The 262,664-nt window shown below is 48.7% G+C and overlaps 6 protein-coding genes and 1 pseudogene across 12 annotated transcripts; 3 read left to right on the plus strand and 4 right to left on the minus strand.

Moving 5' to 3' along the window:
• Positions 1-252: 252 nt before the first annotated feature.
• On the minus strand, positions 253-27,698 carry EPHA2 (EPH receptor A2). Its single transcript, XM_090268661.1, has 17 exons — positions 27,481-27,698; positions 22,657-22,724; positions 20,154-20,823; positions 12,046-12,201; positions 11,608-11,940; positions 11,007-11,122; positions 10,431-10,584; positions 9,845-9,944; positions 9,336-9,391; positions 8,942-9,067; positions 8,662-8,847; positions 8,329-8,390; positions 8,034-8,243; positions 7,655-7,804; positions 6,763-6,956; positions 5,988-6,143; positions 253-1,185 (listed from the first exon to the last, which is right to left on the minus strand). The coding sequence occupies exons 1-17, from the start codon at positions 27,560-27,562 to the stop codon at positions 1,080-1,082; spliced, it is 2,925 nt and encodes a 974-aa protein (XP_090124787.1). The 5' UTR covers positions 27,563-27,698; the 3' UTR covers positions 253-1,079.
• A 33,389-nt stretch (positions 27,699-61,087) lies between these two features.
• ARHGEF19 (Rho guanine nucleotide exchange factor 19) lies at positions 61,088-84,660 on the minus strand. 5 transcript variants are annotated; one of them, XM_090268666.1, is made up of 17 exons: positions 84,515-84,660; positions 83,070-83,222; positions 69,600-70,043; positions 68,919-69,182; positions 68,644-68,752; positions 68,489-68,565; positions 67,903-68,165; positions 67,102-67,262; positions 66,858-67,010; positions 66,492-66,621; positions 66,271-66,345; positions 66,026-66,115; positions 65,690-65,850; positions 63,613-63,771; positions 63,294-63,373; positions 62,067-62,171; positions 61,088-61,651 (listed from the first exon to the last, which is right to left on the minus strand). In XM_090268666.1, exons 1-17 carry the CDS (start codon positions 84,624-84,626, stop codon positions 61,494-61,496), a joined length of 2,694 nt encoding a protein of 897 aa, XP_090124792.1. In that variant the 5' UTR covers positions 84,627-84,660; the 3' UTR covers positions 61,088-61,493. The 5 variants fall into 5 exon arrangements, with proteins under 5 accessions (XP_090124792.1, XP_090124790.1, XP_090124788.1 ...); XM_090268664.1 differs by lacking the exons at positions 83,070-83,222; positions 84,515-84,660 and adding an exon at positions 73,488-73,627; XM_090268662.1 differs by lacking the exons at positions 83,070-83,222; positions 84,515-84,660 and adding an exon at positions 73,488-73,627 and having other exon boundaries at positions 66,468-66,621.
• Positions 84,661-95,915: 11,255 nt separating this feature from the next.
• Positions 95,916-173,137, minus strand: FBXO42 (F-box protein 42). Of its 2 annotated transcripts, none has more exons than XM_090268667.1 (10): positions 172,940-173,137; positions 135,340-135,606; positions 132,621-132,737; positions 124,072-124,206; positions 101,770-101,923; positions 101,292-101,402; positions 99,803-99,899; positions 98,794-98,850; positions 97,809-97,925; positions 95,916-97,297 (listed from the first exon to the last, which is right to left on the minus strand). In XM_090268667.1, the coding sequence occupies exons 2-10, from the start codon at positions 135,587-135,589 to the stop codon at positions 96,182-96,184; spliced, it is 2,154 nt and encodes a 717-aa protein (XP_090124793.1). In that variant the 5' UTR covers positions 135,590-135,606; positions 172,940-173,137; the 3' UTR covers positions 95,916-96,181. The 2 variants fall into 2 exon arrangements, with proteins under 2 accessions (XP_090124793.1, XP_090124794.1); XM_090268668.1 differs by lacking the exon at positions 172,940-173,137 and adding an exon at positions 172,351-172,932.
• LOC150014245 (large ribosomal subunit protein P1 pseudogene) lies at positions 143,675-144,585 on the plus strand (annotated as a pseudogene).
• Positions 173,138-180,473: 7,336 nt separating the features above from the next.
• SZRD1 (SUZ RNA binding domain containing 1) lies at positions 180,474-204,033 on the plus strand. 2 transcript variants are annotated; one of them, XM_090268678.1, is made up of 4 exons: positions 180,474-180,546; positions 200,293-200,342; positions 202,280-202,534; positions 203,639-204,033. In XM_090268678.1, the coding sequence occupies exons 1-4, from the start codon at positions 180,496-180,498 to the stop codon at positions 203,739-203,741; spliced, it is 459 nt and encodes a 152-aa protein (XP_090124804.1). In that variant the 5' UTR covers positions 180,474-180,495; the 3' UTR covers positions 203,742-204,033. The 2 variants fall into 2 exon arrangements, with proteins under 2 accessions (XP_090124804.1, XP_090124805.1); XM_090268679.1 differs by having other exon boundaries at positions 202,283-202,534.
• A 3,331-nt stretch (positions 204,034-207,364) lies between these two features.
• On the minus strand, positions 207,365-227,716 carry SPATA21 (spermatogenesis associated 21). Its single transcript, XM_090268245.1, has 12 exons — positions 227,589-227,716; positions 225,977-226,196; positions 223,919-224,034; positions 223,524-223,572; positions 219,408-219,877; positions 218,911-218,993; positions 216,268-216,405; positions 214,040-214,111; positions 213,807-213,924; positions 208,991-209,166; positions 207,980-208,133; positions 207,365-207,449 (listed from the first exon to the last, which is right to left on the minus strand). The coding sequence occupies exons 1-12, from the start codon at positions 227,714-227,716 to the stop codon at positions 207,392-207,394; spliced, it is 1,782 nt and encodes a 593-aa protein (XP_090124371.1). The 3' UTR covers positions 207,365-207,391.
• A 10,927-nt stretch (positions 227,717-238,643) lies between these two features.
• NECAP2 (NECAP endocytosis associated 2) lies at positions 238,644-249,687 on the plus strand. Its single transcript, XM_090268677.1, has 8 exons — positions 238,644-238,778; positions 241,126-241,226; positions 242,877-242,981; positions 243,067-243,148; positions 244,120-244,228; positions 246,410-246,587; positions 248,638-248,722; positions 249,566-249,687. The coding sequence occupies exons 1-8, from the start codon at positions 238,687-238,689 to the stop codon at positions 249,612-249,614; spliced, it is 801 nt and encodes a 266-aa protein (XP_090124803.1). The 5' UTR covers positions 238,644-238,686; the 3' UTR covers positions 249,615-249,687.
• The last annotated feature ends 12,977 nt before the right edge of the window (positions 249,688-262,664 follow it).

Genomic DNA, 262,664 nt, shown 5'->3' on the forward strand with positions numbered 1-262,664 from the left:
GTTCCTGCCGTTCTCCTACCCCCCAGCCCTGCAGAGCCTTGAGATCAAAGGTGACAGAAGCCTGTTGGCATGGAGGCTGGGCTTGGCTGGGCCTGCCCCCTGGCTCGCTGCCCACCCCCTACCCCCACTCCCAGGGTCCCGTGACATGTGTGCCTTGCAAAAGAAGCTGTTTAAACACTCGGGGTGGAAGGGAGCCCCTTCATCCCCCACTTCCAACACATAAGCCCCTCCAAAATTCAAAACCAAGACCAGTTTGATCTATCTGCAACTTTATTCCAGAGCAGAAGTAAGTCATTTCCTAACAATAAATATAAAAAAATAATAAATTAAGGTTCGAAAAAATAGCCAACAAAACAAAATCCTTAACACTGATGGAGTAATGATGTTGTCCAAAGAGGCAGGAGATGGACGGACCAGCCCCCAGCCTGGGAATGTCTGTCACAGGCTGCCCTCTGCCCCAGGCCCTGGCCAGGCCCCCCGTCACACACACATTCTCTCCACAAAGTACAAAATATATATTTAAAAAACCTCAACACAACCAAGCATCCTGTGAGGGCCCTGGAAGGGCGAGGCTTTGGCCCGTGGGGGCTGAGGACAGGGCCTGGGGGGTCCCCAGAAGGCATTAGACGGTGGGGGAACTACCTTGGGTCTCACCCAGCTGAGTTCAATGTCTGTCCTCTTCTTGTGAGAGGGTGGGGCTTAAAGTACCCTGTTTCTGTGGCCACCTCCCAAGACAGCAAAAGGGAGGCCACTTTGGTAATGTCCTACATGTACGTCCAAAGGCCTTGGCAGGCCTCCTGCCAGCCCCAGGATGCGGGGTACACGGTGGTGCCTGCTAAGTGCTTGGCTGGCTGTCCTTTGTAGGCCAAGCAGCCCCCCCGGCCCGGGATCCCTGAGCATCTCCTCAGTCCAGGCCAAGGGTGTTGTCCAAGAGCCCCCCAGCAGAGGCCTCAGGGTGGCACCAATAAGAAACAACTAGAAATAAATAAGGTCCCTAGTGGCCAGGCACGGAGCTGGCAGGGAGGCCACCGTTTCTTCAAGTATTCTTGGCCGAGGTGGGCGCGAGGCCCTGTCGAAGCTCAGATGGGGATCCCCACTGTGTTCACCTGGTCCTTGAGTCCCAGCAGGCTGTAGGCAATACGCTTCTGGTGGCCGGGCAGCCGCACCCCAATCTTCTTGATGTCACTGTGGGTGGGAGGGAGAGAGGGAGAGTTAGGGGCTGGCGGGGGGAGAGGTAGGAAGCTGTGGGAGGGGGGCCAAGGAGGGGAGAAGAGGAGGAGGCCTTGGGGACCTTGGGGCTAGTGAGCTCCAGTTAGGTAGAGGCCTGACTACATCCTGAAAACTCGCTAACTTTGACAAACTCAAGAAAATGATAAAGCGCCAATTTTTTTTTCTTGACATCAAATCCGCAGGATTATCTGTGAAGTAGGTGCTCTTTTCACGCCCATTTAAAAAATTTTAAATGTATTTTTTCCCCATTACCATTTAGTCCACTTATACTGCCCTCCCATGCTCGTTTTGTTGATTGGAAAACGGAGACTCAGAGAGGTAAAGCGACTTGCCCAAAGTCACACAGCTAGGAGGTGAAAGAGCTGAGAATCAAACCAACTGTGAATGTTGCACTCCCTCTCCCACCTCGAGTCTGTCCCTAATGTCCCCAGCTAAGGCTTCCTCCCAGGCGGTACGGATGCCATCCACAGGGGCAAGGACCCTCTAAAGCTGTTGCTCAAAGGTCTTTCCCCAGTCCTACCCTTATCTTCCCCCTTACTCCCTCCAAGTTCCCATGGCTGCTGACCAAAGACTCAGAAAATACTTGCTGGGGGACCATCAGGGGTTAAAGCCCTGCTCGTCCCTCATGAGAGGGGCTTGCAGGTCACCTGAGGCAGGTGTTTTCTGTTTAGGACCCTCAATTTCCTCACCTGTAGAATGGGATAATAGTGCCCAACTGGAGGGTGGGAGACCCCGGAAACTGGTGTCAGAGGGGGAAGGCGGCATACGTACCAGATAGAAGGGTGTGCCCAGGAGCCCACCCCTTTCCATACCCTTCCACCCCCTAGTAAAACCACTTATGCTCCCAGAGCCCTGGAGAAGGACGGTTATTGCTCACACTGGGAGTTTTCTCCTTGGCAGTCCTCACCCATCAGCCCAAACCCATGAAAACACCCAGGTTTTTATGGGCCGTCTCCCGGCTGTAAATGGAGTTAATTATACGGTGCAAGCTCCTATTTGCAATTCCGGAGACATGACTTTCCCACCGGCTCTGGGAGCCCTCCGAGGAGTGCTGAGCAGGGAGGGTAGACCTAGGTGGATGGGGAGGGTGGCTCAGGGGCCTCCAGGAGGGGCTGGCGGCTCCCACTGCAGCAGGAAGGACAGGAGCTGGACATCTGGGAGAACTTCCTAATCTTCGCTGCAGCAGCGTTTCTAACCTCAACAGTTGGGGGTGTTACAAAAGAACTGCTCCCCGACCCTTAGAGGTCTCATAGTGGGGCTCCCAGAGGAATATTTGCACCATTGGGGAAAGAGGTAGGACCCTGTGACCACCTCAAGACTCCCTGGCCTTGAAGTTCTGAAGGTGGGGCAGGGAATGTGCATTTTATTGGCTCCTGAAAACCCTGATGGTGGTTTAAGAACCTGTGGGTTACATAAGCGATAGGGGACAATGGCTGAGACCTGGTCCCCTGGGCCCATCCCTCATCCCCACACCCTCTGAGGTCTAGGGAAGGCCTGGTGCACAGGAGGTCTCCAAGAAGTGTCTGCTGAATGAATGAAAGCATGAATACTTCAGTGGCTACTGAGCCACTGCCCAGGCCGCCTCAGGCCGCCCTCCCAGACTGGTGTGGTTCGTGTGTCAGGGTGGGACCTTAGGTTGTTTCTGAGGCCCGAGGCGTGTCTAGGAGGCCAAAGCCCTGAGCTGGGAGGCTGGAGGCCAAATTCTAGTCCAGGACTCCATCAAAGCCTCCAGCGGTCCTGTCCTGCCTTCAGGCCTCATTTTCTTTATGGGTAAAATGAGGGGCTTTGATTAGATGCTGCTGAGCCCCCTGCCCCAGTCCTATTCTCTTTCAATGCAAGGGCCCCCAGGACTCCCCGGCCTCATTTCCTAACCACAGAGACACAGCAGCTTCAGCTCCCCCAACCCCCACCGCCTCCCAGGGATCCAGGGCCATCACCCCTATCAGTTCCCATCATGCGGGGACGAGGAGACACAAGGCTGAGGCCACCTTTTTCAGGGGCACTCACGATGTCAGCCCTGACCCCAGGAAATCCAAAGGCCACACCTCCCCTGAGAGCACCTACTACGTGCCCCCTGGACACAAGGAGAGGGGAGTGAGAAATGGCCTCACATGCCGACCATCCATTCACTAAGCAGACATCCCATCAGCAGCAAGCCTATGCTGAGGACAGGCGGAGGCCAGGAGACCCATCGGCCTGTGTTCCTCCACCGCCTCACAGGCTATAGGCAGCAGCCCCAGACACTGGACGGGGCCTTTCGCGAGGCTCAACATTTTTCTGAGATGCAAAATCACTGCTTTCATTAGCTCCCCCAAACCATTTAGGCCCTGGCTGGTGTGGCTCAGTGGGTTGAGCACAGGCCTGTGAACCAAAAGGTTGCTGGTTCGATTCCCAGCCAGGGCACATGCCTGGGATGTGGACCAGATCCAGTTGGGGGCATGTGAGAGGCAGCTGATCAGTGTGTCTCTTGCACGTGGATGGTTCTCTCCCTCTCTCCCTCCTTTCCTCTCTCTCTCTCAAAACTAAATAAAATCTTTAAAAATCAAAACAAAACACTTAGAACCACTAGTCTGGCTAGAATCTCAGTGACTCCAAAATAACAACGTGGTGACTGCTCGAGCTGAGGAAGGGCGGCCACCATGGGACCACAGGGGAATGTGCAGTCAGCCCCTGGGGATGGATCTAGGAAGCAGGGAGGCCACAGGGCGGGGAAGGACCTTGGGGCCTAAATCTGGACCTGAATTTCCCTGAGACCTGCTCAGAGCTTCCCACTGGGATCCAGGGCACGTACGGACACAGCCTTCAGGTGGGAAAAGGGCTCTGAGATCCCCATTTATGTCATTTCTTTGAAATAAAGGAGGAGGCCATGATGATGTGAGTCACACAGACCCCGGCTCTGAGCACGAACGGACTGCAGGGAGGAGGAGGGAGTGTGGAATGACTTCCTGCCTTTATCCAGGCCTTTTCAAAACACAACACACACGCACACACATACAGACTCCATCCATCCGAGATAGCCCTGTCCCTGCTGCTCATGGGAAAGGAATTGGCCGAGGAGCACCCCGGGCTATTTCGGGAAGCCTTTGAGAACATGTGTTTCCTGTAAGCACTTCTCTTGCCCTCAGCTCTGTCACCCAGAAGAGAAACCACGCTGTCCTTGGTGGGAGCTCCCGGATGGGTAAAAGGAGGCTGTTCCAGGTTCCCAGGGAAAAGGCAGGGGGCCCAGGAACCGGGCATTTGCCCACAGGCTGTGGGCGGGAAGCAAGGGAGTAGAAGATTGAGCCCCTACTGTGTGCCGGACATGTTCTCTGTATTGCACCCATGCCATCCCCGTCACAGGGGAACGAAAACCAAGGCTCAAAGATGGAACCGGATTTGGCCAAGGTCACCTGCTAGGACGTGGCAAGTGTAGGACTTGAACCCAGCAAGCTTGGGGCCCTGTAGCTGGCTGGTAACCAAAGACATCCTGGGACCTGTCCCCTCTCTCCACGTCTCCACATCTCCCTCTGGTCGGCTCTGTCCTTGCCTGACTCCCATCCCCAGCCATTCCCTGGGATGGGCCATGGCCCGGTCTGAGAGGCCTTGATTCGTAGTTTGGAAGCCCAGCTGAGATGTTTTCAGAGGTCCTGGAGAATGTTCATGCACAGGTCCAAATCCCAGAACTTCTGTGACCCAGACTGTGGGAGGCTGGGGTCATCCCCTGCATGTGGTTCCCAAAACCTCTCAGCCCTAGAGCCCATTCCCACCATGACCTTGGACCCTGTTCAAGTGAGGCTACTGGGGGACATAACACTATTTTTAGAGGCACCAAAGGCTAAGAGGATAATGTCTTCCCCCTCCTGGGGTGGGAAGAGATGTCCCTGCCAAAGCCATGCTGGGAAAGGTCCCTGATGCTGGAGCTGGGAGGAGAGATGAGCTCCCACAGGACAGCCTGACAAAGGGCAGACCCCGGGCTGGACAAGGGGCAGCTGGCACTTCTTGACAGGCTGGAGCACAGGGCTACCAGTCAACCATGTGCGGAAAGGTGCCTGGGAGGGGTTGGCTTGCGCCCTTTCTCCTGGGCACCGGCCAGGGAGCCCAAGGGCTCTGGCGGTTTCTCCTCAGCATCCTGGAGATGAGCACTGCCCCTAACTGGCTGGGGGGCCTCAGGCAAGCTATGTAACCTCTGAACCCAAGACTCCCCACCTGTGAAATGGGGGCGTGATAATAGCATCTATTCAAGAGGCAAACCGGGAGCTCAACCAGCGGTGGCTGTGAAGGGACGTCGTTCCATTCCCAGATTCCCGGCTATGAACAGTGTAACCTCCGAGCCTCGGTCTCTCCTTTAAGGACCTCCGTGGTCCCTGAGCTCTGGACCCTGGCTGACCAGGGCTGGAATCCTCCTTGCCCTCAGTGGCTGCAGGACCCTGGACAGGTCACTGCACTTCTCTGCACCAGCTCCTCACCTGGCCCTCGGGAACACTGACAGGCCCGCCTGCCACTACTGTGAGGACTGATTCCAGGTGCTCACGCACGGAGCCAGCACACAGTGCGTCCTTGGTAAATGCTCCTGTTGCTAGGACAATTACTATTACTTCCCCTCTCTGGAAGAAAAGACACAGAACTGCTGGCTGCCAGCCTGGTCTGCCCTTCCTGCAAAGCCTCTGTCCTCAAAGGAGAGAAAGAGAAGGGAGGGGAGAATGGAGGGAAGAACGGATGGGCTGTGGGTGGAACCGGGGGCAGGATGCAGGGGGTGGCACGGGCAGAGCCCAACTCACTCGTTGGTCATCTGCGCCACCTTCTCGATGGCGGTGTAGCCGGCTGCCAGGAAGTGCTCTGTGTACTGCTGCATCTTGATAGACTCCAGCCACTCAGACACGGTGCGGAAGGGCACCCCCTCGGAGCCGCTGGTGCTGGGCAGTCGGATGGACACCCTGCAACACGATCCGCCCGCCCTCGGGTCAGGGGCTGCAGCACCCAGTCCCCCTGGGGCCCTGGGCCTGCAGCTCCCTAACCTGGGCAATTCACCCAGCTGCCCCGGGCCTCAGTTTCCTCATCTGGGCAACGGGAAAGCTGAGTCCGGTGGGTTCAGGGAGCCAACCTGGCATGTCGGGGGCACTCAGTGTTTGTAGCTTACGGCTGCTTCCCCCTCTACCCCTACTGACAAGACCACCACCAATAACCACAACACAGAGCAACATTAACAGAGATTCAGGTTCCTAGAGTCACAGCCCCGGCCTGGCCACTTGCCAGCACGTAAGATGCTTAATTGCCCTGTCTCAGTTCTTCATCTACAAAAGGAGGTGATTATAGGACCCACCTGTAGGTTGTTTAAATGAGTTAAAACATGTAAGGGCTGAGCGCGGTGCCCAGCACATTTATCATATGTGTTGGTGGCTTTTGTCAGTGTTACCCAAGCCAGCACCTGTCCAGTCTAAGTAAAGCCCATGCAAAACTTCTGAGCCCCTCACCCACTAGCCCTGGCTGGCCGCTGTACCAGACGGCTCAGGAGTAAAACTGGGGGCCGCCATGGGCAGAGGGCATGGGACTCACCGGGGGTCAAAGTCAGCTAGGGTCTTGAGGGAGTCGGGAGCTCGGATGAGCTTGTCCAGGATGCTGACAATGTCAGCGAACTTGGGGCGGCGGGCTCGCTCCTGCTGCCAGCACTGCATCATGAGCTGGTAGATGGCAGAGGGACAGTCCATGGGCGTGGGCAGCCGGAAGCCTTCGTTGATGGCTTTCATCACCTGGCGGGGGGAGGGGCAGGATGGTCAGGGTGCCTTCACAGCCACCAAACCCATGCAGGTCCTCTGGGGAGCACCAGTACATGAATGCAAGCAAAGAAAGTGGAGCCCCAGAAACAGAGAGGCTGGGTCTCCTTTCCTGGGCCGACACAGCCTTCAGAGCTGTACAAAAAGCAGGTGCTAAGCGCCTGTCTCCAGAGTCCCAAGGAGGAACTCCCGACCGCATGCCTCACAGGGCACCGCAGGTAGCAGCCACGCTGGGCACCGTGCAGCCAGCCTCCCTCCAGTCTCTGGACGTCTACACTACAAACTGCCTCCTTCAGCTGGAACACTCTTCGCTGCTTGTGTTCACCTGGCTACCTTACCACGTTTTGTCTCAGCCAAGACGTGACCTCCTCTAGGAAACCTTCCAGATGTCCAGGCTGGGTGAGGCACCAGGCATGTGCACACACACACCCATGTGTACACGTGTGCGTGCATGTGCGTGCACACGCAAACATGTATGAGCACGCACACATACCACTAACTAGTTCCCTTGTCCTTCCATTGATGGTAGTCAGAGACTGGATCTGGAACCCAGCACAAGGCCTGGCACATAGTAGGCCCTCAAAAAACATGTACTAGCCCTTGGGTTTTGGGAATGAGTAGAGTTTAAGTTCAGCTCCAGGGCAGGCCTGGGGAGAAGGAAGGGGTTTATTTACCTCATGGTTTGACAGCTCCCAGTAGGGCCGCTCGCCATATGTCATCACCTCCCACATGACAATGCCGTAACTCCACACGTCACTGGCCGAAGTGAACTTGCGGTAGGAAATGGCCTCTGGGGCTGTCCAGCGGATGGGGATCTTGCCACCCTGCAGGGGACCCAGGCCCAGTCACCACTGTCCCCTCTGATCAGCCTCAGGACTATTGCAGCCAGACCAGATTTTGCAGTCAGGACTCCCCCTCCATAGTCCCTACAGGTATTCTTGCCTCCTGAGGCCCACACGCAAGGTGTGCACGTGCAAGGACCCCACACAAGGCAAAGGCTGCTTCACCTTCACGCTCCCCAGCCCCGGCGGTGACAACCCCTCTGGCACTCACACTGGTGGTGTAGGTGGCCTCAGGGTCGTCCTCCAGCACACGGGACAAGCCGAAGTCAGACACCTTGCAGACCAGGTTGCTGTTGACGAGGATGTTGCGGGCGGCCAGGTCGCGGTGGACGTAGTTCATGTTGGCCAGGTACTTCATGCCGGCCGCGATGCCCCGCAGCATGCCCACCAGCTGCAGCACGGAGAACTCGCCATCCTTCTCCTGCCAGAGCACAGGCTTCAGCCACCACGACCCCAAGTCCAGCAAGGCACCCTCAAGCCTGGCCCACCCCAGCCCACATCCTTACCCGAAGGAACTTGTCCAGAGCCCCGTTCTCCATGTACTCAGTGATGATCATCATGGGCTTGTCTGCAGGGGTGGACACAGGTATAAGGGGATGGGCACAGATGAGGGGTGGGCACAGATGGGGAGTTGGCACAGATGAGGGGTAGATACAGATGGGGGGTGGGCACAGATGAGGGGTAGGCACAGATGGGGGATGGGCACAGCTGTGGGTGTGGTGGCGGGAACAGCTATGGACAGTCCTTGTTTAGTGACCCTAGTAGGTGGCTCCTCTCCACCCACTGTGGGTCAGGCCCCAGGCCCCCCCAACCCCCACAATTCTGGTGACAAGCCTCACATTTGGAGACAACGCCCTCCAGGCGGATGATGTTGTGGTGGCTGAACTGGCCCATGATGCTGGCCTCGCTGAGGAAGTCCACCCGCTGCTTCTCTGTGTAGCCGGCTTTTAGCGTCTTGATGGCCACAGGCACCTCCTTCTTCCCTGACGCCTTCAGCGCCCCCTTGTACACCTCCCCAAACTCTCCTACAGGCAGGCAAGGTGGGAAGAGCACCCCAGTCAGCCCAGACCAGGCGCTCCCAGCCTGTACCAGGCCACTCCACAGCCGCGCCAAACTCACCTGCTCCGATCACCTTCTGCCGCGTGACACAGGACGGGTGGATCTCAGTGGTGAACTTGAGTACAGCCTGGTTGGGGTCCTCATAGGTGTGGGGGTCCACGTATGTTTTCAGGGGCTTCAGTTGTTCTGGAACAGGGAGGAAGGGCGAGGTCACAGACAGGTCAGGGAAGGTCCCTGGGAAGGGTTTCCCTAAAGGAGAGAAAGGTGACTACACAACCAGGGGCCAGGAGATGGGACCAGCCACAGGACATGGGGCTTCTGGCTCAGTCCCTCTGAGCTGCCCCGGGAAGTCCTGGGAGTGCCCTGGCTGCGAGCTGCCCCCATCTCTGTCACAGAGCTAAGGAGGCCCATGGGGACAGCGGGAACAGATGGGTAAAGGGGGGTGGCAACTCACCTGACTTGGAGAAGTAAACGTCCTCCGAGGACTGGCGGGTCCGCAGGCTCTTCCTCCTGAGAACACCAGAGGGACCAAACACACAGGGCGGTCAGCAGCCTGCACTGGCCAGAGCCTCTGGACCGCGCTCTGGCCCCGAGTGGGGACTTGAGTGTGCGCAGCACCCTGCTCAGTTGGCAGAGGGCGCGGGGAAGGCTGGGGCGGGGCGGAGAGGAAGTGAGCAAATGGGCTCACTCCTGGGGAACCTGTGCCCCAAAAGGAGGGCTTTCCTCATGAGCACTCCCTGGCGCTTCCTGCCTGCGTGTCTAGAGGAAGTGTGGACACACCGTTAATAACAAACAAGAGCAGAAATAATGACCGCCCTGTCCCGAGCCCCTACAGCGTGCCAGGAGCGGTGCTGAGCGCCTCTTCACACCCCCCAGAGGCAGTGAGCAGATCACTGTTGGTCCGTTTTCCAGACAGGAGACGGAGGTTCCCGCCCCTCCGTGTCCCACCTCAGCCCGACAAACCTGCGGTAGATGAAGAAGCCGACTCCCGCCAGCGCCAGAAGCATGACAATGACGACGGCCACCGCGCCAATCACCGCCAAGTTGGCAGATCCTTCCATGGCTGTCAGGGGAGACCAACTGATGACAAGGGTGCCCCCCCACACCGACACCACACTCCCTGATGTACCCAAAGGCCACTTTAGGGACCCAAAACATGTGCTGAGTTCTTTTTCTTGTGCTGGTTCATAAGGGTCTTTGTTCCCATTTCACAGATGGGCAGTAAAAGGCCTTTCCCCTGGGAACACAGCAGGTACTCCAGGTGTGTGGGACTCTTCCCACGACGGAGGATTTGAAGTGGGTCTGCCAACGCCAGAGCCCATGTCTGCCCTTCCTACAACACTGCCCTGAACAAATGCCCCTGGGCCCCTCCCCCAGCCCTCAATTCAGCCCCTTCCCCAGGCTGTCGACACACACAGGGCTGTCCTAGAATCAGGCTGACCAGGAGGGAGGATGTCTAAGTTTTTTGATCCATTTCCTCCTCTCAGGATGTCCTAGCTGCTGCTCCATTTCAGGGCCCTGGCCTGGCTCACACCCTGAGCTGACTCACACAGTGTCTGGAACTCGTGGACCTTGCTGCCGGCACCCTGGCCCTCCTGGGTCAGCGCCTGCACTTGGACCAGGTAGGTGGTGTCTGGAGCCAGGTCGTCCAGGGTCACAGAGAAGCCCTCGGTGCGCCGCACGTTGTAGCTGTTGGCATCCCCCTGCGGGTGGCCAGCGGGTACAGAGGCAGACAGTGAGGACAGGTAAGAGCATCTGCTGAGCCCACCAGAGACCAGCCCAGCTTAGCTCACCTACGTTAGCAAACTCAATGCTCTCCTTACAGAGGAGGAAACTAAGGCTCAGAGAAGCGACAGCCAGCAAATGCATGACCCAGGACTCAAACCCAGGTCTGCCTGATCCTCCAGGCCTGGCTCCGCACCCCTCCCCCCCAATTATCTTGTCTGGGAATTCAAGAACACTGTCTCCTCTCCCGCAGATCTCTGCCGTGCCGGCCTGGGAGAGGTGACTCAGAAAGAGGCCAGACCTCAGTTTCCTCATCTGCAGAATGGAGCTTCCTCAGATGGCTGTCATGCAGTGAGCATCTAGGGGACCAGCTGGGGCCAGCCCTGACCCTCTGAGTTACCTTCTTGCGGTAGGTGACCTCGTACTTCCACACGCGGCTACGCTGTGGCAGGGGGATGGTCCAAGACACGCTCAGCGAGGTGGTGCTGCGGTCCTCCAGCTTCACCTTGGGAGGCTCTGGGCAGAACAGCGGGTGTGGGAGGGGTATGAGCGCCCCCAAACCCATCCACAGCGGCTCTTTAGACCCCCCTGCCTGGGATTCTTAACTTCCAGTTCCAGAGCACAGAGCCCCAGGCCACACCACAGTCAGTGCAGAGGGGCCCTGAGAGCATCCGTAAGTGCTCAGATAATAAAAATAAAATAATAGTCCACTCCTGCTCTGTCCTTTCTATGGACCAGGCACTGTTCTGAGAGCCTTCTGTAGAAGAATTTATTAAATCCTCTCAATAGCCCTGTGACCCCACCCCCATTTTACAGGTGAGGAAGCTGAGGCTCAGAAAGGTTAGGTAACTCGCCCACAGTCACAGAGCTCGGAAGGGACTCCAGAGACTGTGCTTCTAACTCCTTGCTGCTGCCTGTCTGAACACAGCTGAGCTCTGAGTGGCTGTCGCTCTCTGGACGCCCCACCTGGGTGACAGCCACCACCACCAGCAGGTCCTCACCTGTCTGGTTGATACTGACGCTGGCCGTGCGGAAGCTGTGGCTAGCCACCAGGTCTGAGACGCCATTGCGGGCCTCTACGGCGAAGGTGTAGTTCATGTGGGGTTCCAGGTCACTGACGGTCACGCTGGTGCGGGTCAGCATATTCGGCGACTCAGAGTAGCTCACGCTGGCCTCGCAGGGCCTGCACTCGCCGGACTCGGGCAGGCACTGTTCACAGGTGACCTTGTAGGTGATATCTTCACGGCCCCCGTTGTCCAAGGGGGGCGTCCAGCGCAGCTCCACTTTGGCCCCCATGCCCACGGCTGTGAGGTAGCTTGGGGCAGAGGGCGGGCCTACACAGAGAGCAGAGGGGAGAGGTCAAACCCAGGAAGCCTGGGCATGCCAATCACCAGACAACACCCACCTCAGTCAGCCTCCCTGACCCACTGCAAACTCACCTGTGCAGGGCATGGACAGCAGGTCCTGGGGCGCCCGGAAATAGCCTTCCTCACACTCACAGTGGGTGGCCCCCTCGGCGGACGGCACGGTGTGCAAAGGGCACTCCAAACAGGCGCTCTCGGATGTCTCGGACTTGAAGAATCCAGACGAGCAGGCTGGCGGACACAGGGAGAGACATCAGTCAGTTCAGCCAGTTCCCGCCACAAGCGACTGCTCCACTCCCGGGCCGTGGGACCCCAGGCAAGTCACTAAACCTCTATGGGCCTGTGTTCTCATGGGTAGAATGTCCCGTGATGAGAAAACGCATGGTAAGCACCTAGCTCACACTGGGCACTCAGGAAGCACCTCCTCTGCCTGTTCCAAACCTTCGCATCACTCCTCACCGGCTCTTCTAAGAAGCCGACGCCCTGAGCCCGGCATTCAAGGCTCACGCCTCAGCCTTCAGCTTCCCAAGGATCCTCTCTCACACCTGGCTCCGCACTGGACAGAGCCTGCTGTAGCTCCTTTAATCTGTGCAGACCAGCCGGACGGGTCCCCACCTGGACTTTGGGCTGCCCGAGGCGATAACTGTGTCTTCTTTGCCGTTTGCTTTTGGTGACTGTTGCCATCACCTCAGGATGCCACCCCTGCAGATGCTCCCCTCTCTCCGGGACCCGACCACCCTCCCGTTCTGGGGCTGGCCGACCAGGAAGCAGGAAAGGCCAGGCCCCCAGCATTTTCTCTGGATCTGTTTCCAGGACCAAGTCATTTCCGCTACTCACAAAGGCAGCCAGGAAGCAGCTCTTCCTCCCCCGATGGTAGGTCCTGCCCCGGCCAGGCCAGCCAGGGGCTCAGGCACCTGACTCCAGTGGCTCCTTCCTCCCACTGCCCTGTCCTGCCCCTGCCCCTGCCCCAAGCCCCTCCCTGGACCCACGGGCAGGAAGCTGCCCAGACACAAGGCCTACTGTGCAGGGCTTATCCAGGACTTGACGTGGCCAGTGGAGTGGATGACCTTAGGGACCTCTTCCAGAGCCCTACAACGACCAACATCCTCCTTCAGCTTCATCTGTGGAGAGGGTCCTGAGGCACTTCCAACCCCAGTGCCACGTACATCAGACACTCACTGACCCTCTACTCCACGCTCAGCCCTGTGCTGGGCATGGACCCCGACCTCAGGGAGCAGGAGCGCATGACAATGTCTACCATGAAGGAGTGGGCAAAGGGCTAAGGGGGCAAAAGCAACCTTGGCCAGAGGTCTGAGGAGCCATAAAGGAGGTTTTTCAGCTGGGGCTTAGCGGCTGAGTAGGAGTTCAGCAGGACAGAAATACTGGGAGTGTTGGGACGAGGAAGAGCAAGACTAACAAAAAGTATGAATGGCTTTGTGGGCACGAACTGGGGAGAGCAGCAGGCAATAAAGGCTGAGAGGTCTCCAGGAACCAGAATGAGAAAGGCCTGTAACGCTCAAAGTCCCAAGGAGCTGGCACTTTATCCCGAGGACAATGGGAGCCATTGACAGTTTGGTGTAGGGAATAGTGGCACAGTCAGAGCCACGCTGTCAAGAAAAATCTTGGACAAAGTCTCCTGTCCAGTCCCCTATTTGAACAGAGGTGGGAGGAGGACTGGGAGCCAGGGGACTGGACTCAAAGGACACCTAGTTCCTTAAGGTCTTGGACAAATGACTTCCTGTTAATGACTCTTCTTATAGGGGGGATGTAGGGACCACCCCGCAGCTCTCTCACCCCCTCTGCCCGTCCTGCCATGTTCTGCCACATCAGAACCTCAGCACAGGCACGCGCTGCAGGAAAGGGAATGGTTCAGGAGAGAGGGGGCCTGGGACCCAACTCCTGCTCTGTGCAGAGCCTGGGACCCCAATCACAAACACTGCCCGCTGATGAAATAACTGCTCTGGGCAGCTCCTGGGTCAAGCACTTGACATTCATTTCGTCCTCATAATAAGCCTATTATACTTGGGCACCATCACCACTCATTCCTCTTTAGAGGTGGAGAAACTGATGCGCAGAGAGGCAGAACTGCTTGTCCAAGGTCAGCAAGCTCCTAAGACATACAACCAAAACCTAAACTCGGGGTGCTTGACTTTGGGCCCCTCTTCTTTTGCATGAATATCTCAATTCACAGCAAAGAGGAATCCATGTTCTGGAACAAGCCCAAAGAGAGAGAGGAGACACGGCCTGACCTGCTTCAAGAGCCAGAAAATTCTAAGAGTGATTTCAGAGCAGCTAGGAAAAGTGGGCAGCCTCCTAACATAGGTCTTCTCACACTGGGCACATTTATGTCCTATGGGAAGAAAAGAGTGGAATCAAACCCAAGGGGGTTGGCTGGGGTGGCCAAAGTGGCCTCCTTCAAGCCCCAAAGGTCCTTCAAGTTTCCAGTTGCATGTAAGAGATCCATGTGTATTTTGCATTCCCCCTCATATCTCTTATAATACAATAGCGCTCTCCTCTCCCAAATCTTCAAGTAAAACTGAGACTCCAGAAAGCTGGGCCATGTTTACCCTGAGATTTCAATTCCCCCAGACACTCTGACTTGTCTGCCAGGGGCCTACACCCTGGGGAAGTGCTGGCCGCAGGGGGTCCAGTCCCAGCAGGTGTGGGTGCTCAGGGGCATGTAGTATCACAATCACACCTTCCCAGCCCAGGCTCTCAGGCTGGGGAGGGCCCACAAGCCCCCACAGCTCAGGTTTGGTTCTGCTAGAGGCTTTAGCCACCTGCAAACCCCCACGATGCCCCCACTCTACACCACGTGGCTGCTCTCCAACCCCCCAGCCCCCCAGCCCTATGCCAAGAGGAGGAAGTAGGGGAAGAGTCGGGTTCCATTCTCTGGCCCCAGAGCCTGGGGGTGGCCCGCCTGCTGCCGGCAGGAAAGAGGGAATTTGGAGAGATTTCCGTTGCGGATGTGCCAGATAATACAGTGGGGAGGCAGCGTCAACAGGGCATGTGCTTGCCTGACGAGAATGTACCGCCCCCTCCCTCAACCACAGAACTCTGAGGGGCTGTCCCCGGGGCCACGCCAGAGTGTGCCAGAACCCAGGGGCCTCGGAGTTCAAGTGTAGGACACCAGCACACTCCTGTGTCCTCATGACCTTGCCTGGTTGGATTTCTTGAAATTCTGGGCAGGCAAGTGGGGGCAGGGGTCACACACTGGGTGTCCACACACACTCAGACACAGCCGCACACACAAAATACTCACTGTCCGATAGCCAACCTGCAAACTCCTATGCACCCTTCAATACCCAGCTTGGGGATTATAGAGCTCCTCTACACGGCTCTCCCAGACCACCCTCTGTCCCATTAAGGCATCCATTACTCAATCTTATGTTTAACGAATAGAAATTGAGCACCTCCTACGTGTCTGGCAGCATGCTGGGCGCTAGGATACCATGGGGGGATAGGTAAGCACCATTTCTGCTGCAGGGGTGTTCACAGCCTGGTTTTAGTGCTCCATCTGAAGTTATTTCTGCACATATTAGGGGCCTCTATGAGCCTGGCAGCTCCTGGGGAGCAGAAATGGAGTCCGATGGCCCAGCACAGGGCCTGGCACATAGTAGTTGCTCAGCTAATGTTCGGATGGCTGAATGAATAAATGTGAGTGAATGGCAAAATCTACGATATGCACATTAAACGTGCACTCTAGGAACAGAGAAGTGAGCAGTGTTTTGGTGGCCAGGAGACCCTGCGGGGAATGTGTACCAGGACCTCCACTTGCCTGGCACAAGCACCTGGCTTTGGCACACTTGTGGAGATCTCCTCCGGCCCCACTCACCTGGCAGGCCTAGACCACTCTGAGCAGGGGAACTAGGGCACGGTGGCTGCACCCTGAGTTGCACCCCGGTTTTTCCAGTTCCCAGTGCCGGGCCCCTTGGGTGGCAGCGTGGGGTGACTCAGGAACAGACGCCCTCTGGTGTGACGAAAAGCCGGCCCCTGGCAAAGCTCCTCCCCACAGGCCCAACCAACCTCCCAGGCCAATGGTGGTGAGGTCATAAGGTCAGGAGGTCACGGTGGCAATTCACGTGGGGCCAGTCACCTCCCTAAGCCGTGTCTAGCTGGTATGTACCACCTCAGCCCAAGGATGCAGAGTGTGGACTTTGTCAATGACAACCCATAAGCTACTGACCCAGCAAATGAGGGAATCTGGTAACTCCAGGCCCTGGGAGCTTCTCACTCCACAGCAGGCCCTGTTGTCCCCACTGCAGCAGGTGTCCCCATGGCCCCCATTGCTGCCAACACCTTGCCTCTTTCACACACGCCCTGGGGAATTATCTTGGGGCACATTCCTTCACCAAGCCATGATAAGCACAGGGGCTCCCCCACCCCCAGCCTCCCAGCTTCCTGCTCTCTCCCTACCACCAGCCTTTTATCTTCTGTTTGCTTTCCCTCACCTCCTTCCTTCCGTTCTGGGGAGACCCACTCACCTCCGGTAAGGGAGGGAGGGGCCTCCCCAAGGAGCTGCCAGCCCCTGAATTTGCCCCCGTGTGAGCTGAGGGTGGGGCAGACAAAGCAGGAAGGGGGGAAAACTGCCACCCACAGCTCCCCATTCCTGCAGACCAGAGGTAATTCCACAGAGTAGAGGCCTGGTGGTACTCCCCAGGGAGGGGACAAGCCCAAGAGCACTCAGAGCCCTGAGCCATGTCCTGACAAAGCAGGGCCCCTGACACGGTCCAGGGCCACCCTGCCTAAGAACCACCTCAACCAGAGCCATCCCCTGGCCAGGGGATGTCTCCCCCTCCAGCTGTGGACCCTGGGCTAGGCTTGGGCCACTCGGGATGCCAGTGCAAGGACTCCGCTCCTTGCCACATGTGGTGAGGTCACAGAGTCAAGAGTCTGCCAGAGCAATCTAGCTTCTCAGACTGAGCCCCAGCGGAGTCCCAGGAGGCAGACTGTGATCCCTGTGGCCCAAGGAGACTCACCAAGGTCACTCACCAAGGTCGCACTATTGTGGGTAGAAAGACACACGCCAGGTGCACATGGAGACAGTGTACTGCCCTACTCATGCCAGGTCCCAGCTCTTTGGGTCACTGGTCACTGTTTCTATTCTCTGGGCCTCAGTTTCCTCATCTGCTTGTGAAATGCTCTGCATGGTACCAGGAATGGAGTGTCCCTATGAACTAGGAGTAGAGAAACTGAAGTGGAGAGGGGACATTCCCAAGGTGCTGGGTCCCTTAAGGGAGTAGGAGTCTCCAAGGAGGGAATTCCCAGACCCCTGCCACACCTGCCCCCTCCAGCTCTGGCCTCCCAGCTGCTGGGCTGAGCCTCTGGCCAAAGCCGCTGGCCACCTGCTCACCTGGCCGGCAAGCCATGGCCGAGGCGCCAGCCGGGGGGCCCACCAGCTCAACTGCCAGTGCCAACGGAGGAAGCGGAGACGGACAGGGAGACAAAGCCGCCCCAGGGGAGACGACTGTCAGCCTGAGTGACTCCACTGTCCTCCAGGCAGGGCCAGGGGACAGGGTGGGGGGGCTGGAGTGAAGCTGGCTCATTCCTGACATAGCTCACGGGAGCTCTCTGGGCAGTGTGCCCACCTGTCGGACACACAACACCTGGGAGGTACCTCCCTTCCACTGGCCATTTAACTCTTTCCTGAACTCCACACTTCCTAGGGAAAGAACCCCGAGGAGAAACGAACTCTGGGAATAACCTGGACCAGGTGCTCAACGACCTCTGTACCCACGCCTTCTCTCTGGCCACAGTTTGTCATCAATAGAAGCCCCAATGGGAAAACCCAGGTCTACAGCCCTGTAGAAAGTCTGGCGGGGGGGGGGGGGGGAGCAGACCCTGCACCTTCCTCAATTTCTGCCTCAACATGCTCAGTAACCGCCCCCCAATCACCCCATCTCCTGTACCAGGACCTGCCATCCTGGGGCTGTCCTGAGCATTCCCAAGGCCAAGAGCTGAGTCAGGGATTCCAAAGGAACTGGTCATTTCCCGCCCCGTTTCCTGACCCATCCTCTAGCCTGGACGCCAGCCTGGATTCAAATCCTGATGCAGCCACATCTTAGCTGGGCGACTCAAGGCAAGTCTCTGAGCCTCAGATGCCTGTCTGTTAAATGGAATTGATAACAGTCTCCACCTCACAGACAGGTGGTGTGAACTCAGCAAGCGCATCCAGGTAAAGCCCTTGCCTAGCCCGTGCCTGCCCTAGGAAAATACCTGTCTACGGAAGTTACTGTTATTCTCTCCCTCAGCATCATGGCAGCTGCTGGGGAAAGTCTAGAGGGACCCAGAGAAGCCAGGCTGGATGTTCCCAGGCACACAGTGGGCCCCTAAAGCACATAGAAGGGAATTTTGCTAGCAGGATCCCAAGGAGGGAAAAGCAAGGCAACAGGTGGCTGGCAGTTGAGAGGGTCCCACCCGCAAAGTCCAAGATTTGGCTCTTTGAAACCAGTCCACCCGACCCAGGTCTTGCTAGCTCTTCGCAAACAAAGCCTGCCGGAATGCTGACCCCCCACCTCCGGGGAAGCGAAGGCTGCCCCCCCTCTTCCTGGAGAGACCCCTCCACCCCGACCGTCCACTTATCTCTGCAGGGCCTGAATCACCAGCCTGTGGAAAGTTTTCAGCTGCCCCCCCCCCACCCCCGCATTCTTGGGTGAGGATGTCATGTGGGAGGAGTCTACTCAACCCACTGGGCTGCCTAAGCAGCCCCCCCCACCCCCTGCAATCCCACAGTCATTGTCTGAAACTGGGAGTGTGCACTCGAGGTCACCTAAATGGGGGGCCGCCTCACTCAGCAAAGGGGAGCTGGGAGGACCACCGGGGGGTAAGAAGGGCCAGAACAGAGACTACACCACAGGCTTATGGCTGGAAAAGCTCTGAGGGACCTTCTCATCCAAGGATTTGCAGGCTGTGTTAAGCATGGTTCTGAGGATTTGTTTTAGGAGACCTATCAGAAAGGGTTTCAGTCTCCTCCAATACTTCAACCCACTTCATCAGTGGTAGGATCCATGGCTAAAGACCAAGTATAAAGTCAGTTGTTACACTTGAACTTCGCATTTTATTGACAGGAAACCTGAGGCCAGAGGTGAAGAGATTTACCCAAGGTGACCTGGTGGGTATGTGCAACTGCAGGGACTAAACTCCCAATTTCTCAACACCCTGCTTATCTCAGCAAAGAAGCTCCCAGAAAAAGGGGATGAGCTGGCCTTCCAAAGGTCGGCCTGCATTCCACAAATGCCCTGCCCCACAGCCATTTCCAGAAAAAAATTACCCATTGAAAAAAATCCACGTTGCTGTAGAGATTTCCGCTGTCACAGGCCCTGGCTATGCCAAGCCACAGCTCCCAGTGTGAGCTCACCAATGCCCAGGCCCAGTTCCCAGAGAGAGTCTGAGTTAACCGGCCCCCTCTCTGGGCTTGATCGGTCATCAGTAGAAGCCCGTATGAGAGAGTCTGGGTCTATGGCCCTGAGGAGGGGCAGGAATGGGGAGCAGACCCAATGTCTTCCTTCCACCTTTTCCCTTGCACAGGCATTTTTCAAAAGCTCCCCAAGTGATTCCTATGTGCAGCCAGGGGATATGAATCCTGGATCCAATTCACTTCCCTCCATGTACCTAAAAGGTCACACAGTGAGTTAACAGAGATGGAACTAGCTCTTGGGACTGGACCAGGTGTCCACAGTGCTGGCCTATGTGTAGTAGATACTCAAGATGGTCTTGTGGGATGAAACACAAATAACAGCCACCCTTAAAAGCACTTACGTGTCAGACACTGACCTAATCACTTTATGAGCATTAAGTCATTTAATTATCATAACAACTCAACAAGAGGGGCACTATGTCATCTCCATTTTACAGATGAGAAAATCTAGGCACAGAGAAATTAAGGAACTGGCTTAAAGTCACACAGCTCAGTGTAGGACTGGGATTTGAAGCAGGCATTCTTGTCCTGGAGCCCTTGCTTGTAACCTCCATACTAGACTCAAATTATTCATTTCTCAATCCAGTCATAAATAAAAAACCTGAAGTCCAGGAAGGTTTTGCGATTTCCACCAAGAAAACCACTGTACGTCGGAGCACGGACGACCTTACCAAGATCCCGTAGTCTCAGAACCAAGAGCAGGGCCCGGGAACACATCCCCCACCCCTGCGCCCCCTTCCCCTGCCACCCCCGCACCATCACTCACCCTGGCAGGCGTCTTCCACCTTCTCGTACCCCGCCTGGCACAGGCACTGACCGATGGGCACCAACCACTCGCCGTCGACTGCGCAGTGCATGCGAGGCTCTTCGCCCCCAGGTGGAACCACAGCATTGTCCACACAGGTGCCAGCCACAGTGGCCAGGGAGGGTGCGTCGGAGCCCGCGATGGTCTCAGGGAAGCGGGCCAGGCCCTGCAGCTGCTCGGGGCACTTTTTGTAGTAGACTCGGACAGAGAGCAGCGCCACGCAGGCACCGATGTCCTGGAAGGCCAGGTAGAAGCCCTTGCGGGTGAGCGGCCCCACAGAGCGCTCCTCTACATTCAGCTTCACCTGGCGGGCCTCGAAGTCACTGCTGACCGTGATCTCGTCAGGCGCGATGGTGTCAATCTTGGTGAACTGGCGCTTCTGGAAGTTGGTGCCGTAGTCCACATCTGACTCAGCGTAGTAGAGGTTGAAGGTCTCCTTGCAGGAGCTGGCGCCCCCAGGGAAGCTGTTACAGTCGCGTACAGTGAACCTGAGCTCGATGAAGATGCGCTCGGCCTCGCCGCGGTACACCCAGTTGGTGCGGAGCCAGTTATCCTGGTCACCGGCCACCACGTTGCACACGGAATACATGTAGATGGGCACGTCATTCATGATATTCTGCATCAGGTCCCACTGTGTGGGGCAGACAGATTAGTGCGGGCAGGCGCCCGGGGATACCTGAGGCCCAGAGGCGATGCCCCAGAGACAGAGCTGGGCACCAGCAAGACGCATTTCAGTTCCTGCTATCTCCATTCTACAGGGAAGGAAACTGAGGCCCCGGAGGTACTACATGTCACCTCTGTGCACCAGAACTACTGAGCCAGGAGTTGCCCCCCAGTGTCTCTGACCCCAGTGTCAACGTGCTGATTAGACTGTGAGTGGGGGTGGGGACTGGGGGCTTCATGTGTCCTCAGGTGGAGCACTGAAGCTCTCCGAGCCTCAAAGTCCACATCTGCATACTGGGGACAAGATCTAGCTGACAGAATTGCTATGAGGATACACAACAGAACATCTACTAATGCTGAGCACACTGCCTGGCGGGGCAAGATGAAACAGCTGCCATACAGGCATTTGGTATCAGCATCAGCATCATCAGCATCATTATTATTACTCACTGTGTGCGTGTGTGTAGACGAATGAGGGGCAGGGGAAGCGACTAAGTCAGAAACAATGGGTGATCCCCCAGCATGTAGATTTTGGCTTTGGGACAGATGAGCACATCTTTTTCACCTTCTCAGAACATAGCTCAGCCTCCTCCAGGAAGACTTCCCAGGTTGGGTCAAGGCTGGGCCAAGTGCCCCTCTCTGGCTCCTAGTCTCATGTCCCCGTTGTCGCAACACTTGGCACCTATGTGGTAATACCTACATTTGGCTCCCACACTAGATTCTGAGCTCCTTGGGGCAGGGACTGCATCTGATTCATTTCTATATGCCCAGGGCCTACCCGGAACAGAGCAGGTACTCAGGAAAGTATTTGTTGAATGAATGATCGAATGAATGAATGAATGAAAGCAAAGGGGCCAAGGGGAGAGGCCTGGCCATGCTGTGTAACATAGGCCAAGACCTCAAATGCCATTGGGCCTCAGTTTCCCACTTTGTATAATGACTAGGTTAGATTAAATGATCTGAGATCCCTCCCAGCTGGACATTCCAGGACCCTGGCAATCCGCTCAAGCTACAGTCCAGGCCTCCTCGGAGCTAGGGTGACCAGGGACAAGCACCTCACTCACACAGATCTGGCCCACAGTGGAGATTGTCCCAACTAGCCCCCTGAAGATATACTTCTCCATGGGTAAGGGCCCCAAGAAAAACTCAGCAGGGACAAACCCATTGTACAGAGGCGGGAATTGAGGCCTAGCGAGCAGCAGTATCTTCAAGACCTGGTAGTGTTGTGCAAAGCTGGAGAAAGGACCCTAGCGCCTTGCCCTTTAGTCCTGGTCCTAACAGGCCAGGGCAGAGGGGAGAAAACTTGGATGTGGATGAGGCAAAACAAACTCAGCCCAAAGCAGAAAGGAGAAGCAACAGCTGGGGGAGCAGAGAGAGGGGCCCAGCAGAAAGGAATTTGATCCTTTTCCTGGCTGGGAGCTGGGGTCTACGGGCACCTGGGAGCCACTGTTCCCTGTCTGCCCCTCAACCCTGCCATCCTGGGCTGGGACCTGGAAGACATGGGGAGCCTTTAACCCCTTCCGTCCCAAAATGGTCCCCCTGACCATCAGCCTTCGATGGCATCTAAGGGTCCCTGCTGTGCTAGAGCCTTCAGCTGTCTCCCAGATCTTTCTACCTCTCAGGGCCCTTCCCTACCACCTTCCAATCCCCAGCCCACCCTGGCATGGCTGACTCTAAGCCTGATGTGAGAAGCAGGACACTAAGCATGAATCCTGGCTGAGGTGCATGATCTAGGCTGGCCCCGTTCTCCCTGGGTCTCAGTTCCCCATTCCCACGCCCCCGCCCGACCCTGAAGGCTTACCCCTTTGCCATACGGGTGTGTGAGCCAGCCGAGTTCCCCTTTAGCTGCAGCAAAGTCCAACAATACAACTGGAAGAGACAGAAGAGGAGGCCAATAAGCTTGGGGGTATCTCCAGGGGTCAGGCCATGGAGGAAAAGGTGAGAGTCCCCCAGGAACCCCAAGAACCCTTGCTGGCTTCCTCAGCCTTCAGAGAGACCCCACTATATAGGGTTACCATATCCAAGAGATCCATCCCTCAATAAAGAGGGAAACAGAGGCCCAGGGAAGGGATGAGACCCCAGTCAAAGTCACAGAGCAGGCTGGGTGAGGACTAGGCCTCCTGTCTCCTAGGCCACCCTCTGTCAGCCTCCAGCTGGGCACAGCAGGACAGAGCTCAGCCCAGCAGGGGGACAGCAGCTGGGCAGGGAGCTGGGGCCGTCAGGGCTAGGCTGTTAAGTGACACCATGCTGCCCTGTCTGCTTCCTGGAACAGGGTCTCTGGGCAGCACTTCACAGGCAAGTGGGCTTTGGGTGCCCTTCTGTCTACTTCTGCCCATCCCCCACCCCGAGCACGAAACACCCTCAATCCCACCTCACACAGATGTACACATGTGTCTCCTGGTTCTCCAAGGAGGGAGGGCTGTTAACAGGTGGGAACGGCTCCAAGGAGGGGAGGGGGAAGCAGTAGGGGGTGTCTGGAAACTGATCTTCCCACCACAAAAGCCACGGAGCAGGGGCGGAATAAAGCTGTGAACCCACAGGGGCCTTTAGGAAGGGCCCAAAGATACACACAGCTGGAAAGGCTCCTTCCTTGCGAAAAGTCCCTCATCCTCTGGCCACTGCTCTGCCAGGGGTGCCTGCGGGACCAGGAATAGAAACCCTTAGAGGGGACTTCCAGACCCAGAGGACCAGGTTTCAGAACAATGCTTCCCCAGAGAGGCAGCTGGAGCCTGAAGGAAGGGGCTCACTGTCGCAAGCTTCCCTAGGTCTAGCAGCTCCTGTCCGTCAGCCTGGCCCTCTGCCAGGCTCAGGGGTGGCAGCCAAGACCCAAGACCCTGGGTACTGCCCCTCCTCTATTCTCAAGTCCAGGTAGCTGCCAACAAGTGCCACCCACCCTGGAGGACAAGGAGATGCAGAAACTGAGGCATGGAACCTATGCAAGGTCCCCAGACTCAGAGGGTAAAGCCCTAAGTTGGAAAGGGAAAGGGATCAAGTAGCCCCATCCTTTGGACCCTGCAGCACAAGGAATATGGCCTGAAGAAGGAGCATGCCTCACAGCCAGGACCTGGGAGAAGGACTCTGAGGGTGGGGCTCCAGGCGGGCATGGAACAGGCCTGATTGGGAGATGGGCGTGGGGTGGATCACACGAGGGACCTGAAAGAAGTCTTAGAAATCCTCCCCTAAGGTGACACTGCCCAGCTCCCCTGGACTGACATCTGGGTGTGAGTGCCATCTGACTGCCAGCCAGGGCCAAGTCTCTCGAGGGAGCGTCCAGGAGCCCGGACAAGGGATCGGAAATCCGATGTGGCCCCTGCCCCAAGACTGTGAGGGTTGGGTAGGGGGGCTGAAGGGTGGATGGGGCAGGGATTTGTTCAGACATGCCCAGAGCCCGGGCTTGGAAAACTCACTAACGCCTCTAGCAAATGGAATGTTCCGGCTATGCAGGAAGGAATCTGGGGTTCCTGGCTCCAGCTGGGTGGGTCGGAGGACAACGGTGAATGCTCCTCACAGCCCGGCACACCCACCTCCCCAGACAGGTAGGAAGCTGCCGTCCGTGCCCAAGGGAGGGGCTCATGGTTCCCAGGTGCTGAAGGGTTAATCTGACACAGAGGGGACCCCCACTACCCCTGCCGGAGCATGGCTCCCCCTGTAGCCCCCAGGCCTGGCTCCAGCAGTATCACAGGGCTCAATCTGAGTGCACAAAAGCCTTCACACAGGAAGGAGCCCCCTCCAGGGAAATTCCCTAGAACCGATCACCAGGAACAGGAGCCCAGCCCATCTGCCCCTCCACCCTGACTCAGGTGCAGCTCTCTCCTCAGCTCTTCCAGGGACAGAGGCACCTGCTTCCCTGAAAGGGGTGGGGGCCTGGGAGCCCCTTGGCTGCCCCAGAAGGCTTCACCAAGAGGCCAGGCTGGGCAGGGCTTGTCCAGGAGCCCTGGGTCCCTCACCCCAGCCCTAGGAAAGCCTCCTTCTCTGCCTTAAATTCCATCACCACCATCACCCTTGCAGGTGCAAATGCAATATGACCACCCACTCACACGGTGTCACCTCCCTGACTCCCCCATCCCTCTTTAACCAAGACTGGCTAAAGGGGGAGGCCAGATACTCTGGGGGAGCCCTGGCCCGTATGGCTCAGTTGGTTGGAGCATCATCCCAGAAACTGAAAGGTCATGGGTTCAATTCCCAGTCAAGTGACATGCCTAGGTTGTGGGTTCGATTCCTGGTGAGGGCACATGCAAGAGGCAACCTATCATTTCTGTCTCACATCAATGTTTCTCTGCCTGTCTCCCACTCTTCTCTCTCTCTCTCTCCCTTCCCCGCTCTCTAAAAATCAATAAGCATGTCCTTGGGTGAAGATAAAAAAAGAGGGGGGAGAGAGACTCTAGGGGGGGGAATGAAAAAAAGAAAAAAAAAAAAAAGGGAAGGAGACAGGGCAAACTAGGCTCTTACAGAATCAAGAAGCCAAGACTTCCCAGGCCTCCTGAGGACTCTCTGGGCCTTTTCCCACCAGCCACCTCAAGCCAGCAACGCCTGTACCCCTGCCCAACTACCCCCGCTGCTCAGGAAAACCCACCGTGAAACCACAAGGAGAGGGGCCCTGGGCTCTGGCAGCCCAAGAAGCCAGAGACTCAGATCTGACCCTTGCTATGCAGGCGGCCTTGGCTGTTGAGGGCTCGGGCCTCCCTCAGTTTCCCCTTCTGTAAAGATTCAGTGTCTGTTGAGATTCTAACGGGCTCCATCTGAGTCTCCAAATACTGCCTCACTCCTCTACCCACAGGGAGGGGGCGAGAAAGAAGGGAACTGAGCAGCAGCCTGGGTTAAGGGTGAAAGGGATGCATGTGTGTACTCACCCCCGCAACCCACCCCTAGGCAGATCCACCACATCCAGCCTGAATCCCAAAGAGCATTAACCCGCAGCTGCCAGCGGGGCCCTCCTTCCTCACCCCACCCCCAAAGGCATACCTCTCTATGGAGCTGTTCACAAGGACTGACTCCTGGAGCCTATACATAAATGTTTCCCCATCCCAGGACTCTGCAATACACACCCCGGTCCTCCCCCAGCCCATGGAAATGGGGGGCTAGTCATCTGGGCTGGAGAGAGCTCAACATGAGAGCACAGGGACAAGGCAGCTCCAGGCTTCCAGGCTGCTGGCTGGGCTGCGGGACAACAATCACCCCGCAGTGTCAGTCCAGCCTAATCCCCCAGCCCCCACGGGCAGCCTTTGAGAAAGGCCTGTAGTGATTCCAGCTGTCTCTCCGCTTCTCTCCAACCACAGTCCCCAAGGAAGGGGGAGGACCAAAAGCTGATGGAGTGGGGGGTATTGAGGGTCACAGAAATCCCTGCCACCCATTCCTCCTGCAAGTTGGGACCAGGAGCCTTGTCTGATCCAGAAGCTGGGACAGATTGCCACCCCATACCTCTGCCCCCAAGAGGTCCAGCTCTGACTTTACCTCCCAACTTGCAAGAGCAGAACCTCCAACCTCCGTTTGGGAGGTGGAAAAAGAAGGCAAGGCTCAAGGAAACTTCTCACCGGGGCCAGGGCTTCCTCTGCACTTCCCCCCCGGTGGAGTCTGCGGAAGCCTCCTTCTGCCCCGGCCAACGGGGAGAACTTGTTCTCACTATTGGACCCTGAAGTCGGCCTCTGCTGGGTGGACAGGAAGGTCCTTGGCCACGAGCTGGAGCCCCCGTCCTCTCCTGGGCCCTAGCTGAGAGGCAACGCCCCCATCCACACACCCGCCAGCCCAGGGCAAAGTCTCCCGGCCCCTCACCCAGCGCGGGCTCAGGGAAGTTCGGGGAGCTCCGGGGCGGGGGAGAGTGATTCAGTGCCCAGCCTCAGCGGGTGTCCGGACTCCCTGGTGGCCTTAGGGTGATGGCTCCACACCTCGAGAGGCCGCGCCCCCACCTGCCGCATTTCCTCTTTCTGAGTCACCCCTTGCACAGAACGCTTGACTTTGGGACTTCCTGTCCGCACTCGCGCCGCGAACCTGCCCCCCGAACCTGGGAGTGCGGGGTGGGAAGGAGAAAAGGCTGCGCGTGGGCATACTGACCCGAAACTACCCTCGTGCTCTCTTCCTAGACTGGAGGCAAAAGGGGGCGTGGAGAAAATCTCAGGGAGCAAGGACTTCCCGCAGCGTGCTCCCTACCAGCCGAAGAGCCCCCTCCCCAAAATAAGGGGCCCCCACAGAAATGCCTTCTTCGCAAAATCAGAGCAAACTGGTTAGTGAATTCAAGTCACCAAGAGCCTGAGTCCGCGCACGGAGAGCCCTCCAGACACCCCATTCTCCAAGAGACCCACGTACCCCGCTGAGACGCGTTCCTGAAGTCGCTGCCAGGTTTGCAACCGCGCGGCCCGCGTCGCGTTCCCTTCTCTGCGGCCTCCGAGCTCCGCGCTCCCAGGCTGCTACCCCTTAGACCCCGCCGCCCCTAAAACCCTGGGTGTGTGTGGTGGGGGGGTGGGGGGCGGTGCTGAGTCCCAAACTCAGCCCGCGAGCCTGGACTAAGCGGCACCACGTCCGTTTCCAAAGCAGCGCGCGTCGAGGCGCTCGGGGCCCCGGGAGGCGCCGAGGTCCGGGAAACCGGCTGCCCAGGCTGGCTGGCTGGGACGTCCGCGGCGCACACACTCACCTTCCTTGCCCTGAGCCGCGACGGCGCCCAGCACGCAGCCCCACAGTAGGGAGAGGCAGGCACACGGCGCCCAACGCTCCATGCCGCGCTCCTCGCTCTCTGCCAGACCCGTGGCCCGCTCCCGCAATCCCGCACGCCGGCCTCCGTGTTCCGCTCCCGCCAGCTGCTCGCGCGCAACTTCTGCACCTCCTGCCCCAAATCCTTAATGGAAGTTGGGTGAGAACCGGCTCGTGTTCATTCATGCCCCACGTTGACGTCACCTAAGCCACGCCCTCAGGAATGTCTTTAAAGGGGCCGGGCTGGCACCAGGCGAGAAGGGAGGGGAAGTCCCGAGAGATTTGCGAGCACCGTGGGGCCCTCTGCACTCGCTGGCGCCCCCTTAGGCCCTTCCAAGTCTGAGTGCCTCAAAGTGCCAGTGCCCCCCGCAGGGCTAGTCTTAGGTGATTTCTGAGCCGGGATCCTCTCCCCAGGCCCCGCGATGGCAACGCTGAGACAACCCCACTCTCACCCTTTGCCCTCTGGGCCACATCTGAACATTGGCCTGGCCTGAGACCTGGGCTGAAATGGGCATGGAGTGAGGAGGGCGGGGACGCGGCCGGTAAGAAGCAGTTGCCTCCCTAGCAGCATGCATAGAAGGACGAAGGGCAAGGCACAATAGACCCAGATGCCCTTCTTCTTAGACCTCTGAAGTTGGAGAGAGCATCTCTGCCCAAGGGCCTCTAAGAATACAGTAACCTTCAGCTCCAACCTGAGTCTTGGTCTCTCGCCTTCCTCCTTGAACTACATGAGCTTCAGCACCTGCTCCAGCTTCTCCACCAACTACCAGACCCTGGGCTCCAATGCAGTCACACAGGCACTGGCCCAGCCAGCCAGCAGCACAGCCAGTGTCTATGCAGGCACCTGGGGTTCAGGTTCCCAGATCTCTGCATCCCACCCACCAGTGTCCAGGGTGGCTGGGGGGTCTGGCAGGCATAGGGGGTGTCCAGAGCAAGAAGGAGATTATGCAATGTCTGAATGACAGCCCTGCCTCCTACCTGGAGAAGGTGAGAAGTCTGGAGGCTGATCATCGGAGACAGAAACTAGAGAGCAAAATCTGACTGAGGGCGTTACTTCAAGACCAGAGACAGAAATTGAGGCTCTCAAGGCAGAGCTGCTCTTCATGAAGAACCACGAGGAGGAAGTAAATGGTCTACAAAGCCAGACTGCCAGCTCTGAGTTAACCATGGAGTTGGATGCCCCCAAATCTCGGGACCTCAGCAAGATCATAGTGGACATCTGGGTTCAGATGACAAGCAGGCTTGGAAGAACTGAAAGGAGCTAGACTAGTACTGGTCCCAGCAGATTGAAGAGAGCACCACAGTGGTCACCTCGCAGATAGCTGAGGTAGGGGCCGCTGAGATGGCACTCACGGAGCTGAGACGTAAGGTCCTGTCCTTGGAGATCAACCTGAACTTGATGAGAAATCGGAAGGCCATCTTGGAGAACAGCCTGAGGGAGATAGAGACGCGCCATGCCATGTGGATGGGACAGCTCAGTGGGATCCTGCTGCCCTGGAGTCAGCTGGCCCTGACCCCTGCCAAAGAGCAGTGTCAGGCCCAGGAGTACGAGGCCCTGCTGAACATCAAGGTCAAGCTGGAGGCTGAGATTGCCACCTACCACCACCTGCTGGAAGGAGAAGAAGGCTTCCATCTTGGTAACACCCTGGACAACAGCAACTCCACACATTCCATCCAAAAGACCACCACCTGCAGGATTGTGGATGGCAAAGTGGTGTCTGAGGTCAGACACCCAAGTTCTGAGGCATTAAGGCAGCAGAGGCAGGGCACCCCCTTTGTGGGGTGGGCAGGAGACCAATAAAAAGTTCAGAGATCATTGAACATAAATAATAATAATAATAATACAGCCCTGGCTGGTGTGGCTCAGTGGACCGAGTGCCGGCATGTGAACCGAAGGGTCACCAGTTTAATTCCAGTCAGGGCACATGCCGGGGTTTCGGGCCAGGTCCCCAACTTAGGGTGCGTGAAAGGCAACCGATTGGTGTATCTCTCACATGTTGATGTGTCTCTCCCCCCCTTCCTCCCTCCCTGCCCCTCTCTCTAAAAATAAATAAATTAAAAAAATTTTTAATATATATTTAAAAATACAGTAACCTTACAGCAGCCACCTCTAGAAATGAGTCTGACGTGCATTATCTTACTTAATTCTCATCTGCGAGGTAGGTGTTATTATCCCCATTTTATTGAAGAGGAAACAACAGGTTCTAAGGGCTTAAGCAGCATGCAAGAAGGTTGCACAGCCCAAAGGTAGAAGAGCCAGGACGTGACTCTGGGTAGTTCGCGCTTTAACCGCTGCCCCATACAGGGTAAGGGTGGGCAGAGGACCTGTCCCTTGACCCAGGCACCGACAGAATCAGTTGACTTGTCTGATACTTTGGAGGACACCTGCCTCTCACCTGCCCCTTCCAGGGGCCTCTCTGCAAAGCTTCCTCAGACATGAGCTCATCTTCCCTCTGGACGGAAGCGGCTGGCATTAGTGAAACAAACGGGAAATGTCCTCTCACCCACCTGCCTGGCCACCCACGGCTGCTGTTGCCCAATCACCTTTAAGCCAGTCCGGGAGGAGCAGCCGTCCTCAGCCTGATTTCCTGGGAAGATCCAGCCCCCTATGCCTGCCTCCTTCTCTCCAACCCCATCCTCTCCTTGACTCCCCTGGACCTGCTGGCTCAACAGCTACTCTGGGCCACTCCTGTACGCAGGTCCTCCCTGCCAGATGTGGACTTCTCGGCCTCTTGGCCTTGGCGCCTGCCCTTGGGAAGCGGGTCCAGACATCTCCCCTGGAGCGGGGAGGGTTAATTACAGGTGTTGGGGTAGTATAATTAAAGCCTTTGGCCAACATGGTTGGAGGAGAGTTGGTCTTCTGGGAGTGAGTGTGCAGGTATCTGTGAGAGTGAGTGCGTGTGAACGTGTTGGTGTGTGCGTGTATGGGTGTGTGAGTGCGTGTGGACAGGACAGGATTTGTGTATGAGTGTCAGTGCCATCCTTGGCAGTGGTCGAGAACATAGACTAAGGAGTCGGCCTACAGTTTCTGAACATTTCACTTCTTAGAGTCTCAGTTTGCTCATCTGGAAGATGGATAAACCTGCTTCAGAAATCAAATAAGGTCATGCATGTAAACCATGACTACAGAACACACTTGTTAAGTCTCAGCTACTATTACAGTTACACACGGTGCAGCCAGAGGAAGTAGCATCTGTGGCGACAAGGACACGTGGCATGCACAGAGCACCTCAGGGGCACGTGGAGTGTGTGTGTGTGCGCTACATGGTATGGATAAGTGTTTGTGTGACTAGAAGATATGCTCCAAGAGGGCAGGGAGTTCGTACAAAGCAGACAGTGTCTGACGAAGCAGGTACGCAGCAAACCTTTGCCGAATGAGTGAAAGAATGAGTGAATGACAGTGCTGGCAAGTTCTATGTTATGTGAAAGTCTCCGTGTGTGGTATTGGTTGGTCCTTCGTGTGGCTCATGTTGGTTTCCACATGTGGCTCCTCCAGGCGGAGGCCCTTGGCCTAGGGTGCAGAGCGGCCCTGCTGACTGCGCACGCTGTGTGCCTCGGGGGGTGTGCCCAGCTCGGGGCAGAGAGCACAGCACAGAGTCGGGTGTCGCTCACCTATGACATGCATGTGAGCAGAGACCTGTGAGGAGGGGTAGTGTGTGAGGTGGCAGGAGGGTGGGGGGCGGGCAGCTCCTTTGTCTTCAGTCACTCCCCTGGTGACACACTCTCCCCTCTCTTCCTGTTTCAGCCGTAGTCCTTCCCGCTCTGGGTGACTGGATGTGGAAAAGGAGAGGTCCCCGGTGAGTCGGTGAGTCGTGTGGAGCGGTACTGAATGATGGTATTTATAGTGACATAATAAGCCCTAATGGAGGTGGAATTACCCCATAAAGGCCCCAAAGAGCCCTCAGGGCCTGGGTGCCGCAAGGCTTCTGGTTCAGGCAGGGGGGGCCCCCCCGGGTGTGTTTGGGTGTGGTTGCCCGGCCTCACCTGCTCATTCCCACCAATAGTAGCCCACCGGCCTTTTCTAGGACTTGGCTGGGGGCTGGGGCAAGCAGATGACAGAGATAAATGTTCAAGTAATAGCTTCACCCACCCCACCATTGGGCTGTGCCTGCCTCTGGCCAAGAGCATCAGAAAAAGTCGTTGTAGCCAGCACTTAGGAAGTGCCCCCTCTGGGCCAGGCCCATCCCAGGCACTTTACCTATACTGACCCCTTTAGCTCTCATCGTACCCCACCCCCCGCCGTGAGGTGGACAGTCACTGCCCCCATTTTGCAGAGGAGCAAACTTGCTTGTAAAAGTTGGAGCTGGCCCTGGCCAGTGTGGCTCAGTGGGTTGGAGCTTCATCCTGCAAACCAAAAGGTCGCAGGTTCGATTCCTGGTCAGGGCACATGCCTAGGTTGCAAGTTCCATTCTCAGTCGCTGGTGGTCGGGGTGCATACAAGAGGCAACCGATTGATGTTTCTCTCTCACATCGATGTTTCTCTCCCTCTTTTTCTCCCTCCCTTCTCCTCTCTTTAAAGCAAGCATATCCTCCGGTGAGGATTAAAAATATATCTAAATAGAAGTTGGAGCTGGATTCTAGACCGCAGTCTGGATCCGGCACACACCCTCACAGGTACCTCCCTTGTCCACTTCCTCTCGAGCACTGAATCCCCCAGAACCCAGAGAACCATCCCCAAGCCTCGAACGATGTGCCCACTCTCTGCAGAGTCTTCAAGCCAGTGCAACGAGAACCTCCCAGGGATCAGCCCCTCCATACTCCAAGCCCCCTTGGACTTTGGCCTCAGCCAGCTGAACCCTTTCTTGTCCTCTGGAGCCTCTGAACTGTCTCCCCAAAGAAACCGTGAGCTCCCCAGTGCAAGGAGTGAGTTGGACACCCCTTTGCACTCCTGGCACCAGCTCACTCAGTGCTGTGTACACAGGAATCACTCAACAGATGCTCACATGTGATGGTGAGGCTCTAAGTCTGTTCCCTCAATTTATTTCAATTCACATTTCTTAAAGGCCTCCTAGGTGCCAAGCCATTTGGCCCATTGTATACTCATTTGATCCTCCCAGCAGCCCTGAAAGGAAAAGCTAATACTGTCCCCATTCTTGCAGGGGAAGAAAGTGAGGCTCAGAGAGGAGAAGCAACTTACACAGCTAGTACGTGGCAGAGGTAGAACCAAAAGGTAAGTGTGTTGCACCCCAGAGCCTGGTAACCTGCTCTTTTTTGAACACACTATGTTTTTATACCTGCACGCCTTCATCCAAGCTGTACCCTCTCCCTGGATGCCCTTTCCACCTCGGCGACTCCTACTCATTCTTCAAGACCTATCTCAGAGCAACATAGGAGAAGGGGAACACTGGAGCCCCCAAATGCAGGCGAGGGCCTGGTCTATGTTGTGTGCAAAACAGATTTGGTGAGTGAATGAATGAATGCAATGTGGGCCCAGCAGATCTGGATTCTGCCACTTAACCAACTGTGTAGCCTTGGGCACGTGCCTCATTTACCCACCCTCCAGGACCTCTGCTGGGATTAAATGAGGTTATATATGCAAAGCCCTTCGCACAGTCTGGCACACAATGAATGTGCGTTAAATCTTAGCTATTGTTATCTTCACCATCAAAAGTAACTTCTGAAAAGCTGGCTGTTCACCCTGGAACAAACCTCGGCTCTCACACTGTTATAACGACATCCTCACCGTCCCTCCCCTTTAGGCAGGGAGCTCCTTGAGGGACAGAGCCGCGGTTTTATTCCATCTTGCCATACAGTAGGCGCTCAGTAAATGTTGGTGGGTTGCACACACATGGGGGTACTAGGGCCCCGTCTTTTTTCAAAAGAACACATTCCCAAATTGCAGCCGCGAAGTGAAACTCCATGTTCAGCTTTTCAGGTGAGGTTTTGGGGGTAAACTTGCCTGAGCAGTTTGGCTGAGCTCCCCTCCCCCAATGAGGCGGTTTGAGGTCGGGGGAGCAGAAACTTAAATGTGGGCTCCTGCATTTGCGGGGGGGGGCAGTGTGGGAGGAAGCCCTCCCATAATTGCGGGGCTTCCCCCACCCCCAGAGCTGGGTTAGAGGCTGTGCTGCTTCCTTTGGGGCTTGCTGAAGCTTCCTGGGACCCTTTGAAGTGGGTTCCGCATAAATCCTGCCCGCAGGGCCTGGATGCGGGGCGGAGCCTCCGGGAGGGGCGGGGCCTCAGCCCGAGCCAGCAGCGGGGGCGCCGCCTTCCGCCCACCTCCCACCTGGATTCACAACCCCCTTCCTCTGGCCCCTGGATCCGGGCTGTCACCCCTCATTCTTCTTGTTTTCCCTTCCCCGTCTGGCCACATCCTCCTACAGTTCCTAACTCCACTCCCCAAAGCCTTCCCTGACCACGCGACCACAGGCCTTTTGTCCCTTCTCTGAGTGCCAGCCTTTAACCAGCTGTTCTAAAAATCCAAGTACAGGCAATGCCCCACTTGATGAGCCTCGATTATGAGCCAGACCCTGAGCTAAGAGCTCTGCAGCCCTACCTCATCTCATGCATACAAGCACCCTGAGAAGAAGGGACTCTACCTTCATTTTAGAGAGGAGAACTTGGAGGTTCAGAGAAGTCAGAGTCACTTGCTCAAGGTCAGAAGCCGAAGGGGCAGAAGTATCTTCAAACATCTTTCTCTGACCCCCAATCCCTTAGCCACCCTTGACCATGCACGGGGAACTAGCCTACAGCATGTCCTGTGAAGTGGAATCTTGGGAGATCAAGTCCAACCTCCAGACTTTACAAAGGAGCAAACTGGGGCCCCCCAGGAGGGAAAGGACTTGCTGGAAGTCACAGAGACAGCATGAAGAATAGAACCCTAGCTCAGAGTTCCCGCCTTCTCAGCTGATCACTTGTCTTGTCCCCAGTGCAGCACCCAAAGGCTGTCTGCTGCATGGAAGGTGCTTGTCACCACCTTTGAAATAGGTGAATTTAGAATACAGAAGCAGGGCAGCCCTGCCCCAGGCCTTCCACACTTACTGTTCCCTCTGTCCAGATCACTCCCTCCCCCCTCTATTTTCAGTGTTGGCTCCCTCACCTCCTCCAGACCCTGCTTGAAGTACAGCTCATCTGTGATACTTGCCCCAGCCACCCACCCTGGGACTCCCCATCTCCCTTCCTTGCAGTCTTTTTCTCCATTGCACAAGCTGAGCTGCCACGTTCTGCCTGTTATCGCGTGTTGTCTAGTCTATCTCCCCCTCCCCCCATTAGTGTGTATGCTCTGAGAGCGTGCGGGGGCTGCGGGCCTCGCTCCTGGTGTCCTTCCCCGAACAGTCTGGCACTGAGCTTTGTTGAATGGATGAGCAAACAGTCTGGTGGCTTCCCAGCAGAGTGGTACCGAGAACTCACCCAGTATGATCTGGGCTAGTGACTTCTCCTCTCTCCCTCCCTTTCCTCATCGGTGAATTGGAGGGTAGCAGTGGCTCCCCATCTTAGAGAGGTGTGAAGATGGCACAGGTTACTATATGCCAAGCACCGAGCTCAGCCACACCCAGAAGCCCCCTTTGAGTTCCAGGACAACAGCTAATGGGACAATGGGGGATTCCCACTGCTGCAGGAGGTGGGTTGATCTGTGCCCAGGGGCTCCAGTGGCCTTACCTGAGTTCCATGGTCCTCCGCTGAGGCCCCGGAGTGCTCTGACCTGCCAGGTGCCTTTCCTCCATTGTCTTATTTCATCCCCACAACAGGCCCTGTGAGTGGCATGCTCCCCATTTCACAGACAAGGAAACTGAGGCTTAGGCAGGTGAAGGGACTGCTCAAAGTCACCCGAGTAAGTACAGAGCCAGGATTTGAATCCAAGCCCACCAGACTATGGCGCCCAGTGCTACTCAGCTAACTGCATGACCTCCCTGTCTTTTGTCCACCCTGGTCCCCTCCTGCTCTGTGTTCTGATGGTCTAGCCTGACAAGCAGTTTCCCAGGCAGATGTGGCAAGGAGGATGGGTCTGTGGATGGCCAGCGGCTGAGGGAACACTTTGGGCTTCCCAAGGTCATCAATTACTGTGAGACCCAGGGAAGGAGCTTTACTTCTCACTCAGAGCTTCTGTTCTCTCCTCGATCAAGTGGGGATAAAAATAATGCAGTACCCACTTTGTTGGGGGGGGGTAGGAAAGTGTGAAAAACCCTTCGCACAATGCCTGGCACATGGCAAGTCCTCTGTAAATGTCAGCTGTGATTATTTTTATCTCTGACACCATATTTGGGGGCCCGGCTGGCACAGCACCTGCCAGGTGCCATCCCACTTCCTGAGTCCTGACAGTTTGGCTGCTGGCCTGGTAGAGGCTCAGGAGGAAGAAGGGGGAGAGTAGGGAGGCTGCTCTGTCTGTTTTCTGAGACCCTCCCTGTGTGTGACTCCAGCCCTGATAGCACTGACAGGCACACAGGCCCCATTCACCCAACCGGTCCAGGCCCCAGGTCCCCTTCAGGCCACGCTCCCTGGATAAACCCACCAGGACCCATCCAGCTCCCAGGGAAGGGCAGGGGCCACATACTTCTGGCTCCTATTCCCTCACCCATCACCAGGCCTATGTCCTCACAGGTCGCCACACACGCTGAGAAATGCTGAGAACAGCCCTGGCCCCAGCACTGTACATATCTGTACACACACACATGCACACACACACACTCCTTTCCTGCATGCAGATCTCAGGGGCTCTGTAGGGACCACTGCAGAACAGAAGGGGGCTCCTGTCCCACCACACCCTGTCCTGCCTTTCTGTCCTGTCTCCCTCCATGTGTCTATCCATCTCTATCAACCAATCAGTTCAATGCCGCCCTGGTCCCTCCTTCCCAGCGCCCCCTCCCCCTCCCCCCACCCATCCATCTGCGAGTGTGTCTGTCTGTCTGTAGCCAGCCCAGCAGTGAGCGATCCATCCTCACCCGGTCCTATGCATCATCTCTGCCACAGCCTCCCCAGCAAGACCCCTTCCCCTCTCTCAGCGGGGTCTCATCACTCCTCCACCGTCCCTACCCATCCATCTCCACCCCCTCATCTGTCTCCCTCATCTGTCAGTCTGTCTGTCCATCTATCCATCCTACTTCCTTCCTCCTCCCACTCCCCTGGTCCCTCTCAGCCGTCTCTGGGTCCCATCCATCACTTTCAAGACAGCCCTGCCCAGCCAGGTAGTCACCTCCTGGCAGCTCCCGGCTGTCTGTTTGTCAGTCTGTCCACCAGCCCATCCATCCATCTGTCTGCCATCCCATCCATCATGCCACAGCCACTTGTCCATACTTGCCGCCATTCACATAGTTTCTGATTGGGCCCCCTGAGGTGCCCCTCAGCCAGCCCTGGGTAGGTGTGTGTATGTGTGTGTGTGTGTGTGTGGACACATCTGTTCACATTTGTAGATATCTGTGACCTCTGACACGCATGTGTTCAATCCTGTGCTGAGCACGAGGGGACTAGGGACTTGGAGGAGTTTGTATGCGAGTGTGTGTGGGGGGGTGTAAACCGGGGAGCTTGGGGGGGGTGAGGGTAGGGGGAAGGGTTGGCTAGTTTTCTGTGTATTCTTCCTGTTTGCACTTTCCCCATGTGCATCAATGATCTATTCAAAATTAAATACATAATTTGAAAAACAAATCCAGCCTGTATTCTTATCTCCTGATTCCCTAAGAGAGGCCTCCATGGTTGGGGACCCAGGCACCCCTTGCCTTGGAAGTCCCTGCCCGAGGCCATTCAGTCCCCTCTTCCTGGTCCTGCTGCTGAGAGGCACACACGGAGGGAGGGACGGAGACAGAGAGGCAGAAGCTTCGGGGGAGCCCAGAAAAGCCCCTGGGAGAGCCGGGCCACGTGGAAAAAGCCGGGAGGAGACAGGAGGCAGGGGAAGTCGGAGCGAGACAATAGAGCAGACCGAGTTGGCGGGGTGTGGAACTCCGGGGCCCTGCGGGTCGCATCTCCTGCCCGGCAAGCGGTCCGGGTGAATTAAGGGGCCTCGGTAGGCAGCGCTTTGTGGAGGTGAGCGCGGGGGGCGGGGGGCGGCCAGGGCCCTGCCCCAGGACGACTCCCTCGCCGGCTCGCGCTCTGGCCGCCGGGGCTTCCGGCCCTGCAGGTGCTGCCTTTGAGGGTCGCCGCGTGCGGTTTACGGCCTGGCCGAGCCCCTTCCCCCGCTGCGAGGAACCGCCTCTGCGCCTCGTAAAAGGGGCGGGGGCCTGGGGAGGGGCGGCCTCCGTCTCTGTGGAAACGGGGGCAACTCCGGGACCGCGACAGGGGACCGGGCCATCCTGGTGCGGTGGGCGGGTGACACTTAGCAGACAGTTTGCTTGTTCTTCCCCTGAGGTCCCAGCCGCCTCCTTCCCAAGCCCCATTCACTCCACCCGTCCGCCCACCCTTAACTAACAATCGCCTCCTCCAGAAAGCCTTCAGCCACTGCCCCCTGACCTAGAGGCCTCAGGGGTGCCTCGCAACAGTAATAATTAATAATAATCACAGCTCCATTCTGAGCTTTATCTCCGTGCCAGGCACTGGACTGCCTGCTTCACAGCCATCATCCCATCACGGTTCCTCCTCACACCAACCCCAAAGGCCTTTAAAGCAAAGGCCTCCGAGAAAACCGATGCTGGCAGACAGTCCGCTCCCGGCCTCATGCTAGAAAACTACCACCTTCTTCCAGTCTCAGGCTCCCATTTGCAAAAAGAGGAGGTTGCACCTGAGGCTTGCCAGCTGACCAGCCCACCACCGGAGCTAGACCACAGGCTCACCTCGGTAGGCTGGACGGAGTGGAACACCCCGACTCTGAAGGTCTTCAGATGGAACACGCAGCTCCACTGTGTCCCAGAGTGTGTGTTTCACACCCACTCCCCCTATGGCGAGTCCCACGCTTGTGATCCTGAGTGGGTCTCCCCAGGCCAAGCCCCTGATGACTCAAGAGCCATCTCCAGCCCTGGCTGGTGTGGTTCAGTGGATTGGGTGCTGGCCTGTGAATCAAAGGGTTGCCGGTTCGATTCCTGGCCAGGGCACATGCCTGGGTTGCAGGCCAGGTCCACAGATGGGGGCATGTGAGAGGCAACCGATTTGTGTTTCTCTTGCACATCGATGTTTCTCTCCTTCTCTTTCTCCCTCCCTTTCCCTTTCTCTAAAAATAAATAAATATATAAAAACATTTTTTAAGGAACCATCTCCAAGGGGCCTCCTAGCTCCAACATTCTGGAGAGTCCTAGGCCATGGAGAGGCTGACTTGCTGTACTGCTGCCCCCCCACCCCTCAACTAGATGTTCCTGGGGAAGATGGGTTGTGTCTCTCCCAGTAGACTGGGCCTTTCTCAGGGTAAGTACATCTCTGACACTTCCCCAGGTCTCTGGTCACCAAAAATTCAAAGCCCTGGGGGGATGACCATGTCTGTCCATGGACAAGCACATCCTGGGCTTCCACTCCGCCCCTCGCCCTGCCCCTGAGACCTGGGGTCCATGTGACTGGGTTCCTGGGGAGGAAATGCCGGCTCTGCTGTGGAAACGGACAGCCTCATCCCAGACCCTCAGACCTTTCCCCAACACAGGCTCAGAAAGGGAGAAAGGGGCTCAGGGACCACCTCCTGGGTAGCACCCACACAGCATCATCAATGTTCAGCTTAGTGGCTATGCCCAGCACCTCCAAAATGTGGACTACAGCCTGGGGAGCTGGTTATATTCATGCCCATTTTATAGAGGGGAAACTGAGTCTCAAAGAGGGAAATTCACTTGATTAAGATCACCCCCTGATAAGTGGCCACCCCACTCTTTTCCCTGGCACCCTGCTGCCTGCCTCTGTGTGTCTCCCAGCACCCCATTCTGACTTGAAACTGGTTGGTGACTCTTCATCTCTAGTATTGAGTTAGCCTCTTGAGGGAAGGAAGGAAACAGGGTTTGGTTTTGCTCTGTTTTGTTTTAAATCTGAGGCCCTAGTGCCCAGCCCAAGGCCTGGAATACAACAGGTTTGTTGAATACACCTAATAGATAATATCTGTTATCTTCCACACCCCAGGAAAGAAGGCACTGCCTCCCAGGTCAATCCAACCATCATTTATTGAACATCTACCATGTCCTGGGCACTTTATACACATCACACTTCATATAGACCAGCTCATGGAATCGTCCCCCTGTCCTGTGACCTTTCAAGGACTATTCATGTACCCATTTTACAGGTAAGGAAACTGAGGCTCAGGGCCAGAGTTGACAGTTGAAGCCAGATCTACATGTCTTTCACACACGTTCTCCCCCTTGCCAAATTGGTATTTCCCTAGGAGAGAGGGTATGGTCCGTACCGAGCCTGCCTGGGGCCTGGCTGATTGGGGGTCCACCCCACAGAGACAGAAAGCTGCTGGTAGACAGGTGAGGGCTCTCTTTGGGGTCCTGGGAATCCTGCCACAGCCTCCCCACTTAATATACATGTGTGCATGCACTTCCATGAAGGTTTATGAGCAAGGATGTGTGGGCATGTTGCATGTGAGTGAGGGAGGATCTGAGCAGGGCTGCATGGATGTATGTGCGTGTGCAGGTGAGTGTGTAGACATATGTGCCCATGTCTCCATTCCCAGGGAAGGGATGGGGGGGAGGTGCTGGCATATGCTGATATTGTATATCCAGGTGTGCATGCTATTGTGATCCCCATAATATCCTCAGAAACTGGGGCTTAGGGAGGTGAAGGGACTTGCTCAAAATCATACAACCAGTGTGTCTGCCTGTGTGTGCACGTGTATGTATGTGTGCCTGGGTATGTGTGTGTGTTTGAGAGCCGTGGGCAGGGTGGGGTGGGGAGGGATGGGGTGAGGTAGGAGGGCTGCAGCTCCAAGCCTGTAACAGACCCTCCCTGTCTCGCCAGGCCTGGAGGAGCGGGTGGTAATAACTGTTTTGCACAGAGGATCCACCTCATGTCACAGCCTGAAATGTGCCTCTCGACCAATCTGACACAGACACCCCCCTCCCAGCCAAAGCCTGACCCCAGGCTGATCCCTGGGGGAAGGGGTGCAGGGGTGGAGGGGGACGGGGGTTTCTCTGGACTCTGCCCTGCCCCCCTCAGCTCCAAACCGGCCTGACCAGGCTCAGCAGGTGAAGGGCTGGGTTGCTAAGCAGTTCTGCCAGTAGCATCTCTGCCTGCCTGCCCGCCTCCACCCTCAGACTGTGAAGCTCACAAGGGAAGAGGGCAGTCACTCCTGCAGCAGACTGGGGACTTTTCATCAGAGTAGAGATATTCCCAGGGCAGAGGCTGGGACTGCCCCCATCAGACTGGGACCTCCCCCAGCCCATCAGCACTAAGGGGCACATTTCAGAGGAAGTAGCACAGACATTTTCTCTTTCAACCCTGATCCCCCAAATCATTGTCATCTTTTCACGTCCCCTCCCCATAAGCCCAACAGGGGAGCCAGGACAGTGGGACAGAACTGCAAAGCAGCCTGGGAATCACCCCCTGCTCTTCTCCCACCCCACCCTTGCCCAGCCGTCTCCCACGGACTTTGACCACCCTTCTTTCTCTTATCAAAAAGCCACGAGAACTAGCCACCGAAACGTCTGGCCTCCTGACCTCCACACCTGACCCTGCCTACCCTTGTCTTCCACCCTGGCACACCCATCAGTTCTGTTCCTAGGCAGACCCAGTGCGGGGATCAAAACTGGTACCACGAGACCAACATCTAAGACCCCTCCTAGCCCCCAGCCCTCCTGGCACAGTCCCCCAACCGCCAATCTTGTCTCTCCGGCAGTGCACCCCTGTGCCCTCCGGATGCCAGAGCAGGGTGGGGTGGTATGAGGGCGGTGCCCAGGGGCAGAACCCATAAAGATAAAGGAATCTGAAGGCAGGCAAGGAGATCAAAGTCTGACGGAGGGTGAGACCCATTCGGGGGAGGGGACTTGTTCCTGATCAAGAGCAAACAGCACTGAGGAGGAAGTTGTGGGGCCCCTCATCTTCCCATCCTTCTCAGGGCTTGGAGAGACCCTCAGCAGAGCACAGCAGAGTGGGGAAACTGAGGCTGGGGGAGGGGCTAGTCCAGGCTCACTCAGCCAGGCCTGGTGGGACAGGGAGTCCCGCCTGCGTGCGGTACAGTGAACATGGGCCTGAGCCACAGGCCGGTCTGCGCCCTTCACTGATGGAGGACATGGCTGCACCTCAGTTTCCCCACATGAACAGGGGAAAAACCAGTTTTATTACAGGAGATACGAGAACCGCACAAAGCAGCCAGCATGGCGCCTGGCACATAGAAGGAGCTCAGGAAAGCGCAGCAGCCTCCCGCGGGGTCTGAAGTCCTCATGCTGGGCCTGAGCTCACTGCCCATAACTTCTTCCCTGGGCCAGGGTGGGGTGGGGGAGTCTCGCCTCCCCCATGCAGACCTCCTCCCGACTTCCACTTCCCCTGCGCTCAGCCTATGTCTGCAGGTGTGAGCCCCAAGGCGTACCCCCTTCCCTTCAAGGGAAGGAGAGCTTCCTCTTCCAGTCTGCCACCTCCTTCCTGGTGCTAGGGACTTGCTGGTGGTGACAGGGCAGCCCAGCCTGCTGACTCAGCACCTGGAGCTAGGGCTTGCTTAGCAACGGCCCAGGCCCTGGGCAAACAGAGCCCCAGGCAGCCGCACCCCCACCACAGGAATGCAGCAGGATTCCTGGGGGTACAGTGGCACCTTCCTCCCGCACGGCGGAAACAGGAGGGAGGTATTCTCAAACCAGGTCTCAGGGCCCCACAACCACCCAGGCCCTCAGGTCAGCCTGGTGGGGTCTGGCCCATGGCCAGGGCTTGGCATCCTGAGGGAAGGGCGAGGCCCAGAGCGAAGCCACGAGGATCCGAAATCTTTACGCGCTGTCGGACCTTGGGGACAGCCTCTCTGAGCCTCGGCTTCCTCACCTGTCGAGTGGGGAGGAAAGAACAGCAGCCTTCTGGTGGAGCTGCAGGGAGGATGAGATGGAAGAATGCAGGGATTAGCCTCACCTACAGATTCAGTGACGGGGCCTTCAGTTATCAAGCCCACATCCCTGTGACAGAATGAGGGAGGTCTTCGGGTTCTAAAGCCCTAGAGGGAGACTGAGGCCCAGAGAGGGATTTGTACCTCCCTGAGGCCACACAGAGAGGCCAAACCCCAGGCCCATCTGTCCTTCATGCCGCTCCCACTGCCTGCGCTGGTGAGACCTGCAGTCCCTTCTCTCCTGGGCCAGTCTGAGTCCCAGGGCTGTGGGGATGCCCAGGCCCCATCCAAACACTGCCCAGGGGCAGACATGGCTGCAGGAAGCTCAGGGTGGGAACCTTGCCCTTCCTCTGCTCTGGGACCAGACCAGGCATTGCCTAGGGCGGGGCCAGCAGTACCCCTCCAACGCTCGGTCCCCTGCGTCCGGCTCAGGGGGTTGGGTGGAAGCTTCACTGGAGACCCACTCTACTCTGCGCCTGCCTCTGCCCCCTGGTGTCCCATGCCCCTCTCTCTATCTTCCTTTGTCCGTTTTCTGTCCCTGGAAGAGGCCACAGGAAAGAGTGTCCTTAAGCACAAAGGAACCGTGTTTCATGAAAAACGCCCTGACTGGAAGTTGGGTCACCTGGATTTGCACCCCGGTTCTGCCTCCAACTTGCTGTGTGACCTTGGGCAAGCCCCTTCCCGTCTCTGGCCTTCCATTTCCCATCATTCCATCAGTCCCGACAAGGACTATACAAGAGCAGGATGTGCCCAGCACATAGTAGGGAGTTCCATGTGAGTGCCCCAGCACCCCCAGCACCCCCAACCTCTCTCACTGTCTCCTTTAATCCCCCCAGATCTGCTCGCCTTTGATATTCCTGTCGGTGGCTGAGCCAGGTTCCGAATAGGAAGCTGAGCACTCCAGCCTCAGGGAAGCGGGGAAGCGGGAAGCGGCAGGGGCAGAGCCTGCCAGGCCTGCCCGAGGGAGGGGACTGTGGGCCCCTCACCATTCACCACTAAGCCTGGATCCGGACGCCTTTGTGCCAAGAACAAAACCCAGAGGATCAGCTGTTCTCAGATCTGCCTCTCTCAGCTCCAGAAGGGACGGGAGCCTGCGCCCGAAGGGTAGACTCTGCCCTCTCCATGGGCCCTGAGGTGCCAGCATGGCCCCACCACCCCGAAGCTCCCTACTACCCTGGAGTGTGTGTGGGGTCTGTGATGGGTGAGCAAACCTGGGTTCCAATCCTACATCTCATTCATTGTGAGACACGTCAGTGTATTAACTGCTCTAAGCCTCGGTTTCACAACCTGTAAAGTGGACATTATAATGGCTCGACCTCATGGAGCATGAGGATTACATGCGATGGTCTATTCCATGCTTGGCAGTGCCTGGAGCCCAGTGGGTGCTCTACAGTCTGCAGCTATTATTTGACTACCTTCATTCTTCCCTGAATACATGGCACTTAGGGCAGATCAAATATATAGTCTGAGAGCAAAATATAGGTGGTGTGTGTACATGTGCATGCACGTGTGTGTGAGTTGGGGGCTCTGAACAAGCCTGGCCAGGTGTTCTGGGAGTCAGCTCCGACCACCACCTGCCTATTCTTCCTCCCATAACACCCTCCACAATCCCCATGGCACATGGCTCACTCCCAACCAAGTACCCTGGGCCTGGGGCTGCAGGAACCTAGAATATGTCCCAAGAGAGGAGGGGTGGGGGCCTCAGAACCTCTGGAGAATGCTAGACCCCTGCTGACCAAGCCCCCAGGGAAAGCCGATTCTGAGCCTGTCCCTTCTCAGGCCCTCCTCCTGGCCTTGGTCCTATGCCTAGCCCTCAGCCCCAGGCCTCATGGTGGCTGGTTGCTGTCAGCCAAATGGCCAAAAGGCTGCGGGGGCATGTGGGAGAGGCCCCAGGGGGATCTCTCCTGGGACTCTCAGGCCCAAGCCAGCACCACGGGACAGGCTCTGTGTCAGAGGTGACCAAGAGCAGGGCCCCAGGCAGCCATCACTTGAGTTTCCCAGGCAGAGGGCCAGGAGGCCTGTGGTCACCCTCAGCCTGGGGCCTGGGCTCCGGCCAACCATCAGCAGCAGAGATTATTAGGTGGGTTTTATTTTGAACAAAAAAGGACTTTGAGTGGAAACATGTGTCTCTTGTTCTCCCCCTCTGCATCTCTCCCTCCCTTTCTCTGGCCATTTCGTTTTCAAATATTTCTCTTACTCTGTGTGCCTCTCTCTCTGTCTGTTTCCCTCTGTCTTGCTCTGTTTCTGACTCTCTCTGTCTGCTTCTCTCCATCTCTTTCTCTCCAGCTTTCAGGGGTCAGGAATGGTACCATACTCCTCGCTTGCATGTGGCCCAGGCCCCTGACATTCCTCCCTCCTCGAAGATGACATCCCCAGTGGGTGTCATGGCCTCAGGCAGTTGTTCTGCCCCATGGAAGGCTAAATGTCCCCTCCAGAACACGGGGTGTCAGAGTACCCACTGCTCCAGGACCCAACTCTTCCACGCTCCTGTCTTCCTCTTGCAAGCCCCAGCTTCCCCCAGATCCACCCCTCTTGTGTTTCTTTCTACACCAAGCATCTAGAAATAATTCTACAGCTTAAAACAAGTTTTCAACCACTGATCTGGTCCAAACCATCCATTTTGCAGCCAGGGAGACTGGTGCCAACGGGGACCATAACTTGCCCAAGACCACATGGAGTACGAGGGGAAAAGCTGGGCAGACCCAGGTCACCACTGCAGGCACCATCACCTGCACTGCAGGAAGGGGAGTGTCCCACACCCCAGGTTCACGGTCACATCACTTCTCAGTCCTGGGCCTTCTAGCAGGGTGGACTGCTTCTTGGGGAGTGACAGACTTTCCCTGAAGTGGTCACCATCATGAGAGAAGCCCCGGGGAAGTCACAGGCCTTGGCCTGTGACCCGCCCCACCCAGGACAGCCATGTTGTTGGGCCCCTACCTTCCAGCCCCTTCTGATACTCACGAGGTAGCAAAGAAAAGACGCTTGCCATCCAGGGACTGGGGCCACGTCTCAGCTCAGCTTCCGAGTCCTTCTGGTCTCAGTTTCCCCACCTTTGCTGCAGAAGGCCTTTCTTTGCCACTAGGCACCTTTCTCCCTAATATTTAATTGTGTTCTTGTGTCTAGAACCCCGGGCCAGGAATGCAGTCATCGCTCCCAACGTGAGAATGGCCCCTCTCAGCAGGACCAGCTCCCCTTAATTTCCAGGATCATTCACTGGCCCCTGGGTACAAGCGCCTTAGTTGCCACAGCCAACAGGAAAGATGCAAAATGGGGGGTGTCACTATGATCTGATACCCCTTGTCAAAGGTGAGCTCCTGGGGTGCTCAGGGTCCTGCCAGCATGCAGGTAGGGCTAGGAGAGGTAGGAATAGGAATCCGAGGGGGCCCCTGCCTGGGTGGCAGAGGGGAATTTCTCCCCTCTTCTGTGGTGCCAGGAGTTAAGCCAGGTAAATGAGGGGGATTAGCCAGACTGGGGCAGGTGAGCCTGTCTTTCCAGATTGGGGCAAACTCTGTCATCACCACTGAGCTGCTCTGCCCTCCCCCTGCCCCGCCCCCCAGCTTGGCTTCAGGAAATGGCCCAAAGGAAAGGGGAGGGGGCTGCACAGTCACCTCCACTTGGCAACCGAGGAATCCTTGGGCCAGGGGTCAAGAAGGAAAGATAAGCTGCCCAGGACCCTGGGGATGGGAAGCGGATGAGGTGCCAGTCCCCACAGACACTACAGTATTTCTCTCTGCCCCCTGAGACCCCACAACATGCCCCAGCCAGGGCCTCAAATGTGTGACCTTTCACCACACCTCTGGACAGAGACATGGAAGTGAATCATTTATCCTAACCACAGCCAAGCAGGTAGGAAACTTTAGCCCCCCCACTTCACAGAGGAGGACAATGAGGCCCGGAAAAGGGAAGGTGCTGATCTGAGTATACACAGACCCCGTGATGGGCTGGCTCGGGGAGAGCAGATTGTTACATTTTCATGAATTTGGGGGAGCCAGGTTTCATTCATGCCTTGAAATCAATGGTGAGCGGAACTATTTACACGACAGCAATCGGCCAATGAAACAAACCTGGGTGTTTTTTGTTTTCTTTCAGAGATCAGGTTGTTAAACATTTACCAGCTCACCACTGGCTGGAGGCCACAGCTTTTATAGTGTCTCAGAAAGGTCCCCAGTTTAGAAAGTTTAAGAGTTTAGCAAGACTGATCCCTTGTTTCAAGACCTGTGACAGATCTGAGCCTGTCTGACTTCAAAGCCAAAAAAATTCCTCCCTTTCCTCCTGATGCCAAGGGTTAGCTTCTCTTTCCACTCCACCACGAAAACTTCCTGTCCAGGGCAAGAAACTGTCCTGGCTGTCCCTTTGGGCAAGGATTAAAGGTACTACAGGGTTCAGAGTGCCAGGCCAGCACGCCTGGCCCTCGGACACTGTGCAGTCAATTCCGTAAATATTTACCAAACAACTCACTTAACCTCCCTGAGCCTGCTTCTTCCGCTGCAGACGAGGCTCCTCAGCCTCACAGCGTCCAGCCAGCCAGCCAGCCATCTATTCATTCGGTTAATGGCTCTCCCGTGCCAGCCAATCCCTCCTCGGAGTCCTGGCCTGCCACTGGCTTCCTGTGTTACCTCGGGCCTCAGCCTTCCCATCTGTACATTGGCATCAACTGTGAGGGTTTCTTGCAACTTGTTTCACCATTTCTGGAAGTGCTGGATCCCAGGGGAAGCTACTGGGGAAGCGATGGTCGTCAGGGCAACAAACTGAGCTGGGCACACAAAGGATCAGCATGGCTCACACTCTGGACACAAAACACACCCATGTGACTCACGCTGGCAAGGTCCCTGTTTCTGTTTACTTGGATGTAGAGTTCAAAGAGCAAAAAGGTGTGGGACACTGAGGCCAGACTTCCTGATGGGATAGCAATACAGTAATAGCTAATGTTTGATGAGCACTTATTATGCGCTAGGGCCTGTACTCAGCGCCCGCTTTATCTCATTTAATCTTTACAACAAATTCATGAGGCATAAAACCCATTGCTTTAGATAAGGAAGCTAAAGCCCTGAGCAAGAAGGGACTTGACCAAGTTACTTAGTCATTCAAAAAAATATTTATTGATAGGAAGTTGTCTCATGGGGACAAGTTTCCTTTCGGAATGATGAAAAGTTTTGTAGATAGTGGTATTGCAGGACAATATAAATGTACTTAATGCCACTGCGCTGAATACTTCAAAATGGCTAAATGGTTGCCTTGGCTGGTGTGGCTCAGTGGATTGAGCGCTGGCCTGTGAACCGAAGGGTCACTGGTTCGATTCCCAGTCAGGACACATGCCTGAGTTGCAGGTGAGGTCCCCAGTTGGGGGTGCACAAGAGACAACCACACATTGACGGTTCTTTCCCTCTCGCTCTCTCTGCCTTTCCTGCTCTTTAAAACATAAATAAATAAAATATTTTTTAAAAAATGGTTAAATGGTCAATGTTATGTGTATTCTACCACAATAAAAAATTAATTAAAAAAGTTCTTATGGATCCCCGGCTGTGTTCCAGGCACAGTGCTGGATGCCGTGGACAGCAGTGAATAAAGCAGACAATTACCCCCACCTTCTTGGGACTGACTTTCTAGAACAGTGTTGACCCAGAGAGCCTTCTGTGGATGGAATGATGGGTGGGTGTTTGATATCTGCTGTGTGCCATGTGCCAGCCATTAGCCACATGCGGTTACGGAGCACTTGAAATGTGGCTAGTATCAATGAGGAACTGACTCCAATTTTGTTTCATTTTAACCAATTTAAATTTGAAGAGTCCCCATGGCTAGTGCCCACTGAACTGGACAGGGCAGGTCGAGATCGGTCACGTGACAGGTCGGTGGTAGAGCTGGATTAGAACCCAAGCTGGTCCATCCCAGCGCGGCTTGTCCAAGCTGTTCCCCGCTGCAGTCCGGCAGCTTGGACCGCTGGCATCGGGGAGGCAAGCTAACAGGCAGGTTCCCCAGGCTCTGCTGCAGGCCACACGTGCAGAGAATGGGGCCCTGGGGTCTGTATCTTTGCCAGGGTCCCAGATGATTCTGATGCACAAGGGGTCCAGTCCGAGACTCATCACTCTGCTTGCTCAGGACTGCCAGCTGGGAAGAGCTTGAATTAGGTCTGATGGGTGCCGGGTCTCCTGGGTCTGGACCAGGCCAGCTGAAGGGACTGAGCCCGCTCAGGGCTTCCCCAACCCAGCTAACCCGGCCTTGAAGAATCCTGGCTACCAGCTTGTGATTCCTTACCACTGTTCCCCAAAGAGTAGAAAGAGATGGCCTTGTCATACCCCAGGCAGAAGGGCTGGGGCGGGCTCCTGAGTGCCCTATATCATCTCTCACCAGTCTCTGGGACTCCCCAGTTGGTCAGCTCAAGGCTCTGGCCCTAGCGGATGGGCAGCGGGAGAGAGAGGCTTGGCCTGGTGCCCCACCCTGCAGACCAGCCTGGTCAAGCAAGGGGAGGAAGGAAGCAAAGGCAGGCCAGGGGTGCAGCGCGGGCAGGGGTGGTGGTGACGAAGGCCTCAGGAATTTGAAAACAAACATTTAGCCAGCGAAGGAAGAGGCTGCTGTCGGCTGCTGAGCCAGGACAGGCCTAGTTCCCTCCCTCCCAGGGCACGCAGGAGTGAATCCCAGCCCTTCTCACCATGACCCCCGCGCCTGGGGAGTTTCCACTCCACTAAGCAGATGGAAGGCCTTTGGGGGCCGTGGGGACCCGTGGGCTCTGCTCAGACACTGGAACATCCTGGCTGGAGTGGGGAAGGAAGGCGCAGAGAGCAAGGAGGTTTGGGAGTACCCAGGAGAAGGCGCAGAAGCAACAGGGTGCCGCATCAAGCATTTATTGAGCACTAACGGTATACCAAGAATTCAGAGACAAAAGCACTTCCCAGCTGGTAAGGGAAGCAGGCACAGGGAAGATAATACTCAGGGAAGTCCAGGAACATATGGGCCCTCCGCAGAGGAAGTCAGAGAAGGCTCCGTAGAGGATATAACACCTGAACTGAGCCCTAAAGCTCAAATTCTTCCAGGGCAGCAGAGAATCTTATTGACCTTACTCAGTGAGTAGATGTGTGAGCAAGTGACTAACTGATTCATGGGAGGAAGGAAGGAAGGATCAACTGAAAAATGTGGCTGAAGTCTCAAGGTTCAGACGGAAAAATCCATCTCTTCACCCTTCAGCTACGAGCTGTCTTCACAGCCCCCGGGGTTGTGCTCCCATTTGATATCCAGAGACTCTAAAGCCAATCTGCATGGGCTCAAGCGCAGACTCACTTATCAGCTGTGTGACTTTGGGCATATTACTTAACTTCTCTGCGCTGGAGGCGGTGGGGGTGGGGGGGTCCATTCTCTGTAAAATTGAGGTAATAATACCTGATCATAAAGTTTTTGTGAAGACTGAGTGAGTTCAGATTAAGTGCTTAGAACAATGCCAGGCATGTTTATTCACTACTCACTGACTCCCTTATTCGGTCACTGATTCACTCCTTTGTTCAATCCATCACTCACACACTCCTCCCTCTTCACCAGCCATTTGTTGAACAATCCCTGTGCCCAGGTCCTCTCCTCCATGCCTTTGGAGCCCCCTTTGCCAGTCCTAGATGGTGCCTGCCTGCTGCTAATTACCAGAACAACTTCATTAATTCCTCCCAAACCCAAAACAAACCAGAAGAAGCTGTCTGAAGCAGGGGTGATGGCTAAAAACCAGGTGTGGGCACTGGGCCTCCCGCATGAGCTCCTTGGACAGGGGCTCTTACCCAGAGCTGTCTCAGAGAGGGCCGGGCCTCCCAGTCTGGGGGTCCCAGCAGAAGACCTCCACATGGCAGTCTTGCCCACTCCCCTCTCTGACAGTCTGGATTCTTCCCAGTCTCAACCTCACCCAGCAAGCAGTGGCCCCTTCAGGGCCTGCTCCCTACCCACCCCTCAGACTCCCTTAAGCAAGAACCCCAGAGCTGGTATTCAAGCCAGTTCTGCCCAAGCTAGGAGCCTGGGGCTGGCGGAGGTGAGAACACCAAAGCTCGATCCCATTTCACAAGTGCACCATCAGAGCTGTGTATTGAGCATAATGACTGCATGCTACTGAATGTTAGATGGGTAAGCCTTCTTCCCCACAAGCCCTGGGAGAACAGGTCATGCAGGTGAAGAGTCTGTAAAACCATTTCCTGAACACCTCCTGCATGCCGGGCACCCTGCTGGGCACTTTCCAGCCTTTTAACAGCATGGCAAGTGGGGGTGATAATTGAATTTCATCGATGGGGAAATCGAAGCTCAGAGAGGCCAAGGCCCCACAGCCAGTTAAGTGTGGTTCTGGAATTCACACCCAGGTCTTCTAACACCGCAGCGACAATCAAGTCTGGTATCTGGGGAATTGGAGAGGCCGGGTTTGGGCATGAGGTGATGTTTGGGCCAGAGGGGCGGGCAAGAGAGAAGGAGAGCAAGAGAGGCGGGGCCAGGTGCCTGGCAGGGACAATGGTGCAGGGCGGGTAACGGGAGCCTGGCCAGGCTCGGGGCTCCTGGGCAGGCCCTTGCTGGGCCCTGGAAGCAGCAGGCTCGTCCTGTCGCGCTGCCAGGGTGATACCAGCCTCGATCTGCCAACTCAGCGATTGCATCGGTTTTCCTGGAAAACAGCAGACGCGATGGGGCTGTCCAAGAGGGAGCCACCTGTTTGGGAAACGGCGGTGTGGGCACTCCATCCTGTCCTGCAGCTCCTCCCCCAGCCAGTCCCTGCCTACTTGCCTCCAGGGGCTTGGGCCAGCCTCCTGCTGCCTGCTCAGACCCACAAACCACTGGGTCCAGCAGCCAGAGCTGACTGGGGGGCTGAGTCCAAGGTGCCACTAGGGCCCTAGTGACCAGTGCTGCCAGCCACCACCTCAGCCGAGCAGTACAGCCTCCCAGGGCACGTCTGCACCTGCCTTCTTCGGCACCTTGTTTTGCCCCACCCTAAAGGAGGCAGGAGTAGACGGGCACTGAGGTAAGGTGGATATGACACCTTTTGGTGTCACTCTTCTTAGGAAGATGCCATGGGTCACAGCTTTAGAGACACCAAAGACCTCTATGGGGCTAGGTCTGAGGCATCTCACTGCCCTGCTGGGGACTTCACATGGGGTCAGAAGAGGGGCTGGGTCAGGAGCACCCCCAACCCACAGGTGGGAACAAGAGGCGGGGAGCCCTCAGTCACAAGCACTTGTCGTACCCCGGGAGGGATAATAGGATCATCCTCTCCCCAGGCAGGACATGACAAGGAGCGGGAAGGCAGAGGCATTAGGAGGGCCTGGCGGGGGTGCTGTGGGCACCTCCGTCCCCCTCTCTGAGCCTCAGCAGTGTGCTGGTAAATGATTAGCAACTGGCTCTGGTGCAGGGCGAGGATGCAATGCCGGGGGCTGGTGTCTGCAGTGTAAACACTCCTAACGTGGCCAATTTCTAGCACCAACTTGACATCACTGAATGCAGGGCTGGGAAGAGCTGCTTGTGAGAGGCAGTCTCCGTGTGTTCCGTTCCAAACATGGGCTCCCGGCTCCTCATCATGGTCTGCCCAGCTGGTGAGAGCCAAGGGGGCTGGGGACTCGCATGGGCTTTGTGAGCACAACTCGGGGAGGTGGTTGTTATAGCACAGGGCTTCAGAGAGCATCCCCCAGACCCCCAGTCAAGGGCCAGGGTTCGAAGAAGCTCTGCTTCTTGCTACGTGACCTCAGGCAAGTCAGTTCCCCTGGCTGAGCTTGCCTTCCCTCCTTTGTAACATTTGGATGATACAAATAGAACCTGCTGAGAGGGTTGTTACGGGGCTTAAAGGAGGCAATCAATGCTGATGAAGCAGCAGACAATGTTTAGCACCCTGGTGGTGGTGATTTTTATAGGATATGGTCTCCAGAGTCTGGGGACAAACATCTCTCGGTCTTAGGAACCCATCCTTCCCCTTCATCCCACCTTCAGGGTAGTCTCAGAAGGAAGGGGCTCTGGGTCTAGTTAGGACACCCCCCACACCTGTATTCAATCGACCTGAAGCACCCCTGAATGCCCCAGCCCATGCTAGAGCCCCCGAAAAATCAGAGCACTGCTTTCAAGGTGCCAGCTGTCCAGTGGGGACAGTGAAGGTGACATGCCCTGTGATGCTGCTACCCTGGAGGGTCAGGTGATGGGGGCAAGAAACAGGCTCCTGACCCATCTCTGGGACAGCGGGCAGATGCCTGGAGGAGGGGCTGTGGCCAGCTCCCATATTTTTTGTCAGATCTTTTCTTCTCAGAGCCCAGGTCAAGGCTGTGGATGTGATCCTGTTTCCCTGACTCTGCCCTCCCTTGTCCCAGCCCCGCCTGCTGCCCCCGGTCCCCACCCACCCGCACAGCTAAGCATCTGGAGGTCGGGAATGTGAGGAGCAGGTAGCGCTACGCCGTCAGGACCCCTGGGTCCCAGCCCTAGGTTCTGCCGTCCCCTGGTGGCAGGACTGGGAAGGATCCTGCTGTCACTGGGGAAACCAGATAATGAAGAGCAATCACCACAAAAAATAAAATGATGATGATAGTCATCACAATCAATTTGTAAAGCACCTTCTCCGTCGAGCAAAAGCTGCACGGAGTAGGCCGAAATCCAGTGGGGGGTGAAGTCCTGCTTCAGTTTCCAGCTGGTTATGTGACCTCGCGCAAGTCCTATCCCCTCTCTGAGCTTCAGTAGAATGCTCTGTAGAATGGGTGACAAAAATAGGGTTGCCCTGGCTGGGTGGCTCAATTAGTTGGAGCCTCGGCCAGTACACCAAAAGGTCGTGGGTTCGATCCCTGGTCAGGGCGTGTACGAGAGGCAACCAATCGATGCTTCTCTCTCATATAGACGTCTCTCTCGCTCTCTCTCCCTTACTCCCTCTCTTAAAAAATTTAAAATATATATATATATATATATATCCTAGGATGAGGATTTTAAAAACCAGCATTGTTTTTTAGGATTAAAAGACCCAATGCTTTGTGCATAGACTGAACAGAAGACAAGAACACCACCATTGTCATAACACCTGCTGATATCACCTCTCCTTTTGCATAATGCTTTTTTCAAAGTCCTTTCCCAAGGTGTCATATCCTTTGATCTGCATTATTGTTCCCATTTAAAGGATGAGGATACTGAGGCTCAGAAAGGGAAGTAACTTTCCCAGAGCATCGCGGCTTGTACGTGGTAAAAGGGGACTTCGGGCTGGGCCCGCCTGACTCCTGCCCCAGTGCTCACGTCCCCACACCCTGCTTTGGAAACTCTCACGCACCTGAGAATATCCCGTGTCTTTACTGCCTCATTTACATAAGCAAGCACAGCCTCTGCTCCCTTCAGTCGCCTCCTCCACCTTCTCCCACACCCACGCCACCATCTAGAATGCCAGGCCCAGCAGCTAACCCTTCTCTCCTTCCCAACCACGTCCCCAGCCCTCCGGGCAGCTCATGAACCAAGATCTTAAAAGCGGCTTCCGAGGGTCATCCTGTCCACCCCCCTGGATCCCACCCAAGCAGGTGACTGTTCATCCTGTTCATCACGTTGCTCGGGGAGGAGGTTCCCTAACTGCACTTCCTCCAGCTGCCCAGGTGTTTGTTCCGGCTCCCGTGGTCAGGAGAGTCTACCTTTTGTCTAACCAGAGTCCCTCCTGCCAAAGGTGCAGCCCATTTCCTTTTGTTCGTTCTCCCAGGAGTGTCAGAAATACAATCTGGGGAGGACACTTGAGGCCCAGAGAGAGGGACCCTGGAATGGGGAAGGGTCACCAAGGGACAGGAAGTGAGAGCTGAGCCCAAGTTCAAATCCAGGTCAGGGTGGCAAGAGTGGCCCAGCCAGTCTCCTGGTGCCCAGGGAGGTTTCAGCCCGGGTGGGGCAACCTCACCCACAGCCTGCAGGCACCCAGCCCACCCTGCCCCTGTGGCTCATACCAGGGGTGGGAGTGGGAAGCAGAGCAGGTCTGCGGGGCGTGAAGAGCTCAGGCTTGGGATTCATGTGGAACTGGGTTCGAATCCCTTCAGAACATCTCTGTATGGGGCACCGCACCGGGCACCGAGGTCACCGCCAAGGTCCCATGGACTGAGCTCCTGTTCTCACAGAGTTCATGGTCCAGTGGGGGAGGTGACAGAAAACAGATTAACAAATGAAAAAACAAGGAACCAGAGTGGTGAGCGGGAGGGTGGCGAGACGCCACACGTGAGTGTGATCGGGGAAGGTCTCCTGAGGCAGTGGCATTTGAGCCTGAGTAACAAGGAAGAGCCAGACTTCTACATCTGAAGGGAGAATGTTCCAGGGAGATGAGCAGCCAGGGCAGACACCGGAGAGTGGAATGATCCTGGAGGGTGAAGACCAGCTGGAAAGACGGCTGGGGCAGCGAGCCTGTGTGGCGCCCGCCCTAGCGTCCGGGCGATCTCCGTGTCTTGCCTCCGGTGTCAGTTTTCTCATCTATAAAAAGGGGTCTCCAATGCTGCTTCCTGTGGAGATGGACACACAGGCCTCGTCCCAGGTGGTGGTCCACAGTGGTACCCAGCGTCTTGTCATTGCTCTAATGTCATCTCCATCAGTGGCATCCTTCAGGATTTAATTTCAACACTGTCCCCCAGCTCAAAGCACCCATACCAGGCACATAGGACTGCCCAACCACTTAGTCAGGTATGGAAGGGTTTCAGGTTTCTCCAAGGGCACTGCACTTCACAGTTTATAAAGCATTTTCTCTGATCCTTCCATTGCCCTTCAAAGTTAGGACTGGCTTTGGAGTCAGTCCTGACAAAGGGTCTGGCAGTGCCTGGCCCACAGCAGGTGCTCAAAGAATGTCAAGTCTGGGTCCTGCCACACACACCCTCATGATGAACTTTTAAATTCCAAAGGCCTTTCTTATCCAACTTCCTCCATTGAAGAAAGGATCATTTTCCAGCCCCACAGATCCCTAAGCCTAGAAAATTCTGGCTCACAGCTCAGCTCTGTTGGGATCAGAAGGCAATTCCATCAAAAGCCAGAAAAATTATTGGAGCAAGAAGGGTCTTTCGGACCTCCTACATGGAAGCAGGGGAGTAGCAGGCCAAGGCCAAGGTCAGGTCAAGGAGGTAAGCCACTGACTCCTTTCTTCCTCACTTCTCCACAAGCCACTGATTCCCAGAGGACAGATCCTGGGTCTTGGCTTGGTCATGTCCCTGACCTACCACCTCCATTTCAGCTCTTGGGATGTAGCTTGGGTGGCACTGCCTCCAGGAAGCCTGCCCTGACTGACTGTGAGAGCTGGCTTCTCCCTTATTTACCTATCCACAGCTGCAGGGTTTCTCCCACCAGGATACTGAGCAAAGTTTCTGTTCAAGTTTAACTCACATGCATAAAAGTACAGACCTCAAGTGTGCAGCTCTGTGCATTATCCCAAGATGAAGAGCCTGTGTAAATAGCACACCAGTTATTACTCCTGCCTCAGGGCACCCCATCTTGACCTCAGGGCACCCTATCTTGACCTCAGGGTACCCCATCCTGACTTCTAAGCATCAATTCGTTGGCCTGCTTTTGTACTTTATGCAAAGAGAATCATCTATGTTCTCTGTCATGCCTGGCTTCTCTCCCATTATGTTTAGATCTGTCCATGTCCTCACATGTAGGTACAGATGGTTTATTCTCATCGCTGTATAGTGTCCCCCTGTGCGAAGGGACCACAGTTTATCCATTTTCTCATCAATGAGCATTTGGGTAGTTTCGAGTATTCTGACAATGAATGCATGTACTGCTAAAACATTCTAGTTTGTGTCTTTTCAGGCACGTAGGTCCACATTTCTGTTGGGTGCTGAAGCGAGCCAATATGAGCAGTTTGCATGCAGTTCTTAGCGAGAGACGCCTCAGGTGGCTCGGCCATGTCAAAAGAATGGATGCAGGCCGTATCCCCAAAGACCTCCTCTACGGCGAGCTAGCAGAAGGCAAGAGGATGACAGGGCGCCCAAAACTGCGGTTCAAAGACATCTGCAAAAAGGACATGACACAATGCTCCATCAATCTCAACACATGGGAAGTTCAAGCAGACGACCGCCTAGCCTGGAGGCTCGCGGTCAGGCAAGGTACATCACACGCAGAGGCTGCGCGCAACGAGGAGGCGGCCCAGAAAAGATCGAGGCGGAAGCAGCGTCAGCAGCAGCAACAACAGCCATCTGCCTTCACCTGTACCAAGTGCGGCAGGGATTGTCACTCCCGAATCGGACTGCACAGCCATTCTCGGCGGTGCAGATAGACTCTCAAGAAGCTACGCCATCGTCTCTCGAGATGGACGGCTGCCGCCGCCGACAATACTCAGAAAGATGTGGAATTGCTGGGTCAGAGCATAGGCATATACTCAGCTTTGGCAAGTGTAGCCACACTCTTTTCCAAAGTAGTTGTGCCAATGTACATCCTGCCAACAGTACAGGAGAGTTCCTGCTACCCCACATCCTCGCCAGCTCTCAAGACGGTCTGGGAGTCCCCCTGGGACTCAACAAAGAAACAAGTGACAATCTCCATGCTGTGAGGCTCCACATTGGTTGCCCAGAGGCAAGTGCCTGCTAGTGCTCCTGGCTCACCCTGAACCTCCATGTGCCCTGAAAATGAGCAATTGAATATAATTTCTTTAAGTTTTATTTCAGGATAAACTAAACAGGTGTGTGTGTTGGGGGGCGGGGGACAGCAGGATCCCATCAGACACTGAAGAAAAGGGGGTTGGCCCTGAGTGGGGAGGGGGTTGCCGGAAGTCATGGAGATGGACTCCTGACATTTCATGGTTTGGAGACTGGCTGAGCAGACAGCCTCAGGGGACAAACCCCCTGCCACAGATGTACCTGCCTCATCTCCTGTCCAGCCCAGTACTACCCCACCTTCCTCTCCCTGCAGCAAGGCAAGGTAGGGCCCTGGGTCCTCGGCCAAGGCCAAATACCAGGCAGAGGCAGGTACCACTGAGAGAGGGGCTCTCCCAACCTGCCTTGCTTGGATCTACCTCCTGGGCAGGTGAGGAATGAGGGAAGCGGGCCTGGAGCACCTTGCACAGCCCTGGTCTCCCTGCCTGGCAGTGTGACCTCAGAGCCAGCCGTCCACCACCCCAGCCCCCAGGAATCTAGCCCAGACACGGGTGTCAGCCAGAACCCAGACACGCCAGGGCAGGCTGAAGGCAGGAGAGCTTGATTCCTATGCTATGCCAGCATTGGCTCTCCCCGTGCAGACTCAGCGCTGGAAGCACAGAGGCCCTTTGGTCTTTGCTCAGTGTGGGGACCCCATTCCTGGACTTTCTGAGATCCTTAAATCCTCGAGAGACAGAGGCCTCGCCACCTCGCAAGGGCCCCCATGCTCTCGCTATGCAGCTCTGACACACTAAAAGCCACCATTTTTTTTGCAACTTCTTTTGGGCCAGGCTCTATGTCGAGCTTACATAGTTTATTTCACAGTGGCTTCATGAAGTAGGTAGTTATCACCACCCCCATTTTTCAGAAATAGTAACTGAGGACTAGAGCCATGGTCTTGCTTAAAATCACACACACACATACACACACACACACACTCACATTTTCTACCTCTGTCCAACAGGAGGGCCAAGAAGCAATGACACGTCCATAGCAATGAGCACCCACAACTTGGTTCCTAAACACCATTCACCAATAAAAGGAACCACATGCCTTAGAGAAATGGTAGATTCTACCACTGTGGCAGGGAAAATACAAGATGAGCTTGGAGCATCTTACAGTGCCAGAAAGTAAGGACCTGCTCAAAAACATAAATAAATAAAAGGATGGGAGGATGTCAAACAGACATAGGAGCTAATCTGAAAGAGCTCTCAACAGCCCACACTGGAACAATTTACACAAAATAAATACCTTAGGACTGAATTATAAGCCAAAGACCCCCTGGCTGGTTTGGCTCAGTGGATTGAGCGTCGGCCTGCGAGCTAAGTGTCGCTGGTTCGATCTTCCAGTCAGGGCACATCAGAGAAGGAAAACTCTGACTCCAAAAAACCTCCACTGCCTTGCGGCATACCTCTTCAGGGGAAAGGCTAAGGGAGTAAACCCCGACAGAAAATCTGGAGCCAGAGTCCCTAAGGCGGTTTGACGTTGTAGTCAACACCGGCAACTCCTGCGGCGCACCTGAAACCAAGCTGTATTGACTCCGTCTTTCCCTTGGATCCTTCAGCTGCGAAGAGAGGGGGGGTCTGCTGCATGGGCAACAGCAGACCCTCCATATCACCCTGCCCAGGCTCTGTAGCTTCAGCTTCACTGGAGAGGACACTCCAGCGTCATCGCAAGATGTCGATTCAACACGGGAGGAGACAGATACCGTGTCACTCCCGAGTTGGACTGCACAGCCATTCTCGGCGGTGCAGATAGACTCTTAAGAAGCTACACCATCGTCTCTCGAGACGGACGGCTGCCAATGACAAGCCAAAGAATAAGACAGATAAGTGCATGGGTCCGTGCTGATAGAAATAAATGATTGGTTAAATAAATGGGGGAGGGGGCACAAATCTTCCCTACAGAACAATTCCGAGTACTGTGTGTAGATACACCCTCCAGCAGGTGGAGCATATCTCCCCTCAACCTCACGCACAATTTAGTGTGGGCTCGACTGGCCTCCACAGAACAAAGCCTGGCAGGCGCCAACATAACCACGCAATCAAGGTTAATGTCCCCAGTAACAAGTCACATGCCTCCTGAGATCATGTGATGAGAAAAGCACTTGGCCTCTGCAGTATTCTTGCCCCAAACCCATAATTCCCGTCTAGTCATGAGAAAAACATCAGATAAACCCAAATGGGGGGACAGTCTAACAAAACACTGACCAGAACTCCTCAAAGTTGTCAAGGTCATGAAAAACAAGGGAAGCCTGAGAAAGTGTCGCAGACCAGAGGAGACTAAGGAGATGTGATGACTGAGGGCACTGTGGGTTCCTGAATTAGATCCTGGAACAGAAAAAGGACGTTAGTGGAAAAACCGTGAAATCCGAATACAGTCTGTAGTTCAGTTAATAGTCATATGCCCGTGTTGGTTTCTTAGTTTTGACAACTGTACCATGGTAATGTAAGATGTTGACAACAGGGAAAACTCAAAGCGGTGTATGGAACCCTCTGTACAATCTTTGCAACTTTCCTCTAACTAAAAGTTTTATTTTTAAAAAATCACATGGGTATAAACATTTGAACCAGAATTTAAATTCAGAATGTGCCGCCCCCTTAGCCTGTATGCTCCACCCCACTGCCCCATCTCATGTTAGAAAGTCATCCCCAAAGGCTTCCTCGTGGGCGTGAGCTTCTCCCCACTTGCCCACGTTTGCCCTCTGGGACCATCCCAACTCATGTTTTCTCTGCCCCATGACCTCCTTTTGAGGGCTGAAGGATGCTCCCATCCTCACAAGTTTTCTCTGTTCCCTGGTCCTACTCTCTTGGGTGAGTTGGATCCCAATGAATTAGTCTCCCTCTCATTTACCCTTCCTTTGCACCAGCCACCAGTTCCTCTTGGGGATCCATAGGGTTTCAGGGCACACAATTGCCCAGCCTGGCCTCAGGGATAGAGCACATGACTAGGCTTAAGTCTATCAGCACACACCACCCACTGGCCTTCATGATCAGCCCAGAGGTGATCCCAGCTGGTCCAATCAGAGAGCACCCCAGGACTTCAAGAATGCAGAGACAAACACAGTTCTCTTCTTCCATGTGGGATGTACATGAAGAAGCCCCTGAGAGATTTAGGCTGACATTGACACCATGAACAACAGAGTTGAGAAACATGAAGAGCTGGGTCCTCGGTGGCGGCAATGAGCCATTGGATTCAGCCTTGTCTGAAGCCCACCCTGACTCTACAATTCTCAGTCATGAGAACTTTGGTAGACTGAGAAAATCCCCCCAAATACATCTACATTCTAGTGCCTGGAACCTATGAATGTCGTCTTATATAACAAAAAATGGTGTGGGTTTTTGTAGATGGGATTTAAGTTAAGAATTAAGGCCCTGACCGGTGTGGCTCGGTGGATTGGGGGGTTACCGGTTTGATTCCCGGTCGGGGCGCATGTCTGGGTTGCGGGCCGGGTCCTGGTTGGGGGCATGTGAGGGGCAACTGATCAGCCTCTCTCTCACACACTGCTGTTTCTCTCTCTCTCTTTCTCCCTCTCTAAAATAAATAAATAACATCTAAAAAATAAAAATAAAAATAAAGGAATTAAAAATCTGGGTGGGTCCCAAATGCAATCACATGTATCCTTATAAGAGGAAAGCAAAGAAAGATTTGACACAGACGCTGTGAGATAGCAACATGACCACAGAGACTGGACAGATGCAACTGCCAGTCTGGGAATGCTGGCAGCCCCAGAAGCCAAACTAGGCAAGGGGCGATTCTCCCCTAGAGCGTATCTCTGCTATAGCATGAAGCCCGGACCTTCAGACACCTAGATTTTGGCCCAAAGATACCAATTTCAGACTTCTGGCCTCCAGAACTGTGAGAGAATAAATTTCTGTTGTTTATATCATCTCATTTGCAGTAATTTGTTACAGCAGCTATAAGAAACAAGTACAAGAACTAATAAAGTCTCTTTAATATTTAAGGCTATTTGAATTTGCTATTTTGTTCATAGCAGCTCAAAGCAGTCCCTCTCCCACCCTCCTCTGATTAAGAAGGGAACTCTACAGAAGGGCAAATCCCCAGTGGGAGGCAGCCCGAGACCCTCCCGATCTTCAGTTGGGGAAATGGGGCTGGGTGGGGGCAGTATCAGACAGTTCACACACTCCAAGCATCAGCATGACGGGAGTTTATTTACAGACAAGTCACAACCAGAGCCCAGGCAGGCTCTGGTCAGATACATATAGGCTCCAGGAACCATTAGTACCAGAGCCTTTTCAAGCCATGCCCCCAGAAAAGGGACCAAGAGTCAGGCAGGGTCAAGGACATGGAAGACAGAGGGCCCCAGACCTTGCCAGATGTCAGAGGTCACCTGTTGTGGCCCCCATGCCAGAGGAAGAAACTGCCCTTGACCCCGAAGAGTGGACACAGAAGTGTGAGGACAGCTATACTCTCGATGCCCGGCCACAGTGCAGAAGTCCCAGCAGCAGCGGCTTGGGGCCTGGAGACACTGCAGGCCCCCTCCAGACCTGCCCAGGAGCCAGACATGGAACTGGTGTCCCAGGCCATGGCTGCCCTTCACGCAGGAGGCTCCCCGAGTTTGCTGGTGGCACTTGTGATCCGCTTATTCTCCCGGAGGTTTCGGAGGCGGGCGCTGAGGCTGCTGATCTCTTCCACGTAGGCCTGCGGCACCCACCCTTTCTCGCCATCTGCCAGGCGGACCCCCTCCAGCCAGCCTGAGGGCACACAGGCCAGGGGCCGCATCAGTGGCATCCCAGGGACACCAGGGCTGGTCTCCGAGGGAAGGCCTAGGCCCTGAGACAAGCCTCATCTGCACCCCAGGGCTGAGGTGACACCATCTCAGCATCTCCCAAGTACGGGAAGGACCCTGCCTCTAGCAGTCTCAGAAAGGAACTTCTGACCTGTTTTTCCTGACATCCTCAAAGAAGGGTATTTCCCACTCTCTGTCAGTCACTCTCAATCTTACATCTTTACAAGTAGGAAGTTCCTCCTCTTGTCTAACTTCATTCTTGTATGCTGTGTCTGACTGATCAACACTTGCATAACCTTCTCCTGTGATGCCTCAGCCATCTAGCTACCACCTGCTCACGCAAGCCCCACCAGAGAGGCCTTCCCAAGGGCCCCTCTCACCATCACTGGTTCGGGTCCTCACTGCCAGAATGTCAGTCTTCTCCAAGGTCAGCTCGTCCGGCTGCAGTGCCTTGTAGGTTCTGACGCACTGAACCTGGGCGCGGTCTGAAAGCCCAGGAGAGACTCAGGGAGTCCCCAGAGCATGATGGGGTGGGCAGGGAGGGGCAGTAGGAGGAAGTAAGGGGGTAGGACAGTGGTCGCTGCAGCTGTTTTTCCTCTGCCCCTCCCTAACCCACCCTGGCCATTCCTCTCTTACCCTAAACAAAAGCCCGAGGTGAATCCAGTCCCTCCCAGCATCAGTTTCTCTCTCTGCACCCAGGGCTCTCTCCTCCCCAGCTCAATCCAACACTCGGCTCCTCACCTCCAGACCAATGCCCAACTGCCCCCAGGAACCCTCCACAGAACAGTAATGGCCCCTTCATATGCCCCCTGACGCTACTCTTGTGCTCACTCCAGGCCATCCTCCTCAACTAGGATTCAATCCACATCACTCCCCCATTTATAACCACCCAGGGCTTCCTGCTCCTCTTAGAATAAGGTCCAAAGTCTTCCTTGCAGTCTGCAAAGTCCTGCATGGTCTTGCATTGCCCCTTGCAAACCTCATCTCTTCCCCTCTTCTCCCTCTCCCCCTCGCTCATGGAAATCAGCCACACTGATGTTCCTCAAACACTCGAAGCTCCCTCCTGCCTCAGGGCCTTTGCACTGGCTGTTCCTCCTATCAGGAGCACTGTCCTCCAGATCTTTCCATGGCTGCCCCTACTCATCCTGCAGGGGCCTTCCCTGACCACTTCTTCAGAACGGGAAGCTCATCGACCAGCATAAACAGGATTCCTGGCTCAAGCCAGAGAATCTGTTCCAGTCCAGGCCCTTAGCTCTTTCTACCACACTAGGTAGGTTGATGGTATTGGGTAACTTGGACAAGTTACTTGAAGCTCTGTTTTCTAATTTGTAAAATGGGCTTCTGTGGGGATGAAATGGGAGGATATAAAAGGCTTTGTCATCTTCTGGGTGCTGCCTGTGCCTATGGGGGTTGGCCTGTCCTTTGTAAATTCTTCTTGTCCTTCAAGGTTCTGCAGAGCCACCCTGATTGCCCCAGGCCAGTGAATCCCTCCTCCTGGTAGTCCCGCTGGCCACATGGCACCCAGGATTGGAGGGGAGCAGGGAAGCAACAAGGTACCCAGCCCAGGGGATGTGGGTCTTTGGAGGGGGAGGGTGGCCAGCTGCTACCTTCCCCCTCACTGATGACCTCCTTGTCCTCCTGGGGGCTGGAGGGGCACATGGCAGAGATCCATCGCTGCTTCTCACTTCTAGGAAAGGGAGGCTGAGTTATCACAACATTCAAACTGTGTTTCCCCAGGGCCAGGGTGGTGAAACGGCTGGGAGAATGTGGTATGATGCCCATACCTGGGACCCAGGTCATATCATCCCCACCCCAGGACTCACCTCACAGCCCTGTGCCCCACCTAGCTCTGAGCAAAGTACCAGAGCAGGCCCAGAACCCCCTGGGTGCCAGCTCTGCCTATGCCCCACAGCCATGCCCACTCACTCTGTCTGGGCCCTCAGCAGGAACTGGTGCTTGGCATGCTGCCCATGGAGGAGCTGAAGGAGGAACACGTGGCCCGGGATGCCCTGGGGCTTCAGGCTCAGGTCCTTCACTTGCAGCTCGGCCATCTTGGCGTGGACAAAAACGGCAAACTTCCCTAGCCTGTAGGACCCAGGGAGGCCGGGTCAGTCGGGCCGATGCCCAGGCCCACCCTCAGGGCCAGCCAAGTTCTGATTAAAGGGAGAAGGGGTCATCTGCCCCTCTAGAACCTTCCCCAGGGAATCTTGGCCGCATGGGGCACCGCCTCCCTGGCAGCCAGCAAAGTCCACAAAAGGAATTGGGAGCTCCGTTCCCGCCGGATCACGGACAGGGGGGAGGTGAGCAGACCAGTCCCTGACTGCAGGCATGCTGCCAGCTTCTCTCGGAGCCTCTGCCCTGAGCCCGTTCTAAGAGCCAGCTGGACGGAAACTCTGATGAGACCTCTGCACTGTTTAGTGTCTGACTCACTAAGTGGTCTAGAAGCTGAACGTGGTCTCTTGTTCTGCTCTTTTTGGTCCAATAACCACTTGCAGGAAGGATGGGTGGGTTAAGGGGGCGGAATTTGTGGGTGTTCCATAGGTTCCTTCATCTCAACCCATTGAAACAGAACTCAGTGTCTCCTACTCTAAACCAGATCCCTTCACTGCTCCTCATGCCAGTGAAAGACCCCACCAAGTTCCCAAGAGGAAAGTCAGGCATCATTATTGCTTCCCCTCCCTCTCCCCTCACTCCACACCAGCAACAACGCCCTATCTATCTCCTTATTTTCCCTGGAATCCACCTATTCCCAAGCCCCCTACCACTTCTGGAGCATCTACTCTCACCTAGGCAACTACAAGAGCTTCTGGTCTCCCCCTCCGGTCCATCCTCCAAATTGGCCCAGAGTAAAATGCCACACATCTCTGCTTAATTTCCCATGTTCCCTACCGCCCTCAGAAAGTCTAACATCTCTACGCTGAATTTCAACATTCCAGCTTCCCCCTTTGCAAATCCAGACACATAGGCTTCTTCTACTTTACTGTGACTTTGCTATATCCTCCCAAACTCCTTCCCTACCTGGAAAACTCCTAGTTACCCTTCAGAACCCACCTCAAATGTCCCTTCCTCTGTGACACTTCATTGATTCTTGCCCCATACCAGGGTAACTACAATGCGAGTACACCCTTCCATCAAAACCCTGACCCAGTGGTTAATCAGGACATGTTCTCACTGGTTCGAGAGCTCCTGTGAGCAGAGAACAAGTCCCATTCATCTGTGTCCCCTGCAGCCATCAGAGGGCCCAGTACAGAACAGGGGTTCAGTTATTGAACAAAGAAATAAATCAGAACTGAACTCTTCCCATAGCAAGGGGTGTCCATTCTTCATCCCATCCAGCCTTGAGGTGTAACCTCATTCAGGAAATCTTCATCATCCCAAACTTACAATAATCACAGCTAATACTGAGTGTGTGTTCACTAGGTGCCAAGCACATACTAAGTTCTTTTCATGTATTATTATCACATGACTCCCCCTACATAGTAGCTTCTATTTTACAGATGGAAGGCAGGACAGTACAGTGGTTAGGAGCTGAGATCTGGCATCACATAGACCTGGCCTCCTCCTGACTCCTGCACTTACCAGCTCTAATATACTGAGAATAACAAGAGTGCCTACTTCCTGGGGAAATATTTAGAGGTCAAAAGGGAATAATGCACCTAGCATGCCTGGCACACAGTAGACAGAAAGTAAAGGTTGGCTGTTTTCATAATGACTCAGGGCAGAGCTGCTCTCCAGGGCTGTGCTCTTAATCCCTGCTCTAATTGACTTAAGCTCAGAGCTTCAAGTCCTCTGCACATAGTCCGGCTCTTGATTCTGGAAGAGGAACTTGCCTTCAATTCCTCCCTTTACTGCCAGAGCCTCCCTAGCTCAGGGTGCCCTGGCAACACAGTCTGGTACAGGCCAGGGCTCCCAGGCCCATTGATGGACTGGCTGTGAGCCTATTATTGGGGAAGAAGGGAGCCCAGCTCCAATCTACCTTCCCTTACACTCTGCCCTGACTCACTCCTTCCGCCGGGAGAGAAGCAAGCAGTCATTGAAGAGGTGCAGGTAGACCGCCTTGCTGGACAGCTTCAGCTTGGCCGGGGGGGCGGCGGGCAGTGGTGCCAGCTCCACCAGCTCCCCATGTCGCACCAGCCAGCGGGCCTGAGAGATCAGTGGGAAGATCTGGGAAGATGGAGGAGGCAATGTGGGGGACAGGTCAAGCCCAGGGCAGAAGGGCAGAGAGCACAGGCCAAGGATGGTCAGGGGTGAGCAGCGATGAATTGGCCTGCAGCCCTCAGAGAAGGAGGGAACAAAAGCTGCCCTTTGTGTGCCCGTCCCGCCTGCTATGGGCATGCACCTTGCCCTCAAAGTGGATCTTCTTGCTCAGGTGGATGAGCTCCTCTGTCCTCTTCATGGACTGCACACTGGCGTTGCATTCTTGCACCAGCTGGGAAGGCCGTGGATGGGTCACCTGCAGCCCCGCAACCCCGGCTCCCAGAGCCCAGCCTCAGATTCCCACCTGGGAACCAGAAGCCCTGAAGGCTGGGGCTCTTTTAGAGACTCACTGGGGCTCCAGGGAGGCCCCTGCCCTGCGGAGCTCACCTCCTTGAGTGCGTTGAAGGCCTTGGTGGCCATGTCTTCATCTTCAGAGCCCTGTGCTGTTCGCTTCAGGATGTTCTAGAGGGTGGGGTCGGTTGAATAAGGCAGGCCATGACCTCCCCCCATGACCCTGCCCACCCGTGGGTGTCCAGAAGGGGCCGTAGAGAGAGCACAGCAGCATCTCCTACATCAGCCCTCACCGCAGCCTGGTGCCCTCTAGGTACCTCCACCAGCATCTTGAGGCGCGTGATCCTCTGAAACGGCAGGATGAGGAAGGAGGTGAGGGGCAGACGCTGGCACACGGGAGACTCTTCTAGGCGAGCCAGGATGCCAGGGAACTTGGGGTTCTCCAGGCTGGGGAAAAGGGAGGGGTCTGGGATCACAGTTGGGCCTGAACTCCTGGGATTTATGACTCCACCACCCCATTGGATTTTCAGGTGCTTTCTCTGCACATCCTTCCTGCATTCTAGTCACAGAGCCCTTTTCAGGGACCCCTCCCTCTCAGGTCACCCTTCCTCACCCAGTCCTGTGCATCTACTCCCACCTGAGAGTCCCTCTATCCTCCCCCCTTTCAGAGTCCCCAGCCCTACAGCAGGCGCTGGTAGGTGCGCTCCTGGTAGGCCTGGTTGGTGACGTAGGGCAGGTAGACACGGCGGAAGGCCGGGCAGTGGTGCAACACAACGTCACACACGCTGAAGCGCAGTACGTCTGCCTCTAGTCGCTGCTCCAGGTCCTGCAGGAACCTGAGGGGTCATCACCGGGGTGAGACCCCAGACCTGGGAGCCTGGCCAATCGCAGGCTGGGTCCCCGCCCCCAGCCAGGCCAGTCCCTCACCTCTCACTGGTGCTCTTCACCTCGGGCAATTTGGAGAACAACCACTGCTTGTCCTGCGCTCCCAGACACTCACTCAGCTCAGCTGAGCCTAAGAAGTGGTCCACGGCCACCGAAAGGCTGTGGATGTATGAGGCCTCGGACGTGATCAGCTCAAACTTGGCCTGAGCAAGGGCAGATGCAGAGTTGAACCTGCCAGACGAGCCCACCCAGACGCCCTCTCCTCGCATACCCCCACCCCGTGTTCCCTACCCCATCTCTAATCTGGTGCCTGGTGGGGTTCGGGACCCATCTTCTGCCGCGTGCCAAGTTTAAACCAAAGCCACTAGCCTTGCGCCTCGAGCCCAGGCAGTCATCCGATAGCCCCGCCCTCCCACTGACCCCGCCCCTGCTCTGGGCCCCCACTTGGTCCCCCGCCCACCACGCGGTTCAGCACTGGTTGGCTCTGAAGCTTCCCAGTCCTGGATTCCCTCCTCCTCTGGCCCTGCCCTATCCCAGACCGCTTCCCCGTTGGCCCCGCCCCTTCGCCCCGCTTTTCCACAGGCCTTCGGCTCCAAGGCCCCTCCTCCTTCCCTTGCAACCAGCCGCGGGTTGTCAGGTCCTAGCAACCACCTTCGGGTCGTCCCATCGGTCCCGCCCTCCTGTGGCCCCAAGTTCCCCACGTTCTGCAGTTGCTCTCCCGCTAAATCACGGAACCGGGTACTCCGGGCCCCACGCCTTCTGCTGCCCCAGCCCCTCAGCCTCAAGGCCACCTCCCAGGACTGCCAGCACTGCCGGCCCCGCCCCGCCCAGTCTCGCCCGCACCTCCTGCAATTTGCAGTCGCGCAGGCTCAGCGTGGCCAGGACGCCGCTCCCGCGCACGTCGGGGATGTCCTGCCACAGCGAGAAGGTGGAGCCTCGAGCCGAGCGCTGCGCCCGGAAGGAGCTGCTGGGGGAGAGGTTGGCGCGCGGCGGCCCAGGCCCCTCCTCCGCGCCCTCGGCCTCGTCCCCCGGGCCCTCCTCCTCGCGCTGCTGCCTCCGCAGTTCTCGGGCGCTAGCCACGTCGCTGTATTCCTGGTAGAGGACGGCTGGGCGGGGAGACGGGCAGGGGAGGGCTGTGGGGCGCCCGCCAGCCGCGGCCCGGCGCCTCCCGGCACCCCCAAGAGCCCGCCTCACTCAACAAGTCTTTCGGAAGGTTCGGAGAGCGGGACACAGTGAAGTCATTCATTCATTCATTCACTCATCTCAAAAAACACTTCTTGAACACCAACTTTGTGCTAGCCACTGTGCTGGACACTGAGATTCAATTCTCTCCCTCTCACATGATCCCTGCCTCTCAACTCTCAGAACCCCAGTTTCCCAGTTTCCCCAAACCCCTAACCCTCTACCTCTAGGACCCTCTCCCACGTACAGTTAAGAAGGAACCGTGACTGTCGGCGCTCGCTGGTGCTTCTGGAACCCAGAGCCGGTTCTTCCTCTGATTCCAGCCTAGGAAAGAGAGAATGGCAGGGCTCTTCTTTGCCTGGACCCCCGCCTCAGACCTGATACCGGAGTGGGAGTTCATACCTGGACTCAGGCCAGCTGTTATGATCCCTGCTTGGGTCCACAGGGGCTGCCATCGCTACACTGTCCACCCTCATCTCTACACTGCGCGACTCCCTTCCAGATGCTTTCCCTGGAGAGGGCGAGAGCCGAGGGTGGGTGGCCCCAAGAGAATGGCTCTGGGTACCGAGGTGCCGCACTCCAGGGGACCAGCACCCAGTTTCAGGTGTCCAGTGAGTCTTGCTCACTCATCTGGCTCATGGGCAGCTCTAAGGCCAAGAGGAGGAGCAAGTAGGTACCTTCCCGGGCTGCTCCAGTGCCTGACCCTTGGGTCAGTGCCCTGGCTGCCGAATTCCGCCCCAGGCGCAGGGAAGAGTGCAGCCGGGTCATCAGCTCTGAGGCTGAGAAGCGCCTCCGCTCAGGCCCCTCAAGGCCCACTCGGCTGGGCCCAGACAGCTCTAGCGACCTAGGTTCCTCTGTGCTCAGGGACTGCTCTGCCACCTGACCAGGCTCAAGGAAGACAGCGTGGGCCTCTTCACGCTGGTACACCCGCATCTTGCGCCCTGCAGGTAGGATAAGGACACAGGCTGGCGTCCACTGGGGTCTCTCCCCCACCCCGTCTCTGCTGCTGCCCTGTGGCCCTGAGCATCCAGGCAACATGCCCAAATGAAAGGGCAATGTTTTTACCAAGATCCGGTGCCAGAGAAACAAATTTGACAAAAGGGGTAGAGAAAGCACAGTGTCTGAATGCAGTGGGCAAAAGGTGGACAAAGGGCCAGGGAGTCTAAGACAGCCACTCATTTGCTGTGTGGCCTCAGACAAGTCATTTGTCTTCCCTGAGCTCCAGTTCCCTATCACTAAAATCCACCACTTGGCCTGTCTGTTTGAGGAATCCTGGAGCTTAGGAGTCCTAAAAAGCCACTCAAGCTGTCCCCTATTTGCTCCACTGGGCCACCACCCCCTCACCCGGAGTGACTCACAGGCTGACTTCTTCTCTGAGCCATGGCTGGCCCGGCGCTGCGGCTGTGGGTGCTGGGGACTCCAGGGTCCCTCCAGAGCTGGGGGCTGGGCACTAGGACAGTGTGGCCAGCTGCCAGCCCTGCTGGGCCGCATCCCCCCACTGGTAGCAGTCTCGGTGTCTGGGACTCCTGGGGATGGTGGCCATAGCAGCCCTTGGAGAGGAGCAGGGGTCCCCAGAGACCAGCGGCTGCCAGGAGCCTGCAGCTCCTCTGGGGTGACAGGAAAGAGATCCAGACACACAGCGCTTGGGGGCTGCAGGGTGGGCAACTCTACAAAGGATAGACTCTCCTGCTGGCATACAGCTACTGGGTGGCGGGCAGTACCAGGTGGCCCAGCCAGGTGGGACTGGAGGGTGGCAGGTGGCCCACAGTCCATTCCTCTTTTGCTCTCCTGCTCACCTGGGCCTGCAGGGAAGAAGGTATCAAAATCAGACACAGGACAGCAGAACTGGCCAGTAAGCCACCATGTCCTAGAGACCTGGACAAACCCTTGTGTAGACATGTGTACACACATCTGTACAAGCACACTCACACACCTAATTATACAGTAATAGCTAATACTTACTTGGCATTTAATGAATGATAGGCCAAGTGCTTTATACATATTATCTCATTTAATCCTCACAACAACCCTGAGTTGATGCTATTATTATCCCCATTCTATAAGTGAGGAAAGTGAGGCGCAGAGATAATACGGTGAATGGTGGAACCAGGGTTCAAACCCAGGCAGTCTAGTTTCCAAGTCTGTGCTTTAAACCACCTTGTACACTTTCTAATTCTCACTGACATATGATCAGATGTGCAGACACATGCTGTCACACAAATCCATGTATGTTTCACATACATTCGCACACATTTTCTCCCGAGTATACGTATTGACATATACATGTTCACAGATACACGCAGACATTTCACATTTATAGGCTCACACATTCACACTACACACTGTTTTACACAACACATTTTCACACACACTGACCCATCAGTTATTTACATACCCACTCAAGCTTTCTCACACTGCTGTTCCATTCACACTCACTCACCAGAATGCAGACACAAACACACAGGCACAGAAGTCCTGGCTTTGGTGTTACCCAACCTCCCTTCCCTTGCCCAGAGTTTCAGCCTTCAGGGCTGAGTGGTGCCCACACCCATGCCAAGCTGGCTGGGAGGGTCACAGACTGGCAGGCGTGCCACCATGCAGATCCGGCGGGGCCCTCCCAGGAGAAGACAGGGAGGTGTCTCAGCCCCCCAGCTGGGGGTGAGGAGGGTCTCTTCCCTACCCCAGCTTCCAGCCCAGGGATCAGGCCAGGCTGAAGTGACTCTCACTGCGTAGGCAGTCACCCCAGGGAGGCTGTTGAAGCCTCAGGACAGGCCTAATGATCCAGGGGTCCGAGCCCCCACAGCCCTTGCCCCATGGCCCTCCACCGGCTCCCCTCCTACAGCCCCTCACCTCTCCAGCCGAGGCCCGCTGCTGATGTTCAACCGCTCCGGCAGGGGAAGCCCTCTCTCTGCCCAGCTGGCTGGGGGAGATCCCACCCAGACAAAGAGTTTGATTCATCAAACCCTGTGGTGAGGCAGGCGGTAGGGAGGGAGGGAGCAGGCAGCGGCTGGGCGGGGGCCTTACCCTAGCCTGGCCTCGCTGTGGGCAGGCGGGGCAGCAAGGACCCCCCCAAGCCCAGAGGCCCCTCAGGCCAAAAGGATAGCGCCCAGCCTGCAGGGCCAGGAAGCCTGGATGACAGAGACAGAGATGGAGACCCGGAGAAACAGAGATTTAGAAACCGAGACCCAAAATCCTGAAAACTAGAAATCACAGACACTGAGACATTCAGGGACACAGAAATGGAGACAGACAGAGACACTGAAAATTCACATAGACCAGATACTCAGAGACAGATGTGAAGCCCAGAAAAACCCAGGGAGACAGTTGGACGAACATTTCATGCCCTGCGGGGTTGCCAGTCCAGTGGGGAAGCCAAAAATGAAATGGTTACAATCTATGTTGGCAAGAGCAGAACCAGAGGAGCCATGGGAGCAGGGTGCTGGGCTCAACTCAACCTGAGTGCTCCAGGAAGGCTTCCTGGAGGAAGTAACAGCTAACCATTCTGACTGAAATACCTAGGGACCTAGTACACACAGATAGGGAGAAATTCTTGGCTTGAGAGAAACAGTAACATGTCAGTGACTGAGGGAGAGAGGGAGAGGGGAGAAGACCTCATGGGGACAGCTGCATCTGTGACAGGGCCCCCACTCTCTGTGCACAGCCCCTAAAGTCTTTCCCTGCTCTCTTCATCCTCTGTCTGGGGGTGGAGCTGCTTCTAAGGGACAGTTACTGTCCCTCACAGGAACAGCTTTAGCTTGTACATTAAACCTCTATCCATCTAAGCAAGTATCTCAGTTTCCTCATCTGGTAAGTAAGATAGTCATGCCAACCTCAAAATGCTAATATGAGAATTAAGGATAACATAGTGGGAACTTTGTCATTGATGATCATTTTTCTGAGTATTATTATTAGTCTTTCTCCAGTTGGGGAGATGGCTTGGGTTATCACACAGACAGGAAAACTGAGGGTGAGGGTGAGACACACCCTGCTTTGTAGAAGCATCTGGCAGGAGACATGGGACCACTGTCGGCCAGACAGGTCTCTTTCTCTCTAGGAACTGGAAGTCCTCAACACAGAAGTCCTACTTGCTTCTGTGGGCACACAGGTGCAAGAATACACACATGCAAGAATACATGCATGCCCCTGCTGCCTTATATTCTGGGAGATCTTCTCCACTCGGGTTCTGGAAGCCCCTGAAGGGCAGGAAGGAACCCCCCCACCCCCTGTCAGTTGCAGAGATAAACGAGCAAAACATGGAGCCCTTGGGTTAGGAGCAACCCTCCTAAAGCTTCAGGGAAGGAGGCTGGGTGACTGTCGGGAGGTGGTGGTGGAAAGCTTTCTAGGGGGAGATGGGATGGAGGCAGGTCTCTAGGGGAGAAGCCGGGGTCCAGGCCCAAGGGCAATGGAAATGACCCATCCAGCTGTGCTGCCTGCCCTGTGACCTTCCAGGGATGTGGCCCACTCAGCCTCAATGCTGGGGACCAAGGAGGGGCAGAGCTGTGTTTATATTGTGGGTAGCTCATCTCTGCTAAAAAAGAAAAACCTCAAGAAGGGATCTGGCCAAGGGAGCAGGGACATTACCTACCCAAGACATGATCACAGGATACTCTAGTGCCCACTAGGCCAGAGTCATTCTGGAACCCAGAGGGGAAAACCCCTGCCAAAGTTCAAGGCCCAGTGTGGACATGGACAAGCTGTATGGCCTTATACCCTGGCTGGTGTGGCTAGCCTTAGGCAAGTCATAGTCTGTCCCTGGGCCTCAGTGTCCCCATCTGTAAAGTAGCCCCTAAGGCCCCTCCTGGCTGCCCCTTCCAGGAAGCCTGTATCATCAAGAGTGTCTCTGCAGACTGAGAAGGATGGGCAGGGGCCAAAGGATCCCCTGCTAATCACAGGACAATGAATCCCCTTGGCAAGGCTGGCAAAGAGGGTCCCTGAACACTACCATGGTCCAGGCAAAGCACCTCTGGCCTCCTGTGCCCAGCTTTTCCCTACCCCTTCCCTGGTTCCCCTTGCCCTGTTGCCCAGAGGAGTAGGGAACCTGCTAAGGCCCCTCAGCCCCTAAAATGCCAAAGCCAAATAGAAGGTCATGGCTGGAAAGGGGATCCAGGCCAAGCAGGCTGTGGAGCCCCAGGAGGCCATAAGTGAGTGGGGACCAGGATCAGAGGCCAGTCAAGCAGCACAAAGGACTTGCTCAGGGAGACTGGCGGGAGCAGGATGGGGCTGCTGGCAGCCGTGTGGGGTCCTACCTCAGCCAGGGAGCTCCGTCCAGCCTCCAGCACGGTCCAGGGCTCCCGGCCACCCTGGGGGCTCTGGGATTGCAGCCAGGTCCTCAGGGGGCGATGTCAGCATGGCCCCTGAGCCCGGGCAGTGCAAGCTCCTGGGTATTGTGTGGGGCAGAGAAGGGGGAGGTGAAGGCGGAGGGAACCTTGCAGGCGGGCAGGCGGCTGTCTCAACGTGCCTGCTCCCCGCCCCCCTTCCTCAGAACCGGTTTGGCCAGTCTGGGGTACAAGAGGGGGGCTGGAACAATGGGAGTCCTATGCCCAGGAGAGGCTCTGAAGGACCCCAGACCGACGTCCTAAAGATGGGGAGGCACTGCTTTTCCATCAAGGAGATAGGTCACCCTCCTGTAGAGCTTCCCAAATGTGAGACATGCTCAGGAGGTTCCTTGGGGCTGGGGAGCATCATGGGAGCTTCACAGGAACCTCTCAAGCCTTGGACTCCTCAGGGACCTTGAGAGCTCCTCAGTGCACCTATCCTCTCTTAGCCTGCTACAGCATCTATGAAGTGGGAACACTCATCTGTGTGGTTGGGAGACGGAAATCAGGAAGGTAGGTGATGTGATGCATCTGGCATCAACCTGGCCAGCACTTTCAGCATCACCGTTCTTCATGAATGACCCATCTCATCATCTCTAATGGCCTCCTCCACCAGGAAGCCTTCCCAGACTCTAGTCCACAACCAATGAGCCCTCAATAAACCAACTGAAATAGCCCAAGCAGAACCAGCATCAGGTAAGGAGGGCCTACTCTGTGCCTGGCATGCAATCTTCCCAAGCCTGTTAAAGGTGCTTTCTCCCTAACACCACCTGCCATTTATTTGAGAACTTGATAATTGCCAGCACTTAGCATTAACTTGAATATGTATATAAATACTAATATTCATGTTGCTACTAACTCATTGTACACTCCCATGTGCCAGGCCCTGTTGTGGATACTGTTACAGTTCCCACTTTTCAGATAAGGACACAAGGCTTGTACAGGTTGTAATGGGCATTATCTCATTTAAATCTCTCATCAGCTCTATGAGGCGCCTGTCTCACAGATGATGAAACTGAGGTTCCAGGAATTAAATAACTTGCTCAAGATCACACAGCTAATAAGAGTCAGAAGTCATATTCAAATCCAGGTCTGTCTGACTCCACCACCAACGTATGTCCTTAATCCCTGCCCTGTACTGCCTGACGACCATATGGGACGGGGGCGTCCAGGGTCCAGACGCAAATGAACTTGCCCTACCAACTGGTGGCCATTCAGTTCAAAGTGATTAGGTCCCGCCACTCCCTCCTATTCCTCTTGGCCCCCCAGAGCATCATCACATAATGAGACACTGTACACAGGGAATGGGGACCAAGTATCCAGGGAGAGGCAGCAAGCTGGGGCACAGAGAGAGGTTTATTGTCAGCACTGCACACAGGGCAGGAGACGGGGAACAAGGAGAGACAAGGAAGGCAGGACTAGGGGTCTTCAGAGAACTCTAACCCTCTCATCCCAGCTCTGGGGCGGCCTTGAGGACGCTGGCCAAGGTACTGCCCAGACCCCTAGCTGGAAGCAGAGAACCATGATCAAAGGAGCATCCTTGGGGACGACCTAGACTCCTGGAAGGGGCAGTCCTGCCTCACTCGCTCCTGCATCCTGGGCTCCGGGGACAGAGCCTCTGCAGCAGCGAACATAAAGCAGGACTTGATCAGGTTGAGCAAGCTGGCCGCCGGAGCCAAGTAGACCCAGCCGGAATCTTGTTTAGAAGGGGGCGTGGCGTGGGTGGAGTTTGGAGAAGGGCGGGGCTAGGAGATAATTAGAGGTAATCCGGCCAATCCTCCCTCTGGACAAGGACAAACCAGAATGGGAGGGGGGAATGAAAGCTGAGCTAAAGCCTGGGGGAGGGCAGGGGGCGTGGTCAGAGGGGGTGGGGCCAGGGTCCGAAGGCCCTGTGACCGCAAACGGCGCCTCGCGGTAATCCTCTAGCTCCTGTCTAGCCAGGTAGCGGTTGCGCTTTACCTTGGAAGCCAGGACGGCTGGCACGCTGGGCACGAGCCCAGCGATGAGCGATGAGACGCAGGAAGAAGAATACCACGTGCTGGGGAGAAGGGGGACCAAAGAGAGAATGATTGCCTTAGCGATCTTAATTTATAGAGCGCTTACTAAACGCAAGGCACTATTCTGAGGGTTTTCCAGGTATTAATTCATTTAGTCCTCACAACTCTAGGAGGTAAATACAGCTACTACTCCTGTTTTACAAGTGAAGAAACCGAAGCATAAACAAGGTGTTATTTGCCCAAAGATACAGATATAATTAGAACCCCTTAACACTAGGACCCTGTAGAGGCAGGGCTAGAAAAGAGGGATCTTGAGCAAAGCTGGAGAAAACATGCTTCCTCCCTTCCTCCAAGTCTGTTGCCAAGAGCTAATGGTAGTAGTAATATTGATACTAAATCATTGAGCATTTACGATGTGCTAGGCACTGTGCAAGTGCTGGACATTGAATCCTCGTAACGATACTATGAAATCCCTCCTATTCTCTAATACATCCCCATTTACAGCCAGTCGGCGGCAGAGCCTGAACTTGAGCCCACCGCGAAAATGATGAAGCGCAGACGCACAGCCTGCAGCGCCCCGTCGGAGACTGAGGTTCCCCTGCGCGAAAGGCCTTGTACCTGGGTTGCGGAGGGCGTCAGGCCCTCCGAGGCTTTCGATTCCACTTCGGGCACTCGGGCCCCTCCCTCTAGAGCCCGGCCCTTAGCCTCCAGACCCAGCTTCCTGCCCTCCTAACTAGGCCCCGCCCCACCCTTTCCACAGGCTCAGTGCCCCTCCTCTCCCCGAAAGGTCCCGTCCCCTCTGCTCGCGTCCCCAGCTGGGTGGATAACCCACCTGCTGCGCGTGTAGCTGCTCTGGGCAAGGTAGGCTGGAGATGCAGGCCCCAGCCTTGAAGCTGACCTAGCAGCTCGGCTGACTGTGCTGTTCATTCTGGCCCAGGAGACATGGTAGTGCGAGGTGAAGGCGCTGGGAAAGCTTGCAGGGCTGGAGGCTCTCCAGGGCCCAATCTTCCAACTCACATCCACCTGGGTCCAAACCCACTCCCACAGGGGCGTTATTGCCCACATTGTACAGGAAAGAAAACTGAGGCTTAGAGAGAAGCAAAGACAGAGAGCTCACAGGAGGCAGAACTAGCTTGTGTCCCCATCTCCTGACCACCACCAGTCAGGGGGTTTCTGCTTCATTCCCGTAGAAACCCTTCCCATGGCCTGACTAGGCACAAGCCTGGGCCACTACCCCTCCTACACTCATGGCATGATGACCTCCTCCACGTTACTGACCAGCTGTTTGCCCTCCATGATGATGAAGAGATGCTAAGTGAACTCGAGGAAGCAGCTGCTGGGACCACACTGTGGCTGGCAGACCCAGGGCACCTTACTCCAGGCTTAGAGACTGTATAGGGTAGCCCCACCTCCCTATCAGAGCATGGAGCTGTCCCTTGCTCCTTGGGGGCCCCACAGGGAGATCCTGCCCCTGTCAGACCTGAGGGTGGGACAACCCCCACCATCCCTCAAGAGCCAGCCCCCTGGGAGGTTACTCATGTCCTCTGCTGAGCAGCTTGCCTTACTAACCAGGGTGTCCCACAAACCTGTGGGCAATTTGCCCTCCCGCTGTGGAGCCAGGACATAGCTAAATTCCATGCTGAGCTGACCCCTCTCCCCACTATGCTCCTGATCCTCTGGCGTCCCCCACACTGAGAGCTAATGCTGGTGACAGGGCTGCTGGGAGGCCTTGCCCCCTCCCCAGTAGCCCCAGAAGGCTATGTTCCCAAGCGCCTGTGGGACCGTGGCCCATATCTACTGCTCAACCCATGAGAAGCCAATGAGGTATTTCTGGCCCACGAAGAGGGTGTCATGCTTCTGGGGACAAGTTCTTTTGATGATTCCTACCAAATGACAAAGGCAATTACACAGTAACACCACCTCCTGGGAACCTAGCCCTTTAGGGCTCCTAACCAGTCTTCATTAAAAACTGGGAGCTCCCTGAAGAAATTAAAAGCTCTGGTTTATTTCTGTGTCCCCCGCATCCAGTCCAGGGTGCTCAGCAAAAGGTCGCCGCAGCAATGGCAATGACCCCAAACTGCAGCACTAGGAGGTGGGAGTGATAGGCCTGGGCCCCCCCCCAGGGAGGAATGAGTAAATGAATGCAGGTGTTAGAGTTTCACATTTGCCCTATGAGGTGTTGGTATGTTCCGGTTGAGAAAATTGAAGCCCAAGGAAATCAAGGTTCAGCTTCAAGGTCAACAGCAAGACCTTGGTAGAGACAAGTCCAGAGGCTCAAGGATGCTTCTGCTCTGCTGGGCCACTTCCTTGGGAGTTCAACAGCTTCAGAAGGCAGGAGGTCCTCACCTGCCTTTGCAGAATACCACATAGAAGCAAGAACAGTAGAAACTGACAAACTGGAAGGTGAAGACTTTGAATGTGAAGGCATCTCCATGGAGGATCTGGATTCTGTGCATCTCTAGTCCAAGCACAAAGCTGCTCAGAGTTCTATTAGGTGCATGGGGGCCAGCACAACCCACTGAGTGGGCCCATATGCTCTGTTCCCAACCCACCTCCCCCTAATGCCAACCATGTGTCCCTAGCCACTCTCACTTGAGAAGGGCTGAGCAGGCTAGTGACACAAAGGCAGGAGCTATAAGCTCTGAGGTGCAGGGAGCCCTTCCTCAGGACTCTTAGTTCTCAACTAATGCCAGGTCACCACTGTGACACCCCCTATCCTCACTCACCCCACCTGGTGAGCTGCTCAGCCAGCGAGGTGCAGACCTGACCCAGGAGGAGGGTCAGTAGCAGTTTGGGTACAGACTGCTGCTGTTTGCAATGTTGCCAGCCTAGGCAGAGTGACAGCCATCACCTAAGGACCCCCACATGGGACCTGGAACCTGGAACAGTGTTCCCAGCCTCTGCCTCCCCAAGGGGCACTCACTCAGGTCATGAGCATGGCTTGCCCACGTGGAACATTGCAGTGCCTACGATGTCATGGTAAATGGCAAAAATCCCCACGCAGAGCTGGGGGCCGGCAGAGCGCTCTGTCAGAGCTGGAGGGCAAGCCACCAGGATCTCAGCCACCCCTGGAGGGGACTGTCTTTCTAGAGGAAAGGCCCAAAGCCGCCTCGCCAGGATGAGAATGGCTGCAGAGCCAGTGAGTAGGCCACAAAGGCAGGTGTGGGGTGGGAAGCAGGGTTCCTTCAGGCCTGTCACTGGGTTCTGGGCCATCTGCAGGGCTAGCACAGCAAACTCTGATGTGAGCACTCCTGTTAGAGGGTAACAAACATTTATCCCAGGGCCCAAGAAGCTGGGTGCCATGCCCCTGGGGTGTGGGAAGCCTTCCACAGGGCACAGGGAGCTCTGGAAGTACGGGAATGAGGGCTGATTTATTTTTGTTTCTGTGGGCCTTTTCCTTCAGGGAACTTGTGGATGGACGGGATGGATGAGTGGATGGACAGATGGATGGATACATAGATGGATGGGCAGACAGAGAAGTTTAAAATGAATGGATGCACATGTGGGACAGACCTGGATAAACTGATGGATGGGTGAGTGAATGAGACAGGAAAACAACTGGCGAATCTCTATAAATGAGCGCACACGTGGAGGTTTATGGGAAGTCTGGTGGACGGATGGAGGATGGGTAGGTAGGGGAGCAGATGCAAGTGTGGACGATGGACATGAGGATGGATGGATGGATGGGTAAATAACACACACGTTTATTCAGTGACCACCAACTGACTGCATACTGCTCTGCAGTAGATACTGGATATGCCTTGGTGACCAAACTGGGATGGTGAGTGGCCAAGCTCCAAATCCCCGGCCCCTTTTCCTCCCTCCTTTATTCCTTCCCAAGGAGATGGCAAAAGGAATTGTTCACCCTTGATTTGGAGTGAAGGTGGGTGAGGGGCGATTCTCTGACTGGGGCAGGGCTAACCAGGATAAGACTGCCCTGCCCTGTTGTTGGGAGGACCTGGGTTATTTCTCCAGAGAAACCTTCTGGCTCTTAGCAGAGCTGATACCCAAGAAGGATTCAGAAGCTTCCTTTCTGGGGGAGTTTTAAGCCCAGAGATAACTGGTTGGGATGTGGAGTAGCTGGTACCTGTAGCTGGAGGGTCATGTTCAGGCCCAGAGGCCACCTTCACCAGGTCCCACTCCCACAGTTTGCTGCTACCTTGGTGGGGTAAGGTCAGCTGGAGCTAAAAACAGAGGGGACCAGGCTGAAGGCCAGCTGCCTGGAAGCAGAGCTGGAGGCCACAGTGGAGAGGTCTAGGATCTATAGGTTGTGCCACTGTGAGCCTCGGAGTCCTGCCCAGGGACGCTCAGCTATGAACCTAGTTGGCGGTTAAGATGATGCTGGTCAGTCCTTAGGTCCTGGAAGGGTTGACAAGTGTACAGGCAGTGTCCAAGGTAGACAGGCATGGCAAATGCCACACAGGCAATCAGTGTGCTCCAGAGAGTGGGCAGGGTGGGTATGTATGAGCCTCCTGTGTGTGCCAGGAGGGAAGCACATTTTAGGACAGTGTAGGGTGTGTGTGCACACATGATCACGTGTGGGAGTCAGCGAGTGCTCCAAGGGCCAGCTGGCTTTGGGGGTCACTATACCTAGGCCCCTGGGGCCCTGCCAACTGGACCAGATTGAGGCCAGGCCTCAGCCCAGGGGTCAGTCTGTGGAGCCAGGTATCACAAAGGACCGTCAGAAAGTATAAAGGCCCCCCTTTCATCAGCACCCACCCCCCTCACTTTAGCCTGCATTCACCAGTGTCTCTGGCTGGAGGGTGGGGCAGAGGTGAGACCCAAAAATAAGCAAGTTCACCAGCCTTCCTGCTCCTGTCCTTGCTGGCTTCCCACAGGGCAGAGCTGCCAACAGGCCAACTTGCTTCCTGGTCCAGTGATGCCTTCTGATCCCCGAGGCTGGGAAGGACCCTGCCCTAAGCCTAGCCTGACAGCTTCATGATCAAGAAAGGCAGTGCAGAGCAAGGGGCTCACCTCCTGGACACACGGGTGGACTACATTTCCCAGCCTCCCCCGCAGCTCCATGTGACCATGTGACTAGGTGTCTGCCAAAGGAATGTGGACAGAAACGAGGCACCCTGCCCTAGGCCAGGCCCACAGAAACCTCCCGGCTGACCTCTCACTTGCACACATTGGTCTGCTCACTGGATGGTGGTGCCCCAGGGCAAACTGGGGAGCCACGTGTTGAAGATCTCAGAGCCTGGGTCTCTGAATGAGTGCATGGAGCAGAGGCCCCATGGCCACCCTCACCTCACGTGAGATGAGACATAAACAAGAAGAAAACTTGTAGAGAGTGAAGCCACTGAGAATTCAGGGCTTTCCCGTACAGCAGATGGTATTACCTCAAAGGGGGGTGTGTGTGTGCAAAAGGTTTACAGTTGTGATCACGCGAAAGAGTTTATTTTTGTATTATTATTTATTAATTATTGTATTATTTTCCACAAACAACTGTAAACCTCTCCCCCCCACCCCCATCCTGTAATACGGGCTCTCAACTGAAGTTACTTGAGGTCCAGGGCCCAGCTGAGACACCTCTCTCCCCAGTCACCTCCCTGTGTGCTGCAGAAAGTGAGGGACAGCAGGTGGAGGTTGGGGGCCCTGCCCATGCAGCTCCTCAGTTCCCAGAGCCTAGGCCCCCAGGGTCGCGGAAGAAGGCAGAGGGCCTCCAACCACCGCCCCGCAAAGTGTTGTGCCCTCACCTCACTGCCATGAATCCTGCAAAGAAAGTCCCGCTGGGGCCGAGTCTTCACAGGCCACCATCCTCCCTGAACAATCCTCAGGATGAGATCAATACCCCTGTCCCAGCCCTAGGTCGTGGGTCCTGTCCCCTGCTCTGGGTCATCTGAGGCTCGAGAGTAGGGATCACACGTGCCCACTCATGTCAGCTGGGGGCGTCCTCTGGGGGGTTGGGGACCAGGCCAGCTGCCACCTGGTCCTGGTGCCACAGCTGCTCCGCCAGGCTATTGAGCACGTGGGCGATGTCAGCCAGCCCGGCCCGCCCATCCAGCGTGCGCCCATCTGCCAGCCGCCGCCCTGGCACGCTCTTCACCCGCAGGAGGGGCAGTTCCCAGGCCTGCCGGAAGGCTGTGAGGTCACGCTCAGGCACGTCCGTGTGCATGTACTGGTCAAACCTGGAGGAGGATTAAGGAGCCTCGTCGGGTGTCTCCGTTAACCACCCCATCAAACCTAGCCTCCTCCCTCCTCCCACCCAGGCTCCGGCGGAGGCCTTACTGCAGCCTTTAAGATAAAGCCTATGGGGCTGGACCCCACGGCTGGGCAGAGGCAGGTCCACATCCTGCCAAGTATGGCTTCTGATAGTCCTAGGGGCCAACCAAAGGATACTTGGAGCCAACGACCATCCTGACGACAGCAGGGGCCTCGCCTGCTACGCGGGCCAGCTGTCCAGGGAGGTCTTCGAAGGAGGCACGGTCGGTGAAGGAGAAGAGGAAGAGGAAAGCGTCTGTTTTCTCCTTGCAAGCCTGGGGATGGAGAGGCCAATTCAAGGCTGTAACCACAGGACCAAAACCCTCCCATCAGCTGCAGAGCCCACCTTTCACAGACAGGGAAACTGAGGGCCAGAGCAGTGAGTGGCTGGCCCCAGGGCAGAACTCGGACTGGGAGCCAGTCCCCCGGGACAGCTCAGAGCTCTCCCAGCTGGGGCAGCACCTTCAGCCCATTCATGCCCAATTCTGGCTCCTGCAAACCGGGCAGGCTGGGGCTGGGACACCTGGACTCAGAGGTCCACCTCAGACAACCAGCCCCTCCGGGACCCACCCAGGCCCACCTGCCTGCTCACCGGCAGCATGTGGTCGAACTTTTTGAGCGCAGACTCCCCGCAGTCCCAGAACTCAAAGCGGAACATGACGACGCGGTCACTGACCTGCAGCTTGGCCGGCCAAAACACCACGGTGGTCTGGATGCCTGGGGAGGCCAGGGTCAGTCACTTAGCATGGGAGAGGCAGAGGTGGAGAGAGGCTGGGGACCAGGGAGGAACAGGAAGAATACATCCCTGCCCTCATGGGTCCAAGTCTGACAGGGAAGGCAGAGTCTCTGACTTGGGAGAATTCTGTCTAATAAGGGAAACCGACCTATCCCGGAGGTGCCTCCAGTCTACCAGGGAGATACAGCCCTAGTTACAGCCACGTCAACAAAGTTTCACTCATATGTACAAGGGGACTCAAAGACCCAGGATACAGGAGGATGTTGTAATGTGATGGTAAATCAGCATCCAAGGGAAGGAAATGAGAAAAGAAGATTAGTATTTCTTGAGCACCTACTTTGTGTCAGCTCAGTGCTAGGCACGTTACCACCACTACCTCTAGCACCAACCTCCCAACAGCCCCATAGGATTGGTACTATCATCTCTGTTGGACAGAGGAGCCAACCTAGGCTCAGAGAGGTGAAGTGACTTTCCAAGCCTGCAAAGTGAATAGTGGGGCTGGTTCAAATCCCAGGTTATGTGGTCCAGGAAGAGTCTTCTTTCCACCCTAGGGAAGGCCTCCAAGGACGGACTCACCAATGGTCTCGTGGTGTACCACGGGCACCTCCAGGCCAGCTAGCTTGGCCACCAGTGCCGTCTTGCCCACGCCACTCTTCCCAGACACGAAGATCTTGTAGCTGGCTGTATCAATGGCCACAGCCGGGGGCAGCACTGGTCGCTCGAGCAGCCCTGGGGCAAGGAGGGAGCCATCTGGGGTCAGGCTGTCCCACCCACAGTCTTGCCTAATCAGGCCATGGGTGGGACAACCTCATCTCTAAAGGCTTTTTCAGTGCCAACCATCTGTGGCTCTCTCTACTCATCACCAAGGCCTGGGACACAAGCGGCGTCCCTGGATGAGAACTCTGCTGAGAACATTAGTGCTCTGTGAGCTGGGCCAGGGCTCACTCCAAATAACACCAAATTATTTTTATAAGTTTGATGCATGAGCTGGTTTTTATAGATATTATTTCTGCATGTTCTAATTTATTTTTTGTCATTAATGTTCTAGATTTCTCGCATGTGAAAGCAAAGGGTTTCGTAATTCTTTCCTTAGTAGAGAAATATCAGCAAAAGTATTCTCAATTATTATAAACTCCTTAGAGTTAATATATTAAGATCTTTATGAATGCTTTTATTTTAAAACTTGCCAAAGAAAAGTCTAGCCCTGGCTGGTGTGGCTCAGTGGAGTGAGCGCCGGCCTGCAAACCAAAGAGTTGCTGGTTCGATTCCCAGTCAGGGCACATGCCTGGGTTGTGGGCCAGGTCTCCAGCTGGGGGCCTGAGAGAGGCAACCACGCATTAATGTTTCTCTCCCTGTCTTTCTCCCTTCCTTCCCCTCTCTCTAAAAATAAATAAAATCTTTAAAAAAAGAAAAGTCTAAATTGTGATATGTCCATAGGCATAGGACGTCAGCATCCTAAGTTGTGGGTTGCCCTCTCACTCTGGTTTTAAGCCTTCTGGGGCTTTGTCTCTCCTGGTCAGAGCTGGACTCTCACAGCTGACACCAGGGCCTTCTGCTGGCCTGCCAGTCTGGCCCTGCCTGGGGGAGTTGGCTTCCTACTGGGGACACATCTTACCCTGAAGACAGCAGAATATGAAAGAGGCTTGTGTCTGTCTACTCACTAGTCTTAACAAGTCTGTAAGACGTGCTGTGGAGAAGGTGAAATGGGAGTCTATTATGTATAGTGCCCAGCAGAGGGCCTGGCACCCGGTGAGGACCCAGTCAACAGCCTCTCTGGTGACAGCAGTTCCTGGTAGGGTTTTGCCTGTTTCCATGTTCCTGGCTCTGATGCTGGAATTAGCTCTTAGGAAATTTCACGGTGGGGGTCCCCGCAATGGTCCAGGGGTCCCCAAGGCTGGGGAGCGTAGTGCAGCAGGCCCTCACTGTCCTGCTTCTCTGCTCCCCCAAGGGAGCAACAGGTAACACTCTTCTCCCTAAGGAACGGCAGGTGACAGGCTTGAGCGGAGGGGAGGGAGGCTTACCAAACACCTGCCGGCGGCTCTTGCGCAGGATGCAGGCCAGGTACTCCTTGCCCTCGGCGCTTTCGTGCCAGTCTGGGACAATCACCGAGCCCGGCGCTGGTGGTCTGGCCATGGCTGGACACCTGATGGGGTAGGGAGATGGCAGAATGCTGAGAGCAGGGGAAGGGAGAGGGTAACTGTCCCAAGCTGGACCTGTGAGCCCTCTTAACCTGCGGTCCTGCTCGCTCCTCGGATGGTGGAGCAGTCTGGAGCCCCACCCTTCTTATTACCCCATTACCATTTTGGGAGTCCACGCTCATTTTCACTGTCCTGGGGGGTTACTCATCCCCTTCTACCTCTTATTACCCAGAAGGTACAATTCCATAGTCTCCTCTACCCCGTATTGCTCCCTGGGGGGCAGCCATCCCATTTATTGCCCTGAGGGTATTTACCCCGCTCCTCTCTCCCTTGTCACTTCCAGGAGGAGCCAAGCGGCCCTGCTTCTCCTCTGTCTCCTCGGTACCTGCTCCCGGGGCCCCCCAGCCCTCACCATCAGCAGTAGGCCAGGGTGGAGAAGGTCCCTTTAAAAGTTCTTTGCGCGCTCCCGCCTCCTAGCCCACGGGGCAGGATTCCGCCCTGCGCTCGGCTTTAGTGCTCGCCTCCTGGACCTGCGCGCGCGCGGGCGCGGGAGGCGCATGTGCCGAGCTGTTGTCATGACGACGCCTGGGGGCGGGGCAGGGTTGCCTTGTTTGGGGCGTGGGTGGTCTCTCCTGCGTCAGCAGCTACCACCGCACAGTGACACCTTGGACAGGGCTTCCCCTCCGACCCTGGGTCCTCTTCTCCTCCATTGCTTAGTTGGAGCCCCAGTTTTTCCTCCGAAACTTAATAAATGCGTCCACTGCCTCTCTGGCCTCTGTGCCGGTTCCCTCTTCGATACCGTGGAGGTGAAATACTATTACCTCCTATGGTTCTTTACGCCCTGTCCACAGCCATGCTCAATACGTACAATTATTATTCTATCAATCCTGCCAGGCAGGATCTCAACATGAGTTAAACACCTCCGCCTTCACGGATGGGGACAAAGCAGCTCAGAGAAATCAAGGGATTTGCTCAAGGTCTTAAAAAATGAGTCAGAGGCCCACTGGATTGCACCTGCCAGACATTTGTTGATTGATTCATCCCATTCATTCAGCAAATAATTACTGAGCACCTACACTGTGCTCAGCCTGGTCTAGCTGCTGGGAATACGTTGGTGAACAGGAAGTCCCTGCCCTGCCGGAGCTGACATCTCAGCACTAAGGCTGTGAACCCGTCTGCACGTTCCAACACTGGGCACTGGGCCTCTTACCTGAAGGTGTGTGCTCAGTAAATGCCTGTTAGCAGGACAGCATGCAGGTGGGTCATTACTGAGAGGTTGCCTATTACGCTTAATTTTTACCAGGGTTCTCTTACAATGCCTTCAGGTAGGGCAAATCATTGTTATGCAAGGAATAACCTATGAATTAACCTTTACTAAGGGCCAACTAAGTGTCAGACAGTGGGGGTTGTACAGAGGTTGCCTCATTTAATTCTACAAAGAAGCTCGTGGAGGAAATATTATCTCTCTTTTCTTTTACAGATGATGCAGCTCAGAGAGAACGTGATTGTCTGAGGCCACACCACATAACTGGTCAGTGGGAAAACTAGATTCAGAACCCAGGGTTTCTGGACTCTGAAGTGTGTATCTGTTCTGCCAGATTGGGTCTTTTGTTTTTAAAGATTTTTATTTATTTTTAGAGAAAGGGGAGGGAGAAAGAAAGGGAAAGAAACATAGATCAGTTGCTTTTCGCATGCCCCAGTGTTGTACCCTGACTGGGAATCGAACCAGCAACCTTTCGGTTCACAGGCAGGTGCTCGATCCACTGAGCCACACCAGCCAGGGTGGGACCTTTGTTTTTAAAACTTTGGCCCAGCCACTAGGAGGGCAGCCAGGCTGGGAGCAGCCAGAGGACCACAATCCCACCAATCATGGGGGTCCATTATGTCCACTGGGGTGGAGGGGATGAGGATGTGTAAGGTAGGGCACTTCCCTCAACTTGTTGCCACAGCAGCTAGGCAGAGATACAACACATGAGTAGTCACTCCTACAGGATTCTGTGCTTGAAACTCGCCCACACTCCCAGGTCACTTAGTCCCCCTTCCTGCAGTCCTTGCCAGGTCTGCTCAGAATCAGGGTACTTTGCAGCTGTGGTCTCACCATGGACCAGCAGCGCCTCAGTGGCAGAGCTCAGATCTGACTCACCTCTAGGTTTCCACATTCGTGCCCAGTCCTGAGCTGGCTGGCCTCGCAGCAGACTCAAGGAGAGTGTGAGGAAATGAAGAAACTTGGCAGAATGAGCTTGTCAGTTAACCCCGAGGCCAGAGAAGATGTGAAGCGCTCCCAGGCACAGGGAGGGAGGCTGGTGGTCAGAGGAGCTGGTGGCCAGAGGGCTAGTCTCAGGAATCAGTCTTTACTGCCCTCAGGAGCTCCCACGGAGAGGACACTTTAGGGAGCATTATCAGGAGCCCATTCAAAACAGGATTCTTGGGCTCCATCCCCCAGAGATTCTGCTTCAGGGCAACAGACGGGTCTGTGAGCCTGCACCTGTAACAAGAGCACTAGGCAGTCCAGGAAGCTAAGCTCTGTATCAGTCTGCTAGGGCTGCCATAACAGATTGCCACAGACTGAGTGGTGTAAACAACACAAATGTATTTTCTCACAGTTCTGGCAGCTAGAATTCAAGATCAGGGTGTCAGCAGGGCTGGTTTCTGGTAAGGCCTTTCCTTCTGGTTTGTAGGAGGCTGCCTTCTCACTGTGTCCTCACATGGCCTTTTCTCTGTGCATGGTTTTTTAAAAGATTTCTACTTATTGATTTTAGAGAGAGGAAAGGGGGGAGAGGGAGGGAGGGACAGAGAGAGCGAGGGAGACATCGATTTTGTTGTTCCACTTATTTATGCATTTATTGGTTGATTCTTGCATGTGCCCTGACTGGGAATTGAACCCACAACCTTGGTGCACCTGCTTGCCCTCTGGGAGGCCACACAGGGGCCAAAGTGATCTTCTCACAACGTAAATCCAGTAGTATCACACCCATGATTATAGCCTTCCGATAGTCTTCACTGCACTCAGAACAGAATCCAGCCCTGGCTGGTGTGGCTCGGTGGATTGAACACCGGCCTGTAAACCGAGGGGTCGCCGGTTTGATTCCCAGTCAGGGCACAGGCCTGGGTGGTGGGCCGGGTCCCCAGTTGGGGGCATACGAGAGGCACCTCTCACATGTTGATGTTTCCCTTCCTTTCTTTCTCTCTCCCTTCCCCTCTCTAGGAATAAATAAATTTAAAAAAAAAAATTTTTTTTAAAGAATAAAACCCAAATGCCATGCCTTCAGGACCTTCTGTGACTGGCCCCTGATCTCTTGCTTTCCATTTCAGCGGCCACCCTCTTCCGCTGGCCTTTTTCTGTTCCCCTGTAGGGCCCGTGACCGGCAGTTTCCGACACCTGCAGCTCTCTGCACCACCCCAGTAGCTCACACGGACAGCTACTTCTCCCACTGAGGTCTCGGGGTGAAAGCGGCTGCACAGAGAGGTCTTCCCCTTCACCGCTCAAGGGCTTGCTCCCCCACGCCGTCCTGTTCTTGATCTTGTCATTTTAAAATGTGTCATCTGTCTCCATTAGTTTCCTAGAGCTGCAGTAACAAAGCAACACAGGCTGGGCAGCTTCAACCACAGAAATGCATGTAGTTGTGAAGGTCAGAAATGGGAGATCAAGGTGTTGGTAGGGTTATTCCTTCTGCTCCAGACCTGCCTGCCTCTCTGGCTTGTAGGTATCTTCAGGTCGCCTTTCCTCTGAATAAGTCCGTGTCCGGCTTTCCTCTTCTTATAAGGACAGCAGTCATATTGGTCTGAAGCCCATGCTAATGACCGGTTTTGACTTTCATCACCTCAGTAAAGACCCTGTCCATGAAGATGATCACATACTGAGGTACTGGGGGTTAGGACTGTAACATATGAATTTTCCTGGGGCCATAGTCCGGCCCATAATAATCCCTACCACCTAGAAATATGCCTGAGATAGCAAAAACTTAATAAAAATGTGGTGACTGACAGCTGGCTTGGATAATGGCCGGGAGAGGGTGAGCCTGGAAGGGCCAGTAAGGAAGCAGGGTGAACCTCCCAGGCATGAGTGGGCTAGGACCTGCATTTGTTGAATATTTATGAGACCCCCTGTGCCAGGCCAGACCCTGGGAGGAAAGAGTGAGAGAGATACAGACCTTGCCCTTGGGTAGTCCACACTCTGCTGGGAATAAAATCAAAGAACTAGGCAACAGCGCTTAGAAGCAGGGCAGTAGGGTAGAGAGGAGGGGCAGATTAAAAATGTCCAGATTCCATTTTTAAATATAGGATTTGGGTTTGGAGCTGCTAGATCATGCCCAGGGAGTTCTTGAAGCTGCCATGTGCCAGGCCTCGGCTCAGCAGCAAGGTTTGTGTCCTTGACCTGGACAGCTTCATGTACTCCCCCCTGCTTAAAACCCTCTGGTGGCTTTCCACTGCACCTAGAGTAACGTCTGTGTGTCTCAGTGCCCTGGGGCTCAGCACATGTGCAGGGCATGCATGTTGAGGATGAGTAATCCCCAGGGTGGTCCTGGGCTCTCCGGGTCTTCCTACTACAGGTGGGTGGCAGCCCAGGACCCTCGGCTCTGGAGAGGAAGCTTCCTCTTTCCTCCCAGACTTCTGCCTGGTAAGGCCTGGCCCTCAGCCCTCCTTCTCTTTCCTACAGGCGGTAAGCAGCGAGTTCCCTGGTGGGGGCATGGCACACTCTACCAGCCTCTCAGACATTTACTTAAAACATTAGCTTAGCTTTGTGCACGCTGACAGGGCCTGGGCCAGGAGCCCAGCCCCGTGGCGAGAGCTCTGGCTTTCCCACAGGTGGGGGCTGGGACAGAGAGGGCAGGCAGGCCAGCCTGGCAGTGGGGCTCAGAAACGCAGCGGATGCCAGAGAAGGAGTCCTACCCAGGCTTTACCAACAGAGGTCGGGGGAGAAGTGGGCATTTTCCTCCTCCAGCACATTGTTTCCTTCTCAAGGCTGCCTCTGACGGCACACCCAGGACTCAAAGCCTTTCACAGGGTGCCCCCAGGTGGTCTTTTGAGGAATCACACCCATTTCCTATATTTAACAATTATTGCTGGTTCCTGCTAAATTGCTAACCCGCGAGGCTGGCAGCAACCTTGCTATTTTACGGACAAAACTGAGCCTCAGAGGGGTGGTCAAAGTGACAGGGCCAGCTTTTGAACCAAGGTCTTTTCTGGTCCAAAGTTGATGCCTGCATCCTCTCTAGGAAGTCCTTTCAGAGTCTCAAGGGTTGAAAGGGCAGGTAGGGCTCCCTTAGTTCCATTCTTGATCTGATGCATAGAGCAGCTCTGTCATCCCAGCCCACGCAATTATTACTCTCTGCTTGAAGACTTCCAGCAATGGGGGAATCATTACCTCACAAAGAATCTGCAAGAACGCTGAACTGCTTTTGTCGGTACCTTGTAGAGAAGGGGATAGGGATAGTTACCGCCATAGGGAACAGAAGGCAGACCTCAGCTGGGGGTGCTTCCCTCTGCCTGGGGCAGGTAAACCCCAGTCACGTGCAGCAGCACTATCATCAGGCCAGCCGGCAGGATGTCGAGGTGCTGCCTCCTGTCCTGCCTGGACTTGAGGGTGCTCAAAGCTTGGTCTTTCCCAGCTCGCTGATTAGGGCGGTGTGAGGCCGAGCCTTGGGCTGAAGAGCCACTCCGGGTAGTGACACGCGCAAGGCTCGGCCTCCTGTCTGAGTCAGTGGTGCCTGCACCGCCTCCCCAAAGAACCAGCTGGAGAAGAGCTGCAAAGACCCGAGAAAGGATGGTCTGGAACTGCCTCTTCCCTAGCTGGGGGCTGTACCTCACACCTAAATGTGCACAGGCCTCTGGCCCTTTGTTCCCCGTGGGAGTACCCAGGGAGCGCTGTGCTAGGCCTACACGGGAAGGCAGTGGCTGCCAACCTCTGCAAGGCCTTGGGTGAATCATGGATCTCCTCTGAGCTGTGTTCTCAGCATTGTTTCTCCCCAAACCAGCCAGTTCCCTCCTCTCTGCTCCCGCACATCCTCTAACCTGGGGCTGATGACCTTGCTGTCATGTTCTGACCTCCCTCACAACAGGAATGTGCTCATCATGGCCTCTGGCATGGACAGAGTCAGGATGCTGTAGGAAGTCTTACAGGACTGCCCTGCCCTGAGCTTGGGCATGTGGGGTCTTCCCCAGGGACCGATGTCTGCCTTTCCAGGACCACCCATCACTGCAGGGACCCTATGCACCAAACATCCCATAACCGATGATCCAGGCAACACCTGAATTCCACCCGCTACATAGAGTAACCAAGTTCTTTCCAACGAGCCTGAAATCTCTTCCCTAGAGCTTCTAGCCCCTTGACCTTGTACAGCCCAAGCCTTCCACAAGGGTTACTGTGGAAGTATTCAAAACCATCACTCTACCCACATCACTGCCAACACAGTAGTGGTCGGCACGTGGTGTCAGGCCCTTTGCACCCAAGGCCCTTCCTCACGTCACACTCTATATAGTTTGCTGTGTGCCTTCAAATACAGTAAACAGCATGATCAGCATCAGACAACACATGGCTAGAAATCAAAGTTTTGCCCTGACCTGTGTGGCTCAGTTGGGTGAGCATCGTCCTGCAAAGCAAAAGGTCGCCAGTTTGATACCCAGTCAGGGCACGTGCCTAGGTTGCAGGCCAGGTTCCCAGTTGGGGCGCTTGCAAGAGGCAACCAATTGATGTTTCTCTCCCTCTCTCCCCTCACCTTCTAAAATTATATACTTAAAAAAGAAATCAATTTCATCAGGCAGCTTGGGACAAGAGCTGTAGGCCTACAGAAACTGAGCCTGGAACAAGGTTGGTGCGCCTTATGTACTAAATGAAAAGAATGTAACAGTGCTTGGCACAAAGACCCAGGGTATGAGAAACTGGCACATACTCAGCAAATGGCTTCAGGGCTCTTAGCCATGTGCCCTTATGGTGCCTGGCTCTGCCCAGGTCCCCACGCAGGTGGGTAGACTCATGCGATCAGCCCCCAACTGATACTTCCAGATTGAGAGCCAACTAAATGTGCTTTTGAATCCAGGCAAAGAATGTACCAGAGGCCAAACATGATTGGCAAACCAAAACATAAAGTCTAACAGGGAGATTAAATGACAGTTCTGACCTGATTTATGGCAGCAGCTGCTACTTACTGCTCTCGAGAGGCAAAAGCCTCTGAGGCTCTCATGACATCTAAGATGACCCGGAAAACTGCAGACATGTGTGAACCTTGGTATGGACAGGTTCCTAACAACTTATAATACACACTGAGCCCAGCCCACTCCTTCAAGATCCTGTACCTTCTTCAAGGGCTTAATTATAAATAAGAGCCACCATTTTTTTGGCACCTGCTATGTGCTGGGTATTGTCCGAGTGCTTTTCACATCTAACTTTAATAGGACCCTGCAAAAGAGAAACAACTGTATTCATGTACGGGGAAACCTGCACCCAAGGCTGAATCACAAGCAGGGGAAGGCAGGGAGTAGAGCCCAGGCCTGTGTTCCCAGCCACCACTTGCTATGCTGTTTCAAGATCCTGGAGCCTGGTGTCGCCATCATTGCTTAGGAGACCAGCGATGGGGTAAATGTTCACCTGGCCCCTTGGTCTCTGCTCCAAGCTCATCACCTCTCTTGGGTCTCCACTGCAGGGGGTGCTGAGGCTCTGAAACTCCAGGTCCTTCAAGCATGACGGAGAGCAGCTTTGGTATTAAATACCCTGGTCCTTAGGGAAGAGCAACTCTGCACCTCTCCCCCAAACACAACCCCCGTGAAGGAGTAACAGCTTTCCAACTACTTTGCTTTCAACTTCACCTGCTTTCCATCATAGCTTCGTTTCTTTCCTACCAATAAAACAGCTAAGACGGTTTTGTCTATTTTGTTTTATTTGTTAAATTGCTAAAAAGTCATCAGGGGAAAACAAAAAATGAAATTGACAGATTTAAATATCAGTGAAATCATATCCACTTTTCATTCCTACACAGGTATGTGCCTGAAATGATCCTCTCAGGGTAAGCCACCCGGGACCCCTGAGTTGTGCGGGAAACGTCACTCAGCACCAGCTTTGCCAGGGTACACCGGGCGTGCGCTGACAAGGACCCTGGTTGGTGGGAGGGGAGCAGAGCAAGGGGAGTACAGATGGAGGCAAAGCCTCAGGTTTTCTCTCATTTGACAATGACCATGGTGAGAAGGAGCCACTTACTGGTGAGCATGCAGAACATGCCTTCTGCAGTCTGTGGGGAGGCGGCACAGGACCCAGGCCTCCAAACTCGGCTTCCTGCCCCTGGGTGTGTTCAGATCCTCCCCCAGTGACTTGTGCGCTGGTTAGAGACCACAGAAAATGCAAAGCAGAGCACATCACCATGCCAGGATCACCACAAGGACAAGGACAGACAGACAACCCAACTAGGGATATCACTTGCAAGGGGAAGGAAAGAAGCAAAGCAGAAGGAAACCCAGAAAGATAAAGTGAAAGGGAAGGGAAGCCTCCCTTTGTTCGTCAGCTGGTGGCTTTCTGTCCTCCAAAGTCAAGATCGCTTCAGGTGGTTTTCTTTCTCCCTTTTCTTCATTTTTTATTTTAAAGAGTTCCAACACAGTTCTTAGGATAGTTCATGGTTTCAGATCTTGATATAAAAGCTCAAATATTAAAATCAAATCAATCCACAGAGGGTTGGGAGGAGAAGGAGCCCCATAGAGCCTTACAACTAAATTTAAGCTTCTTTCAACGCCTAATCTGTGCTCCCAAAATGTGGGGCGGGTGGAGGTTGTGGAGCCCACCACCCAAATGTAGAATAAGGGTGAAAATATGAACAAAAATACAGAATCCTCTCTGCTGCCCGGACTGCAAAATGAGAAAACAGGAAGCTCTGTCCAAGAGGGCAAGAAGAGACTCAAATTCTCACTTGAGGTCAACAAGGTGGCCGGGAAAGTCCGTATGACAAGGGGGCTCTCAAAGGCACACTTGCAGGAATGGGAGGGGTTAAAGCTTCAAGTAGAAACAAAATGTACTTTAAATACTTAAATACTGATAAATATTTGCTAGGTGCTCCTGAGGGTTTAAAAAAACATTTTGTCTCATTTTTCTCAGTGAGTTTTAAGACAAAATTGGCATCACGTCAAAACCGGAGTTGTGGTTACATCTGATCCGACCGAAGTATCCGAGGCGCTGAGACACCTGAAGTCCCGCCGCACGTGTGGCTTCTCAGGGCCTGAGGAGGCCATCACCCTGCCTGTGCTGCGTCGCCTTCCCGAGGCGCACGCACACAGTGCCCCGGAGCCACCGAGCCCAACACCACTGGGTAGAGACGAGGCAGATTTTTCTTAAAGAGCTGTAAACGGGCAGCCTGGTTCCGAGGGGCGCGGGAAATACCGGGGTGCCACGGAGTTCCGAGGAGCCAGGTTACTCTCTAAAGGAATCATCTCTGTTACCTGCCTACTTGGGGAAAGCAGAAGGGATCGACGAGTTAACAGCCGGCTTAGGAAGGCCACGGCACAAAGGGAAAGACTACAAATTTGGGATTCTGCACTTTCAGGCTTCCAAACCCTTTCTATTTAAACAGGGACTGAGTGTGGAGGCACCATCTCACGCACACGTGCAATGTCACAGACAAGGTCCGGCTACAGCAACAGTGCCCACGTCGTGCATCTTTCCGGCTGGCTTTCTTGGGGGAGGAAGGACCCCCCCTGGTCTAACAGTCTTTGCCAAAAAAGGGCCGGCAGCACCCCAGAGCAGGAAGTCTGGAGAGCTGAGTGTTGAGCTATGAGCAGCTGGACACCACAGCGAGTAGGCACGTGATAGTTCCCTTATCTAAGGGAGCACACAGGGCAATTTCTGGAGCACATACCCCTGCCTGGGAGCTGGCTCTTTCCTGGGCTGGGCACCAGGGGGGCTTTCCCACCAAGACCACGCTGTGAAAGCTAATGGCTAGGGGAAGGGATCCGACATGATGGAACAGGAGAAAACATGCCTCTCCGACAGCCTGCTGAGTGCTGGCGGGGAGCCAGGGCCCAGGGCCAGCTGCAGCAGGCTTGCGCTTGGGAAACGCGAACAAGAAAACGGGGAGTGTGCGGACAGAAAATGCAGCGTTTTGAAAGTTAAATCTTAAAGACAAAATAAAAATCCTCTTTTCATTGATGAGAAATCATCGAAAATCCACATTTAGGTAGATTTTTAGAGACCACGTAACTTCCTGCATCAACCAAAGAAATGCTCTAGGTGGTCACATCTTATCTCAGAAATGACATGAAAGTAAAAACCCCAAGCCTCGTCTGGGTGGCATGTGAACCAGACAGTCACAAAGAAGGAGCTGCTCCCAAGGTCAGGCCTGCATCCACAAGGTCAAGCCTCTTTGGGTGATCCTCGGCCCAATCACCTGTTAATAGCCAGGCAGGAAGATACATGTCACAACAGGGGCAAAAATAATTTCTAGGAGGAACTGTTATTGGGATTCCCTCTGTCAGGATCTACTTCTACATTTTACAAATATAGATCGGTGTCCACTGTGCTTTGGAAGTAAAAAGAAGCCCAAAAGAAAAAAGATGATGCCTCAAGGATCTCTCGTGATACTGGCGTCTTAAAATTCCGTACCGGCCCCTTAGTGACACCACAGAAAGTGTTTCAGAAATATTTCTAAGCAATCTCTCTGGGCACTTGAGCTTTATAAAAGAAACAAAAAGTGAGAGAGGTTTTAGAGCTTTAAAAAATCTGCATATGCAAAAAGAAAGAAGAAAAAGAAAGGCAGCTTCTGAAGGTCAAGTTTTCAGGGAAGGAAAAGGAGAACAAGTGTGGTTTTTGGCAACTTGTCACCAAGTACGATTGTCAGGAAATTCCACAGTCAGACACCAAAATGTTTTCTGAGACATGGAGGGAGCACTCAAAAGAACAAAAGACACTAGGCGGACGGGTGTCACTGCATACACACTGTTTCACGGTGGCCCTGGCATACAGACGTGGAACAAAATCCCTTGCTGGGTAACTTGCCCTCGGTCACCGAGGGCAGAATGGGCCAGGCACGGGGCATGGCCGCAGAGAGAGGTTTTCACAGGTCCTCTGTGGATTTAAGAAAGGTGAAGAGCAGCTTCCTACAGGCTTTTACCCTGCCAGCGCCTGCAGCGCGCACGTCTGAAACCTCCGCCGGCGCGTCTGACACAGGCCCTTTCTTTTTCTAACTCCGGGAAGGCCACATAAAGATTTCCAGGGGGCTCTTCAGTTTCTTTAGGAAAGCTGATATTAGTCTGTTCCCTAAATTCTTGGTCTAGTTATCAGCAAAGTAGAAAAAGGCAGCACAGCCTCTGCTAAAACACAGCAACAATTTTATCTAAACCAGGACAGAGATCTCTCCCTCTTTGTAAACAAGAGTTGGTTATATAATATATATTTATATATAATTTTTTTCTTAATGGAGATTTGATCCCAGCCTGGAGTGAGTGAGGTTGGGAACCGGGGTTTTGGTTTATGGGAGTAATTTTGTCCTTTTGTTTTCCTAATTCTCAGTCCAAACACTTGCAGGCTGGAAAATTCCAAATTAAAAGTCACAGAAAGGGAAAGGGGTTTACAGCATATTATCTTTTTGCTCGCACAAAGTACAAGGCGTTCGTTTTTGGATAGTACTTCACATTCTGTTTCTTGTCCATGAGTCCTCCAAATATGATGAGTTCACCCCTGCCTTGTACCACTGTGTGCAGGCTGGTTTCCGGAGGTCCGACCACAGAACTGCTATTAAATACTTTCCATTTGACCCGCCCCTTCTCCTTGGTGTCTTTAATGTCCAGCACGTACATCTGCATGGGCTTGCAGTTCATACTCTGGTACAAGGGTTTGCCGACGTTCAGGGACTGCGGAGGGTGGTGGCCCAGGCGGCGGGCGATGGGAGGTAAGGAATGTCCGTCTCCTTGGGCAGGCCCTGGCCGGGGAATGGGCACCGTCTCTCCACTGCTCAGGTTCTGACTCCCCGGGGAGCCTGGAGAAGATCCCAGGGGAGGACTTAGCACTGCAGAGGCTGAGGGGCCTTTGGATGACATCGCTTTGATGGCTTCTAGGCTCCGACGCAGGGCACCTGGGGAGATGGCCCCTGCAAGGGCACTGGCCACATGAGGTGGGGTATGCACGCCATTCGTCTGTTCGGGAAGGTGTCTCATACTTCCCCCAACTGTCCTGTTGTCCACGCCGTCCATGTGACTGCTACTGGAAGTGGGTTTCAGATCCCAGTTTAGATCTATTGATCCTAATCTTAGATCTTTCTGATCTGGCAGTGACCCTCGTCGAGGGGCCAAAGAAAGTCCCATTTTTAGGTCATATCCTTCAGTGGTAGATGGAGTGCTAGGAGATATGGCCTGCACAGGGCTGTCCAAAGAAGAGCCACCCACAGCTGCTGTTCCTGGAGATAAACTCCCACCATTGAGGACGGGAGAGCCATCTCCTCTGGCTGGGGAAAGGCTTCCTTCCCTGGAACTTGAGGGGGTCTGCCTTTGGGTTCTGGGTCTCAGTGTTCCCCAGCGGCCGTTAACACACGGAGCTTCATCCATGCTCCTCACTGGGGACTGCGAGCGGTACTCTCGGGTTTCGGGAACCAGGGCGGGAGGAGTGGCACTGATAGGTGATGGGCGAGAGTTCAAACTGGGGCTGAGTGGGGCTCTCCCACTGGGAGCCTGGCTGAAGACCACCACACACTGCCCCACCTGGAAGGCAAAAGACTTGTGCTCAGTTCTGATCATTCATTCAACTATCAAACATTTTATCATGAGCATCTGGGATACACCAGGCATTTTACAGGTACCTGAGATACAGAGATGAAAATAACACAGTCTGCTTTCTAGGTCAGAAGGGCGGATAGACATGGGAGCAATTTGTTGCTACAGTGTGGCATGTGCTATCATTAGAATTATGTCTACAGAATAAGGATAGAGTGGAGGGAGGAATCAGTTTTTGTTTGAGGGATCCTGGAGAAAATTTTATAGACAAAAAGATGCTTAAAGCTGGGACTTAAAGAATGAGTGGGGCCCATTAAGTTTTCTCTTCTAGTGATTCATAATGCGAGAAACTCCCAAGGAGCTATGGTTAATGTCTACCTATTTTGTGACATCAAGATGTTTTCATTTTCCATACAAATTTGCTTGGAAATCTGACAAGTTAACTTGGTTTTACAGGTTAGGACCCCTCCCCCTGCTGGCCTGTCAGTTCCCCACTTACCCGGCAAGCTGGATGGCACCACAGTTCTGGGGCCCCATGATCTTCATTTTCTACCTTGAGTGCCTGCCAGGCCCAGGGACCTGACTGCATGTGCAACAACCAAGCATCCTTGAACAGCTGTAAGAGAAGGACCAACAACAGGACTCAGGTGTAGTTCCTATTACAAAACATACATAGACCTGGAATCTCAAAACTCTGCCATCTGGTCTAGAGTGTACAGGCTCTTCAGAAAGAATAGCAAAATCTTTGTTATCCATTCATCTGTGCCTTCACTCATTCATATACTACCCCTGACTGGGCACAAAAAAAATTGTGCTTGTGACCCATGAATCAATTTTAAGTGGTTTTGAATTCTGCCTGTGGTTTTATGTGTGTGTATTTGGCGGTGGGGAGGGAGGGAGTTAGATAATATATCTCTGTAACTTTCTGAAGCTGCATTCTTTTTAAAAGACTTTATTTATTTTTAGCGCAAGGGGAAGCAAGGGAGAAAGAGGGGGGAGAAACATCTACCAGTTGCTGCTTGCATTCCCCCAACCGGGGACCGAACCTGTAACCCAGGCATGTGCCCTGACTGAGAATCTAACAGGTGACCTTCAGTGTGTGGGACAATGCCCAACCCACACCAATGAGAGCTGAAACTGCATTCTTAAAATAAATTCCACATAAATTCCAGCAGCTATCAACCTGCTTTTATGTCCCATTCCTCCTGGAAAAAAATGACAGTACCAAACTTTATGGCCTAAAGAGGAGGTAAGAGTAGGAAAAAATACAGATATGAATATTCAAGAGATGAATATTTCTTATGAAAAGCAACCCCCACCCCCCAAAAGGCAGAGAAAATAGCCAGAAAATACAAAGGCTATCTACCCAAAGGGAAAAGGCACTCTCTTAACGAAAATGCCGCAGCAAATCTTATGAGACAGGGAAAGCAGGATGTGAACGCTCAGCAGCATGTGCCCGGGAAGGCCACAGCAGCAGTACTCACAGCATTGGGACCGCCACACCCTCCGAGGATTAAGATAGTTGCATCATCTATGACAATCTGGGGACAGAAAGAAATTTAAAACTATAAAGACACAGGCATCTTGGGCGGAGGGGAGCAAAGGGGGAAAAATTGGAACTATTGTAACAATATAATCAATAAAATATACTGAAAAAAGAAGAAGAAGAAAAAAAAAAAAACAACACAGGCATCTGACCTCCTATGCTTCAGTCATACACGAAAATAGCCTACCCGGCTCCTAAATGCGAGTCTTACTTCCAGTTACCATAATAAGCTCTCTATTTTCCTATGTCCATTTTGATCCCTATGAATAAACTGGTGATTCACCTGAATGGATGCATTCTTTGTTGATCAAATATCAACATGAAAGTGCCAACCACATAAAATGCAGGGTTTCCCTAAGAAATGAAATAGCATCTGGGAGATATGCCGACTGCGGGGAGCGAAGCGGGAAGTTCTAAAGGGTCAAGCGAAAAGGCCCAGCGCGGGGAGACTGAAGGAGGCCAGAGAGATCCAAACCGAGGGACAGGCTGCAAAGTAACTGGCCCATGTTCTTAAAACTATGAAGGTCATAAAAGACAAAGACTGAAGAACTATTCCAGATTAAATGAATTCATGAGACATCACAACTAAACATGGCAACATGGATCCTGGACCAGAAAAAAAATTTTTTTTCTTGCTCTAAACGACATTATTGGGACGATAGGGAAATTTTCGAATAAGAAAGATCTAGATTAAAACAAAAAAAACCCCAAACAAACAAAAAAAGAAATGAAATAGCAAACTAAATTCTTTGGGGAGAGGCAAAATATAAAGCCACTAAAAATAAATATAACCATTAGAAGTTGAAAAGCAAATACCGACAAAAGTAATGACACATTCTCTTTTGGCTTATGCATGTTGGCATCTTACCTGACTCCCTCCTCCCTCTCCCATCCTAACTGAAAGATGCTACAGTGTTTGCTGAACAGTTACTTTAATTCCTGAGCACCTGAGATTGGCCACCTCGAGGATGAGGACTGGGGCCAGAGATGTTTGGCTTGGACCACGCCCACTGCTCGAGGTCAAGGACCCAGACATCATTGCTCCTGTAAGATAAGGACATAAGGATGAAGGAGGTGGGAGCTACTGGAGACACAAGAGCTGATATAAATGATGTTACATTTATAAAGATGCCCCACAAAGTGCCAGCTCATAGTTAGCACTTCAACTATTTTTTCTTCGGCTCCTTTCCCTGGAACCCATCTCAAGACCTTCGAACCTTTGCTGTCACTGACCCGTAAGGCCTTGCTTGTCTGAATCATGTCTGTCGTCACACACTAATACCTAAAGAGTTATTGATGATAGTAGGAAAATAGTTAATGGCCAAGGTATAGTCTTTCTATTTTTTAATTTATTGATTGATTTTAGAGAGAGAAAATGAGAGAAACATCAATTTGTTGTTCCACTTATACATGCACCGGTTGATTCTTGTATGTGCCCTGACTGGGGTAGGGGTGGGATCGAACCTGCAACTTTGGCATATCAGGACGACACTCTAACCAACGTAACTAACCGGCCAGGGCTAAGATATAGTTTTTCAAAAGCAAAAAACAGAAGGAGGAAAAAAATATATTCAAAAGGCAGCTCTAACACTGTCTAGGAGATAGTGATTTATCGATTCTGGCTACAAAAAGTCGTTTCACCATGGCTAATGAGAGCTGTGGTTTTATCAAGGACAAACTGGCATCTCTAACTTCCAAGGGACCAGTATGTATGGCAAGGACAGATTCCTAGATGGCAGTCTGTATGGTCCTGTCAGGTCATTTATTCACACACCGGAACACCGGAATAAGAGCTCCAATACCTTGATCCCTTAACCCCCTCACCTGGAGAAGAGCTCACACTGCCAAATCAGATAAATAATGATTCAGATGGAGTACTCTGGCTCTTGACTCTGGCCTGAACTGGCCAGTTGTGACCAGAGGTGGAGAGGAGAGTTGGTATGGAAAACAGCCTAACCTAAGTGTGTCAGGCCTGACACCATTTTCTTGCTCCTACCCACTGCCCCAGCCCATCCCATTTGGAGAGTGAACCATTTCCACCTGTCCTGTTAGTCTACCTCTCTCCTTCTCTAAAGTCACAAATGGCATGAACTGTATCATAAAGGAGAGCAAGAAAAAGTACTGTTTCTTGGAAGGTGGCCTTCTGTAGGGATAGGTAGAAGCAGATAAAGTGAAGGGCCATCAGAATTTGATCTCACCGAAGAGAACCACATACCAAACAGAAGGTGGCTACACAGCCCTGATTCTATGGAGCAAGTTTTTCAACTTTCCTGGTACGTGACTAGGGGATCAAAAACTGGAAAGTTAGCGATAACTAGTTGGATTAATCAGAGCCATGTTCAGGAATACTGACCCTGACTAGTTTCACTTTTCTGACCTGTTATTCCCAGAAGTACTTACCTTCAGGTTGACAGAGAGCAAACCAAATATACTTACATTTGCCGGGATCCTAAGGAGCCACCAAAGACAATCATTTTGTCATCTATCACACAGGAGGAATGGCCGGCCATGGGAGGCGGCCCATGGGTTGTCACAATGCAGTTCCACCTAATATAAAGACAGGAGGAAGCTGCTAAGTCAAGAATCATACGGATCCACGGCACTTCTGGGGAATGAGTCGCCAAAACTGAAGAGCTCCCTGTCCTTCAACTGGCTCATTCAGCTTTCTTGGAAGAGGAATGAATCTCTCCCACTTTTTCTCTTTGGAATAAGAGCTCTTAACTTTAGGCTTTACAGGGGGCCTGGAAACCCTCTGATACTGTAGGCAAAATCTGTGCATATGTAAATTTTTTTTTTTTTTCTGGGAAAAGAGTCTATAGTTTTCATCAGATCCTCAAGATTTCTGAACACAAAAAAGGCAAGGGATTTAGAATATTTTACTCCAGCATGAAAAGATCTTATTTTTGTGGCTTACCAGTTTTTAGAGGGTGAATAAGTATGTATTTCATCAAAGAATCTCTCTGGTTGGTGTAGGGGATAAGGGCTTGGCCGTGTCCAGCCACCAAACAGCACCAGCAGGTCCTTGTACACGACCAGAGTCGCTCCAGCTTTGGGGGAAGGATAGGACCCTGGGAGAAGTCAATAACAGCATAGTTAGGACTCAGGGTCTCCTGACAAGCCAAAGGTAGGCTGTCTATAGGTCACCTTAGCCATGGGTCTCACTAGCACGCACGGGAGCAGACTTTCAGGGCCCGACGTGAAGGTACTCCAATGCAGCTGCAGGCCTTACACCGAGAGTGGCTACTAAAGCCTCCAGGCTGGGCCTCTGAGCTCGCCACGCTGACCAAACTTGGGAACAACAGAAATTTGGCTTATGCTGGAAAACTTTAGGAATAACAAATGTCCCACAGAAGCATAATTTTTAGAGCTTTTGGTCTTTGAAACAATTGCTATTTCTCTCAGTCTCTTACTTCACACCACCTTTAGTTTGCTCAGGACCAATATCCAGGGTCAGTAAATACTGGAATATTAAAAAGAATTTGTTGTTGCTGTTATTAAAGGTGCAGAGCCCATTTTTCAAAGGCAATCTTAAGCAAAAGGACTCGCAGTAGTACAGCATGTTAACCCGAGAGCAGTGCAGGTGTGCCAATGCAGGTGGAGAGCGTGGCCTCCACTTCAGCAAGAGGTTATGGGAACATGGTTTGAAAAGCCCTGCTCAGGCTGCTTTAGTGGTGTTGAGTATAAAGTATTGAGGTTTAAAAGGTAGACCTCAGAACGGTCTTCCCTGGGATCCAGCTTAAGAGTAGTTTCACATGATTTACTGAGAAAGTACCAGCCTTCAGAATATGGAGTAAGTGTCTAAGACCATTTTGTGGCACCAGCTATTCTGAATACTTTCCTAACAGAACAGACATCAAACCCACAGGAACTCACTGCAGAAATCAATCTTCCCTAGAAACAGTGCTCAGGTCAATCAGTTCTCGCCGCCCTCGTACCCCACTAGGGGTTACTCCTGATTTGTTGTCCATAGAGTCTATGATCACTGGTTAAAAACTTTTGCTTCCTAGGAGGAAGCCCCCTAGCCCAACTAGAAAACCTCATTAAATATAATGATCTAGTTAAAATGCTAGTGTTACCCAAAGATGATTTAATTTGTGATACAGCAAATCAAGTTTCAAGTTCTTGCCCTTACCTTGGAACTTGTAAGTACTGTGAGGAAGTTGGAAAAAGCAAATAAAATATATAACAGACTTCACCACATTGGTAAAGTAACTTAAAAACCTTCCAGACTGAAATTTGGATTTGGAGTTGAGATACTGGAACTCCTGGCTTTTAAAATCAAGTGTATAATGTGAAGCAGCAGACCGGGGGTCTATAAAATAGCAAAACTACGGCAACAACAATGCAAAGCTTTAATGTAAATCGGGCAATTTGTATAAAAACATTTTAAGTGCACATGCTTTAAATCAGCAATTTCACTTCCAGGAAGTAATCTAATGAGAGTCAGGAAAGAAGTAGATACAAGTATACTCATTTGCAGTTTTTAAATAGATCAAGGAATATCCATATAATACTATGTGACAATTAAAAATTATGTGTCGATTTGTCTTAGAATAATTCCCATGCTCTATTAAGTGAAAATGAAAGTAGCAAGTGACAGAACATGGAATAGTAACAGCTAACAGGATACTACTATGCCTGGGCACGATTCCTAGTGCTTTGCACATAAGTAATTCATTTAATCCTTACAAAAACCTAGGGAGGTAGGCACCATTTTCTCTTCCAGGATTAGATAAAGAAACTGAGGCACAGATTGGTTAATTTCTCCAAGGCCACGCATCCAATTAGTATCAGAGAAGGAATCTGAATCTAGGCAAATTGAGCCCACTTAAAATAATCTATTTTCCTACATGTGTTCACTATACATAAAGAAAGTCTAGAAGGTCACCTAAGTGTCCATCAGTAGATGAGTGGATAAAACAACTATGGCACATACACACAATGGAATACTACTCAGCCATGAAAAAGAAGAAAAATTTTACCCTTCGTGACAGCGTGGATGGACCTGGAGAACATTATAGTAAGTGAAATAAGCCAGTCAGAGAAAGACAAACACCACATGGTTTCACTCATATGTGGAACAGAATGAACAAACTGAACTAAAAAGCAAAATAGAGACAGACTCACAGACAGAGAGCAGGCTGGCAGCTATAGGGGGAGGTTAGGGGCTGAAGTGATCGAGCAAAAAGGAAAAAGGACTCATGGACATAGACAACAGTGTGGTGACTGCGTGGTGGAGGGGGGTTTGAAGGGAGAGAAATAGTAATGGAAAAAAATACCCCCCCCCCAAAAAAAATTAAAAAGAAAAAGTAAAAAAAAAAAAAAAAAAAAAAAATTTAAAAAGAGAAAGTCTAGCCCTGGCTGATGTGGCTCAGTAGACTGAGTGCCAGCCTGTGAATTGAAAGGTTGCTGGTTCGATTCCCAGTCAGGGCACATGCCTGGGTTGCAGGCCAGGTCCCCAGATGGAGACTTGCGAAAGGCAGCCAATCAATATTTCTCTAGCACATTGATGTTTCTCTCCGTTTCTTCCTCCCTTTCCCTCTCTCTAAAAAAGAAAAAAGAATGTCTAGAAGGTCAATAAACAGTTGATCTCTTTGAATGGTAAGCTTACAGATAATTTTCACCTTCTTTATAAAAGCCTCTCTGTATTGGCTAAACTTTGCAAAAAGTGATACTTGCTCATTCTGCTTGGGGAAAAGCAAAGCTCTTTCAGTCATTAAAAATGAGAAATAAGAATTCAATGCAACTCTCTTTTTCTACACCTTCCCTAAACTCACTGCATTTGATGAAGGCCTCTGTGAGAAGCTATATACAGTAAATTCTCAATTGCTTATTTAAAATCCCAAATTCCTCAGTGTTCTGAAAATCTTTTTTTTTCCCCAAAAATTCATTTGGCAACAAAACTTGACCTGAAATGATGAGGCTATGGATAGTCAGTCGTTTTTTAATCTGCTCAGTGTGAGTATTCATTATGTATCACTGCAGAAGTATTAGTAAGTTTGATTATAGGGTACTGCTTCAGACTCCACTAGAGGTATTTTAAAGGCATATGCATCATATTCCCATTTTAAAACCTAAAAAATTCTGAATTCCAAAACACAATTAGCTCCGAAGGTTTAACATAAAAAATGATGGTTAAGACCACAGGTTCTGAAGCCAACCTGCCTGGGGTCAGATACCAACCCCGTCACGTAGCTGGCTGTGATACTCAGGCCAGTTAACCGATCTCTCTCTGCATTAGCTTCTGTATCTATAAAATGGAATAACTCACAGAGTGGTTGTGAGGATTAAATAAGTGAAGTCATGTAATGCCTTTAGAACAGTGCGTGGTATTGTTATTGGTATTAAAGCAAAGTCATATGAAGTTAATACCAGGTCAATTAGCCAAAGATGTCTGACAGTACCACCATTTATGATACATGGCATCGCTTCTGAGAACAGAACTGAGCCGGTGACCATATTTAACTACTAGTACACAGCTGGAGTGCTCCTGGTATAATAACTTATTTAGCTCAAGAAAGTATAATAGAAATAAAACTGTAACTGACAGTAGAGGATATGAAAGGGAAGTTATCCAAACTCCCAGGAAGGTAAATCAAATACATCAAAAGTGATTTGGAAACAAACAACAAAGAAAAACAAGGGTTAACATAAGACTAGTTTGGGCTTGTTCTTTTCATTTGTTTCCTTTAACATCTCCTAAAACAATTGATGAGGCAAAGCAAATCAATGCTGCCAGTTCTGGGTTCAAAGAAACTACAAATGTAGTATAAGGATACATACCTCTTAATGGGAAAAACTATTCAAAGAATTAAAAAGAGTGTTGGTAAAACATAACTATATATATATATATATATATATAATATATATATAAATATATATATATATAAAATATATATATATTACTTGATATACAAAACCAAACCAGTGAAAACACTACCTATATACTAGACCTGCACTGTCCAACACAGTCACCATTAGCCACATGTTGCTAGTGGCTATGGAATTAGCAAGCACAGATACAGAACGTTTCTAGCATTACAGGAAGTGCTACCGGACAGTACTACTTCAGACAAAGGATTTTAACTTTATAAACTGTGCCTGTGTTTATGGGGAATGGGGATGGTGGCAGGGATAAATGGAGTAATTTCATTAACTTTTAGAGACATTACAATTACTGCTGCTTATAACTGTTACTACTGTTACTACACTAAGGACAATGACTAATACTTAGTGAGCATTTACTATACGCCAGGCACCTTCTAGGTGCCTGGCATGTATTCACGAACTCCTTCCCCAGCTCCTAGTTTGATTTCCGTTTCACAGAAGAGAATACTGCAGCACGGCTCATTGAAGTAACTCGCCGAGGTCACAGAACTGGCCAGTGGTGGGGCCAGGATTCCAACCCATTTACTCTGGATTTAAAACTCGTTCTCTTCATCTTTATATCAGACTGCTCTTCATGCATAAAGATACATTCATTTTGAGTAGTTCCCACAAACAAGTCAGGTACCTTAAAAGGTCTGAGTGTTTCAAAGCTGAAAAAGTTCTTTCCTAAATTTTAATTGTAAGCAACAGACCTAGTGTAGACAGAGAGATAAGTAAATTGAACAGAAGGCTATTCTGGGGAACTCTTCTCCACAAGGCTCTGTCTCTCTGCTACAAGACCCACTGCTTGTTCTCCAGACTCTCCCAAGGAAAGGTAACCTGAGGCCAGTGACCATGATAAACCAATCCTTATGGGTTATCTTAGTTAAGGGCTTTTCAACACGACTTCTCAAATACCTTGGTATTTTAGAAAGCCAAACTCTCTCCCTCTACTTATCCCAAGGAGTGGGAGAACTCCCTCAACCAGCATTCTCAAGGTCTGTTTTTTGTCACAAATAGAAGCTTTAATTTCAGTATCTTACTTAAATATCTTCACAGCTAAGCAGGTTCATACTGAAAGTTAACTTAATCATGCTCTGCCTCAATATGTAAGGCATGTGGGGGAAAATGATTATACAATAACAAATGAAGCAGGGGGGAGAGAGGGCACGGAATTCAACATACAACACAGAGCTAGTTCAGAAATAAGAGGTCAAAGACATGGTGCATCAAATTTTCTATGACCCAATTATGCACAGAACATTTGCATTATTTGTTGCAAATTAGATAACTTTAAATTCTTCTTACTTTCAGAATCTATAGTATGAGGTCTATTTTCATCATTTCCAAAAATCTACATATTTTATATTTTGAACTTGTTTAAAGCAGAGGGTCTTTAACTCCCCTTCCAATATCTTAATGTTAGGTCCACAGATAAAATGAACTAAATTTATGGTGAGGTCAGAGAACTCCAGCATAAAGTTCTATATCTTTAACAGTCTCTTTAGCCAAATGGAGTTCTGGAAAGCAAACAATAGACCTTGACTAGAATTTTGAGAAAAACAAGAAAAGTCATGTTCAAATTATATAACTTTATTCATTGTTTAAAAGTTTTAAGAAATGCAAGCTATTGAAATGTCTCTTACTAATAAACTATCCTTAAAAAAGGAAACATCATCAGACAAGGGAAACAACTAACTTAGATCTGGAATGGCCCTCAACGAAATGCCAGGCCCCAAAGTGGGAAGAACTGGGTCCACTCTGACAACAGCAGACCTTCCATAGTTAAAAGGCCATCATCATCATGGTGACATACGAAATTCATACCCTCCCCCCAAGAAAACTGATAAATGAAGGTTTTACACGCATTAGGACATTTCTTGGCCTGCCTTCAAAACAATGAGGCCACTGGGCCTCTCGACAGTCTTAACTATCGCTGTATCACAAAAGTAGAGGAAGAAAGGGTGTCACTCCCATGCAGCTTCTCACCAAGCACCACAGGACAAAATGTGCCCATATCAAACTTGGACAGACATGTTACTCGAGCCTGTTTCCCCAGAGCCAATGTTATCCTCACAGGCTTCATTTCCCAAACACACCAAAGGCCGCCTAATCGCATGGCAGATATCATCAATGGAGCAAATTCAAAACAAGGCACAAGCCAAAAAGGCAGCTGTGGGAAACTGGGAGATCAGATAGGCGCCCCATACACAGAACTAGCATTCCCTAAAACTGCTAATTGGTTCAGACGTTTCCCAAGGTTCCTATGAATCAGAAGAAAGTTTCACATGTGAAAGACAGTGGTAGAATTACAAGGCATTCTTGTTTGCTTTTGCAAAGATGGTAAAGACAGTGAAGCAATTCCTAATTCTGGTTTGGTTTCTATGCCACTTTCCCACAATTGCAGTTTCCATTCACACAGAATCTAGGGCTAGAAGGGCAGCTCAGCTGTTCGATACAAGATAAAACAAGAACCTGTTTTCACTGGGGTGCCTGTATTTTATGCATGACAGAAAAATTTTATATCTCCATACTATGACGATCATTTATTATTAGTTTATTATTAAGCTGTTATAAATAATAGTTAGCATTCCCTCACAGCTATAGTTTTCTTTTGTTAGTTTATTTTTTTACTTTTTTATTGAATTTATTGGGTGGCACTGGTTAGGACAATCACACAGGTTTCAGGTGTACAATTCTACAACACACCAGCTGTACACTGCATTGTGTGTTCACCACCCTAAGTCAAGTCCCCTTTCATCACCACCCCCTCTCCCCCCTACACCCCCAGCTGTAGTTCTGGAACTTTAGCTACTTCAGAAGTAGATGGAGGTCTCACCACAACACACTGCCTGGCCCCACTTCTGAGTTTCCTATTTAGTAGGAAAGGGTGGGGGAGGAAAAGGTGCACTTCTCACAAGCTCTCAGGTGCCTGATGTTTGGGGACTAGACTTTGGAACCCTTCATTTTGATAGCAGACTAAGGACAAGGGTCCAAGGCCAGTTTTCTTTGACTAACGCTTCAATCAAAGAGGCGGTGAAAGGAACTCCTTTAACATTTTCAACATACAAACATTTCCCTGGTCGCTCTCATCCCATGTCACTGAACATGCACTCTGCAAAATGAATTCTGAAAATTGGTCCACCTACTGGCTTTCAGGCACATCATTTTAAGACTTATATACAACAACAGAAGTGACTTGCTAATAATTGTTCTCAATGACTCCAAAAATAGAAAGATCTAAAAGTAGGAATCAGGGACTTATAAGGGGTAAAGTCTGAAAACAAGAAAACTATGAGCATAAAAAATTTAACTGTGGGAGGCTTCTGGTCAAGAGGGAGGCACAGGTAAACATGCTTCGCCTCTTCACGCAACCATAGAAAGAATTACAACTAGACCTCAAAACAAGTAACACCCAGAACCATCAAAAAGTTGAACTGAATGGAAGTCCAACAACCAAGGACTTTAAAAAGCCACATTCATCCAGACGGGTAGGAGGTATGGAGCACAGAGGCAGTTAAGAGAGATGCGGAGACACAGAGAGGCGTGGAGAGGTGGCAGCGGAACGGGCAGTCCCACATTGACATGTGGTGGATAACGTTTGGGAGGGATATCCTGGGAGCGGGGGATCCTAGCCCCAGGCCAGATGGCACAACCCAGAAGATAAGTCCCCATAACTTCTGGCTGTAAAAGCCAGTGGGAATTGGGGCAGCGGAGGAAACTGCCAGATTTTCAGGAGGCTCCACTTAAAGGGCCCGCACAAAACTAGAATGTAAGCAAACCTCCCTCCTCTGGAATTCAGCACCAGAGCAACAGCTGGAAGGGTGCCAGTTGTATATGGGGAGTAATGGAAGTGACTGAAAATGGGGTGAGTGCCAGGCAAACCTCTAGAAGCAGCAGCACTATCCCTTCTCTGAGCCCTCCTCCCCTACACAGAGCCACAAAGTGGTGAAGCGGGTCGCCCTGCCATGGCCATTACCTAAGGCTCTGCCCCACACAATTTACAGATACCTTTTCTACAACAGGCCACACTACTAAGAAGGAAGCCAAAGCAGCTCTACCTAATACACAGAAACGGACACAGGAACGCTGCTAAATTGAGGAGACAAAGAAATATGGCCCAAAAGAAGGAGCAGAACAAAACCCTAGGAAAACAAAACAGATAAAACCAACCTATCAGATGAAGAGTTCAAAACACTGGTGATCAGGATGCTCAAAGAACTCATTGAGTACGGCAACAAAATAAAAAAGACCCAGGAAGAAATGCAGGTTACACTAAGTCGTCGTCGTCGGCAGCCGTCCGTCTCGAGAGACGATGGTGTAGCTTCTTAAGAGTCTATCTGCACCGCCGAGAATGGCTGTGCAGTCCGACTCGGGAGTGACACGGTATCTGTCTCCTCCCGTGTTGAATCGACATCTTGCAATGACGCTGGAGTGTCCTCTCCAGTGAAGCTGAAGCTACAGAGCCTGGGCAGGGTGATATGGAGGGTCTGCTGTTGCCCATGCAGCAGACCCCCCCTCTCTTCGCAGCTGAAGGGTCCAAGGGAAAGACGGAGTCAATACAGCTTGGCTTCAGGTGCGCCTATTACACTAAGTATAATAAAGTAAAATCTATAGCAGACCAACAGTGGAGAGGAGGAAGCCTGTATTTAAATCAATGATTTGGAACATAAGGAAGAAATAAGCATTCAACCAGAACAGCAAGAAGAAACAAGAGCCCTGGCTGGTGTGGCTCAGTACGTTGAGTGCTGGCCTGTGAACCAAAGGGTTGCCAGTTCAATTCCCAGTCAGGGCAGAGTTGCAGGTCAGGTCCCCAGCTGGCAGCTCCCTTCACCTCTGTCTAAATCAATTAATTAATTAATTAATTTTAAAAAAGGAAACAAGAATTCAAAAACACAAGGATAGCATAAGGAACCTCTGTGACATCTCCAAACGTACCAACATCCAAATCATAGGGGTACCAGAAGGAGGAGAAGAAGAGTAAGAAACTGAAAACTTATGTGAAAGAATAATGAAGGAAAACCTCTAATTTGGCAAAGGAAATGGACAACAAGTCCAGGAAGCAGAGACAGTCCCAAACAAGTTGAACCCAAAGAGGACCACACCAAGACACATCATAATTAAAATGCCAAAGGTGAAAGATAAAGAGAGAATCTTAAAAGCACCAAGAGAAAAGAAGAGAGTTACCTACAAAGGGGTGCCTGTAAGACTTTCAGCTGATTTCTCAAAAGAAACTTTGCAGGCAAGAAGGGACTGGTAAGAAGTATTTAAGGTGATGAAAAGCAAGGACCTACAGCCAAGACTACTCTATCCAGCAAAGCTATCGTGTAGAATGGAAGTGCACATGAAGTGCTTCCCAGACAAGGTAAAGCTAAAAGAGTTCATCATCACCAAGCCCTTATTATATGAAATGTCAAAGGGACTTATTTAAGAAAAAGAAGATCAAAACTATGAACACTAAAATGACAACACACTCACAACTATCAACAACTGAATCAAAAAAATAAAAACAAAATCTAGCTAAGCAAACCAGAATAGGAAAAGAATCATAGGTACGGGTATCATTTGGGGGTTACCAGCTGGGAGGGGGAAGGGGGAGAAATGGGGAAATGGTGCAGGGATTCAGAAGCATAATTGGCTGGTACAAAATAGACAGGGGGATGTTAAGAATAATATAGGAAAAGATGAAGCCAAAGAACTTACATGCACGACCCATGGACATAAACTAAGGGGTGTGGGATTGCTGAAGGGAAAAGGGGGGTACTGGGCAGAGGGGAGCAAAGGGGGGAAAAACTGGGGCAACTATAATAGCATAATCAATAAAATATATTTAAAAAAAATTTTTTTTAAATTTTAACTGTGGGACTCACTAGCATGTCAATGAATCCAGAAGAAAAGCACTAGACAAAAACATTTCTACTTCCTTCATGAAATTCCAGAATGTTTTTGTGTGTGATTTGCCTTTTAAAGGGGGCATGGACTAAACTACTCCTTAACTAGCAGTTAAAAAATTCTCCCTGAATGCTTTCAAATTATTTTATAATAACGCTATCAAAGGGGACATTAAAGAATGAATAACGGCACTGATGTTGCAGACCATACTCTCCATTTCATATTTACAACTCTTCACTTGCACTCACTTTCTCAAGGGAGGTCCAATGAAAGGCATTCATTCTGTATGTAGGTCACCAGTCCTTCCCACACAAAATTGGCCTTGAGGGCAAAACAAGACCAAATAGAGCAGATTAACCAACAACTCTAACTCACAGTTTCTTTTGTCTGGGTACTTTTCTGTGGTGGTGAGGAGTCTTGAGTTGGTGTGTGTGTATGGGAGGGAGGTGTTGGGAGGGAGAGATTTTGCTGATAGGAACCAAGCTGGGTCTTGGGAAGATGAGGAAGCCTTTGGCTAGATAGAGCTGTCATTATGGTGGTGTGTGAAGTGACTGACCTTGATAGCAAGAGTTCAGAGGTCAGGAGAAAAATAATTTGGAGAGGCATTTCCCAGAACACCACATTAGCATCTGAATCAGAAGACCTAGAGGGTCTGAGAGGACAGGTTGGCACTTACAACTTAGGAGGAAAGAGACCCTTTAGTTTTTCTTTAAACTACTGGATTTATCATTTAACTGCTTACATATCTAAACTGTTTTAATTTTATAGGTAATATTTTGTAATGGGAACAAGAAAAGCATGTTTCACAGTTTTATGATTTGAGGAATAAGGTGACAAAAGAAAAACTGAGAACACTTCATATTCATGAGTATAAAAAAGCTGTCTTGGTCTGTAAATACCTGGAAGACAATAACTATTCAGAACAGTCTGCAAAGTAGGCAGCCAGGACCACAGGAGTTCTATCTGGAACAGATCAATTTTTCTTCTTCTGATGAAAATATTTCCGTTTTAATATCAATGTGGCCAATAATTATAGTAAGTTTGCATTTAGATAGATGCCCACAGAAGATACTAATTATAATGTTTATTTTATTTTTATTTATTGATATTAGCGGGAGAGGAGGAGGAGGAGGAGAGAGATAGGAGAGACATCAATTTGTTGTTCCACTTATTCATTCATTCATTGGTCGATTCTTGCATGTGCCCTGACTGGGGATCAAACACACAAGCTTGGGGTATTGGGACAACATGCTAACCAATGGAGCTACCCAGCCAGTGATAGAATGCTTACTTTAAAGAAGGAAAGTAGGAGGTAAATATAAAGTTATTCTTTGGCAAAGTTGCTACAGAACCCCTAAACTCCTGCTTTCTAAGACTTGGTTCTAGCCAAGTGTGCTCTTTTAACTCAGTCTAAAATAGGGATTTTAAATTAGTCACCACGGACATGATACTAGAATCAAAAGGACGAAAATATTCTGCACAGGCATGGCTTTTTTCCAGATCTCTGCCAGCACCATCTCTTCCCATGCTAGAAGGAGGGGTGAACGGGGAGGGGACATCCTGTATCTACCTCAATCAACATTTAGCACACTGTGTTGCAATTCTCCAGCTAGTCTCCCAATAAGATTATATATACTATGCTAGAGCACAGGAACTTTTTCTTTTTTATTAAAGATTTTATTTATTTATATTTAGAGAGAGGGCAAAAGAGGGAGAAAGAGAGGGAGAGGAACATCAATGTGTGGTTGCCTCTCGTGCACCCCCAACTGGGGACCTGGCCTACAACCAAGGCATGTACCCTGACTGGGAATCGAACCAGCAACCGCTTGGTTCGTAGGGCGGTACTCAGTCCACTGAGCCACACCAGCCAGGGTGGAACTATTTTTTAAATGAAAAAGTTTACTGAACTGAACCAGTCCATGGAAGCCAGGTGGTTACAGATCCCTCATGAGTTGGTGTGAGAACTGGCTCCAGCAATCTCATTCACAGCCCTGGAGGAAGCAGTGGGTCTTTCAGCAGGAGAAAGACCAAATACTTCTTTAGGTGTCCCCCACCCCCACTCCTTTTATTTTTCTTATTTTATTCCTCAATTGCAACATGCCCAGAAAGTTACTGATTGATATCAAAACAACTCACTGATATTAGATGAAGCTTGTCTGGATCCCAGGCTTCAGGGCACACATTTTTATTATTAAAATTATACCCACATTTTATAAACATCACCCCTTGGGTCATTTATAGAACATCCAGAACAAGAGGAACTTTTGTAATGGGCATGAGAAACTTTTAGATCCTGTAAAACTATATAAGCCACAAGCAGAAATAAAAGAAATTCCCTACTGGCACTGTTTTCACTTCTAAACAAACCCACATGAAAGACCACTTGATAAATAGAGTAGTACTTATCAGCTAAAAATTAACACGAAAACCAGTAATAGTTCCTTGTTACCATTTCAAGTAGTCTTTTGATTGAATTTCTGGGGAAGGAGAGGAGGTCCAGAGTCTCAGTTTAATCTGATAAACTGTTAATTGCAGTTAATAGGGGTGGAGGAGCTCTTTTAAGTGGTTCTGTTTAAAAGTGAAAACAATGTTGCTAGTCATAAAGTTTCTGGCCTGGTGTCAAAACAGGAAAATCCTAGGCAGGTGGGAGAGAGCCAAACTGAAATATGGTGTAATCTTATTTATTCTCTCCCCCAGAGTATCAAAGTTTACCCGGATTTGTGCTATACAAATTTTTCCACTCCTCTCCAGGAGGAGAGAATGTGCACCCACCTTAGAAAAGCATGTGTTCTGGAAAAAATCCCAGGATCTGAACTTTATATACAAACAGGAAGGACTCTTTCCTTTCCTAGGGGAACCCACTGGCTCTGCGCTCATTCACACCTCCTGCAACCACCACAGATCCAGGCTGCTCCAGGACTGCATGGGGCTAGAGGAGACAAGGAGGAACCACCAACTCATAAAGGAGATTAACCAGGACCAGGTCCATGGATCTGGAAGAAGCCAAGACAACAAAGAACTTAGCCACTTAAGTAACATCCTGTGTCTCCTACAGAGACTAGTATAAGCAAGTGGTGTCTGGGCTCTGGGTACCTTCCTCTCAGGAAAACAAGAAAACGTAGGTGGAGATTCAAATACTTCGTAGTTATTTTAATCAAATACACCATCTTGATAAAAACCACCAGCCTTATAAATAAATTATAACAAACTATGAACAGAATCCTAATTGTTAGTTTGCTATTTTTCTCCTCATAAATCAGGTTTTCTTCAGAAACCTATCCATCCATATATCTCGTAAGTCCTGGCTCTACGCAGTTTATACCTTATTTTAAACACCCCCGTATACTCTCTTGCATGACCAGTTATTTCCTTCTTAGTCCTTCATATTTTCTTTGTATTGATTTCTTTTCGTCTGCCTTCCCCAGGACACCCTGCTTCTTGTTCACACCTGTACTGCAGTACCTAGAATAGCACTGGGCATAAACACTCAGTGAACAAAGGCACGGAAATGAATAAACAAAGGCATGAATGCAGTCACTTTTCAAGCTTTGGGAACTAGAGACTAACTTATGGCCACTGTCCACTCCTTAGCTAGCACTTCCGTTTCCACTTCTCCTCTCCATTTAAGTATTATATTGTATGTAACCTGAACAAAAAATATGAAAGGGAGGTATTATCATCTCCACCCTAAAGATGACGCAAATGAGATGTTAAGTAACTTGTGTAAGGTCACCCAGTTACTAAGCAACAGAAACCTGGATGCAAACCTGTGCTTGCCTGGCACGAAAACCATGCTCTTAATGGTATTACTTCCCTCTCACAACATATTCCTCTCATCACTTTAGGTCATGAGGTTCTTAAATAATGAGTAGCACCTTTAATTATCAGCCAAGTGGTCCTTCCTCCCCAAACCTCTATAATACTTAGTTGTAGCATCAGATCTTCCTGTTTAGAGCAGGACTAAGTGAATCGAGAAATCTCTGGGATCCTTACTATGTCTACAATATTTCTTCCAGTTGACAGGTCTTTTTTTCCCTCCATTTTTTAATTGTTGTTCTATTACAACTGTCCCATCTTCCCCCCCCCCCCCCATTGCTCTCCCCCTCCCCGCCCACCTGACTAAACGGGAAAAGCAGCAGCTAAGATTGCACACAGCAGCCATCCCCATCCTTCTTCCTTAATAACGGTTAAGGAGTCCAGTTTGGCACATTATACAGCCACTTAGTAGACTGTGGTAACAGGGTGAGGTCACAGATTGCACAATAAGAAAACAAGAAGATTTTGCAGGGGTCTAGGATTTCCAAATTTAGCTAGGTTTATAATCAACTGGGACATTTTCCCTTTCTAAAAAAACGCAGATGCACTACTCTGTCCCTAGTCCTTTGAGATCAGGTGAATGAGTCTGCTACAAGGCCAAGGAATCTTACAGGGCTGGGCAAAAGCAGGTTTACAGTTGTGAGTACAAAAAACACAGGGTTTATTCTTGTATTATTATTTATTAATTATTGTATTTTTTCCCATATGAACAACTGTAAGCCTACTTTTGCCCCACCCTGCATATTTTAAGTAAGTTTCCCACTGATTTGGATAAAGATAATCTGCTATGTTCCCCCTGGCTGGTTTGGCTCAGTGGATTGAGCGTCGGCCTGCGAGCTAAGTGTCGCTGGTTCGATCTTCCAGTCAGGGCATATCAGAGAAGGAAAACTCTGACTCCAAAAAACCTCCGCTGCCTTGCGGCATACCTCTTCAGGGGAAAGGCTAGGGGAGTAAACCCCGACAGAAAATCTGGAGCCAGAGTCCCTAAGGCGGTTTGACATTGTAGTCAACACTGGCAACTCCTGCGGCGCACCTGAAGCCAAGCTGTATTGACTCCGTCTTTCCCTTGGACCCTTCAGCTGCGAAGAGAGGGGGGGTCTGCTGCATGGACAACAGCAGACCCTCCATATCACCCTGCCCAGGCTCTGTAGCTTCAGCTTCACTGGAGAGGATACTCCAGCGTCATCGCAAGATGTCGATTCAACACGGGAGGAGACAGATACCGTGTCACTCCCGAGTCGGACTGCACAGCCATTCTCGGCGATGCAGATAGACTCTTAAGAAGCTACACCATCGTCTCTCGAGACGGACGGCTGCCGACGACGAATCTGCTATGTGGGTTTTAGAAGAGTGGTCTTATCTCTTCCTCTTCTTACAAAGAAGGAAATTGAGGCCCAGAGAATGCAGAAGTGATTAGGTTCGGAGGCAAGTAGGTCAAGAGTGACTGCAAGGTCGAGTTTAGCAAAAGCATCTAGTTTGTAAACCTCTCTCCTTGAGTGCATTTTTTCCCCTAAAACAAAGGGCCTGAATCACAAGCCATTACTTGGAACTGCATGTGTGACTGACAGAGAAGAAACTGGAAAGAAAGAAAAAAAAATCCTTGGGAAAGAAGAATCTATGGGGAGAATGTTGTGGGAAAATCAACTGTGCTCTAGGACTACTTAACTGAGATGACAGGCTGAGCTTTAAATCTTTACCTAACACTAACAGACTCTCCCCCAATATTTATAGACTAACTGAAATGGGAGTGGGCTAATAGTTAAGAAGTTTTGAAAACTTCTATTTTGATTTAAAGTTACCAAAAAAAGGCTGTGACTTATGATGATATTACATATTAAAGAGATGCCAAAATTAGCCTCAGTGTGAATAAAGGGCACTGCAGAAACAGCGGCTTAAATGCTAGTCTTCTTAAGTACCTATTCCAAGACCTGCTCACTTGCTTTGGGAATTGACTATAGGCTGAGTCAAACTAACTGATTAAGAACTAAGGTGTTACCTTTGTGTTATACCAGACGGGAAATACTCAACTTCCTAGAACCACCTGGCAAAGATTACAATGTACACAATTGTACATTCATAACCATGAGCCAGGATTTCCAACTGGTTTCTGTTCTGTCCCACCCACAATTTTTTTCTTTTTGAGTGATAAAGCAATCAGTAAGGAATTGCCACCAGCTCCCAAATTCAGCCACTCACTAGCATCAATAATTACATACTCCTTCCTTGTTCCTTTGGGTAAACGGTCAAAGCTCCTTACCCAAGGGCCATCCCCTCCACCCGTACAGTAGGTTCTGCCCTGCTCAGTCCTCGAGGACACTGCTCTAACGATTCTTCCTCTCAATCCAAATCAGCTCCTCCCTCGAGAAGATTATTCCCATCAGCACATGAATATATTATAAAATCTGCCATCTTAAGAAAACAACAACTGTCAATCCTACATCCATCTCTGCTTAGGCCCTCATTCCTCAGCTCTCCTTTATAGCAAAACTCTTAAAACATGTAGTTTATACTTACTGCCTTCATTCTCTTAAAAACATTCCAAATAGGCTTTCATCCTTACCACTCATCAAAAACATTCTATTAAATTCAAGGTCAATTTTCAGTCCTCATACGACTTGACCTCTTCACATGGCTGATTACTTCACCACTCTAGGGAACACTTTCAAGGGTGGTGACTCCCAAGATGCCACACTCCCCGGGTTTCTTCCTACCTCTCTGGTGCTCCTCTTCCAGGCCCGCTGTTTACCCCTCTTCTCCCTGATGTCCAAATGCCGGAGTCCCCCAGACTTAGCCTCTTCTTCACTCCCTCCCTTGTAACCTCAGCCAGTCTCATGGCGCTAAATCCATCTCAATGCTGATGACTCCTACCTGGCTACCCAGACAAATGTCTAACCTGCACGTCTTCCCTGAACTCCAGACACATTCATCTCCACCTGGATATCCTGATGTGCATTTTAACATGTTTCAAACCGAATTTCTCACTTCTCCTGTACTTTGCCAACCCTGACCACACACCCAGTCTTATCCATCTCAGGTAACGAGAACTTCGTTCAAATGCCCAGGCTAAAAACCCTTACAGTCGTCCCTGACTCGCCTCTTTCTCTTTCACACTCCGTCTCCAAACTGTGGGCAAATCCCAGGGGCTCTACCCAGTCCATCCAGTTTTTATCTTTCTGTTAACACCCTAGTCCAAGGCACCATCCTTTCTCATGTCTCACCTCGATTATCACCACCACTTCTTAACTGGCCGCCTCATTTCCACACTTGACCTCTTACAGTTTTCTCAGAAACCTAAATGACCAGCCACTCACTCAGAAAATATGACAAGACCTTTCTGGTATTTACAATGTCCAGAAAGGCTTACATGTGTGATACCCTCTCCTCCATTATTTGTCCAACCTCCTCTCCTAGTATATTTTCTTTTGTTCACTCTGTTCTGATCACACTGGATTCCTCATTATCCCTTGACTGTCCCGTCCCTTGACTGGACCTTCGCACTGGTTACTCTCTGTTTGGAATGTCCTCTCCTTAGCTATCCCCATGGTTCACTTCTTGTACCAATCAAATCTGTGTTGGAATGTCACCTTCCCTACGAGGCCCACCCTGATCACCCTAGGTATAACTGCCCTCTCACTCCTGACCGCCCCCTACCATGCTATAGTTCTGATTCAATAGCATTAATCATCTTCTAACATACTATATTACGTAGTTGTCATTTTTAATATTTGTCTTACCTCATTTGAATTTAATCTCCATTAGTAGTGGGATTTTTGTCTGTTTTATTAAGTTATGTATCCCTAGCATCTAAAACAGTACCAGACAATCCATAAATATTATACTTTCTGCATGAACAAATGAAGGATGAGAGAAGGATTCACTGAACAAAAGGAAAGGCTGTGCTGTCACTTACAGGGAGTGAAATCATCTGTTTTACAATAAATATCAAACTCTCATAAGAACTAACGACTTAACACCACCACTTAAAGGTTTAAAAATTTTTTAAACTAAACTTCTTCTAAATATTTATTTACTCCCCATTCCAGCAAATAGTCTCTACAAAGCTGCACAGCCCTGAACTATAAGTCAGCCTGTCTGACATCCTCACCTTCTCATACCCAACCCATCAGGAAGTCCCATCAATTTTAACATAAAAATTCAGCTCAAATTCATCCATTTCTCTCTCCGCTACTAGGACTCTAGTCCAAGCCATCAGTCTCTCTCACCTGTACTATTCTGATAGCCTCCTCATCTGTTCGCTTTACATTTTCTTACCTTCTTCAATCCACTTCCTACATAGCAGCAACAGTGTTCTTTAAAATGTAAACCGGGTCACCCTGACTGGCGTGGCTCAGTTGGTTGAGTGTCATCCAGCAAAGCGAAAGGTCATTAGTTAGATTCCCCACCAGGGCAGAGGCCTGGGTTACAGGCTCGGCCCCTCGGTTGGGGTGTGTGCAAAAGCCAACTGATTGTTGTTTTTGTTTGTTTTTTGTTTTTTTTTTTAGATTTTATTTATTTATTTTAGAGAGAGGGGAAGGGAAGGAAAAAGAGAGGGAGAGAAATATCAATTGGTTGCCTCTCACACACCCCCACTGGGGACCTGGCCCACAACCCAGGCAGGTGCCCTGACTGGGACTCGAACTGGCTGGCGCTCAGTCCACTCAGCCGCACTAGCCAGGTGATCAATGTTTCTCTCGCACATCGATGTTTCTCTCCCTCTCTTTCTCCTTCCCTCTAGAAATAAATTAGCAAAATCTTTTAAAAATGTATAATAAATAAATAAAACAAATGTAATTTGGGTCATAATACTCCTCTGCTTAAAATCTCAAGTTGTCACAGAACGTGGTCTGAGTGAGCTGGCTCCGCCTACATCTCAGCTTTGTCCCTGCCGCTCCGCTCCTTGCTCATTGTGCTACATGCACAAAGGTCTGCTTTCAGGTCCTCCATCATGTCCTATTCTTTGCTGTCCCAGGGTCTTTGCACATGCTGTTCTCACTGTGCAGAGACCTCCACTCTTCATCCTTTGGATCTCAGTAAAAAAAATGTTCCTCCTGTTTAAAGGAGCCCTCCCCCTCTTACTCTGTATCTCATTTCTTGTTTCATTCATAATTTCTAATACTTCGCTTACTTGTTTTTTCGTTCCTTCCCCACTACAATATAAGCTCCGTGAGGGTAGGGACCACATCACAAGTATAAAGGGGGGAGGAGGAGGAGGAGGAGGAGGAGGAGGAGGAAGAGGTGCCTCTTTGGAAATGTCTGCGAGTACTAGCTGTAGGTCTCTCTCAGCTCTAAGACCTGTCACTTCAGCACTTATCGCCACCAAGCTCCCTCCAGATGGAGCACCTTTATGATTTCAAAAGGAACTAAAGACAAGGTTCCATTGGCAAACTGCATTAATTCCAACTGCTATGAATCAAACTGTATCTCCCCAAAATTCATATGTGGAAGCCCTAACCACAATGTGATGGCACCTGGAGACGGGATCCTTGGGAAATAATTCGGTTTAGATGAAGTCATGAGGGTGGGGTTCTTATGATGGGATTAGCACTCCTACCAAAAAAAAATTTAAAAAAGAACACCAGAACTCTCTCTCTGCCGTGTGAGAGCAGAGCAAGGAGGCAGCCCTCTGAGAGCCAGGAAGAGCGTTCTCACCAGCACCCTGACCTCAGGACGCCTAGCTTCCAGAATTGAGAAATACATTTCTGTGTTCAAACCAACCAATTTATTTTGTCATGGCAGCCTGAGCTGGCTAAGTAAGTACGAAACCAGCAAAGTGAGACTGCTCCACTTGCAATACAACCAAATAAATATGTAAAAGGATACCTGGTACAGTATCACTGTCTGTCAAGACTCTCCCAAACTGTTCCACTGCTTGTCTGATGCTCTTCCCCAAACAGCTACACTTTTGAAGACTAAACACGGTTAAAGCTATTGCTTTAAACTCTCATCGCTCGCAGAGATACTCAAATGCTAGAAGACTTCGCCGCCGGCACCAGAGGGTGGTAGGCAGCACCCTCCCACCTACCCACCTCCATGCACTAAAACGGGTGAGTGGCTCAGCACATCAAACATTATCAACATCTGAGTCTTGGTCAGAAACACTCACTGATGTTTCAGTTGGAAAGTAATCTTGGTTGGGACTCATGACAGCATATAGAAACATTGCCCCAGGCAATCTTCCTATGGGATTTCTGCCTAAATGAGAATCTCAGGGGCTCTTTATTAAACTATTGTTTGTTTGCTCTTTTTTCTTTTTAAGTAGACATTTCAAAAAGCAGAGTTCTTCCTCTCTCTAAAACTAGGCTCTAATTGTAGATAAGAGCAAAGCAGCAACTAAAATCTTTGAGATACTTTGTTAGAAAACTACTTTAAACATTCAGGAACTTACATGATTTTATAAAAGGAAATAGTCCAGCACTATAATTTTTTTAACATTATTTGGGGAGTGTGGCGGGGGGGCAGGGAGAAAGAATGGGAGAGAAATATCAATGTGTGGTTGCCTCTCACCCACCCCCAACTGGGACCTGGCCCACAACCCAGGCATGTGCCCCAACTGGGAATGGAACCAGCGACCCTTTGGTTCACAGGCCAGCATTTAGCCCACTGAGCCACACCCGCCAGGGCTAACATTGGACGTATTTTTAAAAATTCAGATTCTTTGTAAAACCTGAATTACCAAGTCAGTAATTTCTCTGATACTTTCTACCCTGGAAATTTTAAAACAGTGTTAAAACTTAGTGGTTTTTTTTTTAAAAACACTGATGTCCATCTTATAGGGAGAAATAAGGAAAAACAAGCAAAGTAACAGGTTATGAAGGTCCCAAAATCAGAGCTCCACTTCTACAAGAAAGAGTAACGCCCAGGCCAAGTTATCAAAGGCACAAAGTCTGGTTATAAAATGGAGAAAGGCAGTATGAGCATTCTGTGATTGGAATAAGCAGAGCTGCTCTGGCGCCTGGACACCAAGCTCAGTGGCAGGAGGATGTGCAGAATAAAAGGACTCTCCTCATTTTAGAGCTTGGGATTCCAAATATTAATCAATATTGCACTAAGTGAAACAGGGAACAAAGGGCTAGAAAAGGAAACTATCCAAAGTACAAAATTCTGAGGGCCTTAAAATAGTACTAACCTCTAACATCTTTAAAAGATTAATACTTGTTCCTCTTTGCAATACTTTTAATAAAGAGCTTCATCTGCACAAAATCGAGTCACCCCTATAAGTATCCACTGTCGCTGTGCTATTCTCTCCTCTATTTGCCTGTTGCAGGGGAAAGGAACAGAAGCTCACAGCTTTGGGGAAGCACAACGTGGCTACTTCTCGTAAAAAGGTTTTAGGCCCCTGGCCTACACACTCAAGAGCAGTCATTATGAAACTAAAGAGAGCCTTGGCTGGTGTGGCTCAGTGGATTGAGTGCTGGCCTGCAAACGAAAAGGTCACCAGTTCAATTCCCAGTCAGGGCACATGCCTGGGTTGCGGGCCAGGTCTCCAGTTGGGGGCGTGCGAGAAGAAACCAATCAATGTATCTCTCATACACCGATGTATCTCTCCCTGTCTCCCTCCCTTCCTCTCTCTCTGAAAATAAAATCTTAAAAAAAAAAAAAAAAAAAAAACCTAAAGAGAAAGATAAACTTCCCAACCCATTTAAAAATAGAATCATCTAGTCCATCACATGTCTCCCAGAGAAATCCAGTAACTTGTTCACAGTAATGTGGAGAATTGGTGATTAAGCCAGGAAATAAAACTCATGTCTCCTTACACTTAGTCCAGCGCCCTTTCTAATACACCAGGTTGCCTCCCATTTAATAATCAAAGTAGTAAATCAAAACCAAATTAAGTAGGGAACCTGCACAAGAAAGACCTAAGGTGCCTTAGTCCTAGAGTGAACTCCAACCTTGAAAAGCCAAATGAAGAATGTTTGGGAAAAGTCTACCGACAAATCTAGCAGAATACTTTACACTCAATGGACTCCATTTCTCTCTCACATCGGTCCCTCGAATCTTATAACTGTGCTTTTTCAAACCAACCCACCGCATGAACGCAAAAGCAATTGTTTTTATTTTATTTTATTTACCCAAAGAAAGTTTAGGTCAAAAAAAGGAGAAAATAATCTCGTTTCTTTCTGCCAAAACTTTGCCACAGTGGGACTGTGCAGGAATGCCCCTACTGTGGAATCTTCCCACACTCCCGAGCTGTTAAGAGCAACCAGCAGAGGCATGTTCCATACACTCCCCAAATATCCGGGCTGGCAACAACAAAAGACACTCAGAGATCCTAGCCCTGGGACAATAGCTGCTGTCAGTCAACTACAGTTCTCACGACTCTGTGTTTCTGCTCTTACTTCAACTTCATACCAAAGAGCATATCACACCTGTATGAGTGCTTGAGAAAACCACGCAAACGAATTCACACAGTAGTATACAGCAATTCTGGCAAGGCACCAATACTAATGATAAAATATAAATATTTTTTAAGATTTAAAGACCTTACACGAGCATATTACTCTTAGCATTTACAGAGCACCTTTGACAAAGAACCCGGGGCCCCATTAACCTGCCCTTGAGACTAACACTGAAAAGGATGCGGTAGTTTCCATGCAAAGGGAGTTACCTGGTGAAGAAAGCAAAGATAAGCATTATTTCTTACCTGAAGCCAAAGGTCGGATCCACTCTTTGCTATTCAGGTCAAGTCGCCAGAGGTCATTGAAGGCAGCATTGCAGCTGCTTTGGGTACAGCCTCCAAACACATACATAGACTGATTAGCATCATAATAGCATGCACCTAGAAAGAAAACAATGTCTAATAAATAACTGATGTTTAATTTTGAAGGCCCTTTAACACCTTAACTATAGCCCATATCTTCCAGAGATCAATTGATTCACACATTTCGCAACTCCTACCAGGTACCAGCTTTCTATAACCAATCTGTTGTCTTCAGCATCACATTAACCTTTAAAATAAGGCCCAGAGAAAAGCAAGGAAAATGTTATTTCTGAGCACATTAAGCAAAGTGACAATGATGTCATTGAATAAGACAGTATAATTCCAGCAAAAGCACACACGAATTCAGATTAAGGGCACTCAATGAGTGACATTTCAGCACAGCTGCGTACTTAAGCTAACTGCATCATTATTCTCCAGGGGGAGAGAAAGGCAGTGCTAACGGATGGCCTGTCCTCCCATTTCTCTCCTGCAGTCTTCTCATTGTGGTGTCAATAAACAAGTCTTTATACAAAGAATGAGAGAAAACAATGTTTGACAACGCCACGAAATGACCGCATAGAAAGCACAACGCAGCTCGGGGTCTCAGCAGGAGCGCGGCCCAAAGCAACCGAGAGAAAAGGCATGACGGCCCCGAGGTACAACCAGAAGCCCCCAAGGCAGGCTCGTTGGTGCGAAATAGGAAAACTGTGCAGCAACATTGCAGAAGCAGTAAGGTCTCAATTAAAAAAAAGAAAAAAAAGAAAAGAAAGCAACAAGATCTCTGAGAAGAGCCTTTTTAAACAGTTGATTATCTACACCTCACCAATGGGCGTCATTCTGAAGAAAAGAGGCAATGATTTTGAGAGGGGCTGTTCCTTTAAAACTAGAAAGATCAGAGCCAGAGTTTAGATGAGAGGCTTGAGGGCTAAGCTCTGCCACCTTGCTTCTCACTGAAAGCTCATTTAGACTCTATCCTTTGGGAAAGATGACCACACTCCTTAAGAGTCCTGCATTTAGCATCCTGGTCTCAGGAAAAAGGCAGAGAAAAACTTCCCTTTCTATTCACCTCATGCATACCAGTAGGAAAAAGACCTCTCAAAGTTCATGTGAAACTAGGCTTGAACAGTTAAGGGTCATATAAAAGGAAGGGGAAAGGAAAAAGAAAGTCAGAGATTCAGTCCACTAGTGCAAGATTTCAGCCATCATTTGGCTTATTTGCAGATCTAGTTTGATTTAGCAGGCCACTGATTTTAAGATCTCTTCTGAACTCTGGCACCACTTATTCAAGTTCAGAAAAGGGGAAATGCCACTGCTATAATTACCTCGGTGATATGTACTAGTTCTGGGAATAACCCTCTTTTATTTTTTCTTAACTGAGCCCACCCAATAGGTCCTTTAAGGAATCTCTACACTGGGAAGGCCAAGTTCGAAAACTGGACGCGTTAAACACCAATAAAAGCAGTGTGTTTAGTCACTTATACCCAGTAATTTCCGTCAGTGAAAGAAGTACATCAAGTCATCAGACCTCTGACACTGTGCAATAATGGAGCTGCAGACTTTTCAAATTAACAAAGAAATTAAAGAGACTGCAGATGCTGAAGAAATGAAATATCATCTACTCATCAATAAACTCACACTTAAACTCAAACACAGTACAATGGCATAGAAAGATTTAAGTGATCTTACACCTTCCACTGACCATCTTTGCCTTTGAAAGTAAATTCTAATCTATATCTAAATCCACATCCCAACAAAAGCCTATTAAGAAGTAAAATCCTATGGAATTACAGTGCTCATGTCTCAGATTTGTTAAAAATTACAAATAATAAAGAATCAAATTAGATACACAAAAAGGCTAATTAATGGTGCCACATTTTAATCTCCAACAAAGAGCTAAACTTCAGATATTTTTGGTCTTCTCGTACCTTTCTTTCTTTTTTTTAAATCTTCACTCGAGGACAATCCCATTGATTTTAGAGAGAGGGGATTGCGGGGGGTGGAGAGAGGGAGAGAAACATTAATCGGTTGCTTCTCGCATGCACCTGAATGGGGACCAAACCCACAACCCAGGCTTGTGCCCTGACTGGGAATCAAACCTATGACCTTTCAGTTTTATGGGATGATGCTCCAACCATTTAAGTCACACAAGCCAGGGCTCTCACACCTTTCTTCAACTAGCTATTCCCAACAGATGGGAAAATTCTGAACTGAACTAACTGGTGCTAAGCATAAAAGAACATTCTTTTCCTTTTGATAAGCTATACCTCCAGAACAGAAATTAGCAATGTCCTATGGCTTCTGAAACCTTCATCTGTGTCCATTATAACAATATTTAATAAGACAAATTTGTGATGTCATAACTAAAAGTCTCACCAGTCCTCAAAGATCAACTCTTAGCAGCTGCTTCCTTTGCGTAGCAAAAGAGTACAGTGCCTGTACTTATCAAAGAGGTAGCAAACATTCTTCTTCTCTATTTGGATTGAAAACCCAGCCAGCAGCTGGGCCCCATGAGGTTCTTAACCACATGTATTTTAATCCTATACTAAAATAAGGCAACTGGCATTTTCCTGCTTCTCTTTCAGCAAACAAAGGTTTCTGGAAGAGGAAGGCACAGCCCAAACTGCGCAAAGATAATAGGACTGAAACGACAAGTTTCACACACTGTATTTTCAAAGTCCAGCAGTCAATTACCAACGAAGCTTGGAGAGGAAAGGAGTCAATTCAGTCAGCTAAGTTTAGAACTCAGATATAATGGAATGAGAAAATGGCCATCAATAATACACTCAAATATTTTAGGCATCCTAGTGAACTTTGTTTATTGTCTATTTATATTTAAGACACCTACATGTTGGTCTGGGTGGGAGCTGGGGAACCGGACAAGTTCAATGGGCCTTTTAGAAAAAAATTAAGAATTTAAGCAAATACCAGTGTTCAAGTAGTCATTTCCCTTTTACCAATGTTCTCCACCCAAAGAGAATATTTTCCTTTCAGAACATCTAGAGACCATTGGAATATGCCATACAAAAGTTATAGTTCATAGTACACTATGAATAACTATGAATAACCTGCTAAGAAATAACACTAAGAATGTTCATTCCAATTGCTAAGTCTCTTCCATCTTCAGGAATGGGTTTGATTGTTCCATGAACAATTACTGCAAGATATATACCTCAAGTTAGTATCTAATAATCTCTATTCAAAGGCAAGTCAAATATTCACAATTACATATACAGCAAGCACAGAATTCTTCAGCATTCCAAATACTTTCCTCCTATATTACAACCCTTTCAAGTGCAAGGTCTTCCAGTTGCTTCACATTTTCCACAGTGCTTGGTAATCACTGAATAAATGTCCAGTCTAACTTCTGCACTTTCAGACACTAAATTCTCATCTGTGTCCCCATTTGTCTCCAGGGAAAGTTCCTGAGGCATTTATCCCATGCTTAAACAGACTATGCTGTCATGTGTCTCACATCTACAAGCCAGGACATATTTGATAAGGCCTGTAATTATAAAACTATGGAACAAGCAAGGTTGGTTACCCAGTCTGGGCCTGCTGGCCATTGCAGGAACACGACTAGCGTATGTGTGTGTGTGTGTGGAATGACCTGACTGTGTTTGGAGTCTGAACACTAAGACCTTTTTCAAAGCATGATGCTGGGGACTCCATAGACCACTACATCAATCTGAATAGGACATTCTACAATCTGAAAAGGACATCCTATGTTAATCAGGACTTGTGTGACTGGTCATGAACTCACCAAAAAAACCCAGGAGAACTGGTTTGATTCTACTTCTCCTGTTTTTGTTGTTCCAGATTTTTCCCCCCCCCTCAGGAAAGAAGCTATACTGCTCATATCTTTGTTATATTTAATTCCACATTATTTAATAAATTGTCAATTATGAACCAGGTATTGTGAAAGGTGCACAGATGTCTCAATGCACAGAACCTATCTGTCTTCAAGTAGACATCTACCTCGTGGAGGAGCATCAACACCATCCTATCATTTTGCAGTTTAAAACATGTTTTTAATAAATGTTTCTTCAATTCAATTTTCTAGCAACTCTGTGGCACCAGAATTTGCCATACACATTTTACAGATGAAGAAACTGTGGGTCAGAGGAGCCAAGGATCTTGCTTCCCAAGTCTAAAGCTCTGTTGCGTACAGGCTCCCGTTTACAGTCAATTATGGTAAGAGACGGCCGGTTACAAACAGGGAGAGGAAGCCCTGAAGAGTGTATTAGGGGAGTACAAGCAGGGAAGAAAAGAACTTCACCTCCATGTTGGGAAATCTGAGAGTCGTTTCTGGAGAAGGTGGCTTTTGGCTGGTTTCTGAGACGAGTTTTAGAGGACAGGACATTTTCAGTCAATTAATGAGAGGCAAAGATGTCTAGGGACAGAAGAGGAACATGAGGAAAAGGGTGGATGAACTCAGGGCACCCGAGGAGAGCCATGAAGAAAGGAAGTGTTAGACATAGCAGGGAGTCTTGTGACTGGGAAGGACGCAGCAGTGAGTTAGGCTGAAAAGGTGAGCGAGGGCCGAGAAAGCCGGGCGGAGCGGGACCTTCTGCCTGTGGCGTATACGGAGAGGCTGAGGCTCTTTGGCAGAGGGATGACAAGGCTGGTTTTGTTCCAGATTTGCAGGGTTTCCCAAAAGGAGGTCCTGTCCTTTCGGGCAGGCCCATTCTCTGTGTGTAGGACCATCCCACTCACCGCAAGACATTTAGCATCCCTGGTCCTTGCCTACTAAATGCTTGTAATGCTTTCCAGTCAGGATGATAAACAATGACTTCACACATTCCCAAACGCTTCGGAGGTGGTGGCACTGTCCTCAGTTTTAGAGATGACTGTCAACAGTGACTAGTAGAGGCTCAAATGAAGAGAGAAAAGGGAAGAAGCCTATGTAGACCAAGACTTTGGAAAGGTGGAAGGATTAGATCATACACATGAGTAATGGAGGGAAAAAGGAAATACACGGGAGAGACCGCTGAGACAGAAAAAAATCAACAGGACCTGACTTTTGTTGTTGAGGAAAAGAGAGGCGTTAAGGATGAATCCAAGATCTCAGAGCTTGTATAATTGAAATAAACTAGGGAGAGAAGATTTGGGAGGTACTGTGACTGAATTCTGCCTTCAGCCGACTAAAGATGAAACATCTGTGTATCTCTGTGGCAACAGGAGCAAAGAACTGGAAATGTGGATCTTGAGCTCAACAAGAGCTGGGAATAAGAAATAAAGTTGAACTCTAGGGATAAATACAGGGTTGGAAGAGGTAGAAACTAAGAGAAGAAATGAAAGGAATTCCTTGTTTTCAACCTATTTTGAAAACTGCTACTTCTCCATAACAGTCTTCATCAGTGTGCCAGCTAGACAGCACGTAGACACAGATGGAGAGAAACGTAAGAGACAGACTGAAAGAGACAGTAAGACACAGAGGAACCTCTGGAAAAAAATATGTATGGCCCCTTTTCTCAGATTTCAAGTAAAAATATGAAAAACTTTTTAAGTAAAAACAAGTATCAAAACCCATCCATCGCTGATCTTCTGGGAGCTTATTAACTGTACTATTCCTGTCCATTTCCCCTTCAAATAAGGGACTATGTTTCATGATAGTACTTTTTCAAAAAGCTAGTTAGCCCTGGCCGAGTGGCTCAGTTGACTGGATCATCATTCTGTACACCAAAAGGTTGAGGGTTCGACCCCCAGTCAGGGCACACAACTAGGTTGCAGGTTCAACCCCCCAGTCCGGGTGCGTATGAGAAGGCCACCAACTGATGTTTCTCCCTCACATCACTGTCTGTCTGTCTGTCTGTCTCTCTCCCCCTCTTCTCCCTCTAAAATCAATTAAAAAACATATCCTAGGGTGAGAATTAAAAAAAACAAAAAATTTCCGTCTTATTAGAAAGCTGAACTGTTGCTATGATAGTTACTCACCTCTGAATACTTCCTACTCTGGTTTTTATTTTATCTGGATAAAATTCATTCGATTTCCCCGAGTTCTAAAACTACTTAAAAAAAAAATCTAAAAAAACCCCATTTTCAGACTTTAGAAACCTTGTTTCCACCTCTTATTCCAGTCATCTGTAGGTAACTGAAGTTATCCATCCCTCAACAATAAATACTGGACCTAATGTGGATCCTTCAATAATTTCATTAAATATTCTCAGCAAGAATTCATTTCACTGTCTATTGCAGTGATTCTCCAAGTGTGATCTGCGGGCTCCTGAAAACATTCAAGACTATTTTAATAATAATAATAATAATAATAATAATGTCAGAGGAGGAGGGGAGGAAGTAGAAGAAGTTAACTGCCCTTTTCACTGTGCTGACATCTGCACTAATAATGCAGAAGCAATGCTGGGTACAAGTGCTACAGCCTGTGTATAACCAAGGCGGGACCCTCCCCGATTCCAGGGATCACTGTGTTCTTCACTGCCACACACTCACAGATGAAAACAAACCAAGCCAGTTCTGACTTCACAGATCCCCAAAGGGTCTCACAGACAACCTCCTTCCTAGAGGTACAGGTATCACCCTTTGAGATCCATTGTTCTAGGAGGTGTAAAACAGCACTAGTGAAAATAGCTCCTTGAGGAAACTAAGAACACAGCAATAGTTTGGCCTGTTCCTTTGATCTATTTAGATACCATTCAAACATAATAATGAATTATAATTATTTACTGAACTATATTCTGCATACAGAGTATAACACATGGTCAGTAGCCAGCCTTCAAGACGGCCTCCAACGATGCTCACTTCCTAGCATTCATTCCTTTGGTCAGTCGCTGTGTGACCAACAGGAATATAGCAGAAAAGACAATATTCACCTCAGAGAGTAGGTTGTGAAAGACACCATGGCTTCCGTCTTGGTGTCTGTCTCTGTCTCTCTGTCTCACATCATTTAGTCTGTGCGAAGCCAGCTGCCAAGTCGCGAGCAGCTCTAGGAACTCCTCCTGTCCACAGTTTCTTGAGCGAGCTTGAAAGCAGGCCTCCCAGGCCCCCGCCGAGCCTTCAGGTGACTGTGGCTCTGGCTGTCAGACTGACTGCAACCTTGTGGGACACCCTGAGCCAAAACCTCCTAGCGAAGCCATTCCCAATTTCCTGCCCTTTGGGAACTCCATGAGGTATAAATGTCTTAAATTGCTAGTCTGGGATATTTTTTATGCACAATGGATAACCAATATACTGTCCTTCCCCTCAAGAGTTCAAAATATAGTTTTTTTAAAAAGAGACATACATATAAGCTAGCAATGAAAGACATTGTGAGTTAAGTGCCAAATCAGAATCTCAGGCAACAACATAAGCTCAGGACAGAAAAATATTTTCTATGAGCCAGGGAGTTGCAAAAAGGTTTCTGTGAAGGAGCCAGAACTTCAACGGAGTCTTCAGGAAGAGGCAAGCTTCCGCTAAGTGGACAGGAACACTCCAGGGAGGGAAAAACAAGTATGGCCAAGTGATAGCTTAAAAGAGAAGAGCTCTTGGGAAAAGCTGGGAGATGAAGTGGTAAATTTAGACATAGGTCAAATTAAAGAGGGCTCTGAATATAAGACTAAGTTTAGCTTTTATTCTGTAGGCACTGGCCAGGCACTGAAGGCTTCTGAATAGGGAAGTAGTATAATTAAAGTAGTACTTATGAGAACGGTCTATGTGGCACCTCCTCCTCCGTGAGCTTTCTTTTTGCAGAACCATTAATAAATACACCTTTAATGGCCTAAAATACACTCCATCTCAATTTCACTTTGATGAAGGGATAGGAATCACAATAGAATAAAATATGTCTACATGGAGACTTAATTCTAGAATCATTTTCAAACTCCAAATGATGTCTATTTGCCAGAAAATTTTATTTATAATTTTACTGTTTAAATTTGCATTTTATAATCAATAACTTTTACATTCAAAAATTTTGTGTCACTCCAAATTCAGTGTTTTCTGAGCATATAACTATGTTAAAATAAAGAATTATTATAAAACTTAGTGCTAAACTCTGGATACACCCTAAGCAAAATCTCAGAAATACCCTTATGTATATCATTCCTTTGTTTTTCTCTTACATGATGTCAGATGTTTAAAAGTTAACCCACAGCCCTGACCAGTGTGGCTCAGTTGGTTGGGCGTCGTCCTGCAAAGCAAAAGGCCATCGCTTTGCTACCCCGTCAGGTCAGTGTGTCGCTCCCTCTTTTTCTCCCTTCCTTCCCCTCTCTCTAAAAATAAATAAATAAAACATTTTTAAAAATAAATAAAAGTCTAAGCATAACCCTGACCTCTTTGGAGTAGAGATACTACAAGAATTCAATGGAAAGCAGAATATAAAATTCTACTAAAGTACCTACAATGGATTTAGGCTCATGCTCTTCCCTCATTCTGATTGTAAAATTAATATTAATCCTCATTTTACATTCTCTTCATGAAAAAGTCAAGACAAAAGACATACCTCCAAAGCAGTTTTGGGAAACAGGCGGGTGGGATCTGCTTCCACAGTAAATACTTACTGTGTGAGAACCGCTGCGTGATCGGGGTCCCAGGGTAGGGGTAAGTCCGACTCTCCCACTGAATGTTTCCTTCCTGAACGGCCTTTATGAAACCATGGTAACACTGGTGGGCTACACCTAAGGACAAACACAACAGAGGCCTCAGCCTAGACACGACACTTACAAATCAAATTATTAAAGCTGCGGCCATTTAAATGTCTTATTAGTTTTATAAGACATGTTTACGAGAGATACTTCAAATTTCTTAGATTTTTCATTCAAAGAAAGAAAACAGAATCATAGGCTTTCAAAACTGGAAATCCAATCCTTTTATTTACCAGGTTCAGGAAGATTAAATGACTTGCTCAGGGTTACAAAATTAGCACATTACTCTGCTCCCTTTTGTTATACGTGATGCAACACATCAAAATAATTGGTATTATTTACTACAGAGCAAAGGGGCTGGGGACAACTTAGCTTGGTGATAAAGAGCACGGTAAAACAGCGCCTAGAACATAGCAGGTATGCAGTAAATATCTATCATTAGGCCACGGTAACCAAGCGTTCTCCATCTTAAACAAGGTGATGATAGTTAGTTTATAATGGGTTATCATTGTATAACTTTGTTATTTATATTAAGAATATCTGTTTTAAAATATTTGAGATTTTGCTCCCCAGCATACGTCAGTCTGACTCAAATAAACTGACAAAAAAAATTTTTTTTTTAAAGTGAGAACTTTTACTATAATGGCAGCTACATGTCATTATACAATTGTCCAAACTCACAGAATGTTCACCAAGTGTGAACCCTAATGTAACCTACAGACTTGGGGTGATGATGATGTGTCAATGCAGGCTCATCAATTGTAACAGATGCGCCATTCTGGTGGGGCATGTTGACAGTAGGGGAGGCTACGCATGTGTTGGGGCAGGAGTATATGGGACATCTCTGAACCTGCTCAATTTTGCTGTGAACCTAAAACCACTTTATAAAATAAAGTCTGTTTTTAAAAAGATGAGAGCTTCAGATGTCTTGAACAACCTATTTTTCTAACACATGAAATCTTATTTGAGCAACATTTTGAATACCAAGTACAACCAATTATGTTACATTTTAAAAGAATGTACCATACTTATATTTATGCCACCTCAGTGGACCCATAAGCAGGATCACTGTACTTATACATGTTTTCCAATGATGATCACTATCCCTTGTCTGAACTCATAGTTTAGAATGAGAATATTAGACAGCACTGCCAACTATACACTGGTGAAGTAAGTAACACAAATTTACAAATGCTGAATGGAGGTAAGGTAGTAATGAATAAAAGACAGATACACAATAATTGAAAGAAAAAACCTGCCTGGGCAGTGATTTCCCCTGGAAGATCTAAAACTATGAGCTCTGTGTCTTTAAAAAAGACCAAAGTGACATAAATGCCAAATAAAGCCTAAGAATTATTTCACATATGTGATTAGCTCACAGCCCCTCATCTATGATTCTTCCCCCTCTATTTTAGGGGTAAAACCATCTATTTCCATAGTACAGGGAGCCAATCTGTCCTGACTAGCCCACTAAGTCTGCCAACAGAAGTAGGCTGTGCATACCAGTATTACCAGTTATAAGCAGATGAGTTCAGGACCCAACAAGCAGTTTCAACACAGCTGGTCCCCAGACCTCCAGGATGGACTTGGATAATTGACAAGGACCACATTCCCCATGAGAACCACCCTGATGCTAGGGAAAGATCTTAAGACTGATTCTTATCTAAAGGCTCTTCTCGTTTATATTTCTGCCACCTTGCTCCCACCAGAAAAGAACAAACTGATACCAACCCTTGCTTTAATCAATGATTACTGAACTGGCCTGGTCATCTTCACTAAAAACAACAACACGGGCGGGGGGGGGGGGGGGTGTGTGTGTGTGTGTGTGTGTGTGTGTGTGTGTGTGTGTGTGTGTGTGTGTGTGTGTGTGTGTGTGTGTGTGTGTGTGATTTCCAACTAAAATGGGATAATGCTAAATAACTGCTATCTAGTCATTAAAAATATAGCACAGCTAGTAACCTCAACATTTAGCTAAAGTTAAAATCTTGATTAGAATATGAAGGGGAAAAAGGAAGAAATTGATTTTAAAAAGTAACAGGTATTCCTAAGACCTGTGCTGTTGAGACATAAAAATTGAGGGGTAGATGCTCTCACAAATCCACATTCGCCACAATTAGCCACTTTAAGAGACAATAGGGTATCCTCGCAAAGAACATGGACTTTAAATAAAGACAGGCTGCCTGACTGTGACTCTTTGATCCTTCATTTATTACCTGTGTGACCTGGATAAGTTACCTACTGGCACCTCACTCAGTTTCTTCATCTATTACCGTTTTCTGAGAGGACTGTAACACAATTACAATAGCCCCTCACAATGGTAAGAGCTGTATTAACGTTAACTATTACTGTTATCCCATATCCATCCCTACTTTGCGTATTCAAGAACAATATAACTAACGGATCAACTCTAAGAATATGCAGAAAAGAATCCTCATTTTAAAACTTCAAAAAGATCAAATATATAGTATTCAAGCTGTTCATAAAACTAAGCAGGATAAAAAGAAAATACAATATTAACTAACACTAAGTTTTAGAACAACAGTAAATTTAAGGAAGAAAAGAGAAAATTGGGAGTTTAAAAATAAATCACTCAAACAAATTTTAAATAAACAAAGCTTTCTACTTTCCACAGTACCTTTGATAAGTCGGTACCATTGTTTGCAGACAAGGGCTGCAGTTTTGTGTTCCTGGTACGGTGAAAGAAAGGACAGGATGTACTCTAAAACCTCTTCTGGCAGCTCAGACATGGACCTGTTGTGTCTAGTCTCCTCAACCTCTAATACGGGCTGAGGCTCCTCATCTTGCTCCATTGTCCCTTCCAGCACAGCTTCTTCTTGGTCCACTGCCATGAAGCTGTCATCTTCACTGTCCGAGGAGCTGGCCATGACATTCCACTCGACAGCTATAGTGAGAAAGAAATGAACATCAGTATGCACTGCTAGAAGCGCTGACACAGCACAGGCACATGCACACACGTTGTTCAGGATCTGTTTGAGACCCTCAATGTGAAACCTGTTCTTCAGCACTTTTCCACACTAGTTGTGAGCCACCTTAATTTGATAGGTACAGCTCAAGTACCAAGCCCATCCCAAGTACCTAACAATCCCTAAAGGCTTATTATTTTTCACTCTACTGAAAACTATGATAGCCAAGTTCTGATATAACCATAAAACCAGAAAATTGGCTAACAAGCCCCGACTCAAGGATCTGATTGGAAGATAGCAAAGGGAGTAACAGTTGGCTTCCTTTGGCCAGTAACATAACTTAGGACCCCAAACTTAGAAGGAGAAACTAACTGTGGCTGCTACAAGAGTAATAAGAATATTCTGAAGATGTAGTTTTAGAAATAACAGTTTTTTCTAGCTTTTACACAATACATTTCACTGAGGATAATAAATGTTCCAAGAATAGGCCTAACTACCTAAAATACCAAATACAAAGCAAAATTTATACTAGAAAACATCGTAACAAATCCAGGAAGTAACATCACTTAACAACAGAACAGATACACTGTGGTACAGTCACATATGGAATACTATACGACAAGGAGCCACAGATAAACACAAGAATAAGTCTCTCAACATAACACTGAGCAAAAGAAATCAGAAAAGTACATACATATGACTATGCTTATATCAAGTTCAAACCAGGCAAAATTAATTTATGCTGTTGCAAGTGAGGATAGTGGCTGCCATTGGCAACCCCTGGGAGGCTCCTGGGCTGCTGGCAAAGTTGTCTCCTACTTGGGTAATGCTTACACAGATGTGTTCAGTTTGTGAAAAATTGACCAAGCTGAATACTTAATGCACTTCTATTAAGTTTACCAAAGTAAGCCATGATCAAATTACTTCTAGAGAAGGTAATTAATTTTAAAAAATGGTTATGGATGGTGTTAAAATTTCCTCTTTGTGCTGTGTGCCCTAAATTTCTGCAAAGAGCACAGCATGTTACGCATGCCCACAGAAGCAAGCAGCACATTTGCACCACTCCCCTGATGTTTCACGCAATCAATGCCTGAGATACAAGGAGTAAAATAAAGGAAATAGCATAATTCCTGTAGGAAGTGCATCACAGGTTAGATTCTCCAGGAAGCAGATGCTAAAATACAATGAGGAAAGAAAAAGGTTTAAAGAAGAGAAGACCTCTCGCGAGAAGAAAAGAGCTGGGCTGGAGGAGCCATCAGACCACGATGCACTTCTGACAGCACCCGTCCAACGGAGAGCTCAGGAGCGGGACGGTCAGCGAGAGGATGCGGGACAGGGCCAGAAGACGAGGCTCTTCTATCACTGTTCTCCTATCACTGGCTGGGGGCTGCCCTGAGAAGATGGTGACTTTGGCTCCAAAGCTGAGGCCGTCACTGAAGGGACTTAGTTTTATTTAGCTACTCTCCTTATAGGCACCAAGTCCTTTCTGGAAGGGGCATCTGAGTCCATTTTATTACTTTTCAATACGTCTGTTCCCCTTGACCATGCACGCACCTGCCCAGACCATTCACTATGCTATCCACCTTATACATTTCCAGCATTTTCTCTAGCGCTGATGAAAATAAGAAATAACAGGAAGAGAAGAGTGGTTCTGAAATACACTTTGGGGTTTTAAGGAAGATTTGCAAGGAATCTCTACTACTCCTGTCATTCATATACTAATTATGTACAACACCTTAAAAACTGAAAGAATGATCACATTCAGAAAAGTAAAAACAAAAATCAAAACTCATGAAATTGCTTCCAAGAAAATGCGCCTACCAAATTAGCTCATGATGCTGCAATGTGTCCTAGCAAAGTGGCTGCTAAAATCATGATGACGTTGAACAACTGGCTAACTGGAAGTAGTGGAGCACCCTAAATCCTCCTCGCTGGGGGAGGAGGCGGCAGTGTTAAAGGAAGGACAGCAGCAATTCCCCCCACCCCTCCAAAGTAAAGAAGTGTTGTCACAGGGTTACTGTAAGTTGTATTAGGTAAAGGACCCTAGACAGTTGTTAGCCCCCTCTGCCCGAATTCGGGGCAGCTGTTTTCCCGTGCTTAACTTGCTAGAGGCAAAGCCTTTCCATTTCCAGCCCTAACTCCTTTCCAAAATAATGCAGTCATATAAATATAAAACAAAAATTAGCCCTGGCTGGTGTGGCTCAGTGGATCGAGTGCAGGCTTGCGAATCGAAAGGTTGCTGGTTCAGTCAGCCAGGGCACATGCCTGGGTTGCGGGTCAGGTCCCCAACTGGGGGAGCATGAGAGGCAACCACACATGGATGTTTCTTACCCTCTCCTTCTCCCTCCCTTCCTCCCTCCCTCTCTCTAAAAATTAATAAGTAAAATCTTTTAAAAACAAAAATTAGAATTTTCTTTCTGGCCTAAAAACAAACTGTCTTTTTCTAATGGGGAAAAAAAAATCACTTCCCATATTCCCTCTTATTCTTTCCCTGAGAGTTATCATTTCTCAAGTCCTACTGGCTAGCTTTCCTAATTTATTGACTTTCTCTATTTTTAACCCTTACTCAGCCCTGAAATTCATGATAGAAGAGTCCAAAAAACCAATTCCTTGAATTTGGCTGCATTTTTCACATTTGAATTAAATGCATCTCAAATACAGTTGTTCCCTATACAACATCTTGGCAGACTGTGAGCCTACGGTCTGCTTTAGCACAAACTGAATCCTAAAGTCTGCAAAAGGTTATTTATATTACTGTTTTTGCCCCAAGCAAAATAAATCTGTTCAGCTCAATAAAACAACTTACTTCCTTTCCAAATGTTCTCAAAGTATAATTAGCAAGCCCAAAGAAAGGGGCTCACACTTCTGTAATACACACTTCTAAGCAATTCTCACCTTTCAACCAGTTCACTGTCCCCAAAAGCATCAAACCCCATGCCCCTGAGGGCATGTCTGCTCAGGGGCATGTCTGCTAACTCGGCCCTGAGCACAGATGCCAATGAGAACATACAGGGATGGGCTCAGACGCAATTCCTCTGTAATTACATGCCCAGCATCAATTTGCACAGCCCTTCATTTTCACTTCCTTGATTAGGTAATAAAATCATCACTCATATTCCCAGAGGACATAGAGGCATTTTGAAAGTTTTTCATTTTTTCGTGCCAAAAATACGCCCTACAAAATATTTCACATATAAGTGTATTAACTTAATGAATGTGGTTTTCATGAGTCTGTAAAAGAAATCTTCCTCACCCTTCACATCTGTGTTAGGCCTTCCAGTTTTCCCAAAGTGAGAAACCACACTTTGAAGTCAATTTACTGTACTACTTGAGGGCAGAGACTATTTGCCTGGGTACCTTGCCTTCCTAGCACTAGACATTCAAATGAGCCAAGGTTTATGAACATTTCTACTCACAAAACCCTTGTGCTGACTTCATGTTACTTTATAATAGAAATTACATCATTAGTACGTCCAGGAAATAGCTGATCCTACCCTTATATGTCACTGGATGTTGTCAAGATATTTTATTGGTCAGAACGAATATACTTCTCTGGTTCCTTGAATTTTGACCTTTTAAGGTGTACGCTGGCCTGTGAGTCTGCTGCCAGACGCCTGACCCATACCTCACGAGAGGAATGGTTCTGAATAAACCCTGTGTTAGACCCAACGGCATCTTTTCCTTTCAAAAACTACTATACTACGTCCAACTAAATTCAAAGAAGTTTTGAAAACCCTTCTGAAGTACAAATTAAGGTTAAGATTCTGACACCAGGAGATCTGGCTACTGTTTCTAGCTGTAATGCTATGTGACCCAAGGTAAGTAACACAGAGTAAAATAGAAAAACCTTTCTATCCTCAAGTAATGAAAGTTCCCCACCTACTTCATAAAGATTTTGTAAAAAGAGCAGATATCAACAAACTACTCTGAATTCAGAGGAAATCAATTAAGTTGTGAAGAGTTAAAATTGATTCAAAGAAATTCAACATGGGAATGAAACTACTTTGTTTTTCCCTTGGAAGTAATTATTAGTCCTAGTATAATATTTGATTAATTGCGCCTGTGATTGTATACAACTAGACATCTGACAGTCCTCTTAGAGTAAACACATTTTTATGAAAATCAGAATACACTTCACTTACTTAAAAGGAAGCTTAAAATTTAAAATGCAATCAAGCTTATTCACAATTTCAAATGGTTAAAAAAATGCAATTAAGGGATCTTCTTTCCGACAGTAAAACCCAGCACACAGACGTAACTAAAGACTGCACGGCTGGACTGAAGGGAAAGCACCCAGTCACCCCTCAGTACAAGGGCTTCTGAAGCTTCAGGGGCAAAGCAGCAACCTTGCACCGATGTCATCAAAAACTCATGAAATTACCCACCCCAGCAGCACTGGTGTGAGGCTAAAAAGTATTAAATCATGGCTGGGGTGGCTCAGTGGATTGAGTGGCAGTCTGCGAATCAAAAGGTCGCTGGTTCAATACCCAGTCAGGGCACATGCCTGAGTTCCGGGGCCAGGTTTCCAGTTGGGGGCATGCCAGAGGCAACCGATTTGTTTCTCTCTCACATCAATGTTTCTCTCCCTCTTTTTCTCCCTCCCTTCCCCTCATTTAAAAAATGAATTAATAAAATCTTTAAAAAAATAAAAAGTATTAAATGTTACTCCTGAAAATTTAAGTACTGTCGAATGAGGATAATAAACCTTCTTATTAATATACCATTATTACCAACAATGTACTAAGTCAAATGAAAAAGTTATAAAGTGGGAAAATGGCAAAATATAAATTTCTACCTTACTTCAGGCATATAACAAACATCAATGGAAAATCTGCCATATGTGAAAACACTGTGCTTAGATTCCATGGGAATTACAAAAAGAGGACATGCCACTATTTTCTCTCAAAGAGATTAGCCCAGTAAAAGCCAAAGACACATAAACAGAGAATACGAACACAGGACAGATCTGTGGTACAGAACGAGAAGCTTTAACAATTCAGAAAAGGAAAAGATGGCTTCCAACTAGGATGAGAAGGAAGTTACACAGAGGCAAGCTTCTGAGCTTTGAAAAATAGGTGAGATTTCAGAGAATGAAATGAAGGAAGGTAAAGGGAAAAAAGATTTTCAAATTACTGTCTCTTGAACCAATATTCTTTGCCACTTACAGAACAACACTTAGGACAAACGGATAAAAGCTATTTTTTACTGAATGGGTATTTTACCAAATGCACAAACTACTTAGTATTTTAATCTACATTACCAGAAGCTCATAATCTGGAGACACCTTAGTTCCTGACAGTCAATGTTTTGACAAAAAAAGTCTAGGAACAGAATAACCTGACATGACTACTATTGCTATTAGCAAACAGTGAGCTATTTTGACAGGCAAATTCAGAGAGCTGTTTCTATAAAGCATTCCAAATTTAATAACAGATATTAACTGCTGTGAGTTCTTTTGAAATGATTAACTCATCAGTGGGTTATGTAATTAAAATTCCCTTTAATAAAATAAAAAAATAAAGTATTTCCCCAAACTACCCATCAGTAAACTTTCTCATTCTTTACAATGGCTGATATTAAATTGAACCACTTAAGGCTATTACAGAGCAGTAGCAGAAATGGACCAGTTCAGAGCCATTCTCTATATTCATATGTAGCAGCCAAAGGACTTGTTATTACTAAGCATAAATGGGCAAGAAAATGTACTGGTTTCAATCATCAATAAAAATACTCTAGGTTCTGCAAATGCTATAAGGAAAACCATACATTCTAGGTTCAGCAAAATGTTTCATTTGGTATAGAAAGTGTAACAGAAATGTAATATCCAAATTTAGATTTTTATGGGAGCTTGAATTTTCAGATTTTAAGAGAAGATAGTAATAATAAAGAAAGTATAGGATATTCTGTTTGCAATAACTTAACATATAGCAATGATTGAAAACAAAAGGCTTTCAAGTATAGTATCATTCAGAAGGGAGTTAAATGGGAGAAAGGTGCATTAAGGTACATTTTTCTAGACTTGGAAATTTTTTTCCTCTCGAAAATAATTACTTCAGAAAGTACGAAAAATGCAAAAGGAGCAAATAACCATTCTGTAACAATAAAAACTGTACTAACTTAAAATTGACTGCATCAGGCTGCAGAAATGCTCAAAGCACACCTACCTCTCCCTCTATGCTCCCACAATGCTTAGTCCCTGCCTGCATGCTAGCAATTACTATACAGTAGCCTCTCCTTTTCTGCTGGGGATATATTCCAAGACCTCCAGTGAATGCCTCAAACCTTGCATAGTATCAAACCCTACATACACTGTATTTTTCCTTATACATACATACAGACATACATACCTATGATGAACTTTAATTTATAAATTAGGCACAACTATGACTAATAATAAAATAGATTATGACAATATTCTGTCATAAAAGTTATGTGAATGTGGTCTGTCTCTCAAAATATCTTCCTGTATCATACTCACTTTTTAACTTAAAAGACACACTTTAGAGCTTCTCTTTGGCACATCTGAATTGCCAGCATTATTACTCTTGCACTTTGAGGTCATTATTAAGTAAAACAAAAGGCTACTTGAACACAAGTACTGAGATGCCATGACAGCTGATCTGATAATGGAGGTGGCCAGTGACTAGCAGAGCAGGGAGCCTTTACAGCACAGATACACTGGACAGAGATGGTTCATGTCCCAGGTGGGACGGAGTGGGATGGGTCGATATTTTATCATTCTACTCAGAAGGATGTGCAATTTCATTTTTTTAAAGATTCCATTCATTCATTCATTCATTTATAGAGAGGGGGAAGGAGAAAAGAGAGGGAGAGAAACATCTGTCAGTTGCCTCTAGCAGGCGCCCCGCAACCTAGGTATGTGCTCTGACCAGGAATCAACCTACAAACTTTCACTCTGCGGGATGACACCCAACCAACTGAGCCACAGCGGTCAGGGCATAATGCACAATTTCAAACTTAGAAACTGTTTATTTCTGAAATTCTCCATTTACTATCCTTGAACTATGGTTAACTGCAGGGAAGTGAAACCGTGGATAAGGAGGGATGACTGTACTTCAGCTGTCTGTGTCTCTTCCTCTCCCTTTAGGGCACAATAGAAAATAATTTTATTTCCTGCATCCATATAAGCCCTCAGCGAAAGGCTACAGGACAAATAAGCAAATACAGCTTTATGAATTCATTTCAGAGTCAACAACAAATCCTAAATGTTAATTCATAGATATTCTGATGGAAAAAAACCCAAAACTTCATATCAAAAATTAAAATAAGGGAGACTTCCGGCCAAGATGGAGGCCTAGACTGACACGCTCCATCTCCCTCCACAACTAAGAAGGAATACAACTACCACAAAACCAGAGATAACCAGAAGTTCCAGAAAATAAATGGAAGTCCAACGTATGAAGTTATAAACAACTGGTGCTCATCCGGACAGGTAGGCGGGGCGAAGCTGGGGCGGAGAGTTCAGGCTGTGCTGGTGGCGGCAGCTGCAGTGGCAGCAGTGGTGACGGTGACAGGACAGCAGTAAGCACAGACACCCATATTTAAGGGGAGGCGAGAAGCGCCTGGGAAGCACCCCCCGCAGCAGACCCGTCAGCTCGCGATTCCAACGCCGGGGAAGGCAGACCCCCATTGCCTCGGACTGTGAGACCCGGAGGGGTTGGGGACGGAGGAGGAGGCTCCCGGTCTCTCAGCAGAGAGTGAGTGGCAGGAACCCATCTTGGATCCCCGCCCCCACACAAAGTGCCACAGTGTGGTGAGAAGGGTCACCCGGTTGTGATGAGTGCACGGGGCTCTGCACCCTATAGCGTGGGAGGTGTGACAGCCACGCCCAGGAAGCAAAGGTAAACACAAAACTGTCAGGATGGCACAGATCATGGTAGAGATCCCAATCACGCAGCTGACCAGCCAGCAAATATCTAATCTAACGAAGCAGCAGATAGGAAATCTTTCTGAGGCTCAGTTCGGAGCTTTGGTTATAAAAATGCTTACAGACTTAATAGCAGATCTTAAACAAGCCAGGAAGGAATGCAGGCAAGTCCTGCTGAAATGAACAAAAACACATACGAAACTAGAGGTGAGGGCAAGAAAATCAGGGATCAAACCAACAAATCGGAACATAGGGAAGGAACAAACAGTCAACCAGTGCAAAAAGAGGAAATGAGAAGTGAGGAAAATGAGGAGAGGCTCAGAAACCTATGGGATAGCTATAAGTGGGCCAACATCTGAATCAGAAGGTGAAGAAGAAGAACTAGAAATTGAAAAATTATATGAAAAAATAATGAAGCAGAACTTCCCTAACTTGGGGAAGGAAATAAGACTTACAGGTCCAGGAAGCACAGAGAGTTCCAAAAAAACTGGACCCAGGGAGAACCACGCCAGGACACATTATAATCAAAATGTCAAAAATTAAGGATAAATTTTCCCCAGCTGCCATTAAGGTGCTCGGTTCTTCCGAGGAAGCTAGGGCCGCGTTGGGGTGAGGCCCTCACTTCATCCGGCGACTAGCACCACGCCCGGCAGCGCTTGCCGAGCACTCGCCTATACCACGGCCTCCGTCTCGGAGCTCGCCTGCATCTACTCGGCCCTTATCCTGCACGACGATGAGGTAACAGTGACGGAGGATAAGATCAATGCCCTCATTAAAGCAGCTGGTGTAAATGTTGAACCTTTCTGGCCAGGCTTGTTTGCAAAGGCTTTGGCCAACGTCAGCACTGGGAGTCTCATCTGCAATGTAGGGGCTGGTGGACCTGCCCCAGCAGCTAGTGCTGCACCAGCAGGAGGTCCTGCCCCTCCACTGCTGCTGCCCCAGCTGAGGAAAAGAAAGCCGAAGCAAAGAAAGAAGGATTGGAGGAGTCTGATGATGACATGGGCTTTGGTCTTTTTGACTAAACCTCTTGTAACACATTCAATAAAACTGAACTCTACTGCTAAAAAAAAAAAAAAATTAAGGATAAAGAGAGAATCTTAAAAGCAGCAAGAGAGAAGAAGATAATTACATACAAAAAGGTCCCAATTAGACTGTCAGCTGATTTCTCAAAAGAAACTCTGCAGGCAAGAAGGGACTGGCAAGAAATATTCAAAGTAATGAAAAACAAAAGCCTACAACCATGATTACTCTACCCAGCGAAGCTGTCATTCAGAGTAGAAGGGCAGATGAAGTGCTTCAGGACAAAGTAAAACTGAAGGAGTTCATCAGATCCAAACCGCTGTTCTATGAAATGTTAAAGGGACTTGTTTTGGAGAAAGAGGATTGAAACTATGAACATTAAAATGAAAACTGTATCACAACAACCAACAGCAGAAGCTAGGGAACCGAAACAAAGGCAAACTAAGTAGGCAACGAGAGTGGGAAAAGAATTACAGGTACAGGGAACATTTTGTGGGGAGGTCAGCGGGGAGGGGGAGGGGGGGAAAGGGAGGGTGATGGTACAGGAATTAAGAAGCATAGTCGGAGGGAGTGGAGTAAATAAGATGTTGAGAAGCACTATCTGCACAACCAATGGGCATGGACTAAGGGGGGGGACAACTGGAGGAAGGGGGGGTCACTGGGTGAAGGGGAACAAAGGGAAAAGAAATTGGGACAACTGTAACAGCATAATCAATAAAGCATATTAAACAAATTAAAATAAAAAATAAGATCACAGATTTCAGATGGCTAAAGACAAAACTAAAAGAGGGAGGATAAAACTAGGATATGAAGTAGAAATTTTTAATCTTAAATTTAAAACACACAGTATTTAAGCAAATCATTACCGTTTTTAAGATATTCAGATGTTTCTGCCACTACGTACCCTAACTCTGACAAGAGAAGAGTGTGCAAAAACTACTGCGCGCCGAGATTCTCAACCTTTTGGGGAAAGGTTGTGTTATCATAATGATTCCCAGACTTCTAAATTTCACAGATCAGCAATTTTTTGGACTGAAACAGGGTCCAGAACTTTTCATTTTCCCAAATAAGGACAAAAAAACCCCACAAAACACACACACACACACACACACACACACACACACACGACTAAAGTTTGGTATTTCATTTTACCACTTATTTGCTCTGGGGCGGGGGCGGGGGGGGGACCCCACAGACATTTAAAACAAGTTACAAAGTCTAAATTTTGTTTCTACCTAATGTATCTTTTCTTTAAGCTAATTTAAATTAAAAGTAGCTGTTTCCAGGATGATGGGAAACCATTTCCTAATGCTAGAAAAAGAGATGAAGGCTACTGGCAAGAGGTCACAAAAGATTAATGCAACCTGATTTCTTTTAGAAAACAGCTTCGCTGCTCTTTACTTGGCTGGTAAACTTATCATGCTTTCTTACTTATGTGTTTCCTCCACCAAATTAAGGTCTATATTTTAAACAAGATTTAACTGTGGCACTTTTTTTTTTTTCTTTTAAACTGCAACTGAGTAGTGTAACAGTCAAAGTTTATTACTATTATTGGGGGTATTAGAGTCGAACCATAGTTTCAAAACTTTCTACAGAAGCTAAAGTTTTAAACATCAGGTTCTCACACAAGATGCTATTTTATGCTACTTTCCAAAAAGAAAAAAAAAAGAAACAAGTCCAAACCTCTTTCCAAAATGATGTAAGTCAGAAAACTCTTCAAGATGTAGAAAAAAAGCCTATGAAATAGTAAGAAAAACAAACTCTCCCCTGGGTTAAGAATGCCTAAAGCAATCATCACCTCATGGCGCCAGTTTTAAGGAGGGCTAACACACCTTTCTCGTTCACACGCCCACTGCAAATCTATTTCAATGGAAGAAATTATTTTTTTAAATCACATTTATTTTGTTTTGCACATTTAGTTCTCTATCATCAACAATTATTCCCCCAATAATTAAAAAAAATTAAAAGAAAATTTCTACTTTGATTTAAAATTTCTTCTAAACCCATCTGTATCTCTTATACAAGTATCTCTGCTATTGCACAGATATTCTTCAGAATGAAAAGTACATACACAAACAGGAAAAGTTCAAGAACGTATTGGATTTGGCAATATTTATCAATTTAAAATGTGCAACTCTTTTGATTCAGCAAGTTAACTTTCAGTTATCTGACACAAACATCCAGACATGTGTATAAAAACGTACTAACAAGTGGAGGTTTGTTGAATCTTTTTTGTAATGACAAAGACTTCTAACTATATATATGTCCATTAATAGAGAATGGCTAGATAAATATCTATATCTAAACTATAGAATTTAAAGCACTAGTTTTTAAAAATGTGGATGTTGTGGCATATGTTGACACGAAGAGATCTCTAAGACAAACAATTATGTAAAAATGCAAAATAATATGATTAATAGAATTAATGTTAAAAAATAAATCAACGGTTGTCCACCAGAATCATCTGAGAACTATTAAAATTCAGATCAAATCAAAATCTTAGGAGAACGAGGGGAAGTTGGAGCCCATTCAGTCTTATTTTTTTAAAGATTTTATTTATTTATTTTTAGAGAGAGGGAAAGAAAGGGAGAAAGAGAGGGAGAGAAACATCGATGCAAGAGAGAAACATCAATTGGTTGCCTCTCGCATGCCCCCCAACTGGGGACCTCGCCCAAAGCCCAGGTATGCACCCTGGCTGGGAATCGAACCAGCGACCCTTTGGTTCACAGGGTGGCACTCCACTGAGCCACACCAGTCAGGGCTCATTCTTTTTTTCTTTTTTTTTTTTTCATTCTTATTTTTAATGAAGGACTGAAACAACCCTTTCATCAGCCAGTTCAAAAACAATGACAAAAGAATAAATCAAAATTATGTATCCACATCAGTATAAATGCATAGAAAAGTGATCTGAAAGACACATGAACTTAAGAGCTTCATCTCTGAGTAGGGAAAGGAGCCTTTGCCTTTTTTAAATTAATTTTAACAGCCAAATAGATCATAGATACAAAACTGTATAGAGGTGCAGACACTGTGGAAAACAGTATGACAGTTCCTCAAAAAATTAATCAGAATTACCACACAATACAGCAGGTCTACTCCTGGATACAAACCCAAAAGAACTGAAAGCAGTGACTCAAACAAATATTTGTACACCCACGTTCACAGCCAACATTGTTCACTACAGCAAAAGGATGAAAACCCAAATGTCAATCTGTGGATACATGGACAAAATGTAGCTTATAATCACTATGGAATATTATGCAGCCTTAAGCAGGAATGAAATTCTGACACATTAAACATGGAGGAAGCCTGAAGAAATTATGCGAAGTGAAACAAGCTAGACATGAAAGGTAAGTACTGTACGATTCCATTAATATGAGGTACTAGCAGTCAATTCATACAGGGAGAAAGAAGAATGGTGGTTGCTAGGGGCCAGAGGGATGGGAGAAGAGGGAGTCATTGCTTCTTGGGTTCGGAGTTTCAGGTGGGGAAGATGTAAACATTCTAGGATGAATAACGGTGAGGGTTGGACAATAATGTGAATGTACTCAATGCCACTTAACTGTACACTTAAAAATGATTACAAGGGCCCTGGCAGGCATGGCTCAGTTGGATGGAGCATCATTCTGTAAATGGAAAGGTCACGGGTTCGATTCCCAGTCAGGGCACATGTCTAGGTTATATAAAATCAGAATTATCTGTTCCTTGAATATTTGACAGAAATTGCTTGTAAATCTATTTAAATCTGGAGTTTTCTTTGCGGATTTTTCTGTTCACTGATTCCATTTCTTTGTAATAGGACTCGAGTTTTTTTGTTTCTTCTTGAGTTTTGATTATGTTCTGTTTTTTATAGAAATGTATATGTCACTTAAGAGAAAATATACTAGCCAGAATCAATAACAGCTTTCATTTCCCATATAAACTTAAGATTATTGATAAAATGTAGAGATGTTACACAGATGTCAAATAAGCAATGGGAAAATGCCCTTAAACAAGGTACATCTGCTCTGAAAACTTTCAATTTATGATAGGCCATTTGACCTTTTAAATCTCCAACAGATATCACCAAAAAGTGTCCACTTATAGAGCCCCCTGTCTCTAAATTTCATTTTAACTTCCTTTCTTCCCCACTACATTGTATATTACTTGAGGTCAGAAACTCAAGTCATATTCATTTTTGTACATCTGGCACATGTAATTTAGGTACCACATCAATATTAATGCTGTTTTTAAATGAATGAAGATCACAAGGTCCCTTACCCTTCAGTAAGGTTGATGTTACTGACTCACTTCTGGTTGCTAAGTGTACGCTTTTTTTTTTTAATTTAATTTATTTTTTAGGGAGGGGGAAGGGAGAGAGAAGAGAGGGGAAGAAATATCTATCTGTTGTCTCTCGCACACCTCCAACTGGGGACCTAGCCCACAACCCAGGCATGCGCCCTGATTGGGAATCGAACCAGCAACGTTTCGGTTCACAGGCTGGCCCTCAATCCACTGAGCCACACCAGTCAGGGCACCAAGTGTACTCTTTAGATGTTTAATGTTAAAGGACTGCTATATGACCATACCTGCACACAACCCTCCATGTGACCAAAAGCACAAAGCCATCTGTAAGACAGTATGCCTTAGTTGGGAGTAGAACATAAAACAGGTTTTCCTTCACTGCTGAAGTTATTGAAATAAAACTAAATCTTGAATTATTTGCTGCACTTGCACTCCTTGCTAACTAAATGAGTCAATCATCTCAGGATAAAACTGTAAAATGAATAACAGAAATAACACACAAAAATTATTAGGGAGAAAAAGAATGCCAGGATACTGCTCTATACCAGATTATGAATGTGTCATCATTCAGTTGTTGATTCTATAACACTTGGATTTTTTGAGGACATAACTATTCCTTTATGGAAATCTATATGTTACCAGGTGCCTGCTGAAAAAACAAGATCGCCAACCTTTAATAATAAGTTCCAGAAGAAAAACTAAAGGGAGGCCAAAATGAGAAAGATAAATATTAGCTAGATTCATAGCACTTTAGAGTTAAAAATAAGACTGGAAGTTATTTCGGCCAAACCATTTTTTAAAGCACAAAACTCAAGTAAAACTTACTATCCCAATACCTGCTTGTCAAAACCCACAGAACTTTAAAGTACAAAGAATGAAACGTAATGCAAATTAAAAAAAAAAAAAAAAAACTTATTAGGAAGGAATGAAACTATGATGAAAATAATCCAACTGTATTACAAATATATAAAACAGCCATGGGTGGAGGTAAAGATGCTGATCGAAGTAATTTTAGAAATGAATGGAATCTATAAGACTAAATGCAAAAGGAACTGCACATAGCACTAGACTTTACTTGAAGTTGTTTCCCACAGGAGCATAGTTAGTAATTCCAATACAGCTATACATGTGTATTAGAATTGAACAATTAGTTAAATAAACAGTGGAGGGCTGGAGCCAAGTTTCTCACAGCTGCAGTGGGAATTTACAGATAAGGAAGGGGGAAAGCATAGAACGATCACGTGATAATGGATTAGCATGAGAAGCATTAATATGAACTCATGTTTAGCTTAATATAAGGTAGTTACGTACAAAAATATTTATAGATTTATGTATATACACATGTTAGTATACACACATATACTTCCTTGCTATGTAGTTGAGAGGGTCTAGAAGCAACAACACCCCAGTAGCAATGAGCACAGCACTCAGATCTTGACTTCTAATACCATTTTCCAATAAAAGGAACTGGGGCCCCTTGGTGAAATCGCAGAATCTAGGACTAGCACAGGAACTATACAAAATAAACCTGGATAATCCTGTAGTGCTGGAATGTAAGAATGTGATCTAAAAACAAAACATTTTTAGAATGACATCAAAAGGACTCAGGAGGCAAAGGAAAGAGCCAATGCTGAAACAATTTGAGAACAAAATAAATATCCATGAATTCATATAAGATAACTGATTGAATTTAAAAGACGAGGGCTCCCTTGCAGATTTCCACACAATTCATGTCGATTATCTCCCTTCCAGTAATTGGGGCTTAACTTCACTCATACTCATATTCCTAATTTGCCTCCACCCTGGTAAAATTCTTATTAGCATTCAATATAGATATAAACTAGACTAGTTTTACAATGCAAAGAAAATTGTTTCCACCAGAAAACAGTGCATAACTTCATTCCTTGAGCAAATAAAACTTCTGTGTACAACTATGCCAGGAAATTCATAATAGGAAAGTTAAACTTAAAAATAAATGAATACCAACAAGTACTTTCCATCAAAAGATATCACCAAGGTACCTAAGACCTTATTTCCAACTGTCATAAGATTTCCAAGTTGTGTTTACCCCTTAAGCATTCCTGTACATTTGCACACCTAAAACGAGACTCTTAATTTGAGTAAATGACTTAATAATTAAGTATATCACAAAACCCTTGCTTACAAACTATTCCCTTCGACTGAACAATCGGTATTTATTAATATATATTCAGCTTCTTTGCAAGAATAAGAAAACTATCATTTTTGCAAACCCTAATAATTTATGGTCAACAAAGGGTGCTAAAAACCATTATATGAATGGTTGATGGAGAGATCAGGCTAAGATCATCTGAACCCAGAGGTGAATCTTGGCATAGCTAAGAAGCGAGACCACTAGAAAGTATGCCTCATGAGTGATACAATGGGAAGTGTGCAATACTGCCTGTGAAGTATTCTGGCTCTAAAATTTTAATTTAGTCATGCTTCTAGATAAACTAATTCCCGGAGAAAGCAATTAGACAAATCCAGACTTCGGTACATTCTGCAGTTCAGAAGACTGATTGCCCAGGCTCTGTGCCTGAAGGCAATTTTGAGATCTCAATGAAGTAAGGGAGAATTAAAAATGCCCATCAACCTCTCTGAGTTGTGGAGACAAACAATAGAGTTCAGGGAGGCTGAAGAGGGGAACTTGCGGGGCAGAATTCCAGAAAGAAACGAAGCCACACAGAAATGGAACTCCAGAAATCTGCATAGTGTTCTCTTGAGTCTTTGCTAAGTACTGGGCAACAAACACAGACTGAAACTCCACGAAGTCAGGAAAAGAATGACAGGGAAATTCAAAGTTGATCAATTCCCACAGCTCACAAGCATGAAGAAATTCAAGCTCCAGCAAGTCAGAGTACAGAGTTCTTGGCAATCTTCTGGGATTTTTGATGGAAACCCCAGACAGTTCACCCCTTAGTATAGGGCTGAATTGTCCGTGAAATGAAGACTACGCTAAATCAACCCTAGTTAAGACTTAAAAAATAGACCTCAAAAAGATGAAGAACTGATCGACAGGCAACTTAACTGTCTGCCAAAACAAAGCCAAAGGCTCTAAAAGAAAGACAACAAAAGCCAGAAGCTCATCCACATAACCAATCAAAAATTAGCAGATGTGCCAAGAGACACACCTCCCTCCAAAAAAAGGCTCACACTAAGAGAAAAGTCAGTCAACAGAAACAAACCCAGAAACGACAAGAACATTAAAACAGCTATAAGAATGAGCGCTAGCCAGTTAGCTCAGTTGATTAGAGCATTGTCCCAATACGACAAGCTTGTGGGTTTGATCCCCAGTCAGGGCACATACAAGAATCAACCAATGAATGCATAAGTAAGTGGAACAAAATTCAATGTCTCTCTCTCTCTCTCAAATCAATAAATAAAAATTAAAAATATAAAAATGAAATAAAAAAGCGATAAGCAGTACACCATTATCATGCTCAAGGACTTAAAGGTTAACTATTAGAGAGAAATGGGAAATACTAAAAGAAGGAACTTCTAGAGATTAAAAAAATAAAAAATATAACTATATAATTATAGCAGATTACAGCATACAGAGGAAAAGAACGAGTTGAAATTTAAGACATAGCAACACAAACTATAAAAAATGAAACAGGGAGAGAGAAAAAAAAATTTTTTTTAAATTAGACTCAGCCTTGGCTGGTGTGGTTCAACGGACTGAGTGCCAGCCTGCAAATCAAGAGGTTGTCGGTTCAATTCCCAGTCAGGGCACATATCTGGGTTGCAGGCCAGGTCCCCAATTGGGGGTGTGACAGAGGCAACCACACGTTGATGTTTCTCTCCCTCTCTGTCTCCCTCCCTTCCCCTCTCTAAAAACAAATAAATAAAATCTTTAAAAAAAAATTAGACTCAGTAACATTGGGGACAATATCAGGTCTAACATACATGTAATCAAGAGTCCTGGTGGAAAGAGGAGAGGGGCCAGATAAAGATTTTAAGAAAGAACCGTGAAAATGTTTCCTAATTCGATGAAAACTATAAACCCAGAGATCCGAGAATCTGAACGAACCAAGCAGATGAAAACACAAAGACAAAGCCATACCAAGACACATCATGATCACATTGCTGAAAACCAACAATGGACGGTCAGAAGCCGAAAGCCAGAAGACAATGGAGTAACATCTTTGAAGTCCTGGAAAAATAAAAATCAACTTGGAATTCTATATGCATGAAAATATCCTTTAAAATAAAGGTAAAATAAAATATACTTTCAGACAGGCAGGGTGGAAAGGATGTAACACTAGGACATCTACATGACAAGAAATGTTAAAGGAAGCCCTCCTCCTAAGGTAGAAGGGTGGCATCAACTAGAAATCCGGATATACACTACGAAATAAACAGCACAGGGAAAAACAGCTCTATGGGTGAATATTAAAAACTTCCATTTTCTCATTTTCCTTAAAAGGTTTCTGACTGTTTAAAGCAAATATTATGTACTGTGAGGTTTACAACATATGTAGAAAAATGTATGGCAACAATAACACAACAAATGAGGAACAAGGAAAGTATAAGGTCTTATATGTGAAGAAGTGTATTCCTCTGTAGATTCTTAAAAGATAAACTTAGAACTGAGATAAATAAAAATGTATATTGTAAACCTTAAAACCACACACACACACACACACACACACACACACACACGTGTAGGTAATTAAGTCAATGGTGCAGATAAAATAGAATACTAAAAATACTCAAGTACTTAACCCAAAAGAAGGTAGGAAAAGATAAAGAGGAACAAATCACATACGACAAAGAGAAAACAAACAGCAAGATGGTATATTAAAATCTACATTAAATAGATATGGTTTAAACACTCCAATAATAAAGATATAAATTATCAGACGCTTAAAAAAAAAAAGCAAAGCCTAATTTATATGCTATCTACAAGAAATGCACTCTTTTTAAAAAAAGTTTTATTGATTGATTGATTGAGAGGGGGGAAAGGAGAAAGAGAGGGAGAGAAACATCACTGTGCAGTTGCCTCTCACGTGCCCCCAGCTGGGGACCTGACATGCAACCTAGTCACGTACCCTGACTGGGAATCAGACCAGCTACACTTAGAAATGCACTTTAAGAGCTGCAAACTACATGAAGGAAAAAACATTTAAAAAAACCCCAAGACCCCCCAAATCAGTTAAAGATGAGTATCTAAGTATTAATTAGGAATAAGCTATGTAGAAGTTGCTTTAAAAACTCCACCATTCCCCTTCCAAAAGTGGGTAGATGAAACAGACAGGTAAAATATTGGTAATTTCTGAAGCTAAGTGATGGGTATACAGAGATTCACTATATTATTCTCTCTCTCTCTCTCTCTCTCTCTCTCTCTCTCTCTCTCTCTCTCTCTATATATATATATATATATATATATATATATATACTTGAAAATTTTCATCACATAATATTAAAGAAGAAAGAAAGAAAGAGAATTTCTACTGGGCACTAATTAAAGGCATACTACTGATGGAGGGTTGCTGAAAACAGTGGCAAGGCTTGATTCTACCACAAGAATCCTCAAAACGAAGGTGCTCTTTTAGCTGTTAAAATGTACAGAAATACTTTTGTACACATATGAATAAAATTAGACTTCAAAAGAAAGTATGTCCTAGAATCACGAATGCCTGAAAAAATATATTAAAAATCTTAAGTTCTTAAGAGTTTTTTAAAAAGCCTTAACGTCCTTTCCTTAAGATATGGGTAATAGCCCTGGTTGGTGTGGCTCAGTGGATTGAGTGCTGGCCTGCAAACCGAAATGTCAGCAGTTCAGTCCCCAGTCAGGGCACATGCCTGGGTTGTGGGCCAGGCAACCAGCTGATATTTCTCTCTCACATCTATGTTTCTCTCTCTCTCTTTTTTAAAACATTTTATTTACTTTCAGAGAGAGAGGAAGGGAGGGAGAAGTAGAGGGAAACACCAATGTGCAAGAGACACAACAATCGGTTGCCTCCCACACACTCCCAGCCAGGGACCTGGCCCACAACCCAGGCATGCGTACCAACCAGGAATTGAACCACAGACCCTCTCAGTTAGCAGGCTGGCACTCAATCCAGCCAGGGCTCTCTCCTCTTTCTCCCTCCCTCCCTTCCCCTCTCTCTAAAAATGAATAAATAGAATTAAAAAAAAAAAAAAAGTGTAACCATCTCTTTTAAAAAAAGATGTGGGTAAAAATAATACTGTACCAATCTCATGGAGATAGTATGAGGATTAAATGCTTTAATACATGTATACTCTTGGAAAACTGTAAGGCATATAATAAATACTCAAATGGTTTTTGTACTTTCCTTTACATTTCTATTTGCAGAAATTATGCTTAAAGTAAAACATTTTAAACAAGCCAGTAGTGAAAATAAATTTGTTTTACCATATATATCAATTTTTATACCCGAAGGTGTGTTTACTAATCAGTTTCCTTTGACAAAAGCAAAGGAACATATAAACAAATTAGGTGAACCAATGTTTTTAATCAGCTCAAAAAACGTAAACATACTCATTTCTGTCAAAATGGTTAGCAAAAGTGTGCCCTATATTATTACAAAGAAAGGCAACAATTCTTCAAAGAAAGCGTCTTACTTTACAATCACTTATACCAACAGTTCTAAGCCTAGCAAAGAAATTTCCACTGAAAGCAGTGCCACCTCCTACAGGGGAGACTAAATAGTCTCTCGCAGGACCTGCTTCACTTGATCTTGGTTTCCAATAAGCATAATCCTTGTGTGTCTTTGCACATAAAAGGCATACTCGAAGAAATAATATATATGTATATATATTCTATATCTTTTTAATGTGAAGTAATCATCCCACTATTAAAAATCTCATGCTGTTATCTCTAAAAGTAACTGAAACTATTTTTCATCATGTAAATAAAGTATATATTTCTTGATTTCCAAATGTTTTTAAAGTTTCTAGATGCATTTTAATAGAGCTTGTTACTGTTACTTCATACAAATAAATATTCCTATTTCTGCCTTCTGAGAAGAGTAGAATACTTTGTATATATATATAAAAATATTTTCTTTCAATGTCCAAAAACAGACAACCTTCTAATTATAATCCTTTACAAAGAATTAGTGTAGAAACTATACTTAGCAATAAAGTAACTAAACCTAGCCATTTTATTTGTACTAATGCTCATCTGCTTATATTACATTAGCAGAGAAAAAGTATTCTTCTCTCTTATTTCACTCCAAAATGACTCATAGTTATGGTTAAAGTAAAACATTTTCAACGATCCAATTAAAAAAATATTCCAATTCAAAAAGCCTAATACAAAGAAAAATTTCTTTCACAATCAGTTTAGCTGCAAGTTCTACTTACATCAATTTTTATGAAATGCAACAGTACCTGAGAGAAGCCTAGAGTTATGTTCCTAGGTGTTTAATTTTATAAAGAAAAGCCTACTTAACTAAAACAGCAGGATAGCATAATTACCTTCATTACTACTTCCTATTTACATAGTGTTGTGGCCAGAACAAGGAGTTATCTGTAAACTTAAAAGAATTGAAGGAAAAAATTATTCTTCAGATTCCAAACAAGACAACTGCACCAAATGTTTGCTGCCTACCAGAATCTGATTTAGAAAAAAATGTAAAATGACACAAATGTGGGAGGGGGGGGACTTATGATTTAGATGTTACAAAATAATTTTATTATTAGCAATCACTTGCAGTAGTAGATATAGCAGATTTATAATAATCAAGATGTAGTCAATTACATGTAAAGATAGAATCACCAAGACTTTTCTATTTATCCTACTTCTATTCTGAACTAATTTTTCAGAAGTTTTCCAATCAGAATTGACATTGGCAGGTTTTTACACCGCTGAGCCCCCTCTGCTGGTTTAGCAGCAGTAGTTATCCAAAAATTGGTTGCAGGACAAATAAATACACTCCCATTAATTAAATAAAGGAATGTGTATTTGATTAAATATACACTTCACAAAATGCATACTTTCAGCTTAAAGCTAGCTGCATTAACTTTAGGCTTTAAAAATAAGGGAACTCGTTAATAAAAAAAAGTTGTGTACATTAGTAAAGGCGCGCTTCACCAAATCATCTGGGGAACATTCACAAAAATGACTTCATAAAACAGAATTCAATTTGCACAATATTGCTCAGTTAAAAATTGACTGTCATTTATATTAAGTAAACAATGTGCATAACAACACCATCATTATATAGTGTTATGAATACATGTACACTAATATACAGTATAGTAAAATATACAAACATGCCTGGGAATGATAAACACCAAATCCATTTTGGTTATTTTGGAAAGCAATAAAGGCAATTGAGATCAGAAGGGGAACACATAGGATTTCAACTGTCTTATAACCTTTTTAAAAAAATCTGAAGCAAATATGACAAAAGAACAAACTTGATATAGCTAGCTGAAAGGTTAAAATTTTTTATTGCCCCCCCCAAAATATTTTTCTGTAAAATATAAAACATATTGAAAAAAAAACTTTTTTTTCAATTAGAGTTGACATACAATATTATTAGTTTTACGTGTACTGTATTTCTTTAAGAAACTACAAAAATGAAGTGTCATTCTTGAATTGCTCCACTGGGTACTTCAAAATTAAATGAGTTAAATATTATAGTGAAATTAAATAATCAAATTTATATATGGGAAGGATGAAAGAATTGTTAGGAAAGAGGTTTGTTTTTTAATAAGCTGCAGGAATTTTAAAATTTATTGTTTACATAAAATTGTAAATACAATCAGCTCTCTGTATCTGTGATTTCCATAGCCTCAAATTCAACAAACTACATGAAAGATATTTTTAAAAAGTAGGTTCTGGCTATGTCGTTAGGCCTAGGGTGGTTGATTCTGTACTAAACATGTACAGACATTTTTCTTGTCATTATTCCCTAAACAATACAGTGTAACAACTACCTACACAGCATTTACATTGTATTAAGTATGATAAATAATCTACAGATGATTTAAAGTACACAGTAGGTTATATGAAAATTTTACACCATTTTATATGAAGAACTTGAGCATCTTTGGATTCTAATATCTTCAGGGGTCCTAAAACCAAATGCCTATGGATACCAAGGAACAACTGTATACTTAATGCAACTGAATGACACTTAAAAATGGCTACATGGTTAATTTTATGTAATGTATATTTTACCACAATAAAAAAGAAATGTATTATGAGCCAGGCCAATTAAAATTGAAGGAAGACAATATTTTATTTATAGGTAAAAACTAAGGACAAAAATTCCAAGTGGGAATTCGGCTGATAACAGCAGAAATCCAAAGCTGAAAGCACAGCTGATCAGCACACTAATGTAATTCTATCTCAGTCGGTTACGGATCAAAAAATATGAAAAATGGCACAAGAGAAAAGGAAATTTAAGATCACACTGAAATCACTCCTATAGACAAACTGAAGTGAAACAGCAAATCTTAAATTTACGTTAAGGAACAAATTTCTGAAACTTTCTAACTTTATCTGTTATCACTATTTTGATTCCTCAAATTCAGTTTAATTCTTCATGACTATATATATCCCCGGGTTTCTACTACCTCTCAGACCCCTCATTGTGTGGTTCTTTTATCTTTTCATTCACTGAATGTGAAGGCAGTCCCTAAAATTCCATTTTTGCCTTCTCTTTCCCTGCTGTATCTTTTCTTTAGGCAATCATGTAGTTTCAAATAACTGCTTAAGAAAATGACTCACTAGATTGTGAGATCCTTGAGGTTACAGACTGTGCTCACCTGATGTGCCTGGCAGAAGGCAGATTCAAACATCTGTCCAAAAGGATGGATGGATGGACGGATGGATGATAAATGATGGATGACTACAACTCATCTCTTGGCCCGATTCTCCTGACCTACATCTCCCCAGTTCCGTATTTTCAATTGCCTTCTGGGCAGGTGATAACAAATTGATATTGAACATTTTCTAGCCACCTCCTTATCCTCCAGTCTACCTGACTCAAATCAAGGAGTCACCTTTTAATTTTCTTTTCTCTTTTCTCCCACATATAATTAGTTGTCAAATTTCCCTTGCATTCACCTTTCTTCCCAATTTCTCCTACTGCCACCCTTGAAGCCCAGATCACCTCTTAACCACTTCAATACACAGCATTAGCTGGTTTCCCACAGCTTACTCCTTCCTTCTCCTTTATTTTGCTTTAGGATTAAGCTTCATGGTGCACATCTGGATCAAAAGATTTAATCGGGCCCTGACCTGTGTGGCTCAGTTGGTAGGGCATCGTCCCACAAACCAAAAGGTCATCAGTTTGATTCCCAGTCAGGGCACAGGCCTGGTTTGCAGGCCAGGTTCCCGATTGGGGGCGCGAGAGAGGTAACGATCGAACTCTCACACGTTGATGTATCTCTCCCTCTCCTTTTCCCTCCCTTCCCATCTCTCTAAAAATAAATAAATAAAATCTTTTAAAAAAAGAAAAGAATCAACCAATAAATGTATAAATGAAACAAAAAAAAATCAATGCTTTCTCTTCCCTTCTCTCCAAAAGTAAATTTTTAAAGTTAATTTAATTGTAAAAAATTAATTTGCCTATGATTATGTAGCTTTGTAAAAAGAAAAGGAACCAGAATTTGAACCTAGTTCTAGGACTCCATTTTTAAAAAACAGATAGTATAAATCAGTCACTGAAATTAATTTAAAATTGTCCTCAACAAAATAATCATAACACGTTCCATTACATGGTATCTTGCACACAGGCTGTGACCTTCCCCCATTAGCTCATTCTTCAAAATGTCCTTCCTTTTACTGTGTTTTCCCCTGCAATGATGCTGGTCACTGTTACCCACATTGAAAGTATGGTAGCAAACACCTATCTTACATCTAACTCCCCTGACCAGTGTCTTCTTTTGAAGTCTTCAGGAAGGAATTCACTAAATGTGAGAAATGAGAAGCATGATGAAAATGTTGTTTCAGAAGGCAGAATTCAAAGTACCCTGCAATCCCACAATACTGGTATCCAATCTGTTTGCATATGGAGCCAGCTTCCACAATGACACACAAAAATACCCTACAAAGAACATAATACATTCTGACAAGATGCTATAAGGGAATGAATATCTTTATTTCCACTTACATGTTTTCTGGTGGCGGTCAAAGCAAATAAATTCATGGAAAGTAAATGTCTTGGATACTGTCTATCCCTGGGACACCTAAAAGTGGCTTATGCACATGAAGTAAATCTTTGTTTCACAAGCTTAATCATAAAAAAAAAAATCACTTAGTAGGTATATTTCCTAGAGATTGTTTCTGAAGATAGAGATGAGTCCAGAAATCATAATTTTTTTAAGCAGCACCACAGAAGATGCAAGTTCAGAAAACCCTCAGTGGTACTTCTAAAACTTAAGCTTACATTCTCATTTATAGTTCTCTTATGTCTTACATTTTTTACTGAACAATAGTTTTAAAATAGAGCCAATAAAACTTCCAGAAAAACATAAAATATTATAGCAAAAGGTCTTTAAAATTATAAAACAATTGAAACCTTATTTTATAAATGAGGAAACTGAGATCAGAAAACTTAAGTGAACTCCTTAAGTTTGTAAAGCTAATTAATGGCAAACAGAACCTCTATATTTTGTCTTTCAGTGCAGTGCTCCTTCTAACATATGATACCAAGATCTATTTTTGAAAGATCAGCAGTAAAGGATTACTTACTAATGTCCATCAAAAAGTGACTAGCCCTGGCTCAGCTGGTTGGAGCACCCTCCTGTAACCAAAAGCTTGCGCATTCAATTCTTGGTCAGGGCGCAAACCTGGTTGCAGGTTCGGTCCCGGGCACATACTATTCCTGGTCCGGGCAATCCTAGGTCTGTGCAATCCCTGGTATAGGCATGTAAGGGAGGCAACCAATCAATGTTTCTCTCTCCCCCTTCTCTTGGCTAAAAAGCAATGAAAAAAATGTCCTCCACTGAGGATGTTAAAAAAAAAAAAGAAGAGTAGCTGAACATATCTAGCACACCCACAAAACAAAGCTACTAAGACGGTTAAGGACTGCCTCTGTTCCAATATGGCATGATCTCCAAGATACACTAAGTGAAAAGAGAGGTCCTGAACAGTATGTAATATGGCAACCTTTTGTATAAAAAAGGAGAAAAATGTATATGTAGATATTTCTTTATTTCTGCAAAAAGAAACACTGAAAGGATAAACCAGAAACTAATAACTAGGAGAAGGACGACGGTTCAAGCACCAGCCATGCGGTTCTCGGCAATTCCTCCTCATGGGCCCAGCTCTGCAAGTGGACGCAACGCTTGCGGTCGTGACCCCTCCTCCATATCCTTTACCAGCTCTGGGAATAACATCTACCCCTTTTGTCCCCCCAGCTTTTGAGGTAACAGTTTCACCCTACAGTTACTAATCTCTAAGTTACCCTACCCTACTCTTCTCTGCTCTCTCAGTCTTACAATAGATATATAACCAACTCCCTATATTAAATCTTCTCTATTTGAAATATCTAGTAAGTTTTCCATTTTTTTATTAGATCCTGGCAGACAGAACATTCTAAGCATAAAAAGAATCACAGCCCTGGCTGGTGTCTCAATGGATTGAATGCCGGCCTGAGAACCCAAAGGTCACCGGTTCAATTCCCAGTCAGGGCACAGTCCTGGGTTCCGGGCCAGGTCCCCAGTTGGGGGCATGTGAGAGACAACTTATCAACGTCTCTCTCTCTCTCTCTCTCTCCCCCTCCCTCCCTTTCCCTCTCTCTAAAAAAAATAAACCTTTTTAAAAAAGGAATCACAAAGAAATCTTAAATTTGCCTCAGTAATTTTGTTATTAGTAATACACATACTATATCTTTAAAACTTCTTATATATACTGCAGGATAAAGGAAATAAATGTGAACAGTACTAAAAACCAAGATTTCCAGTTTAAAAAAAAGAGACAAATATAAAATCTAAAGAAAAAATCCTGTAAATCATTCGAATTAAATTGGAAAGATCGATGTGAAGTTTTGATTTCAAAACACACATGTATTTTCTAGCTCTGCCTGTTCAAAGGACCTATAAATAATGAAGACCTAGCAGCAATGAGTTTGGTTTCTAATGGCATTCTCTGTAAAACAAAGAAACAAAACAGGTCTTCCTAGAAAAATGACTGATTTCAGGTCAAGGATGGTGAGAGTACAAGGTTAACCTGAGATACCTTGTGACAGAAAACAACCTAAACACCAAATGGGGGCATGCCAAAAGGACACACCACCAGCTTGAAGAAGAGACTTATACTGGCCAAGGATCAGTGTCAAAAAGACTAATGGCTGTAACTATGTGTAAAATAATGAATAAATAAAAATTCATGTGTCTACAGTGATACAGAAAATAACAAAGAAACACATTTGCTCCCACTGCAGCAATCAATTCTTTACTAAGAAAATTTACAATGAAAAGCAGGATTAGCCCTGACCAGTGTAGCTTAGTTGGTTGGGCATCATCCCACAAAGCAAACGGTCACAGGTCTGATCCTTGGTCAGGGCACATGGCTGGATTTATTATAATAAAATAAAATTTAAATTAAAATTAAATCTTTTAAAAAAGAAAAGAAAAATAGAATTAAAACACCCTGCCATATTAGGGGAGACTGTTAATAAATAGCTCATTCTCAATTGATGCTATCTTGCTAGCTAGTAAACGTGGAAGGAATAATCATCATCCTCATTCTTTTACAAACTCCAATAAAACACCTGATTCAGGCAAAGATCATTAATGGATGCTAAAACCAACAGGTAAAATATGGTTAAGAAATTGAGTAACTGCATTGTGTTAAACTGCCACCCCACAAATTATTTGATAATTGTAAAGGGAAATCTTTATAATGAAAGATCTAAGACTTTAATGTTAACCAAGTCATCAAATTAATGGAAAAATCTGACATTAAGTGATATGAGTACACAGTGTCACAAAGGATTGCAAATACAAACACAATCAAGCCTTTAGTTTGTCTTAAAAGGGGATAAAGAAGGAGTTAAACAACACAAGGAAACACTGAGACAAATGAATGTCAAAAAGTCTACGACAGAACCAGACTTGTCTCTTCAAACAGGCAGTGTCACTGAGGAAAAGTAAAAAAGGGGGAGGAAAACTGTTAGATTAAGAAGCAAAATCTAAATAACAGTCAATTGCAATTTGGGGATCATGACTGACTCTTGGTTCCTACTTTTCAGTCCTTTGCACTTCCTATTCCTTCTGTCCCCCAAACAGCATGAAACATCCTACTTGTGTCTTTCAGCATGAACATCACCTTCTCACTGAGGCCTCCTCTAAACCAGCGATCCCACTTATAGTCACGTGTTGCATAATGACGTTTCTGTCAAGGACAGACTGCATATATGACGTGATAGTATACCGCGTCGGTGTGCAGTCTCGGTGTGCAGTAGGCTTTATCACCTAGATTTGTGTAAGAACACTCTACAACGTTTGTACAACAACAAAAGAACCTAACAATGAATTTCTCAGAATGTATCCCCATTGTTAAATTGCATGACTATGATTAGCCTTCCCTTTCTGCCCCATATCATTATCACACCTTGATTTATTTTCTTCGTAGTAGCTATCTGAACTTTTGTTCATTCATTAACTGCTTTCTCCAATCTCAAACTAAGATACAGGAAATTAAAGACCTTGCCTATTTTTGTCCACTGTCCATGCATGCCTAGCACACAATGGTAGCATTCAATAAATGTTTGTTGAATAAATGAACAAATGAAACAAAAAGGCAAAAAAAACCCAATTTCAACAGACAGTTGGTATCAAGTAATGCTTCAGAAAGCTCACGAGGGTCTACAGCCATACCACCCTGAACGCACCCCATCTCGTCTGATCTTGGAAGCTAAGCAGGGTCGGGCCTGGTTAATACTTAGATGGGAGAAAGCTCGTGAGGAACATAAACCTGTAAGAATCAAGCTCACTTAATGTTCTCGATTGGTTCTGTGACTTGAAGCAAAACAACATATACAAAACCAATCTTACTACAGGATAACTGACATAAACAAAAGTGAAGTTCCTATGGCATCTCATCAACAATATAAGGAAACGCACTTCCGGTCAAGATGGAGGCATAGGCAGGCAAGTTTTGTCTCCCCGGGCAACCACAGAGAGAATTACAATTAACCTCAAAACAAATAACACCCAGATGAGGAGATGAGGTGATGCGACGTGGTGTGAAGAGGCCGAGGAACAGGCAGTCCCACATTCACGTGTGGTGGAGAAAAATTGGGAGGGATACCTTGGGAGCAAGTGATCCCAGCCCCAGGCCAGATCACAGCCCAGGGTCCAGTGACAGGAAGATAAATCCCCATAACCTTCAGCTGTAAAAACCAGTGGAGGGTGAGGCAGCGGAAGAAACTGCTGAATTTTCAGGAGACTCCACTTAGAGGGCCCATGTGGTCTCAGAATGTTTGCAAACCCACCCCACTGGGATTCAGCACCAGGGCACCAGTTGGAAGGGCACCACCTGCACACAGGGAGTAAGTGAAGTGACTAGAGATGGAACAAGTGCCGGGCAAACCTCCAGAAGCCAGGCAGCAGCACTGTCCCCTCTCCGAGCCCTTCTCCCACACAGAGCCACAGCCACAAAGCAGTGGAGCAGGGGGCCCCGCCCTGGCCATTACCTAAGGCTCTGCCCCACACAATTTACAGATGCCTTTTCTACACTAGGCCACACTACTAAGACAGGAAGTCAAAACAACACTACCTAATACACAGAAACAAACACAGGGAGGCTGCCAAACTGAGGAGACAAAGAAATATGGCCCAAAAGAAAGAGAACAAAACCCCAGAAAAAGAACTAAACGAAACAGACACAACTAACCTATCAGATGCAGAGTTCAAGAGTCTGGTGATCAGGATACTCGAAGAACTCACTGAGTACGGCAAAACATAAAAAAGACTCAGGAAGAAATAAAGGTTACACTAAATGAAATAAAAGAAAAATCTACAGCACACCAACAACGGAGGAGAGGAAGCCAGGATTCAAGTGAATGATTTGGAACATAAGGAAAAGATAAGCATTCAACCAGAACAGCAAGAAGAAACAAGAATTAAAAAAAAAAAAAATTGAGAATAGTATAAGAAGCCTCTGGGACATCTCCAAATATGCCAAAATCCCAATCATAGGGATGTCAGAAGAAGAAAAGAAAAAGCAAGAAATTGAAAACGTATTTGAAAAAATAACAAAAGAAAACTTCCCTAATTTGGCAAAGGAAATGGACATACAAGTACAAAGCACACAGGGTCCCAAGTAAGCTGGACCCAAACATCACACCAAGACACATCACACTTAAAATGCCAAAAGTTAAAGAGAGAATCTTTTGTTTGTTTGTTTGTTTCAAGAGGGGAAGCGGGGGAGAAAAGGGAGGGAGAGAAGCATCGATTGGTTGCCTCTCACACATCCCCAACTGGGAACCTGGCCTGCAACCCAAGCATGTGCCCGGACTGGAATTTGAAGCAGCGACCTTCCAGTTTGCAGGTCAGCACTCAATCCACTGAGCCATACCAGCCAAGACTAAAGAGAGAATCATAAAAGCAGCACAAGAAAAGCAGAGAGTTACCTACAAAGGAGTTCCCATAAGACTCTCAGCTGATTTCTCAAAAGAGACTTTGTGGGTAAGAAGGGACTGGCAAGAAGTATTCAATGAGATGAAAAGCAAGGACCTACAACCAAGATTACTCTATCCAGCAAAGCTATCATTTAGAATGGAAGGGCAGATGAAGTGCTTCCCAGACCAGGTAAACCTAAAGGAATTCACCATCACCAACCCATTATTATATAAAATGTTAAAGGAACTTATTTAAGAAAAAGAAAATTAAAACTATGGACATTAAAATAGCAACAAACTCACAACTGTCAACAACTGAATCTAAAAAAACAAACTAAGCAAGCAACCAGAATAGGAACAGAATCATAGGTATGGAGATCATTTGGAGGGTTATCAGCTGGGACGGTGGAGGGGGAAGGGGGAGAATGGGGGAAAGGAACAGGAATTAAGAAGCATAATTGGTAGGTACAAAATAGACAGGGGGATGTTTAAGAATAGTATAGGAAATGGAGAAGCCAAATAACTTATATGCACGACCCATGGACATGAACTAAGGGGTGGTTATTGCTGGAGGGAAGGGGGGGTACCAGGCGGAGAGGGGCAAAGGGGGAATAATTAGGACAACTGTAAAAGCATATTCAATAAAATATATTTTTAAAAAACAATATAAGAGAACGACATTGGACAAAATGTCAAGGATCTGCTATACATGGTGAATGAATGTTTGAATGCCTAGTATGTAAGCACTAAATGTGCCTATAAGGCACTAAAAATATTACATGTGAATTACACTGCATGATATATCCGTTTAAAGCTCTTTAGCAGGAATTAATTAGCACACTAATCTTCTTCTAGGATATAAAATTTAATATAATTGTGCTAGGGCAACAGTGGTTAAATGGTAGAGCATACAGGAGATGCTCCACAGAACTGGATAGAGTAGTTAAATTAAAAAAATAATTGCCTCCTATCTAGGAAGATAAAATGTTCCAGTTTGTACAAATGAACATGATACATACGGGAGGCAGTGAAACTATCCTGGCTGGAGCATACTGCATGACGGGTGTCATGGAAAATAAGGCTGGAAATGTACAATGAGAGCCATATGGAAACCTTCAAAGATACAGGGGAGATAGGCAATAATGAGTTACCTACCGTAAGTTCTTAACCAGAGGAGAAACCATTCAGATAGCCATTCTTTAAGACTGGTCTGTCACAAACTGTCACATCAATCTTAATCATTTCCAAGGATTACCAAGGAGAAAAACTCAAATAACAGTAGCTACTGTTTACTGAGTGTTTGCCACGTGCCAGGCCTTTAGTTAAATATTTTACACATATGTCATGAGATAGGAATTGTAATTTGCATTTTGAAGATGGAGACTGAGATCACACCACTAGCAAATGGCAGAGCACTGGCAACAAAACCAGCTAAGAACTGTAACACTAATTTAGTCTGCCTTCAGCTCATAAAACCCTGGTCTAGAATCATGGCAGCAAATACAATAAGGAACAGGGAAATGTGAGGGATACTGAGAAAGATAATACAGAACCACATGGCAGATGAAACTGTGTAAAAAAATGATTCCCAGTTTTATGGTCTATTAGACCAGAATAAAATTATTCTAGCAACAGAAATGGGAATATTAAGAAGGGAACTTGGTTGATGCAGGTTTTTAATCTTAAGGGAAGAGAGATGAAATAATGGACTCAGTTGTGAATACTTGGGAAGCTGAATTAGAAGATACGCTCTATTAATCTCTCTGGGAAATCAAGAAGCATAAAAGATCACATTAGATGGATTTAAGAGACATCAGAGCAATGATGTCAAATGAAGCCATGAAAAAGCCCAATCCTCCGGTCAGGGACAGAAAGAGCACAGGAAGAAAAGGAAAACATGTACTCCTGCGGCAGGGCAGGTGTGCCACTGGGACTACACCATAAAGAAGCTAGGAAATGAGTCCCCCTTGTCCCAGTTTTAATGTTCCATAAAACAATATAATAATAATGTTTAAGATTTGAGTATTTACTATGGGCTGGGCAATGTGCTAAGAAGTTCACACGCACTTCCATATTTAATTTTCCCACAATAAAGACACCGGTATCCTTATTTTACAGATTAAAAAACTAAAACTTAGAGAAGCTAAGGACCATAATCAAGGAAAGTAGCAGAACTAGGGTATGAGCCTGGGTTTACCTGGAGCCAAAGCCTATTTTAATTACTGTATTAAAATATATGGTCATCAAGCCAGCTCACAGAGAATATGTAAACCACTGAGTTACCTTTATTAAAAATTGTGGTAACATATACATAAAGTTTGCCATTTTAATCATTTTTTAAGTATGCAGTTCAGTGGCATTAAATACATTCATATTGTTGTGCAACCATCGCTACCAACCAAGTCGAGAACTTTGTCATCACCCCAAGCTGAAACGCCATCCCCATTAAATACGAAGTCCTTTCCCTCCTGTCCCCTGGCAAGTACCATTCTACTTCCTGTTTCTATGAACTGGACTACTCTAGGTACCTCATGTAAGTGTAATTATACAATATTTGTCCTTTTGTGTCTGGCTTATTTCACCCAGCATAATGCCCTCACGATTTCATTACTATTCAGTTACTTTTAACTTAAATAAAATGTGAAATTCTAGCCCACCTGTCATTATGCAGCTCTATTTATTAAACACATTTTTGAAAGACAGAACTGCATTTACTAAGAAAAAGGGGAGAGGTGAGGAAGAAAGACAAATTAAAATTTGAAGAACCCACAGGAACATAAAACTTTATTTTAAAAAAAGTTTTATTAATTTGAGAGAGGAAAAAAACATCGATTTGTTGGTCCACTTATTTATGCACTCATTGGTTGACTTATATGTGCCCTGACTGGGTGGGGATCGAATCTTCAACCTTGCCATAGCAGGACGATGCTCTGACCAACTGAGCTACCCTGCCAGAGCAGGAATGTAAAACTTCAGATTCACCAATAAGGAAGAGAGCAGCTTGCTTGATCTTGACTAGACCAAAGGATTTAATTGAAAAGATATTATTAAATATCTCAAAGCAAAAGCTAAGAAAGCAGTCCTGCAAACACAATAGTGCTTGATCCCTAGACAAGACAAGACAATGTTGCTTTTTGGCAAGAGACAGCAAGACTACTAAGAAAAAAAAAAAAAAAGCTTTAAGAAAAAATATTGAAATAAAAGGATAAATTCCATTTTTTTTTGACTTCCATCTGACAACATTCAGTAAAACTACACTGATGAATTCATAATTAACACCAGTCTTTTCAAACAATGCACTAAGAGGTTCATTCTGGAAAAAAAATCCTTATTCTCCAAATCACAATGCAAATTAAACACTTAAAATGAAAATAATAAAGGAAACATAAATTTGGAGAAGTATTATGCCATACTAGTGGATTCCTTAAAGTAGCTGAAATAAAAAGTATCCTAAATATTAAATATTCTAAGGGAATATTATTAGCTAAAACTAAAACTTGCTTGCCATTATAGATTTAAATGAACTACCTCAAATCTATGTATTACCAAAAGACAAAATAAGTTACTGTCCAGAGTAATAAAATCATTTTTTATTTATATTTATTGATTTTAGAGAGGGGGAAGGAAAGAGGAAGAGAAACAGAGACAGGCAGACATCGATTTTTTGTTCCACCTGGTTATGTGTTCATTGGTTGACTCTTGAATGTGCGCTGAACGGGTATCAAACCCACAACTCTGAAGTATTGGAACGACACTATAATTAATTGAGCTACCCAGCCAGGGCCACAGTAATAAAATTTTTCAAGTAACTCTTGCTTTATATAATAACATCTACAGATTTATCAGGTTTATAAAAATAAACAGGCATCGAAGTACCACAAGACTTCTACCTTTGAAGCAAAACACAGACCAGCAACACTGGAAAATAATAAAAACAAACTTGGAAGAAAACTTTAAAATTAAAAAATAGAAATTTAATACAGGAAAGTCAGAATCAAATGCAAATGTGCTTTCCAACAGATGCATGAGTAAGGAAAGGCAAAATTAAATTGCAGTCATAATTTTACAAGACATTTAGAAGAACATCACAAGAAACAACTAAAAAATAAGCTGTATTATGAGCATGATACTGGGCAGTTTTTAAATTACTTGTCTGTAGGTCACATCCTTCACATATTAACAACCTATCATACTATAGAAAATGAACAAACACAATTGTCTTCACTTTTCTGTCAACCACAACCTTGAAGCATTCCTTTTCAGTTAAGACACAGATTGTACATGTTAATACTGCACCCCTTAAAGATTCCATTTAATCCAAAAGCTCATAGAACTTCTGCAATGTAAGCAACAACATGAAAATTAGTTATAAAACTACCACTACACTAAGATGAGGAACTTGTAACGGGACACGTAAGTTCATTATCAGAGATACTAAGCAACCTCAATTCACATAGATTCTATAAAATAGTTTACTATAGTTCTGACCTAAGCAGTCAGTTTCACCCAAAAAGCAAAAGGACTTTCTCATTTTATTTATTACTGGGAGGAAAGAGACAGTACTTATCCCCATTTACAGTCAACATTCTGAGTGACAACTAAACATTATTACAAAACATGGTCAAATTAAAATCATATGTGCCGCCCTGACTGGTGTGGCTCAGTGGGTTGGGGATCCTCCTGCAAACCGAAGGGCCACTGGTGCCCTTTCTGGTCAGAGCACGTGCCTGAGTTGCAGGTTCTGTTCCCCGTTGCGGGCGTGCAAGAGGCAACTGATCAATGTTTCTCTCCCACATCGATGTTTTGCTCCCTCTCTTTTTCCCTCCCTTCCCCTCTCTCTATAAATAAATAAAATCTCTAAAAAATAATAAAACAAAACAAAAACAACAGCATCATCACTAAGTTCACACCACTCAGTAATCTGAGATATTTTAATTGCAGCTGCAATGTTTGTGTTAGCTGTCTGTGCCTATGGATGACTCACCCTCAGAAAGGTTCTCCCAAGACTCTGGAATTTTTGAGAATGCAGAAACCGTAACTGGGGCATACTGTGTGGGAAGTGTCATGACAGTGAATGAATAAAAGAAGAAAAGAACTCATGATAGAACTGTTTTTTAAGTGCTTATAAAAAGCAATTCACTCGCAAAAGGCAGATTTTTCTGCAGAATAGGTAAGGTTGGGAAAGCTATCCTGGCACTGAGAACCGCTGGCAGGCTGGATTCAGGCACGTCTTACACTACAATATACAGTATTTAACTGGTTTCCTTGTCTGACACCCCAGTCAGACTGTAGGCAACCTGAGACCAAAAGCTGTCTTGTCCTAGAATCATTAGTACCTGCCTTCCAAAATGCCCAACACATAGATGGCCCTAGACAGGTGTTTTCATAACATTGATTTATTGAATAATCAATCTTACATTTACCTTTTATTTTACAAAGCAGTTTTACAACATTACCTCTTTTGGTCCACAAAAGAATCTTGTGAAGTGGGAAGGCCATTAAAATGGCTTTTGGTGTTATAAAGAGTTGTTAGCCCTATCTGGTGTGGCTCAACCCAAAGGGTGGCCCAGCTCGATTCCAGGCCTGGGCACATGCCTGGGTTGCAGGCCAGGTCCCCAGATGGGGGAGTGCGAGAGGCAACCACACATTCATGTTTCTCTCCTTCTCTTTTTTCCTGCCTTCTCCTCTCTCTAAAAATAAATAAAATCTTTTAAAAAAAGAAAAGAAGAGGCAGCATTCTAACCTATTTTTCCTGATCCTCTGTGACTCTGAGAAGGTAAGGAATTGCAAAAGGCAAAATGCTGGGGAGTGAATGATGTCATGTGTATCATAAAGTTGCATCAATACCTGATGATGATTTAGCACAACAGTGCAACATATTATGCCAAGAAGCATAATGTCAAACCACCAGGATGTTTTACTGCATTAATTTGTGACTTTTTTATTAGCAAATTGAAATACAGAGCGGCTCTCCAATTTTCTACCGTAGAGAATTTGTTGGTTCAGGTTTATATCCTTAACAAAGGCACTAAAAAAAAAAAAAAAAACCCTACAAATTTCTATAGAGATGGCTTTAAGAAAAGGTAAAGTGGTTAGAATAAGATATTAAACTAAACAATTGTCATTTTAACAATTAAAAGGTTTTTGAAATAGACAAAATATCTGTGGGTCGCTGTAGACTGAGTAATGTGTTTATACTGGGCTTGTCAAAAGTAGTTACAGGGTATAAAATGACAACATATAAGTGAAAGGACATCCAATCAGATTATACACATGAATATGGTCAAAGTTAGGAATTTGACACAGAGCATCACTGTTCACTGTAAAAAGCTACAGAGTAAATTTTCAGTGTTCAAATTTAATGGTGGCATTTCCTCTCAAATTTTCCTTGTCCCCTTCAAGCCCACATGATGTCATCATTCTTAAGCAATGCAAGACAAATTTAAGTTACAAAAGGGATTTGAAGTGTCTGATCCAAAGCCATCACGGCAACAATTCCCCATAGCACAATGCCAACTGAAGCCATCAATTCTTAACAGAAAGATCACAAGACTTCAAACCTACTTACCTAGTAAGAGAAACTAAATCAGCTTCTAAATTAGCATTTGAACAACAAAAAAGTTCCCAAAAAAGAACGAGCATAGTACAACGTCCCAGCCAGCAAGTGACAACTGGTAATGTGCCCGAATCTTCATCCAGAGTAATCAGAAGCCTACCATAGAAAAGTCCAAAAGCTTCGCAATTAAGAAATAAGGCTTTGATTTTCCTAATAAAATGCGGGAGATTTGACAGACAAAAGCAATTGGCTATTTCGAACCATAACAACCCAAAGGTTTCAAACGAACGAGGACTTCATTAGCACCGAAGTTACTCTGCACAATCAAGATATTTTTTTTTCTTCGTTTACAAGTTCATTCCCACCCTCTCACCGTCTCGTTTACACAAACAATTCTCACCGGAAGGCTTCCACAGTCACAACGTGGATTGCTGTCTCAACCAAGGAGATCCACAGTTCCCACTTCGCTGGCGGAACACTCAAAAAGCTAAGGGGTAGGAAAGGCTGCTTGTGTTTTATTTTTTAGGTCAATTCCAAAATCTTCCCTTTGCAGCTGCAGCTTCAGAGATGCTGGCCCCTTGCCGCAGCCCGTTTTGTAGGGCACTGGGCACCGGCCTCCGGCTTCTCTCGCAAGACGTTAGACATTCGGGGGCGGGGAAAGACTACCTGACATCCCTACAGCCATCCTTGCCCACGTCACACACCCTTTCGTGGCCCCAGTGAGGGGAGGAGAACCGCCCTGCTTGAAGAGAGGGGCCGGGTTCACTCCCATCCCAATGGCTGGCTGGAGAGGGGCTCTCCTCCTTGCCTAACCTAGGGAGGTCGAGAATGACGACAGCAAGGTCTCCAGTCCGGCCGGCACCGACCACCGCACGGGGTGCAAGGCCTGCGCGGAACCCGGGGCGCCCACTGCCCGCTGCGGGCCCCGGGCATAAAGGGCAGGAGACGCCAGCTCCCCGCCGCGGCCCCGGGATGGGGAGAGACCTCACCTGGCCCAGCCCGCGCCACACTCTCGGGTTAGCTCCGCTGAAGACAGCGGTGAGGGAGCCAGGACAGGGCCAGTGCAGAGGCGATCCGCCTCAGGCAGCGTTTGCCGCACTCGGGGACCCTCACAGCTGGCCGGACCCCAAGTCGCCAGGAGCCGCCATCTTCCTCCACTCAAACGCCGCCGCCGGGGCTGCTCTGGCCGGGAGAAGACAGCACAGAGCGCGCATGCGCCAGGGCTCGGCGTGGCGGACGCACGCGCGCGCACGTCTTCTCGGCGGACCCGCGCAGGGCGACCTGGGGGCGGTGCCCTTTTGGGAAGGGGCGTGGTCCCGGGTGGAATCCGCCTCGGGGAGCGCAGCTGGAGTGGAGACAAATATTGTTTCCCCACCCTTCTTCCTTACGTCTCCGGAGCCTACCCCACGTCTGCATCCACCCTCCTTCTCAGTGCCTGGGGCAACTGGCTTGAGACTATGATAGAAGTTCGGCCAGGATAAACTCGTTTGCCCCTCTAGGGTCCCAAAGAGCACAGGTGTGGACTGTGGAAATGGGAGATGGATGCTCTTGAATGTTACCTGAAGGAGGGAAGCCTCCCTTAGCTATACAGCCACTGTGTGACTTGTTACTAGCTCAATTTTTCAGATGCGGAAACAGGCACAGAGAAGTACCAGTCATTTTCCCAAGGCCACACACCTTAGGGGCGAGGAGGCAGGGGAGAGTTTGAACTCTGGCTTATCTGGTTCTCAAGCTCCTGTATTTACACTATCACTATCACCAAGCCAGACAAAGGGATCCAGCAAAATCCCCTTCCAAAGAAGCGATCTGGTGGGTAGGTGAGAACTTTCATGAACCCAATGGGACAGCATGTGGTCTAAGTAAAAGGAAATGCCAGAGATAGATCAAGGATTTCAGTATACGTTACTTGTACGGAAAACCAAAGGAATCTTGAGGTGCTAGCCCACCACCCTGGGATAGAATGGACCTTCAGGAATATCTCTTGGGACACGGGGCTGGATCAGAACCCAAGTCCCCTCTCAAATTGGGAGGGCACAATTGAGCAGACTTGAGCCATCCTCACCTTAGAAATCACTAAATCTGTGTTCCTGAAACATGAATAATGCAGAGACCCCTGGAAATACACTCATGGAATCTCAGTATGAGCAACACTGATTTAAGAAACTCAAGTCTTTTTGTTAGGAAATGTCGCTGCAAGAGAAAAACCTGGCAGTTATAACATAAAAATATTAAAACTTCCCTGGCTGGTGTAGCTCAGTGGATTGAGTGCTAAACTGCGAACCAAAGAGTCGCCAGTTGGATTCCCAGTCAGGGCACATGCCTGGGTTGCGGGCCAGGAACCCAGTTGGGGGCGTGCAAGAGGCAACCACACATTGATATTTCTCTCCCTCTCTCCTTCCCTTCCCCTCTCTCTAAAAATAAATCAAATCTTTAAAAATATATTAAAATCATGTCATTAAAAGTCCCAAGCTTAAAAATTGTCACAGAACTTGCGATCAATCCCGCCACCCAATGTTAGAAATGCTGGACCATCTATATTAAATGCTTCCTTGTAAAAATGTTGGTTCCAGGGCCCATCTTAGACCCTGCCTCAGACTTTTTCTAAAGCTCCTTAGAGATTCTGATCCCAGTTAGGTTTCAAGCTGCTGGATCATGTTAGAACAGGTTAAAACACAGAACCACTTCACCCTGAACCTCTTAGATCAAAGACTCAGGGAGATTTGTTTGCTTTGTTCACTACTTTATCACCCAATCTAGCACACAGTAGGGGCTCACTAAATATTTCATGAATGAATGCATGAACTGGGAAATTTTTAAAAGTATTTTATTTATTTATTTTTAGACAGAAGGGAAGGGAGGGAGAAAGAGAGGGAAACATCAATTGGTTGCCTCTCCTTTGGCCTGAACCCACCTAGGCATGTGGCCTGCTGGGAAATCCAGCTGGCCAGTTTTCCTTTTGTGGGATGATGCCCAACCAACTAAGCCACACTGGTGAGGGCTGAACTGGGAATTGGACAACTAAGGAGGCAGTCAGTCAACTATTTAGTTAGCATCTACTATGTGCCAAACCATGTGATATATATAGTATTGTATGTGATATGTGATAACTAAAACTAACAAAACCCCTTCCCTCATGAAGAACACCTATGGTCTACTGGAAGAGGTAGACAATAAACAAGTAACTAAGCCATACGAAATTATAAATTGTGATAACATAAAAGTACTGTTATTAAAGCAAAATTAACAATAGTCACACTTAATGTGTATTATGTACTCTTATGTGCCAAACACTGCTAAGTAAATGCCACTATTGTGCTTATTTTGCGGATGCTAAAACTGAGACACACAGGGATTAAATAACTCCACCCTGGATCACAGCTGGGTTTGAACCCAGGTGGTCTCACTTCAAAGTCTATGCTCTTGAACTCTATACAGTGTGGCTTCTGACAAACAGAAGGAGATAAGATTGAGGTCAGTTTATATGTGGTTTGGAATATCAGTAGGAAAACTGGATATTACCTCCTAGGTAGTGGAAATTTGGGGGCAGGAAGGATATGTGATGTGTTAACATAATGTTTTACAATAATCTCTCTGTAGGGTGAAGGCCTACTGGGACATAATTGGAGAAGAGGAGACAACGGATGAGGCTAGAACGAAAGGGGTGGCTGTCACTTCTCTCGTAAGTGTAAACAAAAGGTTAGTTTTCCTCCAGAGTCCACCCCAATAATCAATTACTGAAATTCATTTCTTATTTATGAACTTATTTAGAATAAGTAAGCTATGCATATAGAATAACATTCAAAAAGTACAAAAGGACGTATAATAAAAATTAAGTACATCCTACCTGGTAGTCCCCTGACTACCTGGTAAACTTCTTTCCTCAGCCAGTTACAAGTTCCTGATATCTTTCCAGACATTGTTAATATAACGAGAATGGTTTGCAGGACATCGATGTCACCTGGCAGCCGAGGAGAGTGAACTGGAATGCACATGCCTGAACAATGACCACTTCACTGTACTAGTCAGTGGGGGCAAGGGCAGGGGCAGAAGAGGCCATTGAGTGAGCATGTGTACTGTGTGGCAGTCGCATTCAAAATAACCGAGTAGAACAACAAATCTATCAGATTTTGTGTTAAGCTTGAATATTCCTCTGTGGAAACTATTCGGGTGATTCAGAAAGTTTCAGGGACGATGCAGTGAGTGCAGCGCAAATAAAAGTGCGGCACAAACACTTCAAAGGTGGTTGAGAATCTGTGGAAAGTGATCCACATTCTGGAAGGCCTGCAACAAGCAGAACACCTGAGAATGTTGAATGTGTACCGGCTGCAATCAACAAAGATTGGGGACTAACAGTGTGAGAACTAGAAGCTGATCTGGGGATTCCAAAATCTACTGTGTCCGAGATTTTGAGTCAGGATCTTGGCATGAAGTATATTGTGGCAAAATTTGTTCTGCAGCTTCCGCTCCAGAGCAGAAGGAACATCGTGCTGCTGCTGCTAATGACTTGATTCAAACCACTATTAATGAGCCAGATTTCCTGAAGAAAATCATAACCGGAGATTAATCCTGGGTCTATGGCTATGACTATGATCTGGAAACAAAGGCCCTGTTGTCCCAATTGAAGTAGCCTGGCTCTCCATAGCTCTTCATGCCTGAAGAAGGTACGGCAAAGTGTTTTTTGATTGGGAAGGTGTTGTCCATTATGAGTACGCTCTTCCAGGCCAAACAATTAATAAGGAGTACTACCTCAATGTTGTTCGTAGGTTGAGAGGTACAGTATGACGAAAATGTATGGAAAACTGGTGACTGGCAGCTTCATCTTGACAACATGCTCACTCATGCATCATGTCTAGAGCAAGAGTTTTTTTGTGAAACCAAATCTCCAGGGGATTCAGCCCTCCCTACAGCCCAGATTTGGTGCCCTGTGACTTCTGGCTTTTGTCAAAATTAAAATCACCTTTGAAAGGGAAGAGACTTCAGACCAGTGATGAGATTCAGGAAAATATGATGGGGCAGCTGTTGGCGATTCCAACAAAGGATTTTGCAGAGTGGTTTGAACAGTGGAAGAGGTGCTGGGAGAACTGTGGGAAGTATCAAGGTTCCTACTTTAAAGGGACCTGAGGCGTCATTGTCCTGTGTACAATTTTTCTTGTATCTTGTATTTTCTTCAATAAATGTCTCTATTTTTCATATGACATGGCTGGGTAGTTTCTGGACACACCATGTACACATATAAATAAACCTAATATAAGAGCCTACTATACACACTACTCTGTACCTTGCTTTTTTTTCTCTTTTAACTATAGTCCTTCAAGGTCATTTGATGTCAGCATGTTTAGAACCATCTAAGTTTTGTTAGCAAGTTTTGTTCTATTCCTTTGAGTGGAGATATATGTATATATTTGCATCAAAATTCTTTTTTTATCTTTCACTTATTTTTTAGAGGGGAAGGGAGGGAGAAAGGGAGAGAAACATTGATTTGTGAGCGGTTCCTCAATCAGTTGCCTCTACCGTGCCCCCAGCTGGAGACGTAGCCTGCAACCTGGGCATGTGCCCTGACTGGGAATTGAACCAGTAACCCTTTGGTTCACAGGTCATTATTCAATCCGCTGAGCCACACCAGCCAGGGCTGCACCAATCTTCTAATGATAGACATTTGTTTCTATTCTCTTGTGATTATAAACAAAGTAGCAATGAATATCCTTGTACTTTTGCTATGCATATTAGCGAATGTATCTACAGGGAAATTTACTGGAAATACAATTGCTGGGTCAAAGACACTTGCATTTAAAAAAAAATTTTTTTTTATTGGTGAGAGAGTGCGTTTTTCTACCCCTTTATGCATCCATTGGTTGATTCTTGTATGTGCCCTGATGGAGGATTGCACCCACAACCCTGTCTCAACAGGAGGACACTCCAACCAACTGAGCTACATGGGCAGCATGTGCCGTTTAAATATTTAAGCTGTCATTTCTTCCTTTAAAAAAATTATTTATTGTTTTTAGCGGGGGGCAGGGGGGGAGAGAAAAATAGAGAAACTTTGATTTGTTGTTGCGCTTACTTACACCTTCATTAATTGATTGTAAGTGCCCTGACCTGACTGGAGATTGAACCCAGGCAACCTTGGCATATCAGGACGATACTCTAACCAACTAAGCTATCTGGGTAAAGCACCATTTATTTCTAAAAACAACTGTCCACACAGCCTCAGTTTATACATCAGATAAAAACTCCTCATTATGGGCTTTGCTCTTCTATTCTCATCACATATCAGAGTGTTTTATATGGTGTATCGATGATGCCTGCTGTTCTGAGTGCAAATCTGTGAGTTCCAAACATGAATGATATATCAAACATATTTCACAAGAAAAAGAAGCTCATGCTTTAGAGTCTCTATCACTGCCTCAATTTCAGGGGCTTTCCCCCTGAGTAAGACACCTCCACCACTTCCTCAATTTTGGAACTTATTTAGTCCCATCCCGTCATTCTACAGACGCAATGAGGCATTTGCCCAAGGTCACAAGGCCTATATGGTTAGTGAAGGCTGGCCTCCAGATTGCTCATTTGGTGCAACAAAAGCTATTTCCTTTGTAACATCCTCAGATGATCTCCAAGATATCTATCTTCCTAGTCTCCTAGAAAATTTAGTCCCAGGAATGCCGTATGAATTCCTATGTTAAGGCTCATTGTCAATTATAACAAAATTGTAAGAAACTACCTCCCTCTGCTGGTAACATGCTATAATGACAAAACCTAAAACTACTGAGGGTCAGGTGCATATATGAAAAACTAATCACACCTGAAAGTGAGGCTTAGGTGATGTCTGATAGTCTCCACCACCTTGCCTTTACCTAAGCTCATTCAGGATAATTCACTTAAAATAATGGTTCACAGGAGAATATATTCAAAGTAAACATAGATCCAGAGAGTGAATAAAACCAAGTCCTTTATCTTTCAAGTTGGTCAGGCTGTTAACAGTATTATTTGTATTTTAGACAGAAAATTTGAGTTGCTAATGAAATATCCATGTGGAAATGCCAACAAGAAGTCTACCTACATGAATCAGAAACACCAGGTTAGTTCAGGGCTGGAAATCAAATTGGGAGTCTTCATGAAACAGTGGGTGGCTTACACCATGACCATCAGTAAGAACAGTGAACTGAGGACAGACCCAAAGACGAATGATATTTCAGAGACAGGAAATTGTGAAACCAGAGAATTAGTGAGCATATCACTTTAACTTCTAAATAAAGACTGGTAACATTTAACACATGACTGCAATTTATAATAATAATCATTAAGAATACAAATTGAAAAATTTCACAACAGGAAGCTGTTCCTTCAGAAAGATTAATGACATGCTAAAAACGCATCCCAATAAAAAAAAAATACATCCCAATTCTCTTAAGTTGATTATAGCAGCCAAATGGCATGTTTTTAATACTGAGGGGCCCATTGAAACATGTCAGTAAGAATAAAAACATATGGTGGTTGCTTTCCCTGCTGCTTTTGTGAATTGAGAAAGAAAGCATGGTCAGAGATGTGAGGATTACAACTCTTACAGCAGGCAAGACATCCCCATAATAATAACACGCAATCCTTAGAACTCACGCTATGGGTTTAGCATTGTTCTAACCTTTTCAGCCTAGTACGTACTGTAACTCATTTAATCTTTACAATCTCGTTTTGAAGAAGCTACTGCTACTATTAACTCTTCTTTTACACGTGGTAAACCTGAGGCACGGAAACCTTAAGTAACTTGTATACGATCACACAACTGTTCAAGTGGAAGTGTTCGAAGTTGAACTTTATGGTCCAAGGTCTCCACTTATATACTGGAGAAAAATAAAACAGAACACTGTTCAGAAAGACGCATAAATACGTTTTAAGGCAATGCTAATGTATGTATCTGTCATTAAAGACTCAGGAGAACTTTAGTAATTCTGGTTGTCTAGCTCAAATGCAATATTACCAATTAACAGTAATGTTTTTACCTCACGGTAGAAAATTGAATTGTTATCAGATGCTTGGAATACTGCTTTATGAGCAGGAAATACTGTAATCATTTTCACCCTATCAAATAGAAATAATAAAATGTTTTATTAATCAGCAAATATTTTTCATTCTTTGTTGCGGTATAAAAATGTTCCCAGAATGTTGAAATAAAAAGACAGTTTTGCACTTTCTGAAAACTACGACTCACAAACTTTTCTTTTTTTTCTTTTCTTTTTTTTCAGTAATTGCTTGCCCTTAGGAAAGATGGTTCCAAAGACCACACTTACCGTAATCAAGACAGCAATTCCCGTGGACTCCCATTCAGTTTAACACGTTGCCCTTAAGAAAAATGGCAACATTCTAATTTCTCTGCCCTCTTCCAAGATGGCTTCCTCAGCAAACTTGGGCCCTGGTGTGGCGCCTTTTCCGGGCTTGACAGGGGGCGGGGTCCATTGAGTAAAGCCTTGCGCGCTGGCTCCAGCGACGGAGGCGCGTATCAGGGCGCAGGCGCGGGGAGGGGGTTGGGGGAGGAGGGAAAGCGGCGAGTAAGATGGAAGATGAGGAGGTCGCTGAGAGCTGGGAGGAGGCGGCAGACAGCGGGGTAAGGAGGAGCCGCCGCCCTGGGGCAGGGCCGGGCGGGACCTGGCGTGAGGGAAGTCTCCAAGGAGCGGGTCTGAATATGGTTATCCCCAAGGAAGGGTCCCGCACGCCGGGCAGGGGGTGGTGGAGAGTCCCCCGCTCTCTGAGCGCTGCGAAGGCCTCTTAAAGGGGCCCCGTTCCATTTCTCCTTCCACCTTAGCTCGATGCGCCCCCTTCCATCCCCCCGGACTGCGCGTCACCCGGGACGCCCCACCCGTCACCCAAAGCCTCTTTTCCTGGCCCCCGCGCCCGCTCGCTCGCCCCGGGCCGCATTGACCCTTCTTTTCCGGGCCCTCCCGCCCGAGGAGCGACACACCGTGTGTGTCTTACGGGGGGGGGGCGGGGTGCGGGTTAATGCGCGGACTGGGGCGGCATGCCGAGCTCCGGAGCAGGCCGGGAAGGAAAGCAGTTGTCTTTGGACCCCTCAAAACTCACTCTACTAAAACTCCCCACCGCTTGCGCCGTCCGCCACGGTGGGCGAGTTTGGGGATTTTTTCTCTTTCAGTATTACTCTGAGAGCCCGTTGCAGGCGGGTCTCTCGGGGACCCCGCCAGAAACACCGTAAGCCCAGTGGGCAGCCCTTCTCCCCGAGGACCCACCCCACAATCTGAGGCCGGAGGGAGGGTCTCAGAGTGTGCTCGCCGGGGTCGCGAGGGGAGGGCTGCGATATACAGTAGAAAGCAGCGCGTTCCAGGGAGAGGAAGGGGAAATGGACCGTCCGACTTGCTTTTGGAGTTCTTAGTTGCCTCCAGAAACTGTCGGAAAATAGTTTGTCCCAAGCCGGGAACAGTCAAGTCTATTAGGTCCGTAATTAATTTGGACTTTTCAGAGTGTGTGGTTTCAGTAGTGACCTTTGTGAAGGTGGGAAGATGTCTTTTTGGCCTCCCCGTGTTTGTGTCTGTTCGGTGCTGGCTCGAGTGACATCTGCCTACCTTAAAGGTGTAATTGTTGGGAGCAGGGCGTGGAGAGCCGGGCGTGCAAGGGTGGAACAGGAGCTGGGTTTTCTTCCCCAAGCGCCTTTCAGGGAGCCTGGCCGCTCTGGAAGAGGCCGAGAAATCGACTCTCGCAGCAGTGGGTGTATCTCTACGGGAATGTTGAAACTTGGTTTCCAAGTTTGTTTGTTTTTTTCTGGTGGTTCATCATTTCTCTTACGGTGTTTGTTTTTCCACTTAGCATGATTGAGAATTTGAAGAATTAATTCGTTCAGACGGTATTTAGTACAGGTCTTACGTGCCGACCATCTTTCTTGGGTTTTGTCTTGAGTAAGGAGGGTAATCGAAAGATTTTATAGGGAGCAACAGGTGTCACGTGGATATTTATTCAATCAACAAACATTTTTGAGCATCTGCTGGGTGCTGAGCAGTGACTTTGTGCCGGAGAATGCGAAATTTCCGGTAGAGGCGTCTGTTGCCTACCATTCATCGGAGTGAATCACTCAGACACCCCTTGTGCCCGCCCTCTGCAAGAAAGCTTGGCCCACATTTTGAATGTGACTCAAATGATAAATTTCATGAGCGTCTTAGCCTTTCTTTGTTCTTCTCACCTATTTCTAAGGGACATGAATTTCTCATTAAAGAAGTAAGAAAATGGAAAACAGAAATGAGTGTAGGGTTCAGAAATTGGGGCTTACGTTAGTGTTTCAGAATGGGTAAGTTGCTCAGAGATCAGCTAGCCCAGTACTGCATTTTACAGCTAAATAAAGCCCAGAGATGTTAGGTTTAATTTAGGTCCTTCTGCTGCTTGTCTAGTATTCTTTCTACTATACTTTACTTTAGTAAAAACCTTTAAAAGTTCTAGGTACAGGAATGGAACCCAGACCTTGCAACATTGACCTAATGAGCAGTAACTGCCAAAATGCAAGGTCCCTTATATTATCTTTTATTTAATTGAAGCATTGAAATATCTGTAGAGTCATTATCCTCCTTTTATAAACAAGGAACCTGAGTTTAGGGCGTGACCTGTCTTGTTCAGGGTCACACAGATAACGAGTGGAGACACTGGGATTTGACCTCAAGCCTGTCTGACTCCAAAGCTGGTTTCTTTAGCATTTTGCTGCCTCCCTTTCCTGGGGACCTGTGGAAGACTTGGGAGTTGGGCATTAACTGTCATTTTTAATATGTTTACCTCAGGCTTATATTTGAAGGCTCTCTTGAATTTGATTGCCTTTGCAAAATTCGAAAGGATCTTGTAAATGTGCACTTTTGAAGGAAGGGAGATGGGACGAAGCACTATGTCCATAACACTGGGAGGGGAGCTGACGGTACATGTCTTTCACATGTAGCCAGTTGCATGTTTAAATCTTAGCTTCAGATTATCCTGCTGCCAACTGATATACTATGGTAATGAGCATTAAGTTACCGCCCCCTTGCAACACAAACAAGCAAAACAAACCAGAAACCCAAACCTGAGTGGCAAGAGGACTAGCAAATGGGGATTGTTGACTAATTCTTTTTTATTTATTTTTGTGGTTGACTAATCCTTAAAGTGGACATTCAAACTTTACTTAATCGGAGGCAGTTCTAACCCTTAGAAGTAGAGGTTTTTGGTGACCCTTGTCTTCCACAAAAATAAATTTGACATGATGCTAAAATTTCTCTTTATTTGTCGGTACATCTGAGGTCATTGTTTCCTGTATATATTTTCAGAATACTCAGTACAGTCCTATTGTGTCACTCTGGGAAGACTGACTTTGAGAAACACTTCAAGGAGTCTGTAAATAGGCAGCTTTTTGCTTTTAGTATGGTGAACGCTTATTTAATATAAAATTATCCTTTTACCTGTTCCCTCCCAAGGATTTACTTCCCAATCAAAGGACAATTCAAGAAATATAACTTACGTTTCACCAAGGAAATGCTTCTTTAAAAATAATATTGCCTTTGGGAGAAATGAAAGTATAAAATTGAGTTACTGTTGAGTCAAACTTAAAATTTGTGTCCTTCATCTTAAGCTCATCTCAAGGGACAAATAGAGCATTTTGTAATTGGAAGACATTTTTGTGCTCTCCCCCAAAATTGTATCAACAGTTTGCTCAGTTTCTGATGATTTGAAGCTTTATACTCACTTGTTTTTCCTAGTCCACATTGTTGGTAATGAGCTGACCCGGCCTAGGGGAAGGCAGATGGTACTTAAAAGAAATTGGATAGTTATTATAAAGCATTGGCAACATCTAATTTCCTTGCATCTCAAAAGTTGCTTTTTATTCTTTTTCACAAGGGCAAGTCATGTAGCAGTTGGAAGGTAATGCATCTTAAGTAAGTTAAAGGTTGACCAGTCTTTTGGACTAAGAATTCAAATTTACTTTCTGCCTTCATTGAGCCAGTCATTATCCCATCAGCGATTATGGGTGGTGTGTAAGCCTGTAGCAGGGTGTCAGTAAACACTGAATATCTACTGTGTGCCAGGCACTGGGAACAGTCCAGTGGAGGAGTCAGGCAGCTGAGGCAGCACTTTCTTGGAAGAGGCATAGATGGGGTACCATGGCGGGGATCAGAGACAGTCTTGTAGAAAAGGTGATGCCTAAATTAAGATTCAAAGGACCAGCTGAATTAAGCAGTGGTAAGTTTGGGAGGGGCAGGTAGAGTGTAGGGCCAGTGCCCATACAGGCAAGGAGGCGGTGAGAGGAAAGAGCCCGGCATTGGGAGAGCTACAGTATTTCCTTCTGGCTGGAGGGTAGGGGGTTGGCAGGGCTGAGTGGAAAGAGATGAGGCCAGAGAGGTATGCAGGGGCCAGATTGGGAAGGGCCTCCTTGTTCTTGGTTCTGGGGAGCTTGGACTTCTTCCTGAAAGCAGAGGAGAGCTTTGAAGGGCTTTTTTTTTTTTTTTTTTTTTTTTAAGCAGAGTAGTGATATAGTTAGATTTTTTAAAAAGAGAAATGATTAATTTTTTTAAAGATTTTATTTATTTTTAGAGAAAGGAGAAGGGAGGGAGAAAGAGAGGGAGAGAAACGTCTATGTGCGAGATATACATTGATTGGTTGCCTCTCACACAGCCCCCACACGGGGACCTGGCCCACGACCCAGGCATATGCCCCAACTGGGAATCGAAATGTCAACCCTTCAGTTTGCAGGCCAGCGCTCAATCCACTGAGCCACACCAGCCAGGGCTAGATTTTAATTTAAGAGGTAAGAACTTGGATCTATTTCTCTTTCTTTAGGGTAGAGGCCGTTCTCCCTGAAGCATGAAAATATAAAATTGAGTTACTATTGATTCAAACTTTAAATTTGTGTCCTTCATCTTAAACACATCTTAGGAGTCTTCAGCACTGCCTGTCACTGCTGTCCTTATGGAATGTGTACAGTGGCGTGGCTGTGGGTAGAGGGCAAATAACAGTTCTTTCAGGGCTGCCTGGTACTGATTTAGTTATGTCTGTCTTTATAGTAAAGAAGACATTTCAGATTCGTGATATCGGAAAGAACAAATCCAGGTGTGCCATGCCTGAAGGAGCCATTTCTAAGCTCTTCCTGGTCCTTTTGGGAAGATTGAGGCCTAGGGACTGCGAAGTCCTGGGAGGGGGCATTCTGTAAAGCAGCTGGCCACTTTAGTCATGATTTGTGCTAAGCACTCTGTCCCTGGACTCTGGAAGATCTGTTCTACTGTGGTTTCAAAGAAAGGAGGATAATGAGCTTTTCAGTAGTAACTTCTCAGCTCTTTTCACTGAGGCTGCATGGGGGTGGGGACCTGCTCCCAGCATGCCCCCGACTGTTCACGAGGCTGCCTTGGTTGCTGGGGCTGGAAATCGGCTGTCACGGGCCTGCTTGCTTTTACTTTTATAGCAGGAAAAAACTTGGGGTGTTGTTTTAAAACTTTTGATAAAACCCTGCAAGAGAAAAGGCACTGTTGTTTAGGTCTGATGAGTCCAACACAGTCTTTGGCCAGCTCTGTATTTTCATTTTCCACTTCTCTGTTGTGGTGTCCCCCCCCCGCCCCCCACCACCAAAGTTAGTTTCTGGCTGTATCAGGTAGCTAGCCTTCACAAGGTGTAGTGTATTCTTTCCTGCACGCTCTTCCCACAGGAATAGAAAAATTTTCCTGTCAGGACAACTACTGACTTGTTGGTTTCCTAGGAGAAGATCGAATTTAGCTACTTATATATCTGTGGCCAAAATACAGAATGAAATGAAAAAATTCTTTAAAGTAGTAACCATAGAGATTTTTCCTCCCAAGTGTTTTTGACTCTGCCAGCCTCTGCCAGGCATGCTTGCCTTTAACATCAAGTTCTGTGCAGGATGTTAATGGGAAGATAAAGGTTAAAACCAACAACCACAAATATTGCTAATTACCACAGTTAGCAACAGATCCCAACAGGGGGTCTGTCTGTATGTAGATAAAGAATTTTAATCCCTGGGGGTAGGACAGTTCCAAAAAGTCCCTCACAGGAGGGGATCCCCTCCCCACACCCAAAACTGCTTCCCTTATAAAATGAACACAGAAATAAGTCATTCTTTTCTAAAAGGAAAAATAAACACGTGCAGTTGAAATTGCATTCTTCAGGGGCGTGATGCTTAGACGAGCTGTACAGGGCAGTTGGGACTCGAGTCTGGAAGGGTTAGGACTGTCCCCACTCTTCATTGGCCCAGAGAGCCATGTTCCCATCCCTCATGCTTTGGCCTCCTTGGCTTGTAAAAGCATTTGTGACCCTCCTGCTGTCATTTGCTTCTGCTACCTAGTTGCCCATCTTGCTGGTGAATGGACAGGGCCCAGAAGCCTGCAAGCTCCCACACCCCACAGGTAGCATCTTGAGGGCTCACTGTAGGCAGGTAGAGTGCATTTTCACATTCATTATCCTGTTTAGTCTCAGTGGCCTAATGGAGTGTAGATGCTATTCTATTATCCCTGGTGTCCGGGAGAGGAAATCACATGATGATGCATTCCAGCCCTGGCTGTTGGCTTCACTTTTGGGGATCTTTTTGGACAGTTTGTTTACCTTTGCTTCTCAGCAGCTAATTAGTTAAATGTTTTAGTGTGTTTAGTTTCTAGTTCCTTTGAAGTATTGTTATTTCTTTCTCCTGGGATTCACCCCCTGCTATGGTGGCCTAGATGATGAGATGATAAATTTTGTCTCTCTTGAGAAACTTGAACTTGAGAGCCAAAAGATCAATGCTGCTCTCAGTGGTAATACTAAGAATAGGGATCATCTGGGGCTGGGATTGCTCCCCAGGTGTCCCTCCCGAGTTTTATGTGTGACTGCTTTTTCTGCTGGCTGGCCCCTTGCTGCTGCCACATTGCTCCTCTCTGCCCCTCCCACCAGTCTGGATGAGTATTGCTTCTTTATACCTTTGTGACTGCATGTGAGATGCTGGTTGAAATCTTGATCATAGTTGGAAAATAACATCTGGCCAGTGGAAGGAGATAATAAAAATAATTTTTGCTCAGATCTCTTGAGAAGATGTAACAACTCTGCTGTCTTAGGATTTCTGTATCTGTAGTTGCAGACTGGCAGCCCTTGGGAATTCAGCTGAGGATATGTTCACTGATTTTAGAGAGAGAACGGGAGAGAGAGAAAAATCAATTGGTTGCCTTGCTTATGTGCTATGCCCTGACCTGACCAGGGACTGAACCCTCAACATAGGTATGTGCCCGGACCAGGAATCAAACCCGCAACCTTTTGGTGTACGGGATGACGCTCCAACCAACTGAGTCACCCGGCCAGCTTTTTAAAATATTGAATCCTTTACTTGGGTCTGGTTGCTCTCCTGTGCAGCCCCCCATGCTACTATCTGTTACCTGCTGGGTTCTGTCCTGCCGGCTTTAGTCATTTACTTTATTGGTTTGGCCCTGGAGTCATTGTGTGCTGCCCCTGCTGAGTGCCTTCTATGACTAATGACTTGCCCTTGGGTGTTTGAATAATACCTGGGAGTGGGGAAGGGGATCAGTGACTTTGTTTCATTCCCCAAAGCCTGTATGCCCCTTTCCTTGGACGGGGCAGCCTTTGTCTTCATTATGTAAAAGGTAGTAGTAAGAAAGGGTCAGTCACCTCTGCTAGTCAATAATCCACTTTATCCATGGCCATTGAAGTCAGAAGACCAGGCTCAGGGTTCAAGTGTCAGGTCTGATTTTTGGACAGATGACTGCCTACCTTTCTCTCTGTTTCATTTTCTCATTTGTAAAATTGGATTACTCTGCCTTGCCTGGTGTTGAGTTAAATAAAGTGTCATTCAAAGGCAGATATTGCAGATGTTGCCCGGAGTGTGAGGGACATTGTTCCCTGCTGTCCAGCCGCTGGCAGTGTGCCCTCTGTCCAGTTAAGGTGCGAAGTTCCTAAGACCGGCTGAGGGTCTCATTCCTGCTCTGCTGAGGACTAATATCAACTGTTTCCTTTTAGAGTTGTATTCCTTAGTGTTGTGTGACAACCAAAAGGGAAAGAGCAGAAATAAACGTGTAGAAAGGGGACCCCATTAGATTTTACCCCTATTTTATTCTAAGGGTAGGTCTCACCACCATTACTCCCGTCCCCTGCCGGCTCCACTTCCGTAAGGGAAAGGGCTGTGTGGATATCCTCCCCCATGGGGACCCTTTGAAGAGGCACTCAGAACAGAACAAGACATTCTCTGATCGCAGTTACTGAGTTTCGGAGGCCCTCCAGCCTGGGAGGCATCTAAATTGCTAGGTCTGTTCTTGTGGGCACTTCTTCATAGATTTAAGATCTTGACTTTAGGTTTCGCCTCAGTCGTGGTCTGCTGCTGTAGCCCTTCCTTCGGAACCTTGGCCTGGGGTGTGGGCAGGTTGGCGTTACTTAACAGCCTTTGTCCCACCTTATTAGTTCCCGTGGCCACCCATCACACCCTCTCCTGAATCTTTTTGCTTGCTCCTTTTGAGGTTGAGGGTTCAGTTCTGTGGTTTACCAGATGAGTGGCTTTAGGCAAGTCACTTAACCCTGGAGCGTACTGCAAGGCTGCTGTGCATCTCATGGGCTGTGCTGAGGATCAGTGGTGGTGAGGGGAGGACTCGGCACCCGGAGAATGCTGCTGCCCCACCGCTGCTGAGAAGGGCCATAGGCAACCTTCACTCTTGTTTTGAGTATGTTGTTAGTGCCTCTGATTTCAGACCCAGATAGACCCTGTTTATATTCTGGTTCCACAAACATTACTTCCTAGTGAAGAAAGATGGACAGTAAACAGTAATGTTTTCTACACACACAGTGGAGAAAAGTAAAACAGTTTGAGGGTACAGAAAATGACTGGCAGGGGTACCATTTTGTAGGAAAAAATTGGTCTGAGAAGGCCTCTCAAGTGAAGGCAGGCAGAGAGACCTGAAGGAAGTGAGAGAGCAAGCTGTGTAGAAGCTGGTGGAAATGCATTCCAGGCAGAGGGAACTAAGCAGTGCAAAGGCCCTGGGGCTGGAGCATGCTTGCTTTGTCTGAGGAGCAATGGGGGCCAGTGTAATGGGAATGAGTGAAGGGGAAAGTGGTAGGAGATGAGGTCAGGGTTAGCAGGGAGCCAGATCCAGTAGAGGCTAGTAGACTGTGGTGGATGTCACTTTGAAATGGGAAGCCGACGAGTAAGGGTGTTAAGCAGAAGCTAACTTGGTTTTTATTTTATTTTTTTAAGTATTTTATTGATTGTGCTGTTCCAGTTGTTCCAGTTTTTTCCCCTCTGCCCAGTATCCCCCTTCCTACCGGCAGTCCCACTCCTTTTAGTTCATGTCCAGGGGTCATGCATGTAAGTTCTTGGTCTTCTCCCTTTTTTATACTATTCTTAATATCCCTCTGTCTATTTTGTACCTACGAACTGTGCTTCTTAATCCCTGCACCATTTCCCCATTTCTCCCCCTTCCCCCTCCCAGCTGATAACCCTCCAAATGATCCCCATACCTATGATTCTGTTCCTATTCTAATTGTTTGCTTACTTTGTTTTTGTTTTTATTTTTTAGATTCAGGTCTTGATAGTTGTGAGTTTGTTGTCATTTTAATGTTCATAGTTTTGATCTTCTTTTCCTTTAATAAGTCCCTTTAACATTTCACGTAATAATGGTTTGGTGATGATGAGCTCCTTTAGCTTTACCTTGTCTGGGAAGCACTTCATCTGCCCTTCCATTCCAAATGATAGCTTTGATGGATACAGTAATCTTGTTTTGTAGGTCCTTGCTTTTCATCACTTTGAATACTTCTTGCCAGTCCCTTCTTGTCTGCAAAGTTTCTTTTGAGAAATCAGCTGACAGCCTTATGGGAACTCCTTTGTAAATAACTCTCTTCTTTTCTCTTGTTGCTTTTAAGATTCTCTCTTTATCTTTCACCTTTGGCATTTTAATTATGATGTGTCTTGGTGTGGTCCTCTTTGGGTCTAGCTTGTTTGGGACTCTGTGCTTCCTGGACTTGTATGTCTGTTTCCTTTGCCAAATTAGGGATGTTTTCCTTTATTATTTTTTTATATAAGTTTTCAATTTCTTTGTCTTCCTCTTCTCCTTCTGGCATCCCTATGATTTGGATGTTTGCATGTTTATAGTTGTCCCTGAGGGCCCTGGCTGGTGTGGTTCAGTGGGTTGAGCGCTGGCCTGCGAACCAAAGGGTCACCGGTTCGATTCCCAGTAAGGTCACATGCCTGGGTTGCAGGCCAGGTCTCCGGTTGGGGGCATGCAAGAGGCAACCACACATTGATGTTTTTCTTCATCTCTTTCTCCCTCTCTTCTCCTCTCTCTAAAAATAAATAAACTCTTTAAAATAAATAAATAAAGTGGTCCCAGAGGTTCTTAAGCCTCTCCTTGTTTTTTTCAGTTCTTGTTTCCTCATTCTGTACTGGTTGACTGTTTATTTCTTCCTTATGTTCCAAATTGTTGATTTGAAGCCTGCCTTCCTTCCCTTCACCATTGGTTTTGTGTGGATTTTCCTTCTTTTCACTTAGCATAGCCTTCACTTCTTCCCTTATGCATTTGTCATATTTAAGCATATTTGTCAAGTCTGTAAGCATCTTTATCACCATTGTTTTGAATTCTGTGTGTTAGGTTATGTCTCTCCTTGTTGCTTAGTTCTCCCACTTGAACTTTGATCTGCTCCCTCTTTTGGGCCATACTTCTCTGTCTCCTCAACTTGACAAGTCTCCTGTGTTTGCCTGTGTCTTAGGTAGAGCTGTTGCGCCTGTTACATTGTAAGGGGTGGAGCCTTAGGTATTCCTCAGTACAGGGTGACCTCTTTCACCACGTTGTGGCACTGTGTGTGTGGGAGGGGTCTGAGAGGGAACAGTGCCACTTGCTCAGCACCTGCCCCTTTACAAGGCACTTCTCCCACTTCCCAAATGGGACTGGCACCCCTCTAGCTGTTGCCCTGGTTGTGGTTCCCAGAGTGGGTGGGTTTGCAGACATTCTAGGACTGTGGGGGCCCTCTAAACAAATAGACTCCACTGACAGACTGGCAGTTTCTTCCTCCACCACAGCCCCCACTGATTTTCACAGAAGCATTGAGGCTTTATTTTCCCCAGCACTGGAACCGAAGCTGCACAGTCTGGTCTGGGTCTGGGATCACTCTCCAGGTGTCCCCAAGTTTTATAGTATGTGTCTGCTCTTTCTGCTGGCCAGTAACTGCCTTGCTGCCACCACACTGCATCCTTTCTGCCCCTCCTACCTGTCTGGATGAATATTGCTTCTTTATACCTTTGTTTGATGAACTTCCATGCAGTTCAATTTTCTGGTAGTTCTGGTTTTTAGTTTTGAGGTAGTTTTATTTCTTTTTATGCTTCTGGTAGGTGGTGAAGTGTGTCTACCTATGCCTCCATCTTGGCCAGAAGTCTGCTAACTTGGTTTTAAAAGAATCATTCTGGTTGTTAGGTATAAAGTAAACTGTTGGGGCAAGAGTGGAAGCACAGAGAGTGATAGGATGCTGTTATAACTGCCCATTCAAGGGCTGTTCGCCATTTGGAGTAGGGTGGTCACAGCAGCAGAAAGTATTGAGAAAATTCAGCATATATTTTGAAAGCAGAACCAACAAGATCTGCTGGTGTGGGGTGTGAAAGAGGCATCGGAGATGATGTACTCCAGAGGCCTCGGACTGAGCTCCTGGAAGACTGGAACTGCTGAGATGGGGTGGGAGAGGGAATGTGGGAGGAGCAGGCTTGGTTGAATGGTGAAATCAAGCGTTTGGTTTGGGACAGGATAGGTTGAGGTACTTTTTGAAATCCAGTGGGGGCTGTTGAGTTGGCAGTTGTATATCAGTGTTTATAAAGCTGTAGAACTGGGTGAGATCACTCAGTAAGCATAGCTACAGAAGAGAAGGGATGCGAACTCTCCACTTCACGGGGTCCGGAGAGGGAAGGGAGCCTATCCTGTCATCCAAGAAGTCAAATATGGAGTGTGAGAAGGAACGACCAGGGCGGTAGAAGGAGACCAGCAGAGTGGTGTCTGGGAGGCCAAGTAAAGAACTGCCTTAAGGGAGGAGCATGGAGCAATGCTGGATGGTGCCGAGAGATTGGGTGAAATGAAGATTTGGAATTTACCGTTGAATTTGGCAGCAGTGAGGTCATTGACGACCTTGACAAAGAACGGTTTCAGTGGGATGATGGGGCTCAGAGAGCTGGATTGACGTGAGGTGGTGAATGTAGGTCCTGAGCCAAACCCTGGGCACTAGCTTGTTGCTTTCGTTGGTTGGCTAGCTGCTGTTAGGCCAACATGACCAATAGGACTATCAGAGTAGGTTTTTCACATCAATAAACAACATGCCCTTGGGTCCTTAAGGTGCTCAGTCACTGGTTACTAAAAGGTTAAATGCACAGCATATATATTTCTATAAATCTCGTTTATTTAACCTATGGTTAGATCTAAAGCAGTGTTATTCAGCAGAAGCGCCATGTGAACCATAGATTTAATTTAAAAATTTCTAGAAGCCATGTTTAAAAAGTATAAAGAAACAGGTGAAATTAATTTTAACTTAAAATTTTTAAAAAATTACAGTGACATTCAATATGGCTTTCTAATAGTTTCAGGTGTACAGCATTGTGGCTAGATATTTATATAATGTATGAAGTGATTCCCTCCAATAAGGCTGCTATCCACCTGGCCCCATACATAGTCATTAGAATATTATTGACTGATTCCCTGTGCTGTACTTTATATGCACACTACTGTTTCGTAATTAATCAGTTTGTACTTCTAAATCCCTTCACTCTTTTCACCCCGTCCCCAAACGCTGCTACTTTTAATATTTTAAATTTAACCCAGTATATCCAAAATCGCATGTCAACATGTAATCAATATTGAAAATAAGTTAATGAACTTTCTTACATTCTTTTGTACCAAGTCAGGGGAATCTGTGCATTTGGCGCGTACAGCACATCTCAGTTTGGACTGGTCACCTGTCAGGTGCTTACCAGCTCCATATGCCGTTGCCACTGTACATGGTGGCAGAGCTGGAGAATGCACCCAAAGGATTTCCTCTTCCAGGGCAGGCACAGAGAGATCCTGAAAGCTGTAGTAAACTTGGAAAAGAAAGCATACCACCCCAAAGCCCATCATGATTTTCTGGTGCCTCGGATTTCTTCAAATTTGTATCTTGCTGGCCATAGGAATTAAAAAGAATGTTCTGCAGCAGCTGTTTGAGTAATGTCGCTACCAGCTAGTAAAGATCAGTGCTGACAGCAGCTTAAGTAGTCTCAGGTGGTTTTCCAGACCTAGGTTAAAAGAGATGGGTTCACTGCAGGGTACCTTTCTAGATTTGAATCTCTTAGTTTAGAAAGTATCTTATTTTGAGTCCCTTTTCTTTTTTCCCTTCTCCTTTCCTTCTACTCATGTTTTCATCTTCTTTCTCCCCAACATTTTTTTTTTTTTTTGCCCCTTTCTTTTCTCCTTGACATTCTTGTCCTTCAAGTCCCTGTAGCTTTCCCTGACTTGTCATAGCAGGATAGCTCCCTCCATTTTTCTGTCCGAAACACTTCATGCAACTAATACAGCAACTGTGATTCCTTTATCTGTTTCCTTATCTGCAAGGGTTGCCTTACTCGCCTGTGGGTTTCTAGCATCGATCTAGCAATTCCACTTCATAGTAGGTTTTCCATAAATGCTTGTCTCTTAACTTTTTTGGTCACGGTGAAGCAAAAGGAAAATGGCCTTTGACATACATTAACAAAGTGTAGACTGCCTTAGAGAGGGAATTTTAGAACTATAACCTGTACCCTACAGGTTATAATTAAAGAGGAATGTTTTTCCTTGTTGTGGGAGTAACAGAGGAAGGAAGAATGTTTTGTGGGGAATGGAACCTTCAAACAGACTTAACCTGAGTCTCTGTTATGACTCATAAAAAAACAACTGATGAATTCATGACCTAGATGTGCCCCCATAGAACTTCTTGTCTCTCAGCCTATGAATTCTACTTTTGACTTACCCAATCATGTTTGCTCAGGAGTTGAGTTAATTCTTTGAACCTGACTGTGATCTTGAAGCATCACTGTAGAATCAGACGTGGGGCGATATGACTTTGGGTGCTTCCCTCTCTGGAGTTAGCCAGGGGAGGTAGAGTAAGCGGGAGCACTGGAGATGGCCAGCCCTACCCGGCAGGACACTGCCACACCAAGGCGGAGATGAAACACAGAACTAATCAATATGAAAGCTGTTTGAACAAGTCTCTGTGTGTTGCACATCTGCACTTGAAAATAGCAGTTGCACTTTAAAGGTACAGAGACCTTTCTGTCTGACAGTTTTAGACAAAATTTTGCTGGTTCTATGAATTCTTTTGCTTTATTCTCAAGTGCAATCGGGGCCCTCACGGGAGAAGCCGAATCTGATCCAGATGCTTGGTATAGGAGACACAGGCGCCTTCCTGGGGAGATGGCTCTCCTAGGAGACCCCAGGGGTATGGGCACTGATGTCCTTCCCGAGACTTAAAGCGATTGGGACCAGCACGGGCACTGCCTGCTGTGGTGGAGTCCAGGGCCAGACCGTGTTCGAAGTTATTCCCACTTTCTGCTGCTGCTTCACAGGATCTTCCCTGCTTTTTTCTAGAATGGTGGCATTGTGTTCATCAGGACCTGTCAGGCTCTGGCTCTACTGTCAGGGCTTCTGTCTCTTCTTCAGATCCCCCACCTGGTGTCTGTAGACATGTGTTCCCCAATTTGGGACAGCTGGACAAAGCCAGATGAACCTGTGGACATAGTGATTCGCAGAGAGCACAAGACCTTCACTATTCCTTGAGTTTGAGGGGGCACCAGAAAATGTCATCTTCTGAAATGCAAACTTACAAAATAGGGGCAAATTATCTGAGAAGAATTACAAAGTAACTGTTTCTGATAAAAAGAGGGTATTTTCTAACTCAGCTGGGAACCAAGGGTGCCTCTTAGACATCTACTTACTACAAGAGGACTTGGATTCTTAGAAGTTTGTAAGTTGCATTGGTGACCAGAGGGTTCTGGTTACCAGAGAGAGGGTTGCAGCGATGGAGCAGGACATTTTGCGCCTTCTGCACCAGCGGGGAGGCCCTGGGATGCCGGCAACACCCTCTCCCGCCACCATAGTGTTACAGGTGCAGATTTGGGCTGGTTCACGCTGTCTCATGTGAGTTTGGCTGATTTGAATCTGTTCCCCAGGGCTTCACCACCCCTGAGTGAACTGATAAAATCTGTTGGACATTCAGGTCTGGACAGGGCGACTGTGATGGTGCTGTACTTGCTGTGCTTTGCACCAAGGCCTGTTTACGTCCCTCCTTTGCCTTTCCTAGCCTCTCCCCTTCTCGCCTCCTTTCCTTATTCATCTCTTGCTGTTACAGGAATGAATGACCCCTGTCATTGTAATCTGCCTGCCCTTGCTCATACATTCCTACCCTCTGTTCTTTTTTGAAGATTGTGACTGTGTTACAAATTAGGCTGCCTGAGGTGTGCCCTCCCCTGCCCTTCCCCTCGGGTGCTTCCATCCCCCAGCCTTCTGCCAGAGTCTCACACAAGCATCATACGTGCAGGGTAAGGGCATCAGCAGCCAGTGGAGCTGTGTGTTCTTCCTCAGAGGAGTTGAATTCGCAGTCGACAATGTCTCATTTCATTCACCTTGTGGCCGTGGCCTCTCCTTTACCTCCCGCAAGGGACCAGTCACGCCCAGAATCACCTTGCTCACTACTGTGGTTCTTCATGACATGCTGCCTCTGCTCTTTCCTTCTGGTTTCACCTGTTCTCTCAGATTGAGAAGTGTGTACCTCGTTTTTGTGGAAGTGTGGCCCAACAGGGCAAGTGATACCTGTGTTTGGTAACAACAGATCTGTTTAGGGTTTTTTACCCAAAGCAAGGAGGCCACCCCACTTACTAGTGCACAGAGCGTCATCTTCGGGAGTCTGCTGCCTAGCAAAAAGGAAATAGCCTTCCTCAGAGAAGCCATAGAAATCAAACTGGAGCACCTGACCTCTGGTGCTTGTGCCCTATGACCCTCACTCAGAGCAGAGTCAAAGAGTGATGAGCTTATGGGTTTCTTTCACTAGCCATGGAAGTTAGGCTTCTAACACAGGAAGAGCCTTGACCTTGGGCTGGGGCTCTGTGCGTCCTTGTAAAAAGGGAAGGTGACCTTAGGTGATACAATTCCTGGTTGGGGCCCACATCTAGATGCTTCCTCACAAAACACTGAGGACTTTAATTCCATTGGACTGTTGCTCCTCTGGAGGAGAGGGATGTTCTCCTTATAGTGTGCCCTGTAGGAAAGTTTCATCTTGGTCCAGGTCTTCAGAGCACACGTCTGAGAGCAGATTGATTGCAAGGCCTTGTCCAAGTAGAGAATGGACTGACTCATGATACCTGGATAGACTCCAGAGCAAGATGCAGGGCCCTCTCCAGCTGCTGGCAGAGCACTCCCTCTCCTGCGCGGACGGCTCTGAGCACGCTGGTGTCCAGTGGCCATCTGCAGACGGCCGGGATCAGCTTTCCACCGCAGCTGTTGGGTTTCTATCCCCCTCTCTAATCTGATGGAAGCATTCCTCCTCAGCTCTGATAAGCTGTCCTGCCTGATGTGACGGAGTTTGAGGGGAGTGTTAGTTCTTGGAGTGCAGGGGGGCAATGCGGAATTCAGGGGAGATGAGGACGAGAAGGTCAGTGGCTTTACCAGCATTTCCGGTGGTTGAGCAGTTGTAAGTATGCAGCAGCATGGGGTAGGGCTTCCAAAGACCTTAGTTCTAGGGCTGCCTCTGTGATGCACTAGTTTGTGACCTTGGCCAAGTTCCTTCACCTCCCTGAGTCCAATTACCCTCATCTGACAGGACTGAAAGCCACTTTGCCCACCAAACGGGGTTGGTGTGAGCAGAAAATGAGTGTTTGGGAAAGTGTGTGATAGCCATAAAGCATTGGATTGACATGGGGTGTTATTTTTATTTTTAAAATAAAAATTGTTTTTTATTTATTGATTTAAGAGAGAGAGAGAGAGAGAGACATCAGTTTGTTGTCCCATTTATTGATGCAGTCATTGGCTGGTTCTTGTACGTGCCCTGACCAGAGATCAAACCTGCAACCTTGGCATATCCAGGCGACGCTCTAACCAACTGACCTACCTGTCCAGAGCATTATTTTTAAAGCCATAAGTTTTATATTACATGCCAAGTATGTTGGTCATGTCCTAGCTTGGGGACAGAGGCACATTTACTGAGACACAGTTCATATGCCCTTTGGAAAGGCTTTTCTTCACTTAGGCTCCACTTCCTGGGCCAAGGCAGATCCCCTATCGTCCCTAAGGCCCTGGAGAAAGAAGGAAGCAGTTTGTTCTGCTGAGAGGAAACTTGAATGAGATCTCTCAAATTCAGCTAATGTATATATTTTTAAAATTTTTTAATAGGTTTTTTATTTTAGAGAGGAAGGGGGGGGGCACCGTTTGGTTGCCTCCCATATGTGCTCCTCCCAGGGATCAAACCTGCAACCTTGGTGTGTGCCGACCAGGAATCGTGCCCCCAGCCTTTTAGTGTATGGGACAGCACTCCAGCCAGCTGAGCTGCACTGGCCAGGCCCGTAATGTATCGTTTACCAGTTTTTAAAAATCAGCTAATGTATTAGGCCCTCAAGTGATGTGAAAGCAAGAGCTCATGTAATAAAGTTTAAAAACGTAGAGCTTTCCCACAGCAATCTTGAATTAGGTTTCTCCTGAAATATCACGGCAAGGGCTCCTTGGTGCCTTTGTAGCCCCCTCACCTCCCTGCCGTGCTCCCTGCGTATGGAGCTGGGTTGCTTGCCTGGGCTGTAGGGGCATTTGGTGTTGACCCTGTTTGAAGGTATCTAAATGCCACAGATGGTAGGTAAACTTTGCATTAATGGTGGAGGAACGTGACTAGGCAGGCTCATCTTCATTATTTATTTATTTTTAAAACAATTTTATTTTTGGGGGGGGGAGAAAGAGAGGGAAAGAAATATTGCCTCCCAACCAGGGTTTGAACCCACAACCTTTGGCTTTGCAGGCCGACGCTCAGCTAACTGAGCCACGCTGGTCAGGGTGGCAGTCTCGTTTTTAGATTGGAGCAGGATGATACATTGTGGAACTTTAAAACCATAAGTTATTTGTGGAAAGCCTTGAAAAGCCCTTACGAGGTAATGGACATTATTCTGACGCATAGCATTAACTCTGGCAATGACACTGGTATTACTTTAAAGAAAAAGCGGGAGAATTATAGTTCTGACAGACTATGCCAGGGGCATAGATTTTCTTTGAGTGTCAGTTCTAGAGAACATCCAGGGCATTCCTAACTTTTCGGGCCTGTTTACCATTCTGTCCTTAACCAGTCGTTGGGCGCCAACTTGTGTTACACGTAGTTCGAGTGAGAGGTTTTCATTCTAGAGATTTCCTAGCCAGAGAGTTCGTGGTGCCCTCAGAATAGTCTGTTGTGCTTGCCTACATATATTTTGGGTCTTTCCTAAAACAAAATACTTTAAACGTAACTCAGCACCAATCAGAATGAGTATCAGGTCAGACTGGATTAAGTCTAGGTTCATATTGTTCATAGGAGACAAAAGTAGGGCAATGGGAAGATAAAAAGTAAAGATAGAGAAGCATGTGTTCCAGGGAACACTAACCAAAGAAACGTGGCACAGCTTTGTTAATATTGAACAGTAGGTTTTAAGGATCACTTCATAATCATAAACTGTTTAATTTACTAGAAAGAGTAATTCTTGAGCCTTCCCATAGTCAATAGATCAAACAAATTACTAAGAACTTAGAAGATTTGAACAATATAGTTAACCAGCTTGAATCGTACCTGTAACTGTAGAATACAGTCATTTTCAGGACATATAGAACATCTGTGAAAACTGGCTTTCAATGACTTTGTATTAAGTCAGTGATGCTTAACATTTGGCAAGTAATAAACTCTTGAAAATCTTAGTATCTTATAAGTCAGAGTTTCTCAACCTCAGCATTACTGGCATTTGGGACCAGATAATTCTTTTTAATTTTTTCCCTTTAATTTGCTGATTTTGGAGAGAGGGAGGGAGGGAGAGAGACAGACAGACAGACATCTAGTTGCCGGTCCACTTATTTATGCATCATTCGTTGATTCTTGTATGTGCCCTGACTGGGGAAGGAGCCGACAACGTTGGCACTTGGGGACGACGCTCTAACCACCTGAGCTACGTGGCCAGGACCGGGCCCAGATAACCCTTTGGTGTGGGAGCTGTTCTCTGTATTGTGGGATTTTAACAGCATCCCTGGCTCTGCCCACTAGATGCCAGTAGTGCCTCCCTTCCAGTAGTGACAACCAGAAATGCCGCCAGACATTGCCAGATGTCCCCTGGACGGCAAAATGAACCCTGGTTGAGAAGCACCTTTACAGGTCTTCTCTCCAGAGAAATACATAATTTTGCATACAGTTTCTCCCATCTCCAGTATCTGAATGGTCTTGCCCTCAACTGAAGATGGTTGAGTGGAACATTTTGTAAGAAAAAGCAGTGGGACAGCAGGAAACCTGGACGTGTGGTCTGTGTTCTTTCTTCAGCTTCCCCGTCTAGTGTATGGGCTGGGGCATGATTGTGCGGAGGCTTCATGGAGTTCCTGGTGCTGAGGGCCTGAGGCCTGGGACTGCATTCGCCTCCATAGACTTTAGGCTTCTGTTTTGTTCTAAGCCTTTTGCTAGGCGATAATTACAGAGAGTTCAAATCCGTAACAATAAAAAAAGTTATAAAATGCTATACATGTGGTCAGGAAGGAATATAAAAGAGAGCGCTTATCTCTGAGGAGCAGGTGATTAACTACATGGCATCAGAGAGGACCTCGCAGAGGAGAGGTGGCCAGGCAGCTGGGTTTTGCAGGATACAAATGGGAGTTTGCAAGGGAGAGGAAGGACGCTGCAGGCAGTTGGGCCAGCACCCTGGGCTCGGGGGGTTAGCAAGAACTCAGTTTGCTGTGGTGAAAACAGGAACTGAAGATGAAGGACGGCATGGGTGAGGCGTGCTTATTTAGGAGCTCAAACGTCTCGAGCAAGTAGTTGGAGCATTTTAAGTGGGAAGTGACGCAATCAGACTTGGCGTTTAGAAAGGGGATTTGAGTGGCTCTGTGAAGGACAGCTGGGAGGCCAGGAGACTTAGCTGGAGGCCATGCAAGGAACCCATCTGAATGAGGAGGGTCTAGAACTGTCACCGCGGCTGTGGGGGCGGAGGGAGATGAACCCACAGGGAGTCAGGTCCCCAAACCCCAGAGTTTAGTAAAGGGAGGTCCACATCCATGATCTCAAAGGACACAGTCATGTCCCTGGCCAGAGAGGACACTGCCCTTAGCTCTGAAAATAAAGACGTAAGTTTTTATTTGAGAGAGATTTTTTTCCTTTTTTTATATACATTTTTTTCCTCTAGGAAATAGACAGACGGTTGGATAAAAAACTGAAGATCACACAAAAGGAGAGGTAAGGCTGCTGTTTGGTCTGAGGGCTCCTGCCCTCTGCCGTTTGAGAGCTGGTTGTTAGGGTTAGAAGGCCAGGCTCCTTCCCCAAGGACATGGTGGCTTGAGGTTTTGGGAGTGAGGCTGGAGTGTTGCACCTGCCCTCCTACCTCAGTGGGCACCCTGTGTGAGGTGGTTTGATGGAAAGTGGGGAGGTGACAAGCCAGAAGACTTGGGTTTTAGGCCTGGCTCTGGTCCCCACTGCTCTGATGTTTGGGACAAGTTGTTTTTCAGTCTGGACATCAGTTTCTTTCTCTGTGACATTAAGAGGTTGGACAGATGATGTCTCTGGGTCTTCCGTGACTTGGTGGCTTAGGGCATTATGGGGATACCCTGGAAGAAAAGATTCCCAGAAATTCTTAGACCTTGAAGGATAGCTTCATTCCCCACGCACAAAGCAGAGGAAGTGGGTTTCCAAAGTTGACTTCAGTAGTCTGTCTTTGGGCTTAAGTAACCTGTCAGCTTCCCACAGGAACAAGTGACAGGGAGGAAGAGGGGGGCCTCTCTGGACTTGCCTAATGGGCTACCCAGACATTCCCCAGGGAACTCTGGGGTGTCCCACCTGCCCGCTAGCTTTCCTTGCTCCCTTCCTCTCTGACCAGATTGCTGGCTCCTTGTCTGCTCGTCTCAGCAACTACGCTGGCACCTGGTTACAGTCCCCTTGCCATGCCACTCCTGCCCCGCCCAGGACTTGTTCTGGTTCCCCTGGCAGCAGCTGAGTCCCTCTAGTCCCTACCCTGCCCCTGACGACCAAGGCTGTGAAAACAGCCCCCTGTGAGCTGTTTGGTTCTGAAGAGAAGCATTGACTGCTCTGGGAGGGTCTTTGTGACTGTTTGAGGGGTGGTCATTCCTGCTTGGATCCCTTTTCTCCTGTGGCTTTTGTGTCTTTTCCTTCCGATGTTGTTTTCCACCTCCGATGTGCACACCCACCAAGCCTTGGACAGTGCTTCTCCTTTGAGCACTGCCAAGCACTGTTTCCAGGGTCATCCTTCACCCCAACCCCGCCGTGTCCAGCACACCAGAGAGCCCTGGTGAGGGAGGTGTCTCTGCTCAGAAGCTCTTCTTTTAAAAAAAAAAATTTTTTTAAGGTGTATTTATTTTTAGAGAGGGGAAGGGAGGAAGAAAGAGAAGGAGAGAAACATCGATGTGTGGTTGTCTCTCACATGCCCCCAGCTGGGGGCCTGACCACAACCCAGGCCTGTGCCCTGACCGGGAATCAAACCAGTGACCTTTCGGTTCGCAGGCTGGTGCTCAGTTCACAGAGCCGGACCAGCCAGGGCTCAGGAGCCCTTCTGAAGAGGTGACCCAGCTGTTCGGTGTAGCCTGTCTCAGGGAGGCACAGGTCACTCAACAGAAGGCTGAGGCATTTGGTAAATCCGTCTTGGCGCCAAGCAGGGATGGCGGAGCGGGCTCTTCGGGAGAGTTTGGTGTGAGCACACGTGGTGGAAGACTTTGCTGGGAGGAAACACTCTGACCCCCAAGCTGAGGGGCTCCCCACTTTACTAGCCTGTTAACACTCTGATCTGTGTAGGGAAGCTGGGATTCTAATGGAAGTCATTGGATTCTGGACGTGAAATGTTTTGCCGCAGGGGCCAGTAGTGGTTGACGGAACCGTGATGAACATGGGGATAGAAGTCCCAGAAAATCGGATGGTGTTCCGGCCCGCTTTGCCTGGGGCCAGGTCTGAGGAGCAGGCCTGCGGACTGTGCGGGCTTGTGCAAGGGTGCTCTTTTGAGAAACCCTTCTTGCGGAGTGAGAATGCTGCTGTCTCGTCAGAGACCAGAGTGGTGAATAGAAGGAGGTGGGGGAGGAGGGGAACGTGATGAGGGCTAGGTGTGGGACATGGAGGGGGTCTCCTCAGTCAAGGGTCGGATTTGTGAAGCTGTGTTTGCTCTTTGTCAGCAGGAAATCCAAATCTCCTCCCAAAGTGCCCATTGTGATTCAGGACGATAGCCTTCCCACGGGGCCCCCCCCACAGATCCGCATCCTCAAGAGGCCCACCAGCAACGGAGTGGTCAGCAGTCCCAACTCCACCAGCAGGCCCGCCCTCCCCGTCAAGTCCCTAGCACAGCGGGAGGCAGAGTACGCAGAAGCCCGCAAGCGAATCCTGGGCAGTGCCAGCCCCGAGGAGGAGCAGGAGAAGCCCATCCTCGACAGGTGAGTGTAGCTGCCAGGGCTGACTGTCGACCACCCGAGCAGGCCGCCCCGAGGAGAGGGAGGAGGAGGACAGTAGCCTGGCCGCATAGTGAGAAGCAGGCCCACTCAGGGCGGGAACCACCGGCCTGCTGGGCCGATCCATTGTGCTGCACCGGCTCCCAGGCTAGCACGCTGCCTCTGCAGACACCAGGGGGCAGAGGGGCACAGAGGTTAAGGCGTGGACTTAGAGTCACATGGAGTTGGAGCCCACCTCTGCCACTGACTTCAACTGCGTAACCTCTCTGTGCCTTCACAGACTAATCTGAAAAACGGGATGATGATAGTACGTGTCTCATCAACTTGTTGTGCAATTAAATGAGTGTAGGGTTCTGGGAACCCTGCCTGGCTCCATGGAAGGTGCCCAGTGCAGTGCTTAGATGTTGTCTTCTGGTTCCTATAATAGCCCACTGCGATGTGTTTCTGAGTTCTCTTTTATTCCTGGTATGTCTTCTCTGCAGTCCTAGAGGTTGTATTTTAAGTTCATCACCCCCCGCTAAAGCAGTATTTGTTCAAACGGCTTCTTTCTAACTTTGAGAGGTCTCCTTGGGGCCTGATATTCTGGCACTTGAACTAATCTATGTGCCTTCTTTTTATCCCTTCATTATTTTGTTAGGCTTCTATTATCACTCCTTGTAAGTGTTCACTTGGCAGAGTAGAAAAAGTCCATTTCCTTTAGTCTCCCATAGTAATTTGAGTCAACCATTAACTGCATATTTTGGGGAGAAGCAGGAGGGCAGCAATGGTGGTTGCTGGGTCGCTACTGAGCTCTGGGTTAGGAATCCAGCTCTCTGGAGGATGCCCTGTCCATGGCCCCTGCCTTCAGAGGAATGGTGGTGAGCCTCCCCGGGGGGAAGAGTGCTGAGTGGACATGGCCCACCCATCCCCTGCAGGAGCTTCCCAGCGTGGAGGTGCCGAGTCTGCTGGCCAGAGGAGCAGGCTCAGGGAGCCAGAGTTGGCTGATAGCCACTATGACTTCTGCCCTTGCTCCAGGGGTGGTCAGTTTTAAGATTTGGGGACCTCTTTTAAATCCATTTTCAGTCCTTCCTCTGATCTTCTTCCCTTCAGGCCAACCAGGATCTCCCAACCCGAAGACAGCAGGCAGCCCAATAATGTGATCAGACAGCCTTTGGGTCCTGATGGATCACAAGGCTTCAAACAGCGCAGATAAATGCGAGCAAGAAAGGATGCCACCGCTGCCACCGTCACCGCCTCTTGGGTCGTCCGCCACAGGTTGCATTCCCGTGGCAGACAGCTGGACTTGAGCAGAGGGAAGGACCTGATTTACTTGCACTGTGATCCCCTTTGCTCCGCCCACTGTGACCTTGAACCCCATGCACTGTGACCTCCCCCCCCCCACCCCTTCCCACTGTGATTGGCATGTCTACAAGGGCTGTCCCAAGTCAATGGAAAGGGAAAGGGTTGGAGTTAGGGGGCTTAAGAGCAGAGAGTGAGATGGTGCCACTTGGGGTAAAGCCAGTGCCAGCAATAAGTTTATCATGCTCATTAATTTGGGATTTCAAAACAAATGAGAACTCCAGTCCACCCATCCCCAAGTGCATGTCTTCATCACTTAAAAGCAAGTTCCATTTGAAAAATATCCTTTCTTTTTTTCCTTCCTATTTTTGTTTATACAAGTACCTGATTTGCAAGAAAAGTGCATGGGAGGGGTTTTAGCAGTTTAATGAATTTTTAATTAAGAAAGGGTAGTTTGGTAGTGTTACTTAAAAACGTTTCTGGGAAATTCACTAGAAACATTAACCAGTAGGTTTTTGGTGAGCTTAGCTTCTGTATTCCTACTGCCGCCCAGAAGAGGGGCAGGGCTCTGTAGCCCCCAGGACAGATGAACACCCCATGCCTATACCTCCCTCCCCCCAGCTAAGTCCCAGGGCATCATGGCCCTGCCTGGAGACTGGGCTAGTTTATAGGCTCAGAGAGCCTGGGGAGGGTGCCAACCCCACCTCTAGTATTTTGGGAGATAGGGAAAGTGAACAGACTTTCCCTTCCCATTCCCCTCAGGGTGGTTCCCTACCAGCCAGGCTTCCTACTCCTAAAAGAGAGCAGGGAGTGAGGCCACACTCCCAAGGTCAGATGTAGGGGATGCGAGGCTTGCTCACGGTTCTGCTGTCAGCACAGGGAAACCCGGCAGAGTCTGGCTCCAGGACTCAGCTCCCTGCCTCATGTGGTCAGAAGGTGTCTGAGGAGAGCCATCTCTGGATGGCATCAGCTTGGTAGCTACAGCTAGTACCTTTCCTTGGTGAAGTCACCAGCTTGGGGACAGACCACTGTGAACACGTCTGGGAGAAGACAGACGGGTTCCCAGTAGACCTCAGCTGCCCTTCACCCTTTTTCCAGAGCGAGGGCCTGGAATGAAGGCAGTCTCCTCTCTGTCCCTGGAGCCTAGAGATTTGCTTTGGTTCCTTGAGGTGCCCAGAGCAGCTGTGTGTGTGCAATCCAGCTCCCCTCAGGCTTCCTCTGGCTCTTCCGTTGCACTGCGCCTTACCCCTCAGCCAGCCAGGCAGCCTCCGCACTCGGTGGGTGAGTTTGGAGGGGTTGGTGTGACGTTCTTGTGATTAGGGAAGCTTTCAGTGTCCAAGGTGGCAAACTAGGTTTTGGGGGCTCATTCCACCTTTGGTTCACCTGGCTCTCGGCCTTGCCCTGTGGGAGTGTAGGCCAGGCTCAGCAAGCCATGCCCCACTACACCTTCCCCTTAGAGAGAAGGGCCAGCTGCCAGTTGGATCAGCAGCTATTCCATAGTGCAGTCCTTTAGCTGTGTGAAGCCAGGAAATAGTGAGCGGAGCTAGAACAGAGCTTCAGTCAGTAAGAACCTCCAGGGTGTTGAGTTATGCCCACAGACCGGGGAGACGACCCCCCAGGAGTGGGCAAGGGGGAAGGTTGGCTGCTGTCTTACAGTTCCACTGCCCTGACCAAGTTTCCTCATTCTAAGTGTCGTGTCCTTCCCTCGTGTAATAGTGGCTTCTGGCCCAAAGTGAGACTGTCCTTTCGGTTGGAGAAGGGTAGAGGTAGGCGAGGCAGAAAGGCCACAAGTGCTGATTGCCCAGCCATTGGGACAACCTGTTCTTGCCACCCCTCTCCCCTAATGGAGCCAGAGGGAAGCCTGGCTGATGGGTGTCTGTGGATTGAGGATATAGTAGGGACTGGTGCTCCCGCCTCCCTCTGGCCAAAGATGGGGCTCTGCCCGCTGTGTGCCTGTCACCACCCACTAGCAGTCGGATCCTTGGCTTCCCAGATGGAGAGGTAGCAGGAACATTTTTCATTTTTAAAGAAATGAAAACAGGAAACTATTGTGTTGGGGGAGGTGGGAGGGGAGATGGGAGAACGGTTTGGATTTTGTGTGTGTGCGTGCGTGCGTGCGATTTTTGTTTTTTGTTTCTTTTTTCTTTTTTTCCTTTTTTTTTTTTTTTTTTTTTGTAGCTGTCTGTAACTTTCCTTAAGTGCTTTTTTTTTTTTTTTTTTAGCTTTTTTCTTTTTCTTTTTTTAAAGTAAGCTGCAGGCTTTGGCTTGGAAAACCCCAGGAGGGCGGGGGGCAGAAACTTGAGGCTGCTGCCCCTTTATCTGCCTTCATGGTTCTGTCCCCTACCCCCAGCTCTTCCCTAACCCCAGGAGCCAGGCCTCAGACCTTCCAGCTAACTGCTTCCCATGAGCCACTACTCTCTTGACAGCCTATAACCAAAGGAGCTGGGAGTCCAGGCCTGGTGACCAACCCTTCTCAGCCCACTCAATCAGGGTGCTCCCCACCTGCAGGCAGGAGGCAACACCCTATCCGCTACCATCAGCCCCTTCCAGAGCCCACTGCCCCGCTCTGCCCTGTCCAGCCCAGCCATACCCTGCTCTGTCCCATCTGGGGATGCTCTGCTCAGGGATGGGCCGGTAGGGCTGCCCCAGCCTCCCTGGTAAGCAGAGACTCCGGAAACCTCTGGGGTCCTGTTTTCTGGCCATGTGATCCCAAGGGTGCACATGGGCCCCTTGGGTGTCTGAACAGAAGGGCATGGGAGGGAGGGTTGCACCCCTGCAGTCCTGCTCTGCTGGTCTAGCGGGCAGCTGCCCACCCCACCCCGTACCGCGGGCTCCTGAGTTGGCAGATTAAGCATTTTATAAATTGTATTTTAAATATATGTTTTAAACTTGTCAAAATCTTGTCCTCATTTCAGTCCGTGGCCTCCTAACTTCTTGCGGTGGCTGCTTATTTAACTGCTGGGAGCTGCCTCTGCCCAGTCCCAGGGAGGGGCTCTCTCTCTTTGTTAAAAGAAGTAGGCCTGGGGTGGCATGTGTGTTGGGGGGCAAGGGCCCACACCCTTGCTCCAAGGGAAGGGGACCTCCATGTACTGGGACTCTGTTGGTGAGAACATGGGTGAGGCCCTTCCTGATCCTGCATGGGGTCTGCCCCTTTTAAGGACCAGTGCCTTTCCCAGGCACTTCCCTATGTTTACCACTTCATTCGCACAAGTGGGGAGAATTCCTGCCCTTGTGGGGCTCCTAGTACAACAGGGAGAAACTCAGCAGGTCAAGACTTTGCCCCCAGGACCACCTATAGCCAGAGCCCCTGCCTTGGGCAGGGTTTTGAGGTGCATCTTGCTTCAGGGGTTCCCAAGCCTGAGGGAGGGGGGTCTTCCCTGGCACCAGGATCTCACGGAAGCAGGTGAGAACGCAGAGGGCAGGGCCGCAGCAGCACCTGTAAAGGTTGAGGTTCTTGGTGTTTATTGGCCTACCAGGCCTCAAGAGCGGATTCCAGCAGCGGCCCCTGCCTGACGACACGCCTGTCTGCAGGCCTTCAACAGCTGTCCGGTCAGGACTGCAGGGTCAGTGGGTTCGAGCTGCCACAGAGCTGAGCCACTTTCGGCTGTCAGAGCCGTGTTCCCTAGGGGGGGAGTAGGGGAGGTGGTGGGAGTAACGGAGCTGCCCAGTGTGCCCCGGGGCAGAGGAGGCCTCCCTGGGAAGTGGTGAAGCCAGCCTGCGGGCTCAGGGGCCTGATTCCAAGCCAGTGTTCCTTTGCCCCCAGATTGCTGGGAGGAGAACGCTGCAGGGGCAGCTTCCCTCTGCGCAGACGCTAAGTCTCTTTCCTGCTGCTACCCACGTGGACCCAGACTTGGGCAAAGGATTTTAGACCCCTTGATGAGAAAGGCAGGTATGCCAGCCTGAGAGAAAGACGGTATTTGCCACTGAATCTGCACAGGAAGGCATAAGTAAGTACCCTGACTTACAAACAGTCTACTTGGTGCGCACACCCTCAACAAAGGTTTGTTTCCCCCCCCTTTCTTTTTCCTCCCTGTAGCAACAGTCTCCGGGGCATCATTTCTTGGAAGGATGGATTCTCAGTTTAGGCCATGGACCTAGAAAGAAAGGAGGTGGATGGGCCTGGGCTGGGGGCCCTGCTCTTTGGGCACCTACCTGCTTCCTTGAGATCCTGACTGGAAGAAGAGGCTATGGATGTCAGGGCCCAGCACGTATTGGCTGCCCTGCTTCCGGCTGGCCGTCTTCTTGTCCATCCTCGGGCGGAGTGGGATGCAGGGCACCTGGGCGTAGGGACTCTGCAGGTTGGCAGCTGTCGAGGAAGGAGAAGGTAGGAGAGGGGAATGCTTGAGGATACACCCAGCCTTGGGAGGCAGGAAGATCCTGGTGAAACCCTCTGGCTTTGCCACGTAACAAGCTGGGTGGGTTTGGGCGAATCAGCTCTCCCAGCCTCTATATGAGCTGGAGATGATAGTGACACCCACCTCACAGTGGATGATGAGGATTAAAGGGATAGGATATACAAAGCGCTCAGCTAAATGCTGAGCACAGCGTCAGGGCCAGCAGCTTAAAAGGAAAGAGCAGGTGTCTTGTGATGAGTCCTGGCAAAGCCTGGTAGGCACCCTAGACTCTGGAAAGCTCCTAGCCCACTGCTTGGCCCACAGGAGGAGCCTAATAAATAGTAACTACTATTATGGAGAGGCAGCCTCGCCCAGTGAAAAGAGCACAGGTTTTGGAATCAGACCTGGGTATAAACTCCCTTTTCTAACAGGTGGGAGCTTGGGTGAGTTGCTTAAACTTACCCAGTTATCTGTAAAATGGGGTGAATACGGAATTGTGGGGATTAAATTGTAGTGCATCTGCAAAGGACCTAGCACAGTGAGTGACTCCAGTGGGTGCTCAATTCATGATGAGCTGGGAGTGCTGATCATGCTCCCTCCTCAGTCCTGGGTCTTGGAACCAACTTGTGGTCAGGGCTAAGACATGGGGGAGAGTCTGCAGAAGGCCTTTGTCAGAGAGCCGAAGATTATCAGCCCATTGACTGATGCACACAGTCAGCCCTACAGGTGGAAGCCATGTCTCAGCTCTTGGTGCTGGCTGTGTGGGGGCCCAGGGAAAGGGGCCAGAGGTGCAGGAGGGCAGAATGCCCACCATGTCCAGGGTCCTCACCATAGTTCTGCTGCTTCAGCCGGCTCAGGATCCTGAGGACCCTTCGTTCTGGGACTTCCAAGGTGTCTGCCTGCTGCAGGTTGTAAGGAAGCTTCTTCCGGGACCGCAGCCGGCCTGTGGACGATTCCATCTCCCGGGCCTTACATGTGCCTTCCTTCAGCTTCTTCTGGTAATAACTGGGGAGGCAGTGCCGGCCCAGCTCAGCCTGGCCGTGTTTAATTCACCCTCCTCCTCCTCCTTCCCTCTTCCCTCAGTTCTGTCTGACCAGCTCTGGAGCAGGAACATAGGCACAGGAGTTGGGAGACCTGGGCTTTAGTCCCAGCTCTGCCATTAACTTCCTGTGACATGGGCAAGTCATTACTCTGCTTTGAGCCTCGGTCACAGTCTGTAAAATGGAGGGGAATGGTTATCTCCTCCTGTCACTACAAGTCACTTCCCTGACCTTCAGGTGTCCCCTGGGTGAAACAGATCAAATAGTCCACATGTTATAGGTTTAAATAACAAGGTCCATTGTCCTGCAAACCGAAAGGTCACCAGTTCAATTCCCAGTCAGGGCACATGCCTGGGTTGCAGGCCAGATTCCCTGCAGGGGGCATGTGAGAGGCAGTGGGTCAATGTTTCTCTCTCTCTTCTCTCTCTAAAAATAAATAAAATCTAAAACAAACAAAAAAAAAAAAAACAAGGCTCATCAAGCATTCAACAAAGTGTGTGGCCCAAGGAGAGAGCTTGGTAAATGTTACCTTTGATTTCCGTCACTGATATTTTTATTGCACTTAGATGTGCAAGTATTTTTATAAGTCAGCCGGGTAATTAACTCCTGTTGGTCTTTCAGATTTCAGCCTAAGGGCTGGCTATCTCCTCCAGAAAATTCTGGCTCCTGCAGACTTGCTAAGCTCCCATTTTGGGCCCAGATAACCTGTACTTAAACTCCGTCATTACCCACAGCTCACTTGTATTTTAAAGCATCACTCCCTGCCCTTTCTCCTCTAGACTGCAGCACCATTTATTCATTCAACAAATGCCCATGGAGTGTTTACTGTGTGCTGGCCACTCCCCTAAGTACGTGGGAAAGAGTGGTGCAGGCTACATACTCACATAGGGTCCCTCATCACAGTCCCCTGGCCCCACTTCTCACTCTCACCACTGCAGCAAGGGCTCCCGCCAGCTTTACTCATTCACCACCTGCCGTGGTCTTTCTTGTCTAAGGCCTGAGCCCCTTGCTTCCTGCCCCAGAGCTTCTCTGACCCGTGTGCAACCCAGAAGTGCAGGGGAGTTAAACACCTTGTACGGGGCTACCTTCAGCCAAAGGAGCCAGCAGCTGAAGTGTACAGGCTTCTCTCTTCCCCTTACTGAGTTCTGAGCCCCATTCAGTCTCCTTGGAAGATCCTGGGAGTGGCTGACTCACTAGCACATCCTTTTATCAGCTCCTCTGCTGTTAATGTCCCTTCCCCACTCCGGTTTCCTGGAGTTACTTCCTGAATCAACTACCTGGCCACATGTCGAGTGGGAGAGTCAGACCATGAACAAATAAAACTTGGTGCCATTTCAGTAGTCATGGATGCTCTCAGGGAAAGTCAGAGCTGGGTAGGGCATAGTGATGAGGGGCTCTTTTGAATCTTGGAGGTGGTGGCATTTGAGTAGAGTGAATGGAGGGAGCAAGCCAGATGGGTATCTAGAGGGAGTGGCAAGTGAAAAGGCCAGGAGGTTACAAAGGGCTTGGTGACCTCCAGGAATAGCAAGGAGGCCAGAGGGGCTAGAGCCTGGCATGAGGGAGATGAGGACAGCAAGGTGGCAGGGCCAGACAGCCTGGGGCTTTGTAGGGAGTGGTGTTAGGAAACCCTTAGGACTTAAGCTGATGGTTCTGCGAGGGCCTCTGCCTGTCCCTGGCGCCTGGAATTTGGGGTTTAATGGGCATCACACATAGAAAATAGAAAATGAACACTAGAGCCCTCATGTGGAGATTGGATCTAGACCCCTGTGTAAAACGGGAACCCGAAAAGGCAATGCACCAGATAAAAAGATGGAGTAAAAGATAACTTCACTGCACAGGGGCCAGTAGGACGTGGGCCGTGCGTGCGCAACTTTCTCGGGTCACAATTTTAAAGGGAATTGCTGCTTTTCACCTCTATTTTCCCCTCCCTGTGGGCTTGAATCCAGGTGTATTGATGGTAACTTAGCGTAGGATTGACCTAGGGAATGGTGGAACAATAAGTTGGAAAGAAATTGGGATCTGGGGGGACGGGACCTTGTCTTCCTGCTTGCTTCGTCCAGGTTGTCAATATAAGAGAAATAAACTATCTTGTTTGAACTATACAGTAGTCCCTCTCTATATCGTGGTTCACTTATCACGGCCTCATTGTATCACGGGATTTTAAAAAATATTATAGTTAATTATTTATCATGGATTTTTTGCTATATCGCGGGATTTTGTGGTACTGCATACGTATGTTGTTAAAGTTACATAGGCTTAAGAGTGTAGAATATGTTTAAGAACATAAGTAGTATTTATAAAATGTGGAAAAGGTTAATAAGGGAGTGGGAAAGGTTAATAAAAGACTGGGAATGGTTTATAAATGTGTGGGAAGGATTTATAAAGCCTTAAAATATATATAAATACTAAAATAAATGTAAGGTTCCTACTTTGCAGATTTTCACCTATCGTGGGGGAGCCTAGAACGTAATACCCGTGATAAGTGAGGGAATGCTGTAATACATTGGGTCAATTCCTTAACTAAGACACCTAGAATTCTATACCCAGCTAACCCATTTAGTAAGTTGGAGGGTAGAGTAAACACTTTCGCAGACTTAAAAATCTCAGAAGTTTCACCTCCCACACATCCTTTCCAAAGAAGCTACTAAAGAACACATGTTCATCCAAAATGAGTGCATAAACCAGACAAGAAAAGGAAGACACATGTACAGAAACTGGGATCTAACACAGGAGAGACACAAAGGTAAAAGGAGATGAAGGGGGATCCCACAGTGGCCGTGCAACTGCCGTACAGGACGACCAGTTTGGGAGGGCCCACTGCAGCCTACACAGCAGGACGCGCGAGGGCTGGCGTTCCTGTACCCTTGTTGAATTACTACTGCCTTTCTTTCTTTCTTTTTTTAAAAATCCTCACCTGAGGGTATATTTATTGATTTTAGAGAGAAAAAGAGAAACATTGATGTGAGAGAGAAACATCACATGGGTTGCCTCCATCTGCACCCCAACCAGGGACTGAACTTGCAACTTAGGCATGTGCTCTGACTCAGACCCGCCGCCTTTCGGTGGACGAGATGATGTTCCAACAACTGAGCCACTGGCCGGGGTGCAAAACAGACTTTAAAAGAGCCTGTATAACCCATCACTGTTTTTGCCACGCTTATATAGTCAAGTTTAGAGGGACTAGACTTATTTTTACAAACAAATTAGTTTCTGGTTAGCTTTGATAAAAATAGAGATGATTGAAGAGAAAAAAGACCTCTGTGTTTCAATAAAAGCTAAGAACACACCTTTGTGGGTTATTGAACAGTGCCGTCCGTGTTCACTGCCTTTGAGCTTTCTGTCCCCTTTATAAACTGCTGCCATTTTTTGTATTTTGTCACTAATTAACATTTACAATTTTTCTGCCACCCTCCAGACTTGGCATCACTAAAAACCAGATTGCCGTTTTCCCAAAGCCCTGCAAGCTAAAGCCAAACACGTTAATACAAATTTCCAAAAAAAAATCACAACAGATCTCATATAAAACAGCCTTTGTGCCTGCAACTGTGTGGGCTGCTCCCCAGTTCACTGGCGTATCCAGTCACCCAGAGCCACCACCAAACGCATTTCAACTGCGAGCCAGGAAATTAATCAGATTGCCGCTGCCTGTTCCTCACTGCACCACCTAAAGATGCTTTAAGCCCAAGGAGTAAAAATCATCTTGACCCACTGCCCTCTGGACTCAGAAACTGAGCTTACAATTTGTACTAACCATTAACTTTTCTGTTTCTCTTTTGTCTTGAAGAAATAGCCCTCATTAAACGCTTGATTGCTCACACCACACACAGGCTTCCCGCGGGTGGTGCCCTCACACCTACTCCAACGCCTCTGCAAGGGAGTCGCAAGTCTCACCGAACTGACCTGTTCTCACAGGACTAACGAGAGGCCGATGCAGCGAGATAGGGAACAGTGTGCTCAGATGTGATCTCTTCTGCTCCCTCCAATCTGTGTTTTCCTCCCCCTCTTACAAACTCAGCTCGAATTTCTCGCCGCAGCCGCCAACTAAGCTTTTAATATGTGAAACTTCTAGGGAAATTTCAGGGGGCAGGTGGACGAAGGAGTTCAGGACAGGCCACCCCGAAAATAGGCTACTTTGGTGTATTGTTTATTTTGAGTTAAAGGCACTCGAAAAATGGCAAATGCAAAAAGGGCAATCTGACCTTCCTTTTCCTGAAAGCCAGAGAAGAAATCCCCATGTGAGAGCTGCCGTTCCTGTGCCAGGAGGAAGAAACATTCTCTTTTTTTCAAATCCTCACTTGAGGACATGCTTATTGATTTTAGAGAGAGAGGGAGGGGGGACTCTCAATGTGAGAGAGGGGGAGGAAGAAACATGTGCCCCAACAGGGGATCAAACCCATAACATAGGGATGTGCCCTGACTGGGGATCGAACTTGCAAATTTGTGGTATAGGGATGATGCTCTAACCAACTGAGCCACCCAGCCAGTCTTGATTGGGTTTCTTTCACTTGCCGCTAAGAGTCTTCTATCAAAAGTCCTCAGCTGCCAAAATGCTAGGTGCTATTTCTGTGTCCCCAGCCCTCCACCTCCGACAGCCTGCCTACTCACTTGGTGATCTCCTCTAAGGCTGCCTCGGACAAGGCCATCATCTCCACCAGCAGGGACAGGATCTCAAAGAGCAAAGTGTGGGGATTCGGGGGAGTCACGTCCATCAAGGCATTCTGTTCTGGGGACATGGGATGGTGGCTGCCATTACCATTTGCTAGCCCTGGGTGCTCCCCACCCCCCATCCTCCTGTTCCCTCCCCTGGCTCTGATTGCCTTGGATTCACCCCTGCTCACCCACAGAGCAGAAGAAGCGCTTGGTGTCTGTCATTACGGCCAAGAAGTCTTTGAAGCCCACGTGACCATCTCCTGTGGAGGCCAGAAGAATATGGGGCCAGGGGCCTTTCAGAGCGGGTTCAGGCATTGCAACCCAGGCATGAGTATTATTATTTACTCATTGGGTTTGATAATAAAAGTAGCATATATTCAAGGCAGAAAGCATGGTGCACACAGGAAAGTAGAAAGCAAAAATTAAAGTTTCCTGGGTTAGAAGCTCCCAGAATTTGAATCCTTAAAGGCAGAAGTCTGGGTTCATATCCCAAGTCCACCACTTACTATTTGTGTGACCTTGGCAAAGTCTCTTAATGCCACTAAGCCTTAGTTTTCTTATCTATAGGGTGAGGATAACCATAATACCTATCTCATTGGATAGCTCCCATGAAGCAAAGTGTTTACAACAGGGTCATGTGCATAATACATGCTCACTAAGTAGCAGCTATTATTATTACCATGTGCTAGTCACTGCTTGAGGATACATATGTACACACGAAGAGTCCCACTTTGGCCTTCAAGGCCATGCTAGGTTTCCCTGTATTTGTCTTCAACCTTACCTGTGTGAAGTTCCTCCAGCACTAACCCACTCTCCCACCAGGGCCACGTTCTTCCCTGCTCAGGGTCTTTGCACATGTTGCTTTTTCTAGAATTTTCTACATCACCCTCCAACTCCTTCACTTAATGTTTTCCCTGGACCATCTCTTCCTCAGGTTAGCAGCCCAGGTCAGATCTCCCATCAAACACTCTCATAAAATCCCCATACTTCAACCACACACTCAAGATCTGGAATTTAATGGAGGTTCTGGGAGGCAGAAACTGGGCCTGCTTCGTTCTGCACTTTGTCCTCCGGGCTGAAGACAGGTAGGCCTTAGCCAATGTTCTCTGAACTACCTGACAAATGTATGAATAATCTCTAATCCTTAAAACCACTCTTGCCCCCCCCCCCCCCCCCCAGCCACAGATGAGGCCTGAAGCGTAGAGAAAAGAAGCCTGTTGCTTAGGTCACGTAGGGGCTAAGCTGGAGTCAGTGCCCGGCTTGTGTGTAAAGATCCGCACGTGTGTAGGGATGGAGGAAGCAGCGGTCAGGGGCCCAGGGCCGCCACAGCCCCACTGCTCCCGTGCCCTGCGTGTAGCAACTAAAACACATGCAGTTCCTTTTACTCTGCCCCCTCTTCCCTGGCTCTAGGTTATTTCTCCCGCCAGGAATGTCCCCTTTTCTTCCTTCTCTCCTTGCGTAACCGCTGCTTAAACTTTCACCATTTGACTCAGGCATCACCTCTTCTAGGAAGCTTTCCTTCCTGACCCCTTGCTCCAAGCCACCTTAAGTGCTACTCCCTCTGGTGACACTTCTGTGTCAGTATCTGTGTGAGCAGCTCAAGGGCTGTGTGGGTGTCACACATCTCTATTCTCTGTGCCCAGCACAGGGCTGTGCACACAGGGCATTTAGTGGATGAGCAATAGTAGCAGATAATGTCTTCCTGATGCATTCTGTGCACCAGGGGTTTTGCTCAGTGCTTTGCCTGGATTATCTCATTGAATCTTTCCAGCAGCACAGGGAGATGGATACTGCCAGCAGCTCCCTTGTACAGATGGGGAAACAGGTGTGGTGAGCTTCAGTGACTTGTCCAAGGTCATACGGTTGGTAAAATGAGTGACCAAGTTACAGGGGAATGTCCAGTGAAGCACACACAGGGGGCTTGAAAGGAATGGGTCTCAGAGATCACATGCATGTTGGGGTCAGCAGATAGGTCTTGGTCATCTCTGAGTCACTAGAACCTGGCACTGAGTGGGTGCTCAGAGAGTGTTAATTTTTAGGACCAGGACAAGCTACATAATTTGTAGGATCCAGTGCAAAATGAAAAAGCAGAAAACGTTATTAAAAATCTCTAGCCCTGACTGGTGTAGCTTAGTTGGTTAGGTGTTGGGGGTCACCAGTTCCATTCCCAGTCAGGGCACATGTCTGGGTTGTGGGCCAGGCCCCAGGTTGGGGGCATGTGAGAGGCAACTGATCGATGTTTCTCTCTTTCTCCCTCCCTTCCCCGCTCTCTTAAAAATAAATACATTAAATATTTAAAAAAAATTTTTTTCTAGACTGCGACAGCAGAGCATTAAACCAAAGGCAGGGCCCTTTACACAGAGTCCTGGGCAGCTTCCCAGGCCTCACACTGCCTGTGAAGCCTCCCCCCACTCACCATCAACGTCAGCACTTATCAGGGCCTCCTCCACCTGGGCTGGCGTCAGGGAGATGCCCACGAGGAGCAGGACTTTCTCCAGGCTGCGCGCATCCACCTCGCCGTGGCCGCTGAAGATCTCAAAGTAACTGTGGAAGGCTGGGGCGGGCAGTGGGGTTACATGATGTGGGGACATCTCTTGTTTCTACCATTCATCTCATCCCCTTCAGACACCCTCTTGCCCAGTGTCCTCTGCTAGCATGACCAGGTGGAGGGACAAAGAACCAAAAAGAGTGGAAGTGAAGGGGTGTGGTCCCATCGCCTTACTCCACCCTCTAGAGCAGCGGTTCTCAACCTTCCCAACGCCGCGACCCTTTAATACAGTTCCTCATGTTGTGGGGACCCCCAACCATAAAATTATTTTCGCTGCTACTTCATAACTGTCATTTTGCTGCTGTTATGATTCGTAATGTAAATATCTGATAGGCAGGATGTATTTTCATTGTTACAAATTGAACATCATTAAAGCATAGTGATTAATCGCAAAAACAATATGTGTTTTCTGATGGTCTTAGGCGACCCCTGTGAAAGGGTCGTTCGACCCCCAAAGGGGTCGCGACCCACAGGTTGAGAACCGCTGACCTAGATAAGGTCAGGCCGAGGGCTCGGCCGGTGTGGCAAAAGCTAAGCTCATGAGCGACCCCCGCTTCGCTCCAGGAGCTCCCCTCTGTGTGCCAGGCCCTGTGTTAGGCTGCTGATAGCTGCGTCCTCGTTTAATCCTCACAAACAGCCTTACACCAGTAGGATGCTTGTTTCTTTTGTACAGCTGGGGAAACGGGGGCTCAGAGGTTAGGTCACCCCCAGGACAGGTCTTTCTGACTCTTGGTCGGCACCCTTGACGTGGGTGCTTTGTGGTCCCTTATCTGCATGAACACGGCTTCGAGGATAGCTTCTCTTGTCTGGACCAGGGCAGAGAACCAGGAGGATGCTGGGACAGCCCCGTGGTGGTGCCAGATGGTACAAAGGCTGTCATAATACACGTAGTGTCTGGTTTCTCAGCCCTCCCAAAACGCAGGTTAGAATCCACAGACCTAGTGAGCAGACTGGCTCGGGGTTGCTCTTAGAGGTCGAGTTGTGCCATTATGTTGAAGCCTTAACCCCCAGTGCCTTAGAATGTGACTGTATTTAAGGAGAGGATCTTAAAAGAGGTGATTAGGTTAAAGTGAGGCTGCTAAGGTGGTCCCTGATTTAATCAGTGTCTTTATAAAAAGAGGAACCTTGGACACGTAGACACACCAGGAATGTGCTCACACCCAGGAAGGACCATGAGAGGACACAGGGGGAAGGAGGCCATCTGCGAGCCAAGGAGAGAGGCCACAGGAGAAATCGAACATGCCTACACCTTGACCTTAGACTCCTAGCCCCCAGAGCTATGAGAAAATAAATTTTAAGCCACCCAGTTTGCGGTACTTCATTAGGGCAGCCCGAGTAAACGAACGCAGTGGCCATGGGTGAGGCACTGTCCTTCTCTGAGCCTTGATTTTCTGATCTGTAAGATGAACACGGCAGCGCGCCCTCCAGGAGCGGTTGGGTTAACTTCGTGCCTGGCACGCCACAGACTCCAAGTCTGTGAGCCTCTGGTACACAGAACTGAGACCTGGGGTAGAGATGGGGCTAGGGTTTGGGTTGTGGGGACATGCTGTGAGCGGGCACATGAAAAAGGAGAAAAAGGAACATCTTGCAGAAGCAAATCCCATCATCCCACACGCACGGCCGTTTGGACCATCAGAGCAGGCAGCTGGCTCTTTCCTCACCTGGCAGGGCTGAGGGTGGTGCGGGGAACCCTGCCTGGCTCTCTGAGCCAGAATGGCACGCTGTCCGTGAGCTCTGCTCATGCAGGCGGGGCAGAGGGTTCTGTACTAAGAAACGCCCCTCCAACAGTGGCTAGAGGACTTTAACGCTGAAAGGTGTGAACGTCAAGGATGGGGTCATAGGGAGCCAGAGTGTGCACTCAGGAAAAGAAGAAGGGGCCATTGTGGCCAAGAGGGTCCCAGGTTTGGGGAAGGAGCGAAGGGCAGAGGAAGAGACCCACCCACTCTTAGGGCTAGGCTGGGGCGGGGTGGGGCCTGGCTGGTGGTGTGAACTGAGGGCTGATCAAGCAACCTCTGGAGCCCACAGGAGGCTGCGATCTCCCCTTTGCAGCTTGGGTAGGTGGAGTCACAGGGTCTCGTCCAGGGTGGGTGTTAAGAACTTTTACATTTTGGGGTGGGAAATGGGGCCCTGCCTCCCATCCATGCTGCTTCTAAAGAGGACCAATAGAGTGGGCCGGGTGAGGAAAGGCCAAAACGCCTCCAAAACCTTGGCAAGCTTGCCTCGATCACTCAGCGATCGGGTTGTGGAGTTGGGAAGCGTCCTAGACCCCAAGCGAGAGGACCCAGCACGAGTTCGGGCCCCCCACCCAGCGGTGTGTGAGCTTGGTCAGCCTTCTACCCTGCACTGTCCCCTAGCCAGATAATCCACTCGGTCCACTCACAGGGCTGGGGTGGGCACAGGGCAGCAGCAGTCTGATCTATGACCCACCCCTACCTCAGGTCTCTGAACCCCAGCGGACTGAGGGTCCTGCCTGTCCCCACGAGAGGCTCCCCTGGCTGGGTCTGCCCTCACCTTCCTTTTGCTTCGGGGTGAGGTGCTGCTCGGCCTCCTCCTGGTTCTGAGAATGTAGGATGCAGTCCTCTTCCAGCTCCTGCCTGCAGAGGACAGAACCAGGCTGGGGGGACGCATTCAGCCACCCCCCCCTGCCCAAGGCTGCCATGCAAAGCAAGGGGAGGGGAAGGGGAAGCCGGGCAAAGGAGGTCATGGGCAGGACCCTGAAGGAGGCTTTGTGAGGTCAGGAGAGGCTGAGTGACCCAGAGGAGGAGGGAGGCAGAGGTGAGGGGCACAAAAAGATGCGGGGAGTTAGAAAAAAGGGGTCAGAAGTGGGAAAGGGGACTTAGATATGGGGACATAATGCTGGTAGAGAGGACACAGAAGTGAGGAGAAATGGTGTGTGGGAAACACAAGAGGAAACGGGCAGTGACAGGGACAAGCGTCTGGAAGAGACATGCCAGGGACAAGGGGACAGAGGCTCTGATCCAGGACACCCTTTTTATAGTGGCTCCTACCGTGCTTTGGTGTAGCTCAGGCTCCTCTCGCCGCTCTGATGCACGAGTACTGCCTTTCTCCAGCCCAGCTCCAGGGTGGACGCTGGCAGGACCGTGACAGGCACAGAGGCTGGGACAGGGGCTCCCACAGGGGCCGGGATTGGCCCAGGGGCTGGCCGCCGGGCCCAGGACGGGGCCATGGCAGGGGCCGAGGCTGGAGTCTGCGGCGGTGTCAGAGGAGGGCTTGGGGCTGAGTTGCCAACTGGGGCTGAGGTGGGCACGGGGATCAGGGTCCTGGGGGACTTCCGGTTTGGCGGGGCTCGAGCCTTGGTGGCCCTTCGATGTGTGGCCTCCTCCTCCTCCACCTCCAGCAAGCACTTCATGAAGCCCTGCCTTTTCCTAAGGCTCTGGGCACCTGTGGTCCATGTGGGCTCCCGAGGCTGCTGCTGGGCACTGGCCTGCTCCTTCCTCTCTCCACTGTTCCTCACCTCCTGGGGACAGTTCAGGGGGAGAGAATTGGGGAGGCCTCCAGCCAGCCAGACTGTCCTGCAGAGTTTCTTTGTGTCACCCACTCTCCAGGGTATCCTCACACTACCCCTTCCTCTCTGGGTCCCTGGAGGATGACCCCCAAATCTCACATGCACCCACCAGGCTCCCACCCCATGTGCACCCTTGCACTCGACCTGGGCTCTGCCACCTCCTGGCCTTCTGAGCTGTGGTCTGGAGTGAGTTACTCTGGGTCCCACCACTCATTCATTCCCTTCACTGCAATCAGCACAGCCTGCGGTGGTCTGACCAGAGGTGAGCTTCATGAGGGCAGGGACCGTGTCCACTTCTTTTATCCACGTCTACCCAGCATCGCATACGGTAGGCACTCAATAAATCCCCACACATTCGTTCAGCAGTCCATCCACCCGCCGCACCTGTCCCTTCTGTTACGGGGAGGGCTGTTCTCAGCCCATGCCCAACCAGGCCATGCCCTGCAGGCTCCAGCCCAGCCTTTTCTCTCCAAGATGCAGCTCTTGCTACACACCCTCTCTTCCTAAAACATCAGCCCTACTACTCCACCAGACGGCGCCCATCTGGGCACAGGATAAGCATGCCACATCATCTTCCTCCTTTAAGAGATAAAAGACTCTCCCGAGGCTACGACCCCTTCCAGCTACTATCCCAGTTCTCTGCTCTTTTACTAGTGCAAAATTCCTTGAAAAACTTGGCTGTCCTCCACCTCCACTGTCCTCCCATCTCCAATCAGGTTTCTGCCCACCGCTCCCCAGAGCCGCTCTTGCAAGGACCCCGTCAGGTCTCTGCCCTCCTCGGGTAGTCACAGACGACCATCCGTCCTTCCTGAAGCGCTTTCTTCTCTAGACTCTTGCCCTCACTAGCTGCCCCTCCCTGGCCTCCTCTGTCTCTTCCTTGCTCTTCCATTTCTAAATGCTGTGGATGGGGACCCAGGGGTTTGTCCTCAGGCTCCTTCCTGTGCTGTGTTCACTGTTTCCTAGAGATTATTTCCATTTTTCCTGACGTTAACACCTCCAATCCTGACTCCTCTGTCCTTCCTAACGCCAGATGTCCTCCCTGACATGTTTTCTTGGGTGTCTAGGACATGACCAAAGCAGAATTTTAGGTTCCTCCCGTGTGCTCCTTCCCCAACGTCACCACCTCGGTCAAGGACACCACCTGCTGCCCAGGCCCCAGGCCTGGGGGCCTTTTTGATTCCTCTCTCTCCTACTTTTCCACATGCAGCCCATCAGCAAGTCCTGCTGCCACATCCCTCCTCTCTGCTGCTACCACCCCGGTCAGGTCCTACCATCATCTGCTGTCCAGTGTGCTGCTACTGTCTCCGCCCTTGGCCCCCACCCAAGCTCATAATGCACCAGCTGCTGCATCAGTGTTCCCAGATGACATCAGCTCATCTTGTTCTCTGGCCTAAAACTCTTCAATGACTTAGTGTAGAATTAGAGTTCACTCCCAGCCTTCATCCTCGACTTCAAGGCCCCTGGTGAGCTGCACCCTGCCAGGCCCGTAACTTCATCTCCCCTCCTCTCTCACTTTGGCTTCCTGCCCCCACTCTGGCCTTCTCACTGGACTTGGTCTTGACAGTCTCATGTCCATCAGCGCTTTGCCACTGCTGCTGGCTCTGCCCAGAATGTTCTCCCAGATCCCTGCATGGCTTGGTCCTTTCTGTTATTTGAGACTTAACTCAGATGTTACCTTCTGGACTGCGGAGCACTCGATCAGAGAATCTACTGTCTCCCTCCAGATCCCTCCCCTTGTCCAGTTTGACTTGCATTATTGTTGTCCACAGAGAAACGAATTGTGAGTCCCTGTGTTAATGGTCTTTTCTCCAACTAGATCTTAAGCTCCATTCAATATTAAATCCCAGTGTCATGCCTGACGCATGGCCTTCACTGTGTCTGTGTTAATCACCAACTCTGATGGCGGCCTTTTCCTCCGTGGCATCTGAGGAGCCGGCTAACGTGAGTAAGCACTTAGCGCAGGCTAATTGTAGTTGAGAATTCTGCAGCCCGGAAGGGAGACCCTGCTTTCCCCCTGCTAGACTCCTTCGACTGTTTTCCTGAATTAAGGGCAAATGCTCAATTTCTATCAGGCTTCAAACAAATAAATAGCAAAAGCAGTTCTGGAAATCCTTCTCCATTGTGGTGGGGGAGGTCTCAGGTGGGGACCCCAGGTGGCAGCCGTGAGCCCCGTCTCTCATCAAGGCCCTCAGGGCTGCCAAAGTCCAGGGCCTGTGGCCCCATCTCAGATCCCATTTCTGAGCCCCAGGAGGGCAGGGGTCTGTCTCAGAACTTCCTCAATTGTTCCAGGACCCAGCACTGAGCTTGGCTCCTGGCAGGCCCTCAGCTCAAATGAAGGATGATGCCAAGGCCCCAACATCTTTCCTTGACACCTTTCAGTCCTTGCACATCTGGATTCCTCCCCCTTCCTTCCCTGAGCCCCTTCCACGTGGCGCCACATGTCTTGCACGTGCTGCTGAACTGACCTCTGTGTAGCTCTTCTTCTGCCAGTGCCCTGCTACTCCTGACCCTGCAGTGGCTCCCTATGACCTTCCGACTCATCTTCCATCCACCCATACAATTCATACTTACAGTCAGTGACTGGAGGGGAGTGTGGGCCAAGGGAGGTGTTCATAATTGGTTTGTATTTAGTGTATATACTGACCCATGTTTGTATGCTGATGGGACTGATCCTGCAGAAATGGAGGGATTGATCATAAGGGAAAGAGGGGACAGAGGATGGGATCTAATGAATAAGTGGGGGACAAGCAGTTGATGGGGTCAGGGACCCATCTTCATGGCTGCCGTTGTAACCAGGTGAAGGCAGAGGTGGTGGTGTTGGGGGTGGGGAGATTCAGTGGTTCTTCTCATCTGATGCTTCTTGTCTTTCAATGATGTATGAGGCCAGATCATCAGCCAGATGCATGGCATGGAGCGTGGTGTTGTGAAATGACATCCTGGAGCCGACAGGGAGGGTGGCATGGCCAGCGAACAGCAGAGGATCGCCAGGTGCTTCTGGCACTAGTGTTCATTGCTTGAGAGTAAAGCCCATCAACAAGAGAGGGTTTTTCTCCAACTGTGTTCAACTGCTCATGTGCAGGCAGAGGGTAAGTGTGTGGCTGGGGTTAGCCAGGGCTGGGGTTGGCCAGTGAATACAGCAGAAAGAGGCAGGGGCGGATGATGACTACACAGTCACAGGCTGCCCAGTCAAGTCAAAGAACTAGGAAGTGGCAGAGCTGGTGGAGGCGGGGCAGGGGCACAGGCTGGAAGGCGGTTGGAAGCCTCCCAGATGTTCAGGGAAGCTTTTGGTTGTAACCTGTGATCCAGAGCCAAATGGGTGGAAAAAATCTGTGCTGATGTGGTAAAAGCCACGACATGACCTGGAGTGAACCCAAGGGCTCAAGAGTGTAAGAGCATCATTGGCCCCCACCCAAAACGCGCAATGCACATATATGTAAACACACATGTACATGCATGTGCACAGACATGTGTACACTCACACAAAAACACAGGAACACACACCTTCCCCGGTTTGACTTCAAATACTGTCCCATTTCTGCCTCTGCCCCCGTTCTCCTCTTAATCCCCCACTCTTCCCTATCCAGCTCTGAATACTTACTGGTGGAGGAACAGGCCCCGGTGCTGGCTTGGTTTCTACAGCCTTGACCCTAAACAAGGGAGAAGCCCTCCGTGGGGGAGGGGTCAGCTCAAGGCTTGCCCCCTGGACACGCAGGCCCACCACCCAGTCTCAGTGCTCTGGCCTTTTACTCTCAGTGGGGCTCCTGTTCCCTCCCATCCCCATGGGGGGAACATGGCCCCAGAACAAAGGATTTTAGTATCAGAGCTATTATACAGATGGGGAAATTCAGATCCAGAGAGGTGTGACTTGCCCAAGGTCCTACATCAGGTCAGGAGCAGTCAGGACTAGAATTCACCTCACCTGTAACCTAGCAGAAGAGCAGTCTTGCTGGGGTCAGGGAGTGGGAGAGGGGGTGGCACCAGAGGATGGCTTACCGGTCTTCGGGCGTGTTAGGTCCCAGCGTGGATGGCAGGAAGGAATTGTCAGTGTTTTCCCCCGGAGTTGTTGTGGCCATTGGGGGCATTGCTTCCTGGGAACTGTCTCCATCTCCCTGTGGGCCAGGCTCTGGCAGGGCCCCCTGTGGCCTAATGTGTGGGGTGCCTGCCTTATTGGGGGGCTTGTCTTCCAGTCGCTGTCCACAGCTGTCCAAGGTGCACGAAGGCTCTGTTGGCTGCACTATGTCTGACCCATTTGCTGCCTGGTGACCTGGGGCGGGCTGACACTTCAGCTGCTGCTGAGTACAAGGACACCAAAATGGGGACCCCCATCCTGGCTCCCAGGTGAACCTCAACACTCACCTGAGACCAGTCATCACACACTTCATCTGTCCAGACACTGCAAATATCAGCTGACTGAGCGCTCCCAGCATGCCTAGAAGGCAGCACAAGTCAGCTGCCCCACTGAGGGAGGAGGAAGTTGGGGCCCAAAGGAGGCATGCATGGCCGACCCGAAGTCATGCTCCCCACTTCTCTGCGGAGGTAGAATGGGAGCCTAGAGCAAGTGAGGTAATCCTCTGCAAACGGAATTCTCCAAGGGATGTTTCCAAGGATAAGAATCCCTCATGGAACACCCTAAAAAGGAGATTTTTGCACCAACTGACATCAAGACTTACTATAAATTGATTGTAATCAAGACAGAGTGGTGTTGGGAACATGATTTAGGTTGCTGCCTGGATCTGTGTCTCCCGAGCTGCAGCTCCTTTTTGCTCAAATTAAATGCCTTTTATATAGATCTTAAAAAAGACAGTGTGGGGTTGGAATAAGGAGGGATAAATATATGAATGGAACAAAGAATAGATTGCAGAATGGACTCACACTTATGTGGTCAACTGATTCTCTACAAAGGTAAAAATTCAGCGGAGAAAGGACAGTCTTCAGCAAATGGTGCTGGAACGATTGGATGGCCATATGCAAATCAATGACCTCGATCCAACACTCACACCATTTACAAAAATCAACTCAAGATGGATCATAACCCTAATGTTAAACCTAAAACTATAAAAATGATCAGAGAAAACATAGTAGAAAATTCTGTGTGAGCTTGGGTAAGCAAAGATGTCTAAGAAATAACACCAAAAATACCAGCCATAAAGAAAATAATGGATAAATTAGACTTCATCAAAATGAAGGACTTCTGTTCTTGGAAAGTCACTGTTAAGAGAATAGAAAAGACAGCTCACATATTGGGAGAAAACATTTGGAAATTACATATATGATAGAGAACTTATATTTAGAATATATAATAAGAACTCTCAAAGCTCAATAAGAATATAAACAACCCAGTTTTTTAAAAAGGGCAGAAGGTGAAAAGATAACCCATAGAGTAGAAGAAAAAGTTCATAAATCATATATCTGATAAGTCTAGTATCCACTATATATATATATATCTCCAAAAAACCATCACCACAATCATGAAAAAATATATATATACACACACATATATATACATACATATGTATACACATATACACACACAGGTCCAGAACATCAAATTGTACACTTGAAATGCATGTAACTGTATGTCAGTTATACCTCACTGAAGCTGTTTAAAAAACTCAAAGCTTTAACACAAGTAGAAAGGTATTTTGAAATCAAGTAAGTTTGGAAAAGGCAACATACTCTAACCATCTCTTGTAGGTCCCACAGGGCTAAGACACAGCTTCTAGGACATCCTGGCGTAAAGAAACCAGTTTGAGCTTTGTTAAACCCAGTATGTCCCAATTTTAATTACATGCAGAACCACCCCCGCACCTGCTCCCTGCCTTCAGCGCCCATTGACATACCACAGGGTCACCCTGGAGATGAGTCTGTAAGACTTGCTGTGGACAGTCAAGACCATCCAGAATATCCCAGGAACCCACACAGACTGCGTGCCTGACATCTCCAGGCACAGAGAGGAGCAGAAACAATGCACCAGAATGGGGGCAGGGGGCTCTTCCGTCTCCCTGCGGGTCAGTCACTCGGGCCTTCCTGCCCAGTTCTCATGGACATTACCTGGCACCTCTCGGGGGCCTGACCCTCCACTGTCCCTGGGTTCTGCTGTCTCCCCTGCAGCTCCTTGGTCTCCTTCCCTGAACCCCGCGGCTGCAGCCCTTCAGGTGCTGCAGAGACCCTGGAAGACAGCACCCCCAGCTCACTTCCTGGCTTGGTCTGATCCTGGCCTACTTGCAGTTCCTTGGGCCCCTCCCGGGGGACCCAAGATGCCAGCTTCTTCCTGGGGGAACAGACAAGGGGCCACCTCAGCTCCTGGACTGGGGATTAGTTTTATATTCTCATATGTCTGCAGGTCCCAGAGCACCAGTGCCGAGCTAGGTGGACCACAGGTGCATAGTTAATGCCTGGGAGAATGAATGAAGGACTGACGTCAAGTCCCCAAATCATAAGCACTTTGATGTCAACGTTAGGGGAGTTAGGATTTAATATCCTTATAATTTATGATTTTTTTAAAAAGCCAGAACTGGAATTCAGAGAGGTTGAGAGACTTGAGCTAGGATCTGAATCTGTGAATCTGTATCTATGGATGTCACTTTAATATTCTGGAGTAGTATCTTCAACCTTCTTCCTATGGATATACATACATATTTGTAATGAGGATTTATTTAATTACTGTCTTCGAGTAATTTCATAATTTTGCATAGTTAAAATTATATTGCATCTCTAATTTTGCAGTCTTTTTTTCATTTAACATTATAGCCTAAATATGTCCCATGCCAAAAATCTTTTATAAACATGGTTTTTAATGAAAGCATAAAACTCCAGATTTTATAGATAATCACAATTTACTTAACTGTTCCTCTGTTGTAGGCATTTTGGGCACATGGGCTCTGATCTTTTAGTGCAAAATAATGTGACAGTGAAAATTTTTCTGCATAAAACTTTGCCACAATCTCCAGTGATTTCCTTAGAGCGTATTTGTAGAAAAGGACGGACGTGAAGATCGTTTTCAGTCAGTTTAAACAAATTGCCAAGTTGTTTAAGCAAATGTGTTGACGTGGTTTGTATTCCCACCAGCATGGTATGCAAGACTTGTCTCAGGGGACTCAAACCTGGCTTTAATTGAACCCCCTAACTTTTCATGTAGATGAGATTATGTAGATGTTCCTGGTTATAATTAAATTTAAACAATAAGCAAACAAGGCTTTGCTATTCCTGTTTTCCAAGTCCTTTCCTTTGCCTTTCTCTGGCTCTGTCTTGATTTTCTCTTTTTAGAAAGAATATATTCTCAATAGTTAGAAAATCATAACAATAATTCCATGTAAACAAACATATGTTTCCATGTCTCTCAGCCTCTCTTTTGTTCATTCTTCTGTTAGTTTGGCGAATACATATTTATTGAGCATCTACTATGCACCATGCACAGCCCCAGGCATGAGGAATTTGAGACTGAACAGGACACAACAGAAGCTTGTGGTCCAGTGGGAGCTCAGACAAAGGCCAACACCAATAATTATTTAGTGTGATTTTGTGCAATGAACGAGAAGTTCAGGTGCTGTGACCAGGAGGGTCCCCCTTGGTCTGGAAGTATCCCTCCTCGCTCCCCCAGCTCCAGGTGGGTCACGGGGGGGGTTCTCTCCTGGATCTGCTCTCTGGGAAGCCCCCAGCTCACCCTGGGTTTACCAGATGACTCTGCTCCAGGGTCCTAAGCTCCAGAGGCTTCTCTTCTGATGCTTTTCTGTGTCCAGGCCTCTTCTCTGGCCTTTCTGGGGCTGATGGGGGTTCCTTACCACTGCCCATCCCTGCAACATCTGGAAGCACCACCTGGAATGAAAATGCTTTTGGTGCCAGCTCAAGGGCTGGCTGTGAGTGCCCACGCTGGAGGGATACCCCCTACTCCCCAGGCATCATCCTGGTCTCAGGGACAGAGGGATCCTGTGCCTAACTGGTGAGCGTGTTGGAGAGAGGCAGAGAGGAAGCAAGAGGTAGGGGGGGAGAGGCCAGGGTGCAGAGCCAGCCCAGCTGAGAGATTGTCGGTCAGCACTCAAGGCTCCGACATAAACCTGGGGTCCACAGCAGTTCCTGAACCATGGCTATCCCATCAAGCACAGCTTGACAGAGCATCCTGGGGGATGTGAAGACCCTCACGACATCTGAGAGAGGCTTTCACAATTTCCACTATTTCAGAGCTCAGGCTCAGAAACCAGCTTGTGATGCCCATCTTGGTGTATCACTCCCTGGCTGGGTGACATTGAGCCAGTGACTGAGAGCCAGCTCCAAGCCTCACCTGAGTCAGCAAAGTCCAGACAACCTGGCTCAATCCCTTGGTAATACTTGATATAAGATTCTGGTGTGAGCCGGCAGTGAGGGCACCTACCAGGAGGCAGGGCCTGTGCCAGGTACCTCCGAGATTCTACCCAGTGGGTCCTCACCATGACACACGTGAACACTGAGGCTCAAAGGGATGCAGTGACATGCCCAAGGTCACACAGCTGCTTGAGTGGTGGGACTGGACCCCTGACTACGCTGTTGAAAAAATGAATGGGTAGGTGAAGGAAGCCCTGAGTGTTCTCCAGCCTCCCTTCAAGAGTCCCCTTCAGGCCCTCTCCCGGCCCCCATGATTTACATCAGAGGCTGCAGAGAGAGGGTGATACTTAACTTAAGGGAATGTTGACTTTTTCGTGGTGACATTTTGGGCTCTGGGGAAACTAGATAGGGAAGAGAGTCTTCTGTATGCTTTTGGTCCATGCTACTGGACACTTTTTAAAAAATCGATGGAAAGAGGCTATGAAGTGCAATGAAGGCTTAGAATGCAAGCTGGGGGCTGCCTTTAAAAAAATTATTTATTTTTAGAGAGAGAAGAAGGGAGGGAGAGAGGGAGAGAAACATCAGTCTGTGCGATTGGTTGCCTCTCGCACACCTCCAACCAGGGACCTGGCCTGCAACCCAGGCCTGTGCCCTGACTGGGCATAGAACCAGCGGCCTTTTGGTTTGCAGGGCAGCACTCATTCCACTGAGCCACACCAGCCAGGGCCCTACTTGTACTTCTTTTAATCCCCTCATCTCTTCACCCACCCCCCATGTCCCACTCCCATCTGGCAACCATCAAAACACTCTCTGTATCCATGATTCTTCCTCTGTTCTTATTTGCTTAGTTTGTTTTTTAGACTCAGTTGTTAACAGATTTGTATTTTTATTGCCATTTTATTGTTCATAGTTTTGATTTTTTGTTTTTTAAATAAGTCCCTTTAACATTTCATATAATAATGGTTTGGTGCCGATGATACACAAAATACTGATACACGGACCATGCCCTCGTGGTAAGCAAGGTGCGCATAATGCCGAAGAGGTTGCACCACTCCAAGATGAAGGGTCGCCCACGCATCAACACCAGTTGTGCCAGCAACCCAGTTAAGACCCAGCAATTCATCAACAAGATGGAAGATGCACTCGGCGAGGGAGTGGCGGCAGATGACATTATCGAATCCAATTGGCCACGTCTCCGCGACGCCATATACAACTCCGCCATTATTGCTTACGGGAAGAAAGAGCGGAAGAACGCTGACTGGTACGAGGCTCACTGGGAAGAAATGGAACCCGTGATCGAGGCTAAGAGGAAGGCCCTACTGGCTTACAAGGTCACGCCCACTCCCAGTACACTTCAAGCTCTACGGGCTGCCAGGAACAAAGTCCAGAAGACCGCCCGCCACTGTGCCAACACCTATTGGCTAAACCTGTGCAGAAGCATTCAGGAAGCCGCCGATATAGGCAACGCACGAGGAATGTATGAGGGTATCAAGAAGGCAACAGGCCCAATCCCCTCCAAGATCGCCCCCCTTAAGTCCAAGACAGGTGAGGTCATCACTGACCAGGAACAGCAAATGCGGCGGTGGACCGAGCACTACCTCGAGCTGTACGCAACGAAGAACACCGTAACAGACACTGCTCTTAACGCCATCCCAGACCTACCAGTCATGGAGGAGCTAGACACCCCACCTACTGCGGCAGAACTCGGCAAAGCCATCGACCGCCTCGCTTGCGGGAAAGCACCAGGAAGCGACGGAATCCCTCCAGAAATCCTAAAGAGCGGGAAACCAGTCCTGCTACAGCCGCTCCACCATCTACTCTGTCGCTGCTGGAAGGAGGGTTACATCCCCCAGGATATGAGAGACGCCAACATTATCACCATGTACAAGAATAAAGGAGACCGCAGCGACTGCAACAACTACCGGGGCATCTCTCTCCTCAGCGTCGTCGGCAAAGTATTCGCCCGGGTCGCTCTTGCCCGCCTGCAGACCCTTGCTTCCCGCGTCTACCCAGAGTCCCAGTGTGGCTTCAGAGCTGGCCGCTCAACAGTGGACATGATCTTCTCCCTACGCCAGCTGCAGGAGAAGTGTCACGAGCAGCATAAACCACTCTACCTCGCCTTTATTGACCTCACGAAGGCGTTTGATCTGGTCAGTCGAAGCGGACTCTTCAGCTTGCTACGGAAGATTGGCTGTCCACCACATCTGCTTGCTGTGGTCATGTCCTTTCACGACAACATGCACAGCACGGTGTCCTACAACGGCGCAACCTCTGAGGCCTTCCCAGTCAGCAGCGGAGTAAAGCAGGGCTGCGTCCTCGCGCCTACGCTGTTCGGAATCTTCTTCTCCATGCTCCTCCAATACGCCTTTAAGGACTGCAGCGAGGGTGTCTTCATTCACACCAGATCCGATGGCAAGCTCTACAACCTGGCCCGTCTACGAGCCAAGACCAAAGTCAAAGAGGTGCTCATCCGTAAGATGCTCTTCGCCGACGACGCAGCTTTGACATCACACTCCGAAGAGGGACTCCAGCAGCTAGTCACTTGCCTTTCCCACGCATGCAAGGAGTTCGGACTAGCCATCAGCCTGACGAAGACGAATGTTATGGCTCAAGGCACGGGGACTCCCCCATGCATCACCATCGACGGATACACCCTGGAGGTTGTCAACGACTTCACTTACCTCGGGTCCACCATCTCGAGCTCTCTGTCAGTCGACTTGGAGGTCAACCGGAGAATCGCCAGGGCAGCCACAGTTATGGCCAGACTGAACCGGCGAGCGTGGAACAATTCCAGCCTCACTGAGAAAACCAGACTGCGCATCTACCAAGCCTGCGTACTCAGCACTCTCCTCTATGGCAGCGAGACGTGGACCACCTACGCAAGGCACGAAAGGAAACTCAACAGCTTCCACATGAGGTGCCTGCGACGCGTCCTGCATGTCGCCTGGCAGGATAAGGTCCCCAACACCGAGGTGCTGAAGCGAGCCAATATGTGCAGTTTGCATGCAGTTCTTAGCGAGAGACGCCTCAGGTGGCTCGGCCATGTCAAAAGAATGGATGCAGGCCGTATCCCCAAAGACCTCCTCTACGGCGAGCTAGCAGAAGGCAAGAGGATGACAGGGCGCCCAAAACTGCGGTTCAAAGACATCTGCAAAAAGGACATGACACAATGCTCCATCAATCTCAACACATGGGAAGTTCAAGCAGACGACCGCCTAGCCTGGAGGCTCGCGGTCAGGCAAGGTACGTCACGTGCAGAGGCTGCGCGCAACGAGGAGGCGGTCCAGAAAAGATCGAGGCGGAAGCAGCGTCAGCAGCAGCAACAACAGCCATCTGCCTTCACCTGTACCAAGTGCGGCAGGGATTGTCACTCCCGAATCGGACTGCACAGCCATTCTCGGCGGTGCAGATAGACTCTCAGGAAGCTACGCCATCGTCTCTCGAGACGGACGGCTGCCGACGACGACGACGACGACGGTGCCGATGAACTCCTCTAGTATTTTCTTGTCTGGGAAGCTATTTATCTGTCCTTCGATTCTAAATGATAGCCTTGCTGGGTGGAGCAATCTTGGCTGTAGGCCCCTGCTTTTCATCATTTTGAATATTTCTTGCCAATCCCTTTTAGCCTGCAAAGCTGCTTTTGAGAAATCAGCTGACAGTCTTATGGGAACTCCCCTGTAGGTAACTAACTACTTTTCTCTTGCTGCTTTTAAGATTCTCTCTTTATCTTTAAACTTTGGCATTTTAATGATGATGTATCTTGGAGTGGACCTCTTTGCATCCATCTTGTTTGGGACCCTCTGTGCTTCCTGGACTTGCATGTGTATTTCCTTCACCAAATTAAGGAAGTTTTCTTTCACTATTTTTTCAAATAGACTTCTGATTTCTTGCTCTTTCTCTTCTCCTTCTGGCACTACTATGATGCAAATGTTAGACCTTTTGAAGTTGTCCCAGAGGCTGCTTATACTACGCTCTTTCTTTTCGGTTCTTTTTTCTTCTTGTTTTTCTGATTGGTTGTTTTTTGCTTCCTTATGTTCCTTATCATTGATTTGATTCTCAGCTTTATTCACTCTACTATTGTTTCCCTGTAAATTGTTCTTTATTTTAATTAGTATATCCTTCGTTTCTGACTGGATCTTTTTTATGCTGCTGAGGCCCTCACTAAGTTCCTTGAGCATCCCTATAACCAGTGTTTAGAACTCTGCAGTTGATAGATTGCTTATCTCCATTTTGTTTAGCTCTTTTTCTGGAGTTTTGATCTGTTCTTTCAGTTGGGCCATGTTTCTTCGTCTCCTTGTTTTGGCAGCCTCCCTGTGTGTGTTTCTATGTATTAGGGAGAGCTGCTTTGACTCTGTGTCTTGGTGGTGTGGCCTAATGTAATAGGTGTCCTGTAGGGTCCAGTGACACAGCACCATCCCCCCACCATCACCCAAGCTGGGTACTTGAGATGCATCCCCTTCATGTGGGGCTGAGTACACCCTCCTCTTGTACTTGAGCCTTGCTTGCTGTTAGCAGATCAACGGGAGGGACTTACCCAGGCCAGTCAGCTGCAAGGACTGGCTGTGACCACTGACCACCAACCTCTGCCCTCCGAGGAGGATCAGCTGTGCAGGGGCGGGGTGGTGGTGCTCCAATGTGGTCAGTAGCTGTCCACGGGGTGCACTGGCCCTGGGGTTTCCCAGGTAGTGCAGGCCTAGGTCAGCCCCAACCTGTGTTTTGCCCAGGGCCACCCTGACTGAACTATAAAGCAATCTGAGATGGCTGCTACTTGTGCTGGGGGTGGAGATTCCCAGGCAAAGCCAAGCTGTGAATCTATGCTAGCTGCTGCTAGTGCGGGGCCTGGGGCTCTCTGAGACCAGCTGTTGCTTGTTTGAGAGGATTTAGGAAGTTGTGAAGAATGAGCCAAGACCAGCCATTCATATGGAAAAGCAGCTTGGGTGGGCCTGGAAGTTGGGTGGGACAGAGTCTCTGGGGATCTCCAAGGCAGGTCAAAGAGAGTTAGCCAGGTCGATGGAGTCTCGCATATGGAGGGTTTAGAAAAGAGACAATGGCCTCTGTTCGTTTTGATGCCAGACACATCAGTTCCTCCCTGTATCCCACTGGTGCTTTTCAAGCTGCTACCCCAGTGCTGGAGCTCAGAGGGAGTGAATCTGAGTAGGTGAGTCCATGTGTGGCTTAACAGGAACTGCTTGGGACTCCAGAATTTTCAATCCCTGCCTGTTTTTATAGCCAGAGGATGTGGGGACTTATCTCCCTGCCGCTGGAACCCTGGGCTGGGGTGGGAGGTCTGGTGTGGGACTGGGACTCTTCACTCGCAAGATATTCCTTCTGAATTTTTATCCACCGCACATGGGTGAAAGACCAGTCTGTTCTGTGTCTGCACCCCTCCTACCAGTCTGGATGGAAGTGGTTTCTTTAATTCCATAGTTGTCAGACTTCCATTCAACTCAATTTCTGACAGTTCTGAGTGATGGCTGTTCTATATTTTAGTTGTAATTTTGATGTGGTTGTGTGAAGAGACGAGCCATGTCTGCCTATGCCACATCTTGACCAGAAGTCACTAGCATGCATTTTAAAGACAGCCCAAGAATATCATGATATTCTCCTAACCCCCCCATGTGAGGTCAGTGGGTCTGTTTTAAATATAAGAAAACCGAAGCTCAGAGTAGCCCACTGTCTTGTCCAATACCACGTGGCTGGCCTGCAGAGGAATTGGGTTCAAACCCAGGCTCCTGTGAGTCCCAGACTTCTTATCTCACCGTGCTATCCTGCCTCAAAACAAGCTCCCGCCCATGCAATCAACAATTATTTAACGGACTCATGCCCCGGCTAGGCCAAAGTGTCAGGCCTGGGGGATACAGTAGGTGTCTTGGCAGCTCACACATCTTACAGGGCCACAGGGGAGGATCCCCTGACACCTGTTGCCCGAAGTACCCCTCCCTCCTCCCTTCCTCCCAACCTTGTCTGCCCTACATCCTTCCTGCAATTAGGTCTGCAGCCCCACAATGTAAACAAGCCCTCTGCTCCCAGGAGACCGCACCCCAAGTGGCGGCGCCAGCACCCCAAGAGTTTCCGCTCTCACTGCACATGAAGAAGTCACCACTGTGACCAAGTCCCTCCGTCTTCCCTGGGACCTCTTCTCTCCTCCCTGCCTCTTTCCCATGAGGGTTCCCTAAGCATTTCTGCCCCGGGGGCGGATGACCCAGCTGGACGAACCCCCCACCAGCCCCCTCAATCATGCCCCCCATTGTTCACTCTCTCCACCTCAGAAAGCTCAGTCTCAGTCCCGGAATTCTCAGGCCCCAATATTCCACAAGCTGAAGTTTTAAGTGGGCAGAGGCTCCAGAAGGCGTCCAGCCCCCTCCCACCCTCATCGGCAGCTTACAAACTGAAAATCTGGACCAGAAGGGGGAGCACCCAACCCTGGCAGGCAGGCATGGAATCTGAGGACGGAACTGAGGGGGATGGGTGGCAAATATAGACTGGGGCCCCTCTTTCGGGCACTTGGTGCCCTTTTATTTTTCGCAGCTATATTGAGATTTAATTCACATCCCATACAATGCGTACAGTCCAAGGGCTTTTAGTATAGTCACAGAACCATGCAATCATCACCCTAAGGACATTTTTGTCACCCCAAAAGAAAGCCCACACCCCTCAGCTATCACCTCAACCCTCGCACCCCACCCCCAGCCCCAGGCAGTCACTAATCTGCTTTCTGTCTCTATAGATTTGCCTCTTCTGGACATTTCCTATAAATAGAGTCATACAACATGTGGTCCTTGGTGACTGGCTTCTTTCACTTAACACGATGTTTTCAAGGTTCATCTATCTGTGGCATGTATCAGTACTTCATTCCTATTTATGGACAATATGCCACATTTTATATATCCATTTATCAGTTGATAAACATTTGGATAATGTTGCTCTGAACATTTGTGTACAAGTTTTGTATGAACATGTTTTCATTTCTCTTGGGAACATAACTAGGCCTGGAATTGTGGGGTCATACAGTAAGTCTGCGTTAAGCTTCTTGATAATGAGTACCCTTTTATAATGGGGGAATTTCTCTTAGAAATGTCTATAATAGTAGGAAAGTACACCAGAAAAAGATGATAAGTGACCTATAATATGTACTTCTGGAGGCCACCAAGGAAAGCTGCTCACATCAGCCCCCCACCTTGGCCCTGTACCTACCAGAATGCAGAGAGATTTGACACCCCTGCTCACCTCCTCATGCATGGGATGGGCTCTGTCTGAGCCTATACTCCAGCTAGAGGACAGTGTCGTCTCACTGGGCCGTCACTGTGTCAGTGGCCTCCATTACACAATGAGGGGAACAAATCTTGCATTGCCTACCTCACAGGGATTATTGTGTCAAGATGACCTCTTCCAGAGAGCCTTCCCTGACTGCCCCCAGGCTGAGTGGGGCCTGTCTTCTCTTCGCTCCCTCAGCCCCTTCTGAATTTCCTCTATCATAGCACTATTCACACTACATTGCAAACGGATTTTCCTCTATGTCCCCTCCGGTCTGTGAGCTCCTTGAAGGCAAAAGCAGGGTGGGCCTTGTCTGTGTGGCCCCAGCACCCAGCATCTGGTGGGTGCTCGATGCCTGTCTTTGTTAGACTAAACCAAACTGAAAGTGCTGTGAACACATTGTAAGACTTGACATCTGCTGGCAAAGTGATCATTCTCTTTGCGGCTCATGACAGGAAGGCTTCCTACCTGTGGTAGCCACATGACAAGGCCCAAAATGGTCACTGTGCGCCACCTTTACACTGCTTGGCTTCCAGAGCCGAAGTGACAGGCTTGATTTACCCCAAAGTTCAGCTCTCAAGTGCTGGATCTAGATGTTCTCACCGCTGGAAGTTTCTCTGGCTCAATGATCCAGGTGCTTTACTCTGGGACACCCTATTTTCCTCTGTGTTGTGTGGCACACACTGATGCAAGGAGTCAGTGTGGAAGACATGGTGGACCATCCCCGAATTGCCACTTGGCTTGGGATTCAGCCACACACACACACACACACACACACACACACACACACACACACACACACACTTCTTCACTCACTGAGCACCTACTCTTTGCCAGGCTCTGTGCTGCTGAATACAGGGGTCCACAGGTGGCAGGGACAGGGTCTTACATTCGAAAAGCTCACTGTCTAGTGGAAAGGCAGACCTAAACAGAATGATGAGACTGGGAGGGAATAAGATCGTCCTTGTGGGAGTGGGCCCTCCCCTTCCCTCTCAATAGCTCTCCCTCTCCACCTTCCAAGGGGAGTCTGTCTTTGCTATTCTAGGACATTTAGAAAATGAGAGGACCAAAGAACTGGGAAGAAGAAATCTAATTTCTTTGCTGTGGAGAATCAGGGTAATAAGCAAAGCTGAAATTAGAAGTTAAGCCAGTTCACATAAAGAGAAGTTAACTTCACGCCCCCCAGGATGGCTATTATCAAAGACAATAACAAGTATTGGTAAGGATGAGGAAAAGTGGAAGCATTGTTCACTGCTGGTGGGAATGTAAAATGATGCAGCAACTGTGGAAAACAGTTTGGAGGTTTCTCAAAAAGCTAAATATGGAATTATCATAGGGTCTGTTAAGAGGCATGAAATTCTGGTACATGCTATGACATGGATGAACTTTGAAAACATTATACTAAGTGAAATAAGCCAGACACAAAAGACAAACACTATGATTCTACTTATAAGAGGTATCTAGAATAGGCGAATTCATAGACACAAAGTAGAATAGGAGTCTAGAGGTTACCAGGGGCTAGGAGCAGTGGGAAATGGGATGTTATTGCTTAGTGGGTATAGAGTTTGTACTTGGGATGATGAAAAATTCTGGAAATAGATAGTGGTAACAGGTATACAATATTGCAAATTTACTTAATGTCACTGAATTGTATAGTTTAAAAATGGTTAAAATGGGGTCCTGGCTGATGTGGCCAGGTGGATTAAGCTGACCTGCAAACCAAAAGGTCACTGGTTCAATTCCCAGTCAGGGCCCAGGCTTGGGTTGTGGGCCAGGTCCCTAGTTGGGGGTGTACAAGAGGCAACCAATCAATGTATCTCTTGTTCATCGATGTCTCCCTCCCTCTCTCCTTTCCTTTCCTCCTCTCTCTAAATAAATAAATATTTTTTTAAAATGGTTAAAATGGTAACATTTATGTTATGTATATTTTACAATAAAAATTTTCATTTAAGAGGTTTGATCATTCCTATATAACAAAGGGTGTATACAAAGCGAGTACAAGGAGAGAAAGAGGAGAGGGTAGAAGGGGTGGAGAAAGTTTGGGAGTATTCGGTGAATCAGAGATCTGGGATCCACTGTGCCCACATCGGACCTGGCACATTGTAAACACTCAATAAATATTTACGAAAGGAATGAGAGAATGATAGAGGAGGAGAATGGATTTTGGGAATCTGTGCTAGGACCTTGGATCCCCTGTAACATTCTGTGAGAAATCCAAGTTAAGACTGGGATTCTTTTTAAATTACTTATGGTGGTCTTAAAAATAAAAACAGCCGGTTGTTTTTACCAGCAAAACGATGGCTTTATTCAGGACAAGCAGGCTACAGCAAAGAACTATAGGCAAGCCCAGAGGAAAAAGAGGAGGGTGGGAAGCAGTACTCGGAAGGAAAGTCCTTGGAGGAAAGTGAGAGTCCGGGTTGGTGATGGCTTCTCATGCGCTGAATCGCGAGGGCGCCCACTGGCTGGGCTTGTTGCTGGGCAAGGAGAAAACCCTCCTTCCTCCTTCTGGGGCAGTGGAGACTCTTGCTGGGGAATACAAGGTAGTTTCTTCCTGTTGGGGTACATAACTGAGGCGGGATGGTAGTGCTGAGTGCTCGTTCTTCCCGCCTCCTGACTCCATTTTAAACGGGATTTCTTTATTCAGTTTCACACTTCTGTTACTGAATTTTGCCTCTTTGGAGACAAGTCGGTTGGGTCACAGGAGGCCTTGGGCACATGGAGGGTTAGGATAGGGGTGTCTAGGTAGGGGCATCGCACTGTTTCTCTTGGAGGGCACGCCTCAGTTGCGTCCTCCAGAGTCAGGAGAAGGGGGAAGGCAAAGGCTGAAAGTCTTCAGGGTGAGCTGTGTAAGTCGTTACAGCTTTGAATCTCAGACGACTGGGTCCCAGACATGAGTGTCGAGGCGACAGAGATGACCCGCAACCAGACAATGGTGGAGTCTGTATTGGCCGTTTCTCTGCAGCCCATGAGGCCTGTTGGGCCCGGGGGGCGGGGCGGGGGGGTATGTGCCCCCCAAAAACCCCGGTTCTCACAAAGCGGAGCCGAGCGTCGGTCGGGAGTCGGGGCTCCCAGCAGAGGACGCACTGCACGGGCGGAGGAGGCCGGCTGCCGGGAGCCGCCGCTCTAGCCCGACCAGGGTCACGGAGTCGCGCTGCTTCCGCCCCGGGGCTGGGAAGGAGCCGGAAGTCTGGTGGGCTGCGGACAGCGAGATGGAGGAGGGCGAGTACGAGTCGGTGCTCTGTGTCAAGCCGGAGGTCCATGTCTACCGCATCCCACCGAGGGCTACCAACCGTGGCTACAGGTGACCGTCCGCCGCCCGCTTAGGCTAAGCCCGACTTAACCCCTTCCCCACCGCCCGACACGCCCACTCTGGGAGCCGAGGACGGTCCCGGCCAGTTTAGGGGCGAGGGGGCAGGTAATGCTGCGGCGTCCCCGCGTTCTGGCCAGATCAGGGAAGGGAGGTCAGGCTTTCGGCTGTCTCGGCCCGATGCACCAGGCTCCCAGTGGCGGGGAAGGCGCTAAAGCCTGTGTAGTGCTTGGGGCGCGGTGGGCTTCCAGGTACCCTAAAAGTGATCGGGAGTGGTGTCACAAACCTTTTTCTTTCAAAGCTAACTGATGGCCTTGAAGGGATCCTTGAAAAACCTTAAGCGGGGAGGGGGCCTCTCACTGGCGGAAATCCCGGAGGGGAAGGAAGGGCGCCCGAAACCGGCCGGGACCTCTAAGCTGATGGCGGAAACCCAGGGACCCCCCCCCCCCGCCCCCGTCCAGCTCCCTTCGCGTGAATTTCATATCTTATCACAGCTTACGGCAGTTGGGCGGAATCCATCCGCAATTCTCTGGTGAAATGTCCCTGAGACAATCAACACACATACTTGTATCTGGAAGGGAACTGCCGCACGGGAGGGGAACGGGGAGGTGGGGCCCGGGGATTCAAAAGGACCTCCTGTCCTTTTACTGTATACCTTTCTGTACCGTTCGTATTGTGTTACCGTGTGTACGTATTACCTAACAAAAGAAGATGAAAAATATTAAAAGAAAATAAGATGTACCTGATACAGACAACCTGGCCTGTGGCTATTTTGTGCCACTGATGGGCTGTAGGGTGGCTTGTGAAGGCCGTGTTTGTTATTTGGGAATACAGAATACAGGATTGGCTCGCCTCACGGGAGTGATGGAGTGTGGACATCTAGCTTCTTGTTAATTTCTGATTGTGTTAACATGGCTCATAGCTGATTCTTTAGTGAACTCATTTTATTGAATACTGCGTCCATGACATTATTTTATTACTTTTTAAGATTTTTATTTATTTTTAGAGGAGAAGGGAGAGAGAAAGGTAGAGAAACATCAATGTGTGGTTGCCTCTCGCACGACCCAAACTGGGGACTCAGCCTGCAACCTGGTCATGTGCCCTGACTGGGAATCGAACCAGCACCCTTTCAGTTTGCAGGCCGGCATTCAACCCACCAGCCAGGGCATGACATAATTTTAAAATAGTATAAAAGCAATAATAGTAACAAAGACACACTTGCTTTTTATCTATCATCAAATGGAGACGGGCCATCAAACCAGGATTGTCAGCCACCCATCCCCTTCAGCAGAATAGATTTGGCCCCTTTTGGACTCCCAGAAAGTGAGGATGCCAAGTGCCAGGGCTGGCTGGTTTGGCACAGAGGAAACTGTCGGCACTTGTACTTCAGCCTCAGAGCTCTGCTTAGCCTGAATCTTAAGGCCTGCTGCCCTAGTAAGAGGAACTGAAACTGAGCCTGCTGACTTGTGAATTGAGAGTGCATTTGTGTGGCCTTCCAAACAACCTCTGTCCACAGTTCTGGGGTCTCGCGTCCTGGCGTATGCTTAGGGACTTCCAAGGAAAGCCTCGTGGAAACACCCAAGGTTCCTACTATTTGGGGATTTTCCTGAGCTGCTTCTTAGAACTAAAATGTGAACTTACTGCTCCGTAAGAGCCAAAAGAAGCCATTACAATAGGTCCATAGTTTCCTAGGTTTCTTTTTGCCTAGGCTGCCTTTGAGAATATGTTTTTTGAATACCCATTTATTTTCCTCTTGCTCTCCTTTTCGTTACTAATTAATTGTTCCCCTCTCTACTTTCCCTTCATGATGGTCTCTGATCCCAAATGGTCACTGATCACTGCGGCCTAGCAATGTCTTCAACAGGCCCCAGGAAGAAAACCGGAAGTCCTACTTCAGAGACGGTTTCTGTAATCTAAAACTGGGGTCAGCAAACTAGGACCCACTGCTTTTTTGTATGGCTTGCTCACAAGCTAAATGGTTTTTACATTTTTAAATGGCTAGGGTTTTTTTTTTTTTTTAAGATGACTATTTCATGATGTAAAAATTATCTGAAATTCAGATTTCAGTGTTTACAAAGTTTTACTGAAATACAGACATACTCGGACCATTCGGTTACAATCTGTAAAGCACCAGTGCACTCATGTACCGTGTGTGACTGGTCTCACTGTAACAAGGGGACAGTGAGTAGTCATGACAGATTAGGTGGCACTTTTCAGAGAAAGTTCACCAACCCCTGATGGAGAGCCAGCAGCCCACATGCCCTTTCCACCCCCAGCGCCAGCTCTGGAGTAGTTGGAGCTGGAGTCTCTGGCAGAGGCTCAGTGGTTTTTGTCCCCTTAGGGCTGCGGAGTGGCAGCTGGACCAGCCATCATGGAGTGGCCGGCTGCGGATCACTGCCAAAGGGCAGGTGGCCTACATCAAGCTGGAGGACAGGACCTCAGGTAAAAGCAGGGGAGGCCTGTGTGGGACTGAGGTGCCAGGCTTCCCACTGTGAAGGGAGAGGCAGTCCTGGACTGGCTGGGTCCCTCTGGGCTCATGGGAACCTGTCCTGGAAATTGAAGACCCAAGTGTACCTTTAAGCGGTTTCCACTCCCCCACCTTTAGTTGTGGAAACCACTGTCCACAGGGATTAAAGGTAGTATTTTCTGCCAAGCACCTGTTCTTTTTGGGGATCCTTACGAAAATACTACTCTTAGAGCCCAAGGAGAGGAGACCTATAGGTGGGTCCCCCCAATGGGAAGCCCCAGAGGTTGCCTTGAGACAGGCTGGGTGAAGACACACAGCCCTCTGCTGCTGAGCTCCGGTTCCCAGGAATTCTGTTTACTGACGAAATGGTAACTCCCCAGACTGCCCACGCCCATTAGCTGGAAGGGCTGGAACTGTCTCCTTAGCTCTTGTGGGGAGAGGACGAGCCAAGCCGGGTGGTGTTGGGGTAGCTGACCGATGTCACTTTTGGGGACCTCGCTCTGTAAATCCTGTGCCACCAGAGCCTCTGGGTGGTTTGTAGAGGGCAGCGCAGCCTGGAATAGACCAGCCCCCAGAACAGGGTTCGGGCACAGTGCCTGCTTGGTCAGGTGCCTCGGCATTCAGTCATCTCCTTTTCTAATATGTAGCAATTTTCCTTTGTCGGGTGGAACAAAGTGCCCAGATTCACAGGCAGTTGAATTCTCAGAAGTGCGTCGTTTGTGTCTGAGCTGTGGGACCTTGGGCGAGTCACATGACCTCTGACACCTGGGCTCCTTTGTGTTGAAATGGGGACTGCATTAGTTCCTACTTCACCAGGTTATTGGAAACCCATCCAATTGTTTTATGAACTGCAAGGTGACTCAAAGCATTGATTTGTTCTGGAGCATGGGGTTGGCAGGGTGAGTATTGTCTGCAGAGGAGTTAGAAGGGACAGCTGCCGTGGGTGGGCCAGAGAACTCTGGCTGTGTGATTTGCTGGGATGTCCCAGGTGGTGTCACAAGGGAATGGCAACGCCTGCTCTCTGGGGGCCTTGGGAACTGACTGTAAGGTGACTACCTAATGTAACAGCCACTGCTCAGGGCTGAGCCTTACCCAGGATACTCTTAGCTTGGGGTCATGCCCACTGGGTCATGTTTGACTCTCAGTTTCCAGTCACTCTAGGCCAAAGATTCTTAGCCTCAGCACTAGTGATGTTTGGAGCCAGGTGAGTGTTGTGGGCTGTCAAGTCAAATTTAAGATACTGAGTAACATCCCTGGCCTCTACTAGATAGGAGTTGTCCCCTGATCCTCCAAGTTGTAACAACCAAAAAAGTCTCCAGATATTGCCAGCTGTCCCTTGGGGAAAGAGAAAGTAAAATCATCCCTGCCCAAGAACCACTGCTCCAGGTTGAAGGCATCTAGGGGAGTCTCAGATCCCAGTTACCAAACTCGGGGGACAGAGAAATTAATAAGAAGCTACAGACTCTAGGCCCCCTGATTGTGATGCAGCTCAACTTTGATTGCAGTCACCTCAGAACCACAGGTTTCAGTAGAAAATAATTTGGTTAAATACTTAAAGCACCAGCAGGATGATAGAAGCATCAGGCTGGGGCGGGCTCAGGGCTCACTCTGCCTTGTGCTTTCAGGGGAGCTCTTTGCTCAGGCCCCAGTGGATCAGTTTCCTGGCACAGCCGTGGAGAGCGTGACGGATTCCAGCCGGTACTTCGTTGTCCGCATTGAAGATGGGAATGGTACGTGAGGGTCTTGGTGCTTCCTCCTCATGAGAAAGGCTTCTCTGCCCCTGGAAAGTGGGACTGATCGTGTTCTGTCTTCTAGGGCGACGGGCGTTTATTGGAATTGGCTTTGGGGACCGAGGTGATGCCTTTGACTTCAATGTTGCATTGCAGGACCATTTCAAGTGAGTGGTTGCAGGACACGTGCTCAGCCTCCTCCCTTCTTGGTCCTGGACAGAATGATTTCCCAGGTTAGGCTGCCCAGGTGGTGGTGTGTGGTTTGTCTGCCAGCTCACTTCTCTTTTGGGACAGGCTGCCATCTCGGCATTCTGCCAGGCCTCCTCTGCTTGGAAATTATCTCCTTTTCCTGACACCTATCTCTGCCACCCTAGTCAGCTGGCCCAGACTTCGAGGGGTTACATTTCTTCCCTTACCAGGCCCCTGAGCAGCCAGAGTCCTTGCCAGGCTCCTGTGGCTTTTCTGGGTCTGTTGCTCTGATATAAAAAATGGAGCTTGGATTCCCAGACCACCCAACAGATGCACTGGTGGTCCTTTCTGAAGCTAAAAGGCAGGCAGGAAAGGCTGCTCTCCTGCCATCTGTAGGCCTCTCCCTCTGGCTTCCAACAAGTGGGGACCGTGTAGCTGCTCACATGGCGGCTGGCTTTTCCCTGTGCACCATGGTGCCCCTGCCCCCAGTGGCTCCTGGATGGCTCTTTCATGGAAGGTGGGGGACCTTACAGTTAGTTGCCCTCTCCTTCCTAGCATCTGTCTTGTCTTACCATCTACCTTAAGAGCCCTAGGGTGGAGGGAGTCCTTCTGTTAGTTCTTATGCCAAGTGCTTGGGAGAAAAGGGCCAGGTTCTCAGATTTACTGAAGACCAGCATTAGAACCCTCTACATAAGGGATCTCATTGAATTTTCATAGTAGGCTTTAAGGCATATAGACATGTCAACTCATTTTGCTGATGTAGAAGCTGATATGCATACAGCTACTTAGGTGTCGCAGGCAAGATTTGAATTCAGGCCTAACTCCCAGCCTGCGCTTGTCTACCACCTGCTGCAGTAGAAAGCCTCGTCTTAGACCGATGGCAGGTAGTAGTGATGTGAGTGTGAATGTAGGGCAGCTGGTCTCTTTCTCCCCTTTGTCATCTTCTCAGGTGGGTGAAACAGCAGTGTGAATTTGCAAAACAAGCCCAGAACCCAGACCAAGGCCCCAAATTGGACCTAGGCTTCAAGGAGGGCCAGACCATCAAGCTCAACATTGCGGTGAGTTTTTCCCTGACTTGGCTGTGTTGGCCATGATCGGATGATACTGTGGCCCCCACACCAAGCCCAGCACAGAGCCCATTGCTCTTTCTCACAATTCAGTTCCATCAGTTCAGCAGATGTTCATTGAGCAACTACCTTGTTCCAGGTACTACATGGTGGTGGTGGTGGTGGGGAGCGGTAAATGAGAGGGCTCTGCTGTCCCCAGAGATGAGCTGAGATGGGCAAGTCAAAATGTGATTACAACGTGGTAGGAGAGGTTCTATGACCTAGGGATGTCTTCAGTGCCATGAGTTCCTACAGGAAAGGCACGTAGCCCAGGTGAACCAAGGAAGGCTTCCTGGAAGAAGCAACCTATAAAGAAGGGAGGAAGGGTCAAAGGGTGGCTCAAGCAGAGGGAATAACATGTACAAAGCCTCTGAGTTGAGGAGGACCATCAGTCACTTGTTGCCAGAGCTGGCAATTCTGTCCTGGCTATTAGACTGGAAGTCAGTGTGCCCATTCTAAGCTGCGTCTTTGGCCTCGCACCTAGAGTAAGGAAGTTTTGGGAGTGCTGTGGGCAGGAAGGCATCAGGATGGGCATGCGGAGTCATGGGCACTTTCTGCTGGTGGTGGTGTCCTGGCTCCCTGTGTCTGTCCTGGGCTGCCCTGCATCTGGCTTTTCCCCCTTAGCTTCTGTTGAGAAGAGGAAAGATTGGTCTGGCTAGGTTGCCAAGACTTGGCCTTGACCTACTGCAAGGGTGGAGTTGGAATGATTTGGGGAAACGAAGGACCAAATGGATTTGATTTTGAAGAAACTTTGTAACCCTGAAATAATGCTCTTCCTCTTTACTTACTATCTCTTTCTCCTCTTTTCTGCTTTGTGCTAGTGAAGATTTGGGACCTTGAAGTTGGCCAACTGGCCCTTAAGAGAAAATGCAGGTCAAATCCAGTGGACTGGTTGGGATGTGATTCTTTCTCTTGCTGGGAGGAAACTAACATTTACTGAGCAGCTGTGTGCCAGGTAGTGTTTTCAGGCAATTTCTCATGTGAATTAAACATTCTCCCCTTTTACAGGTGAGAAAATTGAGGCTTGGAGAGCTTACGGGGCTTGCCCAGGGTCGTAGAGCTGGAAACCGTGGGCCCAGCTGGACTCACACTGAGCTCTTTGAGGGCTTTTGACTTGGGGGCTGTGGTCTTAGCATTTGGTTAAGCTGTTGCTTTCCTTATAAGTAGGGACCCAGGTTGTCTTCATCTTTGTAACTGGTGCTGGCTTCTGGCTCACACTTGGTGCTGAGGATTTTTAAAAATATTTTATTAAAGTATGGTATGCATACAGAAAAGTGCGCAAATTATAAATGCAGAACTCAGTGAATTTTTTAAAAACTGCATTTCCCCGCGCAGACTAGCCCCCAGATCGGGAAGCAGATTATCAGCGCCCTGGAAGCCCCTCTTCTGCCCCCTTCCCGTAACCACCACCTCGCGTGACCACCGTCCCGACTGAACACCCTCGGTTTTGTTTTCAGCTTTTATTACCTGAATCATACACTTCATACTGTTCTGTGTACAGCTTCTTTCTCCTACTGATGCCGGGGTGGTGGGAGCCTCCACACCGTTGCGCGTAGGTTGTTCATTCTCCTTGTGGCGGCGTATCCCACTGTGAGACCGCATCCAGTGATTTACCCATGTGGCTGGTGGCGGACATTGGCTAGTTTCCAGTCTGGGGCTGTCACACGTAGTGCTGCTGGGGATGCTCGAGGGCATGTCTTCGGTGCACAGATCTCTGCCTTTCTGTGGGGTCGGTATCGGGGAGGGGAATTAATGGCAGGGCCATCAGTTCTTCACAGGAGTTGCGCAGCTGCCACGACCACCAGCAGTGTATGCGTGTTCTGGCTGCTCCATACCGTTGTCAACACTTGATGCTCTATGTTTTAGCTATTTGGGTGGGTGTGTAATGGTGTATCATAATAGGTTTGATTTGATTAATAAATTTGGGCGCTGGGTTTTAAAATCACATGTGTTTTTGGTAGCATTAATATTGTGAGGCCCAGAATACATCCGTAGCAATGAAAGTGCTAGACAGATCTTGACCATCTGCTGGCTGTGTACACATTTGGAACCTGGGGGTCACCCTGCGGGGTTTTCCGATAGCAGTGCAGCCCCAGCAGAACTGACTGGTTCACATTCCTCGCCTGTCTTTAGAACATGAAGAAGAAGGAAGGAGCAGCCGGGACTCCCCGAGCCCGGCCTGCCAGCACAGGAGGACTGAGCCTGCTTCCCCCTCCCCCAGGGGCGAAAACCTCCACCCTGATCCCTCCCCCTGGGGAGCAAATTTCTGTAGGGGGGTCCCTTGTCCAGCCAGAAGTTGCTCCCAGTTCAGGTGAGTGTTTGGTGAGGGCGGCTGTACTTGATGCTAAGTGGGTTCTTCTCCCTGCCAGCAGCTAGGGCCCATGGCTTTCCCTCCGGTGCTCATTGACCTGTCATTTAGTAGCTGTATGTGACCAACTAGAAGGTGAACACCGTAAAGCTGATCCTGCCACACTGGGTAAAGGGTTCCTCTGTTCCCCTAACACCCACCACTTACCCCTTCAGGGTGTCTTTCCTCCTCTGATGGGCAGGTATTTCAACATATTTGTCCCTGGGAGGTCATCAAGTGGGTTCCTGGTCTCAGAGGCTGTTCGGTGGGTATTGAATGAGTGGGTGATGGAGACACAGTCTGCTCATGGGGCCCTCATGTCTAGTAGGAGACAGGAGTCACGGGCACAAAGACTGGAGACTCACTACCAGCCTTTGGGATCGGGGGAGGCTTCACGAAAGAGGCAGCACTGAGCTGGGCCCCGAAGGAAGGAGATGGGGGCAGGGGACGCTTGGGGTTCTGCACAGAGAGAGCTGACTAGGGCTCGGACTCCTAAAACCCCTGGTGTGTTAAGGGAGATGGATGAGTATAAGAACACAAGGTGAGTGGTGAGAAATAAAGCTGGAGATGTAGTTTGGAGCAGCCCCTTGGTAAGGCCATCGGGGTGCTGAGAAACTGAGGGGCAGCTCCCCCAATAAGCTATGTGGTGCTTGTTCCAGGATGCCAGCGATGCCTTCTGGAGACCCCGGAATTCCAGAAGTTAGTCCTGAGTGCTGGCCTCTGATAGCGCTGGAGTGCCAGCCCTCTCCCTCGGCCTGCCCACCCTGCCTTCCCGCCCCAGCTTGATGTCTCCGGCCCTCCCCAGGCTGGGTGACTGATACCAGCTCACTTTCTCTGCACAGTGCTCACGAGCTTCTTGGGGACAAGATCTAGGCAGGCAGGAAGCCTGCTTCCTTTCTGTTTAAGGGTTGTGGACATTGACTCCCCTATCTGGAGGTCAGGGTTTACTTCATCCCGGTGGGGAACCCGATCCCAGGAGAGTGGTGGGGATAGCAGGCAGTGAGCCCCCTGCCCCTGCCCCAGGAATTACTCTTTCAGCCTTGGTTCTCAGTGGGGTCACAGGGCCACTTGCCTGGGCACCTCTTGGGGCAGGGCAGGAATCTGTTCTTAACGTTATTTGTATGCTCACTGAGGTCTGAGCACCACTGTCTAGGCCTTCCCTCGTTCCTGGTGCATTTTTAACAAATAATATGGAGAACCTGTTGTGTGTCAGGTAGCATTTTAGGCCCTGGGGATACGGCTGTCCAGGGCTTATGTACTAATGTGAAAGACAGGCAGTTGGTGTGTCTACAACTAAATGGTATTGGGTAAATAAGAGTCATGACTAGCTGACATTTACTGAGCACTTACTAGAGGGGTATGCAAAAGTAGGTTAATAATAATATAATAATATATAAGAATAAATTGTTCAAAAGTAGGTTTATAGTTGAGTACACACAGTTTGTAATTATTTATTACTGTATCATTATTATTTATTATTAACCTACTTTTGTCCACTCCTGTATATGCCGTAAACCCAGACAGACTGAGTTCAAATTCTAGCTTACCAGCAGTGTGGTACTCAGAAAGTTGCCACTTCTCTGTGCCTCAGCTTTCTCATCTGTAGGATGGGGTGGTAGTGATACCTACAATGCAGGTCTCTTGCAGGGATCAAATGTGATCATCCATGTATAGCCCTTAGGAATATTGTAAGTACTCACATTTGTTAGCCCGCATTGTATTGAAAATAAAATGAAAGGGTCACCTTCAGGTATGCGTGACAGAGGACGTGTGACCCGCTCTCACTGGCTCCCTCCCCTCCACCTCGTGTGTGTATTTCTGCTTTGCTCCAGGAGCCTTCAAGGCTCACGAGAAGATGGTAGAAATGTGGCAGTTTGTTGGTGTTTTGTTGCCCGAAAGCACGTCTCTGTGTGTATCTCTCTCAGCCACTCGGAATTATGAGATTGATTTCAGGGTCACTGATTCCTGTCTTTTTTACCTCTCTCCCTACCCACTGGACTTGGGACATCACCAGAGGGTGCCACTGTGTCCTGGCCACAGTCCAAGCCTGCGTCTACCGCCACCGCTGACATCTGGGGAGACTTCACAAAATCCACAGGGTGAGGAGGGTCACATTCTCTGGGGCTGGGGGGAGGACTTGGGCCAAGGCCGTTGTTCTGAAAACCTGGGATTGCTCCAAAACCTTCCTTCTGATGTTTGAAGCCATCGCTCTGATTTGGCCATTTTCAGGCTGGCCAGAGGACAGAGCCTCAAAGCACTTGCTTGAGTGGCATGTTTCTGTCCATGAAGACTTTCTGTTGCTCTCCACTGCTAGATAGCCTGGGGCCAGCTTGTACAGCTCTCTCTGGTCTTTAAACCACCTCACAAGTGTTTTGGCTTGTCCCCAGTACCGACTTCTTCCCCCTCCTAACCCCACCTACCCCAGAACTAGCATCTGCGAGTCAGCCTGGGTTCTAGCCTTGGCCTGTCCTCATGGGACCTCTGAGGCCAGGTCTCTTGCCTTCGCTGACCCCATAAAATGTGGAGCCTTTACCTGGGGTCAGGGTGAAGAGATACTAAAATCCTACCGCACCGCTGTTTATGTGGACAGGGCCCAGGACAGGAGTCAGCACATACTGTATTTTCTATGAAGAACTAGATAGCAAGCAGCGCAGACTTTGTAGGCCGTACGGTCTCTATTCTAACTACTCAGTTCTGCTCTTCTGGCTCACAGGTAGCCACAGATAATATGTAAATGAATGGTCATTGCATGGCTGTGTACCAATTAAACTTTATTTATAAAATAAAGGGGGTTAGATTTGGTCCCTGAGCTATAGTTTGCTGATGGCTGCTCTAGAATACTCAGGGGCTGACTTCTCCAGAGTTAATCCACCCACCTTTTATCTGCTTTATGATTTTCAAGCATCTAAATCCTCCCCCGCTTCCCTGTCTTCCCCTTACAGGGCGACTTCCAGCCAGGCTCAGCCAGGCACAGGCTGGGTCCAGTTCTGACCTGAGCCCAACTCTTTATTCTCGCCTACAACTTCTGGAGAGGAGCTGCCTCATCTGGGCCAGAGGAAGGAGGACGAAGCACTCCCGGGCCAGCCTCTCTTCGGAGCATCACTCTACTCTCCTCCTTGCCTGACTCTCTTCAAAGACTGGGAATGTTAGGCAGTAACATTGGCACCATGTCACACTGTTTCCTGGGACTCAAGTATGCAACCAGAACACAGGAGGAGAAAAGCTCCAGGATCCCTGTCCCTGTCTGTCCTCTTGACTTGAGAGAGACTCTGAGACTATTTGCATCACAATGACCCATAATAAACACAAGCCTCCAAAAGCAAAAGAAGGGGTTGAGTGTGCTGCCTGGATTCAGATCGCCCTTCTCAGGGATTACGGGGGTCACGGGATCACTTCGCGAGGGGAGCTCTCTGCACTCCCGTTGTCTGCAGCCCCTGCTTCAAGGCATTTCCCGAGGAGGGCTTCCTTCCTGGCCCCTAGCAGGTTCATAGGCTGCAGCTTGAATGGACAATCAGGAAAACTGGGAGTGTTAACCAGCTTTCTAAAAGTTTTAATCTTCGCTTTGCTCATGGGCTGACCCGCACTAACTTGTTATCTTTGCAAAAGGGACTGTTCCTGCGCTAGGCCCCAGCCAGCGCCTCTGAAAGCCTTCTCTGTTGGCCGCAGGCACTGCTCTGAGCTCCAGGAAGCAGTGTTCATCGGGGCCAAGTGGCCTGGTTTCCGTGTCTTCCAGGCCAGGTAGGCAGTGCAGGGCCAAGGCGGGCACAGGAAGCCAGGTGGAACGGCCTTGGGGCAGGAAAGGGGAAGCTGTTCTTTGGAGGGAGGCGGGTTTCAGCCTTCCTGTCCACTGGCAGCTGTGTGGGTTCACGGGCTCACGGTGCAGTTCCTGGTGGGTTGGGGTGTTCCTGATGGTTTCTGAAGCGCCTTGTTTGCAGGCAGCTCTTCTCCTGCAGGGGCTACATGACAGAGGGTCACTAGGATTGCCTGTATTGCTGGTTCATAAGAAATAATTTTACCTGAGCATACCTCTAAAATGGCTTATATCAATTTTACCTCTTAATTGAGAGTTTTCTTTTTTGAAGGGTCAAGATGATGAACTGACAAAAGTATTGGCCTTTTAGTGGGACCAGATTTCGAAGATAAAAAAAATAAATTTTACTACTGTCAATGCATGTCAAAGACAAACACATTTTTGGTGGCATGGCCCAAAACCTTGCAGGATGCTACAACTAGCACACAACACAACCATCTCTCACCACTGATCACGTGTACACATGTGAAGTCTGGGCCAGGGTGTCAAATTGGCCAGAGTGAGAGAATTTGGCCCATTCCCCTAAGGCAGCGGTTCTCAATCAATTTGTAACAATGAAAATACATCCTGCATATCAGATATTTACATTATGATTCATAACAGTATACAATTACAGTTACGAAGTAGCAACAAAAATAATTTTATGGTTGGGGGTCACCACAACATGAAGAACTGTATTAAAGGGTCGTGGCATTAGGAAGGTTGAGAACCACTGCCCTAAGGCAATCAGTAACTTCTCTCCTGTGCACCCAGAAGAGTAGTCTTTGCCATTTGGCGACATTCTGGTCTCCGGGCCATCCAACATGGGAGAGGGCCCCTGCCTCCCACCAAGACCTCCCTGTGGAAGCATCACCCTAAATACTAAGGACCTACAGGCACACAGAAGCCAAAAGATAGAGTTAAAAAGGCCATGCATTTCTGCCTGAGGATTTTTCTCATTTTTTGTTGTTTGTTGTTTTTTTAAAATATATTTTTAGAGAGAGGGAAAAGGAGGGAGAGAGAAACTTCAGTTTGTTCCCTCTCGTTTGTGCCCTGACCAGGGACTAAATCCACCACCCAGGCCTGTGCCCTGACCAGGAATCGAAACTGCAACCTTTTGCTTTATGGTACGACGCCCAACCAACTGAGCCACACTGGTCAGGACAAGTAGTTTTTATTTTTGACATGGAAATAGCTACTCAGTATAGGGAGGACAAAATTAGAATTGAGGATCCTCGTGCCCATTGAGTAAGGATGAGGAAATTACATCAAAGGATTCTTAGGAGGAGAAAGCTGTTTTTGTCTGTTTTCCATTACTTCCCATCTGTCTAAGTGCTTGGAGGCTGAGAATGGGGAAGTGTGGACTTAGAGGAATCCCTTTATGAGAAGTACATGCCATTGAAAGTAAGCAGTTGGGTTCTGGAGACAGACCTGGGCTTTGGGCCTAGACTGTCTCCTGGTCAGATGTGTGACCCCAGGCTCCTTCCTCAGCCAAAGTGTCACTCAAGTGGCGTATATAAAGTGCTGGCAGGTGCCCATTATATACTTTGACCTTAGTCACCTTTATCTAGAATCAGGTAACATACCCGGTACCGTTACTCATGGTGGCGATGATGAAGCAGCTGAGAGGAAACAGTTGCCAAGAATCAAACCTGAAAAGAAGAAAAAGAAAAAAAATCAGACCTGAAAAGTACCTTGAGAAGTGTGTTGGGGGAAGGGACAGTTTGGAACTCTCCACCAAACTGGAATCCCAAGTGAAAAAAACAGCTATGGGACCAGGCCACCTAGGAAACACCATCCCCCTCCCCCCGATCCAAACCCAGCACCTCTAACTAAGACCCCTGACGGCAGGTTCCAAATTGGTGGGAGTGGTTGGCTAAAATGGTGGTAGGTGGGCATTGGTTTGAGGGTTGAGGCCTGAACTGTTCCCTCTGTATGTAGTGGGAAGATTTGGATACACAGAGGTGTACAGGGAGCCTAAGGTGGCCCCCACCATCCCCACCTCCTTGTGTTCACGCCCTTGTGTAATCAATCTTCAGTGTAGGCTAGACCCATGACTTCTAACCAGTAGAATAAGGTGAAAATGACAAGATGTTATTTACACGATTACAAGAGTTTGCAACAGCTGTCTTGCTGTCTTTAAAGAAGCAAGCAGCCATGCTGTGTGAACTGCCCCAGGTGGAGGGTCAGTGTGACAAGAGCGGGCTGACAGCCAACCAGAAGCTGAAGCTCCTAGTCCAGCAGTCAGCATGGAACTGAAGGCTGCTACAACCACATGAGCTTGAAACTGATCTTTCTCCAGTTGATCCTTCAGATGAACCCCAGCCCTGGTCAACACCTTGATTGCAGCTGTGCAGTGGACCCAGCTACAATGTGCCCAGCATCCTGAGCCATAGAAACAGACAGTAAATGAGTTGTTTTAAGCTGCTAAGCTTGTGGTGATACTGTTCTGCAGCAATAGATCCCTGATAGGAGAAATGAACGAAGGATAATTGAAGTAGAAGTCTGTGTGAGAAAGGAATCGGGACAGATTTAATGGCTGTATGGCCTTGGGAGGTCATGTAACATGCTCATTTGAGCCCTACCCTCCTCTTAGGTGGAGAGCAGCTATTATCTAATACTTCGTGCCAGGCCCTGTTCTGTGCACTCAACATAAAACTCATCCCAACAGCCCTGTGAGGTAGGTACTCATCCCAGTTTTACAAATGATGAGACTGAGGGGCAATGAGATTATGCAATTTGCCCAAAGTCACATAGTCGCTAAATGGCACAGGTGGGATTGGAACCCAGGCCGTCTGGCTCCAGCATCCATGCTGCTAACCAAGTTGATCTACTTGAGCGGTGCTGCCCACAGGACTGGCATGTAAGACCTGCTTAATATCTGGCCGTTCCCATTCCCTCCATGTTCATTTAAAAAGCCAAGCCCTGGCTGGCGTGGCTCAGTGGATTGAGCTCCAGCCTGCTAATCAAAGGGTCGAAGAAAGAAAGAAAAAAAAGTAAAGAAAAGAAAGAAAGAAAGAAAGAAAGAAAAAGAAAAAAAAAGAAGGAAGGAAGGAAGGAAGGAAGGAAGGAAGGAAGATATAATATGGCAGGTATTGAATGACAGGCAGAGGGAGGGGCTTTATTGCATAGGTGATTGGAGGCCACTGAAGTGATCATGGGCACACAGTAGGGGTTCATTAGCTATCAACAGAACAGAAGACCAATTTTTCCCCACTGCAACTTGAATGCGGACATACTTTGTTTTTTTCCTGATTACTGATGTAATGTTGATATGAAAACAAAAACACAAAGAATACTAACAACCATATGTAATATTGCCATAGCAAAAGATTGGAAATAGGCTGTGTATCTATTGCTGGGTAACAGTCATCCCAAAACACAGAAGCTTAAACCCACACACAGTATGGTCTTGTGGTTTCTGTAGGTCGGGAACCCAGGTGCAGCTCAGCGGGTCCTCTGTCTCCACTTGTCTCACGGGCTGCAGTCAAGCTGTCAGCTGAGGCTGCAGTGTCATCTTAAGGCTCAACAGGGGAGGATCCACATCCAGGCTTGCTGAGGATTCCATTCCGTTCCTTGTTGACTCTTGGACAGAGATCACTCATTTTCTTGCCACTTGGCAGTTAGCTTCAACAAAGTGAGCAAGCAGCCCTGGCTGGTGTGGCTCAGTTGATTTAGCGCCGGCCTGTGAACCCAAAGGTTGCCAGTTCGATTCCCAGTCGGGGCACATGCCTGGGTTGCAGTCCAGGTCCCCAGTTGGACCTGTGCAAGAGGCAACTGAGGGCGTAGGAGAGGCAACTGATTGAATCTCTCCAACACTGATGTTTCCCTCCATTTCTTTCTTCTTCCCTTCCCCTCTTTCTAAAAGTAAATAAATAAAATATTTTGTTAAAAAAAGGAAGCAAGCAAGAGTGCCAGCAAGAGAGCAAGATGGCGTTCACAGTCTTAATCTGAGAAGTGACGTGCCGTCACCTTGGCTAACTTCTACTGGGTAGAAGCAAGTTTCAGGCCCCACCCACGGTTGGATGGGAATGGATTACACGAGGATATAAATATCAGCAGGCAGGATCATCCAGGGTCATCTTAGAAGTCTACTTATGTGTTAGTTAACTAGGGCTGAAGTAACAAATCACCACAAGCTGGGCAGCTTAAAACAACACAAATTTATTCTCTCCCAGCTCTGGAGGCTAGAAGTCTGATACCAAGACATCAGCAGGGCCATGCTCCTTCCAAAGGCTCTTCAAGTTTCTGGTGGCGCCAAGCATTTCTCGGCTTTTAGGAGCATAACACCAGTCTGTTTCTGTCTTCACATGGTCTTCTCCGTGTTTCCCTGTGTGTTCCTTTCCTCTTCCTGTAAGGGCACCCTGTAGTGGACTTAGGGCCCACCCCTGAGTTCAGGTAGAACCTAAATGATTTCATGTCAAGATCCTTAATTACATCTGCAAGGGCCCTACTCCCAAATGAAGTCACATTCCCTGGTATTGGGGGTTAGCAATTGGACATTCCTTTGCAGGGGGGGGGGGGGGGGACACAGGACTCACTACAGTCTACCCACTACAATGTCCACCAGTAAGGGATGAATTATATAAATGTAGGTACATCTAAACAGTGGAATACTAGATATCTGGGGTGTGTGTGTGTGGGGGGGTGAGACAAAGAATGAAAAAGGTCTTTATATGTTGATAAGGAATGGTTGCTAAGTTATATCAAGGACAGGCAGCAAAGTACAGAATAAAGTGTAGATATAATATGCTCTCTTTTGCATTAAAAAAACGGGAAGCCCTGGCTGGTGTGGCTCAGTGGATTGAGTGCCAGCCTGTGAATCAAAGGTCACTGGTTCAATTCCCGGTCAGGACACATGCCTGTGCTGTGGACCAGGTCCCCAATAGGGGGCGTGCAAGATGCAATCAAATGTTTCTCTCCCTCTCTCCCTTACTTTCCCTCTTTCTAAAAATAAATAAATAAAACCTTTAAAAACCGTGGGAAGGGAAAAATACATACTTTATGTGCATAAAGTATCTGGCTGATTAGGAGACAGGGATGGGAGAGATACTTCTGACTTTCTCTATTACTTGAACTTGAGCCATGTAAATATACTATATTTTCAAAGAATGAATGAAAATCTACATTTAAAAGATCATCTTTCATACCAACACCCCATGATGTAGAGCGTGGTTAAAATTTTGGTGTCTTCTCATCTTTTTCCTACTATATCTGTACATAAGAAATATTTTTTCTTTTACAAATATGAGCTTGTTCTGTCCCACTGTTCTGAAACCTTTCACTTAATATCTTGTCACCATTTCTCCAGTCACTGAATGTTCTTTTGTAATATTCAGAATGACTTCATAGTAGTCTATTAAATGAACAACCCATGACTTACATGTGAAAGTCCCCCACTGCTGGACATTTCAGTCTTTTTAATTTTTGCTATTAAAGTCGGGCATTATATTGCCCTGCCTGTCCTGGCTCAGTTGGTTGGGTGCTGGTCACTGGTGAAAGGTCACTGGTTCAATTCCAGGTCAGGGCCCATGACTGAGTTGCAGGTTTGGTCCCCAGTCGGGGGGTATACGAGAGGCAACATCCATGTTTCTCTCTCACATCAGTGTTTCTCTCCCTCTCTTTCTTCCTCCCTTCCCCTCTCTCTAAAAATAAATTAAAAAAAAAATCTTTTAAAACTGTTAAAAAATATGAAGTCAGGCATTAGAGAAAGACTTTGCAAGTTAGCTTTAAGATATCCATCAAATCCAGTTAACTGGAACACCCAAACTCTGTCTCCTGGTTAATGTGGTTTTGCGGATGGGGGTCATAGTCCAACCCAGCCTAGCGCCTGGACTAGGCAGGCACTTGGCCCTCGCAACCTGGGGAAGGTAACTCTGTCACTGTGTTTCCCTGTTACCTGAGTTGCAGAATTAGAATCCTCTGCAGTGAGCAGGTGAGCACCTAGCACAATTTCCTTCTGATGGTTGATCCTGGGGTTGCTGTACTGAGTGCCACCTGGTTATGGGGCAGGGTGGCTGGCAGGCAGCAGCCCTGGGGATTCAAATGACCATGGGGCAGCCTGAGCTGAGCCACTGAGTCAGCACATCAGGGGACCCAGTCTTGTTACAGAGAAGGGAGCCGGAGGCCTCCTGAGGAGGCTGGTCTAAGTATCTGCCTCCCTGCAGGAGATTCCTTGGGCTCAGGAGCTAAGAGGGTCTAGGAGAGGGGACCTGTGTCTGCTGTCCTCCCCAAATCTCAAGGGATGCACCAGGGTGTGTAGGAAAGAGCATGGCTTAGAAGCCACTGAATCTCCTGCTGTGTCCTTGGGCAAATGACTTTATGTCTCTGAGTCTCGGTCTCCTCATCTGTAAAATGGAAATAATCCTAGAACCTGCTTTGCAACCCACTTCACAGAAACGTTTGGAGGGACTTTGGACAGGTGAGAAAATATAAGCGGAAGCAGCCAGTACAGGTTGCCTGTGACGTGCAGGGACTGTTCACCAAGGGAGACCTGATGGGGAGGGGTCTGGAAAGTCCCAGGCGTGGGCCAGGTCTCTTGGAGGGGGGGAAAAGGATGGTTCCCGGTGCTGCGAGGAACACTCCAGAATGAGGGCTCTGCAGGGACAGGCAAAATCTGAAGTGAACTGGTGAGGTCATCAGCCTGTCAGGGCCTGGGTAGGGACTCAGACAGGGTGACACAGACCTGGGCCATGCTGGGGCACCTGGGGGACCAGTGGGGCTCACTGGCAGAGGTCAGTTAGCCCTCCCCTAGGCTGGGCCAGAGACAGCTCAGGGCAACTGTGCCCTTCTCCTCCGAACCTTGCACCCCTCCCATACCCTCCATACCCCCAGTCCCAGGGATTGATCCAATCTCTGTCGACAAATAGCTCTCAGCCCTGGCCCAGACCATAGCCTTGCCTGCGCCACCCCCAGGTCACAGAGCCTAAAGGGCACATTGGCAGCGCTAGGGTGGCTTCTCAGATGTAACAAGCAGGCTCGTCTTTGACAAAGGAAATGCCCACTCACCCCCCTCCCACCATGGGGACAGGCAGAACCATAGCCACAGGACTGCTTCTGTTCTTTCCTGGTATTTATTGTTTCCCAACTATAAAATCATAAAATTCAATATGCTTTTTCAAACAAAGCACACCCCTCCCTCAGCCCTGGAGATTCAGACCAGCCTACCCCTTTGAGATGGATGATTTGCTCCAATGCCTTCAAGAACAGAGGGAGGCGGGGGGAGCCTACTGCGTCCTTACAAGGGAAACGAAATCACAGCTTAGTGTCTACAGCATAGTTTCCTCTTTGGTTTTATCCCATCCCATTTGGCGGAGGCGCATGAGCTTCTGAGAAGGAATGGGCAGCAGACGAGGTTCCACCATTTTGCAGATAAACTGAGGCCAGAGGACCTCATCCAAGGTTGCTGGACAATCAGAAAAACAAAGATATTATCCCTACAGGTCAAGTCTTTGCAACCTCACTATTGCTACACTGGGTTCCGAGGGGGCGGGCGGGAATGTTCCCTCTTGCTGACTGGGCGATGGGGTGAGGCCAGAGTTTGGGCATGTAAGGCCTTTAAGGCCAGGAAGCAGGACCCGAGACCGTAAGGGGACTAGGCAGCTGGCTCTGGGTTCGGATTATGCTCTGCCACCTTGCAGGTACCAGACCTTGCACGACCTGCTTAATCTTCAATTCCCCGTTTATGCAAAAAGAGCAAATAATCCCTACTCGCTGGGTTGTCCGAAGCAGTAAATACGATCGATGAAGAGACCTCAACCGGTGCCTGTCCGAAGTAGGCGCTCTACACAGACCCCGGCTGCACGCGCCCCGCGGCCCCGGCCCCGCCCCGGCCCCGCCCCGGCCCCGCCCGGGCCTCGGCCCCAGGGCGCGCCCTCCGCGGGGAGGCGGGCTGGTCGGGAGGAGGCTCCGCCCCTCGTCCCCGCCCCGCCGGACCCGCCCGGCCTCCGCGGCGGCGGCTGCCAAGCGCGAAGGTAGGCCAGCCGCGCGCGCTCCCGCGGGCCGGAGTCTCGGGCACGAGGGGAGCGCTCCGACGCGAGGAGGCGGCAGGGCGCGCGGGCGGGGCCCCGGGGCTGAGGTTGCGGCGCGCCGAGGGCGGGAAGGCGAGCGCGCGCAGAGGCGGGCTGGAGCCGAGTCCCGGGCGCAGGGGGCGCTCGGGGCACACTCGCTGCAACCCCGCCGCTGCCAGGCCTGGCGGCCGGAGCGCGCGCCCACGGGCTCTGCGGACATCCTGCCCGCGTCCTGTTCCGATCCTGCCCGGGTCTCGCGGGCCGGGGTGGGCGGGAAGAGGCGGGGGCCTGCTCGGTCGCAGCGGCCTGCAGGCGCCCAGCGAGCTCACCTCCGCTCCGGGGTTCTCCTCGCTCGACGGGGCTGAGCTGCGTGCGGTAGGAGGCCCTTCCCAACTCTCACCACAAATTGCAGATCCCCTAACGCGGCTTTCTGTGGGCCGGGCATCGTGTGGGATGTCATTTCACCTTCAGGGCAGCCCTAGGAATCGAAAGGAGCTCCAGTTTAGGGATGAGGAAAGCGAGGCCCAGAGCGGTCAGCTGAGTTGCCTAAAACGGCACAGCCAGTGCAGGGATTTGGGCTCTCTGCTCCTTGGGTTTCTCAAAATGGGGCCTGAGGCCCCCATGCCAGTCTTTGTGGTTGGCATTTTGTACGGGCTCCCCTTGATTTTTGTGCAAGCCCAAGAGGCTGATCCTCTGGGCCGAAACCTGACCCTGTGGTGACCAGTCTCCCCAGCTCCCTCTGAAGCCAGCACTTGTCTGATGAATGGGACTCTGCGGAGGGTTCCATGAGAGTACCTTCTGTTGGTTTTCATCTGAGATTTCCTATTTCCTTAGCTGAGCTCACAGCAGTTGCTTAATAAATAAACCAGGAGCAGACCAGAGGTTAAGGGTGGACTGGGCTCCTCAGTCAGGAGCAAGGTACAGGAAAGACCTCAGGAGTCAGGCTGGATCTTGGGGGTTTCTCTAACTCAGCTCCTCCTTCCAGTCTTTCTCTCAAGCCCTGGGGATGGGCACCCCTCCCACCCAGGAGTCCCACCCAGGAGTACCCTGAACTTCTGGGTTGCAGGTACTGGCTATATGTTCACTAGGGGAGCTTTCTAGATCCCAGGCTGGGGGGAACATCACCTGTGGCCTGAAGACTTACCCAGGGTGACCCAGCCAAAGGTCAGGGGGGTTGTTTCTTTTCTATTTTTTTCATTTAGTTATCTTTATTATTATTATTATTATTATTACTTTAGCATTCATTCATTCTCTCAGCAGCTGTTCATGGAGCTCTGGCCTTAGGCACCGTGAAACTGCAATGAACAAGGCTGACTTGGTCCTTGCCGGCGGAGGAGACAGATAACATATGTGTTGGCAAAAACAGTGAATGACCACTGTCAGGAACTGCTTTAGCTGGGAGGTCAGGGTTTGCACTCTCAGAGGTGACATTTTTGAGCCAAGATCTGGTTGATAAGCAGGAGTCAGCCATGGAAGGAAGGAGGAAGAGCATTCCAGGCAGCGAAAGTGGCAGGTGCAAAGGCCCTGAGGTGAGAGCCTGTCTGGTGTGTTTGAGAATCAAGAAGGCCTGCAGAGCTGGAGTGGGACAAGCAAGGGGAATAGGGAAGGAGATGATGTGGGCCAGATTGGGCAGGCCTTGTTTGCTGTGGCAGGACTTTGAATTTCATTTTGAGTGTGAAAGGAGGCACTTGGAAGGAGGGGGGCAAATAGTGAACAGAAGAGGGTAAGGGCGCAAGAGGGCCAACAGGGAGACCTATGAGCAACCATCACAGCTGTCCAAGCAAGAGATGGCAGTGGCTTCTGTAACACACCAGGGTGGTGCCTGGCACACAGGGAGCACTATACATGGTAGCTGTTGCTGTTTTTGTTTGACGCTTTGGAACCAGGCATACCGGGGTCTCACCTGTGGCTCCAGCCCTTCATGGTTGGTGACTTTGAGCGAGTTATTTAGCTTCACTGAGCCTTAGTATTGTCATCTGTAAAGAGGGTAGAACAGTACCGCATCCCAGGGCTGCCAAGAAGAAGGTTAAAACAGATAAGGTACAGATGAAAAGTGTTGGGCACGGGGCCTGGCTCGTGGTTGGTTCAGTCCTTTTGTTATAGTTTCTGGTCAGCAACTGGAGAAGAAAGAAGAGGCAAGAGCGGCTAGTATGTTCCAAACTCAGAGTGATCTCTGCGGAACTTTCTGGCGAGCTCCTGCCTCTAGGTCTGCAAACAATGGCTGAGCGGCTGCTGTGTACCGGGTACAAGGTTCTAGATTGGGGACTGGGAAGACAATAATGCTGGTGATAGTAACGATGACACGAAGCATAGTCAACACTTATCCACGATTTAACACTTGTAGTGATTAAGATAATACTGGCTGATAGTGAAACCCAGAACTTTCAGAGGCTCAACACAACAGAAGTTGATTTCTTGTTCATGAAATACACCTGTTGGGTGTTTGGCAGGTGGCCTTCTACATGGTGACCCAGACCCCTCCCAGCTTGTGGCTCCAACCCCAGGACCTCAGCATTATCCCCTTACAGCTAGTGGACAGGCAAGGAGATAATTCCTCACGGGAGGTTTTTTATGGGCCAAGTCTGAAGTGGCACCCATTCTTTCTGTCCTAATTATACTGGCCAGAACTTGATCACTTGGCCATGCCTGACCACAAGGGAGTCTGGGAAATGGCTTCTAGCCATTTTCCTTAAAAAAATCGAAAATAGTTTTTGGTGAACACAAAGCACTTCTGCCACGCCATATTGAGGCACACAGGTAAGCATGGACCATCTTATTTAATCCTCATGATAGAAGCAGGCACTGTTGTTGTCCCATTTTACAGATAAGGAAACTGAGGCTCAGACAAAGTCACTGGCCCAGGGTCACACAGCTGGTTGGGAGGCCTAGTAGAGTCCCAGCAGTCAGACGCTGAAGCTAACACACCCAGCCGTTTCCTGTGAGGAATTCCATCATTGCTTTGAGAACTAAATGGAAGCTGTAGGCATTGGAGAACTCTGCATACATACAGGGCTTAGATATGGTTTCTTGGGACTTAGAGAGCCCAGTAGGACTCCAGGGCAGAACTTTGTGGGCAAAGCCAAGGGTTGGTATCCCCCAGTGCCCAGGGTTCTGGCATCTTGCTCCCTTCCCCCCATCTTTTAGGGCACTGGCTGGAGGAAGGCACAGAATAATTCAGTTCACCAAGCACATCAGAAGCCCCCTCTTTGCCAAGCTGGGCGAGTAGGGGGTGGAGATCCTGGCCCAGGGGTGGGTGTTTGTGGCCCACTGCCTGCTCTGTTACGGTGTGCAGCCTGTAGAGGTGTTTCTGGGGGCTGTCAAGCGGTGGGAAAAAGGGAGTCCCAGGGTTTTGTAGTGGCAGCCTTCTGCCTCTGACTGAGTTTAGTTTTACCTAAATCTGGCCTTGGTTGCCATGACAACTTGGTGACACTTATCTTTTTGGCCTGCTGTGCCCTGTTTCCTTGGTTTTTCCATCTGCAGAACAGATTCCCTAGTTGGGAGTGAGGGGTCCAGGCTGGACTGGTGTGCATTTATGCAGCACCTGCTGCATTCTTGGGTCTGACCTACATGCAGCGGTAGAGCCGTGGAGTGCAAATGCTCCACCTCTCTGAGCCTTGATTTTGCTCATCTGGAAATGGGTTGAAATGAGGATTTAATGAGATAATGCAAATATGCCTCCTATGGGACATGCTTAGAGCAGAGGGTGCTGAGGCTGAGGGCCCAGAGGTGGCAGGAGCCAGACACAGGACATGGGACCAGCAGCCATTCACTAACTGCTCACTGCGTGGCCAGCTGTGGCTCTAATCCCTTACACTTCCAACACACTTAACCCTCCCAACTCTGGGGTAGGTGATATAGGCCCCAGTTTAGAGATGAGGAGACTGAGGCTCAGAGAGGTAACTTGTTCACGATCATACTGCCAGGCGGCAGAGCGGACTTTGCTGTGACCGCAGCTCTGACCTATGGGCTGTGCAGCCTCCTTGTCTCAGGGAGAGAACAATGGGAGCCCCAGAGCCCTGGCTTATAGGGACTGTACATTTCGGGTTTTTAATGGACAAAATCAGTATTTATTGAATGTTCACTGTGAACCTGGCGGTGAGTCACACGCTGTCTATGCGCACACGATATTTTGTCTAATTCCCCAGACAACTCCCTGAGATGGGTGCCAATATTATCCACACCTTATACAAGGACACTGAGGCTCAGAGAGGCAGAGGTGCTCTCCCTGGGGCACACAGCAGG

The sequence above is a fragment of the Furipterus horrens genome, unplaced genomic scaffold, assembly GCF_987537825.1.
Source record: "Furipterus horrens unplaced genomic scaffold, mFurHor1.1.pri manual_scaffold_3, whole genome shotgun sequence".
NCBI lineage: Eukaryota > Metazoa > Chordata > Mammalia > Chiroptera > Furipteridae > Furipterus > Furipterus horrens.

Coding starts and splice junctions, on each gene's coding strand:
- FBXO42 (XM_090268667.1), bottom strand. CDS start 135,589: ATGGCCAGCTCCTCGGACAGTGAAGATGACAGCTTCATGGCAGTGGAC. Junction 101,924..124,071: donor GATCCGACCTTTGGCTTCAG/GTAAGAAATAAT, acceptor GACTTCTCCCAG/GGTCCTATCCTTCCCCCAAA. Junction 97,926..98,793: donor GGTGTGGCGGTCCCAATGCT/GTGAGTACTGCT, acceptor CTTCTCTTACAG/CTGTTCAAGGATGCTTGGTT.
- EPHA2 (XM_090268661.1), bottom strand. CDS start 27,562: ATGGAGCGTTGGGCGCCGTGTGCCTGCCTCTCCCTACTGTGGGGCTGC. Junction 10,585..11,006: donor AGGTCACCTACCGCAAGAAG/GTAACTCAGAGG, acceptor GGCCACCCGCAG/GGGGATGCCAACAGCTACAA. Junction 6,144..6,762: donor CTAGCTGACTTTGACCCCCG/GTGAGTCCCATG, acceptor ATCGTGTTGCAG/GGTGTCCATCCGACTGCCCA.
- NECAP2 (XM_090268677.1), top strand. CDS start 238,687: ATGGAGGAGGGCGAGTACGAGTCGGTGCTCTGTGTCAAGCCGGAGGTC. Junction 241,227..242,876: donor GCTGGAGGACAGGACCTCAG/GTAAAAGCAGGG, acceptor TTGTGCTTTCAG/GGGAGCTCTTTGCTCAGGCC. Junction 243,149..244,119: donor GCATTGCAGGACCATTTCAA/GTGAGTGGTTGC, acceptor TCATCTTCTCAG/GTGGGTGAAACAGCAGTGTG.
- ARHGEF19 (XM_090268666.1), bottom strand. CDS start 84,626: ATGGCCAGACCACCAGCGCCGGGCTCGGTGATTGTCCCAGACTGGCAC. Junction 63,772..65,689: donor CTTCTCTCCCGGCGGAAGGA/GTGAGTCAGGGC, acceptor TGGGTCCTACAG/GCTAGGGAAGTTTGCCGTTT. Junction 61,652..62,066: donor GAGGACCCGAACCAGTGATG/GTGAGAGGGGCC, acceptor GTGTGCCCTCAG/GCTGGCTGGAGGGGGTCCGC.
- SPATA21 (XM_090268245.1), bottom strand. CDS start 227,716: ATGGGCAGTGGTAAGGAACCCCCATCAGCCCCAGAAAGGCCAGAGAAG. Junction 226,197..227,588: donor AGTCATCTGGTAAACCCAGG/GTGAGCTGGGGG, acceptor CTGTTCCCCCAG/GAAGAAGCTGGCATCTTGGG. Junction 214,112..216,267: donor GATAAGTGCTGACGTTGATG/GTGAGTGGGGGG, acceptor TGGCCTCCACAG/GAGATGGTCACGTGGGCTTC.
- SZRD1 (XM_090268678.1), top strand. CDS start 180,496: ATGGAAGATGAGGAGGTCGCTGAGAGCTGGGAGGAGGCGGCAGACAGC. Junction 200,343..202,279: donor AAGATCACACAAAAGGAGAG/GTAAGGCTGCTG, acceptor GCTCTTTGTCAG/CAGGAAATCCAAATCTCCTC. Junction 202,535..203,638: donor GAGAAGCCCATCCTCGACAG/GTGAGTGTAGCT, acceptor TCTTCCCTTCAG/GCCAACCAGGATCTCCCAAC.